The sequence below is a fragment of the Fundulus heteroclitus genome, chromosome 18, assembly GCF_011125445.2.
Source record: "Fundulus heteroclitus isolate FHET01 chromosome 18, MU-UCD_Fhet_4.1, whole genome shotgun sequence".
In the NCBI taxonomy this organism is placed as follows: domain Eukaryota; kingdom Metazoa; phylum Chordata; class Actinopteri; order Cyprinodontiformes; family Fundulidae; genus Fundulus; species Fundulus heteroclitus.
Window position 1 is genome coordinate 26,000,876 of NC_046378.1, and position 264,314 is coordinate 26,265,189.

The window sequence follows — 264,314 nt, forward strand, 5'->3', positions numbered from 1 at the left end:
TTAATGGATCATTGTTGTGTACGCAGAGCCTAAAAAAAAAAAACATCTGCATATCTTACACTTCATTCCTGTCAACCCATGCAAACAACAATAAAAAAAAAAACACACCCAATGGCAGTGAACAATATGAAGAGGCGTCAAGTGCTATGTGTCACTACAAAATAGAAACGCAAAAAAAGTTTGGCAGAATCTCAGAACTGTGATTGCTTTTGTAAACGGCTGTTCTTTGATCAACTATTTCTCATTTCTCACTGAGGGCTAAAGTTTAAAGTGAGTGAACAGTCTTCTGTGATCCTGGTTGCTCTAGAAAACAATGAAGAGTGGGCAATTTTCCTTCTAAAGATAGAAGAGAGTAGCCAGTGATCATGTTAACTGCTCTCTGCATTGCTTTCTTCTGTGCCAGAGCATCCGGGGTAATATACACACACACACACAGTACACCTGGGCGCTCTCTGGGGTTGAATGACTGTATAGCACCAGCAGCTTCTCACCCAAGTTGTTTTTCCTAAGAAGTCTGAGGAAGTGTAGGTTGTGCCATCTTCACCGCATCCATGGCATCTTTTATCCATGGGAGTCTGTCCGAGATGAAGCATACTCAAGATTGTTTGGAAGAGCTATGGCAATGGGGATTGTCCATCAATCTATTTGCTCTATAAGAAAAGTGGTGCGGGTCCAGGATGGATAGTTTTATTGTGCTTCAATACCAGCCTCTCAAGGCACTTCATAATAATACGGGGGAATGCAACAGGTCTTTAGTCATTCAGAGTGCTCGCCGGGGGCCTTTTTTTTTAAATTGGGATGACTGTAGATGTCTTCAGAAAGGATGGAATGATGGCTTGAGCTGTGGCAAATTTAAGATGTTGACAAAATTCCTCAAATAGACAGCATTTATACTCATTAAATATTCATCCTCTTAAAACAAAGACATGTAGACTTGGTTCTGATGGAAAGAAACCTTATTAGCTCTTAGTAATACAAGTGGTAGGGAGGGGGTTTATTAAAAAGCCTAACCTTATCAATGTTTTTAGAAAATCTACTCTGTGTAAGTTTTTTTTTTTTTTTTGGTATGCATCATGTTTATTTTTTCCATTTGTAAGCAATTTTAAAGGCCATTATATGGTGTAATGTAAGTTTATAATATCTTGTCTAAAGTAAAGATTCAACATTTTTACAATTAAATGGGGTATAAACAATTCCCATGGTGACCTGCAGATGGTTTGACCTGTCTTTCATCTGTTTATGGCTGACTCTTCTACAACTTTGAATAACACCGAGCAAGTACCAAAAAAATTAATGAATGCACGTTCAAATGTCATAGAAAATGTGTTGTGAGGGTCAATACCAGTTAATTGCAGAAAATGTCTGTAATTTCAAGTCACCGTATCAGTACAAGAGTACAGCAGTTCAACTCGTGTGCAAAATTTAAACAGTGAACAAAGTTGATCTGGTGTGAATGAAAGTGATACAGGGAGAGCAGTGTATGAGTGGTGCTTCATTATCTGGTAGATCCACGTGCGCTGAATTAGCAAACCACCCGCCAAGTCAACCACTTGTGTTTCTTCAGAAGAGAACTGCTGCCAATAGAGAGGAAAGGAAATCTCAAATCCCTCCTTAAAGACCAAGGTTTCACAGTCGCCTTTTAGTCATAGCCGCAGTTTGCAGCAACTCATGCCCTGGCAGCTTTTAAGAGCCAATTTGCGAGAAAATGGAACAAGAGGTATTTTCCGACATGGATGCAAAAATACTTTTTATACTTTTGCTGGGTGGCATTCAGAAATGTATCAATTTAAAAGTGATAAGAAGACCACATGAGTGCCCAACTGCCATTGAATCATGAGACTACGCCAAAACAAGGTGTAACTCAAAAGCTGGAATTGTATCACGGAATTTTCCCAAGTTTTCATGAAATCCATAACTGTGTTAATTGGTTGTGCAGTGCTTATATGAGACTGGGTCACAGCCTCTAATGAATTCAGTTCATTTATATAGCGCCAGTTCTTAAGTCATCTTAAGGCACTTTACAAGAAGTCAAATCAATCCAATCATACAGACAGAGTAAATTACATTCATTCCATGTTGATCCTAATTATAAATCAATGCAGTCAATTTTTTTTCAACAACAACAAAAAAAAAAAATGTAAACAGAGCAGAGCATATGAGTTCTTTTGTCTTGCGAGCGCCCAGGCTGGACTTTCATGAGGTTCTAATTACGGTTGAGTTGTTACTGAATAAATAATAATTTTGAGCTCTTTTAATGTTTTGAATAGAAAGCTCGGATCAGGAGCCCCGACAATTTTGCCTCCTGATGTAATTCCACCGCTCAACAACACAGAAAATATGTCACATTTACGTTGGGCTCACATGCGCACTCGGGTCAGTTTGCCACATACACACTTGTCGCCTGACAAGCGTTTATGTGCGTGTTAATCAGATTGTCAATCGGCATAAACCACTCCTCTCATTTGAAATACAATGTCTTTCCGATTTTGTTTAATTCAATCACAATATTCCGATAGGCTTGTTACACGACACATTTTTATTCCTATCAGCCCTTTCTTTTGTCCATATAAGCGTAGCTTAGGGTCAGGTCTGGGATACTTTGTCTCCTCTGGGTGGTGCAGTCTAGTATTCCTCCACTAGATGGAGTCAGCGAGCATGGTGGCTGGGTGAAGTGGCAGGTGTTACCCGTCAAGCCTCATCAGTAGAGGAGTATTTTAGGAGCCTGCTGCCAGCAGTTCTTTGCCTGAGAGCTAATCAATGTGATATAACTCCAGCCTTCCTGGCGTTCCTACTCTTAGACTTAGCAGAATCAGTCTTACCTTGTGTGTTCCTGCTTCTTAGGTTACTCCTGCATACTGTATTCTGCTCCAGTTCGGTTCCCGGTTCCAGAGTTATCTCACACCAGTTCAAACCTTTCCTTGTGCTGAACCTCCTGGCAGGCAGCGCGTGGCCTCCTGTTTCCTTGGACTCACCTGTGATCGAATCCTGCTCACCCTCCAGCACATTTATACAAGCCTCACTCGGATCGGCTTCACCTCTCTCCGGCTGAGCCAGACTCTCAGACCATGCTCATTCCTCCCTGGCGGTTACCATCACCTCTCAAGTAAGCAAACCACCAAACAATATTCCAAGATTCATCAACACATTCATTAACCCCACCTGTCTTCTCCTGAGTGCAGTTGAAGACCCGTTCTCTGTTACCAGTTCCGGATTAAGTTAATTTACTCAACCAATCAAATAAACTTCTTAAACTTTTTTTCCCCCCTGTCTCCTGAGTGCGTTCTGCATGTGGGTCAAATCACTAAAAACCATGACACTTACGAGAGCAGTCAGCTCCCAGGACCCACTGGCAGTTTATAAGACGGAGCCTACAAACAAAAAAAACCAGAAGTACGTATCAAAGAGTACTTTCTATGGTAAAGAACGGTAAAATAATTAATGGCTTCATCTAAAAGGGTAACACAGCTAAGTTTTGAGCCACTCTTAAAGTCTATAGAATTGGGGGGGGGGGACATTCAGTTAGTGACACTGAAAGCTCTGCTGATGATGTGTAGGAGAGAGACGGGGTTAAACACGGAAATACAGGGCCAACCGAAGCCCCCCTCCAGGATGATGTCCCAACCTGGTGTTCTCTGGTTAAACACAGAGAACACCAGACGAATATACAAGGACTTGAGAGTCCTTAAACTCCACCCATGGTACCACAGTGTTCCCCACAAAATCCCACCCAGGATGCTAGTCTTATCCCGGCCACCCAGTAACTGTCTGCTGCATCAGGAGTACCCAAGGACATCCTAAAGACTTCTTTCTTCTGCTTGACAGACTCTGCATCCCTGGTGTTCACCAGCAGGTTTAGATGATGGCTCCTGCAACAATTACCAATATTGGTAACATGGTCCTCTCAACATGGTCCTTTCTTATTTCATGTGTTTTCTATGAACATCAGAGAACTCAGGAATGCGGTCCCAGAGAATAATTTCCCAGCTGACTCACTGCTGGTGTCACTCGCCGGGGCCCATCGGATAACCTGCTCCACAATCAAACTCAACTCCCTACCATGTGGTGAGCAGTTGACAGCTCTGAGCTCTCATCACTCATGTGTCCAGGACAGAAGGCCACTGGTCAGATGATATGTTTAGAAAATTGATAATCAACTTTTTGCCTAACGGGGCCTGGTACCACCTCCTCTGGCTGCTCCCTGTGGTCCTGCTGCCATTTGCAGAAATCCTCCGCTCCCAGTTAGAATCGATCAGAGGCAGGAGGAATGTCTGGCTCTGACTGGGTGTCAGGAACGTCAATCACTGTTGTGTACGTGCTGCTCACACTCCGCACAGCACTACTGTCATTCAAGCTCAAGATTGAGGGTGGACCGTGGCTGTGTAGAGAAATGGTAGATTAGCAACTTGCTTATAGATGATGGATGGATTTTATAGTACAACAACATAACATATGTTTACAGAATTGTTCAAGACAGTCAAATTCTGACTGTTGCAGTTCAAATGAAAAGCCATACTGAAAATGATGATTAATGTGTTTTAACATGCTGGACTTTGCAAGAGACGGATGTTGTGAAATGCCACAGGAAATCACTGGGGTGCTTACTCAACCATGAAAAATGAGCTATGAACAATAACTTCCACCAGTGAGTATTTTGTTAGAGAAAGATTTCACAACTATGGGCCATGAAGTCAAACCAATGGCAGTTGTATAGAATGAGAGTATGCCTGACAATGCGTGGCTGGTTCTAAATGTGGCTGACATTAAACTATTATTCAGAATATCAGATCAGATCTGGTTCACACAGTAAAGAGAAAAATTAGCACAGAATGAGGTTTAAACACTGCCAGCAAACTTCCAAAAAAATCCTGGAAACAGATGGTGCAGAAGAGTCAACACTGAGGTAAAAACTCCGAAGGTGCATACTGTCTCTTTTGCTGTCCTGATGCCAAAGCAGGAAGTGATACAATATATAACTTTGGTGCTACTTTGTAGGACGTTGTCTTGGCAGGCATGGAAACAGTGATCTTTTTCAATAAGCGATGGCAGTGCAAGGTGGGCTTTCTTGACAAGAGCTGTGGTGTTTTGGCTTGATGTCAGCTTCCCAGTCAGACGGATCCCAAGCAACCTAATGCTGTAAACCCGCTCAACCTCACTGTTATTCATTACTGAGAGACGTTACTAATGGCAATTCCAATAAAATGTATGATTATCTCCTTAGTGGTCTTGAGGTCAGATTGTGTGTTGTGCACCAGGATGCCGTTCACTGTACCTTTATTCTATAATCTGAATCATCCCACTTCACAATGAGCCCGATAGTGTATAAAGATGGCGGTTCGAAATTCAGTCTTTCTGGGTCCCTGAGCAAGACCCATGACCAGCAAACAGCTCCCTAAGGGATAGGTTAAATGCAGAGGCAAATTTCCCCTCTGTGTGGCTTTAAAGGGAACTTAATAACAGGAGAATCTTGCAGAGTAGCCATGATGTGTCAACAGTCTGAACAGTGAGAGGATCAAGACTCATCCTTGTGGTAAACCTGTGTTTACAATAGTTGTTTCTGTTTGTTGCACAGCAGACCCTGCTGTTGTTTTCCTTTCAGAAACTCACCTATATATACTGTACCTGGATCCGAACAAAATAGGAACAGCTTCTCCACAAGCTGTTTTGGCAAGATTGTAATAAATGCAGAGCGGCAACCACGAGACAAAATCTTTGTGTCGGTATTCTGGCATTTCAAGTGTGTATGGTAAAACATGGCAGAGATTGCAAAATCTGTGGCGCGATTTTCTCTGTAGGCATATTGCAGTGGATCCAGTTGAGTGGAGAGGCATGATTTGTTTTGTTTGTCACGCGTTATGTAAAACACTCAAGACAAATTAATGTTTCACCGGCTACTGAAATTCCAGAGATTTTGTAGTAGTAATAAAGTTAAAAAAAAGCAACCTTACTTCAAGGAAGGACTATTGTAATTCTTTACTATCAGGAAGTCCTCAAAAAGCAGTTCAAAGTCTTCAGCTGATCCAAAATGCTGCAGCAATCAACCAGAGGGATCATATTTCTCCAATTTTAGCTTCCCTTCATTGGCTTACAGTTAAATCAAGATTAGAATTAAAAATTCTCCTTCTCACATATAAAGCCCTTAATAATCAAGCTCCATCATATATCAGAGCTCTGATTACTCCGTATGTTCCTAACAGAGCACTTTGCTCTCAGACTGCAGGTCTGCTGGTGGTTCCTAGAGTCTCTAAAAGTAGAATGGGAGGCAGATCCTTTAATTATCAGGCTCCCAATTTTAGTCCGTGAAGCAGACACCCTGTCTACTTTCAAGATAAGGCTTAAAACTTTCCTTTTTGACAAAGCTTATAGTTAGAGTGGCTTGGGTTACCCTGAGCTATCTCTGTAGTTATGCTGCTATAGGCTTAGGCTGCTGGAGGACATCAATATACATTTCTCTCATTCTGCTGAGTCTTCCTATTGTTCTCCAATTTGCATTATTTGTTGTTATAGCCATTTTTAACTTTATGTTCTCCGTCATTTTTCTCTTTCAGCTGTGACACCACCCAGGGGGACAGATCATCTGCCATTACCCTCTAACATTAAAATATTCCTGGATCAATGTGTACTTCTGTGCTTTTTTTGTGTCTCTGCTCTGTCTTCTCTGACCCCCAGGAGGTTGTGGCAGGTGGCCGCTTTACACTGAGCCTAATTCTGACGGAGGTTTGGTCTTCCTATTAATGCAACTCAATTCAATTTAATTTTATTTATATAGCGCCGATTCCCAACACGTCATCTCAAGGCACTTTACAGAGTCTAATTCAATCAACTCATCCAGACAGATTGGTCAAAAAGTTTCCTATCTAAGGAAACCCAGCAAATTGCATCAAGTCTTGACAAGTAGCATTCACTCCTCATGAAAGAGTGTAGAGCCACAGAGGGTAGTCGTCTGCATTGTCAATGGATTTGCAGCAAAAGCATGCATGAAGCGATGTGGGGAGGAAAAAGAAGCCTTTACAGTTTTTATAGGTTGCTTTGACCTGTTTGAAGAAACTGGCAACCTCTCAGTTTTCAGCATCACCATCTCTGCAGAGCAAAAGACACATTGCTGGTTCATTTTAGCCAAAGACTGTACGCAGCTTACATGTCAGTGTCATTTCTAGTCAAATTTGTCTTTTTGCAAAAAATGGATCCAGAAGCAAATATGTTGTGATGCAAATTTTATTGATTCTTCATTCTTTTTTTCCAGATAGACAAATGAAATATTCCAAAAAATGAAAGATTCCAACAGAAAATACTAGGGCTGTTTGTTCCTTCTAGTCCATCCTGTCCTGACGAATAGACCACATGGCCTCATCTACGTCACATTCAATATTTTCCCTTGCAATGCACCTAGGGAAAAATCTTCTTGCATGCCTGATCCATCCTTGACATGCCTCTGCATCTATATCATGGGCAGCAGCAGTCATTGCATTGAGCAAGGGCATCTGCTCATAGGGGCAGTGATCATGTACCTTTCATCTCCATGCACTGAAGAATTCCTCTATAGGAATAGATAGAGATGTATATACTGCATAGCAGCAATACCTGCTGTCCCGTCGATAAACTCTTACCATGGATGCAACCTTGTTTCTATTGAGAAAAGTTTGGACTCTGTGTCTTGCCCCTCTAAGTGAAAGGCCATGATTTACCATGACCAATCATTGTTGCCCAGATTTCATCTATAACTTTAGCCCTTCCAGCTATACCGCCACCTCGTACATGGATTCCTCTTCCTCATAATCTTCTTCCCCTGACCCATCTACCTCTTACTCTGACTCTCATCTGCCTTAGACCATCCATGCTTGCAAAGAACAACACACAACATGACACCTTTTAAGGCCTGCAAACTGACTGCAAATTTAAAAATTGTGTAAAGAAGTGTCAATCAGGTGCTTCAATGATTTCATTCTGATCAAGAAGTATCTAAGAGCTTGGAACATATGGTTTCTGTTTTGCTACCACAGCTAAAGCAATGGAGGTTGGACTGCATGAATGGCATCTGCGTTAACTGTTTTGCAAAAGGGCGGGGAAAATGAGTCAAACCAATGAGAATGGGTTAACTCATTTGCAAGAAGTGTCTTTTGCTCTGCTGAGATGGTGATGATGAAAACTTAGAGGTTGCAAGTTTCTTCAAACAGGTCAAAGCAACCAATAAAAACTGTATTGTGTTTTCAAAGTTTTGAACCACTATTAACATAATCTTACCTTGTTCACTTTTGCTTTTTCAGCTGATTTCTTTTGTTCTTTGCTTAAAGAGATCAACAAAAAATACCTTTAAAAACAACAACTAATAGATCATGAGATAAGAAAAAAGTCCGAGCTGTATGTAAAATAAGAGCAATAGAAAATTAAGAAATACTATGATTTTAGCATAAGATTTTTTTTATCAAAAAGTGATACAACTATATATTAGCAAGTCTTTAACTCATTAAATCTTTGTCAAATATTACAATTCATTTTAATTTCAAAAGGTGGCTTCAACTTTTTTGAGTTTGGAAGCATATGGGAAGGGTCATTGTCACATAATAAAAAAGGAAACTGATCAAAAAAATCGGTATTTTAGATATTTCGTTTGAATATGTCAACAGTGTTTGGTACAAGGACAAAAGAACTACAAAACTTGTATCTTAAAGCATCCAAAGATCCAACTTTTAGGGGATATGTTGGTGTTGTATTAAGGCTTTCAACACAGATGACCTTTGGCAAAAGCCAAATTATGTTACAAAGAGATTCTAAAAAAGGATATTGAGTACCTTGCAAACTGCTCATGACCATCTTTCATATTTTATCACATTGCAAACACAACCTCCAATGCATTTATTGGGATTTTATGTCAAACACAAAGTAGTGCATAATTATGAATTGAAAAAAATATTGAGCGTGGTTTTAAAACTTTATTTCGAAATAAATGTACGAAAACCACTGAGTGCGTCTGCTGTCAGACCTTGGTGATCTAATACCCTGAAGGAAAATCCAACAGAACGACTGTCCTGCTGAGGTAAGATAATTAGTAAATAGACAATTAAGCGGGCGGAGGCAGGCTTGTGGTCTTTTCACGCCCTTGTTCACCGATTGCCATCCAGATTTTGTAACCTGGAGGAGGAGCGGGCCATCTAGTTGGGTAGGGTTGGACGTTGGGTCCTGTGGATCAGCTGGGGCTGGCACTTCTGCTCTCCCCATGATTAAGGTATGGGGTTCTGACATGGAAGGTTAGGTGGGATGCGGCCTCGGTTGGGGGTCGGGGGAGCTTCCTGCCATGTGGGGTCGGCATGATCGGCTGGTTTAGGCACCTCAACCTCATGGGGTGTACTCTGGTTGGCTGGCTTCTTTGGATTGTGTTGGCTCCATCTCCAGATGGATGGGTATGGGGGTCGTCGAGGCTGAGATCGAGGCGGGGGGTTGGGGCTGGGGTATGGACCGGGTATGCCCAGGTTGGTGCAGTCCCCGGCTCTGGTCTCAGCTTATGGCCCGGGAAGACACTATGGGGGGGGCAGGTGTTTGGCTCCTTAACCCACTATTGTGCATTTTTCTGATGGATAAACCTCACATATACTACAAGCACACTCTCAAACCCTCACAGGTGCTTGAATCCATGTGTTTACAGATACGATTCTATACAGAAAAACCCTAAAATTAGCCTTGGCTGTCACTAAATACATAATGTATTAAACAATACTGCAGATTTTTCAGTGATGTTTTCAAAGCAGTTGGTCGTTTGTACCTGTGATACTTTTTTGGTTGGTTTTGCTTTTCTTTCTATATCTCTTTCTGCAGGTGTAGAAGCAGACTACACCCTCTTTTTCCTCCGCTTTATTATTTGTCACCTTTTCTCCCTTTTAACGTTTTGCCTCATCTTTTTCTCTTCCTTTCTTTGTCTTTTACCTTTCCATTTCTGGGTATATTGAATTTTAAATATCTCAAAATAATATCCGACAAAGATTTTGCAAAGTTTCAAGGGAAGCACAATAGCGAAAGCAGTAATGCTCCACTTGTGAAGGTAAACCTGTCGGACTCTCTTAGGCATTAAGAAAGCAATTCTTTGTGCTACACAGCCAGACAGGACATATTAATAAAAGTTTTGGAAAATACTGAAAGTAACCACAATGAAAACCTGGTTTTGATCAGTAAAGTATATGTTTTTGTTGTCAGGTCATTGTCTCTGGTGCACCAACATGAACTCAAGTACCAATTTAGTAATAGAGTTCAAATGTGCACAAACAGCACATCGTTCTGTGCAAAATCTCCACCGTCACGCAAAAGCAACAAGCTGAAAAAGTCACAGTTGAAGGCGGGGGGGGGGGGGATTTCTTAAAGCGCCCTTTATTTTCTGTGGTGTGAGTCATGGTGAGCCTGGGATGGGTTGTCAATGAAGGAGAGCCGTTTGTTCGCTGAATCAAAGGTCTCTGGCTTCTGACCATCAACGAAACCAGCCCTCTGAATAAGTGTATTGATCCAGCTTGCACCCCCGCCAGTGCTTGAACCACACTGTGAGATGCCACCTGCAACCTCAGGGAACTGGGGTTTCCAGTGTTGTTCATTTTAGTTTGCCTCATTGCTTGAAGAGGAACGGTACCCATAAATGCTCAAATAACTTATTAAAGTAATAACTATGTACAGTGCAGATGTATTTTATTACCCTTGGACTTTTTATTTTTGCATTCGTTTCACATTACGAACACATTCTTCATTGTATTTTATCAGCATTTTATGTAATAGATGACACATTGTAGTACGTGTGAAGGAGAAGAAATGTCAAATGTCGTTTTTTTTTTTAAAAGATTTTGCAAATAAAATCATAGAAATGGGCATTCCAATTCAGCACCAAGGTTAACACGTTTGCTGTGATTACAGCTGAAAGTGTTTGGGTGTATCTCTCTACCAGATTTGCACATATGGAAATGGATTATTTTATTTTATTTGCTGGATGAAGAGCATCTGCGAACAACATTTTTTTTCTTTTCTGGCTTTCTCATAGATTCTTAACTGGATTTGGGTCTGGACTTTAACTGAATGAGAATCCACAGTAGACACAACAGTGTTTAGGATGGTAAGGGGAGGCGGTGTTGGGGATTTTCTCCAGAAGTCCACTATAATCTGTGGTTCTGACCACACAAGGCAGTGGACCAGAGAGAAGAGGAATCGGGCGAGAACTCACCCCTGGGGGACACCGGTGCTGATGCTTCTTGTGCTGGAGCAGACTCACCGGCTGCCTTTCAGTCAGCAACCTGTTAACCACTGACAGGTGAGCTGGTGGAGTATTTCCGAGTTGATGCTTTTGAAGGCTGAGCTATAGTCCATAAATAGGATCCTGACATACCTTCCTGGGTTGCAGAGGTGGTGCCGGATGAAGTCTAGTCCTAAAAAGACTGCATTACATGGTGACTTGTTTGCTGGACAAGTAAACTGCTGAGGGGTCCATCAGGGAGCCTGTGATATCCTTCACATGCTTCAATGCCAGTCGCTTTAGGATGTGACCACAGACAGCAGGGTGACAAACATATAGTGATTTAATCCTATGATGGTGTGTTTCTTGGGAAATAGGAATGATGGTGGAGCACTTGGAGCAGGAGAGAACCCTTACACAGTTTAGTGTATTTTGATCTAACCCTGATTTTAACTTCGAATACAACTTTAACCCTGATGTGGCTGCTGTGTTGTTTTGGTCTTGATGACGCAGAGGCCTTTGTGCAGAACAGCTTTATTTATTATTTATCCTGAGATTAAACCACATGCTGATGGGCTATATATATATATATATATATATATATATATATATATATATACATTTTTTTTTTTTTTTTTTTTCCATCATGCTTATCCCCTATTGGGGTTGTGAGGGGTGCCAGTGCCTATCCCCAGCTGTCAATGGGCGAGAGGCGGGGTACATCAGGTCGCCAGTTTGTCGCATGCATATATATATATCTATATATAGATATATAGATATCTATATATATATATATATATAGATATATATATCCACCTATCCATTCTCCAAACCGCTTAATCCCTCATGGGGTCGCGGGGTTGCTGGTGCCTATCTCCAGCGTTCACTGGGCGAGAGGCGGGGTACACCCTGGACAGGTCATATATATATATATATATATATATATATATATATATATATATATACATTTTTAATATTTTTGTTGGCAAACATTTTTGACAACCATATTTTGTGTCGGTGCTTAACGTAACATCCAAATAAAATACACTCAGGTTTGTGCATAATGTTTAGTCATAAAACTAAAAGAAGTAGATTTGCATTGTTCTGGTTCCTTTTCTTTTTTTCCCCCCACTCTGGCCTGTTGTATTGGCTCTCACTGAGCTGGTGTCCACAGGCTTCATCCATCCAGACCTGAAGGATTGAGCGTTCGGGTTATTTCCCCCCCCCGCCTCCCCTGCTGCTGCTGCTGATCTGCGGACAGCGACACACACGACCCCGGAGCGTTCTGCGGAATCAAGCCTGGCAGAATCTGATCATATATCCTGCTGAGCAAAGCGAGCAGCACAGACCCGCCATTTCCAGTCCTTGTGTGTCTTTTCCGCCCCTTTGTCATAGCGCTTTAACGCCGAGCAGCAGCAGTGGCAGTAGGAGGAGGAAGAACTGGGAGAGGAGGAGCAGCAGCAGCAGCGGCGGCGACAACGACGACTTGCGGAGCGGCGGAGGCAGGGATCCGGTGTACTACATCGGGATGAGAGCGAGACAGGGACCCGGTTCGAATGAGTCAGCGAAAGAAACCTCACTATCTCGGCATTGCTAGATTCTGGATGAACCTGTAACTGATCCCACCAAAAAAAAAAAAAAAAAAAAAAAAAAAATCGAATATATATTTATATTTTTTTTATTGTCAGATTCCGCTTCCCTTTATATTCCGCCCTCCCCTGGTCCGCGTCTGCCATAGCCTAGTTTTGATTTTTCTTTCCTCCGAGCGAGGTGGGAAAAAAAGGGGGGTCTTGAGAGGCTAAAGGAGGAGGTGGAGATCCAATTTCATTTTTTTTTTTAAATAAAACAGCTGTGGGGAAAGGAAACCTAACAACCGGGAAGACAAAGCCGTTCGGGCTTCCACTGGGCTTTTTTTTTGTTTTGTTTTTGAGAGTCTTTTGTTTCGTTGAGTAAACGCGAAGATGTCGGGACAGAGCATTACGGACAGGATAACGGCAGCCCAGCACAGTGTAACGGGATCCGCGGTGTCGAAAACAGTATGCAAGGCCACCACGCACGAAATCATGGGCCCGAAGAAGAAACATTTGGACTGTGAGTATATGCGAACGGTTCCGCTTATGCCTAAAAAAAAAAGTTTAAAGCCGCGGCTTCGCTGACACGGAGCCGAGTTATGGCGATGGTGGAAGCTAAGGGGAAGGCCTCAGAGCCTAACCGGAGGCTACATGCTAGCCGATGCTAGCCGATGCTCTCCCATGACAGGGAGATTAGATTGTTTTCACAGCGACCAGTGGTCTTGTTGGCATGCTTATGACGGGGATCTCATGTGTGTTTACAATGCAGCAGGCTGTTTTTAACGCTTTAAGAAATGTTTCTTCTCATTTCATTACCTTTTTTTTTTAGTTGTCGTATTAGCTTGTCATGCTATCTGGGTTTGTCTCGTAGCTTTTTTTAACGTTGTACCTTACAAAGCATTGCGGTGTTTCTACGCTCTCTTTTTAAATGTAAAGCGTATTTTTATTTGGGTACCTTTTTTTTATTAACAGTTTTTTTTTTAAGAAAAAGAAAATTAAAGGATGCTAAAGCTCCAAAGCTGGAGTGGGAATACGATAAATTTACTGCATTTTAAGCAGCTATGTATGCAAGGTGTTGCATACATAGCTGGATAATAACAGGATGTAGGTCAAAATAAATGTATTTTTGTTTCAAAGCGCATTAAAATAATTTCATGTAATGACAGCGTTCTGATATCAAGCATTCTTCTGTGGTAATTTCTGCCCTTTAATTCACAGTACACCATGTTAAAAGCTGCGACCTTAAACCAGGGCCGAAGCCAGGCTAGAAGTTAAAGTGGGCACTGCTTGGGGCCCAAAGAGAAATGTGTAAATAACGGAATAAGTTGACAGATGTCCAATTCGTACACATACTCGAAAAATAATTGATAGTTGGAAAGTTATGCTTACAGAGTCACCTTTTTAGTGCTTATTTCAGAACCTTTGCTTGTGTCTGAGCTCGGCGAAATGTGATGTACCACCTGTTTGTGAAAACATTGGCAGGTGCTAATTTATTTATTTATTTATTCATGGTTGCTTGAACTTTGCCCTTTTTATTTCTGGACAGAGGCTTTGTTGTTATGCTTGAATTCAGTTTTTAAGAGTTCAAGCATTCACATTTTGGAAAGGGATTTAAGTGAAGAGTTAGGTGTTCTGCTTTATCGTTAATTACGCTTCCTCCTCACAGTGTTTACGATTTACAAGTTGTTTTAATCCATTTTAAGTACTGTTTTTTTTTTTTGTATTCCTTTTAAGACTTGCATTATAAACACCTCGGGATCCTATGCTTAATATTTGTAAGGGTCTACGACAAGAGATGCATCAGCTGTGCTTTAAGAAAACCCAAATCCTCATCTCTAGAAACCTTAATGGGGAATACCTATACATTTAAGCACTTTATTACTAATAAACTGTATATAATTTTTCAACTAATAACGCTAATTTTAACCAACGTTTCTGTGAATGGGGGATGTTTTGCTGGTAAAATGTAAAAATCTTAACTTTTTTTAAAGCATTGCATATAATATTGATTAAACGGCATATTTAGAAATGTTGCACATTTCCCCCTTCGTCATTTCGTTTCACTAAAGTTTTAGTTGTTGTGTGCCTGACTTTTTTCTTCAGGTACACAATAAAGCACCCCATGGTGAGATATTTCGTATCGTACACGTCAGCTGGTAGCCACTAGGAGGAGGATGAAGCCTGGTGGGAACAAAGGGGTTTTGACTAAAGTGTTTTTAGACTTAGAGTTTTTGGTTGTCATATGTAAATGGGGTACCTACATTTACATTACTATGTATTTTATTTTTGTCTGTTTTTATAGACAAATTCATTTGATTACCTTTTTTTGAAGTGAAAATTAAATGTTCCTCACTAGTTTATCAACAACACAAAATTAGTTTATCTTGACAAAAAAAAAAAAATATCAATGCACTAATTAAAATGGTCTTTATTTAATGTATAGTTGACTGAGTTGATTAAGCTTGGATAACGACATCAATACAAAAGGTAGTTTAAAGCTTTCTAAAGGTGCCAGTTCAAAGACCTTGTCAGGGCATGAACATTATGTTTCTTGCTGACTTTCTACTGGCAAACCTGTCGTCTACCTGCTCTAATTGGCTGAAATCCTAAATATCGATTTAACTATTTCCTGAACAAATCAGTCAACCAGCATTTTGATGCAACTTGAGCACAAGAGGATGTTCTGTTAGAGACGATGCTCAAGGTATGAAATCTGCTCGCGCTGATTTTAAAATGAGAAACAAAATGTAATCATTAAATTCCTTAAACAATTCCTTAAGTGGGTACCTCCCTTCGACATTTGTTTCCCATTTGTGTAAAGTCTGGTATTTTTAGTGGCGTTTGAAGCCAGTTAACTGTAAATATCTATGCTTGGTCTTCAAACGGTCTAAAAAAATGTAATGTGAAACCCAAAAGTGTCCTTCGGAGAAACTTTCCGTATAATGCAGACCAAGGAAGGGGGAAAAAAAAAAAAAAGCGACTGGCTAAACAAAACCACATGCTAAGTTGTCGGTAAAAGCTAACACTACAACGCTTGACTGCAATATAAAAAGCTTAGTACAGCTCTGGTATCTGCAACAGTGAAGTAGTAAACCTCCCAGATGATATACGCTTAAGCTAACTGGTTAAATGTCAGCTTCACGGACACAGACAGCCTGATGATGGGGGTTCTGTCGGTATGAGCTCCCCCGTCGATATGCGCTTCCCAGGTGTTCAGTTCCGAAACCACGCGTTGTTCCGTTCTGCTGCGGGATGGATAGGGCGCAGGAGAACATTTATCAGCTGACTGCTCAGTCGGCTAAATAATGTGCAACGAAACAAACCAATGCACCCCACCCCCTCCATTACGGCACGTTTAGTTGGAAAGCTATTAGAGGCTAATGTGGCCAATAATAACACAAGTTGTGGTTTAGCCAGACTGAAGCTGACAATTGGAGCAGGAAGAAAAAAAAGCAGGAACCCTGCTGGTGTAGTTGATCACGAAAGAAAAGAAATTATGCAAAATCACCAGAAAGACAGACAGAAATTGCACAGGGCTGCTGCTGAATACATTTACATGGACCAAATACTTGTTTGCACTGTGAAACAATGTTTTGAAACGCATTTCCTTTGTATATAAGGATTCTTTTTGTGGGTAATGTGACGCCAGCTGTGGTGTTATGCTTCACAAACGGCGCAGCGACTCCACAAGAACATGGATTGTGGCAGAGGTCCGCCGAAGGCTCTTCCTTTCTCAGACAGATCAGACTGTAAAAGACAAAAACTAGACCTGGTACAGTAGCCTAAAATCCAGCCTGGCAGTACTTGTAATGCAATGGAACGTTTTGTTTTTTGCATATCGATTGTTGCTTGCAAATGCAACGGCGGCAATAAAGGTGGTTTTGTTGGAGGCCCAGTGTGATGGTTAAAGTTCAGTCACAATAAACCCAGTGTGTTATGTCAGACTGCAAACTCATCAGAGTGCTTTGTGGACTGAAACAGCTGAAAGTGGCTCTCTGAGTGGGTCATAATGGTTATTGTTTTGCTTATTTTTTTGGTTTAGTGATTAATGTCGCATGTTTTGCACGTGTGGCGCTGCTGAGGTGACTCCCCTGTGGTGAGATGAGGTGAAAGTTGGCAGAATGACACTATTGGTTTCATCCTAAGGCAGCCAGCAGTCCAGCGTGACTGGGACACGCAGCACAGATAGCAAGTGTGATTATAGATATTAGCTTGGTGCCCTTTTCTCTTTATTGTATGTTAACACGTGGATGCTGGTCGGTTTGGGTGGCGGCCAGGATGAACTAAGTTTTAAACAGTTCTTTTTGTCTGTCTTGTATATAATCATAGTTCTGACAAAGAAAAAAAACACAGACGTCCTCTGTTTCCACAAGTGTATTCACAATGAAATTCTTTATCATAATGTTAATTATTCTGCAAATGGAACTAGATAGAAGCGTTATCATTTGAGGAGTTTTGGCAGAATAAGAAACTGACATAATTGTGTTTATCATCGATTTGATATATTAAAATATTTCCCTCAGACAATAGTTGGACTCCAAAATTGCCTGAGAAATACCAGAACAATAAGGGAAAGGAAGCTTCAGACAACCTTTTAGATATTTTGTTTGAGGTAATTATGTTTCTGATGCGAGGGATGTTGTCTTTCGAGGCTCATAGGCATCAGTGGAAAGGCCAGAAAAGAAATGCTGTAACCTGCAGTGGTTGTTGGCTGCGTTTTTATATATTTTGCACCCTGGAAAGGCTCACATTCTGAGGCTGATCAGTTTATGGTTGATATCCTTTTTCCGTAAAAGATAAGAAACCTTACAACCACACCTTTTTTAAATGGGTCTAGAAGTTATGATATCAATATAAAGTGATAATATTTTATCGCCTGTTTTAAATATTAACTTGTCATATGCCAACTGGACCAAAGTTCTCAAATGCGTAAAGATTTTGGTTAAGAATATCCAACTGGAGATAAGGGCACTGTGTCAGAGACTAGGTATAAAATGCACAGTTTCAGGTTTTGGTTCAGACAGTTCCAATCTATCCTGTATTAAACTGTATTAAGAGTTTGTCACAGGGGCAAGCTGATAGTTTTTTTTTATTATTATTTATTGTTATATGGTTTGAATTCATAATTTGTTGGGAGTACATCTTAGTATAACTGAAAGCCTGGGCCAGTTCCTTGTATCAGGATATATGGAGCTCTTTGCAGGTTTTGCAGAGCATAGAGTAATGTATAATGCACACTAGGGTTGTCAGGGTAGTGCGATTTCAAACTAAATACCGATACAAAAAAAATTAGGGCAAACTGGTTGAGAGAAATATCATTCAAGTGCCACTTCCCTGTTTGACAAAACAAAGGACCAGGTGACACTAATAGTATAAGTGTTGATATGCTTTATGGAAATGTAAAGCTTTGTTACAGCCATAGTTATTTTATTATAATTATCGTTAGTGTGTCACTGTGTGCGCTTCCATTTGCTTGTAAATTTGGTGTTGATATAAATAAATGTAGTACTAGTACTTTTAGTATATAATGATCATAAAATTAATTGTTTAAAAACAAAACAGGGATCTTGTGCATACAAAACATTTTTAGTGTTAAAAAGGTTCTGGTTCTGTACAATTTCTGCCTTTCTGGTAATTTTGCATTATATTTATTAATCAACAGCAACTGTGCTTGCTTAGTTTTCTCCTCTAATTGTCAGCTTCAGTCTGGTTCTTCCATAACCTGTTAGCTGATCAAGCATATATCGACAGGGGAGCTCAGAATGACAGAACACCTTTGCTGGATTGTTTGTGTCCATTAAACTAATATTCAAACAGATGTCATTAGCTTTTTTCATCTGGGAGGTTTACTACTTCACTGTTGCAGATACAGGAGCTTTACTGACCTTTTGTAGTTTCTCTCAAACATCTGAAGTTTTAGCTTGTAGCATTAGCATAGCTAATTTTGTTTTTCCTGTCAGTCCACCTCATAAGGAACCTTGTGTTTACCTTGTCGTTTAAAGAGGGTTGCATATGTTTTCTTCTGGCTGTGTTTGACGTGTTAGCAGAGTTCAAGCTTCCAGTAGCAGATTATTATTGTCAAATGAAGCTGCAGGGAGGAACTTATTGTTGATATGAGGGACAGCAGGGAGCGGAGGAGCTGAGCCTTTATTTTTCCATTGATGCTGCCGGAAGACTTGCAATAATTTGAGGAAATGTGAAAGGATCGGCTTATGTACATTTTGACATGAAAAATAATCATTTCTTTTAGTATTGGTTAGGTGAAGGTATTGGTTGTTTTGATAAGGTATATGTGCAAGAAGGCTCTTTCCAGAAAGATAAACCCAGTTAGGAAATATTTCCAGTTGCAAAAATTTCCCAGTCCTGGTGAAAGTCTGACACATACCCTCATGGTATTATTTCATAATTGTAAGCAACATTTCACCATGTACATAATTTCATGATTTTCAAAGCTTTGTTGTCCAATTTTAAATGTGTATTATTAGTTGCAATTTGTATTATATACCATTTTATTTATGCCGTTTCTGGTGCTGTTTTCCATGTAATTGATGAATATTAATTGAGCTTTGAGTTAAAGAGAGAGATGCAGCTGAAATTGGGTTCCATTGTTTTATAATGACAGTTTATACATTTTTCACTTTAAATAACTTTGATTGTGAAAGATAAAAATGCATTGTCCCACTCTCAAAGCAGAGAGATTGTTGGATCTTCTACAGGGCATATTCTATGCGCTACAGTTCCATGCACTGATGCATTAGGTTTGACCTTTTTCCTGCAGCTTTATAAACTTTTAAGCTAGAAGCAATGAAACAGGTGCTTGTTTAAATTATAGAAATGCAGCGTTGTTTTAACGTTTATTTCAAAAATGTTTCCTTTACAATGTTATCAAAAAAATGTTTTTTTTTGTGTTTTTTTTATTGTCCTTCAAATGTTACCTGAGAGGTGTCAACATAGACGGAACAGAAAATGATTGACGGTAATGTCGGCATACACTGTACGATACTTTCAATTGTTGTATCAAATTTCATCATTAGTTGTTGCTAAGAGAGGGAATCGCCTTGCTTAAGTTTTTGTCAAAATTAAAATCAATCGTTATTGATATTATTGTCTGTCGTAAGTCAAAAAACTTATTTAATTTTAAGTGTCTGTACAGTTGCGTTGTACTAAGATTATCATACTGTGCCAGGATTCAGCTGCATGTAAAAGCTGCACGCAAACCTCTTTTTTTTGTGTCTCTCTCCCTCGCTCTCTCACGTGATAATTTTTTATTTTTATTTTTTGTGCCTTTTATTGAAATATATATAAAAAAAAAGACCTTTATTATTTTTATCCCATTCGTTCCGGAATAAACGACCCAAGAATGATGTCAATAGGTCGAACTTTTGCGGACATATTTGGACTTGTCCGGGATGAAGTCTCACCCTGCAGTGAGGATCCCGCACTAATTCATCTCTACTGGTAATATTTTTATTCAGTGACCTGCAGCAGCCAGAGACGATCCCTATTCTGTTCAGTTTATTTATAAAGTTTCAAATCAATTATCTGGAGGCACTTCACGAGACAAACTGGTCCAGTCCATGTCCAGTTTGGTCAAAATTCACTTGAGATCAGTCCAGTTCATTGCAATCCAGTAAAGGTCTGAATCAGAGCCTGTTACTCTAAATATGGTTGAATTTAAACCAATCCGTTTTAGACACGTGTATCACGCTAAAGCTTCATATCAAAGACTTAAAGAACGAAAGGCTCACTAAGCAGCTCAATTCCTTATTGGTTTATAGCAGAAAAATAACTGAAAAGGTGAGGTTTCTGTTTAGTTTATAATAGCAATATGTTTGGGTTATAATTACTGTATCATTTAATACAGTAATAATTAATTACTAAATAATTACTAAATAATTACAGGCATGAATGATTTGAGTTTCAAAGGGTTGTCTAGCATGTTATACCATAATCCAGGGTTGTTTTAATCAGTCTGGGTGTGTTCATATTCATAAATGAGTGTATCACGAGGCTGACGTATGCACGCAAGTAATATCTTAACAGACGAGATACAGAGTTTTAACACGGAGGACAACATTTATAGATTAAATGCCTGTGGCACCAAATGTAGCGACGCCAGTAGATGTCTGACCACCACTGCTTATCTCTGGTACATTTTTTCCCCAAAGTAATAGTTGTTTTTTTTTAAACTGCTTCCAGCTAAAACGTGCAAACTCTCAAAAATCGTATCGGAGCCGACAGAGGCTGCTGAGGAGCTGCCAAGGAACAATTATTCAAGCAGGCCATGAATCAGAGGCAGAGACACACGATGTCAACTTCTGGCTGCTGACAAGCGACGGTATCCTGACCTGCGTGTGTGATTAGTGCTGCCCGGCGAGAGGTTAATGCTACCAAGATGCTCTCGTATAAGTCACTCCAGCCGAGTGTTATTATGACACCCTGACCACGCTGTCCTGTGTGTTTGCGTGTCGTCTATGGAGTCGCCGTTGTTTATACCAGCAGCAGCTTCTGCAGGTTTATTAGCATGCCGACTCCTTGAATTGATTTTGCACGTGTAAAATATTCATCCCTGGAACGGAGACGCTCAGCTCGACAATATCCCACTTTGTCACGGCTGTTACATAAATTCATTTGAGTCTTGCAAGTGATTTTTCATTTTGAAATCATTAATGTTAATGACTGCAGATACTTTGTGGGCGGATTACAGTAAGACCTGTCCTTCAGTACTCCTTATCTTCCTCCACCTGGCTCCCCTCGTCTTCGTCGTCCGCTCCTTTTGGCCAGTTTAGCCAGCCATGCTAACCGCTGCTACTGTGGTTTCTCTGGAAGGTTATTCTGTCCTACTTATAGCTGCCCCCCCCCCCCCCCTTCCTGCCTTTTGAAACAGTCAAATATAGGGCAGAAAGGGAGGCCCACATACTCAGACTGATCAGCGCCGTGAACGGCAGGGTCATCTGCGCATCTGGAGGCCGGCTGTTCAAACTATGAGCATTAAAGCGAAGTGTGAGCAAAGGAAGTGGGACAGAACATGAGTGGTTAGCATCCAGACGCCGTGCACGCTCTTCTGCTGCCCTGCTAAGAGGCGCAACTTTGCCATTAACAATTATAATGAGCATTAACAGAAAATCCTGCTTTGTCAAAGCAATCATGTAATCGCTTCGACTGCGGCTGTTTACTGTGTAATTCAGATTTTCCTGCAGAAAATGGCTCCATTTAGCAGCCCCCCCCCCCCCCCCCCCCCCAGTTTTGCTCAGTTTTTAGTGTGCGGTCACATTATATCTTTATCATTTATTTATGATTCTGTATTAGCAGCTTTATTGTTTTGTGTAGATGAAAACAGTAACACCATTGAGGGGGGGGGGTCCTATTTGTAGGCCAGGATCAATTACATTAAGGTCATGGTCATTTGGAAACATGCAATATAGTGGAAGGTCATCATAAAACCACTAAGACTTTCCTGCTATGCAGAGCCCAGTCGTAGTTGGCTTCTAGGGCTCCCTAAGGGTTTGCATACCTGGAAACAGACGATTACAGAAGTAAAATCTATAGAATGATATATGGAAACTTTACCAGATGAGGGTTTGGAACAATATGTTGAAATTTACTGTCTAAACGAACGGGTATTTGGCGTAGGATGGCGTACAATACTAAAAACGTTTTCAGATTATTGAATTTGAAATCCCTATGAAACAACAGGCGCTGTGCTAATGCCTTGGGCATATTTGGTGGTTGTTTGTTTTTAAATGGGAACTGCAATCATCAAACTTCACTTAAAGCCTTGTTGCCTCTATTTTGTCATCCTCCTTTGTTTGATTATAATCGGGCAAGGATTCAGCGTCGCTTTGTGCTTAAACGTGAATAAAAAAAAGCATTTTATATATATATATATATATATATATATATATATATATATATATATATATATATATATATATATATATATATATATATATATATATATATATCTATATATATATATATATATATCTATATATATATATATATTATTTTTCATAACAGAGGCTCACATTGCATGTGAATTTGTTATAGATTACATTCATATTTATCATAATCAAGTCGACAGGTCATTGTAACACCAAGAGTTCTGAAAGGAAGTTTAGTTTGTTAAAACGGGATTATTATCTTCTCAGCAAAAAGGAGCTGAATGACATCAAACTTTAGAGATACGAGAGATGGCTGAAGGGCATAGGTTTTTTTTTTGTTTTTTTTTTTTTTTTTTAAACTGGAGATTACTTAACATTTTAACACAAACGTCTCCATCTGAGTCAAAATATTTGAACACAGCATTCAGTGAAGAAAGAACCTGAAATGGGTGTACAAGAGTCCTTGCTGACTTGATTAGATAAAATGCCAAGCCTCAACCCCTGGACCCACCCTTTTCTGGTTAAAAATAAATAAATAAGGGTGGAGCCACTATCTACAATCTTAACATTTTCAAGCCAGAGGTGAATGCTACACGCTTAAAGAGCCGCACGTTACTCAGCATGGGCAAAATGTCAAATAACCCACAATGTCAATATAAACATTCAACCAGTAAATAGAGGTTTGCAGACAGATATTTGGCTTGCAGCACCATTAAATGTTTTATCTTTTAATTTTTTTTCCTACATTTTATTCCAATTTGCTTTTATTCTGTTTGTATTTTCCTATATTTTAATCATGTAAAGCACTTTACATTGTCTTTTGTACTCTAAATGTGGTCTACAAATAAACTTGCCTGATTACAGTAAATAATATTCTGTAAACCATCAGTATGTATTAGTTGTAGTATATAACTTAGATGCTTATATTTGTACTGCAAAGACACTCAAACAGCTAAAATGCACTTTTCACTGATTTGAATAGATTTTTTTTTGTAGAGTGATTAACTCTTGTTAGTTGTATGAAAATGTAACGGTTAAAAACCAGTTGGATCGCTTCACAGTTTTCCCACATTATTACATGAGTAAAACCTTTTGGCTGCTTTAACATGATCTATGGGAATTTAATTCAGTTTAATGAAACTGGAGCATTTAAAGTAAGTACTGAGAAATCTAATAAATATGATCATGGTAATAAAAAAGAAACTGTTTAGCTAATGAGTCGTAATTTAGCTCTATGACAATCAGTTGGATTATCTGAGTAGATTTGTTTGTCTGCAGGTCAAATGTATTTTCAGAATAATAAAGGCTGTGCGCCATCAGGAAGTTAAGGGAGAACGGTGACTGTTGCAATGAGGAAATTACTTGTGATAAAATTTTGACAAGGAAACAACTTAGTTGGATGTTTTTGGTGACTTTACAGGTGCGTTAAAGCCTCCTAAAACAATTTCTGCAGCATTAAACAACATCACCAAAAATATTTACTGGCAAAAACAGCCTAAATGCATCGTACTGAGATTGTTAGCTAATATTTGTAGTTCAAGCAGTTCTGTTAAATACATATTTCATACTATAGTAGTTGATATGTTAAATGTGGTGAAAGCTGCATAAGGACCTACAATACAATGGACTGAAACGCCTGGGGGAAAAAAAAGCTTTTTGACAAAGCAGGGAATGGATGGCAAGTTTTGATGAGCTAGTTGAGAGCCTAGCGGCGTTTAGTCTGCGCCGGGTATTTTATTTGGAAAACAGCAAGCGTGAGATAATAATTATATTGTGATGTTTTTTTTTCTTGATCCACTTTACATAACTCAGATGGCTACAATTAAAAATGTAAAAAAAAAAAAAAAAAACCCAGACACAAATAAAGTAGAATTTAAATTAGTACAATCAGAGGTGATTAAAATAAAGTTATGTTTAAAAAAATCTTAAACAGCAGGGAGGTTTTCTCTTTGTGGATATCTCTTAGGTTTCATAAATGCAGCCAATTTCAAACCCGCACTATTGCACATGTGTTTTCAGAATAGGATTCATCCTGTGAACACCTTTTTTTTTTTTTTTTACTTACTGCTTTTCTGACTTCTTTTACCTTACACTTATCCCAGGTTTTGGGACATAAATGCTTACATCCGTACGTGTCATACTGGCCGGTAGAAAGGAGTTTACTACAGCCTCTTAGAAAATCGAGATGATGATGATGATTACATCAAAGCAAACCCAGCTCTGGTGTCGGGTTGGCAGATATACAAATTCCGGGATCGGATCGGAAGTGAAAAAAATTCCCACCCTAATTTTGTCCCAGAGAATAGAGTACAAAAATAAAAGTATTATTATTTAAACAAACCTACTTATTATCTTATTAATGGCTGCTTCTGTCATACTGTAACTTGACTCTGTAAGCAGATTTGAATAAGATTGAGGATGGATCCTACAGGCTTCCTCAACATTTATACGTTTTTAATACTAAATATGATTTTGAATCGTTGCGTAAAATAAACCGAAGGAGATGTGCAACTTGTCGTCTATTGCTAGGCCTGAGCCTTTGTAGCGTTTGCTCCTGTGACTCATGAACCATTTCTTCTCTTCCAGATTTGATCCACTGCACCAACGAGATGAACGTGAACATTCCCCAACTGGCCGACTCTTTATTCGAGAGGACCACCAACACCAGCTGGGTGGTTGTGTTCAAGTCGCTCATCACCACGCACCACCTCATGGTGTACGGCAACGAGGTGAGATAGCTCCCGCAGCCCCCCCCCCCCCCCCCCCCGCCCCCTACCCCCCGCTCTCCTCACCATCCTCGCTTTAATGCCCCCGACTTTTGTCTTCAACCGCTCCTTCTCCTCTTGCAGCGTTTTATCCAGTACTTGGCTTCAAGGAACACACTTTTCAACCTCAGCAATTTTTTGGACAAAAGCGGGCTACAAGGTGACGATTCTATTAAAAGTACCTTTTTTAATAAAAAAAAAAAAAGAACAAATGAAGCAGAATAAAAGCTAATGAATGTTTTTGCTTTGTGACGTGGCAGGCTATGACATGTCTACGTTCATCAGGAGGTATAGTCGGTACCTGAATGAGAAAGCGGTTTCCTACAGACAGGTTGCCTTTGACTTCACAAAAGTTAAACGGGGGTAAGAACTAACTACTTTTCTCTCTGAAACAAATCGACTTCCAGGTACTTTGACGGTGGTTTTCCATTTTGGACGGCTGAAAGATCAGAACACAAGTCTTATGTTGTAGTAAACGACAAGCGCCGTTGCATATAAGTAATATTCTGTGTTTATTTTAAGCTCCTATTGTAATGGCTTTCAACCAAAGAGGAAGTGGTTCAGCTTGATATCAGTGCTGACTTGCAAAAAGTGAACCAGGAATGAGCTGCACCCACACATGCAAATTTCTGTCCTTTGACAACCTTTACTTACCGGCTCAGAGAGACTGTGATGGGAAACGGAAGTAGACAACTTCTCTGTCCTGACGTCTAAGGAGTGGAGGGAAATCTGTAACCCATGCTGGTTGCTCTCTGATGCTGCATCATTGCCTGTTTAAAGCAGAGCAAGTCCTACGTTTGTCAATTATTGTCAAATATGCTAGTTTTAGCTTTAGGAGATTACTCTGCACTAAGCTTTTAACCTTCAGTGATGAGTGGAGGCTTTTATTTCGCTCATATGTTAAAGTAATTGCTGTTACACTTTTTTTTAATATATCTGATTTAATAAGTGTTTCTCTGCATATTTCATGATGTAAAAACACATGACCTCAAAGTAGGGAGGAGAGTTGTAGAGTTTTATGATAAATGTGCCTTTTTTTTCTTTTTTTTCTTTTTTTTTACTGAAAAAAAATACTTACATTTTTATCTAGCCTTTTTTGTCCAGAAAATTCAGTCCTTCTGAATCATTCTAAGTGTGACAACAGCACCCCCTGCTGTTAATAAACAAAGTACAAGTAAAAAAAAAGTACAAAACCTAATGAAACTGAAGTTTGTCTTTAATATTTATGGCTTGATATTATTTTTGCCACATGAGGTTCATAGCTAGTTAAAGGTTGACTGCAGGTACGAGTCGGACTGAAAGCCATTTATATCGTTAATATTATATAGTTTAAAAAAAGCGTAGCAATGTTGAAACATTCTAGTTGTTAGAAACTATTGTTAAACCCATATAGCCCATATATATGTTATACATTTTAAAAGGGATTCTGGGTAATCCTCAGAACAACAGCTTTAATGCATTAAAACAGAACAGGAGGACTTGTGATTTATTTTAGAGGTGTAGAGATTTTATTCAGTAAGAAATTTGTAACAGGTTAACATCTGATTGGTGTGTACAGAGATTGCCTGATTGGCTGGTTATGTCTGTGCCACTATTCAAAACAAACATGGCAGAGAGGGCAACTTATTACTCCCTTTTAATAAGTGAGGGTAAAGCTTTTCTTTTAGCAAAGGATAACATGGTGGTAGAGTGGTACAGTCCTGAGACCTTCCTGTCTGATTACTGAGGCTCTGACCGTTTAGTTGGAGTAACAGGACGTTCACATATGTTACTTTGAGTTGACAGAACATTTAGCAGCATTTTATTTATTTTTTATTTTAAACTCGTCTTACATTTTCAATAATAGATTAAGTAACAATGGCACCATTTCTCCACACAGCGTTGACGGCGTAATGCGGACCATGAACACAGAGAAGCTGCTCAAGACTATACCCATCATTCAGAACCAGATGGACGCCCTTCTCGATTTCAACGTGAGTTTGAGCTGAGGTCTCCGTTGGCGCTGCAGTTCATTCGGTTACAAGCTGCTGGAGTTTACAGGTTATGTTGCATTTTCAGCAAACCTCAGTGCAGTGTTTTAATATAAATAGTCCTGGCTGGCTGCCTTTCCTTAGGTCAATGCCAACGAGCTGACTAATGGAGTCATCAATGCAGCCTTCATGCTCCTCTTCAAAGACTCCATCAGGCTCTTTGCTGCTTATAACGAAGGCATCATCAACCTGCTCGGTGAGACCCCCAGGCGCCCCCTTTTTTTCTTTCTGTCCGTGAGGGTTTTCCCCCCGGCGTCACATTGTTCCTTCTCTCCTTGCCAAACAGAGAAGTACTTTGACATGAAGAAGACTCAGTGTAAAGAAGGCTTGGACATTTACAAGAAGTTCCTGACTCGCATGACCCGGATATCAGAATTCCTCAAAGTAGCCGAGGTAGATGACGCTTCATGTTCACTCATGAAACTCGTAAAGGAGTTCTGCTGTTTTTTTTTAAATTAGCTTTTTTTTTTTTTTTTTTTAACAGCAGGTGGGAATTGACCGAGGCGACATCCCAGACCTTTCTCAGGTAAGCAATAGTTTTCATTTCAAATCAAAGCAATATTGATTAAAAAGATGTGAAAGAAAAGCCATGCCTTGCTTTGCTTTCTTTAATTTCAGCTTAGACCTTTCCTCTCATGTTTTTGGTTTTGGTCTGACTAGAGCAGAAATGTAGATTATTCCGAAGTGTTATTCAAACAAGACCCGTCACTTTAGAGATGCACCGACCGAAGTTTTTTTCTGTCCTCCTTTATAAAATTTGATGCGCCTATACAAAGTTTGGAACATCAGGATATCAATGCAACATTTGAAATACAAAAAAATAAAAATAACATGACTGAAAGAAACCTTTTCTGGCTTTGCTGCTGTGAGTGATACATTTCTCATATTTGAACAGAGGTGACCTCATAATGCCTGTGAGGGTAGTCTCTGTAAAACAGGGTCTCACCAGGTTTGTTTTTTTCAGGTCTGGAGCGTTGCATGGCGCAGTTTGAAGGGGGAGCCCAGACAGAACCCCCACTGGGTTGTTTGTCAAGCTAATAACAGCTAGCGTTAGCGTAGGTTGTCAACTTCTATGTTGCTCCCAAGCATCCGTGTCCTACTGTTAGCTTAGCACGTAGAACCGTAACGGTCTCATTTCAGCGTAATTTTCACAACTTTCACCGTAGCGAGCTGTTGCGCGCTGGCGAGAACCTTGTGATGTAGCTAAGATAAAAGACCAAATGATTGTACGGTTGACTTCAGCGTGCTTTAAATGATTACTTTGGCGACTAGCATGGCTGCCAGTACAAAAACGAAGATGACCATATGTTTCTCTAGAGCAGGGGTAAGTACATACATTTGCAGTAAATAAGATTGCTTTTGAGAGCTGAATTTTTTATTTTTTTTTAACTGAACTAAAAATCTCAAGATGTTTCATAACATGAACAATAATATGCTATGTGCCATACTGACTGGCTTTTTTCCACTTTACTGTTTGACTTCAGTAACTAATTACTAGTACTTTAAACACTCGGTGGCCACAACGCATCTTGGGCCGTCAAAATAGTCTGAATATCTTATTAGCGTGCAATATGTATCTTCATGACAGTAGGAAATGACAATAGTCTCTCCTTTTAGCACTGGAGCACACAATGGTGCTGGTGCTAGCTAACCAAACAGAGAAATGACAGCAGTCACCGTCAAAATAAAAGTGATAAAAGCGGCACGTTTCTAATGTGCGGTAATAATTGACAGATTTATGACTTTCTGTCGATCCCTGTGGGCCAGTCTGGAACGTGTCCAGGGCTGGATGTGGCACAAGGACTGTAGAATAAATGAATAAATCAGGTCTCTACGGTACTATGTAAATCGTTAAATTAGCACTGAGCTCTCCAAAAAGTTGCTTACATTTCCAAACTTAGCCTGTTCCACAACATACAGAGCGTTCAAAGCTTAAGAATAGAGGCAAGCAACGTCGCTTTGTTTCTTTCTCTGCTGAAAGTCTTGTTCTCTCTCTCCATATGTGGACATTACAGAGGAGCCCCAGTTTCCTTTTTAAAATGTCTCGTTACCGTTGATTTTTATAACTGAAATTTGCTCACTTTGACTCTTCATCACTTGGTAACAGCATCCACTCCAAACAGCGTTGCTAATGTGACCTGGTTGGGCTTTGTGTGCTCTCTGATCAAAAGAAGACAATGTTTTTATTTTATTTTATTTTTTTTTTTAGTTTGCAACCAGCCGGTCATTGGTCAAGGCCGATTTTAAAATTTGGAAATCGTCCCGGTCCGGTCACTGGTTGGTCTCTCGGTGCATCTCTAAGGATTTTGCATGGTTTTCTTTTTGGCCGCATGTTTGCCTACAGGGCCATTTTTCCTCTTTTTTTATTTTATCTTCTGCTTCCGATTCTCCTTCTGCTCCTGTAACCCGTTTCAGTAAATAAAGGTGTTTTTAAGTCCACGCTGTAGGAAAAAAATTAAAAAAAAAAAAAATCAACTCATAAAATGCTGCCCATTGACAGTTTATCTCCAAATTAAAGTAAAATGAAATGATGCTGTTGCATAAATATTTTACCCCCAAAGAACTTGAGTTGAAGTGCTTTCCCCTCTGACTGTCACCACCTTTATATTCTGTATCCCCCCCCCCTTATCTTTCCACTTTAGTTCACAGTTTGTGTAAGTACTGTTCTTTCACTCTTCTTCTTCTGTTCGTGACTTGCCTCAGTGTTGTCTTTTTGCATGCCTCTGCGCTGTCTCCCACATCGTGGTGAAAAGCAGTTGAAGGAAAAAACCCTCGCTGCGGTAATTTCCGCTTCACTCGGGTCGTGTCGTTGAGGTGAAACCCAGCGTAGCTCTTCTCCTGTAAAGTAAAGAAAATAAATAAATGGCTGCCATGTTGTGCTTTAGGCAGATTCAACAACGGCCGCGTTGTTGAAAGAGCTGTGGTGCGGTACATCATCCCCACACAGATGTTCCTCTCTCATCCAAAGTAGCTTTTTGGCTGGAATGCCGTCATCGATCAGTGGTTGGTGACTGATACCCTGGAGCCGGCGTAACTCTTCCAAATTGGCTGACGATGCATTGTTTTTGGCGCTCTCCGCTCCATCTTGGTTGCCCACCACTGTCCGTTATGGTGTTAATGTCCATCCGCGCAACGTCGTCTACGTCTCATGTTGTTGCTGACTGTGCGCGTTCTGTCACGGCAGGCTCCCAGCAGCCTCCTCGAAGCTCTGGAGCAGCATTTGGCCTCTTTGGAAGGGAAGAAAGTGAAAGACTCCACTGCAGCCAGCAGGTATTAGGAGCTCGCCGACATCGCCGCTGCTTTTCTATCTGTGTTGGATCGATAATGCTTGCTAATTTGCTTTTTATCCACTTCTTTTTTTTTTTTTTTTTTTTTTTTTTTTTTCTTTGGTCCTGCAGGGCCAGTACTCTATCAAACGCAGTGTCATCACTCGCCAGCACGGGGATGTCTTTCACCAAGGTGGATGAGCGGGAGAAGCAGGCGGCTCTGGAGGAGGAACAGGCCCGACTCAAAGCCCTCAAGGTCCGACCGAAGTTTGCTCCTATTTAGGGCTGAACAATTAATTGCATTTTCAATATAATCGTGATTTAAAAAAACGCAATTTCCAAATCGCAGAGGTCTGCAATTTTTGGCTATGTAACAATTGGGGAATTAGACACGTCCATTAGGTGTTGGTAATATGGGTTTGCTCCACATGGAAGGGAAAACAGTTGCAGTAGTGAGATAATCTAATTTTATTACTTGTTTTAGAGTGTGTATAATCATACATAGCATTAAGTTCTGGTCAATCAGTTTAATACATAGACTTGCTTGTTGGTTGCACTTTATGTTCAACAAGGATTGATGTCCAAATCAACTAAAAGCTGTTCTCTTGAATAATATTCTGATCAATAGAAACATTAAAAGTTCATATTTAAAAAAAGTCCTTGTTTACAAACATCTTTATTTAGAGGCCATTTTTGTTGCTTGTGGTTAATGCAGAGAAAAGTCAAAATTGCAATTTTGGTTGAAATATATCGTATTTTTTTTCTATCTTCTCAGGAGCAAAGACTCAAAGAGCTCTCGAAGAAGCCGTCCTTCTCCACCACCGATACGTCGCCGATCTCCACCACCGGGGGCACCATCAGCACAGCACCAACCATCGACCTCTTCTCCACACCCAGCTGCTCAAATGGGTACCGCTTGCACATACAGTGGCTCTACGTGTTATTTTTTTAAAAAAGACAGAGCTAGTGTGGGACTTATTTTGAATCGTAGTTTGTCCTTTTTGCTTGCAACCCTGTTAAAGTCATAAAATAATTTCGTCTTTTTAATATTTCATTTCTGAAAATCAACCTTTTAACTCCAGTGTGTTTTTATTCAGTGAGGGGAAAGAAATCCCATCTTTAAAAAAAAAATAGTTTTCAGCAAATCACGAGTGCTGTTATTGGTACCAGAGATGAGTCATTTTAAAATCATTTTAACTGAAGCACTTTTTGATTTATATTTGGCTTTTTTTTAATTTTTAAATTTTTTTTCAGTTTCCAATAATGCATGATGTACTGTTTCCTCGAGGGGTTAATATGGCAGCGCACAGCTGCTGGTAGCCTCTGGGCTGGTGGCTAAAAGCTCCTCATTTTACTCCCAGGCACAGTGAGGAAGTGTGGAAAAAATGTTTTAATGCATTTTTATTAATTTTTTTCTCCCAGACCTTTTCTCTCATCTTGAATTTTCTAAAGGAGGGAAAACTTCTAATGCTTAATTGACGAGTTTTATATTCAAATGTCAAACATTATCTTTGCTTTGCCACATCACTCTTTGATTTTTTTTTTTTTTTTTTACCCACCGGAATCTTTAATTGCTAACTAAATGCGTAAACATTCAAAGATCAGAAAGGACTTCAGACATTTTTAAATTCAGGTTGGCCTTTGGGTCCTTAGTAGATTGGATCTGGGTAAAATTACAATTAGTGGACTAAAATGGCATGTTTGTAGTGTTTTTACTATGAAATTAAAGTGCCAAGGTTTTAAAGATGCCGCTGTTCACAAACTGGATTTACTTTATGGTGCTCCAATGGTTTGCGACGGCAACAAAAGCTGCAGCTTTTGAAATCAAGATGGTTTAAGTTAGTCCAAATAGGAAACTGAAATTATCCCACACTCTAAAAATCAGAAGCAAATTTCTGCATGTTGGTTGTTTTGGGATTTTTAGGAATCAAGCAGTTCAAAGTAAAATTATTATTATTATTATTATTTATTTATTATTTTAATAAATTTTATTTATTTTATACCTCCGTGTCCAAAAGAAAACGCACCTGAGTGAGCAAAGCGTGTGTGTCTGTGTCTCTGCTGGCCTTTTAGTGTCATAAGCAATAGTTAATCCCATCGTATGAGTTGGGTTTCACAGAGGAGGATTTCCACTCTGTGAACAGTATCTTTAATTTAGCTTGATGGCCATTTACACATTTCCTGACATTTTTCAGATTTGCACTCTGAACATTGAACAAAGTATTTGCTAAAGGAGCCATTTTTTCCTCCAGTTGTCCTCAAACAACGTTGTTTTCTGATATGATGGTGTTTTTTGGTTGTTTTTTTTTTTCTCCTATCCGCAGTGCGGTCAAGATGGAGAGCGACCTTTTTGACCTGCAGCCGACCTTCCAGCCCTCCATGCAGTCGGCCTCCACAGGGCTGCCAGTGGCCACAGCGTGGGCAGGTAAACCTATTTTTTTCTCTCTCTCCTCTCGTCATCCTCCAACCAACGTCGCGGCTCTAGACTTTGGCTCTGCATGCTATCCTTCTCTTGTTGCTGTTGTCTGACTCTGATATCCACCTCTCCTCTCTACTCTTTTCTGTTTTTTGTTTTTTTTATTGTTTTTTTCTGTCTCTCTCTTCTCTTTCCTCTGCCTGCATAGATCCTTTCACCTCTACTGAAGCTGGAGATGATTCCATGCCAAACCTTAACCCTTTCCTGTCAAAACTCGTTGTCGATGCCACTCACTTACCTGTCGTGTCTTCAGACGGTGTTAGCTTTTCCTCTAGGACATCTGGTCATGAAATGTTTGGTGGTAACAACTCATTTTGTTTTCTCTGTCTCTCTTGTTCATGTATCTGTAGTGAAGCGCATGATTACCCTGCATGCTTAATGTTCTGCTGTAGTCCTGAATACTTTTGTATGTGCAGACGTTTTCCTCTGCCTATACTTATTGTTCATACCAAGCTCAGATTTTTGGGGATGTCCCAATCCTGATTAATGGAAAATCCCACCCGTTGCTTCTTTTATGGTGCATTCGAGTACAACCCGTACACAGAATTACCTTTTTTATATAAAAACGGCTCTAAAGGGATTTAAAAATGTTACATCAAAACTCTGCTCAGTCTCATTCTTTAAGCAACGTTTACCTTTTTTTTTTTTTTAGGTAGCTTTATTGTTAGGTAGCTTTATTGTTGTAGAATAATCTTTATTTACCAACCAAATCAAACCAAATCTCTAGTGAGCCTTAAAGACAAGTTTTTAAAAAGCAAGAACTTATTAAGATCAAATAATCTGAAACCGTTAACCATCTCTGTTTACCGATGATTCTAGTAAGACTTTTTTTTTTCTTGGCCAACGCATTCTTTAAAGCCTGCACACGTTCATGAAACTTTAAGTTATAAGTCACTGAATATTTTAAAAACTTATCCACGCAGCTGAAATATCGACACATTCTTGTCACAACTTTTAGAGCGGTTATATTGCAATATCGCCGACTATTAGGGCTGGGCGATATGGCTCTAAAATTATTTTATTATACCAAATCCGATTAATCGTTTTATTTTTTTTCTTGTTTTGTTTGACAAAAATAGATTAAAGAAATTATTTGCAAAACGTGCTTTTTTCTCAAGCATTTTGTCTGGGAGTTCACCTGACGAAATACAGACAAAATCAAGCCGTGAAACATGCTTGTAAATCAAGATGGCTGCCATTGTAAACAATGAAGATATTTCCAAATGTTTGCTGCTAGTGGTACTATGCAATGAGACATAACTTCACTTTGTGTGTATAAATTCAAAACTATCTTAAAGTTTAAGGGGCCTTGTCTTATGGTTAAAAAAAAAAACTTCCTCTTTACAATATTTTGACAGTAAATAGGGTGTTTTCAGCTGACGTCACGCTCACGTGACTACTCAGCGCGTCCGCCATATTGGGTGGCAGTCGTTTCGCACCGTTGACCTGCATTGTATGACGCCTTAGGCAGTATTGAAAGTGAACAATGGGGAAAACGTGTTTAATGGTTGGTTGCACGGCCCGTGGAGGTGGAGATCAACGCTTTCTATCGCCTACCAGCCGTAATAGTGAATCAGTGTGAAAAAAAAAAAACAGCTGTCTGAACAACGCCGTCACCTATGGCTGACACGGATATCCAGGTCCGATTTGGACGGTGTTAAGCTGGAATACGCCAGAGTCTGCGGTGCTCACTTTGTCACAGGTAATTAACTGTTAAGTATTTAAAACATATAAGAAGAATATATTAATAATAGGGCTTGGGCGTTATGACTTATTACTTTCCACGGCTGTCGTGTTGACTGCCTCCGCCGCCTCTACTGCCTATTACTACCGCATACTGTACTCCCTCTCTCAGCCGTGTTTTAATTTGATTAATTTCACCTTAACTTGATTTCAACCATGGTAAACCGTTGCTGTATTGTGGGCTGTAACAGCGCAACACATGATCGCCATGGGAAAAACATAGAAACAGATTAATTTTCCACCGCTTTCCTGCCTGGAGGCGCAACCACGGAGAACAACTGTTAGCGATAACAAAGAGTCGTCGGCTCGCTTGGATCGTGGCTGTAAGTCGACCGAACATAACTTTCCACAGTATCCCGATGTCAATGAGAGTGTGTTCTAAACGTTTGAAACACATAGCAGCTAGTTAAAAGTACATTACATGCGTGAGTGGTTGTTAGCGCTAACGGTTAGCATGTGCTAACCCGTCTGAGCGCAGCTTACCTTTGAACGAGTTACAGAGATAACAAAGAGATCGTCGGCTCGCTTGGATCGCGGCTGTAAGACCGAACATAACTTTCCACAGTATCCCGATGTCAATGAGAGTGTGTTCTAAACGTTTGAAACACATAGCAGCAAGTTAAAAGTACATTACATGCGCGAGTGGTTGTTAGCGCTAACGGTTAGCATGTGCTAACCCGTCTGTACGCAGCTTACCTTTGAACGAGTTGCTGTGTTCCCACTGTTTGCTGGCTTTATGATCTGCAGCTCCTACCGGCGCCAATACGGTAAATACAACTTAATTTTGCACTGGTCATTGTTCTGCTTAAATAATTAAAGCCGCGAGCGGCGTCGATCGGCCTTGCAGCCAAGCGCCTTCGCGCACCGCCCGCCGGCGGCGGGCGGTGCAACACATTTGCGTCGGATTGTTTACATTTTTACCATCTTATTAAAACTCACCCGTCCACGTATGATGGCGATTTCCTTGATGTACATAACCAGATGTGAACTGGTTGTGAGCCTCTAGATCCTTGTAAGCTCTCATTTCCTCAAGAGTGTGCAGAGGGTTTTCACCGAACACCAGGTAATGCACTATGTCGCCGTGCTCTACATTTGGCCAATCATCTGGATTACGGCTAAACAAGGCACCGTGGAGGGCATACGGGTCCATATGGTCGATCACGGAACATTTCCTCAGATATACGTCCTTATCTGGTCGCTCTAGCGTGCTGGCGTACTTATCCATTCGCGATACGATAATACGTGTAAGACAACTAGAGATAAGGAAGTGTGCCACCCAATATGGCGGACCGGAAGTTGGCCAGTGACGTCAGTGAAAACACCCTATTGTCAAAACATATATTCAGCATTGCATTCTATTCTCTTCATGGAGAACCAGTGAAATCCCAATTTCTTCGCCAAAAATGAAATCTTAATAAATTGTAAATTTGAATGAATCGACTAAATCGATTTATCGCCCAGCCCTACCGACTATATATCTGACATCTTGTGTGTATAATCCAGATTAGATCCATGTCCTGCTTTTTATGCCCATTTAGCTTTCAGCTCCTCCTCCTCCGTTCTTGACCAGTTTGGTGTTGCATTGTAGTGCTCAGATGCTGTAGAGCTTTAAGTTGAAACCTGTTCTTACACTATTTTTGATTCTCCAGATCGTTACAATCCCTTTACTGACACAAACTCATCAGTTTCAACCAATTACAAACGCACAGTGCGGATAGAACACTCCGTCTCAGGTACTATGATGGCTCACTGCCTTAACCTATGTTTGCTGGCAAACATAGACTCCCATCCAAAACTCCCCAGAGCCATTATTGTAATACTTATAACACACTTATTACAATTAAAGGATGAGTTTTACATTTTGGGACTTTAAAAAAAAAAAAAAACTTATTAATGTCCAAAGTACATTGATGCATTGAAGCAACTCCTATATAAACACAAAGCCACTAAATGTGTAAAAGGGGTCCCTTCTCCAAACCAGATCATCATTTCCTCCTTGTTGATGCAATAAACTCTTCTGAAAAATACATTCTGGACAAACTGTGGTGCTCCGCAGTTTGAGAACCACTGCTTTTAATGAACGTTTCACATGTTTGCTGACAAGGTCAGCTTTGTTTTGTGTATGAAAATATATTTATGGAAGAAATTTTCTAATTATATTCCAAATTGAAAAAGAAAATCACTAAAGAGTGATTTAAAAAGACATTCTTATATCTGATTAAGTTCAAACATTTATCCAGCTGGTGTCAAATTAAATCAAAAGAATGGTCTTTTCAATGGAAATGTGTTTTTAGTTAAAGGTTAACAATGTCCAATGCCGGCATGAAACATATCCATAAATTTCACAATCTGCGCCAACACTGGTAGCCATTAACTTAATTACGTTTTTTGATCTTTTTGATCATCTTAAGACCTGTGTGTAAATGATTGCCATCTGTTGGATTAATGTCAAATCTTGATTAATTTACATACAAGCGCAGTTAAAAATTAAACCAATGATCAGGTTTTAAGAAGACCACAAATGAAGAAAATTATTAGCCTAAAGCCTTAGAACAGAGTGTTTTTGTATGAGCTTTTAAATAAAAGGCTACTAAGGTGAGATGAGCTGGTGTGGAGGGGGGGGGGGATCTGTAATATCGCTGCCGTTTCAGATGCTGCTGCCGATCTTCTGATTAATCATCTGCCACCCTTTATGTTAAAGTCTCATGCAGCATTTCAAAATCTTTGTCACAACAAATTCCCAAAATGTTCAACTTTTTCCTTTAATACTGTGTGGGTTTGCAAAATTGTTGTGTTGCAATACTTGATTTCTTTTGGATTTTTAACAACGCTTTAAAAAAAAGGACAGAAAACGACTTTGATTTAGGAAAATGAAGGCCATTTTCTTTCTTTCTGCATTGCTGCTGTCATTCCTTGGCTGTTTCTGACCTGTCCTTGAAATCCTTTTATTCCTCTTTTCTCCCCTCCTTATCTCGCTGCTTCATGCGGCCTGTCAGACTCCTTCTGTGGTCCAGTGTCCGTTGCTCAGCATCTCCCACATCAGGCTCCTTTTCCCACTGAGCCCTCTACTGTAGCAGGTCTATTCAGAGGTAGAGTATTCTAGGCTCTCTCTCCGCCACATCAAATCTAATTTTCTGCTCTGCTTAAGGAATCCTGCTTGTTTGCAGTTCAGGAATCTTGTCTGGAAATGCACTCCCCTCCTGTTACTCTGTTAGTCAGCTTTCGTGTCTCTTTCCAAAGAATACTCGACGCCTCAGGCCCCTCCGCAGCCGCCAGCAGGGGGACTACAGGTGGACTTTGAGTCCGTTTTTGGAAACAAAGCCGCCGGAAGTGGGAGCCTCAACTCTGATGGTGAGGATTTTATTTGTAAAGAAACCAAGAATCTTTTATTTTATTTTTATTTATCTTTTATTTATTTTATACACAGACACCAGTCCAGGAAGTACACGGATAATGTAACACGCAGACAAAACAGAATTTTTTTTTTTATGAGACTGAATCTGTTAAGTGCAACAACGATCTGTCTTTTAGGTAGAATATGCTTAATGTTCTGCAGACAACAAATTATTCTCTGTGTCGATCCAGCGCCTTTCAAAAACATTAATCTAGTCAGCACTGACTGGCTTTTCAAGCTGCAGAGATCCACTGCTCAGGTGGGGCAATCTCTCAACAGGACAACCATTACCATATTTTTCAGACTATAAATCACACTTTTTTATTTTTTATAGTTTGGCCAATCCTGCGACTTGTATTCAGTTGCGACTTGTGTATCAAATTTAAACTGGTAATTCATACTGACCAGCATGAACCAAGGAGTAAACATTACCGTCTATAGCCACAAGAGGGCGCTCTAGGCTTGTGAAAACTATCCTGCTCTTGTATCACTTGAAAATTAATGTAAACATTAACTTATAGATGACACAGACTGAACACATGTGTATGTTGTGTCACTGCTTCAGTCTGCATTCACGCAGGGGAGCGTTCTGTGGAGCAGACCGCAACAGAACCCCGTTATTTGGCTGTCTGTGAAGCTAATACCAGCTCACGCGGTTTACAGCTACGCTGATGCATGTGGGCGTTATGTTGCTCTGAAGCATTCGTGTCGTACTGTTAGCTTAGCACGTAGCAACGTTACGCTGACTTATTGCGCTTGGATTCAACTTTGCCGGTTGGAGTTGCTTATTTACTCCATTTATTCTCCGAGGTTCCATGTTATTCAGCCGGTGGTGGATGCAGCTGTGTAATTTAATAAATTGGCTCACCAGATTAAATGCCAGTTTTTAGTCTTGGATTGTGTGAAATAAATGCATATAGTCCAGTGCGACATATACATTTATATTTTGGCACATTTTTTGACTGATACGACTTCCGGAGCGACTCATAGTATAAAAAATACGGTAGTCATATATTCCATAAATCTGACTATTAAGGAAGGGAAGTTAAAGGAAAAACCTAGACTGTGCTCTGTAGGGGACACAGACCAAACTGGACTAACACCTTTTTAGGAGAGTCTCCCCATTAGAGCATTTTAAGTGATTTAGAAAAGAGACTTGTGTCACAAATGTTCACTTTGTTACTGTGAACTTTCCCAATATGTTCTGTGGCTTCAGTGTATGACATCGGTCTCCTTGGTATATGTTTTAGGCTCTTTGTCTCCTGAGCGTTAGGGTAAAACAAACGTCATATAATTTTAGAGATGAGAAAACAAAGCGCAGTGGTGTTGTGTTTTTCTTGGATAAAAGATAAACGTTTGCTTTAATTAGCCATGTTCCTCCCCCCCCCCCCCCCCCCCCCCCCCCCATCAGATCTTGCTGGAGGCATCCTGAAGCCGACTCTCGCCGGCTCCAACCAGCTGTCCAATCAGCAGCCTGAGAAGCTCGTGTCAGACGACCTTGACTCTTCCCTGGCCAACCTCGTCGGCAGTGAGTATGGCGCTTTATATTCATCTGCGCTAATGAACACGCGCCTTCATTAGCAGTGAAAACGGCCAAAATACTTGAGACTAACCGCTGCTTGATGAATGTTGCTTTCCAGACCTGGGCATTGGAAACGGCACAATGAAGAAGTAAGTGATGGTCCACGGTGCGCCGTGCGTGTTTCAGCTCTGTGCGCGCCGCCAGCGGCTGCTAACCCGAGCTCTGTCCGTCCACAGCGACATCCACTGGAGCCAGCCGGGGGAGAAGAGGATGACCGGCGGCACCAACTGGCAACCGAAGGCGGCGCCCAACACGACCTGGAACCCCGTCTCCATGGTGACACAGACATGCACATCTTATTGTTTTCCATCAGCCTCCGCCGTGCTCCTCTTCAGTTTTTGCCCTCGAACCAAAACTTTACAGGAGGCTAAGATTCGTTTTGCTGAAACAATTTTAGAGAAAGCCATGAATGCACAGTGCCTTTGAAAGTATTCACACCCCCTCTTTTACATTTTACAGGCTCCAACCTCAATATGTTTCATTATTATGTGACAGAAAAATACCTTTTCAGTGCCTTTGTAAGGGAAAGGGAATGTTACTTTTTATTTTCTTCCATCAAATTCACTTAGGAAAAAGCATCTATAAAGTGTGGCATGTATTTGCATTCAACCCTCATGGGTCAAAACTGCAGAGCCACTTTTTACTGCAAGTGCATCATTTGGGGCCTGTCTCTACCAGCTTTGAACATCATGGGCTGGAAACGGTCCCATTTTCTGCTTTGCAAACAGCTCAAGCTCAGCCAGATCGAACGGAGAGATCCTGTGAACATCAGTTTTCAGGTCTTCATTAGATTATCATCTGATTTAGCTCTGAACTCTGACTGGGCCATTCTCACAGTTTGGTTTAAACAATTTCACTGCATCCTCCAGCATTAGCTTTTGATTTTGCTGTTGGTTTTCTCTGATCCAAAAGGTCACTGAGTCTAAATTTTACACATGCAAGAACCAAAAAATATAAAAGGCTGGTATCTCTTGCAGGCTTTTAGTTTTCTACCAGGATTGGCCTTTTTTTTAACACCATATTTTTTCTGATCATCTTTAACCCTCATCCATGTTCTGCTGAAAGGAAAACACCCCACAGCATGATTATGCCACCCTCGTGTATCACCAAAGGGGGGGTGCATTCAGAATTATGTGCATTTAGTTTTCCGTCAGTGTTTTGCATATGAACTAAGATATCAAATTTAAGGGGTTTTGAATACTTTTACAAGGCTCTGTAAATTAGTGGCTTGAATTAGCAGTGTTTGAGCAGAAAGGCATCAGAACCATGGACAGCGGCTCTTGTCTCTGGTCTACGAGTACACCAACGCTTTATTGGGATTTCCTTCTCAAAATGGCGTTCTTTGGCGAAGGTGCAAGGTCTCTGCTCAGCATGGAGGGGAGACATTAAGCAAAGTAGAGAAAATATAAAAGGTCAAACGTTTTGTTTGACATTTCAAATCTCAAATTATAAAATAAATACTGCTGTGTTTTCGCTTCACACTTTAAGTTTTACATCTCTACCATTTCAGAGACTTTGATCAAAGGTTTTCATCCTAGTCTTTACTTATTGTTTTTTGTGTGTGTTTCTTGACTGAGACGCTTTTCCTTGTGTATACACCTATCTGCACTTGGTGCTAATGAGTCTGAGATGCATCCACCAAACTAAGATTTTTCCTATAAACGTTTGTTCATGCCGTTTGCCCTCAAAGGAAACCCCAGGAACAGAATAGTGATTATACCCTGTTGGAAGAACGGTTCTCTGGGAAGAGTTTACAGCAGAACCCTCAAACTGTTCTTTTTCTCCCATTAGCCGCCGTCAGTCATGGCCTTCCCTGCCACCACACCCACAAGCATGATGGGATACGGCATGGTGAGTTCTCAGTTCAGCTACGGCTTCTAGTCTGAAAATTACTCTCTAGGTGTTTTAGGTTTCTTGTTCATGCCCCAAATTTCAAAAGCAACGGTTGACCAACTTTTTCAACCCACAGAATTAAAACTACAGAGATTAACGACCATTTGCTGAGGAGTCAATTTACCAAGAACACAATGACAAAGTATTATAAAGTGGATTAAATATGCTAATTCTATGTATAACGGTTTTTGAATTTGGTATGTAAAAAAAAAAAAAAAAAAACATGCTCTTAAAAGTTTAAAAAATTTAATATTTCCCGTCCTTGATCATCTAAAGAGCCCCCACCTGTTCCTTTTTTGGCCCGCACAAGGGTCTCATTCTCCAGCTTTGAGAACCGCTGATCCAGAGAAATGATTAAATAAATTTGCTCAATGGAGTCCAGCCTTAAAAAAAATTATGGCTGGAATGTTCTCTGTTGTTCTTTAAACGCGTTTAAGATATAGGTAAAATCCGATTGTAAAAGTTTATTATAAAAAATTAGTGGAGCTGACATTTTAAACATTCTTCACTTACACACAGTGATATGGTTCAAGTGTTTTCTTTCAGTTGCATAAAATGTCCCTGAAAAAGTGTGAACATTACATAAGGCTAAATTAAAAGTATTATTAGTTCAGAAATCGCATCTTAGTGAAAAGTATTTCCCGGGCTGGCCCTGAAAAAAGCTGCTCCTGAAACACTCGAAGTGACCATTATGAGCCAGGGGAACTGGGCCCTCCATTTTTGACCATCTGCCGGGCCCTTCAGAAGTCATAAGTGTCGGCCCTAACATTAAGACTTTTGTAGACGTCCTTTTTAATTGGCCTTACAAGGTAATTCCCTGAAAAACTTGGATCATATGATTGAAATAAATTGCCTTTTTGAGTTTTGGCAAAATCGCACAACCCTAATAAACATCATAGTTTTCAGATAATAGAAACCTAATTGCGGTTTTTAATTTTGACTTTGCTCTGCATTAACCACAAGCAACAAAGATGGCCTGTAGATAAAGATGTTAGTAAACAAGGACAATTCAAAACAAGAAATGTAACTGTTTTTATTAATCAGAATATTATTATTATTATTATTATTATTTATTATTTGTTGTTGTTATTATTATTATTATTATTATTATTATTATTATTATTATTATTATTATTATTATTATTATTATTATTATTATTATTATTATTATTCAAGAAAATAGCTTGTTGACTCGGACATCAATCCTTGTTGAACATAAAGGGCAACCAACAAACTGGTCTATGTATTAAATAGTTTGACCGCTACTTGATGCTATGGTCAGATTCCATAAAGTTTATGGTACAAGGTATGATTACATAAACACTAAAACAAGTCATAAAATTAGATTATCTCACTGCTGCAACTCTCTTGCCTTCCATGTGGAGACAAACCTATTTTAAAAGTAATGGCGACATCTTAAGGACACGTCTTATCCATCGTTACATAGCCAAAAATTGCAGACCTCTGTGATTTGTATTTTTTTTTTTATGTTTTTTTTATTGAGATTACTGATCAGCCCTAATATTTATGATGCATTAATACAATAATGCTGCCTGTTAGTATTGTATTCCTATTGAATTGGGAACATCTGAAAGAAGCTGCAAAAAACAAATGTTTTTAAAAGGATTTTTTTTGGTAAAATAAATGAAACGACTGACCTGATTTGTGTGCAACACTCTGCAGCCTCCACAAATGGGCTCGATGGGGATGATGAATCCACCCACCATGATGTACACCCAGCCCGTCATGAGGGCACCCAACCCTTTTGGCTCCGTGTCGAGCGCTCAGGTGGGTGCGCAGTGTTACCAGGCCGAGTACACGGGTGTATCCATTGTGCGGTGTTGTGTACCGACAGGTAGTCTCTGTGAAAGCTTTGTTCTCATTGTGAATACTGCTGAAGATGATGACAGTTTTTAACAAAAAAAATCCATTCGCTCTGTGGAGCTGAAAGCAACAAAAAAAACTGTAAATCATCTCTTGTTTCGACTTCCTGTTACCAAACAGCTCCTTTTTTTTATTTTATTAACCCATCTATCATACATCACAGCCTCTCCTAACTAATCTCATCCCTACTTCAGTCTCTGTACTGACTCTGACTTCTCCTCTGGTCCTCCTACTTCCTGTGTTAGCCCTCTGCAGCCTCTAGTCCTTCCAGCCAGAGTCCTCTCCGAGCCCCTGGACAGGACCCGTTTGCACACCTCTCTCTCAAGGATTTCTTGTAGAGCATCTCTTTAGGTACATCATGCTGTTCGCATGCAGAGGCACCTGCATGCGTTGTCTGTCCGGCGCTGATACATGCTTGCTTTTATTTTTTATTTATTTATTTTTTTGTTCATTTTGAGCCCCTAATGTCCTTGCCAGTGGATCACGCGCTACACGTGTTACACTTGTTTGTTCTGTTTTTGCTCTAATTGGCTTTTTCACGATTGTGCTTGGATGTGATTCTTGTGTTGTCAGACTGAGACCAACTCATTTTGGTCCTTTGTGCTTTCACTTACATGATTTGTTGCTTAAACCAGTTTTTTATTTTATTTTAGTTTATCTGTGCCTTGCAGCAACTGCTAAATTGAACTTATTGTCTGTTTGCTAAGCTTCGTCCCTTTTTTTTTTTTTTTTATGTAACTACCGTTCAGATTCATGAGATAGGGCAGCGAGCCGTCAGTCTTTTTTATCTTTCTCCGTGCTGTTGGTGTTAAATCAGGGAGACAAAAATAACTTTAATGAGTCAAAAAGGCACACAGTTATTATCCTCGTATATCTGTCAGACGTAAATAATGTAATAAACGGAACAGGAAAGCTACTTAGACTGGTTTCATTGAGGTAAATCTGCTGTTCATTTTACTGTGAATTTAAAACTCAGATTCAAAACGCGACCCAAAATCTGATCTTTTTGTCCATAAGCGACACGTGTCCGTCTTTTACACGGCAGCGTGAACGGCCCCAATTCCGATCTTTTTACCCCGCCAAAAAAATCCGATTTGTGCCACTTCCATATCTGGTACTAATTCAGATATTTTTCAAAGCGTCGGCAGTCTGAACGGTCATGTTGCATTTTATCCGTCTTTCACGTCCCTCTCTTTGCTCTCACTACACAGGAACACAGAGTAGTTCCTGTGTAGTTAGCGTGCCATAAAAACTGTTAATAGCTGTTCTTCTTACCATAATCTTGCTATGCTGCAGTCTTAATATTGTCGGCTCCAATTGCTCAACAGCTTTCTAATAATGAGAAGAAATGCTGGCCGGTATGCGCATTTTTTTCTTTTCTTTTTAAATGAAACTTTATTGAACACATCTATAAACAGCGTGCTGCTCTGTGACGGCTCCTTCTGTTATCTGCACTTGCGGGTCGCTTTGCGGTTCTGAACCGTTCAGACAGAAGTCTGATGGCGGCCGCGTTTAGTAGTGGTATGAACGGCCACCTCAAAAAAATCCAAATTGAGCATCAAGACCTGCAGTGTGAACGTAGCCCAAGTTACTGTGTTACAATAGCGGACAAATGGGACATATGTAAAGAAAAAAACAAAGATTTAGGCATTTATGCAGAACTACGCGTGATCCGGTATGAAAAGCTCGAGTAAAAATCACAATTTGTTGCGGTGTAAACACAAACATTTAAAACATGGTTTAGTTGCTTTAATGTCATACAAAAAATCTTTTTTTATTGGCTGTAAGAGTAACGTGGTTGATAGTTATTGATTCTTTTTTTTTTTTTTTTTTTTTGGCCTAATAATAACTGTAACATTTTAGTTATGTCGATACACAGATATAATTAGAAATATAAGTTTTCTCGTAATCTAGTGGAACTTCTTAATGTTTAGAGGAAACAAAGAATGAGCTTTAAGGAACTGTGACTGAATATTAAATAAATGGTAAATATTCAAATGGTAAATTTACCATTTGAATATTAAATAAGAAAAATGATTGTTGGTAAATCTTACTCGTTTGAAGACATCTCTCCCAGAAAATTTACCTTGTGTCCGTTTTCTCCCCAACATGGACACTGCAAAACTAAAAACCTATTTTTAGAGAATTATCATTGTTGTTATTAATGCTATTTTTAACAGATCGTATAGAAATTGTGTGATAGCAGTTTTAGAAAGAAAATCAGAGTAATGCTGTTGCAAGAAAAGCTGCAGCTTTGATTTTTGCACGCAAACGCGATCTAGTGATTGTAATAAATAAAACATTTAAAGAAGGGGGAAAAATGCAAAGTAAATGTTTAGGGAAGTATCTGCCGTAAAATAATTAAAATGAATGCCTTAGAAAGCAGGTTTGCAATAGTATTGTAACACTGTGCGCTTGTGCGTTTCTTTTGCTTCATAACTGAACAGGCATTTAAACCACTTAACAACCGTATTAGTTGACCATTTTATGAGTTTTTTTTATTAAGCTGTGTTTATCGGGGTAAAAACCGGGTGACGGGCTTGGCAAACTTTAGCCGAACTCACCATTCCTGTCCTTGTCTGACCCCGTCCTCTGCTTTCCTTGCAGATGCAGTTCATGTAATTTGAAGGAAGTGTCTCTCAGAAGATGAAGCACTTAGCAGCTAAACCTTGTCCTCGTTGCAGTCTAACTCTTCAGAGAAGTACCGCCCCCATCCCCCCCCTCCCCTCCCTCCACCCCCCCTCCCCTCCAAATACAGACACGTCAAGAATACAGCGGCGCACCGACTGTCGGAAACCATCGTAACCATGTCCACGCGACGTTCGGCAGTAACTCAAACCCATTTTATTCTGTAATAACTTGCCCGACACGCCGAGAGACGCTGCTTTCTAACACCCCCCGGCCCCACCCCCTTTTCAGATGACTACTTAGCTGCTTTACGGTGTACTCTGTAAAGATGGTTCGGGTGCTCAGAAGCTTAAATGTCGTGTATTTGGAGGTTCTGAGGTTAGATGTGAAGGCTTTGATGTACAGAGGGGAAAGGAGGGGGGGGGGTGAAAGAACAAGGAGCGCTGTTCTTCCCTTTCTCGATCCAATCATCAGTCATCCAGACCCTGCAGTTATTTAACCGTCACAGAGTAGTGATGCTAACAACGTTTACACCTGTTTTAGTTCTTGTCTTTTTTACCGTGTTTACAGTAGACATTCCTCGTGTGTTGTTTGTATTTATTTATGATTATTGGTTTAAGATCGGGGGCGGGGGAGGGGAATTTAATGTAAAATCTACAGTAAAAAATGAACACATGTGGGAGTGCTTCAGCATTAAACAAGGATTCCAGACTATCATTAAGAGGTAGAGATGAAAAAAAAAAATAGATATTATATGAATTACACCTATTAAGCGGAATGATAGAGCACTAAATATTCTGAGTTTTGTGTTTAAGGAATTTTTTTTTTTTTTTTTTTTTTTTTTTTTTACTAGCTGAAAGATTTCACAATCTCCATTGTACTTTACAGTGCTGGGGTTAGAGTACGAGTCAGTTATCAGTATATAGTGTGCCTAGGGTTTTATTTTGCAACGGATCCGTGTCGCCGACTAGTTTTTTGGGGGGGGGGAGAGAAACACTTCATCCACAAACGGAAAGGTGGGTGGCACTGGGTGGTGGGCTCCATTTGCTTTAAGCTTGGCATGCCGTTGACTCACTGACTGTAATCAAGGCTGCCTTTTTACTCTGAATGTGAACGAGTTGTCTTCATGTTGCACACATCTTTCCACGCTGCAGTTTCTCAGAGAGATGGAGTGGGGTTGGTTGGTGGGTGGGTACGGTAGGCGGGTTGACTGATTTGGTTGTCGTCACACCGATCGTGGGGGGGTAAAAAAATAAATAATAATAAAAAAAAACATAAAAAGTAAAGGGGGAAGAGGCTTGGTGTAAATTAGCTGTACAAAAGAATCGAGAAGGAGCAGGGTAGAGCGGAGCAGCACTGTTGATCGGTGCCATGTGTACATAAACACTCGACTGTTCTTTGAGCGCACAAAGCGAAAGATGTATGAAATATGAAAGCAATTCAATCAAATTTGACTCTACCTAAGTTTGATTCAGGATATTCTCTGCGTTTGTCTCCGCAGATATGTTCTTTATGTAATTAGATCGTGTAGCAGACAACGACTGAAGTCTTTTTTTTTTTTTTTTTTTTCTTTCTTTTTCAAATAAAGAGCAGCTTCCACAAACAGCTGTGTGGCTCTTTCTTAAGATCTTTAAGGTTCGGACTAAGAGAAGGAGGAGGAATTTATTAATGGCTCCAAAAATGCCTGTGGATAAAAGGATATACAAAAATACAGAATTATGGGTATTTTTATGTTGATACACGTACATGTCAGAAAATTTAAATATGAAAAAGTTCAATAACTTGAATCCATATTATCAGTTTCACTTTCATGAAATGACACATTATACAAAAAAATGATAGATTTCATGACTTGTTTTTTTTTTTGTGATATTGATTATGGCTACAGAAAACAATTCTCTGAAAGTTTTGAGTATTATGTAAAATAAACTGAAATATTTAATGTCAGGCATGTGCACTTAATACTAGGCTGGGCCTTCTGCACGAATTACTGCCTCAAGAGCTTTCGGTACCTTTGGCAGTGTTGGCAGGTGCCAAGTCCTGCTGGAAAATGAAATCCACAACTTCATACAGCTTGTCAGCAGAAGGAAGCGTGAACTGCTGGGAAGTTTCCTGATAGATGGATTGCATTGACTGGAGTTCGGTAAAACCCAGTGGACCAACGCCAGCAGATGACAAGGCACCCCTAATAATCACTGACTGTGAAAACGTCTGCAGATCACATAAAAACCGTGAAGCATTTTGCATCGATTCCCAACATTTACACATTTTGCACACACATTATAGTATATCTTATTGCTCATTTAAATGTATGTTTTGAATATTTTTGATAATTATCAATACGATTTCTATTTCATTATGTTTTTTTTTTTTTTTTCATATCAGCCATCCCTACTCTATAGCTTGTTAAACAGACTAATATTTGACTGGGTGATCTGCACATAAAACAAACTTCATGCCACCACAGAACAGTGGTGGCTCTTGCAGCGGACTCTTAAAAATAAGTAAGGCTTACTGATAAAATGCATTCGTGGTCCATTTGCAGCTCATACTTTATTTAATTTATCAAGGTCAGATTTAAGTAGGGAGTTGTGGACGCCTATTGGCGAATTCCCACTCCTTCGAAACACAAGCCAGGCCTAAAAGGCGGATGGATGGATCCATGGATCCCTCCAGGTGTCCTGAAGGTCACAGAATCACCTCGGAGCCACAGCGGGGGTGTTTATTCCTCCACGCTGTGTAGCACAGATGGCGAAGCAGCTTCGTGTCTCGCTGCTTTAATTGCTGTTTGACCTCCGCCTGTCCTGTTCAGACGCTCACACACCCTCTTGTCAAACAGTCCCCCGCATCTCCGCCGACCGGCGACACCTGCCGGACGCCGCCTGTCATTACAGCCCCGGATCCATCAACACGCCCCTCTGCGGCTTCGCTCTGTTGTGCGCTTTGAAAGGAAACCCAGCAGTCGGCATGAATCCCCCCCCCCCCCCCCCAGACCTGCAATGGGTCATGAGATGAGGCTGTGGAAGGATACGGAGGTGATGGAGGACAATGGCGGCTCCTCGTTCGTCGCCGCGCGTCTTTGCCGGATCCTCCCCATCCCTACGCGGAGAGCCCGCCCCCCATCTCCTCCGTTCCTGTCCGAGCGCATCCAGCAGCGGCAGCAGACCTGGTGGAGAAGTTAAAACTTGGTGTGTTTTTTTTCTTTTTTCTTTTCTTTGATCCATATAAGTGGTTCTGAAAGCTGCAAAGGTAAGGGAAAAACTATAAAGTTGATGTCCAATAGTGATGACAGGAGTCTTAACGTTGCGGTAGATTCGTGCGTTTTTGGCTTAAAATCAACATGCTTTCTAAAAAAAAAAAAATATCTCAAGAATCGACATTTAGACAAAAATAAATAAATAAAAATGACAAATCAGCAGGATTATCTGGAAAGGGGAGCAAAAAGTTGTTTTACCTGTTGCTTCAACTACCTGCTCTTTAAATGAACTGCTTACATGGCTGCACAGGTTTGTTTTACCTCTGAATTGTCCTAAATGGGACGAAGACTCAGATCAGTTATTGAAGACGAAGCGGCCTACGCATCCAGAAAACCAGGGTTAAAAAAAAAAAAAAAGATGAATTAGGAACATTGGTTTCCAAGTTTTGGGTGGGGGACCCCGTCAATAATCAATTATTAACTGTGCGGTGTTGCTCCTATTCAGAAATATAAATAAATACTAATAAACACTGTAACAGTAAGCCTATATAAACTATTATTTGAAGAGACAAAAAGGACTGGATTAAAGCAATACACTGGCTTTTGATGTTGTTCAGGTTGCACCTGTTTAATCTCGTCAGTTCGTACCTGTAAACAAATTATTTTGTTGTATTTTGCCATTTTTCTCAATGTTGGAGATAAATTGTCGCAAAAATTATTTTGCATCATCTACAAACTTTGTACTTATGTATTTATTTTGTTTCTCATCCCACATGGGACAGTAGACCCTTTTAGAATTTGACTTATTATGATCCCTGCACCAAGGGATCTCCTCCCTTTAGACATTATTTACTGGCTAGCCACATTTCCTTACAGCAGATAATTAGTGGATTAGAGGAAATTGTTTTAACTCATCGGTTATTCAAGCAGGTGTGAAACGTTGCAGTGGCGGGTGTTATCATTGATACATGGTTGGTGCAAAAATCACTGGTGCCCATAAAGTGGAGAACAAAACAACTAAGACATAATGTAGAGAGGTTTTTACAGTTGTACAGACATGAAAGCGAGCCCTCTACTAATGGTTTAAATTGATTTTCTAACATTTTGAAAGGAGATTAGGTTTCATCACTTGAAATTGTCTACCTCAAAGATTTCGATTAGGCTTGATGTTTCCAATTTTATCAAGACGTAATACTTTGTCTTGTAAAGTTAGAGTGCAGATGCCAATAAACCAATGGGATTTGCTGATCGCTGTGCTGCTAAATACTGTTAGCCTCACAAAACAGTAACAATGTGCGTCTCTCCATTTAACATAGTCAAACACTTTTTTTTTTAATCATCTTCACAAACAGATTTTGTACAGAACTCTGCGTGCCACTGAGGTTAAAACCTCCAGAGGTTATCATAAATAGTTTATCTCTATAATATTCAGCAGACAAATTTGATTCCATCCTCAGTCCTGCCCGATGAGCTCTAACTCCTAACATCCCAGGAACATTCTGGTTGTATTTGAGGACAAAAAGTACAAATGCTTGTAACTCTCTCCTACTACAAGCAAAACACACCAGGGAAGAGATAACTAGCACAAATGGGAATCAGAACCAAAATAAATATCAGATTTAAATCAGACTCTAACCTCAAAATATTAATTAAAATAAATCAAATTTAAAGAATTGACAAATGTTATTTTACTGAGGAAAGTTTTTATAACTTCTAGTCCTAGTTTAAAAGCTACTATCCAGAGTTTTCTGTAAAACTGTTTGAAATGAATGGTCTGCCACCCATGAATCAGGTTCTTTTTACCATTTAACTTGCTTTTTTTGTTGTAAACTTTATATATCAAAGATAAAATCCAAAACTAGCAAAATTCAAAAGCCATGAGTCTTTGGTTACATCACGTCACCAAAGGTAAAAGACAAATGATCAGAGTTTTAAATCTTTTTTTAAAGAACTTCCTACTGTGGTTCTTTTCCTCTTTTAAAGCTGCTCACCTGGAGTTTGTCCCTAGCGTTTAACTAAAACTAGTTGGTCCGCTCACAAACACACAAAGAACCAGTGGGTTCTTCCTTCTGCAAATGAATCAGTAAATAAATGACATGTTGCCCCTCTAACTGCAACTGGGGCCCCAAATCAAATTCCTCTTAGATGCTTCTAGATTAAATGCAGCCACTGGATACCAACATCTATTAGTCGTAATTAGAAGCTCGTTGTTTGCAACAAGTCCCCCAAATAACCTCATTTTAACCGGTCCTTCACATGAACCCAGTAGGCGGTGAGAGAGAAGCGTTCTACGGGAACACTTTTCCTCTCTCTCTGTCCTTTTCGTGCTATTGCTGCTGCAGAAACTTGCTGTGCGCAAACACATCCTTCTCAGGAGGTAAACAGTCGTATTTGTTCAGGAGAGCCAGCAGACGTTGGGCGTTTCCACACCTGTCCGCTGAGGGGAAAGCAGCAGGAGGAGGAGGAGGAGGAGGCGGAGGAGGAAGGCAGCATGATCGACCTGAGTCACCTGACGGAGGAGGAGCAGGAGATGATAATGATGGTTCTGAAGAGGGACGCCGAGCTGAAGCGGGCCGAGGAGGAGAGAATCAGGTGGATAAATCTGCGTTTTAAAAAAAATCTTTCAGCAAAACTTTTTTTTTTTACACAGGCTGCAATGTTCCAGACCCATATTACGGTTAATCTCCTGAATTTGAGTTAATGTCTTTTTATAAGTACTTCCCTAATCCCTCCAACACCAGACCTTATGAAGGAGTCTTTGCCTGATAACATAACACAATTGTAGCCCGTCCGGGGGTTTGGACGCTATGTCCGCTGCTGAGAAACCTAAATGTGATCAGAGCAATTAGATTAGGTCGCAGCGTAATAAACAGAAACTCCCTGTAAGATAGCCTCAGGCAAGTTTAGCACTCAAGTCCCCTTTATTTTGGCTTGAAATGCAAACTATTCAAGCTTTCGTCCAATAACTTGAAAAGCTATTGGACGTCTCTGAAAAAGCAAATCGCAAATCGGCCACAGATACACACCGGCAAGCAAATAAATACACCTGATTTAGAAATGTGTTTAATTTAATTTAAAAAGTGAGGTTTGGGGTGAAACAAAGAGCTTTTCATGGGGAGTTTTAATGGAATTGACCCCGTTACCTGAATGCTCGCTGTGTCCTGTTCAGTCTACTGTAAAAGGATTAGACCAACGGCCTGTAATAATTTGCTGCCCCTTCTTCACATGACAGCCGTGATTCCCCACCCAGTGTAAGGAGGGGCTGGAATGGTGTTTTTTTTTCTTTTCTTTTTTTGGGGCGGTAAGAATTTGTTTTGATCCCTCTTTGATTTCATTTTAACTCGACTGAGATGTTTTCCAATTTACTTTCCTGAGATTGATCATGTGAAGCTGTTATATAACTTTGTTGATGGTGATGGAAACTATGTTTTATGTAGTAGCACTAAGGACCGAATATCATAAAGTACAAAAACAAGACAAAAATAATCAACCTTTGTCTTTGTAATCCAAAGTGCAGTGTCTGCCCCTTCCATAGTTTTTTAATTTTTGCTTTTTTTTTTTGCAACTCTTAAATGTTTTAGATCCGCAGTTCCCAAAGCGGGGGTTGTGACACATTTCTTGTGGGCCCTGACATGAATAGATGCTGATGTGCTAAAAAGATTTAGTGTTTCCTTATTTGTGAAACTGATACCAAAGTATTACTTTACAATATGCTCAACATTCCCCACTTTAAAGCAGGGGGAAAGGCTGAACTTTTTTTTGTAAAGAATACAACTTTATTGTCCTAAATTTGACCCGTTTTAGATCATCAAACACATTTCAATGTCAGATAAAAATAAGCCGAGTAAATCTAAAATTAAGTTGATGATTGCATTTGTTGAGGGGGGAAAAAAAGCTATCTAAAACAACCTGGCACTGTGTGTAATTGTAAACGCCCCCTTTTGTCAAATTCAGAATTTCCTGTGATTAACCAAATTTTTTTTGTTTCAAAGTCCCCAGTCACTCCTAGGCCTAATTACTGTCATGCCTGTAGATTTAAGTAACAGAGCCTCTCTGAAAACACAAAGTAAGCCAAAAGATTAAAGCACACGTCACCCACCGATCAGATAAAACTCCGACGACGGATGAGAAACAAAGTGAAAGACATCTATATCAGTCTGGACCAGGGGTCAACATCATGGGGCCCGCAGGCACCAGGCAGCCCCTAAGAACCACATGTGGCGCCCTCAAGCCTGTTCAAAAACCCTGCAGTGAGCTGCATCTAAAATGTTATTTTATTTAGTTGCTCCTACTTTTTAACCATACTTGTATTTACATTGATTTAAAATGATAAATGCATTAAAAACACGTTTATATTACATAAAGTTAAGGTGAACTCTGGCTCCTCTAGTTCAAAAGGTAAGTAAGTGAAATTTTCTTGAAGTCATTGTAATTTTCCTTGATTTGAGCAGGTAAATAAGACTATTTGCCAATGGAGTAAGATTTTTGCACTTAAAATAGGAACAATTCATCTCCATCGTCTTATTTCAAGTGCAGTATATCTAATTATCTTATTTTACAGATGAATTGTTCCTATTTTAAGTGCAAAAATCTTATTCCATTGGCAAATAGTCTTATTTACCTGCTCAAATCAAGGAAAAATACACTAATTTCAAGACATTTTTACTTATTTTTAGTTCCCTTTTTGCAGTGCATCTTCTAAAAGGTCGGTGACCCCTGGTCTGGACTATTCCTCCAGAAGAAAAGTCATAAATGTCCATAAACACAAAAAGCCATCTTTGAAGAGTTTTAACTGATTTAGCTGCAAAAAGTGGGCCAACATCATATTAAATCTTATGAATTAAGAATGGGAACACAGAAGTGAACACAGAATAAACCTGAAATCATACTAGCTTTAAATTAGGATGCTCATATTTTTGATTACGTAACATAAAAAGAGGAAACTTGACCCAGTTGTGAAAGGCTTTGATGATGTCCTGTTTACTTAAATAAGACTTGTAACTTTTTAAAAAAAATATTATTATTAAAGTATGTTTTCTCTGTGGTTAGAAAGACTTGTTAAAGTGTAACTCACCCCCGTAGCACAGCCTTACTCTGCCCAAAATGTACAGAGAGGAGGCGGGGGGTTAGGGATGGGCATGCTCTGGGCTTCTAGGAAAAGCTAAATAAGCTAACTGAATGCTAAGCTAATAAATGGCTAACCTTACTAATTCATCATTCAAACTCCAACGCGCTACCGAGGCACAAGATGGAGCTGCTTTTATACCCCACAGCGGCAGAGCTACAGACACGTCAGTTTCTCCAAATGACGTCACAAAAACTTTTGAACCAATGGCAATATTGATCTGAAGTTCTATGCAAGACCACCGTTTAACCCTAGGAGGGCGCCACACCGACAGTTTTAGACACAAAAGCAGGATTTTAACAAATATGCAGTAAATTGTCCAAATAATCACCAGGAAATGTAGACATCACTATAAAACAACCATGTTAACAGTTTACTGGCAAAAATAAGTTGATTTGGAGGTGAGTTACCCTTTAAATTGCAAACTTGTGATAGCCTTTCACAACTCTACATAAAAGTGTCTTTTAAAGCTCTGGAACTGAACAATGTGCCGCCGAGTGGAGCAGTTTGTTGCCTTGCAGCAAGAAGGTCCTAGGTGCAAATCCCCGCATGGGTTTGCATGTGTATGTCCCTGTGCATGCGTGGGTTCTCTCCGGGTACTAAAGCTTCCTCCCACAGTCTAAAAACATAACCGGTCTCCCCAAATTGCCCTGAGGTGTGTGTACATGGCTGTGTGTCCTGTGATGGACTGGCGACCTGTCCGGGGTGTACTCTTCTGCTTTGACATCTTGTAAACAGCAGCCAGCAGCAGCTGCTCCGCCTGTGAGAGAAGAAGAACCACCGTCATAGCAGCAGCTCTGGGAGGACGTCGCACGAAAGAAAAGCCGTCTTATTCCATGCATCACACCAGTCATTTTAAGTGCATGCATATTGGTCTCACGAAAAACAACAAAAAAAAATATTTTTTTTCATTATTGTGTTAATTCCCCTGGACAGAACGTGAACGGTGGACACGTCTGGGCAAAATGGGTGAATTTGGTCAGTAGTGCTTCAGCAGCTGTTCTCCAACATAGACAGAACAGCAAACAGAGCGGGTCACATGACGCAGGCGGACAGGAAGAGGCAGCAGCCAATGCAGTCTCTCTTACAGTCAACACAATCTAAGTTAAAACTTGATATTTTTTTCAATCATTTTAATTTTGCTCTTTTAACTGTTGAATTTAGATTACCTTAAAACCATATATACCTTTTATTTAAATGCTAAGCAACATTTTTTCATTATATCTTTATTATACATTTTTATCAACATAAATTATCTTGTCTTCGTACTTTTTGTTTGCTACTTGCTATGGCGTCACCTTATATTTGTAACTTTTAAAGTAACTTTTAAAGTGTCAGAGCATTAACCCTCCAGACCACTCAGGTCTTCTGGCTCCAGCCTACTCTGCATACCTAGAACCAGAACCAAACACGGAGAAGCAGCATTTAGTTCATATGCTCCACTTAGCTGTAACAAACTTCCAGAAAACTGTAAAAGTGCTGAAAGCCTGAGTTCTTTTAAATCAAGATTAAAAACACATTTGTTTAGGATTGCCTTTGATTGTTCTAGTTAAACTGTTTTACTGAAACATCATTAGTTTAAGTTTGTAGCCCAACTGTTTTTAATATTTGCTTTTAGTTTTCTACATTTTATTCCAACTTGCTTTTATTGTTTTGATTTTCCTATATTTGAATCATATAAAGCACTTTGCATTAGGGCTGAACGATTTTGGAAAATAATCTAATTGCAATTTTTTTTTATCTTAATATTGCGAATTAATGCAAATTTAATTAATCATGTCTTTTTAAACATATTAGGACGGTACAATTTTGCCCAAAATCTAAATTTCAATATATTTCAACCAAAATTGCGATTTAATTTGGACTTTTCTCTGCATTAACCACACGCAACAAAAATGGCCTGTAGACAAAGATGTATGTCAACAAGGACTATTTAAAACAAGACATTTAACAGTTTCTATTAATCTGAATATTATTATTCAAGAGAATAGCTTGTTGAGTTTGACATCAATCCTTGTGCAACAAACCAACAAGTCCATGTATTAATCAGTTTGATCGTACCTAATGTTGTGGTGAGATTCCTGAAAGTTTCTGTTAAAAATAGTGTTATTACATAAACTCTAAAACAAATATTAAATTTAGATTATCTCACTGTTGCAACTCTCTCTCTTTACCAACACCTTGCGATTGTATTGCAAATGTGATTAATTGTTCAGCCCTACTTTGCATTGTCTTTGTACTGTAATGTGCTATACAAATAACTTGGCCTTTGCCTCTTAAACTGTTAGTGGAGACCAAAGTCGACATTGTTGCACGACAAGAATGCAGACAAGAATCCCCAGCCTGATGTTGCCGTTTTATTTCCATTTTTTATTGACAGAAAACTGGAGAAAGATCTGCACACTGGGTCTCAGGATGACGTGAAGCTGAAGTACCTGTCGGGGGAATGGTTCTACGACGCCAAGTCTCAACGACACAGCGACAAAATCCACGGGTCAGAGATCATCCTGGCGTCCATGAAGCAAGGGAAGACGGCTAGCTTAGGTCGGCTTTCTTTGTGCTGTTAGAGGGTTGATTTTCAACTCAGATAATTGTTTCTGCTGTAACTACGATGTTTTAAACGTTGGGGTGCTGGTAACAGAACATGAGAGTTAAAATAACTCTAGATCTCCTTCCCCCTGCAGATGGGTCTCTTCGACTTGAGAGAACCAAGACGCCCAGCAGCCGAGGCTCAGACGTGGTGCCTCCACCGAAACCTGCGAGGTGTTTTGAGTCATCGCAGCCACAGCAGAAGAAGTACACCATCGGTTTGATCCCTCCTTTTAGAGATGTTCCCCTTAATTTTGTAGTCAGCATCTCTGATAATGTCTACAAATCTTAAACGTTGGTTGGAGAGTCCGACACGCTGCCTTCCATCTGAAAAACATTCCTCCGGTCGGCCTTTCAGAAGCTGGCCTCCTGTCAGCGTGCAGACAGTCTTGTGACTCAGCTTATGTAAACATAGGTGGTGCTGCCTGGAAACAGGCTGTTTCATAATCTACTTACGGGGCACTCCATAGTGAACAGATCAATAGTGAGCAAGGATTTTAATTTTTCATATGAACTAGAACGCTTCAGAATTGGCTCGCCGCCCTGCCCAGACCGTTCACAAATAATTTAGAAATAGCCGTTTTTGTAACTTTGGGCGCCGCTGAGACTCCGTCAGCACATCTCTGTCAGAGCAAAGTCAATATTTGGTTTGGCCAGGCTTCTAAACTTTTATTTTAAGACTGTACATTCCCTAAATCCTTGTCAGGTATTTGCATTCTGACAAAGGCTACAGTCACTGTGTACTTTTTAAATGTATTACTGCATCACATGAGTTTCCAGTGCAGCCATATTAATTAGATTACACTCGTTCTCTTCCATCCTAATATACCAGATTGACTTTATCGTCCCGTGTTTGGAGTTCCTGTACTTCATGTTATTATATCTAATTTGATAAAAGTAATGTGTTTTTTCTTATATATGGTGCCTTGCAGAGCTTCCATACCCCTAGAGCGTTGAGAGTTTTGTTATGTTACAACCACAAACTCCAATGTACTTTATTAAGATTTTGTATGATGGACCAAAATGGTGCCTGATGGTCAAATATCTTTTTGAGACCTAACTGTTTATCCGATAAGCAAGGTAACTCTGGAGGAGCGGAAGAGTCACAGCTTAGGTGGGAGATTCTGTTGACGATTATTAGCCATGGACTTCACAAATGAAAAACGCTCTGATCCTTAACCCCCGCTGTGAAACACAGTGGTGCAGCATCATGTTGTGGGGATACCTTACTTGTGCAAGGACAGGCGAACTGATGGGAAGAAGGACGGAGCTAAATATGGGGCCGTCCTTGTTGAAAGCACGTTAAAGGCTGTGAAAGGTTCCCCTTCCAGCAGCACAGCAACCGTAAACATACCACCACAGCTGCTGTGCAGTAGCTTAGATCAAAGCGTATCCGTGTGTTCAAATGGTCCAGTCAAAGTAGAGACCTAAATCCAACTGAGAATCTGTGGCGAAACCTGATTGTTGATGTTCACAGATGTTCTCCATCCTGTTTTGCAAAGCAAAACGGACAAAGACTTTAAACTCTATATATGTAAAGCTGGTGGAGACATAATTAAAAAGACCTGCAGCTGTAACTGCAGCGAAAAGAGATTCTACAATGTTTTGATTCAGATGTGCTAAATGCTAATGCATGCCACATTTGTCAGATTTTTAATTGGGATTATTTTAAAAATGAATAAAAACAGCATGCATGACTTTTCCATTGATCTCTCAGATGAAATGCCAATAAATAACATTAAAGGTTGTCCTTATCAGGGCAGTTTTAGAGTCGGGACATTCTTGGATAATCTTAAAAACTGATAAATGTGGATCTTGATGCTAAGCATTTTTTAAGGCTCCCCTATCTTCATCTTAGTTCTTTATGCCGTAAAGAAGTAGAGGGACTAGTTTCCAGACTTTATTCCATATTTAGTTATTTAGATGCAAAAATTTGAATTTCTAAAAAAAATTTAAGTGCTGCACGTGTTCCTTTATATCTGGGTGGCTTTCCTCCAATTTAATTTTCATCATTAAAACTTAGATTATCGTTTTGGTTGTTATAGTTAGAGAAGCCAGAGGTGTATGCAGACACTGTTAGAAAACCAAAAAGACAATCTCACCTCAGTTTCATTGGCTTTTCGATTTTTTTTAGACCAGTAGTTCTGATTTAGATGCCTAAGCATCAACCCAAGTAATAGTGGTAATATGAGGACATTTCACAGATAGTGTAAGCCATCACAGACCACAAACTGTGTTTAGGACAGTCCAGTCCATATTCTCTAAGTACAAATTGAAAGCCAGGTTTAGTGTTGTGTTGTCTCAAGACCTCTGAAAGAGACAAACAAGAAAGCACCACTAGTTATAAAAGCATCATAAAAATATTCTGGAAGATAAGAAAAAGTATTGAGCCTTGGAATGATATTTGTGTTGGAACCTTAACATTATCAACATACTTTTTTTCTTTTTTATACTGTGTTGATGTGTATTTAATGCTGATGATGTTTTAAATTGTATCTTATGAAATCAGCCTTTTCATCTAAGAACATCAACTCTTTATTTCCCCCCCCTGCAGTGATGCAGAGAAAGAAAATCGATATTCAACAGTCCGTTCCCCCAAAATGGTAGGCGTTTGGGTTCCAAATAAGAAATTAGCTTTGACGTGGACAGCTTTCTATTTATTTATTATTCTGCGGCACATCCGCTGTAATATAAATCCTTTTCGTTACCCTTCCAGCCGAGACACAACCCCTTTAATCGTGCTTCCCTCATTGTTTTCGAACCGCCTGAAAATAACCTCGACACGACCTCCCGTCTGGACCGGGACACACGGGAGTCAGGTTGGAGCTGAGATTTGGAACTAGCGTTTTTCCAACAGAACCCACAGCAAAACCTTTAACTATCTTTTTTTTTTTTTTCCACCCAGAGCCGGTCTCTCCTCTGAAGAATCACCCGGCGGTGGAGTCCAGTCAGACGTCGGGGGGCTCCATCACCTCAGAAAGCTCCTCTACAGGTTTCAGGCCCGTACCGAAGAAGAGGACGTTCCTGCCTCGACGCAGCAGCGCTCAGTTACAAAGCGGCGACCAGCAGGGGTTAAACGCCCAGGTGAGGCCTGCGGGGATCGTTCCTGCCCCGAGACGGAGCCGCCAGCAGGGATCCAGCGGGAGCTCCAACCAGTCTGGCCTGAAGATTACAGGGGAATCGCCTCAGGGAAATGTTTATATTCAGGGGATGGATTCTGCTCCGACATCCAAAGCAGCAGATTCTAATTTCCTGCAGCCGCTGGGGGCTGCATCCCAGGTGTCCTCTAATTCAAGTCTGGAGAGAGACAAGAGTACTGCTTCTGTACCGAGAGAGCGGTGGGTAAAAACCCGTACTTGGCTTATTTAACCGAAGCCTTCTGTGCTTCCGGCTAAAACTCTGTCATTTTTCCCAGACCCGCTGCTTACGCCAGGACGGATGTGTCCGCTGACAGGGAAGCAACGAAACTGTGGGTCAAAGCTCAAGATGATCAAAGGGAGCTTTCAGCCTTAGACATTTTCAGCCTACCAAGCGGTAACGTTCAGGACAAAGACAACAACAGCAGCAGCGTGGGAACATCAGGGCGACAGGAGGAGATGAGCTTACCTCCAGACGCAGCGGGTGAGCCAACTTTCAATTATGAGATCATCTCGTTTGTAATTCTCTCTCCTTCAATGATCCCTTGCCCGGGTCCGAGATATCCATTATGGCTTTGTATGACGGCTAATACTTTGTGCAACATTTGTCGTACGGTTTGATACTTTGCAGTCTAAAACTTTAGTAGACCCGAATTAAAAATCTAAAGAGACACATTCCTTTTGAGGATACATTTATACCAGAGGTGTCCAAACTTTTTGGCATGTGGGCCGAAATTCTGAAGCCAAAAGTACTCGAGGGCCAAAAAACGGATAATAGTAACGATAACAATAACCCAGAAATGATGTTGTGATTCTTTTACCTGCTTCACAAAATGTGATGATTTCAATTAAACAAACTATTCTGAGTTTCTGAAGGAAAAGGATGTTAAATCACTGTAGATCCAAAGCTAAAAACGGGTTTTGCACATTTGCTTTATTAAAAGATGGTCAAGCAGTTTGCTAATTATGTTAGACTCAACTGAAAATAAAAGAAACCTGAATTATTTTTGGACTCACAATATGAGAACTGGATTTGGGTCGGTATTTATTTAAAAACACTGTATTTAGCTAATTTTAATAAAAATTTCATGAAAAAAACCTTTAAATGCACAAAAATTTGCCTCTGAGTTAAAGTCCTCAGACAGATGTGGTCATATTTACTATGAAATTAAATAGAATGTAAAAACTGTGGTTATTTAAACATGAATATATTGTGTTGTACCAGATGTTTTCAGTTGTAAGATGAAAACCTGTCTGCATTAATTGTAGCCTAATAGAAATAAAATGTTTCCATCTCCATCAGCCAAATTTTTCCAGTTGACCAAATGCAGTTGGGGGGGCCACACAGAATCAGTCCAGGGGCCACAAATGGCCCCCAGGCCGTACTTTGGACAAGCCTGATTTATACTATATGAAAAAGCAACACAAGTTATCAAAACAGGATTTCCTCTATTAGGGAATAAGAACGATTCAAACCAGTAGAAATATAGAGTAGAAAGGTAATTTGTTGTCCCACAGTGGGGAAATCAATGTGTACGAGCACCAAAGTCAAAGGTAAATGGTGCATGCAGATATGCATAAAGCTAAAAAGTACAAAGATGTAAGTAGGGTGATTTAATAATGCCAGAAACACGTATGTGTACGTGTGGATAGGAATCACAATCGGACTATTGAATAAGAAAAACTGTTCATAGACAGCAGGAATGTAAATACTTTGGTCTGTTGGCAGACGTGATGGTTATAAAGTCTAACAACTGCAGGTAGGAAGGATCTGTGATAACGCTCCCAACAAACTACACCACCGAAGATGGCGGATGCCACCACAGAGTCAAAAAAGGGTCTTCACGAACGCACCCTGCTCTCCAAAAGCAAGGTGCCCCTTGATGGTTCTGCTGGTGACCACACACTCCTGTGTCCCCTGTCTGTGCTTTGAGTCATCCTCACCTGTGATGAGGCCAACTATGGCAGAGTCACCTGAGAACGTCTGAAGGTGGCAATCTGAGGATTAGATGGAGCAGTCTGCAGTTAATGGAACGGTGTAACTGTGATGAATATTTGGAAAGCTGATTTCAGTGTTGGTAGCCACACCCGGGCCTGACTACTGCCTAACCTGTCGTTTAAGTACAACCTGCCTGACTACACAGAGTGGGTCAAAAGATCTGAAAAAGTTTGACATAATTTCCTGAGCTACAGAAGTTGAAGATTAGATGAGGAATAGGGTCGTTAACAAATGTTGCTTGAAAACAATACAAAGTCATTTCTATGACTTTGGGTTTCCAGCACACCATTGAGAGATATGAAATAGAGCAGAACCCTTCCAGGAATGGCTAGCCAGCCAAAATTACTCCAAGAGAACACCAACAGCTTTTTCAGGAGATCATATAATAACCAAGAACAGAAACCAAAGCCCTGTAGACATCACTTCCCTCACTGCAAAAACGGATCTAAAAGTAAGTAAAATGTTCTTAGTGTATTTGTCCTTGATTTGAGCAGGTAAATAAGATTTTCTGCCAATGGAATGAGTATTTTGACCCCTAAAATAAGATAATTAGACATCCTGCACTTGAAATAAGATGACGGAGATGGATTGTTCATATTTCAAGTGCAAAAATCTTATTCCATTGGCAAATCATCTTATGTATCTGTTCAAATCAAGGACAAATACACTAATTTTAAGAAAATTTTACTTGTTTTTAGTTCTGTTTTTGCAGTGCTCAGTTATAGTCCATGTACTTCATTTAACCATATAGAGAAAGAGGCCGGGTGAAAATGGCCTCTTTGGAAAAGTTTCAAGGCAAAGGTTTGCTTAAAAATAACACAATGATCTGTCTCACATTTCTCTAAAAAGCACCTTGAACAAAAGCCAAGGGTCATATCTTGGGATCACCAATTTTCCCTAAGTACTGTTAGGCATTTCTTTTCATACCAAGTGGTTGTTTGGGTGAAATCCCACGGAGAAGCCTTTTCTGTCCTTCCATCACAAATAAAACACGTGGAGTTTGCTATATGTTGCCGGGCCTTAACTGAAGCTGTGTCTTTTGATCTCTGCTAAAATCGGGCATTTTAGCCACAAATATTCCTGAACTGGTATGAAATAAGGATCATTTCTGTGGGAAAGCTCCTTATGCCTGTGGTTTAGTATGGCGAAGGATCTACGATCTTGTTAGAGTGTAAGGCGTCATGAACCCTTTAAAATTCTTAATGGACTGTGCCAGTAATCCGAAAATGGGTCACCATTGGGTCTTTTAGCAGGTTAATGATACAAAACATGTGATACCCATAGAAATGGTACATTAGACACAGAATCAACCCTTCTATATCACAAGTCCCCAGATATACAGAAAAACATTATCTGAACATGCAAAGTTCTCCCCACTTAACGAATGTTATCAAACTAAAGTTGGATTTTAAAACAAACAGAAGTATCATTAACAGACATATGATGCTGTCAAAATGCTACTTTGTTCATTAAGCATAGATGACACCTTTTTGACAGACCCAGAGTATCACATGTCCTGTCACATTACATTGTTTCAGCTCAGAAGAATCCATCTTTGCAATCTACTGGGTTTCCTTAGATAGGAAACTTTTTGACCAATCTGTTTGATTTGATTGAGTTTGACTCTGTAAAGTGCCTTGAGATGACATGTGTCATGAATTGGCGCTATATAAATAAAATTGAATTGAATTGAATCTATTCTCGCCTTTCCTACTGCACATTTCAAAATAAATGCTGCTGAAAACTTCCAAACAGTTCTAATTCTAACCAAACGGTTCTAATTTTTCCAACAGGAAGTGTCAATAAGTTTAATTCATGATGATTTGCTATAAAAGATAAATCAGACTCCAGTTGTCCTCAGATGACATTCACTTTTCTATTATCTAAGGAATTTATGAGTAGACTATTACACAATGAATGGATTTATCATGGGCAGACAAGTCTGTATCACAGAATTGCTCCCCTCGTTAGTTCATTTGGATGAAAATTGATACCATGTGCTCTGGATCAAAGATGAAAAGGACAATCCAGGTCATTTAGACTTTGGTGATAGCAGCATTAGAGTCTAAAAGATGCAGAAACACATTTTTAGAGCAACATATGGTGCCTTCCGGGCACATTTTTACATGCATTTTTTAACAAGACGACGCAAACCCCCATTCAGCACAAATGGCAGACATGCATGCAGAGGAAGAGGATAGCATCCAGTCCTGAAATGTCCCTCTAACTGTGAACACATACGCTTGCCTTTTAGATGTACACATTTGCTTACGCAGAAATCACACCAAGCTGCATTAGTGAACAAAGAGCAGTTACAAACAAGATCACTGCAGATCAAGGCCAGGGAAAAAGGGTGGTTGACACTTTGAGATGTCGCTCTTTATGCAGTGGCTGATGAGCTGAACCACGTCTCATCTGTGTCAGTAAGGCAGACCTAAGACAAAGAAGGAGAACGAGCTCTCTAACGAGGACAAAAACAACCCTAAAACACACCAAGAAGAACAATGGAAAGGTTTTGATCAAAGCGTTTTCATGTGTTGGAACGCCTCAGTCAAAGCCCAGACCTACAGTAAATACATCGAGAATCTTGGGCAAGACATGAAAGTTGACGTTAACATACGTTCTGCAATCCAATCGGACTGAGCTGTTTTTATTTATTTTTTGTTGAAAGATGGATGGACAGACATTTAAGTCTCTAGATGTGTAAAGCTGGTAGCGACATACTCCAAATTACCTACAAAGCTGCTTCTACTCAGTATAAAGTGCTTTGTGTTACCCTATGACTCTAAAACCTAATAAAATACGTTGAATTTGTGGTTGTAACTTGACATTTGAAAAAGCTTTTAGGGTGCGATTACTCTAGGGTCTCGCAATGTTTCCATGTGAGCTGGTGACTGTTTATGACCATGCCAAATGTAATAAATTAAAACAAGCCACGTGTCAGGGAAACGATAGCAGCTTTTTTGAGTATTTATCTTCTTTGCTGCTTCCTTTTCCAGATCCAATCACTCCAACGTCATATGGTCTCCACTTCATTGACAAATCCAATCAGCAAACCCAGAAGTCTAATCAGATGAATGTCTTCAAACTGTCCACTCAGACGTCGAGCCCAACCGGTGAAGAGGACGACTCCATTGCAAAAGTGCTCGACTGGTTCAGTCGCAGCACCGACAGCAGCGATTGGCTGAACTCGGAAGACACTCCCAAGACCTGTAAGAGCTTCGATAAACATGTAGCTGTCGGCAAACCAAGGGAGGAAGAGTCGTTTGACAGAGACACTAGTGAAAGAAAGAGGGACAGATTTGAAACCAATAGGAGTCCCTTAAACAGAATCCCTAATGAAGATAACAGAACGGGAATTAAGGAGATGCTCGATACTCACGATCTGCATTCGCAAGACATTAGAGATGTTTGTGAAGAGGGCCAGCCAATTAAGATTTCTCATCTGAAATCATTCTGGGAGAAGAGCAACGCGGGCCCGAAGATACTTGTCGGCAAATCTGTGACGCCTGGTCACAAAGTTGCAAACCCTGCTCAGGTTTACACAGCTAAAGAATCTGATTTACACTTTGCTCCTGAGAAGTACCGTGGAAAGGAGATCTATGATGCGTACACCCCAGATTCCAGCGATGAAAGAGAGCAGCAGTCACCAAACAGCCTTAAAATAAAAACGGTAAACTGTATTTACTCGGAAGCACCCGAAGAATACAACGACTCAGCCCATTTTAAGCTGCCGTCCAATCCCCAAACTGCAAACAGAAGAGCTTTGGATGGAGAGGCTTCACGTTCAAACAGACCGAACCCATTAGAAGGCAGAGTTATGGATCAAGAGTTTGAGAATGATTCTGCAGTCCAACCAAAGCTTCAGCCAAACAGCCTTTCAGGATCTAAACACTCGTCACTGCAAGACCTTCTGTCCAAAAGTGCTCCCGCATCTCAGCCGAATGCTGACCTCCCAGACAGGATCGGCTTGGTCTCCGAAATGCTCAGTTTGTCCAGAACCAGCTCACATGTGGATGAGAACGAAGAGCAACTCACCATGAAAGCAAAGATTTACAGAGAATCGGTCGAAGACTCGAAGAGGCGAGACACAGAGGACAACAACTTGCACTCAGGCTCGTCTCCAAAAAGAAAAGATGATTCCGCCAACAAGGACAGGACCGGGAGCTCCCACGCAAACAGGCAGCCGTCACAACACCAAGACAGCACAGCGGAGAAGATAAAGCAGCTGAAGTCCTTCTGGGAGCAGGAGCTTAACAAGCCGGTGTTTTACACCGGCAAACCTAAAGCTCCTGGGGAGGGGAGGGTCAGTCGTGGAGTCAACCAGGCAAAACTCAATAAAAGATTCACAAAGTCCGAGTTCGACTTGAGATCAATTGGAAACTATTCAGGAAGCGACGAGGAAGGTGATAACAAGAATCACCAGAATTTTACGGTCCTACCGTTGAGTAACAGGTTAGATAAGGTGAATCCAAGTCTTGGAACCAGTCGTGCCCAGTTTAACTTCCTGCGGGACTTCTGGGACGAGGCTACCTCTGACTCCAGGATCTCGTTAACCTTGGACAAACCCAAAAGCCCCAAAAGGAAAGAGTCCCTCCTTCCCCACCTTTCATCCCAGGAGATAAAGTCCATAGACCCTGAGCTTTGTCAAGTAAATCCTGCTCTTGAGAAAACCAGAGGAGCTATCATAAAGTCGTTTCCTTCTCCTCAGACCCGCTCAAAGTCTCCACATGATAAACAGGTGGGATCTGGGCCAAAGTTACAGAGTGACACCAAAAGTAACTTGCCTAGTTACATACCAGCTGAGCAGGGGCAGCAGAAACATGCCAAACGGAGCACAAAGGACTTCAGTCGAGAAGACAGGTCCACAAAGCCACAAAGCGGTGTATCCAAAGAGATCCGATCTCCAAAAGGCAGAAAAGACAGCTTTAGCATCTCCAGCAGCCGTGGAAGTTCCCTGCGCCGTGCAACCAGCATGTTTGCCCTGAGTGCAGACGAAGAAAAAGCTCCGAACCGACTGAGAATGGACATAAGCCCAGTCCGGTCTCAGAGCAGAAAGCACAGACAGCTCGACCCAGAGTTTGTGATCCCTCGAGCGCGGGCTTTTGTTCCCACGGACTACCGCCACTACCTGGGAATGACGGACAATACCAGCGTTCACACCACGCTCGCACCGGCGCCAAACGACGAGGCCCCAGACGTCAAGTCCGGTTACAATCTTGATCTGAGCGGGCCGGTGAGGGCCAGCACGCCGGTGGGCTCAGAGGAGCGCCACGGCAGGAGGACAAACAAGACGAGCCAGCGGCCGGTGTGGGCGAACTACAGCAGCTCGGACACAGGCCCGGAGTCGTCTGTCAGCAGTACGTCAGAGACATGGTCCAACACGAGGAACAGCTCAAATCGTAAGCACTGACTTCCTTTTTCTCACTAAAATTTACTCTAAATAGCATCTGCCTTTACACAAATCCGAGCTTTGCTCTCCTTGGTCGTTAGGGTGGTAATACAATATAATGGATAGGTTTAGCTATGCAGTAAATGTCTCCTTTTTCTAGAAAAGCTTTCTGTCAAGACCGAAACCCCTTCCAGTGGATCCAGTGGTAATTAAGTGCTGCATGAAGGAGCTAAATAAAACTTGCTACTGCTTCAAAAACAGTAGAGGAGGGGCAAATAGGACACAACGATGATTAGATCAGCTGCCAAACTGCTCTGGGAAGACATTTAGCGCATACTGGCCAACTAAACTACGTTTCAACTGTGAGAAAACATTCCCCTTTTTAAAAGTGAATAACTTCTTTTTCTTAAAACTAGACAATAGTTAAACAGAGATTTACTTTCCTGTGTGGGAGCTGCATATCAGGAAACGATTTTAGCTATTTTTTTAACTGCATACAAAGGACGCTATCATGTTAATTTAAAGGTCTATAGTGCTAAAACATGATTGCTTTAACAAATGTAAAATGAGCCAAAACAGTAAAACAAAAATAAAAATTGTAAAACACATACCACGTAAAAAGGAAAATATATATGTTTTTAAAACTGCCACACCCTAACACAAAAAAGTAGCAAAAAAGTCAGGATTGAAGGTGAAAAGCGGAACCTAAATCAGAATCAGAATCAAGTTTAATCGGCAAGTATGTTTGCACTTACAAGGAATTTGACTTGGTATTGATGGTGCAGACAAAAAATAAGAATACAGTAAGATAAGAAGCAAAGGATATATACACGGAAGCTGTATACACTCTGTAACACTGTTAGATCGATCTAAATGACATTATTTTTGTATAAATGTTTAGCAGAAAACATCTTTAAACTACCTTCAGAGCTAAAGTAATACAAATAGCACTTCAGATAATGTGAGTGAGTCCATTCGGCTGCTCCCTTCTTCAGGTGTCGCCACACCCAGTCGATGCTACCTGCACACAGACAGCTGAGTTTTTCCCGATGCAACCAGGATTCAAACCCCAGTTCACTGTATTAAAGAGGAAAACTTAGCTTTAGCTTTAAATAATATTGCCAAAAAAACAAACATTTTATAAGTAAATTAAAATATCCCAACAAATATTGCTCTTAAACTTCAATAAACTAAAGTTCACTTCTGGTCTGTTTCTGCTTTCTTCAGTTGTAAAAATTTTATAGTTAAAAGTACTCAAATTTTTACAAGTTAAATTGAACAAATTCATTTTATGCTAAGATCTCACCTGAACTTTGAACACCAATGAGCCTCTTAATACGTTTTATCATGACTGCTGCCATCAGCTCAACTTGTGTTGTTTCGCCTCGTTTATTTCTATAACTGCTTCTCCCCAGCTGACATTTTAATACTGTCAAGGAGCAAGGCTTTATGTTAATTTTTGATTGTTTCTATATTTTCAGCTGATAAATGCAGTCATTCAATTACTCCTAACCAATTTCCGATTTGTTTGTCCGGCCACCAAACTCTGACATGTGAAGTTCTCATGGACAAAGCACACAAGTGACACTGATCACTGCAGACCTGGAACACAGCAAACAAGTTGCAGTGTTAGAGATTCTCTGATCCAATCTGACCATCCCCATCTTGTCTTTTACACAAAGCACAAAAATGATTAAAAATTTAACATTTTATTTCATGGACTTTTAAATAAACTACTGTTATACAGACGTGTTCAATTCTGAAGATGGATGGATGGACGGAAGAAAAAATAATCTATAGCAGTCAGAAATGACATTTACCAGACTTAAAACATCACTTATGTTTAATCAAAGACTTTTTGTGCGTGATATGCAGTTTTTCACACACCACCAGATCCAGCTGTATCCTTGATAACATGTCCGGGTTGGCTAACCTGTGTTCGCAAAGACAAATCTTTGTAAACACAGCACGTTCTTGTGGTCACCTCGTGTTTAGCTTGTAGGTTGGGCAGTGCCCCAGTCCTGACTAAATTTCACCTTTGTGTAATTCAAGAAGTTTAAATTGTTCTCAGGTTTTTAGAAAGCAGACTAAAATGGCTGTTTTTTTTTGTTCATAAATCAGATTATATACAGCTTTTCCTGGCAACACACTGAGTAAAACCAAAGTTTTATAAATCTAGACTAGACTTTTGATAATGCATCATTGTGCTGGGAAGTCATTGAAGTAATTTCCCCTTTTCTCTTTAGTTCAGAGTTTATGGACCTGGCTATCTAATAATCTGTTATTTCAATGCATCTGCTTAAATTCTGGCCCATTGGCCTAACATGAAAGGTGCCAAAATCTTCTTCTATAATGCAGGAGCGAATGATGAAGACGGGGAAAACCCAGTGAGGAAGGCGCTGCGGCGAGCAGAGGCACGGCCTAAAAATCTGGCTAAAAGCATGGAGGACATCACTGCGTCTGCAGCACCACGTGAGCATGCCTTCGGCCCAAAAGCGCTTTTATGTTTTGCATCTGTAGAGATACTTGGCACTACTGTCTGTTTTTCCCTCTGTGCTTGCAGGACAAGAAAGGAGAGCCGACCCAGCCGCTGATCTCAAGCGCAGCAGTGAAGGTAGACACAGACTCATTTCTCCTCAAGATCGATACTTGAGATTCGTATTGCTAAATTTACTAAAGACTCCCTTGAACTCCCAATTACTCCTCCACAGTTTCAGCCACCTCTTCGCCTTCCTCCTCCTCTTTTTCGGATCCGGACCACTTAAAGAAGATGAGCAAATCGGTTCCCTCGTTTTTACAGAAGGAGGTAAATCTTTCCCTGTCTCATTTAGTCCAGAGGGACAGACCCTGCACTGCATCCAGGTGCCCAGAGCTTCCCCCCCACCTCCCTGCTGTGTGTGTTTCAGGACCATGGCACTGACACTGACTCCTCTGAGCGCAGTAACCCTCTAGGAAGACTAACAGCAGGCAGCTCAGTGACTGTTCTGAGCAGCTCCTCTGGCATGACGTCTGTTTCCTCTGTACGTTCACACACTCCTGCATGAGAAGCTTGTGCATGAGCATCCTTAATGTGTAAATGCTGCTTTCACAAACGGTTTCTTGGCTTTCACTTTAAAACATGTTTTCCACTTCCTCAAAGTTTAAGAGTGATGTTGCCCCCTCCCCTTCCCCATTTACAGGTCATCCAGTCGATCTCATCCTGTATTTTATACCCTATTAATATCTCTGCTGTTCAAACCACTATATTAAAGCCTAACAGGAGGGTTTCGAGGGAGTATCAATATTGAAAATACATAAACAAGCTTCCCCAAAGCAGCTGTGCAATTGAACTTTTGTACAGTTTTAAAGCCAAAGCTGCACTTTTATTGTTCTCCTACGTCAGGGCTCTAATACCTGCAGCTCGGGAGCTAAATGTGTAAAGGTACTATGCTGAAGTTATTCTGTTGGGGGAACTTAAGTGTGTTCCTGGAAAACTACGGTGTGCCCTGAACACCCCGTTTCTCCATAAAGCATGGCGGTGTGCAGCACCATGGCACCTCAGTGCAGATCTCGCAATGAGGTTTGGCAACAGAATAGGATTAATACAATACTTTATCAAAAATAGTCACACTGCTAGAGCTGTTTCCCATTTTGTCATTTCACCTTTAACTTCATTAAATGTTATTTCTCTTAAGGTGTGAGGGACCAACACAGCATAATGCATAATTCATGATCAGAATCAAGCCGATACGAGGTTTTCAGCATCCCCAAGTCAATCCTTTTGAACAATTACTTTTTGCTGCAGGTAGAGCTACAAGTCTCAGATATGGTGCATTCCTCTGTGCAAAATAGCTCCAGGCCAGTCAGAATGAATTGAGCAGATCATTCTTCAACTCTTTCCAAAATTTCTCAATCATTTTAACACACGAATATACACTGAACAATTCTTTTCGAGCTGTGGCTGTATGATTTAGTCTCAAATCTTTTTGCAGCCTCTAACTGGTTTTCTTCCAGTATTGCAATGTATTTTTGCTCTACCCATGTTTCCATAAACCTCCACCGGTTTCCTAGCCTCGTGAGACCATCCTGATCTCGCGAGCTTTCAAGGTTTCACTCGCAGATCAGTCTGGCTACTCTCCGTTAAAGAAAATTTGGAGCCGTTCACCAAACGAACGTCCAATCAGCGTTGGCTTTGAGGCGGGTTGAGGTGTGACGCAACGGGAAGCGCGACAGTTCAGTCTAAAGAACATGGCGGCTTCAGCCGATGAAACTAGCGTTGGCGTGGCTATCGAGCAAGTTTTATCGTAATTACAGAATATTTCTTTGCTGAGCTAACGAGCCTTTACCTGCAGCAGCAAGAGTAGCTTGGCTTGTGGTTGTGTTTTCGTCGTCGCTCGTAACAGAGTGACGACGAATCTGATTGGTTTATTTGGCCCGTCTATCACCAACATAGGCCAATCAGCTAACCAGTATTTTCGCCCCTTCCCAAAATGACTTCAACGGAAGGTTTCCAGATGGATATGCTAAGCAAATCTATCTGGCGGAGTCAGGTAACCGGTTTCCTGCCTCTGCTAAAGGGAAGCGTCCCTACATCATGATGCTGCCGCCAACATGTTTTATGGTGGAAACAGGGTGTTTTCCATCGACACGCAGTTTTTTGCCTATAAGCCAAAAAGTTCAGTTTTTTCAACCATAGCATTCTTCCATAAAGGCCAGATTTTTGGTGTGAATAAACAATAGTTGTCCTATTGAGGGATATTTTTCCTTCCTTAGCTGGTGATCTCTGCAGCTCCTCCAGAGTCACCACGGTTCTTTTTGGCGCTTCTCTGAATAATGCTGTCAGTTTAGATAGCCCGCAACGTTTTTGTTGCTTTGCAGTCGTGTTGTTCTTCCATTTTCTGATGATGGATTGATCCGATCTCAATGAGGTGTTCAGGGGTTGAGAAGTTGTTTTATAACCCAGCTCTCCTTTAAAGTGGACTGCTTTATTACTGATCTGTCAGCTGTGTCATCTTAATTTCAGCGTCTTGATAAGGCTGTTCACTAATATTCACATATTGAAGTTTGTGGTTTTTCAAGGCATTGGGGTACAACACGTCCTTCTTTTTTTGGTCATTATGCCACAGGGTTGTTTCTTCTTCTTTTTAAAAAACAGGGAATATATAAAGTACATATATTCTTTCTCTCATTGGATGCTTGAAAGTTTCCTTTATTCTAAAACCTAAAATAAGAAATAAAATCATATTTTCTAACAACAAAACAAACACTTGATGGATAACGTCTTTCCAAAGAGTCATTTATGGTTATGGAGATATTTTTTTTTTAAAGAAAGAAAAATCCCAAACTGGCTGCTGAAATTTCTTAATACAGAAATGTTTTTAGTTAGAAAATTTCACAATGCCTAAATCTCAAGCTTCTCTTTATGCTGCAATGAGACATTACCAGCTTGTACTGCTTAGGTAAAGTGGCTTCAAGCTGTAAATTCATGAGCTACAACTGCATATGATCCTTGAAATAAAAAAAAACAAAACAAAAAACGATATAGCCACTGGACAAATTGACATTCTTTCTTCTTGACAGAACCTTTGTTCGCACAACTCAACCTAAAGTATTCACAACTTGGTAGTTACTTTTTCATTTTTGCATTCTCTTGTTTCTGTGCTCTCAGCTGAGTGGAAGCGTGATGACGATGTACAGCGGGGATTTTGTCGAGGTTCAGGGAACCATCCAGTTCTCCATCAACTACGTCCAAAAGCTCCGGGAGTTTCACATCTTTGTGGCCGAGTGCCGCGACCTGGCTGCTGTCGATCCGAAGAGGAATCGCTCTGATCCGTCAGTTCTAAGCTTGTTAATTCAATGGTTTTATTGGCTAGGCCTTAATATGCGGCCTACTAACAACTTCTAAACAATCTCAATATGTCAGGACAACAAAAACCTAAATTATTATGAAAATAGTTAAGAGTTAACAGAAACTTCACTGAATTATTTACTATGTTAAAATAATAGTTATATTTATCGACTGTCATTTCCTAAAGTGCAAAATGGTTAAAACTGTAAATTGAATCACGAGAAGTAAAAAGTTTAAAACTGTTTCTGATGTGCCTCAGTATGAAAGCTGTAATGATGTCCAGCAAATTAGAAATTAAAGTGTTGTGGAGAGTTATCATTATTTCACAAATGTAATTCAGGTCAGTGGCAATTATAAATCTCAATTGGAACCACATGTAGGGTTCCTCAAAGCTCCTTGGTTGGTCCTCTTTTATTCAATATCCACACGCTCTAGCTCACATTATGTCGTATTACAGCATCTCTTAATATAGCTATGCTGATGATACACAACTTTATATGTCTGGGTCAACACATGACCAGAATCCCTTATGGTCTCTAAGACAGTGGGTTCATATTATCAATAACTGGATAAATCCGGACATCTTTCTGCTCAGTAGAGAAAAAAAGAGAAGTCTTAGTTTTTGGTCTCAAAATTTCAACGTCAGATTTTAGAATATTATTTGTCTCTTTCTTGGTGTTTATGTAAAACACCAGCTTTTCTCATTTGGAATTAAAAAACAATTTTTTAATTGAAAAAAATAAAAAAATGAAACAAATGGGAGTTTAGATGTGACTTTCATATGATATTTGTAGGCAAACCTTTGAAATGAAGTCAATAAAAAATAACTTGCCAACATTTTGTTGATGAAATTTTATAGAAATACCATTCTGCTTCTAGTAAGTATTATTATTTTGTTGCTTGTCAAGGTATGTCAAAAGTTACCTGGTTCCTGACAAAGCAAATCTTGGGAAAAGGAAAACATCTGTAAAGAAAAAGACACTGAATCCGACTTTCAACGAGATCCTCAGAGTAAGGCCGTGGACTTGGACTCATAAGATCTTTCCCACAGTGTAATACTCCACAGAAAGCAAACAAAAGCAATCATTCTGTCTTTACAGTATCGTGTTCGCATGGAGTACCTCAGGACCCAGATGCTCATTCTTTCTGTTTGGCATCATGACACCTTTGGCAAAAACAGCTTCCTGGGGGAGGTAGATGTGGACCTCTCCAAGTGGGACTTTGACCACACCCAGATGAATTACTTAGCGCTAAAAGCTAGGGTAAAAATCAATACACACACACACACACACACAGAGTTACGCAAACATGTGCTACTTCTTTTCTCATCAAATAACAGAGGTTTGCCTTTTTGTTCGACCGGTACATTCAGTCCCATCTGCCTAACTAGGCTGCTGATATCACATGTTTCCTCTTTTTCAGGCGCTACCTCCGGTGGCACCGTTAAATGGGCGAGGAGAGATGAGACTGGCAGTACGCTACCTGCCCCAGATCACCCACAGTGAAGGTTTGCTCACGATCATCTGCTTTTTAAAACATTTTGTTATGAATATCATTTCTAAATTTGAAAAACCTTGAGGAAAATGTGCTGTTAAATAGGGCTGCAAGAAAAAGTGGGAAGGAAGTAGGATTTAAAATGACTTATTCTTTAATCTTCTTTCTACTAAATCAGCGGTGTCAAACATACGGCCCGCGGGCCGGTTCCGGCCCGCCAAACAATTTAGTCTGGCCCGTTGGCTAAATGCATTATCATTATTCAACTTTTTTTTTTTTTTTTAATCCAGTGTCCTGTCTGGCAATGTGGCAATAAGAATTGTTGTCTTAATGTCAAAAAGAGCTCATCAGATTTGACTTTCACAAGTGGAGCAGTACGGCTTTTGCCATAGTGCTCCGCTTGATTTATGAATCAAAATAGTTTTATTATGTTTTATTATGATTCATGCGGGGAATATCTCAAATGATATGGACACTACAATGGGAAAGTAGGAGAGGAAAGAAAGAACAAGAAGAAAACAAGAAAAGGTGAAAGAAAGAGGAGATAAAAGGAAGAGAATGATAAAACAATTATTGAAAAAAACATGTACTTAATTGAAAATCTGCAGTTCCTATATTGTCCACGAGGCGCTGTGTTTTAATCAGCAGATGGTAGCACTGAGCTTCAGATGTGGAAAATTGATTTTAAATAATTTCTTAATTTTTATCTGTTTGATGCATTTTGTTCCAAAAAATGTGAATAAATGTTTTTCAACATTGTACAATCACTGTGATCAGTTCTTATGCATAATGCACAAGTAAATGTTTAACTGAGTAAAAGTATTGTTGAAATTGCACATACTTTTCTTAAAAACTCTGAGGTAATTCATAATATATTGTGTAAAAGTGAAATTCATTTAATATAAAAATCAACAACAAGTTCACTTTTATTAGTTCTATTTAATCTTGCAATGAGTTTACTCGTGTGGCCCTCTTGAGATCAGATTAAGCTGCATGCGGCCCCTAAACCAAAATGAGTTTGACACCCCCGTACTACATGAACTAAATAAATTTGGCACAAAAACTAATGTAGTGTTTTTGGTCACTCACAGACTCTTGTTCAGTGTCATTTATTAGATTGGATTATCAAAATTTGAAGAAATAAGGCATACTGGCAATGTAACAATATATTAATGTAACAAACAGGGACCTCAATAGTGCGTGCAAGAACTGAACACAACAATCAGTGATTTATAGAATCTAGGTACAGCCTTGCAAAGGTGTACACTGCCTCGCATGTCGTCTGTTGAAAATGGATCACTACTCGGGTGTTATCTGATTTTATACAATATTATATTATATAATAGCATGGTGTCTAAGTGTGCATGCTGCCCCCCGAGCTGACCATACTGCTTATCCATCCCTTTCTCTCTATCTATGTTTGTTACATCTGTGACATGTAACGCTCAGTTTGATCCTAGCTCCATAATCAAATTTTCTTTTCTTTATAGGTTTGACAAAAGATGTTTCCAACACTGGAGAGATTCATATTTGGGTGAAAGAATGCAAGAACCTGCCTTTGGTCAGAGCCACCATCGACCCTTGTGTTAAGTGGTACGCAACGGATAATTAATCGCAAAAAAAGACGAACGTTTTACGCCTTTGTCTCAGTAAACGTGACCCGTCTCTCTTCCTCGTTGCAAGCTTTGTGCTGCCGGACACGAGCAGGAAGAGCCGGCAGAAGACCCGTGTTCTGCGTCGGACTGCAGACCCGGTGTTTAACCACACCATGGTGTATGATGGCATCAGTGAAGCCGATCTAATGGAGGCCTGTGTGGAGCTCACTGTATGGGACCGAGACAGGCTCGCAAGCAGCCTGCTGGGAGGGCTGAGGCTTGGAGCAGGAACAGGTAATGATGGATGAACCTTGTGTAGCTTCTTAACAGCCTTCACAATGCTTAGCAGCAGGTTTTAAATATATAGGAAACTCTTACAAAGGTGCTTAAAGTCATTAACAAACTATGATTAATACTTTCAATTAGACAGACAGTCTTTTATTTTGTCTCAGTGAGTGTTATTAAGCCTTCCAGTGATCTTTAAAAGATCACTGGCTGCTTGTTCTCCCATTTCCTGTTCAGTTTATGTACTAAATCAGGACAGCATATTGTACAATTTGAACTCAAAAATTAGATAACTTGGCAAGAGAAGGATACAAGAAGTTTCGTTAAGAAATAAAAAAGGATAAATCCAACAAACAGGACCTGAGAGACACATCATCCTTTTGTTGTTCATCCACCATATGCCACCTTTTACAGATAAAAGTTCTTTATGAATCACCTTGTTGGTGTTAAAATGCATTATTTTATTTTTATGGATTCAGCTAAAGAAACACAAACAAGATGGGTTCTTAGGACAAAGTGCCCAAGGAACTGATATAACTTATGTCAGGTTGTATGTTACATGAAGACACCGCCCTGATTCATACCTTCTAAAGAAAATATTCATCAAACTCACTATCATATTACAGTTAAGTCTGGCTAACTAGAAGAAATGCAGAAATATCAAGGATGGTTATTTACCTTTAACCTGACTCCGCCAGATAGATTTGCTCCGCATATCCATCTGGAAACCTTCCGTTGAAGTAATTTTGGGAAGGGGCGTAAATACTGGTTAGCTGATTGGCCTATGTTGGTGATAGACGGGCCAAATAAACCAATCAGATCAACGAAGCATATGAGGTACTAACAGCGACGACGAAAACGCAACCACAAGCTCTTGCCGAAACCAGTCGGGAGAAGAGCAAAAACATCTTTTCCTCTGAGAAAAGCCTCCAGAGCAGTGTTTTGCTCCTCTTTCAGCAGAGAAATACTCTGTAATTCCGATAAAACTTGCTCGATAGCCACGCTAACGCTAGTTTCATCGGCTGAAGCCGCCATGTTCTTTAGACTGAACTGTCGCGCTTCTCGTTGCGTCACACCTCAACCCGCCTCAAAGCCAACGCTGATTGGACGTTCGTTTGGTGAACTGGTCCAAATTTTCTTTAACGGAAAGTAGCCAGACTGATCTGCGAGTGAAACCTTGAAAGCTCGCGAGATCAGGATGGTCTCACGAGGCTAATTTAGCTCAGCAGGGAGTTGATTTCCCCCCCAAAGAAATCGCTGTCACCTAATAACATATGGAGTTATGTTTGACTACGTAGCCTTAATGAGCAAAAATGAGTGAAAATTTGTGATCGTTCTTTGTATTAAGGTTGAACGCGAATGGCGGCACAATGTCACCACTTTGTGCCGCCTGTCACTCGCCTGACATATCGCTGGCTGTTCTCACGGCACGTGACAGCAATTGCACAGCGAGCGACAAGCCATAAATACAGTAACACAAGGCAACAACTAGTGACGCTTTCACTCACCTGCCACTCCAGCCTCCTCACTCACTCTTCTTCAGGCTTACTCCGTTCTGGACTTGTCTCGGTAGCAATAATGTGTTGAGTCATACAACTCAGACTGACAGTCACTATCAGCTTGTCTTTCATGTTTAATAAAAACTGCTTCATCGCTGCAGTCCCCATCACAGCCACATCCAGGTCCTGATTGGTTGTCGCGGTGCAACACGACACAAAAGTTTGGATTCTTCGTATCGTTCTGGCTTTGCTTTAATTGCCAAAATCGTGCATTTTGCGTCGCTAGAATTGCCTCTTTGGCTTTACATCACGTTGCTCCGGTGTTGCACCTGTGCATAGGGATATCATGTAAATCTGTCACTCGACACATTCAGAAAAAATGTCAATGCACCTTTATAGTGAGGTTGCGCTTTGTTCTTGTGGTGGTTTTTTTTTGTTTTGTGTAGGTTTTTTGTTTGTTTGTTTTTTGTGTATTTTGACATACATATTTTGCTATATAAGTGCCATCTTGGTCTTCTTGTGATCTCTTTGTTTGTGTCTTTTTTAAATAATTTGTTCATTTCGATTATTTTAAGTCTCTTTCTAGTCATTGCATGTTTTCGTGGTCAATGTGTTTCATATTTGGTCTATCCCGTACGTTATCTTTGTCAAGTTATGTGTCTTCCCCGGTATTATATGACAATTTTGTTTGTAGTTGAAGATTTTTTTCTGATCACGTGTGAAATATTTTGCAAAAAAAAAAAGAAAAAAAAAGAGAAATGCGAGGCAGGATGAAGCTCGGACCAATTTAAGGTTTGAATCCTGTTTCAAGACCAAAGTGCTTAGAGAAGGGGAAACTCTAACCTTCATAAGAACAAATGCATTTATTGCAACTTAGGACACCAGTGAAGATGAAAAGTAATCCTGAGAATCCTGTAAAAAACATATTTAAAAGCCTTAGAGTACTTGTAGCTGTGCCTGAATCCAGATGCTACCAGAGAGTAATCCTGTATCTATTGCATGTTTCTTTTTTTCTCTGTGTAGGAAGGAGCTATGGAGCACTGGTGGACTGGATGGATTCTGGCCCATATGAGGTGGCGCTCTGGGACCGCATGATCGCCTCTCCCAGTGAATGGGTGGAGGACGTGCTGCCGCTGAGAATGTTAAATTCTGCTAGAACAGCTCTAAAATAAAGACGGCCAACTGCTATAGGAAGTATTTATTTGTATTGAGAAAATTACGGTTAAATTATTGTTTTAAGCTCAGTCAGTGAAACAGTATCAGGAACGTTATTACTAGGTTTGAAAGGTTTGAGTGTATGATGCAGAAAAATCAAACATTTAATAAAAAGAGTGTTAATGCAATTTAGAAGCAAATAGTTTTGGACACTGCTGTAAGTTTTCAGTGACTTTATATTAAAGAGCTTTCTATTGCATTTTTATCGCAGCACTTTTAAGCTTTGGTTGTGAGATTTAGATCTCGCAGCTGCACGTTGTGCCAAAAAAACAAACAAACAACAAACTCAAATATGATTTAAATAAAATACACTGGGTAATGCATTTTGAAAACTTGTAATGGGACAGCTTAATTTTGTGAATTTTGTTACACATGTCCTGCTTTGAGTCATGAAATTCAGGGAAGTCATATATACAAATTCAACATCTGCATCATTTTACTTGTATAAAATGCTACCATACTACCACATCCTGCTGTCTGGCACCTTTAAAATGCTTTTTTTCCCCCAGCTTACATTTATATTTGTCATCTTGTGCAAAATGAAACAGCCAATAGATCTTACTCTGTGTCCTTGTTGTGTTGCATTAAAACTTTCATTACATCGGCTGTGACTCATAAACAATCTCAGATCAGTGTTTCTTTTGACTGAAGATGTCCCAATCCAAACAACAATGAAGCATTTTAGATACCGCAGCCCCTGGAGAAACCTTTTAAAGGACCCCGGAGATGCCTTAACCTTTAGATGATTTCAGCTAACAGCTTTTTGCAACTAAAATTCAATTAAATGTATTTCAGAAATGCATCGACAGTGTGTTTTGTGATATTCTGCTTGTAGACCTCTACAAATGTATGTTATTTGTGGACTAAATATGTTTTCCTTGGAGCTTATGTCTGAATAATTCACAGATCAGCGTTATCTTAAAGATTTCAGAGTTACATTTATTTATGTTTCTTATTTTTAAAGCAGTTTCATTGTGTTTTGGTTTTTTTTAAAAAAAAAAAAGAACAAAAAACCCAGCAGAAACATTTTTTTCAAACTTGCTTATTGATTCTTGTGATTTACATGACTTGACAAAGAGGAAGACCTGAACGAAAACTTTACACCAACATCTTGTCGGAACAAGCGTGTCCAAAGTTATTTTACAGAAGAGCAAAGCAAATCTCTTGCTATTCCCAGTAAAAAAAAAACAAAAGAAGAACAAAATTTCTGATAATAAAATCTAGCCCAGAGAAGGTAAAAAACGAAATAAACGGACCTCAGCTGCTGTAGTTTAAAACGTTTCACACTCCACTTGAAGGACTTTTCTAAATTTAAAGCTAGTGGGGGAGAAGTTCAGAGCATTCTAGCTGTTTGAGATCTGCCGTTCTGTGTCTAAATTCCCATGCAGAATCACCCTAACAGGCAATCATCAGTGACTCACAAAGATGTTGGTCACACACAAGAAGGTGTGAATCGGTTCAAAACTGACAGATGTACGTTTTTCAAAGCTGAAATCTGAGACCTCTTCTAAACAGAGTAGTTTAGTACAAAATGGCAATTCCCTACAGCTTAAAAGCTCTGAACTTCTCCCTCGCTAGCTTTGAATAAATAAAGCTCTTCGGGAAAAGAGCGAAACATTTTCTGGTACAAGGACTGAAGTCGAGTTGTTTCGTCTTTTGACCTTCTTTGGATTTGCCATATCCTGGATGATTGAGAATCTTCACCAGTGATTATAAAAGCTGTCACCTCTCATTAAATAAAAAAATAACATGAGACAAATACAATGATTTTGACCAACATATGATTACGTTACTCTGTTACTGTGTACCAGCTGAGCTTTGAATCTCTTGTTAACAAATAATGCAATTTATATTACCTGTGATTTGCATGTTACCTTCATGACTACCTGATCTAGTGTAAAATCCCCACGCTTTGCAGATAATGCTGTTTTTGTTTTAAGATGTGCTTGATTCTTAGTCAGAAAATGTTAGGCCACGATGCGCCGTCATGGTCTTATGTGGAACACAAAGCAAGCAGCAGTGAGAACAGCAGCGATGACAGTGCAGCTCCGGTGCTCTCAGCTGATGAAACTATTGGAGAAGGAATAAAGAGAAAACGACAGTAAGCTATTTCGCTTATTGCAAAATGGGCGAATACTAAATACATCAGTTGTAACACATTTTTACCTTGAGAAGCTGAGATGGCTTCTCCTTCAAAAAAAGAAAAAAAGAATATAGTCAGAGTTCAACACGTCTGTCACTTTACATTCAATTCAAATATGTTGACATGTTTAAATTTAACCAGGGAAGATTTCATGTTTTTCTCTCTTTAGAGATGTAATTAATTGAAATGGTCAAAAAGGGTCCAATCTTTAACAGCTTTTTTTTTTTTTTTAAATTTGGGGGAAATATTTTTATTATAAGATGCTCAAAGGTCCTGTAAGCAGATTGTGAAACCCACTGAGAATTATGTGAACGGAGGAAAAAACCCAAAACAACTGGAAAATGAATTTTGAGCCCATACAATGGTCGAAAAAGACTTTTAAACCAACGGACAAGCTAGACTGTGTTTCAGTGTTATTTGCATCTCTAAAAGTGCTAAAATAAGTTGTTGTCATGGAAACTTGGTGACCCCCTAGATGCAACACTGCTTCAGTTCCCAACACTGAGCTTTGGATAAACTTCCCCTTCCTGTTTGTCACAGCTTCACTTAAACTGTTTAGTTATTTATATAACAGTACATATTTGACATGTTTAGGTGAGTAACTATTTTGTTACACCCAGTTTCTGAACATCGCTGACCATTACACATTAAACTTACTTAAACTGCGTATTTTCTTGTCCATCCCATTTTGAAAAATTGCCATAAGAAATAAGGATATGTATAATGACATGCCTTTATCCCTCAGAAACTGTAGTCATTGACCATAAATTAATGCATGATGGGATGCACTCAAAAAGTCGTGTTCATTCTAAAAAAAAGAAAGTCAGTTACATTCTCATTGAGGCCAAAAGGTTTGGCAGCAGGGATTTTTTTGGAAATAATTTTGTTATTAAGCATTTCTAATTTCTCCACTGATGTTAGAGTTGTTATTTTATTCCGATGTAAAAATTCTCCTGCAATAAAAGAGGTTTTTATCTCAAAGCTTTTTACACATCTTCACCAAGGGTCTCAATACTTTCGAAAGGCGCTCCACGCTGTTGTTGGCAAGTGACTGCGCCTGTATTAAGGTTTAAATTTTTATCAAAATGTATATATTTGTATGCCTATTGGGAATGATTTTAATCTTTGATTAACTTTCATTTATTTTTATTGGAAAATATTTAAATTACCAGCACAATGATCTAAAAAAAAATACTGTTTTGTTGTCATTTATGGGAATGATCCTGTGATATTAGGATTAATACGGTATCTCTAAAAAAAAAAGTGTGCTTCTAATGAAACTCATTGACATAAAAACCATGAAATGATCACAAAACTTGTTTGGATCTGTAAAACAGTGATATAAATCACATAAAACGTGGGTAAATTAAACAGAACAGTGGTATAGATCAGAGTACTTCCCAGGTACTTTCTGGAACTCACCAAGTACTTTCCCACTACTTGCTGAGTATGTTCCTGAAACTTTTCTGGCACTAACTACTTTTCCAGAACTTACAGGTACATTCCTGGAACTGGTCACTTGACCAGAACGTTAAAGTTAAAGAAAATTCCAATAAAGTAACTAAGTACCTTGAAAGTTCTAGAAAAGTAGCTTGTACATTCCTAGAAAGTCCTAGATAAGTTCTGGTAAGTTCAGTTAAATTTGCCTTTAAGCTCTAGGAATGTATTCTGTAATGCTACCTAATAGTCTTATTCATACATTACCCAGCTGTATATTATCTCAGTTTATGACTTTATTAATAATAGTGTACGGGGAATGGATAATTGAAGTGTTTTAGTATAAAATCACACCTGTGGGTGTTTGGCCGACAGATATGGGACGAGAGGTGATGGTAGCTTCTTCCGGCACATCCTCAGTTTCTCTCTTTCTGCGTTTTTTAGCGCCACAGACCTGTTGTAATAAAAAAAAAAAAAACAAACAAACAGGAAAAACCATGATTTCAGTAAACGTTTCCTGCAAGAGTGAACATGAACTCTAAAATGCCGTTGAATCTTAGTTGGCTCACAGGCAGTAAGGACTGGCACTTGTCTGTCTCGCAGAGTCTGGTGACGCAGTGCAGGAAGAAAGTGGAAATGGTCAGATTTTTGTGCTCCACGAATCTGAAGGCCTCAAAGGAGAATTGAGCGCTCTGCGCAACGCCGTTCTTCTCTATCTTAGTCTGTGCATCACGAGTACACCTAGGATGCAACAACAAGACACAGGTGGATTGTTAAAGCAGTGGAGATACAAAGGGGTGAGAGTCAAATGGATAAAATAAATTGTCTGCTGATGTGGCTACATGGATCCAACTCACCCAACGAAGAGATCATAGTAATTTTGTTGCGCAGGATAAGGATTTGTGGTGGTGTAGCATCTGTCCAGCAGCACGTTGAACCTTTAAGGAGAAAAGTTACAGTTTCACTGTTTGTTTGTTTTTCTCCACTTTTGCACAGATTGGACTGGCACGGATTAAGTTGTCAAAGACGACATACTTCTCGGTTAGATTGCTTGCTTTGACCGAAACATAAATCTTCGTTTTAAGGTTGAGTCCTGTTGATGGGATTGTTAAAGCCTTCTTGTATGTTGGATCCTGTGTTGAGGTGGGAAAAATGACCGATTCAAGTTAATTGATGGATTGAAATAATGAGTATTTCTCAAAGGATTCAATATAAGAGCAGTTCTTACTTCGAACAGCTGCATACTCAGCGTACTGATGAAGCTACCGTTATTGTCTCGTATGGCCACATTGACACCCGATCTGCACAGAAAATAAAACACATGATTAGGAATAGTGGTATGAAAATATGCTGAGATAAAAAAAAAAAAAATGGTTTCAAAGATGCTAAAATCTTCCCATATTTCTTTGGTTTAAAGTCAATTTAATGAAATTCCTAAAAAGTGTCACAGAGACAGGAGTTGTCTCACTGCGTGAGGCATAGAGCAACGCAGCACTCCTCCTGCCCTACTACTGCACACTGTAGTTCAGCTGGCTGAAAAAAGAACCTTGTGTGTTATTCTATAACAAACACAATGACTTAAAAGTTTATTTTGTGCCATTAGCATGTTTACTTGCATGTTGAACACATTTTGCAGGTGTTTCCTATTAGCCTCGTGAGACCATCCTGATCTCGCGAGCTTTCAAGGTTTCACTCGCAGATCAGTCTGGATACTCTCCGTTAAAGAAAATTTGGAGCCGTTCACCAAACGAACGTCCAATCAGCGTTGGCTTTGAGGCGGGTTGAGGTGTGACGCAACGGGAAGCGCGTCAGTTCAGTCTAAACAACATGGCGGTTTCAGCCGATGAAACTAGCGTTAGCGTGGCTATCGAGCAAGTTTTATCGGAATTACAGAGTATTTCTTTGCTGAGCTAACGAGCCTTTACCTGCAGCAGCAAGAGTAGCTTGGCTTGTGGTTGTGTTTTCGTCGTCGCTCGTAACAGAGCGACGACGAATCTGATTGGTTTATTTGGCCCGTCTATCACCAACATAGGCCAATCAGCTAACCAGTATTTTCGCCCCTTCCCAAAATTACTTCAACGGAAGGTTTCCAGATGGATATGCGGAGCAAATCTATCTGGCGGAGTCAGGTAAGTTTCCTATACCAATTGTGCTACAATGTAAGAATAAAATAATTCCTTATCTGTCCCTTTTTAAAATAAAACCGGAATCAAAACGTAGCAGTATTTATTCAAATGTTTTTGTTATTTCTGAAATAAATAAATTATAATAAACAAATTATGAGGATTTTGGATAAACGCTTTATACATGTTTTTTTCTTATATTGTTTCTCTTTTCATAGTGTGTTTTTGCATTTTTTAGTCTTTTCAGTGAATTTTTGTGTTTCAATGGAGGTCCTTGATCTGAGTTTGTGTGCTATATGTGGATTCTGAGCCGGTGTCTCTTCAAAACTTCATTATGGTCACATAATGACAATGAAGACTCTTGATTGTTATAGCCGAAATAATAATTTAAAATATTATCACAGCTGTAATAATCCTGTTGTTATGACATATCTGCAGCAATATTACTATTTGTTTCTGTTCTCTTTTGAACGAAGCTGCACATTTGCCACTGAAAATAAAATAAAAAAAACTGTTTTACTATTACTAAAAGTCATAATATTGTTGAGAAGGCCTGGCCCCTGGGGCTGAATGTGGATTATACCTATGCCTCTCTCCTTGCATACTCACACGCTGAGCTGAGTGTTGTTGAGCAGGTACTGCATCGGGTACTTGCAGGAGAACATGTACTGGATCTGCGGGCGATAGGTGATCATGCCCGCAGCTGGGTCCACAGACATAACCATGCCGGAGATGTTCACAAACTGGACATTTGAGAAGTCTGAAAATTGTCCGGTTCCAACCTGGTTGGTCACCTGTTAAATAATAATAGCACATAAATAAAACATGATAAAAACAATTATATTTATTATATATATATTATATATTTTATATATATATATATATATATATATATATATATATATATATATATATATATATATATATATATATATATATATATATATATATAATGGGATTAAAGACTTTCACTCGGCTCATATTCAATAAAAAAGTACAGAATTCTAACATAGTGGAAGGTCAGGTAAATCAAATACCTGAAAATTATTATTGCAGTCTTTGAGGGAACTCCCATTTTGCCCTATAGGGAATCTAAATTTTAAAACTGGTGGAGTAACATTCCAGTCGGCTTTTCCATAGCATGCAGGGTTGTTCATCATGTTGTTTAGGACCATCATTGACTCATTGTACAGAGCATTATAAATAGGACAAATGTAGATGCTGAGGTCCATGAACTGGGTGCCACATGTTACGTTGATGTCAGTGTTCTCTGAAATTGGTAAAAGAAACAGAATTTGGATTTAGGTAATGAAGTAAAAACAGCAACATCAGACAAACAACACAGTAATATATCCAAGAAAAGAAGTCAAACCTGGAGGTCTGAGAGTGTTACTGGTGAAGCAGGCATCTGGGACCTGCGCATCGGCCTGCAGAAACAGGGCGAGCTGCCACACTAGGATGCCCAGGCTCATTGACTTCATCATGGATCTGTGAGAAAACAGAAAAAAACAAAAAAACAAAACATAAATAATGGGAAGTCATTCACAAGGCAGGGCTTGTTTAATTTTGAAGTATTGTCACAGATTTCTGGAAGAGACTAAAAAAAAAAGACACTTTTGTTACATGACAGTTTTTGCAACATTTGTTAAATATATATTTTTTTCTAAATATGCTCTGTTGAGATTTTTTTCATTGTTTATTTTTGAAAATTTGTTTCTTGATATAAAGTCATCAAGAAAGTGAATATGACTCAAATTCAATAACATCCCAGACTATGATGTATCAGGAAAAGTGAGTAAAGGGAAATTGAATTACATCAAAACAGATTTTTACTACAATTTTCTAAACATCCAAATCATTTTGTTTTTGTAAAACAAAAAGGATCGGATAATTGTCCTGCAACACAGTGATGGTAAGTAGAAAACTGCATCAGAATACAATAAACATTTTTTTCCCCCCCCAGACTTACCTGTGTGTCTCCATCTTGTGTCTTGCTCTCCTCCCGGGGCACGTCCTGCAATTTATAGCCCTGGCTCCACATGGGTGTGAGCACCGACACAATACAGTAACCTGAACTGGGCTTTCTATTTCAGTTTTCATAATAGCTGACGTATAGTTTCATTTTGAGGACAAAATGGACGTCTGTGTTTTTGCTTCTATGAATATTTTTTTTTCTTCTTTGAGGGAAAGGTTTAATCTGGACAAATGCTTTTTGTAATCCGATTTTTTTCCTTCACTTTAATTTATGTACTAGTCAATTTTGGCATATATTTGTGTAAATGTGGCATGTTTCGCTTTTTTAGAACGTGCATATCACAGAAACACTAGTGAACCATCGCCACAGACGAGATCAGTTCATTGCCAGTCATCGGCCTTTTGCTGTTTTAAAATCCTAGCTGCTGACAGCAGGGCAGCTCCTCTGACCAAATCATCAAATCGTCTCAGGCCCTAACCACAGAGACCCCAGGATTAATTAACAACTCAAATAGCAGACTCTCCCTCACATCCTCTAATTCTAATTTTAAATTCTAGATAGAGGATCCCAAAAAAAAAAAAAAATAATGAAACAAGACTCATCATACTTTATTTGTCTGTATGATAACGTATTTTCAGACACACAATCCTCATACAATACTTTATAAGGCATCTCGCCTGGCCTTCAGCTTCTTCCCTCTGCTGCTCGGCTGGCTTCCATATTTGGAAAGAATGTATTCTTCCTGCACAAACATTAACACGCACATCTTCACAGCACTGCTGATCACCATTTTTGGGTCATCCTGGCTTACTGTCCGCACAAATATTTCCAAACTTTCCTGCATCTAAGAAACAACAACTCCACAATAATCTATCAAATATCTGGATCAGTGATCGGATGTCAAGTGTTTACCTTTCGGATCTTTTTTAGAGAACAAAAGTATCCACGTCGTTTTTTTTTTTGTGACAGCAAAGTAGTTTTAATGTATCATTCTTTATTATGGCCTAAGGCTGTGAACCTTAAATAGAAAATTGTCATTGTCCCCGCTGTTTTGTGCACTCTGCAAACAAAAGACACACCTTTCCGAGGAAGGCGCCAAACACTTTTGTGGAGCATCCTGACACGAAAAGGAACCATGAGTCCCCGAAGGACGCAACCACAATGCAAACGCGAGGACACAGCCTGAATGAGGGTTCCCGATAGATTACTCCGTGCGTATCTGATGTCAAATGCCAAGTTTAGTCTCTCTGTTGCTATTGATAAACACCATTTGTCTCCTGGCAATGCCATCTGTGTTAATGCTGACACAAAAACACGGTGCCGTGAGCTCTCAATGCCATCACCCCAGGGTGGGAGCAATAAAGGAGAACAGGCTTCATGGCATTTGGGTCAGGACTTGTGTTCAAAGGTCACTGTACGTGCAGCACTTTTTTTTTTTTCAAGAAGCTTGTGCTCTTAAGCTGACACCCATCTACTTGTAATCTTAGCCTTTGTGACGAAAAAGTTGGGCTTTGATAAAGATATGCCAAAATAAAAACACGGCTTGGTATTTTTTAAAGCCCTGTTATATTCAGATTTGCGTTGTTATATCGATAACCAAATCACGTCAACTAGCATTATAAATGCTACCGAACTCTTAGTCCTTAAAAGCATCCTTGCACAAATGCCCTTGCACAACCCAATTCTGCACATTCAATGGTTTGTATACTGTGACCTTCTCCTGCATTGTTTACATTTCAATTGTTTTTTATAGTGTATTGTTAACAGCTAATTCATCATAATGAGAAAAACTAAAAAGTTTAAAGCAAAATAAATAAGTAAAGAAATAAAATCACGTATTAATTACAACAGAAACATAACCTATCCCCTTTGAAAAACTGCACACGTTTTACAACTGCCTATTTGCCGTTACCAGTATTTAGGGTCCTGAGACATGAGATTAAAACTAGAAACACTTTAATGACTTTTAAACAGTGCATACGGTTGGATTCCTTAAGGCTTCAAATGAGAGGTTGTCATAAACGTGCTTTCAGTGTTTCTTTCAGCGATAGTGTTATACCTAAATACTGTACTTATGGACGTGTGAATATATGGCTCCAATTAATGCAATCCACAAGCCCAAAGTTGATCAGAATGATTTTAGTTTGATCAGACGAGTTGACTGGTGAATAAAAAGGATCTTATAGCTTAGAAGAAGCTTATAGTCATATAGTGGCTTAGGTTATCCTGAGCTACCTCTGTAGTTATGCTGCTACAGGCTTAGGCTGCTGGAGGACATCAAGACAATTTTTTTTCTCATTCTGCTGAGTTCTCCTACTGTTCTCCAATGTTGCATTATTTGTTGGTATATCCACTTTTCAATTTTTGTTCTCTCTGTCTTTTTCTCTTCATATTCACCTGAAAAACATCCTGGAAATGTTCTTCAGGTGATAGAAGGCTGACCCTGTAACTGTCTTTATATGAAGGTTCAGGTCTGAGTCCTTCACTACACCCAGATTTCGGGCCTGATCACTAGTTTGTAATTGTAATAACTGAAGCTGCGTGCTGACTCTAACCCCGTTCCTCTTTAGGTCCAAAGATAACTTAATTTTTGCTTCTGTTCATCTAGAGGAAGTTTTGGCACATCCATGCATTAATTTGTTCTAAGCATCCGTTCAGTGCATGGATGGATTCAGAGTCACCTGGTGACATCGTCATGTAGAGCTGTGTATCATCTGCATAGTTATGGTACAATAACTAATTTTGTTTCTTGTTATAACCTTCTGCTTCTGTGAACTGTTCCTGTGGCATGCAAAATGTACAAAAGAAATGCATCATGTTAAAAATGTATAAGTAAATACATACCGTAAAAAAATATGCAAAAAGAGATATGTCACGTTAACGCCACAAACTTTCAAATATATAAATACTTATGCATTATTCCAATGCAAAATGTTGCAAAATTATAGTCTTTGATGGCATTGCTCTACCAGGTTTACACATCCGGAGACAGGAACGTTATCTCTTTTGTCTTTGCAAATTAGCTTTAGCTTAATCAGATTGGGAGGAGGGTGTCTGCGAACTTCAATTTTCAAGACTCCCCACTCATTCACAATTAGATTAGGGTATAGACTTTGACTGGGTCATTCTAGCACAGCAATGTAAACCGTCCTGTTGTAGCCCTGCTGTATGTTTAGGATTATGGTCCTGCTGGAATGTGATCCATGGCCCCGGTCTCACGTCCTTGCAGCCTCTAACAGTTTTTAGCCCAGGGCTGCTCTGTATTTGTGTCTAACTCTCTTCTCATTTATTACCAACACCCCTGTTCCTGAAAAGTAGTGGTAAGACAGAAGGAGCTCTTGTGTTTAAAATGTCACATCAGGACTCATGTTCTGCATTGTAAAGGTGCACCAATGCCAAGCATAGACTTAAAATTTGATCACCTGTGACCCGATGTTTTCTTTTTATATAACCTCAGCATTTGTTCCTTTTGTGAATTGGGAGGAAGGATCTTTCCAGGACCTCTGCGAGTTCTAGCCTCTCCCATATCGTTGCTCCTTGTTGCAAACAGGGCTTCTTACAGCGTTTGTTCAGGAATGGCTGAAAGAAAGCTGGAAAGCATGGCATACATGACTAGTAGGTGTCATACTGGCAGATTCTCCACCTGAACTTTAGGTCTCTGCAGCTCTTTCCGTTACCATGGTACTCCTGAGGCTTTTCTAATAAATGCTATTCTGTTTTATTTTCCTATATTTTAATCATGTAAAGCACTTTGCATTGTCTCTGTACTGAAATGTGCTATACAAATAAATTTGCCTTGCCTTGCCTTGCCTTGCCTTGCCTTGCCTTGAGTGGCCTCGACTTTTTTAGTTGTAATGCCATATCTGCAAGTTTCCATTTTTGCATGACCGATTAACCAGGGAACAGTGAGTTTATTTTCAGGTCTTCAATCATTAATTAATGACAAATATCAGGGTAAATATACCTGATATATTTTATTTAGAGGAACATTTTGTTTATCTCATTTCTATTTATGTTCAAATGATTTCATTGAATTGAAACAGAAAATTTAATGTAATGTTTACCAATTTCTTTTTTATGTGGTACTTGGTTAAAGAATTTCTTAAATTGATTTATTTTAATTATTATTATTTATTAATTCTGAAATTGATTTATTTAATATTTGTTAAATGTGTTAAATTTGTTAATTGTCTGAAATAAATTTCTTCATCATCATCATCATCATCATCATCATCATCATCATCATCATCATCAGGTTAGGTTATTGTCACCTATAGGTCTAAATACTGAACATTATATTCTTAAAGTGAAAAAAACTTTTTTTCAGTTGCAAAGGCGTCTTTTGAAGCGATTGTGTTCTTTATTTTTCTTTTTACAAAAAAAGCAAGGGATATTTTTAGATGTCAGTACTATAAACAACATTATGGCCTTTACTTTGGCACCACCTTCTCATTTTATAAAAAAAAAAAAATGAACATACCATGTATCTCATAGGTCCATAATTTGACCCTTTGACATGAAAGGAAATAACAGAAACTTTAGACTTTCACTGGCAACAAGAACAATTATACATGATAACAATGAAGGCATAATGGGATTCAGGGTGGTGTTTTGTCTTCTCCTGTGACAGAACAGTCAGTTCATGCACATTCATAAGAGATCCCCCAGAGAGTATAACTAGGGAAATGTTACAATTCTGCAACACAACAGAGTTTACGTGTTCTCATAATGAAACAACAATGCCTTTTTTGCCTGTCAGACATTGTGAGCACATTATGTTGTTGTTTGGACAGCCTATCTGTCAAAAAGAACAACTTCTATGGGAAAATAAGTAATGACATAAATGTTAACATATAGAATTTTAAGATGTAAAATACAATACGGTTTCAAAGCCCCTTTGACTGTAAGTAGACCTTGCAGTACCGTGAGTCATAGCTGCAGAAAAAAAAAACTATCCAACACTTCAGGAGCTCCTGTAACATAGAAGCTAAAATTTAAAACATTATATCAGGACTCATGTTCTGCATTGTAAAGGTAAACCAATCTCAAGAATAGGCTTAAAATTTGATAATCTGTGACCCCAATGTTTTCTTTTTATGTTGCCTCAGCATTTGTTCTTATGTGAATTGAGAAGGAGTGTGTTCCCAGCACCCGTGGGCCAAGTTTGACTTTTAAAACATACATTTAGTATATACATTGAGTTAAATACAAATTCCAAATACTTTAATACAGTCAGTAATTGGATTCATTTGGGGTTTTTGTTAATCACAACTATCTTAAATTATTAATCTGACTTTGAAGTTGAACAGATTAACTCCCTTTTATTTTAAGAAGTCCAGACCTATTAATTTTTTTAGTCCACTTCACAGTTATGCACTAAACTGTCTTGGTCTATCACATAAAATCCTAATAAAATACAATGAAATTAGAGGTTATAATGTGCCAAACGTGGAAAAGTTGAAAAGGTATGTTTTTGCAAAACACTAGAGCTAAAAATATTTCAAACATGAAATGAGCTAAAAATAGTTTTGTTTTTGAGAATTTTTATTTTGTTTTTAGATTTCTACTGTTTGTTTCTGAACACTAAAAAAGGTTTGCATTGCAACCATTATTAATTATAAAGTTAACCGTGATTACAATCAATTCTGTAAAGAAGAGTGAAGGAAATATTTTTCCTTTAAAAAATGAAAAAATATAATTTTACTCAGGTTATCTTTATTTGTTGATCTTGAGCATTTCAGTGATTAAAAAGCTGAATTATATGAGGTGTTTGTTGGAGTTTGACTACATTATAATAGTTTATTGTCTTTATTTCCTATGTATTGCTCGCTAGATGTTCAATCATTTCTAAGTTTTTTTTCCTACCTGTGATTCCTAGCAACAGGTTTGTTAATAATATTTTTCCCCAATTTAACTACCTAATACATAGCAGAATGATTATTCAATTCAATTCAGTTAAATTGTATTTATATAGCGCCAATTCACAATGTTACGGCTGCAGTGGTTCCCTGCCTTTTTCCTGGAGACAGGCCTTCTGTAGGTGTTGTGTTTTCCCTTGATTAGTTCTCTGCAGCTTGAAAAGTGGCCGTGCTGCAGCAGAGGAGAGAGCTTCCTTCCCTCTCCCTCCTCAGAACCCGTTTGGTTTGTATCTTGTGATTGGGTTTTGCTAGGTTTGTTTTGACATTTGCTTATTTCTAGTTGGTTAAAGGTTTTGTATTAATCTATTTTGGTTTCTCATTTCAGTTATTCATTCTTCCAAGTTTTATTTCTTTAATATAATTCAATAAATTCCAATTTCATTGAATCATAAAATCCTTGTGTGGTCTCCATTAATGTTACCCCACCAAACGGGCCTGGTGGACGTAACAACAACATCTCAAGGCAAGACTCTTACTTCTGGAGAATCATCAGTAAATGTGTTAACATCCAACAATAGAGACAGGTATACTTTGTATAACAAGGTCCTGCTGAAGTTATATTAGCAAATTTTATGGGGTATGTCTATACCAGTTTTGCACATCTGAAACCTTTGCCGGTGCTTCTTTCCAAAACAGCTGAAAGTCAGTCAGTTTGGATTAAAGGTGTCTATAAATGGCAGTTTTTTTTAAGACTTGCTCCTTAATTCAATTCAATTTTATTTATATAGCACAAATTCACAACACATGTCCTCTCAAGGCACTTTACAAAGTCAAATTGAGTCAAATCAGACAGATAGATTGGTCAAAGGTTTCCTATCAAAGGAAACCCAGCAGATTGCATCAATCTTGACAAGCAGCATTCACTCCTCCTGAAGGAGCTTAGCGCCACAGTGGACAGTCGTCTGCATTGTTAATAGCTTTGCAGCAATCCCTCATACTGAGCATGCATGAAGTGACAGCGGAGAGGAAAACTCCCCTTTAACAGGGAGGAAATCCAACAGGGAGGAAAACCTCCAGCAGAACTGGGCTCAGTGTGAACGGTCATCTGCCTTGACTGACTGGGGTAAGAGAAGACAGAGCAGAGACACAAAAGCACAGAAGCACACATTGATCCAGGAATCCTTTCTATGTTATATGGTAATAGCGGATGATCTGCCCCCCTGGATGGTGTCACAGCTTACAGAACACCAGACCAGGTGTAACTACTATGAAGATAAAAAAGACAGAGAGAACATAAAGTTAAAAGTTGAAATAACAACAAATGCAAAATCGGAGAACAGTATGATAACTCAGCAGAATGAGAGAAATAGATCTGGATGTCCTCCAGCAAGATTATCTATCTGTGTATTTAATGGAGATTTTTGTGACCTTCATAATCATTGGGTTCTGTCCCTTTGCGTGTGGTCAGACTGCTGTAGGCTATGTGTACTGGAAACACAATTTGTTTGTTGATCCAACAACTTCTCTTGTTCCAGTTCACCCTCTGTATCCTGAAGATACTTAACCTCCCAGTTTAGTGAAGAATCTTTGTGTAATAAATCTGTTAAACATACCATTTGGCTCTAAGATTGCTGTTTTGTTTTTAAATGTTAAATGTTTCAATCAAGGTGTTTATTATGGTTCTAAAGTCTTTACACTGGCTCCCTGTAGCACACAGGAAATAGGCTTTAAAATACTTCTGTTGGTTTATAACTCACTGAACAGCTTCACCCCACAATACATTAAAGACCTGTTGTTGTTGTATCCACCTTCCAGACCAATCAGATCTTCTGGTTCTGGTCTACTCTGCATACCCAGAACCAGAACCAAACATGGAGAAGCAGCATTCACCTTCGATGTTCCACAAATCTGGAACAAACTTCCAGAAAACTGCAAATCAGCCAAAACACTGAGTTCCTTTAAACCAAGACTGAAAACCCACCTGTTTAGAGTTGCTTTCGGTCCATAATATCAGGAACACTGGACAACATAATTTATGTGTATTGATGTTTTCACTAAAAATGTTCTGTTTGTTACTGGTCTCATTTCGATGTGTTTATGATCTTTTTATGTTTTCATGATACTAGTCAGTTTGTGCTATACAAATAAATTTGACTTGAGTATTTAATTATTTTTAGACAGGAATAGAATATTTTCTTTGTAGGCACAATGAAAGTGATAGCCCTCTTTCAAATTAGCAGACTAAAAATGTTTCCTTAAGTGAGTAAAAAAAAGTAAAAGAAAACAAGTTAGGAGAATTTGTATGAGGTAAAAGTATGAGGTAAAACAGAATCAATAAATTTGCAATATTGAACAGAACAATTCACATTGTTGAGCATTAGACCTTTTAATATGTTTGCTTATTTTAGTGCTCCTTGGATATCATGTACTGCTTTTCAAAGTGTTTATGTGAGTTCTTTTAGTCCTGCAGTTTAAACAAGTCACATCCTCAACATGAGGTGTCCTTCAAGATACAACAATTTTTTGGGGGGTAGCAACAAATAAAGGTTAAACATTGCCTTGCAGACATATTCAAACCCACATTTGTTACTTTATGATACGATACAAAAAAAAAAAAAAAAAAAAAAAAGAGGGCTGGGGGAAATAGTTGGGGAAGAAAATGCCACAGGGATATATTGGAGGAGGAAATATAAGTGTTTGAGAATGAAAAGGATGATAAAGTAATTAAAAAAAGAAAATCATATTTTTTTAAGTAAAAACACGTTTTAAATATATTTGGGTGTAAATTAATGTGAAACAATAAAAGGGGTAGAGTAAAAAGTTTGAGAAAAAGTTATAATTGGAAATGAGTGGTTTTAACAGACAACCTGCAATAAAACAAAGAGATAAAACATGGCCATTAAATATTTACATAGAAATACATATTTGTAGCTGATTAGTAGATCAGTTATTCAATAAATATCTTCCTTTTAATATTTTTTGTTGCATTTAATTGCGCATAATTTTATGTTTTTGGCTATTTTTTGGCCCTGTGTTTATTTTATTGAGCCATTTATTTATTTATGTGTCTATTGTGAACTATGGCAGGATTGGTCCTTCATAGTAAATAAAATTAAATAAAATCCCATAATGGGAAACGAACTACAAATCCCTGCCTGGCTGCTACTGGATATTTCCTTTCCCCAGATTGCTAGTCTTTGCTAGAAACCTCGATTGTCCAAAACACATTTCTCCAGTTTTCCTTGTAGCGACTGGTGTGAGCGCCCTTTTTTAATTGGTCGGTTTGTTTGGAGGAGCGAATGAGACGGCAGATGATTGGCCAGCCCGACCCCTCCTCTGTTCCAGAGAATTCTGCGTGCGGCTGTTTATGAGGAGGCGCGGCCCCTGCAGCCGGAGCAGCACGCGCGTGAAGAAGTCGATCACCAAGACAACCGGGACCATAACGGCTCTCATCCAGATTTAGGGAACGGAGAGGCGCTCATCAAGAGTATCGGTTCACAACCGCTGTAACCCGAGAAGACGCCAGGCAGTGGATTCAACAAAGGTAAAGTGTTTTTTTTTTTGGTAGTTTTTTTTTGTAGTTTGTTTATATTTGTTTTGTGTTAGTAAGAAAACAACGTTAATCTGTACACTTTTGGGCATTCCTGCAACCTTTCTAACAAATGGGGCCTACGTTGTTTTAAACTTAAATTACTTCGCATTTCAATTTTTGTAGCTAGTTTTATTTGCCATGTGTTGCGTTGTGTTCCAGTCGTCCAAACTAATATTTCGCCACCATGAACACGTCAGAAATGAGTCAGTTGTATTTTACGTGGACTTTTGTGTTATTCTTGTTCGGTATATATGTACAGCGGCTGGGTTTCTGGGCTCTTGAACTCTTACTTCTTGCCCCGTTTTCTTTCATTTTTATCTTCACGTAGAAGTCGTAAAGTTCCAGAACTTTCCCGAGCAATCTTTGATGAGGCACGCCCCCCAGCTGCTTTAGACAGTTTATGATGCAGCATGCAGGCTCTTAAGCTAGCATTAGGCTCCTCTGCTGCTATCAAACAGCTACCTACCACATTTTTTTTAGATTTTATACAGAAGTGAAGCTTGATCAGCATCAGATTTTAAATCATAAAATCTTATCATATAACCATTTGGTCTATACATAATTAGTTTGTTCAGTCAAGCAAATGAGGGACAAAGATGGTTTCTATCAAACTTGTAGAAACCATTTCGAAGTCTAATTTCTTAAAAAGATGAAAGCTCTGAAACAAGAAGCCTCTTGATTAAATGTGTTACCAACGCACAGGAAAAAATACTGGGACTTTTTATTTTGTTACCGTAAACAGCTCGAGTTTTTCACAGTGAAGCTTAATGATAAATCTAAGAAACTTGAGCTGTATGTGCGTTTGGCTTTTATTTTTAATACCTTTTTTTTCTCAAACAATGAGCACACTTGTTTTTATCTGCACCTGTCAGTGTTCCCATTTGCCCCACCCAAAAACCTGCCTCAAACATGTAGTGAAGGAATGTGAGAAATCTGCAATCTTTACATCGGCCAGCAGGTGGCGACTTCTCTCTTTTCCTGTACTATGGGAATTTTTCTAGAACTTCGTGCATTACCACTTTATCTTTGCTACCAGGTGGTTGTTGGAATATATATATATATATATATATATATATATATATATATATATATATATATATATATATATATATATATATATATATATATATATATATATATATCTTGTGTATGTATATATATGTGTGTGTGTATGTATATATATTGTGTGTGTGTGTATGTATATATATGTGTGTGTGTGTATGTATATATATATGTGTGTGTGTGTATGTATATATATATGTGTGTGTGTCTGTATGTATGTATATATATCTATGTGTGTGTGTCTGTCTCTCTGTATATCTGTGGTGTGTATGTCTCTCTGTCTCTCTCTGTGTGTGTATGTCTATGTATATCTATGTGTGTCTGTCTATGTCTATATATGTCTATGTATGTCTCTATATCTTCTATCTCTCTATATCTATCTATATGTCTCTGTCTGTCTATCTATCTCTATCTATCTATATGTGGTCTCTCCTCTGTGTATGTCTATCTCTCTCTCTCTCTCTCTATCTCTCTATGTGTGTGTCCTCTCTAGTCTATATATTATATCTTTCTTCTTCTCTCTATATTTTTCTCTACTCTCTTCCTATATATATATCTATTATCTATATTGTGTGTGTGTGTGTATGTTCTGACAATACCTTCACTAAGTTCAGAGTCAGTGGTGTTAAATCAGCCCCGTAAACTTTAATGAGTGGTGTCCGAATGAGCTGCATCTCCAGTGTTGATGATCAGCTGTTCAAATTAAATCACCAGCATTTTATATGTACAGTCTGTGGGCCAACCACTTCAAAGTTTCATATTAATTGCAATGAATCCCCCCATGTGGCTTATCAGTTGTGACATGACTGTGCTGATGACGATCTGCTGTGGCCAGAGTAAACGTGGGGACTGTTCCAAAAACGTTAAGAGCGCACTTATTTTTGAGAACTTGGCATGGCCTTTTCGTACTATTAATAAACTTGTCCTCAACCTAGCACGTCTGTTTAATAAATAAACGAATTTGGCTGACACGATACAGTGAACATTGTTCCTGGAAGAGATTTTGCCTCCATGTTGTTGGTTGTCATAATAAAGGCCAGTTGCTCGGTCGTGAGAGACTGAAAGCTATCCAACAGGTGCTCTGAATATTTTCCCCCCCTTTACTCATCTATGATCTGCTCAGCGTCTGTTAATAGCCTTGTTAATACATACACTTAATCACAGCTTTCATTGTGACTAGAGGAGATATTAGATCAAGTCAACTGTGACATTCTTATCAGCACTTTACTTTTTTTTTTTTTTTTTTTTTTAATGATAAATAATCATCCTTCTTCTTTTAGGAACCATGTCCAAGGGACCAGCAGTAGGCATTGACCTGGGCACTACCTACTCCTGTGTGGGAGTGTTTCAGCATGGCAAAGTGGAAATCATTGCCAACGACCAGGGTAACAGGACCACGCCCAGTTACGTAGCCTTTACTGACACCGAGAGGCTGATTGGAGACGCAGCCAAGAACCAGGTGGCCCTCAACCCCAGCAACACAGTATTTGGTACAATTTCTGCTCTTTTACAAAAGAAAAATGATTTGTGACCAGATTTAATTTTTTTATTTTTTTTTAAATGCCAACTAATTTTATCTTTCCTATCCCCTCAGATGCAAAGCGGCTTATTGGGCGTCGATTCGATGACGGTGTCGTCCAGGCCGACATGAAACACTGGCCCTTCACAGTCATCAATGATAACTCGAGGCCCAAAGTGAAGGTGGAGTACAAGGGGGAGGCAAAGACCTTCTACCCAGAGGAGATCTCCTCCATGGTGCTGCTAAAGATGAAGGAGATAGCTGAGGCGTACCTTGGCAAGGTGCGTAAGGGTTCTAAAGCTTCTTCCAGATTACTTATTTAGTAGATAGATAGATATCTTTATTGTCATTTTGTATGCACAAAGTGCGTACAGAACGAAATTTCGTTTGCATACAGCTTGAAAAAAAAAATCACTCTAGAAATCACTCTAAAAAACACAGTAGATTGCACTATTTTTCAGGATAAAGATGCAGCAGCGATTTATGTAAACAATTGAAATGAAAAACAATGTAAACAATCTATGAGAAATAGACAGTGTGCTATTCATTATAATCCTATTTATTATATTGGCAAAAACATTTTGCAAATGTAAGTTTGATTCTTGTGTCTGCTGCTAGCTAACAGTTAATTTGTTTATTTGGGTACACTGAAAATGTGGATTTGCGCTGCTGGATTTCACAAAATGCAAAAGCTTTTTAAAAATGCAATGATTTTAAAAACTGCTAATTCTGCTTATGACTCTGCGTTGACATCGCAAGAGGCGCGAAAGTCAAGTTGGTCAGCTGGCATTGGTAACCTAATTGGCAGATAGCATAGGTTCTTAAACATTTAAGTTGCATTTATGTCGGAAGGGGTTAAACTGGAAGGGGTTATTTTGTCCTATTTGCTAACTCTGTAGTTTTTTGTTGAAATTCTGTAAATTCTAACGTGTAAGTTTCTCCTTTTTGGTTCAGACCGTCACAAACGCTGTGGTGACTGTTCCTGCCTACTTCAATGACTCTCAGCGCCAGGCGACCAAGGACGCGGGAACCATTTCTGGACTTAATGTTCTGCGTATCATTAACGAGCCCACGGCTGCTGCCATTGCTTATGGCCTGGACAAAAAGGTAAATCGGTTATTAGCGGTTCCTCACGACTATTACACAAATTCTACCTTTTTTTTTATCTGATCATTAAATGCATCAAAACTAAAAACTCCCACCATTTCTGGTCCATAAATCTATCAGCCCTACAAAACTTACTTTTATGCACCTTTCTGAGTTAAATAAACATAAAGTAATGGTGAGAAATGGATGCTTTGATGCATATGCGGGGCTGATTCTTATTTTCTTGGATTCATAACTGCATGCACAACATTTTTGTTTCTCTTTAAGTGAAACAGACTAGAAAACAAAATTAGACTCTGCCAAAAGCAGAACCAGCAGGCCAGACCTAAACGGTGACGGTCTATATGAAAACAAACGGGGAACTGATTGGTCTGCGTCTCTCTGTGGTCATAACAATCCGCTCAGAACGGTTGCCCTACCGTATTTGTTGCCGTGTAATGTTGAACTGATCTGCCAAATTTATAACGTCACCTTCCATCCCAGGTTGGCGCCGAGAGAAATGTTCTCATCTTTGATCTGGGCGGCGGCACGTTCGACGTCTCCATCTTGACCATCGAGGACGGCATCTTCGAGGTGAAGTCCACGGCGGGCGACACGCACTTGGGCGGCGAGGATTTCGACAACCGCATGGTGAACCACTTCATCTCCGAGTTCAAGCGCAAGTACAAGAAGGACATCAGCGACAACAAGAGGGCGGTGCGTCGCCTGCGCACCGCCTGCGAGCGAGCCAAGCGCACCCTGTCCTCCAGCACGCAGGCCAGCATCGAAATCGACTCCCTGTACGAGGGCGTCGACTTCTACACGTCCATCACCAGGGCGCGCTTCGAGGAGCTGAACGCGGACCTGTTCAGAGGGACGCTGGAGCCGGTGGAAAAGGCTCTCCGAGACGCCAAGATGGACAAGGCTCAGGTCCACGACATCGTCCTGGTGGGCGGGTCAACCCGTATCCCAAAGATCCAGAAGCTCCTGCAGGACTTCTTCAATGGGAAAGACCTCAACAAGAGCATTAACCCCGACGAGGCCGTGGCCTATGGCGCAGGTATGTTTAACGCCGGCCGTTCAAACAGTCATTTTAAAACGATTAAAACTGTTTCAGTTCAATATGCATGTTATGTAAGCCATTACAATTCAATTTTATTTATATAGCGCCAAATCATGAAACATGTCATCTCAAGGCACTTTACAAAATCAAGTTCAATCATATTATACAGATTGGGTCAGATTATACAGATTGGTCAAAAATGTCTTATATAAGGAAACCAGTTGATTCCATCAAAGTCCCGACAAGCAGCATTCACTCCTGGGGAACCGTAGAGCCACAGTGGACAGTCGTCTGCATTGTACATGGCTTTGCTGCAATCCCTCATACTGAGCAAGCATAAAGCGACAGTGGGAAGAAAAACTCCCCATTAACGGGAAGGAAAACCTCCGGCAGAACCGGGCTCAGTGTGAACGGTCATCTGCCTCGACCGACTGGGGGTTACAGAAGACAGAGCAGAGACACAACAAGAGAAACAAAAAAGTACAGAAGCACACATTGATCTAGTAATCTGTTCTACATTAGATGGTAGAACAGATTACTGGATCGATTACAAGGCCTTTGTTGGACAGTACCATCAAGCTTGGAACTCCACACTACTCCAAATATTTTGAATTGAGAAAGCTTTCTGGATAGGAAGCGAAACGTCTTCAAAATTTAGAAAAAAGTCAATATTTTTTTTTTTATTAATTAATTTTTTTTAAATTTTTTTTTTTTTACTTTTTTAGAATTTTAAAACGATACAGCTCTGAGCTTCACTTTTTTTTTTCTTTCCGTTTGACCTGCAGCTGTCCAGGCGGCCATCCTGTGCGGCGATAAATCCGAGAACGTGCAGGACCTGCTGCTGTTGGACGTCACCCCGTTATCGCTGGGCATCGAGACGGCGGGCGGAGTCATGACCGTGCTGATCAAGAGGAACACCACCATCCCCACGAAGCAGACCCAGACCTTCACCACGTACTCAGACAACCAGCCCGGCGTGCTCATTCAGGTGAGGCGGCCAGCTAACGCCGTCGGCTACGAAGACTGCAGCCGATTACCGCTGGGTTGACTTCACTTCTCACGTTCTCAGGTGTTTGAGGGTGAACGGGCCATGACCAAAGACAACAACCTGCTGGGGAAATTCGAGCTGACTGGAATACCCCCAGCTCCCCGAGGGGTTCCTCAGATTGAGGTGACGTTCGACATCGACGCCAACGGCATCATGAATGTCTCTGCAGTCGACAAGAGCACCGGGAAGGAGAACAAGATCACCATCACAAATGACAAAGGTACAGGGTTCCCGCCGATCCTTAAAAAGTCTTAAAAGGCATTGAATTCTGTAATATAAAACTAAGGCCTTAATTAGCATTAAAATGTCTTAAATCAATCTTTCTTAGGTCTTAAAATTGTTGCCAGGTCATAAATAGGATTTTATTTTTGTAATCCTTACCAAACAGTAAAATGATTGACACAATTATATATATTTTTTTATTTACTGAACGGGTCAATGTAACCATTATTGGTTCCGTCCCGATAGCGGAACCAATAAAAACTGTTGCAGCTGGACCAGAGCTGCGAAAAAGAGTTGGCACTGGTTATGTTGTGTTTTTTTTTTTTTTTAAACTGATTTATAGTTTATTTTAGTAGAGAACAAAACAAAGTTTGTGAATTCAGTTCAGTAGTTGTTAAAAATATAATCTGTAATTTGTTTTTTTTTAGCTTTCTTCCTACACGGAATGTTTTTTTTTTTTTTTTTATTTTAAACATGTCTACTGGGCCAGAAAGTAATGGTTTATGTTAAAATAAACATTTGGGTGAAGTTGTCACAACTAGGTTTATGTTGTTTATCGTGAAGTTGGTCTTAACTTTTTATTTCAAGTGGCATTAAAAAGACTTAAAAAGTCTTGAATTTAACTTACCTTATGCTGTAGGAACCCTGAAGGTAACAACGCCCTTCAGTTTCCATCCGATGTCTAAGCCCAGCAGTCTTTTTTTTTTTTTTTTATTAGTTTTTACTGATGTTTTTTTTTTTTTGTACTTTAAAAGGCCGTTTGAGTAAGGAGGATATCGAGCGCATGGTCCAGGAAGCAGAGCAGTACAAGGCTGAAGATGACGTGCAGCGAGAAAAGGTGGCGGCCAAGAACGGTCTGGAGTCGTACGCGTTCAACATGAAGTCGACTGTTGAGGACGACAAGCTGAAGGACAAGATCAGCGAGGAGGACAAGAAGAAGATCCTGGAAAAATGTAACGAGGTGATCAGCTGGCTGGATAGAAACCAGGTATGAGGTTGGGGAAAACGTGGAAGTTAAAAAGGACTTCTTTTACTTTTAAATTGTTTTATGACGTTAAGTAACAGTTGACTGAGGCAAAATGTGTGTTTGGAAATATTCAGGGACCTCCTGTTCAGTAAATGTTCAGGGACCTCTTGGCCATCTCAGCTTTATTTTCTACCTATAATTAAAATACAATCTTAATCTTACACATTTTTTGTTTGTTTGTTTTCAGACTGCAGAGAAAGAGGAGTTTGAGCACCAGCAGAAGGAGCTTGAGAAGCTGTGCAACCCAATTATGACCAAACTCTACCAGAGTGCAGGAGGGATGCCAGGAGGGATGCCAGGAGGAATGCCAGGAGCTGGGTGCGCTCCCGGAGGAGGAGGCGCTCCCTCTGGGCCCACCATCGAGGAGGTCGACTAAATTACAGCGGCAGCTAAAAAGATTTTCTTTATGTTTGATGTCCAAGGCGGCCTTGTTTATATTTTCAAAGCATGTTCTGAAGAGTAAACTACTCTATGTTGGACACTTTTTTTTTTATATATACTGTGACCTTGGTTTCTGAGTTAAACTTGTTGAGTTTATTACCACAAAGTGTTTTTTCTGTTGGTCACTTTAAGGAGGAGTTGTATCTATTGTACAGTGGGTTGCAGGAAAAAGAATAAATATTTATCTTTGGACTCATTTTGTTGCCTTGGAGTCTCAAACTTTACAAACCCTGTTTTCTAGTATTAATTAACACCCATGGTATTTCTGACACTATGAGTTTAAGCCCCAGGATTAAACCTTGAACACCTTAACTGTTAACTTGTGTTTCATGTCCTTACCAACTGCACACAGTTGAAACTTTGGTACAAAGACAAATTCAGATGTAGCAGCTCGGCTTATGATCTAGATATCTATTGTGCCATAGAATCAAATTAAATCTTTAAAACAGCTGAAAATAGCCTTTAACAAAAATGATTTCAGAAATATATTTGGTACAAAAGCCTTCAAAGCTGCAAAAAACTAATTTATTTTAATAATTTACTACTGAACAGGGAGCCGGTGGAGGGACTAACAGATGCCTGAATGCTACTTTCAACAGAAATAGTTGAGAACTTACTTTGAGGTCTTTAATGTAGTTATTAAATAATTCAGACTGTTTTGAAATGTGTATGCAACAACATTGGAGCTGATCTATTTATCAGAACATAAAAGAAAAACCTGACTTGGACCCAAAGATAAAATAGATATGCTAAAGAGGGACGCAAATATCAAAGAAATGCTAGGAGGATATGGGTCAACGTCTGACATCATTTGACAGGTATTGGTTCAGCATTTCACCTTTTTACTGCCATTCAGAATAGATCTTACTGCCATAAGGTCATCAATATTCTAAAGCGTATAAATCTGTGTCCATTTGCATGACAAAAACATGAAATATTTTTCAAGCATTAAACTCTAAGGATGCATATACAGTGTAAATAAGTGGCTCTAAGATGGATCGTTGACAAACACCATCTGGAGGTGATTAAATAGAATGATGTGACCAAACAAAAGTTGCTCAAATTGAGCATAAAGAAAAAAATGACCAGCGTCTAAAGACAGCAGTGGCTCTTCACTGACTTTACAGAGTTGATTCTGTTGCATGAATGGTCTATTAGTTGAGAATACACAGATTCAGGAAGAATGAAAAGAAATGGCAGCTTGAAAAACGGGCTATAATTGCTGAAAACTCATTTATCTTGACATTTATAGAGGCATTGGATTGAGGTATTTCAGTGCAAGTAGGTTCTCCGCAGGACGTAGGATCCGTCGGCTACTCTACATAACTTCTGAAATGTAAATTCTTATCAGGACAGACATTAAAAATGAGACTTTTTTTTCTCGTTTATTTTGCTTCTTCGATTTCATGATTTACACAGGAAGTTGGAAAAATTCACATCGACGTTGGTTCATCTCAGCCGTGTGTCGGTGCTGCTTAGATCTAAAGCATTTCAGCGCGAGTTAGAGTTTCTTGGGCATTCGTGCATCCGGTAGGCACACATGTAGAAGATACCTTAAAAAAAAAAAAAGCTTGGTTAATAAGAGGGATATATTTAACAATAATAATAAAAAAAAAAAGTTATGATCTGCACCTGAGAAGAAGGTGAGCACCACTGCCACCCAGCCCATTATATAGGACCAGGAGAATCGCCAGCTGCCATAGCGCTTCCCGTAGTAGTTCACCGTCACCCCCGTGTAGACGGCCATGGCCAGCAGCACAAAGAAGCCTGCGTGGTAGATTTTTTATTTATTTTTTTAGCAGATATTAGGCTGCGTGCAGCAGAGAGGGCGAGGCCAGCGTGTGGTTTACAGAGAGAGTTAACTCACAGGAGATGAAGAACAGGATCCCGGCGGCAAACGTCTTGTCAAACCCGTCGAAGGAGGAATAGTGGATGAAGGCCATGATGCCGATCACGATGCCGATGAAACAAGCCAGCAGGGAGAGGATCATGAAGGCCCGGGTGGCATCCCAGTACGCTGTGGGACAGGAGAGGATGTCTCTGTGAGTGTGCTTTTACTGTTTGGTGGATAGAGTTTTATCTTCTCAGCCTCATAACAGGAAACATTCAGGTGTTTCTCGAGGTCAAAAGGTCCCGGTGTGAACAGAGCAAGCGGCCACAAAAATGATCATAGACACACTTTGGTGTAAGTAAAAAAAAAAAAAAAATATGTCCAATATTTTTATGGCAAATTGAATAATATTAAAACTGATCAACAAAATAGTAACAAAGCTTTGGTTTTTATCATTATCTGCCATGCTATGTTAGCTTACGGTGACCGGATAGAAAAATGAAATAGAAATACACCAATAAGTACACACACTTTTCCACGAATATGGATGGATTGTTCAATCGATTCACGTTATGTGAAAAAAGCAACTTGGTGATCCAAGCACACAGAAAGTTAGGGACTACTGGAGAAAGACATGAAGGAGGATGAGTCGTCCTAAGAGGCTCCATCGGTGGGAGACATGCCGAATGTTCATATAGGCAAATCAAATAAAAACAAAAACACATTTTTTTATTTCATTTTTACAATCAATGTAGCATTTAAGCTTTTGAGCTGCTGATTGGATGTAATCTCTCTGCTTGTTTTTTATATTTGTTTTTCATCTCTTTTTTTAACTCTTTCAAAAATATCTCCTTTATTCTTTTTTCTATTGTTTTCAGACCTTTTTACCTCACGTTGTTTCACAAGGTGATGGTTGTAGGTTCACCAATTGGTGGAGGACTGTTTCTTCAGTCATTTGATAATATCAATATGTTATTATTACGATTATTAAATGTAGCTTTACTTTTTATTTTACATTCTCTGGCATTTCTTCTTACTTTAATTCACAATGTGAATGATGAGTTTTTTGATTGGTGGAGGATTGCTGTTCACCAATATTGTACTTCTTTCTTCTTGTTTTTCTCTGTTTTCACCATTTAGCTCAAAGCGTATGATATGACAGTAAGCCACTGATTGGTGGAGGCCTGTTGGTCCATTCAGTTTAAAAATGTAACATAACACATAACAGCAGCTAATACTGCAGCAGACATTCACCCAGATGAATTTTGGTCTCAACATGTCAGTCAGATTTCATTAATACATAAAATTAAGACACTTTAAATGCATTTCCATCTAATCTAAACTCTAACTTTAGCCATTTATGGCATATTTTCCCTCTGGGACTGTTTTAAGAGACGGAATAAAAGAAGTCTAATGCAAAAACTGGGAGTTGTCAATGTATGATAATCCTCAGCCTGCATGTCTCACCGATGCTGTCTGTGTGCGTCATGCATTTCCCAGGCACACAGTACCGCCACAGGCCCTGGTGCATGTAGTTACTGGAGTGGCGGTACTGCATCCAGTAGTCCGTTGCTGTAGAAACAATGAGGAGTATGTTCCCAACTCCGGCACAGAACAACCCGCCTCCCATGAAGCTGTACATCCTGCCAAAATATGCTGAAAGAGAGAGGAAAAAGACAGGTCGGGGCTTAGCCGCATGCGACTGGTGCTGCTTCGCCAATTACAGCGAGCACTCGGTGTTAGAGAGGGTAGGACTGCTCAAAATATGGCAGAAACCAGGAGCGGATGCATATAGAAACCTCGCCGAAACATCAGTCCTTAGTCCACATAGAAAGCAGCCGATGTGATCTAATTACCCGATTAACCCTTGACACCGTCAGACTGGACGGTTCTGTGATGTTGAACATGCTTGGCTGAAGAAGCTTTTCAGGAATACCAAAGGAATACTAAACAGGAGGTAAAATGAGCCAAAGAATATTCTTCCTGTTAGATTCAGTGATGCATTCATAAAAAACATGACATCCACTTGGAATATTTTATGCAAAGCAGACCTTTCCTCCCTTGTCGTAAGAGAAAAATCACAATTCATACAGCTAATTAAAAAAAAAAGAAAAGAAAAGAAAAAAAGAAACGGCAGGAAATAACTTTAAAATCCACAAAAAGAATGCACATTACAAAGATTTGATCACTCACCTTTATGTTTATCTTTTTTGTCAGAAATAGTGAGGGAATCCAATATTCCAGGTTGCCAAGGCGCAGCAGAGGCCGATATTGCTCAGGATGGCAGGAAAGTTTTGTTTGTGTGCAGGAAACCGAGCGAACAAACGCCCCGACGGAACAATGGAGCGTGCTGAGCCGCAACCAATCACAGAGAATGAGTTTTGTGTTTAAGAGAGAATCTGCTGAAAATACAAAACTGTTAAAGCGCCTAAAGTAATACTGATGACGGGGGGCTTTTCATTGAGAACTGCCACACAACCTCTCACAGTAAACTCATGACCTGCAACAGGCTTATCCACAACACTGCTCGCAAAAGACACAAAACTAGAATAAAGCAGAATTCGGTCATTTGGAAATGGCCACAAATCCCTCTTTGTAATTGTTTTTCTGTTGCAGCCAGTTTCCAGATTATTATTAATGAAACTGTGGAATTTACATAAAATTAATCCATAATTTCTTCTGTCAGACATTTAGTTTAAATGATGAAGACATTAGAGGAAGTAAACTCACTGCACTGCCCTTTTAATTTCTTCCCAACTCTAATGAAAACTGAGAGACAGATTGCTGGTACTTCGATTCGTTATGCATTAAATCCTGTATTTTCAAACTGCTGTCTTTAATTGGCACTCAGTCATCCCAGTGGGATGCATATAATTACAGATGAAAAATTGTTCAGACATTTATAACAGAGGCATAATTACGAAAATTAGAAATAGCCAAACAGAACAAATTCACAGACCAACATGATTACGACTATAGCAGAACAGTGCGATGAGTAAACAAAGGTTTGTAGCCTTTCGTTTTAATTTATTCTTGTTGCAGCACCTAAAAACACAAAAAATATATTATTTTGTATTCCTTCGATAGTCAAAACATTTGCAATACCACACTGATGCACAGTTTTGAGTAACAAGAAAATTTACAGTATTATGCACATTTATGCATTTCTGTGAAGTTGTCTTACCATTTTTTCATGTTAAAATGTTAAGTAATTTAAGTTTGTGGTTTTAGGTCTGTTAGAACTATCAAAATGATTCATATTTGACAACAACTACATCACAGTGAACTGCTAAACAAGTTTATGGACATCTAGCCAATTTTGCAAACCTGCCATTTTAATTTCTTGGAGCAATTTTGTAGTCCAACCACTGTCAGTGTGTGAATGTGTGAGTGAATGACTGAAGGGGGGGGGGGGGGGGGGTGTTGGTTTCTTTGGGGTTTACGCTCACACCCTCACCAGATTCTACAAAGTGAGAGAGTGTGCAGACCAGCTACATCTCGGTGTGGTCGTCCACCTGCGACGTTGTAGCCTGAAAGGCTCTCCAAAGAATGTTGAAGTTAACAGAAAACAATTATCGGGACATCTTCTCCCTCTGCCCAGGACATTGCATTAAAACACTGCGTGACCCGGACCAAACAAATTACCATGTATTTAACTCCCCCTAACTATGAACTGTTCATTCTGCTGGCCTCTGGCAAGAGGTTTCCAAACCGTCCACCAGTTTTGCAACATTTTTTTCCCCAGGCTATCAGACTGGTCCACTCTTTACTTTGGTGTGTACCTCAGGGTTCTGTTTGGAGCCCCTTATTATTTCTGGTTTGTTTTTAAACTGCAAGATAAAACTGAAATTTCCTGCTAGAATGCATACAACACTAATAATGGAAATTATTTTTGGGGTAAATTTGTTTTGTTTCACATTAGATGGTGATGTCTGGTGTGGTTTTATCACAAAATATCACTGTGGTAAGTAGCATCATCTCATTAACAGAACAAGCTATTGTTATTCAGACAGTTTCTTCAAGATTGGATCATTGTTACGCATTTTTAACCTGCCTAAACCTTCAAATAAGACAAAAATGTTTGTCATTGCTAATATACATTCCAACAAAATTTGGCTTGCATTCAGCCCATCACCCTTGGGGAGCAGTGGGCAGCTTGCAGCACCCGCGGAGCAATCTGGGCGTGAATAAAGCTAGCTTTAGGGTCCTGCTCAATGATTCATAGTGGCAGTCTGCAGTGGTCAAACCTGGTAACTGCAGCCTTTTTTTAGAATGCACGCGTGCTCCTCTAACCACTAGGACACCACTCCCCCTAGTATCATCATCGTAGTGTCTGCAGGATGGCTGGCTGTGCCATGTACGAGGCTGAAAACTAAAGGTGACAGGGCCTTCTCAGCCGTACTCAGCAGGACTCTCCCACTTAGTTTGAGGTCAGTGGACTCTGTTGAATTTTTTAAAAAGCAATTCAAATCTAATCTTTTTACAACTGTTTGCTTCATTTTTACAGGTTTATTTTCTGTGAAGCAATTTGTGATCTATGTCTGGAAAAGTCTTATACAAATAAAGTTTCATTGCTTATTTCTTTCATCCGTTCATTCCTGACACTCTCTTTCACTCTTTGGTAAAAGGGCTTTTACCATCAGCCTCTGATTACAGCAACGCCTCTGTTGGCTAGAATGGCAGGATTTGCCTTTAAATATTGTTTCAAATGTCTCTACAACTTTATCCCCGACCTGTCTGGCATGTGGCTTCCTCTTCAGGATGCTGATTCCCCCCTTTTTACTGAGTTTAAATTACACAAAGGTGGACCCTGTTTAATAATTGGGTTTAGTTTTAAACACTAATCAATTTCACTGTTAGCTGCCCTTTAGTTTTAAGTTTTAAAACGTACCTTTTCCTTACTTCACAATTGTACTCAACTTATAGTGTCTTAATTTTATGCACAACAATTATGTTGGTTCCCAGAAGTTTGTGCTTTTGACGTGACAAGATATGAAATAATTGAAGAGAAATCATTACTTTCACAATGGACTATATGTAGAACCATATATGCTTTATAAGAGAGTCATAACACATTTCTTTAAAATGACACACACCACTTGTGCATTAATATCTTTTTTCTGAGTTAAAATAGAAAAACAATGTAGCTCTACTGAATAATGACAAACTGTGTGAGAAAGACAAAGTGATGATTTTAGATGTAAAAGCAAACAGACATTGTGTAGTTTTGCAAGCAGCTTCGGACTAAATTTACTTAACTTTAGTTGTCAGGGAACAACTGTAAAGCAGTTTACATTCGATATTATTCAGTTCTAAATCTTCCTAGCTTTGTCATCCACATTATTTACCTACAAAGTAGAGTTTACCTACCAAAAAGTATGTTGTAGCCTATGTTTATTAAAGAAAATGTGACATACCTTTGTAGTTCAATGGCATTCCCTTACTTTTATTACTTCCTAAATTGTGTATAAACAGTAAATACATAAAAACTATGAAGCAAGAAGTATTCACAAACAAAAGTTTGAAGTGAAATAAAATGATCTTTTATATTTTTGTCTTCAAAATAGCCCACCTTTATTCTATGTATTACTTTGCATTCTCTCACTGAGCTTGATAGATAGCTAGATAGATAGCTAGATAGAGAGGTAGAGAGATAGATAGATAGATAGATAGATAGATAGATAGATAGATAGATAGATAGATAGATAGATAGATAGATAGATAGATAGCTAGATAGAGAGGTAGAGAGATAGATAGATAGATAGATAGATAGATAGATAGATAGATAGATAGATAGATAGATAGATAGATAGATAGATAGATAGATAGATAGATAGATAGATAGATAGATAGAATGCCATCACAGTCATGCCAACACATTACCACTAGGTGGTGCTTTTCATTTACTTTTCAAAACCCAACTCCGTCATCATTTCAACGTTCTGCTATTCAGAGTTTAATTGTTACAAATATAATGAATATGCATTTTTTTTTAATTTTGCTTTTTAACTCTCTGTCTGCTTGTTCATTTCACCAGAACTTTGTTTTCTCATTATATGCTGAACCATGGTGCTGATCCTTACCTCTTAAACGTGTGTATTCTGCTGCTGCTTTGTGTCTGTTTTGGATTTAGTTATTTATTCTATTATTTAGCCTTAACCTTGTACAGATGTTTATCCTCCCGAGTATATTTTTTCCCCTCCTTGATTTCATTCGGTGTTTGTTTGAGTATTTGATTAATCAATTTTTGCACAAATTTGGTCTCTTTGGACTATAGAAAGTGAGAGCTGATATTGTCAATAAACTTACCTGAATAAATAGCAAAACATGGAGCAAGTTTACTTCAACAACCTCTCAGCACACATGAAACCCTGGGGCTAATATTCCACATCGTTTCTTCCATTTCACTCATCAGAAGAACGCTTTTAAAGAACCACTGGATTCAGAATGTGTCTCACTTGTTATTAAAGGACTTTAATATTTGAGCATGCAGGCTTTTACCAGTAAACAGTATTCACTTTGTTTTAATGACAGTCATATTATCTTTTTCTGCGGGTTTATAATGTGGCGTACTACAACTAGAAATATCAGTTCTGACAGTTATCCAGGTGATTGCAACCAGAAAAAGGCTTGAATTTAAGGCAGCTGGACTTTTTCTGAGAACGTTTCAACGCCTCTTCAGGAGTCTTTCCGTTGTAGCGGCCCAGACTTTAGCAACCTATACTTAAAGCGCTGCTGTTTTCAGACATTTGCGGCCCATCCTCGCGGGTGCATTTCAAGTCAGACGCAAATCAATGATTCACTCGTCACTTTCCAGAACGTTCAACATCATTATTTTTAATAGGATCAGATTGTGAACATCCTCAGCCTCATTCTTATCTATCACTCAACCTGATCTATATAATTTTGTTTTATGTACCTCGTATGTATAATGACAAATAAAACACTTTCCTTCCTTAAGCACCAGTTTACTGTGGAATCATGAAGCCTCAGTAGATTTCTCATTTCAAGACGGACAGCATTGTAAATTGCTCCCTTTTGATGGGAAGAACCAAACATGTCCGATTAGCCACTGATGTATGTTTGCAGATTTGTCAGATGGCTCAGAGACAGACCCCTAGTCACGCTCATCTGGGAGACAAGAACAACAGAACCACATAAACTCCAATCTTTATTAGCTGTCTAAAAGCACATGATTGCGAACCCCGTCCAAATCGAATAACCTGTTCAAATGGCAATGGATTACCCTTATCCTCATGGCCGGGTAGGACCCAGACGGTGTTAGCTGAAGTCCAGTATTTTTTTTGCTCTCCACATGATCTGAATGCCTCCCTACTGCAATATTGTGGCTGGCGCCTCGGCTAATAAGATCTGCACATAGAAGGTTCATCCGGCGGATGACAGAGCTGACATAGGAGAAAAGCCTTTCATATCCCACTGCTGTCACGTTTCAGGAGCTGTACGCCGACATGAAGGCTTCCCGCTCTCATTAAGCCACGTTCATTCTCACAGTGCTGCAATCTGAGGACGGCAGCAGCTCGTGCACAGTATCTGGTATCAGGCAAGGCGCTTTTTTTTTTCATGGCAACATGATACAACATACTAAGGGTTCATTCAGACCTCAGGGTCATATCATAGGCTCTGGTAGAAATAACTAAGCTAATTCCTTTTACTTAGTCTGTGCAACAAGGCCTCTGAATCACAGTTTCACGTGTCCAAAGGGGGTTTGCTTTGGTTATGTAAGACAGAAATTCATTTAAAACAAAAATTTCATTCAAACTATGAAGTTCTGCTGAAGCATTCGTATTTATTTAACTTGTATTAATGTCTCTAACTTTTTTCATATTCTCTCACTGTACAACCACATACCTCTGTGCATTTTTTTTATAGGATTCCTTTTCATAGAGCAAACTGCGAGGAGGAAAGAAAAACCAACATGGTTTCAACACAGCAAATACAACACAAAACTGCAATGTACGTTTGTATTTAGCCCCCTTTACTCTAATACCCCTAAACAAAGCCAGTCGCAATCAACATTCGCTGATTAGTTGATTGCGTAATTTAACATCAGTATAAATACAGCTATTCTGTGAACGCTGTATCTATTAGTGAACAGTCATGAAGCTCAAGGAACACAGCAGGCAGGTCAGGGATGAAGATGGGGAGATGCTTAAAGCAAGGTTGGGTTACAAATAACATTCCAAGCTTTGAATGCGTCATGGAGCTCTTTCTAACCTGAAAATGGAAAGCATAATGCACAAACGTGGATCTATCTAGACATGGCCATCCACCTAAAATGATGTGCAACTAGCGCGTCAATCAGCGAAGCAAACAAGAGGCCCCAGAGGAGCTGCACAGATACACAGCTCAGGTGGGAAACAACTTAAGTTGTCCCGTAAGTTTCAAAAGACATTTAGAGTTCACCATGAGCCAGATAGGGAGGCACATCAATCATGTAAAAGATGTTCTAGCCTTCATCCAAAATGTTATATGAGTGGAGAATATAATCCTGGACATCACCGTGAACAGACCCTCTTTACAGTGAAGCATGGTGGTGGCGGCATCATGCTGTGGGATGCTGTTCTTCAGCGGACTGAAAAGCTGGCCAGAGTTGAAGGGAAGATGGATGGGGCTAAATAAAGGGTTCTGGAAATAAATCTGTAAAAAAGGCTGGAAAAGACTGGAGACTGGAGCGGAGGTTCACCTTCCAGCAGAGCAACGACCCTTAACCACAGCTAGAGCAGGGTGGTTTTTCTAAAACCTTCTTCATTTATTACATTGGCCCAGTCAAAGTCCAGGCAACAATTCAATAGCAAATCTGTGTTGAGACTTGAAAGTTAAAATTTCATGATGCTCTACATAAAATCTGGCTGAAGTTGAGCTATTTTGCAAAGACGGAATGGGCAAAAAGTTCCAATGTGCTAAAGTGGTGAAGTCATGCTCCAAAGGGTACTTGCAGCTGTAACTAAAGCCAAAGTTTTTTTTTTTTTTCAAATTGTTGACTCAGAGGGTTTGAACATAAAGCCACACTTGTCAGATTTTTGTTAATTTTGGTTAATTCTTTTATATTCCACTTCACAGTTATAAATTACTTTATGTTGACGTGCCACATAAAATCACAATGAAATACATAAGGCAGTGATGCAATACAATACATTTTTGCATCATTGCATCTCCATCTAGCATTACAAATGCTGCCGAACTCTTAGTTTCTAAATGCATTCTTGCACAAATGCGCTTTGCACAATCAAATTCTGTACATACAAATGGTTTTAAAAAATACTCACCTGTACACTGTGACTTTCTCCTGCATTGTTTACATTTCAATTGTTTTACTTTTAAATCACTGCAGCACCTTATACTGTATTTTAAATCTACTGTAATTTACAAGCTGTATTCTTGCACAAATGCCCTTTGCACAATCAATTCTGCACATACAAATGGTTTTAAAAATACTCACCTGTACACTGTGACTTCTCCTGCATTGTCTACATTTCAATTGTTTACTTTTAAATCACTGCTGCACCTTATACTGTAATTTAATTTTTACTGCAATTTCCAAGCTGTATGCAACGAAATTTTGTTCTGTACGCACTCTGTGCATACAAAATGACAAATAAAGTTGTCTAAGTCTAAGTCTAATTAAGGTATGTGGTTGTGGAGGCAGTGAGAAGACGCTGCACGGTAGATAAATATTAAAAAGCATACTAGAACTAACGTGGATTGAAAAAGACGCTTGAATGTGGGTGCAGCAAAAGGTGGAAAGGGTTTAATGCGAGCATCAGGTAAGGATGCAGTTGGCTTGTTCTCCAAGGAAGTAGCTTCAGACTTGTCCACCCTGGGAAAGTCCTGACCTGCGGGAGAGATCACGCCCTTCCTATCTCGTTCGTAGTTAGGAACTATTCTGTGCCTAAATGGAAAAGATTCCTGTGATTTCTGGAGATCTGTGGCCACGATTCGTGGTTGCGGATAAGAGGTAGAAACGTGACAAGAGCCGTGGTGTTTTCATAGACACAAAATCTTTCAGTGACGCTTCTACCTGCGAAGATGAAAGCATTTTCATATATCACTGCCTCTGGTTTCTGCATAATTCATCTGTCAAATGTGCAATCACGTTTTTAATGAGGTTTATGCACTATAAAGTAACCCTGCTATTAAATATGAGCATCCTGTTATTACTGGCACTCTGATCACGTCCTGCGTTGATATTCTCAGTCACCTGGAAAAGAGCTGTGCTGATCTTATTTGTTTTTCCTTCATGCCGCTCGCACGGATGCATAAGCTCACAATCAACGGCAGAGTCGGTGCAGACGCTTCCTGGCTTACCAGTCACTAGCTCTGTTTATATGGATGCTAATTCATATTCAAAAATCAGGACATGTTCCATTTTCAGACGAGACGGAACAGACCTGATTATTTATTCAGTAGTATTTTAAAGGAGGAAAGGTTGACATTTAAATACACAGATACTTTGCATGTTTGCCCATACGTTAGTGATTTTATTTATGTCTGTTTTTTCCCCCACAAAACCTAATATAGCCTTCAAATTCTGAAATACCACAATTTTTAAAGGCTCAATTTTGTATAGATTCAGTAAACCTTTTGCACCAAAATCTGGATACTTACTGTTCCTTGAAAAAAAATTAGTCATACTTCTAACATTTGCTTCTCTTTCGCTTTCATTACAACAACCGCCTATAATGTCTTCTGTTAACATGGAATAGGACAGAACAACACAGAGCGGTGCACGACTGTGAACTGGAAGGAAAACAGACATTGTTTCCAACATTTTTACCAATAAAAGCTGAAAGTGTCATTTCTGTTTCATCCATTTTACCAATAGCTGTGATCATCTTTCCTGTCCCTGCTGAAGAACAACGTCTTCACAGCAAGAAACGGCTGACACCTCGTTTTGTTGTGATTATGATTTGTTCTGGGTTAGTTTTCTGCCACACGTACCTTTTTGTACGTAGCCCAAAAGGTCAAATGACAATCTGATCAGAGAAGGTTTTTCCTCTCGTTTGCTGCATCCCCTTCATTGCTTTTCACAAAATGCAAATTAGGCTTTCTGTCTCTCCTCTCTTCATTAAAGGCAGATCTATCCCGTCAACACATTCACCCACCTGAGCTATGGATCTTTAGAACTACTAGAAAGTTACTATGGGCCTCTTGGCTGCTTTTTGATAAATGGTCTCTTTGTCCTGCCCGTCAGTTTAGGAGAAAGACCATATCTTGCTAGGGTAACAGTTGTATTGTCCTTTTTTGAACGACAGATTGAAGGGTGCTCTGTGAGATGCACAAAGCTTGGTATTTTTAGATTTATAAGCTAACCTTGCTTTGTACGTCTCAACAACTTCATCGCTAAGACAATGCTTTTGACAATGATGCTGGTTCTTGAGTGGGTTAACACAAAAAAAAAGTCACAGCTGTAGCCCTTGTCCTGGATACATGTGTGTGGTGACTATTGAAGCACTGACCAAGCACTGACCCCCCCACCCCCAACCGACCGACCAGATTCTTGAGCAGACTTTGCTTTCCAGTCCTCTCAAGGCTCATCCCTGTTGCTTCTGTACTATTTTCTAGCACATTTTTCCTTCCACTAAACTTTCTGCTAACATGCTTTGGGATACACCAGTCTGTGAACTTCAATAATTGCCTTTTTGTGGCTTTCCCTGCTCGGGAAGGGCGTCGATGACTGTCTGCTAGACATCTGATCAGTCAGCAATTTTCCCACGATATGACATTTCCGTAATGAAATCTTCCGTCATTTACTTTCCAAAAATGAAAAGGTCACACAATTTAGAAAGCTATCAACACAGTTACACCAAGAGAGAAACTCTGCTCTCCCGGGTACTCAAAACACGACAAAACAAGGTATTTTCTGATGGCTCCCTGTCCAATAAAGGTTGCGGCTTAAAGATTTGCTGAGGACAGCGGAGTTTCACCGGCGCGTTTCTGCCGGATCAACAAACGCTAAATCAATTTCAGCCGACAGCGTCTGTCTTGTCATTTTCTCCAACCGTAGCGTGGAATTCATGGCCATCAAAACACCTTAAGGACCTTTCCTAAATGAATAAAGTAAATGAAACAGATCTGTTCTGAAAGACAAAACTTTAGGGCACTTTTGAATCATTTATTGTTCCAAATTTAGTTTGAAGCATTTCACTTTGCGCTGAAGCGTCGAAACCAGCTGACCGGAAAATACAGGCTGGCGTTGTCGTCGGCAGAGTCCCGCTGCTAGAAACACGACTGCTATTCTTCTGTCACAGTTAGTGGATTTCACACTCGCAAGGAAACCTTTATGTAACAAAGCCTTTTATTTCTCAGATTTAGAAATGAACACACTGGTGATCTAACACGGTTTATACAGCCACACAGGAAAGTGAAATTAAAAACACTGACACACAGCCACACCAACATCTTTAGATTTAGCTCCATGTCCGTTTCCCCCCCGTCGTTCATCAAAGACACAGAATCATAGTTTCATCAGGAGTAAACAAAAGATACATTCATTAATCTGCTGTACAACAATGCAATACTTACATTTATTTTCCCTTTAGCCTAAAAATACCACACTTTCCCCCACCCAGATCCCTTTTTAGCAATATATCTGATCACATCCTTTTAAAAAAAAATTACACTGAGGATGTCTTTATACACAGAGGAGGGAGTGAGAGAAATCACACACCAGAAAAAACAAACAAAAAAGAATCTCATTAAAGTAAAATAAAAAGAGAATACGAATAGCTCGTGAAAAGGCAGATGGCAAGCCTTGACGCTTTTCCTTTTGTCTTCAGCTTTTCACGGGATGCCATGGCAACAGATTGATGGTTCGCGAAGACAGGAAGTAGGGGAGGAAAAGAGGAGGATGTCACATCACGTAATCGGCTGCTGTCTATGTGAGATTCTACGGAGGAAAACACGAGACGGGGAGAAATGAAAACAGAGGCATTTGCATGGAGATGACTCAGAGAAAAACTGTAGAGCTCAAATATACTGTTTCATATTTTCTTGTTTTGTTTCTGATCATGAATTCTTCTTTGCTGAGAAATTAGATATTTTTTTGTAGTGATGACTTAAACCACTGCGCTAACATTTCTATGCTGTGTTAGGTTTGTTTGCATGCTCTTCAGGTGGGCTACACAATTTATCATTTGTCAATAAATTAGCAATTAAACACACTTATTTAGTCTCATAATTGTGGTAGAAGTAAATAAGCATAGAAATGGTAAGGGTAACACTAAAAGCAGGGCAGGGCGTTTTGGTTAGGGTTGGTCATGTCCCACATGTGAGAGAAATCTCCTGTTCTGTCCATTAAATCTGGACCAAGGATTTCCAGCTGGGGCTGTAAAATAGAAACCTTTTTGGCAAAGAAAACTTCGAGGCCAAGCTAAAATCGTCTAAATCCTTCAGAGAAAATGTGCCGCTATCTGATTAAAGCAAAGGTAAACTTTGGGCCACAATCCCTAAACGTAATGCTGAAACGAAAACCACACTGAGGATCACTAAAAGAACAACATTCCTGCACAGAAACACGATGATGGCAGGGTTGTGATCATCAGTAAAGGTTACTTTATTCAGAGAGAACCGGGTTTTGTCAGGGAGATTGAAAATTTGAACCCAAAAGGATTGTATTTTTCCTCCATCCCTGCATAAAAACTATTAGAAAAACATAAGTTCTTGAAATGAAAGCTAAAGTTTAGGAATGACCTGCCCAAAGTCCAGAGCTAAATTTGACAGTAGATCCGTGTTGGAGAACCTTTGCCAAGTGAAGTGAGCAGAAATGCTCGAGTCAACCTACTGGACGCTGGTAGAGTCTCACCAGAAAAAGAGCGAACGCTGGTTCTTCAAAGTTTTAGTTTAAGGGTTAGTACAATTATGTGACCAGGTCATTCAAGCGTGGTAATTTCTAATTTCAGCACATTAAAGGTAGAATAATTTTCAAATGATTTACCATAGTCGTTTTTTCCTTCACAGGAACCTGACATCTTAACAATAGTGTGCACAGTTTTGAGATCCGCTATATTTAAGTGTGAGGTCGTCATTCATTATTTCCATGTCTGGTCATTACTCTCTCCGTTCTCAGGCTGTTGTCTTGTTTTCTGTCCCACGTGTCAGTACTAAGCTGGGTAAAAAGGCCTTTGCTTACTCTGCTCCCTTTACATGGAATTTGCTGCAAAATAACTTGAAACTTAGTAAATTGGTTCCTTTGAGTATTTTTAAGCTGAGAATGAGATGCTTTGAGTGGGACTCCCTCACATGTCAATGTTGTAATTGAGATTTCATTGTAAGTGCATATTTGGCTTTCACGTGTGTGTCTTTGTACGTATGTAATGATGTGATGTAATTTTGATGCCTATCTTGGCCAGGTCTCCCTTGCAAAAGAGATTTTTAATCTCAATGGGTATTACCTGGTTAAATAAAGGATAAATAAGTAAATAAATGTCTACCAAATGGTCAATTTGTTAGATAAATGCTCATTGGTCATGGGACCAAAACCCACAATAAATTTTCTCCCATGGGCGTTGATAGATATAAAGCTTTACCGGAGGACAATATTCTATTACAAATAAACACTACATCCAAATTCCCATTTCCATGTATTTAGATATATTTATTTAAAAATCTTTTAAACGCAAACCTTTACCATAGCAGTCTGGCTTTGTGCTTAATGGATTTTTTTATTTTATTTTTTTTATACTGGGGCACTGAAGATGTATTCTGGGGCACATACTCTAGGAAAATGGCTCTGGGAATGCCTGTTTCCTCTCCATAGTCTGTTGCTGCGCTGACAGCGAACAGCGCTTTTATCCTCACGCGACTCAGCAGCTCCCACTCGTCTGTTCCCGACATACCTCATCTCTCCTCTGAGCAGCGGCGGAGGGCTGAGGAAACACCCGTCCCCCGAGGGACCCGTAGCCCGACGTCTGGACCTTGGACAGTGGGTTCGGCTGTCTGTGTGGGATTACATTCTCATCTGCTGACGGAAAACAGAGGACTCAGATTTAAAAGGGTTGAAGCCCAAATGACCAAAAAAAAAAAAAAAAAAAAAAAACAGAGCCGTGCCACAAGCAGAAGAGAGAATTTCTCTGACGCTTTGCAGCATAATCGAATCAAACATACACGGCGCGTTCCTGGAGCTGGTGTTTTACGGTTTGCTTGGTCTTTTTTTACCTTGTGGTAACCACTTTGCAAGTCCCCCCCTCTGCGGCGAGATATCGTCTGCTCGCTTCGGAAGAGTGGGCATGTCGCTCCCCTCTCTCGTTTCGCCGTCCGTTCGCCTGCGACTCGGAACGTCCACAAAGAGCTGCAGGGAGCCGTCTGTGGCCGGAGGGGTCGGCGGAGGAGGGAGGTCTGCGTGCGATTCATCAGTGATGGTTAAAAACAACGCACAAAGAGAATTCAAACTTAAAAGGAGTAGTTTGTCATTTTGGGAAATGGGCTTATTCCCTTTCTTCTTTCTTAGACGAGCTGCTTAAAAACTGGAGGCAGAAGGTGACGACTAAAGTGGTTTTTGCCCTGGAAGTGTGTGCGAGTGACTCAAAACAGCCTGGTTACCCATGCTGGATCATATCATATTAATGACTAACAGCTATTTTCTGGACCACCGTGATTTAAGCTGTTTGGACATGGTAATTCAGATTGTGAATGTGCCAAGCAAAGAATAGTCCTGTCCAAGAAAGCATCAAACACACTGACACGAGAAAAAGTATTTTAAAATGCCTGTGGTCTGTTGCAATGCTGACTCCAAACACAGTGGCAAGCTCTTCATCCAGGGCAACTATGTCTGAGAGTTTCTTATGTGTGCTTTTCAATTAAATCTTTTTTTTTTTTAAAGATAATAAAAGAAAACTGTAAGGTACAGTATCTCTATGCAGGTAAATCAATTATATTTCTTTATTTCAAAAAGGAACGGGACACAGGCTAGAGTATCCGTACTTCTTGGACATTTCCACATGTTGTCAAACGGCAGCTAAAGAGTTCAATGTTTTTTGGGGGGAATTCATTGATAAAGTTGATCACAATTGTGAGGTGGAGGCAAAATGATATATTGGTTTTCAGAAATGAATGCAGACACAATCTGAAAACTCTCTGTGTTTGCATTTAGTCCCTCTGAGTCAATTTCTTAAAGAGCGACGCTTTTGTTGCATTTAGCAGTAATAAGTCCAGAGACAAACATTTTGGCTTTTCGTCTTTGCACAATAACTCAAGCTCAGCCAGATTGGATGGCGAGCGAACCTCCACGACAGTCTCAATTATTTTGCAGCCTCTAGCGGGGTTTCTTCCAGAATTGCTCTGCATGTATAACTCCAAATATCTTCCCAACAACTCTGCCAAGCCCCACCTCAACATGATGCTACCACCGCCATCTCTCACACTGCAAAAAGAGAACTAAAAATAAGTAAAATTTTCTTGAAATGAATGTATTTTCCCTTGATTTGAGCAGGTAAATAAGACTATTTGCCAATGTAATGAACCTTCTTACACTCTTCACCCAACATGACTTCATGTGGATCAGTTTTAACAATATCCATCTGTATGCAACTATGCTGTTTTGACCAAACATGGAGGGCATGACTTTCAGTTTTTCTGCTAACATGTTCTCCCACCTGAGCTGGGAATCGTTGCAGTTCCTCCCGAGTTAACTCGGGACAATGTACAGTCAAGTCTTGGTGGTTTTGTAGCTGTGCCATACTCTTTCCTTGTTTAGAAGATGGATTAGAACAACCCTCTCTGAGGCACTTAAACCTTTTCATATTGTTTTATAAGCAAACCCCTCTTTAAACTTCTCCATGGCCTCTTTAATACATTCCTTTTTGTCTTCATGATGCCGTCTGTTCCCTGATGTCCTCTAATAAACCTCTGAGGCCATTACAGAACAGACCTGCTTATCTTGAGATTAAATCACACACAGTGGGGGAGTCCTGGTTGTGCAGGATTTAATTTAGGGACATCAGAAGAAAAAGGACCAGATATAAATACATACTTACCCTTTTAGATATTTCTGGGTGAAACTATATCTATCTATCTATCTATCTATCTATCTATCTATCTATCTATCTATCTATCTATCTATCTATCTATCTATCTATCTATCTATCTATCTATCTATCTATCTATCTATCTATCTATCTATCTATCTATCTATCTATCTATCTATCTATCTATCTATCTATCTATCTATCTATCTATCTATCTATCTATCTATCTATCTAACCTTTGCTTCTACCTCACAGGTACTTTGTGTTGGTCTTTTACCTAAAGTCCTAACAAAGTACACTGAAAAAAGAGCTCACAGTTGAAGGGGTGTAAGTGTTTTTTGCAGATATTAATGAAAGAAACCTGTCAAGCTATTTCAATTAAAGCTACACTTGTACTGAGAGAAGAGACAATAACAGGAGTCCTGCCTGCAGATTTGCTAGAGATTGTTTGACGGTGAGTAATATACCTGTTCACCGCACTAAAGCAGAAATGACAAGCGTAACCCAGGGCGTACCTGCTGCGTCTCTGTGCTTCTCTCTCCGGTTCTGTCCGTCCTTTGGCGCTCTCTTCTTACTCTTGGACCTGTGTGCCGGAGCTGCGGGGCTGGACTCTGCAGCCGCAGCTGGAGATTGTCCTGACAAGAGAGCAAGCTGACGTCACGCTTAGGGAACTTACACAGCAGCAAAAACCTATGATTAAATGCAACGTGATTCCTGTGTATAAATATTTTCTGCTGCGCAGCATCAGGAAGTAGATTCTTTACGACGCCGCACGGTCACGCAAGTCTAATCTTAAGACGTGAGGCGTTCAGATTAATTCAAACTGACCTCTGTTGAGGCTTTCTCCCCTGAAATGATCCACCCACTGGCTGGAGTTGTATAAATCACTGGCGTCCAGGGCCTTGGCGTTTGCAAACAGATCAGGGTTGGACTGGGACACCTGGGAGTTCTCCTGGTGGCGGATCAGGAGGTCAAAATGTTGAAGGCGCGGACTGTCGCTGGGCTTTGGTGCATCGCGCTGAGGGGAAGACATCAGTTCCCCTGGTTTGGACGGCAAGCCGGACACCTCCTCCCTGGAAGCGTCCATCAGGTAGGTCCTGGCCGGCAGCGGAGGACACCAATCATCATCTTCCTCCCCGCAGCTAAAGGTTGGGTGGTGAGTAAGAGCAGTGTGAGGGCGTTCCTTTCTGGAAACACTCATGATGCATTTAATTTTACAAGCATGACGCGGTTCCAGATAAGATATTAACAAACAAGACTTTTAAAAAAATAATATATGTATATATATATATTGATCAACAACAAAGCTCAAATATAGCCTTTCAGAAGCCTAATGCTTGCCTCTGGTGTACATCTTCATGTGGGTTTGGGACTATTGTCCTGTTGAGGCACCTTTCTGTGTCCGCGTTTCAGAAATAGGTTGTCCTCCCTCTTCATTATTCTGTTATGTGTGGTGCACCAGTATCCACTGGCAGCAAAACAGACCCTAGCATGATGTAGCCTCTACCATGCTTAGCAACCGGTAAGGTATTCCCAGGTTAAAGACTCTCACCGCGACTGTTTTCTACAGTCTTCTTGTCAAATCCCATAAACAAATAAATCGGGTGGTGACTGGAAAACTTGGCTGTTCTGGCGCTGACCGAAGACGGCGTCCACATCAGAGTAACTCAGTAATTCATATTGTGAATGTGCCAAGCAAAGATATCTAAAGGACGGGAATAGTCCTGTCCAAGAGAGCATCAAACACACCGACACGAGAAAAAGTATTTTAAAATGCCTGTGGTCTGTTGCAATGCTGACTCCAAACACAATGGCAAGCTCTTAATCCAGGGCAACTATGTCTGAGAGTTTTTAAGGTGTGCTTTTTAATTAAATCTTTTTTTTTTTTAAGATAAAAAAAGAAAACTGTAAGGTACAGTATCTCTATGCAGATAAATCAATTATATTATTTCAAAAAGGAACGGGACATAGGCTAGAGTATCCGTACTTCTTGGACATTTCCACATGTTGTCAAACGGCAGCTAAAGAGTTCAATGTTTTTTGGGGGAATTCATTGATAAAGTTTATCACAATTGTGAGGTGGAGGCAAAATGATATATTGGTTTTTAGAAATGAATGCAGACACAATCTGAAAACTCTCTGTGTTTGCATTTAGTCCCTCTGAGTCAATTTCTTAAAGAGTGATACTGTTCTACATGCTCCTTGTCAAATCCCATATACAGATAAATCCGGTGATGACTGGAAAACTTGGCTGTTCTGGCACTGACTGAAGACGGAGTCCACATCAGAGTAACAACCCTAATCAGATCTGCAGCAAAAATCATCTGCTGCCAGAATTTTTCATTTTTGTAATTATTGAATTGTGCGTTGTTATTCAGAACTGAGGTGAATTACAAGCAGACGGACCTCACCACAGAGCAATTTTAAATCCCTGGATAGGATTCCTGCCCGTTGGATCCTAGACAACATTTCTACTAACAAATTAGTAAATAACTCTTAATTTTGTGAACTGACATTGGAGCTGCAAACTTTGCTACTACTATTTTGTGTTGCGTGGCTATTGTGTTATGCACTTATTCCCAGTTCCAGCATCCATAATCACTCTACATCACTCTCCTGTAAGTATTCAAATGAATATAACCCTCATGAAATAACAAAATTGAAACTGAGAAGTTGTAAGTCTGATGAAGTATGCCTTTTAAAGGCACAAATTAAAATGACATCAATGCAAGTTATGACCATATAAGTTGAAAATATAAATTCAAATTCTTTTCGTCAAGAAAACTCCTTGAAATGTTGATTCATGCTTTTATATCAGCCTGGATTACTGTAATGAACTCTATGTTGGAGTGAATCAGTCTTTGCTTTCTCGTCTACAGCTGGTTCAAAATGCTGCTGCGCGTCTTTAACAGGTACTCCAGAAACAGAACATATTACGCCTATTCTGGCCTCACTCCATTGGCTCCCAGTACATTTTAGAGTTAAACTTAAAACTCTTATTTTAATTTTTAAGTTTTTGAATGAGCTTTTCACGCCGTACCTCCCTGAGCTTCTTCATTCCTACTCGTCTTCTCGGCCCCTCAGATCAGCTGTACCTTCTGGAGGTACCAAGGTCTAAGAGGAAGCTCAGAGGGGGCGGGGCCTTTTCTATTGTCGCTCCTCAATCGTGGAATAACCTGCTCCTGCATATAAGAGAGGCTCCTTCACTGCCCACTTTTAAAACTCGCCTTAAAACCCAATATTATTCTTTGGCTTTTTCCACTAGAAAGACTTAATTTTCTAATTAAAATTTTTATTGTTTCATTTAGGCGTTTTCAAGCATTATCTTTTTATCTTTGTTTTTTTTTTAATAGATGTGTTTAAGGTTTTAGCAATGTACTAACCTGACAAAAGCCAGACGTATGTTGCTCCTCCTAGCTCCTGCGTCTGGCTTGTGTCAGGTTAGCAATGTACAGCACTTTGTTTCAAATGTTGGTTGTTTTTAAGCGCCTTATACATAAAGATTTTATGGTGAGTTATTCTGACCAGATGTCTAGGAATACAGGAAGAAAGACATCCCCCAAAATATTCGACCAAAAATTGGCAGAATATTCAGAAAATAATCTGAAATCCTGAAATATTGCCAGTGTAAAACACTTTTTTTAACAACTGCTTAACTCAGGACAGAATCCTGCTGTTTTCACAGTATATGTAGGCTACAGTGTCCCTTAAAAGCCTAAGCAGGACAGACGCAATTTAAATAGTGTCCTCAGGCTGAGCCGTGGGAGAGAGGCTGTGTTTGACCTCACATGGAAAGAATAATAATACACGCAAGCAAAGTTTTCAAGCAGCTCGACCTTCAAAATCCCCAGCGTTGCATTCTTTAGGGTTATATTCTGTAGATGCATAGGAGATCTAATGAATCCTGATTCTTCCTCCGATACAATCTGATTTGGTTTTTGGGTATTTTCCAATGTAAGTAACTGACCTAAAGAAAATGCATGTTTTCCCCCCAAACATGACCAAAAAAAAAAAACCCAACAACAAAAAAAGAAAAAGAAGATAGTTTTTTGCTTTGTACATGTTCACCACTGAAAAAGAACATGCTTTTAATCAACCAATCAATCAGCGTTATTTCTAAAGCAGATTTTAAAAACCACATGGGTGACCAAAGTGCTGTACATTAAAACAAGAAAATGGTTAAAAACATCCACATTTTTTTCACATCAGCTAAGGAGTTAAAAAAAAAAAACACTTTAAGAGACATATTATAATAATAAAACCAGTAAGAATAACATGAAGACAAGATCCACCTCCATGATTTCTGTTGACGTCTCAGCGCCATCAGGGCTTTTTTAATGACGGACGTGTCATTGAAAATGGAAAGTACTAATTCAGCCTGTCAGACGGAGGCTAATGTCATTACAAAAGACACGGCGCAGTCAGAACAGCCTTTCCGATCCCCACCCCGTTATGTCCGCAATCTAATGTGTCAGAACTAGTTAGACTAGACGCTCCCCTTTGCCGCCTCAAAGCGCAATCGGCTCACTGCCTATAGACACACAAGTGTTAATTTGCAAACTCTCCAGTCCACTAAACTTCACTTAAGTTTTGCTTGACAGCCTTGGCAGCGTTTTAGGGGCAGCTTTGATGCCCAGCTGCCTTAACTCCATCTGTCAGAGAAATGGAGCCAGAGGCCTTCTCACTAATAATAAAGAGACTGAATGAGGAGGAGCACCAAGAGCTGAATGTTCCTGAAGGACGAAGAGCCTTGAAAATCCTGCAGTGATGGATCTCACCTGTGCTGTGCGTCCTCCTTGTCTGATTTTAGGTGTCCTCTGTCTCTGTTGGGAGACAGAGGCAGCGATAAAACATCCACCCAGGTGAGGGGAGCTGACCTGGACAGCGTTCCAGCCGACGCTTGTGGAGCCAATTTGTCTGAGAAAGAAAAAAGAAGGAAAATGCCACGTAGCCATAAACACACTTTCCTCAAAGCTCTGACGGATTTCACGTATATTTATTATTTGCAATTTCCCCTTTTCAGGTTAATCAATCGTTTATTTCACCGCCCTTTGCCTCTAGTATCAAGTGTTGGAGTAGAATCACTGTTTTAGCTGGTATCTTTGTGTACGGCTTGATAAAAGAATATGCGAGAAAACATTCATTCTAAAACAATCCTTCGCTGAAGGCTTCCCTTGTAAGTTGCTCCTTTTTCCCTTTTCAAAACGACCCTGAAGTCTTCATACAGTTGCAGCTAACATTATTCAACCTCTACTATAAATTAGGTTAATTGGCAAAATACTCAAACTAGCAGCTGTTTGCGATACACGAGCCAAACAGGCTCAAATTCAAAGAATTTCTTAAAGAGTTTCTGCACAACTTTAAAAGTCTTTCCAGAAATGTCCTGAAGGTAAAATCTTTTTAGTGTCATGTGCTTTGGTACTCAGTCTTTGTACCTTGATATTTTTCATAGAAAAATATTTGTGTGTTTGTGTCACAGCACATAAAACAGAGCTAAGACCCATTTAGGCTTAAAAAGGCATCTTAACTTTAAGTTGGACAAATACTTTGGAGATAAAAATAACTGCGATTTTCATACTGCGTATTCTGCCAGATACAAGTTCAGTCCTGAAGAACCGTTAGCCGATGTGGATGGATCAGAAGGATCTGTGGGAGTTCTTTAGTGAATTTGCCCTTTTCAAACTGTAGTTAATGTTTTGGCTCACCCTGACATTGCAAGGTTTCGGAGGCTACACAGAAGATGTGAAGTAAAAGCAGCAGATGCCCAGGGATAATATTCATACAGCAGAAAAATCTATGAACCATTGATTAAAAAAAAGATTTGAAGGGTTGCAACAAAGTTTGGTAGTTTGTACAAATCCTGCTTTCAAAAGCACAAAAAATTGCATTGAACCAAATTTCTGCCAGATTAACTTTTCAAATGGATGCCAGAGACAGCAGAGAGTTGTCTCTGGTCATGTGCAGCATATAAAGTAGTACTCCACCCACATGCTGCTGCGGGCTGTCAGACAGCTGTGTACAAATCCAAGAGAGGAACAATCTGATGTTTTCCTTTATTGGGAAATAATAATAAAAAAGTGGACTATTTAAAAAAAAGAAAAAAAAAAGAAGAAGACAGTTCTGCCTTGAAGGGCAACGCCTGTTACCATTTTTTAGACCCTGCAAAGACTAATATGAACATTTTGCAAAACCTAAATTTTATTCCCCATATATTTTTAAAGGGGCCATGACAACAAGTTTCATTTTTCTGAGGTTCTGGGGGTATAATATGATCTGTTGTGCACTGATGAGACCGTGTGAATGTCAAAAGTTAATACCATAAGTTAATAGTTCAAAAATGGTCAGATCAGAAAATGGGTTATCATTCTACGTAGGTTGTCTTTCTATGTAATTCATATTCTCCAGTCAGAGCACACCATCAAGTAAACAGCGTTTCCTCTCCCCACAGCTGGTGCACCGGCCATGAGTAGCGCTAGCATGTCTGACATTGCGCATATATCCCGTATTCAACCTCAAACTAACTTCACCGCGGTTACTAAAAAGGGGAGCTGATATGTCCGAGGGTGGTCAGAAATTGGATGCCGAAAGACGAGATAATCACAGAGGAGTGGCTGAAGTTCATTTATGGGGACTTTACTGAAGACTTTCCTGTGGGGGAATTCAAGTTGTGGTTTTTAAACAAACAAATATAAAAAAAAAAATTAAAAATTGTACCAACATGGAAGGCGGCGACCACAACAGTCTCTACTGTTATTCTGGGGGTGGCCGGCTGAAAAGTTTGGGAACTTCCTTAGATAGAGGCCTACTTTCTACAAGCCCACAGTCACAGAACGGGACACTGTCTTTGCCTGGACTTTTTCCCTATGAATTTCAATTTAGAAGAAAGGGTAATGTCAGAACAACACAACTGTTTTTAGAACAACCTTTTTCAAGCACTGCTCTTTTGATAACTCATGCCAAGAATATCAAATGTATTGGCACCTGCAATTTTAAACAATATCCAGAGTACCAGCTGGGTGGGACTTAGTTTAAGCATATCTTAAAGTGGCCTAGTTTTTTGATCATAAAAGAAGAAAAAAGACCAACAACAGATATTTATCTTCAAATAAAACAAAATACGCCAAGCGTCCATCATGATAATGCTCATTAGTCCTTCTTGAGCCTGAAAAGAACTTTGCACCGGGCACAATGAGCAGATCTAAATCATTGTTGTTGTGGCATCTGCTGGCTGTACTGCAGAACTATCAGAAAGCAAGATGGCGATATTTGATGCAGCGACAGTAAATGCCAGTAGACCATCCTGCAATGCCTCGCAGTAAAGTGACAGCTTGGAGTGATCGAAGGCCAACCCGATCTACAGGGTTAGGGTTACTTAACCTCCTTCTTTTTTGGCTCCTCCATCACAGACATATATACGTAGACGCCTTGTTGAGCACTGAATCGGCCGGAGAAACATATGTAATACACCCGCAAGTTCCCCCTTTGAACGTCCAGAATAAAACAAAAGCAAACACAGAGTGAAGGTTTCGGACTGGCCAAGGCAAAGTCCGGACTTTCACCCTGATTGATGTGTTGTGTCTGATGACAAAATTTGTTGGCAAATTCAAGCTTTTAGGTACGACAAACAACAAAAAGAGAGTGACAAAACTCACCGCTGCTTTTCTTGGCATACTGGAGCTTGGCATATTCTGACCCAGACTGACCAGACTGGATGGTCCAGCGATCTAGGTCCTGCTCCAGACCCATAACCCCAGTGTTTGACAGCACTGGGTTGCTGCTGTAGGGGTCTGGACCTTGGTTGTAGGACACGCTGGAGTAGGTGTCATAGTAAGCCAGCAGGTCGTCCTCCACCGCTGTGTTGATGGTGCTGTAAATGGGACTGTCGTTGGACGCCGTGCTGCGCTTCTCTGTCTGACTGGGGTAGTTGATGATCCCGACGGCTGGACAGAGAAAAAGGGACGCAACGTCGTCAGCTGCATCCATTCGCAAGCCTTTTATTGTTTTAATATCGCTGATCATGGCTTACAGCTTAAGAAACCCAAATATCCTATCTCGAAATATTAGAATATCGTGAAAAAGTATACTAGTAGGCTATTCAACTAATCACTTGAATCGTCTAATTAACTCGAAACACTGCAGGGTTTCCTGAGCCTTGAAAAACACTCAGCTTGGTTCAGTAAACTAAATCACAAGTATGGTAGTGGTTAAGAGACAACATAAGATTCTCACAGTAACTGGTGTACTGACCATGGCATTACTGTCCTTGATTGGCCTGCCAATTCCCCTGACCTGAACCCCATAGAGAATTTGTGGGGTATTGTGAAGAAGAAGCTGAAAGACACCAGAGCCAACAATGCAAATGAGCTAAAGGCCGCTATTGAAGCATCCTGGGCATCCATAACACCTCAGCGATGCCACAGGCTGATTGCCTCCATGCCACGCCGCATTGATGCAGTAATCTGTGCAAAAGGATTCCCAACCAAGTACTGGCTGCATTAATGGACATTTTCAAATGTTTGATTTTGTTTTGCTGTTATAATTTTTTTTTTACTTGGTCTGAGGAAATATTCTAATATTTTGAGATAGGATTTTTGAGTTTTCTTCAGCTGTACGCCATAATCAGCGATATTAAAACAATAAAAGGCTTGCGATATTTCAGTTGATTTGTAATGAATCCAGAATGTATGACATTTCATGTTTTTTAATTGCATTACAGAAAATAAATAACTTTATCACAATATTCTAATTTTCTGAGACAGTCCTGTAAACTCCCAAGTGCTCTTACCGTTATAATATCTGTCAGAGTCCAGTTTTCCAGAGCAGCAGTTGACAAAGTCTTTGCTGTGGGTGAGGTTCGGAGTGGGCCAGGAGTCTGCCAGCCAGGGATAATTGCCCATATTTGACCCCAACAAGCCAGGCCTTGAGGGAGGGAGAGGTGAGAATGTATCGGCGCTGTTCCTATTAAACCCGGAGTGGCTCTTATCATGTGAATCAAACCTTAAAGAAGAGTTTACCCTCCATTGATGATTCCAGATCCTTCACCGTGAGCAAAGCCAACTGCAAAAAAGGAGGGGAAAAAAAAGTGCCAAGACATAAATCATGTTTGACAGCAGAGAAGAGAAAGCTTAATACATCTATCTTTTTTGTTCTTTTGAAGAGTCCAAAGAGAAGAAGTAGATTTAACGATTCACGTTATTCTCCACAATACGATCAAATAAAAGAAGGTTTGGATTTGTCTCTATGAATATACGCTTAGACACACAGACAATATATTTATATACATGAAATTATGCTTGCAATGAAATGCAAGCTGCAACGGTCAAAGCCATGTAAACTGACTCAATCATAAAAGAATCTAAATCACAGCAATATTACACTTGCGTGAAATGATACCGCATATGCTTCTCTGAACGCCTTAGAAACTGAACAAATTATATGTTTTCACTCATACAGCCCGAGGCTTTATTCTAAATCTGTGCTGCTGTGTTTTATTCTCCGCTGCCGTCAGTTGTGCAAACTAGCAAGCTTGGATAAATACATTGAAATGAACCGTGCATGAGATTAAAGTGCAGCATTTGTTTTGCAAAACAACAACTGAAATTGAAAGCGTTTATCACTGATGAAGACATGCCCCAGAGGTCCGCTGGGAAGTTTGTCACTGGTTGAAAAAAACAAAACGGGAAGGTTTGTTCTGCAACGGCTGAATCGCTTTTTCTCCACGTCGCTTCACGGATATTAGATGTGACAATTTTGAGTGAATCAAAAGCCCCCCGAGGCGTGTCAGCGTAACCTTGTGCGTTTGTCTGAAGTTAAACTCGAACAAAACGGGTCTTCTTCGCGCAGCTCGGCTCCTCACCTGCCGGCGTGTACGCGAAGGATGTGGTGTAGTGTCCAAGCTGCTTCCTCCGGCGGTGCCGGCAGTACAGCCACCCGCTGACGCCCATCAGCACCAGCCAGGCGGCCACGCCCAGGCCTGCGATGAAGGCCGGCTGCCGGATAAAGCTGGCGATCTGCTCTGCTATGCTGAGCTTGCTGCCTTTCTTTACCTCCACTGCTTGCGCTGAAAGACACAAACACAACCGTTGTGTGATAAAGGTTTACGGTGGCTAGCACTTTTTTGGTTTTGCTTCGCTTAGACAGGGTTCTTAACAGGTCTGGAATTTGATGTTAGTATAATAGATAGATATCAATAGATAAGTGTGGAAAAATATTTGCTTTTCCAGCTGAGTTGACATAGTAAATGGACTAAACTTATATAGCGCTTTTCCAGTCATGCTGACCACTTAAAGAGCTGTACACGATAGCCACATTCACCCTCACACACACATTTATACACCAAGATGCAGCTTGGTAGGCAACTTGGGGTTAAGTGCCTTGCCCAGGAGCACATTGACATGTGGCAAGGGGAAGCTGGAATCACACCCACAAGCTACAGTCATCCATCCATCCATCCACCTCCCTACATCCTGGATTTTGCCGATTTAAACCTATAACTATAATCAAATAGTGGATTTTTGTATTTATTCCTTTCCAATGGCTGGGAAGTTGTAAATCTCAAATCTGGGAAATAATTTAGAAAAGAAAGCTGTATGGGAACCCTAATTTAATACTGTGTTTTTTTTTAAGTTACATAGGCTTACCCACAACAGGCTTTGGATAAAGATTTTCTTTCTGTATGTTGACAGACATTTGCTTTTGCGTGGCAGACAAGACCGGAACACATTACGTGAAAAACAATCTTTATAACAAAGAGAGCATGAAAATACAAATAGTGGCTAGAAACGATCAAACTTCCCTGACACAAATGTAAAAAAGTCAAATATATGCAGCAACAGGAAGCTGCAAAAGCTTCATTACTGTCATTGATCTAATTTAATCAAGAAAGTAAAACATTATAAAAGAGTTTCTTAAGCTTATTATATAAAAAAAAATTATTCTAGCTGTCAATTTCCTTCTGTATACAGAATTGGAATAAATTAGAATCTCATGAAAAACTTAATTCAGTCCAGTAATTTCATTAAAACAATTCAAACTCATTGATTGCTAAGACTAACTACACACCGTGTAACTCTTCTTAACTTGATGTAATATAAACATGTTTTTAATGCATTTATAATTTTAAATCTATGTAAATACAAGCATGATTAAAAAGGAAGAGCAACTGAATAAAATAAAATTTTAGATGCAGCTCACTGGAGGGTTGTGCTATTTCTTTGAACAGGCTTGAGGGCACCAGATGTGGTCCTTGGGGGATACCTGGTGCCCGCGGGCCCCATGTTGGTATTTACAGTATTTACAGTAGTAGTGAGCTAACAGGTAGGAGTGCAGGCAGGTAGTTGTAAGTGGTGGTTCAGTCCATGTGTTATTGTTGCGTGTATGAAGATACAGTCCAGTCCGTCGTCGTTTGTTCAGATGTCAGGAGGCCGAGGTCAGCAGTGCACTGCAAAAACGGAACTAAAATTAAGTAAATTATTCTTAAAATTAGTGCATTTTTTCTTGATTTGAGCAGGTAAATAAGATTATTTGCCAATGGAATAAGAGTTTTGCACTTAAAGTAGGAACAATTCATCTCCATCATCTTATTTCAAGTGCAGAATATCTAAATACCTTATTTTAGGGGTAGAACTACTAATCCCATTGGCAAATGGTCTTATTTACCTGCTCAAATCAATGAAAAATAGACTAATTTCTAGAAAATGTTACTTACTTTTAGTAACCTTTTTGCAGTGGTGAAAGCCGTAGAGAATCTACCAAAAACTCCATACTCCTATCAAGGGTGCTTGTAGCCCTGCTTGTTGTGCTCCTTTCAGTTGTCTTGTTACAGAAATGTGCTGCACAAATAAACTTGCCTCGCCTTGTTATTATACTTTGTCTTCTACGCAACTTTCCTTTGACATGCTTGGATACAGTACCGTGTTAACAGTCAACTTTTTTTATGTTCATATTTTTACCAATTACCCTTTATGGCTTACCCACTTTGCAAAGAGTCTCACTGAAAAGCTTCTAAGTATTAAGTTAAATTTATAATCTGGAGGATTTTTTTAGTTCATTTTATTTAAATTTTTCTGAGGAACTGACTTTGGGGTTTACACTTTCTGTGTGTAATGTATTTCTAAAATATGTGAGTTCCAATTTTAGAATAGAATTACTGAGAAAACAAGTCTTTTCAGATTTACTCAGACGCACCCAAGTGTGAACTCTGAACTATTTTTGAGACATGAGGACATTTAGAAAACAACATATTTTCGTTGCATCAGTGTCCTTGTCACTTTGGACAGTCACGGCTACAGAATACAGCCTGTCCACCTTAAACTGGAAATATTTTCTGTGATGGTTTCTGTGATTACCCACATCCATGTACAAGGTCACCCCATCTGCTGAAATCCCATTCATTTACACAAAACAGAGTTAGCGATGGATGTAACACCCCTTCACAATATGGCTGTATAAAACTAATAAAGATGGAAGAGAGGCTCCAAATCAAAGGCCAGTCCTGAAAATGTCTTACAATGCTAAGGCTGAACCCAGTTATAACACATTAAAGCAATTTCTGTCCTGTGCACCTTTTCACCTTTCTATTTAGTAAACTGAAATAAAATAGTAGCTGGCTGAACAAAGCATTGTACACATGAGAATAAAATATAAAACAGTTTTAGACAAAGGCAGGGAAATATGATGAATGGTGTTGACTTGTGGAGATCGTGTGCTGTAATATTCTCTTCATTATCGCAGCAATGTGGCTGACCCTGTTTTACTGCTTTGGTCAACGCTCGGAGAAACGGAGCTGTAAAATGTATCTGTGTGAAATTGAAGATATAGTCTAGACGTAGTTCTATTTATGTATTGAGACAAATAAAAGACGCTCTTTCCAGATCAACATGGCACAACCTTTACACACAGTTTGTTATCATAGATGCTCACAGCATCCTCCACAACTATTGACACCGCTGATGAAGATGTATTAAAGGCCTTGAAACAAATTCACCATTTACTGTAAGAGCTGGGTTAACTAGGTCCCAAAATGACCAATTAAATCCACCCTTTAATTTGGTTATAATTATTGATTACTGAAAAATATAAGAAAGTCACATAGGCCACCCTTACTGGCTTCCCTGAAGTAAATACTTGACGAGAGAGGGATCTTTGACCGTTCCTCTTGGCTCTATAGCTCTACAGCGCATCCAGACTCCATGGTTTACTCTGATGTTGTCTTCTCTTCAGTTCACCGCTCAGGTTTCAGATAGTGTTTGTCAAACTAGTCAGGACAACAGTGAAAGGCACTCATGATCCCATCACGAGTGAGATCCAATAATGGCCCATTTCCAGAGCTCACAATTTTATGCACTCTAACATGATTCCCAGAGTCTCCGGAAGAGAAACACATCCGCAGCATCACAGATGCTCTACTCAACTTAACGGTGGGCATGAGGAGCCTTTCTATATACTTGCGTGTAGCTTAAAAAGATCAATCTTAGTCCCATTTGACACAAAGTTCCAGTTAAAGTTCAGGTCAAGTTTAGAAAACTCCTTGCTTACATTTGTGATGGTAGGAGAGAATATGCTTTTTTCTTTGTCAAGCTTCCCAATCAACTGGTTGGCACAGAAAGCATCTAATGATTGCTTTGGTGACCTCAAGGTGCTCCTCTTAGCTCCGGTTGTCCAACGCTGAACATTTATTTTTATCTACCTTACCATCCTTGTCTCATTGTTTGATGGGAGGATAAACAGGAGTCCTCTTATTCTATCTATTGGCCTGGTCTACAGAGATAGCAGGTCATTTACTGCATATGTACGTAGGCCCCAGGAAACAGGAAGTTGTGTATAACAAACAAAACTTCCTAGTCACGCTGAACAGCCTCAGAAGTGAAATATAAAATCTAATTATACATGCTAAAATGATGCATAAAATTATCAATTGTTAGAGGACCAATAATTGTTGCATTGGTGTGTTTTTTTAAATAACTATTTTTTTCTTACTTACTAAATGGATACAACCTAGATTATAAAAGTAAAACTTTACTCGGTTTGCCAATAGAGCCTTGTATTTTTGCGGGCCTTTAAAAAAAACAATATTTTAATATTTTTATCACGCTTACGGACATACAAAGCCAACATTCAGACTTCTGCACGCTTCCTGACAATCCCTACTCTCGCCTAGCCCACTGACAGAAGATACTGTACATGACAGACAGACAGACAGACAGACAGACAGCTAGACAGCGAAGTGACAGCTGGATGGAAAGGTAGGGAGCAAAAATACGGTTTTATAGCCAAATGCAAATTGCTCACATCCATCTTAAACAATGGTTAGACTTCCCAAAATGACAGTGTAGATATCAAGACAGGTTTTACAAACTACCTGATACATCAAGCTTCCTGGGAAATCAGAGCAGAAATATTAAAACAATTAAACTTAAATATGTCACGATTGTCATTGACAGTTTGAAGAATGAATTAAACCATGACTGTAATGAATGCCAATCTGACTGATTCCTGTCTTATGTCTCATAGATGTAGATTACAGTAAATATTGTTTGACATTTTTATGCAGAAATTAATATACAATAATAAGGAAACAGGCAGGGTTCGTGCTGATCTGCAATTATGTGAGACCGTACATATTAGAACTAATCTTTTTATTATTACTAATTTATTTAATTATTCTCTGCCCCCTTAAAATAAGATTTAGACACATAAACTTATGTGACCTAAAAAAAGTTAGAAAAAAAAAATCGTCCCTTAATGTGACAAATGAACAATTGAACCTGAAACCAAAACAAAACATAAAACAAAAAAAAACCCACTACCATGGTTGCATAAGTTTGCACACATTTAAACTACTACAGTCGTATTCAACAAATTAGGATAGTATTACAAAGTTAATTTATTTCAATAATTCAATTAGCAAGGGAATACACTTTATAAAGATTAACAAAATCTGATGATGTTTTAAAGACTTTATTCCTGTTAATTATGATTTTTCACCTCTGTCTAATAAAAAACACCATCTAAGTTTAGAATATTGCATCAGACCAATAAAAAAAATAGTTTTAATGCAGAAATGGGCGCTTAATGAAAAATACATATTACTACCTGCTCAAAGAGTGGATTTTTCCAAAGATACTTGCAATCTGACAAACAAGCCTCTTAGAAATGCTTATTCTAATTCCTTGAATATGACTATCTGCTATGTTGAATCACTTTTTGATTCAACTACATAATTCATTCTCCTTTAGTTTAAACCTGCCATCTGTTACAGTGGATCTGATCAATTTGAAATAAGGTTTAGTTGTCCTAGTAGGAGGATTTCCCTGGCATTTGCTTATGCACATCCTTTAGCTAAAACCACTTTTCAAAGGATCAAAATGATCTCTTCCTATGAAGGCATCAGTCAGGAGTAATTATTAAGAAAACTCACAATATTAAAACGATACACCATGGCACACGGAAGACAGTTATCAGTGATTTAAGAAAGTAACATCATTAAGCTGGATGAAGATCCAAAACTGTTGAAAAGACAAGATATAAACTGGAAAGGTGAATGTGTTGCGGGTTTGAAGAAACCAAACTGGAGCTTCTTCAATCCCAAAACCTTTTTTTATTGACACAAAATGGAGACGATCTCCAAATGAACTCAGGCCCTTCAGTAAAATATGGTTATGTCTGCATCAACCAGTGATATAACTTTTCTTTAGATTTGAACTTTTTGTTTGTTTGGATAAAATCTATGAATGGTTTCAAATGCAAGTCGGTCAGTTTGGCACCAAAGTCTTCCAGTGTGTGCTAGAAAGCCGAAGATGAGGAGTCCAAATAAAAAAACAAAAACAAAACAAGGACTTAATGAGAGGAAAGTTAAAGTTGTGAAATTATCTAGCCTGAGTCCAGAACTAAAGGCAAGGCAAGGCAAGGCAAATTTATTTATATAGCACAATTCAGTACAAAGACAATGCAAAGTGCTTTACATGATTAAAATATAGCAAAGTAAATCAGAATAAAAGCAAGTAGGAATAAAATATAGATAGAAAATAGAACAAAAAAGTGGTGATTCAGTTAACTAGGACAGTTGAAGGCAATTTTAAACAAATGTGTTTTTAATCTTGATTTAAAAGAACTCAGGCTTTCCGCACTTTTACAGTTTTCTGGAAGTTTGTTCCAGATAATTGGAGCATAGGAACTAAATGCTGCTTCTCCTTGTTTAGTTCTGGTTCTAGGTATGCAGAGCAGAGCAGTTCTAGGTATGTGATAAAGCCTGAAGAGAGCTGCCCTCCTAATCTGAAGGACTTGGAGAACCCAAGTAGGTACATTTTGTCAAATCAAGAGTTGACAGAGTTTCTTTCTATGTTTAGTTCTTGTATTAAATAATACGGACGTTTTTATATGATTTATTGTGTTTTACATCATAAACAGAGGTGTGAACCTTTTCCAGAGCCACTATAAATCTCACAGAATACTCATAATTGAAATATCTTGATATATTACTCCAGAATGATAACAGTCAAATGATAATTGGCATGTTCAAGAGAGGGACGTGTCCCTATATTTATTTTACAGTCCATCAGAAGACATCAGTCAGATTTTATTAGTTAGATTTTCCATGGCTGGAAACAAACACCCAGAGCTGCCCCTCAAATACGACGATATCTCTATATCAGCAGGCTATGTTTGCAAAATAAGAATAAAAAAAATAAACACGCAGCGTCTGTTTTGGAGGGGTAAAAATATATATTTTTTCTCAGTTTGAATGCCTGACTAACATCTTTCACATATTCAGAGCCCAAAGAAGAGTGATTATCACACATCACCTTGTTTTTCACCCATTCATAACACCTCGAGGACAGATTTCAGCCTCAGTAAACTCAGCCCGCTGGGGGTGCATCCTGCCATATTTTGCAAAGTGTGGCGGCTGTAACAGTTTGAGTGACTCACTGAGAAGCAGGCTGACAGGCGGACTCAGAGCGCCCACACCCAGACTGGTGACAGCAGCCACCGCCACCGTGTACTGGATGTCAGGCAGCAGAGCCGTCAGCAGGATGGACAGAACGGACCCGTCCACGGTTCGGTTTATCTGGCTCTCCGCGTCGCCGGACAAACACCAGACCTGATCAGAAACACAGACGAGCCAAAGTTAGTGTTTGATCCTTCGAATGAGACACGGCGCTCCGATTAATTACTGGTTTGAACAAAACAGGGCTACTTTTGATTATGAACTTTACATGCTTTACATGATGAAAGCAGAGATTAAATATATCAGTGCATCTCGAGATCAATCTTGAAAACATATTTTAAAGAGATTTTACATTTTGATGTTGTAAAAGTGTATGTTTTATGTAAAATAAATTCCAAATTTATACTGAAAACCCCCTAAACCTGCCAATATTGTATTATATTATTTTTGTTATTTTCTCCACTGTTGGTTTATTGAGCGCATCAATAAATATCAATACATTCAAAATTATAATTAATTGCAGATACTCTGTGCAGTTTGGTAATCAAAAAAACACTTCTTTATCCAACCAGAGTTCTGATAAAACATATTTTGATTTAATATATGCTACATCTTTATATCTTTTTTGTTATGGACAGTATTTGGGCTTTTTGGGCTATAATTGACATTCAGTCACTGCCACACAGTTACCTGAAAAAGACTGCAAGAAGCTGTAAATAGTTTTTTATTATCACTTTTATCGTTATCACAACATTACCAAAAATTTATTGTGATGACATTTAAAGTCCAACACCTATTCCCTTGTCTTTCATGTTGGTATACACTTCAAATTGTCAATGAAATAATTTAACCAGAAAATAAAATAGGTTTCAATATATTTTATACCTTTCAAAGTTTTAGACTTTATGTTCGAACCTCAAACTTTAAAACATTAGTGAAAAAACAGTATCATGAAGGCGTAAGAACACAGCAGACAGGTCAGGGAAGATATTTTGGAGAAGTTTAAAGCAGGGTTAGATTATAAAACAATATCCCAAGCTTTAAACGTTTCATTGAGCACTGTTTAGTCTACCTTCTGAAAATGGTAAGGCACAACTACCAGGAAATGGCTGCAACCCTACAGATACTATGGCAATGATAGCATTATTCAAGGAAACAGTCAGGAGGCTCATTATGACTCCAGAGGAGCTGTTGTTCAAAGCAGTGCCATTTGACATTCACCACAAGCCTTGATGGGAAACAGCAAACTAATGGACAAAGTTGTTCTGATCATCTAAGACCAAAATGTAACTTTTTGGCCCACATTTAATATGTTATATGTACAGGAAAACTAACACTGCACCGCTCCCTGAGCACATCCTGTGAAACATGTTGTGGAGATGCTTTTCTTGAGAAAGGACATGAGAAATGGTCAGAGCTGATGGGAATATGGATGGAGATAAATAAAACATAATCCTGCAAGAAAAACCTGATAGAAAGCCTCTAAAGACTTGACTGGAGTGGAGATTCACCTTCCATCTGGGTAAATAAAATTACAGATAGAGTCTCAATAGATGGTTCTAGTCAAATTCTTTATCTAATCTAATTAAATATAATCACAGACACTCTCAGCTTTAAGATAGTTTAACTTGAGTCATGTGGCAAAAGAGAATGGGCAAAATGTTTGTTCCCACATGTGCAAGGCTGGTGGAGACATATCCCAAAAGGCGGTCGTAACTGCAGTGAAAGTTGGTTCTATAAAGCATTGACCCAGGGGAGCTAAATACAAACACAAACTTTTTTTTCTTGAAAAATCTTTGAAAAGTGTAAATAGTTTTTCTTTCACTTCAGTTATGCTCTACTTTGTGTTGATCCTTCACATATAGCTGATTAGTGATTTTATCGAGACTAAAGGAATAAGACTAAAGGGGTGTGTATACATTTGCAAGGGACTGTGTCTGTTCCTTTTCTTATATATATATATATATATATATATATATATATATATATATATATATATATATATATATATATATATATATATATATACTAACCAAGCTCTTTAAACTGATAGCAAAATATAGCCTAAATAATCTAGAATGAAAACAGAAGATCTATTACTAAATGAGAGCATTTTAAACTGTAGCCGGGCCTTTTGGGTCCAATTTAAACTGTATAATGTCTTATCTGATTGAGAATCCAGAAATATAAAAGCTTTTTATCCTGTTTTAGTAAAATAATCATTCCTAATTTGGTCATGGACGTTTTTCATCAGCAAGGTAGCACCCATGACTCTAGCACTGAATCATAATTCTTTCCAGCACTGCTATAATCTGCATATCTATCTATATTAATATTCAGGGAACGACTCTTTCATTAATTAACCTTTTGTGAGGTTCTGTGATGAAGTCGCTGAAGGTTATAATGAACATCTGTGCTGCAATACCAATCTAGCTATTTGGGATTTGGCGCTTTTTATATTCCAGTCTTTAAAACAAAATACAACACATGGCTCTTTGGAAAGGAATAACTTAACGGGATTTGGTCTGATCCCTGCCTTCTGCTGGTAAACATCAAAACGAACGGACTTCCGTTTGTTTCTACGTGCATTTGCAGATGGAAAGCAGTGATTAGTAATCAGCGTTGCGCTGATGCTAATAGACAGATAATCAGGAGTTTGTTTTTTCTCTCTATTCCACCCGTCAAACACATGACAGGAACAGTCAGTTGTTAGCGGACAATCTGATGACAAAACAAGAACTGGCAGCGCATGAGCAGCAAAAGAGTAATTACTAATTGTTAATTATGAATCAGTGTTTTCCAAAGCCATCTAAACAACAGCTCTGTAACGAAAGCGCAAAAAAACAAAACACCAAAGAGCAAAAGGATAATTTTGTCCCATTTTGTTTGGTTTTGTCACAGTCTGATAACTTGAGTTTCCATGGCAGGTATTAGCACATAAATAATGGGCTTATATCGGCTCTGATACTGTAGTATAGGTGACATGACCTCCAGCCATGCCAGGCTAGCACACATTTTGTGGACATTCTGAAAATCTTGGTAATTTAAGCGGTGCAAAAAAAATATACTGCACACAACCTGTTCAGGGTGTACCCCGCCTCTCGCCCATTGACAGCTAGCGACAGACACCAGCACCCCACGCGGTCCCGCAAGGAATAAGTGTGTCGGAAAATGGTTGGATGGATGGATATACTGCACACATGCACCACTGCGATAACCTTTATGTACTGTAAAAGCTAAACAAATAATAATACCAGGTAGCAACGTCACCTAATTTCATCATACGTTAGTCAGGCGCTCTGTCTGCACAGATGAAGGGTCTCTCTGACAAGCATGCTGAAAGCTTGGAGTGGCTGTTATTTTGTTCCTATTTCTTGATTAGAGCTAATTATTGTCTGACCTGTGAGCGGCACTCACGAACCGAGGATGGACAGTTGAACTTGGGAACTTGAGACCCTGATATGGTCAGATGATAAATTAAAAATGGTCATAGTAAACATTTAGTGACTGCATTTCTGCATTGGCACTCTGAAACTGTTACCCCCTTCATCCCAAAGCAAGCAATGTGATGAGGTGCATCATAAACTCTACACATACTGCATAGATGTGACCAAACCTGGGGGCTAGTAAAGTGTGCTCCGTTTCTACACATTTGGATCCAGATAAAAGTGTTTTTTAGACATGCCAACATATAGTGGCTTGATTAACCCTTTGCAGAACCACCTTTTGAGTCTTGAGTCGTTTGAAGTCTCCCAGCGTTGCACATTTAGAGACTGAAACTTTTTCTCGTTCATCTTTGTGAAATAGTTCAAACTCGCTCCTATTTCCTGGAGAGGTTCTATGAACATCAGTCTTTTAAGCATTGCCACAGGTTGCCACTTAGTTCTGGACTTTGAATGGGTTATTCTAACAAGAATATGTTTTGATCCAAACCCTCCATGTCAAACTCGAGCTCTCAAGGGTCAATGCTATGAAACATTTAGATGTGTGTCTGTGGCCTCAGACCAGGGACAACTCTGAAAGGTACAAAACAAAAGCCCTCGAGGACTGGAGTCTCCTGATCTAACCCTTGAACCAAAGCATTCATTTGTTTGTTTAGGGCAGTTCTTCCTCTGGAACCTCCACACCAGCCTCGAGTCTTTTGCAACCTCTAAAAGGTTTATTTCAAATTTACTCTTTATTTAGCTCCATCCATCTGCCCTTCAACTTTGAAAAACCTGTCGCCATTATGTTTCACTGTAGAGACGGTGTGTTCAGAGTGATGTGCTTTGTTATTAATTTATTGTTTACCATAAAAAATAACCTTTTTTCAGATCTGACCAGGGCAACTTCTTACCTACACTGCAAAAACGGATCCAAAAGTGAGTAAAATGTTCTTGAAATCAGTGTATTTTTCTTTGATTTGAGCAGGTAATCAAGATTATTTGCCAATGAAATAAGATTTTTGCACTTAAAATAGGAACAATTCATCTCCATCATCTTATTTAAAGAGCAGGATATCTAATTGTCTTATTTTAGGGGTAGAAAAAACTAATTCCACAGGCAAATAATCTTATTTTGCTGCTCAAATAAAGGAAATATACACTCATGTCAAGAAGGTTTTACTTACTTTTAGTTCCGTTTTTGCAGTGTAGGTAAGAAGTTGCCCTGGTCAGATCTGAAAAAAGGTTATTTTTTATGTATGCATTCTGTGGACCTTCAACGGCATGTTGCAAAATTTAAACAGGGCCTCTTTAGGCTCTTAGTAATGGCTTTCTTGTTGTTACTTTTCTGGACAGGTCCAATTTGTAAAACACAGAGTTGTCAAGTCAACAGTTTTCCCAGAATTACCTTAATCTTACTTGTAAGGTTTTTGTAAATTATGTATCCTTTTAATTCCACTTCACATTTTAGCACTACAGCAGAGGCTATTTTTTCATGTAGACTCAGGGTCTTTCGGGGTTGACTAGAAGCTCGAGTTTTATGCTATCAACCTGTTCTGGAAAGCACCATCAGGTATGGCGTACCAGCATGGCTTGGTAACCTCTCCAAAATCTAAACTAAAATCTAAACTTAATCATCTGCTCCAGACTGTAATGAGGGTTACAGGGAGGACTGATAACTCCTCCATGCAATCCATTTATGAGGAGTCTGTCCTTGGAGTTGCATACAGAGTATAGTCTGATCCCGCTCATATCCTCAATTCAACATATCAATTTCCACTCTCTGGCAAACGGTATAGAGTCACCATTTGCAAACGTAAAGGGCAAATTTCATGCTTTTAAATTATTCTTTTTCACATTCAAATCTTTTAGCAGTGGTGTATATAAAGTGGAAGTCTGAATTATTCGTCAGTGAAGCTCTAGAGACCGCTCTTGTGACCCATTATCAGCAGCTTCTGAGTGTCCTTTTCATGCCGTTTTGATGCAGGCCTCTGCACCCCCCCCCCCACCCCCCCAACATCTCCCACGGCGTTACACTCCAACCCCTGTGACATTTTATGTAGTTTAATGGCCGAGATACTATTAGCTAGTGCAAGAGAAACTTTTTATCCCCAAATATATAAAAAAGTGTCGGCAGGAGGCGTTTCCATTCAGCCATACACGTTCCATCCAGAATCTTGACCCAGAGCAAGAGAAAACAATGTTGCTTATATCATAATGCTACTGAAATAGGCCCTACGGTTGTGCTCTCATGAAACTGTGAGCGAGCACACAGCAAGCACTATGTCTATCTATGTCTGTTGAAATTTTCGCAGCTTACTGCATTGCTGTGTCCTTCGTTTCTAACTCAGAAGGACCTGATACCTCAATCAGATGAAGCCTCTGGGCAAATCCCTTTTCATTATGGCAAAAACTACTGAAGTATTGAATTTTCAAGTGTTTCACGCAAACAGTTTACCCCACTGGTCTGGGCAAAATTCCCAGGAAAAATACTCTTTAACCAGGAACTTCTACAAGGATCTGATAATGGGGGCCAGTGGAGTGACTTGTGAACACTTAGACTTGTCCACTGACAGCTTCGGCATCCTTGAGTTTGGACTACAAAATCAAGCGACATCTATACTTGGCTTAAAAATGGTGGGACGCCTATTACCTTATTTAGACGTTCTGCAAAAACAGCTGTGACGAAAAAGCGAAGAAAACGTAACAGAAAACAGAAAAACCTAAACGGCTTAAAAAATATGACCCAAAAACAATTTAAGTATATCTATGCAGAACTTTGGAAAACTAAATTCACCTTTTAGTACTTCCAAAGGCCCCAAGCACACAACAAAAGGTATTCAATGGCTGAAAAAGTGGAATTTGCATCCTTTAATAGATTTAAATATTCATTTGTCCATATCTCCATCAGATTAATAAACATGGTTGTGAATGTGTTGTGAATATGAATAAAATTTAATTTAATTTAATTGAAATGAAAAATTAAAAGGTAGGTATGAGTATGCCATGTCGATGCTCCGGTCTGATCTGTTGGTTGGTTTGTTGTTTGGAGTATATGTGGTTAGGTGTTTTATTGAGCAGTATGTGTATTTTTTGGACTTGCTGTGGTGTAACTGTGCAATATGTGTATTTAATGTGTACTTATTGCATTTTATAGTGGCAGCTTTATCTAGGACACAAAGCTTAACACAAACTTCCCCAAGGGGAACAATAAAGTGTCTGTTTTTCTGGCTGTCTAAGTGTTTACTACTGGGTGTTGGTCTATTATAAAACATCAAAATAATATACATTGAAGTATTATGCTGAAATATTGCAGAATATAGAAAATTGAAGTGGCATGAACACTCTTGAAACTACTGAAAGAGAAAAGGTAAGAAACAGCTTAAACGTCTTCAAAGCAAAGGCCAGGCGTTACCTCACCTTGTACTCCAGGATGGTGCTGGTCTGAACGTTATGAGGTGGCGGCTCCCAGGAGACGCTGATGCTAGAGCTGTTGGTGAGCTGGACCACTGAAACAGCCTGTGGAGGACCACTTAACACTAGAAAGCAGAGGAGATATTTACCTGAAGTTATTGCACAAGATAGTGTTAAATTTACAACATATTTCCAGAAATAACTGATGTAATTCAATGCTTTGTTAATACAAAAAAAAAACAACAACAACTCATTATTACATAATTACACTTATTTTCTGATGACAATCTCATACCCTCCTCAGGGGTCCGCACCAGGACCATGAGACTGTCATGGCCCTGCAGCTCGTTGAAGTAGGGGCGTATCTTGACTTCATACTCCTTCTTGCTTTGGAGATCCGCTAAGACTGCACCGTAGTCGGACGTTGCTTCTACATCGCGGACCAGCCAGGAGCCGCCGATCATCCGGTAAAATAGGCGGTAACCCTGGATGTACCGCGACTGACGGGCAACCTGAAAAGAGTTGGCAAGAAACAAACACGCGTGTCAAGCGCCTGCGGTGTTTGGGTTTCCAGAGATGTTCTTTATTTCATGCAAGCGTTTGAAGCTAATGATGGAGGATTAGCATGTCTTCATCACTTTGATAAAAACATTTTCCAGCCATGAAGTGAACTCACAGTCCAGGAAATCCTGGCGCTGGTGGGAGACAGAACAACGGGCTTCTGCAAGTAAACAGAAACTTCCCCCAGCTCTCTCTGAACCTGCCTGTGGTCCACGCCCTGCTCTGTTGGACTCCCATCTGACACCACAAAGAAATATAATCAAGCCAGAAAAACAAAACAAAGCGAAGCACAGCTGAACAGCAGCCATTCAGCAAAAAAAAAAAAAAAAAGATGAACTTGAAATTCAACATTGCTCAGGGCAGTAAAGCATCATGCTGGGAAAGCAATTAGTTATGACACTGCACATGAAAAACAACTTCTTAAAAGAGCGCAGCACATTATCTCTGCTCTACATCCACTGTGCTTATTTTTTTTCTCTTTAAATATTCTAAATGAAGTGCAGACTGAGAAGATGGACGAGTGAAAAGCACAGGATTCACTTCGAATAGGCGCCCGCAACAGTCCAGACTCTCCTGCTACAGGAAACGTCGCTTCGTTGAGATGTGAAATTAAAAGATCCATAAATAATTTCACAGCTGTCCAACATATAAATGTGACAATCATCCTGCCCAATTCAACTGAAAAATAAATAAATCTGTTAAAAAACAATTAAAAATGACACAATATCCTACATAGACGTGCACGCCCCTAAACTAACGCCTGATTGGAGCGCCTTCTGATTCGGTCTTAGGTAGGAATCTATTGGCGTCCCACGACTTTGCAGCCCTGTTTGGATAGATCATTCCAAAATAAAAAAATTTCCCCCATGAAGTTTTTCTTTTGTTGTTTTTTCATGTTTGAGGGTGATGTGGGAAAATAAAATCCCCTTTCCTGCACAGATTTCTATCATACATCGGGAAGTTTTTAAATCAAAACTGTTTAAAAGCTGTTTAGGACTATTTTAGGACTGTTTCTGATTTGATCTGAACAAAAATATAACCCCCAGATCATTATGTCTCCACCTTCATGTTTCACTCTGGGGGTCGTGTTCTTTAGCTGGTGTGCTAGGTTATTCTGTTGTCAGTCATATTATTTGTGTCCTACAGTTTAAATTTGGTTCCATCAGACCATAACACGTTAACATGCAAGGTTTTGGAGGTTGTTGCCAGACCTGGACGTTTCATGTGGAATGAAACGCTTCTGTTTAGCAACACTACCCATCAGTCCAGACATATGGGGGGAAAACAGGTTTTTGTTGTAAAGCGCTGAAATGCTTTCATTGTTTCTGTTGGCCTCTTGATAGCCTCCCTCTTCAATTTCCTTCTAGTATTTTTATCAGTTTAAAGGAGCTATAAGTAATACTGGCACCTAGTGTCTCAAATCGGTACTACAGCTTGCCAATCACCACAATCTAATATGCCGTTTATAAATGGTGTGAAACCCTTCTGAATTTTTACTAACACAGGATAGGTATATGATCTTGTATTTTGATAAGTTTCTGGTAATAATCATAATAATAATAATAATAATAATAATAATAATAATAATAATAATAATAATAATAATAATAATAATTTCCCTGTATATTTCCACATAAAAAATACATATAAAAATGTGCCTTCCCAACAATCAAGGGATAGCTTTTATTTGCATTATTGTATTCAAAGCCATCTTATAATTGTTGACTTGTTCTTTTCATTTTTCCACTAATATTTTGAATATTTATTTTTTATAATGAGATCAGTGCTTGCTGTTGGAAGGCCTCCTCCTTGTCATCACCCCAATTCTAATTATTTCCAATGATAATGCCCTTAAAAATTGTAAGACTAAATTCAGTCACAATGAATTGGTGAAATGAACTTACAACTTTAAACCTAAATCGACCAGGGGTATGAATAATTTAGCACTTAACTGTACATATAGTGCATTTCTATGCGCCCTTCTTCTGACTGATGCCGTTGTACAATCAGTTCTTCTTTGATCATTTATAGACTTGCTGCAGACTAAGCATTTAACTGAATGATGCAATTGAGAAAATAATAATAAGATTCTACTAGGACAGGTGGACCTTAATTGTCTTTCATCAGATCTACTATGATTAATGAAAAGTGCATGTCGAATAAAACTAAAAGCTGAAATTACTTCAATAGGTGCTCCACCAAAGTGTTAGATACTTACGTTACTATACTAATGCAGTTTTTTTATTACTGGAGTTGTGCAGGACATGTCTCCACAAAAGTGGAAAAAGAGTTTAAAATAATTTACCACACCATCATTATTTTACACAAATTTCCTGGCATTGTATCAGCGGCACATGAGAACAACTGTATATAACTCACCCTGGGTCCGGACCGGCTCAGAGATTGGACTGGGATCGCTGAGGCCGTAAGAGTTGACTGCCCGGACTATAAAGAGATAAACCGTGTTCGGGAAAAGTCCAACAACTGTGTGCCGTTCATGTTTCACATGGTCTGCTACAGTTTGCCAGGTGCTGCCCACTGACTGGCTGCAAGACAGAAAAAAAAGAAAAAAGAAAAGCAAACAAAATGATTTATTTTTTTCATCTGAAAGAACATCGGCTCATTGTGATCACAGGTAAAAACGTCCCCAAGCTGCAGCTGAGACAAAGAAAACGAGTAAACTGGAATGTGACCGGACTGCTAATATGAATCTCCCCGATTTTAATCAGGAGGATGTTTTCCACCCTGAAAAAAAAACCTCCACTGATAATCAAACAGACTTTTCCCCCAAGCTAATATCCTGGTTATTCAGCTTCCATAACTTGTAATTTTATCTTGATTGACATGGGTTTGAGCACAATGCTTAGTTCAGTGATTATATCAGTGATATGGCGTAGACCGATTAAATTGAAAAAGCCAGCGTCAGAAGGAGAGATCTGAAGTTCACATCCTGCAAAATTCAGTCATGGTAGTCACACCGACAGAGATAAAAAAAAAACACTCAAATCTCACAAAAAAGAGACAGCTCAAAGCGATAAGTCAAGGCAACGGTGTATATCAGTTTGAGTGAAGATTTTCTTTATAAATGTGTCTAACGGAATTATTTTCTCTAGTGGAGCAAATGAATGTTGCATTAGAAATTTTCCGAATACATTTGAAAGAGACATTTGAAATTCTGAGACTAAATAAAGGCTTAGAATCTATAAAAAAATAAATTAAAATCAAAGCTTATTATACAGTGTTTTTCGTCCAACTTGGTGCCGGAAAACTTACTTCACAAGAAAGGAAAAAAACTGATTAAACTCTCTGCTATCGTGCAAGAAAACAAACAAAAAAAAACTAAACACGGATGAACATTTTTTAAAAGGTAAAAGGAAACATTTTCCTAAATTAATGTTTCAGAATAGACCAGATAAGAGAATGTTTGTTGTGGAATGAAAAAAGTTACATTTGAATCCTTTATCAGCAAGTAAAGATTGAAAAATGAAAGCTAAAATTGTGTTTAAAAAACAAAGAGAAACAATAGGAAGATAACACATCCTACAAAAATATTGAAAGCCTGATTTAAAAGATAAAAAAAGGTCAATTTATTTATTTTTTTGTTTGAGAAAACTAAAAGAGAAAACTTTGCAGCATATAGTCAACATTTTTCCATAATAAATATGTTTCCAATGGAGTTACTGACATGAAATTCCAAACAGATGTCAATAACAAGCAAAATAATCCACACATACAAAAATATATAAACAAATAAAATCGATAAGGAAACTGCAAAATGACAGAGAAGGTCAAGATAATTACTGAAATCTTTAGTCTATAATCTGAAAGTCTATAGAGAGCTTGCTGGAAAGAATTCGGACAGGTCAGTTGACTACCGGGACTTTATAGTGTGGTTAAAAATGAGACCAGAATGTCACTCTCTGAATGTAACTGGACACTCCACTAGCAGGGAGGAATCAATGCACATCTCCCCAAAAACACCAGCAAGTAGAGGTGATAATGTCATGGTTTGGGGCTGTACTTTAACGTATGGTTCTGACAGATTTCACATCACTAAAGTAGTGATGAATGAAGAAATATACCTGCACATTGATGAAAATAATCTACTTACGCTACCAGTCAAAAGTTTTGATCAGAAACAGCTAAAATAGACCAGATTTATCCAGTTAATCCATCATTTTGTGTCTGATACATAATTCAATGTGTTTTTTAGTATAGGTTTGATGTCTTCAACATGTTTATGCAATGTAGAAAGTCATAAAAACAAGGAGAAGCCATTGAATGACAAAGGTGAGTCCAAATTGTTGACTGGTAGTGTACGAAACAACAATGAACTTTCCAGCAATACAATTATCCCAGACAACAACAACTCAGATTAAAAGTTAAATTTAATTAAGCTGTCAAAATGTCCAATCCAATCAACTGACCAAATAAAATCCAAGAAAATAATAGCAGGTTGGGGTAAAAAGAAGATGCCCCCAGAAGATAGCTTGTGTGGAAGAAGTCAAAGTTACCTGAGAAATGCATGCAACTAGTTTCTCCATAAAGTTGTTAACCACAAAGTTCATTCTATTAGGTAATATATCAAATTGAGTTAGCTTGTTCAATACCTGCCTATGTCATACCACTTTATTGCATATACTATTTAAGTATTTTTTTCTATGTGATTACTTCATTTGCTATATGAAGTAATCACATAGAAATTGGATATGCAATCCAAGTCAATAGCTTCATTAGAAATGTCAAATTTTCTTCAATTATTTTTTTCCATTGTTCATTCTTAATAATAATATGTGATATCTTTAATGCAGATTTCTCAACTGTAATTAAATGATTTTAGTTCTAAGGATTTAGTTTTCAGATATGATATAATTCAGTGTTTGGTTATGTCATTTAGGGGAAAAAGTCAAATTTCTGTGCAAGCTTGTTGGAGTATTAATAAATGTACAATTTTCTAATTATCTTCACACTTATTTAGTTAATTTGATATGACCAGGACAATATTTATTGGGTTTTATAAGGTCAGCCAGTCCTTATATTTATTCAGCACAAACAAATTAAAATTTTCCAAATTCAGCGTTTTTAGCACAAAGGTCTCTTTATAATATAGCGTAAAGAAAGACATTCAAAGTTGGTATCGATGAGCTAAATTCATCAACTGTAAAAGTCTTTGAGCCACATTCAAATAACAATTAATTATATCTAAAAATATTTTTAATTTATATAGGTGTCTATTTTATCTTTAAAGAACCACTTATTGCAAAGACAGAAGGCAAGGAAGGCAAAGTTGTCTTCCCTTTGTCCATTCAATTAAAATGTGCCTGAGGGGAAGCTGAAATAATGGTTAATTTGCCCTGACCGACAGACAGAATACATCAGCACCTTAAAATCTCAAACAGCATGCCATAACGTGTTTTTTTTCTTTTCAGTGCACAGACTTCCTAATCATTTCTCAGCAAGAAAATGAGCAAACATATCTAATTCCCACACATTCTTTTTGCGGCTTCTGCTGAACGAGCGAACAAATGAATAAAGGAGTTCATCACTGGCTTCTTGAATCTTTGAGATTCTTCTCATCTAAAAAGCCCACAGCAGGTCTCAGCTTGCAGACAAAGTTTTATTGCTTTCTTTATTGCAGCAGGTTGGCTCATGAAGGAGTATGGCAAAGAAACAGCAGTTTGGTGCTGTGGAAAAAAAAGAAGACAGGTACTATCAAACAGCGTGGCACTGTTTCACATTTTTCTCAACTCTGTGGAGAGGGAAATAGTGAGGTAATTACAACAAGCAGGTCACAGCTCTGCTCTCTCCATATCAACAGGGACATTTTTTTCTCACCAAATGGTCTCCAAAGGAGCAGTTTCCCCATTTAAAGTGTCCAGCTGCACGTCTAAAATTGGCTTTTAAATGGCAACAGTGTCTGCTGTCCTATGAAAACCCAACAATTTCTTGTCTTTTGAATAAAAGGCTTACAGGCTCTAGGACTTGGAGGTTATTATTGTACACCAAAAGCACTAAGGTCTTAAGTTGCGATGACCTTAGTAATTATTTACTAAATTAAGACGATGGCAAGTTATTTAATGCTTAAAAAATTTTGAAATTAATTTAATATCTAACTTTTTGTCTTGGTAGTGAGTCTTTCTGCTTCATTTTAAGCTAGATTAAGAAAACATGCAAAACTCACACAGAAACTTGCTTAACATCCATCACAGTGGTCAAAAACAGCAATTGTTTGCTTTATGTCAAGGAATGAAAGAAATACCGATACTTTTGATATCTTTGGTCCCACCCAGACGGCAACAAACTTATTTCCATTTACAATAATAAAACACAAAATGTTAGTTCTTTTTCATCCACGTGGAAATCCAACAATTTATTGGTGTTTTATTTATAGAGCGTATTTTATACAGTTAACTGTAAAAGAAAGTGATTTCCAGAGAATAAAAACAATGGTATTTTATGACCCAAAACTCCATTTTTCTGAAAGATAGAGATACAAAACCTTAAAATGATACCTTTACTTTTTACACAGATAACCGAAATTCGAGTTTTGGGGGGGAAATGATGTCATAGCCCACTGTGAATGTTTCTTTTACACTCTACAATATTTCCACTGCGATACTTTAGCGTCACATGCAGGCCCGCCATAGTTACTAAAGCGTTTAGGGCCAGTTTCAGTGTGGTGGGGTGGATCGCTAATATAGAAAATATACCGGATAAGATTAATAGAAAAACAGTTTTGGAAGACATGCTTTGTGCAAACAAGGCTGGAAAAACAACAGCTGCTTTTAAAATTGATGTATGACTTAAATATTAATCCTACATTTCTAGCATTGGGGTGATATTATTTGACCAACGAATAAGACTTGAAGAATAAAGAAATGGCAGTCAAAAACATGGGCTCTGATTTATCATTGGATTTGGAGAAAGCAAAAAAAGTTTATCTTAGAATCACACAATGTGAGATAAGGAATGTTACCTGTACGGGCTTTACAGGCATACATACAGTCATTTACGTCAGACTGGAAGTGATTCTGAATGAAACCACCAAGATGAAGGATCTATAAGATCTATAAGGGAAACCAGTAGTGATCCCTGTGGTACACCACAACTTAAAGGCATGGTTTGCATTTTTTGAAGTCAAGCTGAGTGAAGCATGTGCGGTTCTAGACCGGGGACAACAAAGGCCTGTAGAACTGGCCCTGGCCCCTGTACTGAAAACATAATACTAAGTCAATTTCTTGTGATAATTTGCGCTGCTACAGAAACTGTCACTGGTTGGTCCCTTATGCTTTTTTAATACCTTTATAGTTGTACTTTAGCAATGATTTAAAAATAAGTGTGTCATACTTTAGGCTAGAATCGAGCTAAGGTGGGATCACAGTTTTCATCTGCTACATCTGCAACCTGCAGTTCAAGAGCTGTAAGTGGCTTTTTGGCTCATTCAATATATTAAACAATGAAATATAGCCCTGTTTTTTTTTTGTGTGTCTTTATTTTGCTCTGTGCCCCCATGAAAAAAAAAAAAAACACTGGCCCCACCTTGGCACCCCTGGTAAATTTGGTCAAGAATCGCCACTGGTGTGAAGTTATCAGTAACAGATCTCTTGGTACGACCCGACGGATGTCACATAGCCGGGGGTTTCTATGAAAGCAAATTATTCCTCAGAGCTGTGGAAGGCAAACAGTTAGCCATAGTAGATGGCGGCTTCAACCTCTATAACCTCTGGCATATCTAGCTCTGCTAATTATGTTGTTTTTTTTTTTGGTTGTGTATGTTTTTTATTTTATTTTTTTTTAGGTTTCTGTTTGTTTTTCTCTCTTATGTCAAACAACTTTGCTTCCTGAGATTCCCACCTTTAATCAGCCTCTGCAAAACCCAAAGTTCATCTACCTGTGTCTCACTCTCTTTGTTTGTGCATTTATAACCCACTCTGTGCGGTTTCCCCTTGCCAGTTCGTCTTTATACCTTGTCTCAAGCAGTCCAGCATTAATCCTGTTCTGTCCTTCTGTGATACTGACCCAGCTTCTGTTTTTGGACTTGGCTTTGCCTCTGTATTGGATATCTTGCTTGCATAGGATTTTTTTGTGTACTGACTCTTAGACTGTATTAATTCATTACTTATTTCAAGTCACTGTGTTGGGTTCCGCTTTTGAGTCCTCTATTCAGGTGCCAAAGTTGTCAGGTGCCGACAACTTTGGTCAAGTAACATTGATGCTGTAACAAAGGTCTCTTGTGACATAGAATAACTTGAATATCTGCAAAAAAGCATGTATTCTTTGACAAAAGTTTCTTCACACCAAGAACCTGACAGAGCTTGCCGACAAGGATGCATTTTGGCTCGGAGGGACCACAAAAGTTCTGTTTAAAGGCATACTATGCAACATTTTTCAGTAAATTAATGTGTTCCATACCGTTTTGGATGATTAAATGAGTAATTTCAGGTCGAACAAAGGTTTTCTCGGCGATTGTAAGTAACAAACAAAATGGTTTCTCTCTCTCCGTGTGCATGTTCATACTTTCACCGTGTTAGTCATTGTTTGTACTGCCGTTTTTTCGACTTTTCGTTGCGTTCGCCTGTCTGCTAAGCTCAAAACAACCGCGCCTGGCTTGATGGAGAAACCAGAACAGCTGAGCATCTTTAAGACAGTTCACTTTTACTTTCGCCCTCTGGGGGGAGCCTCGCTGGAAAATCAACCCCGGTTGCATGGTATACCTTTAAGAGGTACAAGCGAAAAAGTGTTTTGAGAAGAGTCCTTAAAAGCAACCCGTGGCTCAGAATGACGCTCCAGAAATTACAGTTGAGGTGCTAGAAAAACAAGGTTTTACAGAGGAGGCTCTCTGTGCATGGAGCAATCGACAGATTCATCATTAACTGAACTTTTTTTGTGTTATACACCAGGAGAAATGTATGTGTACCTGCTTGCTAGTGTGTGTGTGTGTGTGCCTGTGCTCTGTATTCCCTGTCTTGCCACTGTAATGAGTGAACTCTCTGACTTGGCATGCATACCCTCCCTACATTGCCCCAGGACAGGACAGAGCTGCCAGTCTGACCACCGCGGTAATTGTCTGCTCCTTCATTTGGTATCTGCCTTTCTGCGGCCCCTGGTTGGTTGTTAGAGCTGCTTTGGCTTTCCTTGGGACACCGTGGCTAAACGGTGGGGCAGCGAGTGTCACGCTTTCTTTCCCCGACATCACTTAACAGGACTGTTTTCCCTCAGGCTGAGATGAGTCATTTTCCAAACTCTAATGGCTCAAAATGAAGGAGACTTCATTATGGAGGAGCAGTAAGTCGGAGTGAGATATCTGGGCCGGAAGAAAAACTGTAGGCTTTACCTTGCAGAAATACACAAAATCATCTTAAAATGTAAAAAAAAAGAAGAACCCCCCCCCCCCCAAAAAAAAGCAGCTAGAAAAAACACTGTTTAACTTGTTTCTGATTGGTTTTTTTTATGTTCAGTGATAGTGACACCACTATGCACTGTTCTGACAATACATGCAGACCCGACAGAAAAATTCACGTTTGATTGTTTTACAAACCTTTTGTTAGAAACATAAAGGTCTGGGTGCACAACAAAACGTACCCCTAAATATCTGCTTAAAAGTACCAGAAATCTTGAACCATCCCTGCGCCTAATAGCAGATATAGAAATAATGCTACAAGGGCATTCATAATTCTTAAATTGGTAAATCTATGATTTTTTTCCCCAAAACCTAGATATTAATGCCTTAATCTATCCAAACAGCAAGTAGAAGTAGTTTATTTTAAGGTTTTAAAGGTTTATTAAAAAATATACAATTCAGAGAAACATGTAAAGATAAATCAAATAATAGTGGGTTGCAGTTAGAGATGAGTAAAAATTGCATCAGGTAACCATAGAGGTTGGTAAATTAACTATAAGAGGGTCTTAAAATGGGCCGCAGAAGTTGAAGTGATTGAACAGACATATATTTGGCTTTAATTGTTAAAGATAAAAACAGTAGTAACTAGATTAAACCTTGTCTGCTAGTTATTTGTGTCTTTGTTCTATCTTCATTTTTAGTGGGTTTGGATAAATAACTTTTGAAATGCCACAACAATTTTTATCCCCAGCACAGCCTGGCTCACGAGGCGCTGTACTGCCGACATAAGCATGATGTGGTCTGGTGCAATAAGAGTTACGTATTATAAACAGCCCCGGATGAGAAAGGAGTTTATGTTGGATATCCTGTGTCCATTTTAGAGACTTTTATTTTTGAATAAAAAAAAAAGTGACATGTTTGTCGCTCTTGTTATGTTGACTCAGTTTACTAATAACAAAATGTTCAAAGAGCTGGCCAATAACACTGGGTTGCATAAGGACTGAAAAAGCCTCCACCACTTTTTTTTTTTTTATAAATTTGCATATGTGGCAGCGTTTTAGCTATCTGGAAGAATATAAGTCAAGCTGGCAGAAACCTTGAATGATTTCCACCTTCAAAGTAGATGAAAAAAAATCTGGCTGGCAACAGTACAGTTGCTTTCTGCTCCTGCAGCCTCTGACTGATGCTAAAGAGCCATTTTAGTTTATATCCAATAATCCAGACAGCTTCTCATCATGTTTACTTTAAAGGGAACTAGTCACGCATTTTAACCATACAAAAAAAAAAACAACAACAACATATATTCGCCCTCAAATAAAACAACATACGCGAAGCGTTTGCCCTAATTGAGATTACATAGTCCTTTTTGAGCCTGAAAAGAACTTTGCACCGGGCGCAATCAGCAGACATAAAGATTGTGCCATCTTCCAGCAGTACTGCAGGACTATAAGGAAGCAAGATGCCTTCAATTGTTGCAGCTACTGTAGAGCCAGCAGACCGTCCCACAATGCCTCGCAGTAAAATTATGGCTCAGCATGGTTGAAGACCAACCGGCTTAAATAGCTGATTTTAAAGAGGCCTGGTCAAGTACCAGCACTTTACAAATTTCTAAGCCGGTAGCTCACTCTGGTTGCATGCACAGGTTTTCTGATTAAATTATTGCACCCTACTGGGTTATTGTATTTTATTTCCTTTATTTAGCAGAATCACGTGAAAGGTTTTTCTTTTAATAAAACACTTACAACTGTAAAGAACAAAGGCAGCAAAGAATACAAAACCACAAGTGGAGACCATTAGCACCGGAGGAAGCAGGAGCAACAGGAAACAACTGAAGAAGTGGGTGAGCCGCTTAAAGAGCTGCTCGGTCAATAGCCATGTTTCCACCAACGTTTTTTATGTGCATTTTGAAGTAACCCATTAGAAAACGTTGATTTAAATGCCAAAATTCAAAATAACTTTCTCAGTTTCTCAAAAAGCGCTTTTATGCTCGCTTGAGGTAATTTTTTGGCTTTTGTGAAAAATAGTTAATGCGTGTAAAATGGGGAAATGGGAACACAACAGGTTCTGACGTAGCACACAGTTACCTCTAATAACTGATCCGCTGTTTCTGCTGTCGGCGTCTTCCTAGAAATTCCCATAACCCGTAAAGAATTGCATTTCTTTCTCAACGTCTTCGGACTGCAGCTAACATCACCAATACTAATTGACATGACAGAACAATTACAACCTATCCGGCAGCAATCAATTCCTGAAAACCTCTCTCAGATGTGAGGTCCATGCAAGTTTGCAACCTCTACCTCCGTTTTACAACAGCCATGCGTAACATCAACCTCTGATGAAATTACGGTACGCCTTCCGTAGCCTGGTTAATTTGCTCCAAACCAATAGAGAGAAACATGCCTAATTCACATTTTCTTTTTGTGACATTTTAAAAGTTTGCTCAAAATTTGCATGACAATTGGATGTAGACATGGCTCGTGACCACTGGTTTGCAGAATAGGTGAGTGTAATTAACTGAATGTACAATGGGGAAGCATGAAATGAAGTACAAGGGAAAGTGGCTAGGAAAGACAGCATATGTAAACATTACAAAGCAAAACTGGGAAATACAGCAACTAATCAGAAGAACATAGAAAATGTTCCATTAATCTCAAAACATAACATGAGTAAAAACTGCAATCTACTGAAAGACACTGAAACTAAATCAAAGTCACAAAAGCAAATCAAACTCCCTGGGCAGGTTGCCAGTCTATTACAGGGCAACGCAGAGACCGCCTCCGTCAGTCCGTGATAAGCGTCTGTCTTGCTCCGCTCTGAGTTCCTTGGAGCTGGAGGCGAGCATGTGCGAGAGGTACGAGTTCACGCCATAAGAAAGGGGAAAAAAAGGAGGCGGAAACCAAACAAACGTCTCAATAATCCTTTGAACAGCATCCGAAAAGTTCTCTGTTGCTGATTTTACACCGACTCAGCATATTTGGGTGAGTGCACTGGCCAGCAAAAACGTATATGTTTTTGTATTTACAATAATTTATCATCTAAAAAGCCCACAGCAGGTCTCAGTGTTTTATCTTAAGCTAATAGACATTTCAATCGACACTTCACCATTATTTTATAGGAATTTCAGTAGAAAATAGTGGACTAATTCTCTCTGGCTGGAGTCCGACGGACAGGAACGGAGCAGAAAATAGAGCTGTTCCGTATTTTGACGACGGAGAGCTTGTCCGCTGATGGTGCCGTTCGGAGAAGTCACAGAGAATGTGGTTCTAGTTAATTAAAATAACAACGTAGTTGCTCTGTCGGACGAGCATGCACGTACGAACGAAACAGTCACGCAGGATGTGGAATTTGGGGGTTAGCACGCACACACTTAGAGAGACCAATTGACCCAACAGGAAATGTTTTTGAGTGTTGGAATAAGCAAGATTACCCAGGGAGAACCCACACATGCAGAGAACATCCACATTTTATGCAGAAAGACCTCAAGCCGGGAGGCAAACCTCAGACCTTCTTGCTACTAACTGCAGCACCAAACAAGCCCACAATTTGCAAATTTAAAGCTAAAATACTCAGTTTAACTAGAACTAAAATCCAAAGTATAAAGGTGGGTTTTAGAATTAGCCTTAGATGTACAGTACTTTCAATTGTCTTGTTACTTAAATGTGCTATACAAATAAACTTGCCTTGCCTTGCCTTAAGACAAAAAACACTCCATGGGTTAGGCGTTACCGCTGAAAAAGCTAAATGAGCTCCACTTTTGAGTCACTACCCTGAAGTTTTTACCAACAGCTGGTTTGTGGACCTTAAAGCTCAGCATGGAGGATACTGTTGCAACAGCTCAGACATAGCTGTATGGCGGTGCCATTCTATTAAGACTCTTAAAAACAAGCAATAAAATCTCAAAGTGGATCCTGACATGAACGGGAAGCCAGTGCAGAAAGGTTAGCACTGGTGTGATGTGATCACGGCGGTCGGTTCTTGTCGGAAGGTGTGCAGCAGCATTTTGTACAGCTTGCAGCTGCTGAATAAGCAACTTATCAGGTCCAGCATAGAGATCATCACAGCAATTTAAGCATGAACAAAACCACAAATTACTTTTTCAAAGTCTGTTTATGGAATGTAGGATTTTACATTACTTAAGAATCTTAATTGGAAAAACCTCCTCTTTTCCGCTGAGTCGATCTACCTGTCAAAATTAAAACTCCTCTCAAAGATCACATCAGGGTTTTCTCGCAGATGAATGATGCAAGAATCTAATGAATCGGTGGTGCCGTCAATGCCATGTTAGCAACGTTTGTGTGCTTCAACCTCTTCAGTCTCTGCTGTTGTTGTTTCGGAGCTTAAGGCTGAAAGGTGTGGAAACCTTTAATCTAAGGATGTCTGAGCATATCAAAGGAGTAAATTGCCCAAACACATCAATCTTGGTGGCCAAGAAAGCGAGTCCTTCAGCTGTAAAGACTCAAGAAGTGAAAGCAAAAAGTCAGAAACAGGTTATTTTGTAACTTAGGCATTCACCGTTTGAATCTGGCATTTCTTTGCCGTGTAAAATGATGTTGTACCTGAGGATAAAAATAAGAGTCCAGACATAGCGTTCAACTCTCACTGTTAATACATTTTGACAGCTCCTATTGAACTATATTAGAAATTGTCAAGTTTTTACTGACTGCCATTTGGCAGCAAGGTGTTTTTTAAATTATTTTTAGGCACAGCAAGGTGGTGAGGTATTTTTACTATGTACCATTAAATGAAAACAACAGTAATTCAGAACACAAACAGATAAACATATAAAGAATGTGGGACCGTTCTGCAAAAAGGGAACTAAAATAAGTACAATTTTCTTGAAATTAGTATATTTCCCTTGATTTGAGCAGCTAAATAAGACTATCGAGCAGCTAAATAAGACTATTTGCCAATGGTATGAGTATTTTACCCTTTAAATAAGATATTTAGATATCCTGCACTTGAAATGAGATGATGGAGATGAATTGTTCTTATTTTAAGTGCAAAAATGTTATTCCATTGGCAAAAAGTCTTATTTACCTGCTCAAATCAAGGAAAAATACACTAATTTCAAGACTTTCCAAAAAAAAGTAAAAAACAAAGCAACTGGGCTTGTTTTCCGTTGTTGAAGACGTTCCGCTTCCTCTCCAGGACGCTTTCTCAATTCAAAAGGTGAATTTAATAAAAATAATAATTTCAAGAGAATTTTGCTTACTTTTAGTTCCCTTTTTGCAGTGCGACTGCTATTCAGTCTTGACCTCCGGTGTTAAACGCCCTGTTTCTGCTACAGGACTCTTACCTAAAGGCCTCGATAACGTAGGAGGTGACAGCATCTCCACCTTCGTGTGGATTGGACTGCCATGTAAGCGTCACCGTGTTCTTGGTCACCTCGGTCACTACAGGCTTCTGCGGCGGTCCCGGGAGCTGGATGAACTCCGAGGCTCTGGATCCAGAAGACGTTGCATCCTCTGCGACACAAAGAGATCGACCGCGATCAGGCTCGGATCGACTGCTTTTTTAGAAGCTGGCGCAGATCCTGTCGCGTTTAGGCAGCAGATGGTGCTCTCACGAAGGCCGCAGATGGAGTGTAAGAGAGAGAAGGTGTGAAGTGTAACAGAGAGTGACGAGAGTTTGGATATAAGTACCTCTGACAGTCAACATGCCGCTCCAGCTCGATTCCCCCGTGGGAGCGGACGCAACGCACGTGTACATCCCCGAGTCGGTGTCCTGTCAGACAGCAGATGAATTTCATTACAGTCCCCAACAAGTTTCAGAAAGGTGATTTCATTTAGGGGTTTTTATTTATATGAAAGTCCCAGCTAAGGGTCAAAGGCAGTCGTTATGGGCATGAGTGTCATCTTATTCCAAGACTTTTAATCAGGAATTTGAAAAAATCTCTTTCCAGGCTGGAATGATTATACACTCGTACAACTTTCATTCTACATAAGGCTAGTGTACTGAATAAGAAGACATGACCTATTTTTCCTGTTGTCAGGCATCAAATCCGGCTAAACTTTTCCTGATTTAGACCAGTAAAAACGACCGAAATAGTTTTTATATGTTAAATAACCTTCAAGGATTTTTCTTCTCCCTACAGCCGTTGCAGTGCAGCGTTCCCTCTTGCAGCAAAACGCGATAACACGCTGCCATCCCCGTATTTCACAGTAGAGATGATCTTCTCAGGCTTGTAAGCTCTCCATTTGTTCATCCAAATGTAAATATGATTATAGTCAAACACTTAAATTTTAGTCTCATCGGGACCACGGGACATGTCTTCAAAAATTAGATCTATGTCCCTGCGTGTATTTGTAAACTGAACTCTAGGCTTTTACGTTGATTTGATTTTAGAGTAATGGCTTTGTTCTTTCCGGGTGTTTTTTTTTTTTTTTCATGCCAAAGTTGCTACAGGACCCATTTTGACAGTGGATGGTGATACTCTCTTAACAGCTTCAGCTAGCATTTTCACAACATACTTTGCTTGTTGTGGGATTGATTCTTACAGTTTACACCAAAATACGGTCCTCTCTGGGATACAGAATCCATCTCCTTTGTGAAAAGTATGACAGCTGGATATCCCCATGCTGTTTACGCTAGCGTATAACTGCTTTGTGTAATTGTAGTTGTCAATAAGTGTCCAGCACTGTTCTGTCTGAGTATTAAAATACTCCTCTTGGCCAAATGGAGTCAGTTAAATTGGTCGTTTTCCTTGCATTGGGCAATTTCAATAAGTTTGAAGATGAAATTTTTGGAAAACTATTCAGGAAGCATTCGACGTCACATGAAATCAGCAGCTAGCTGGTTGAAAGTTAAGACTCAACAGGGTGGTCCAACAGAACAAACACAGATACATCAGATTGAGTAAATAAATAAACCTTCATTAAGCTTCTGGAATGGACCTAACGTTAACTGTATTAAAACATTGTCCTCTGTGCTTAAAAACCTGGTCCTTTGCAGGAAGACCACTTATTTAAACAAACCTTAGTATTTCTGACAACACAACTCATTGATGCCAAAAAAGAGTGTGGTTTCTTTGCAATTTATAAAGGGATGTTCTTCAAGATATCTGTGGAAGTGCAAATTTGAGCCTGTATTTTTTTTTTTTTTTAGAAATCTCTGCAGGTATATGCTGTATTATCAGGCAATCCTGTAAATGAATGGTTCAGTGATAAGTCATTAAAAGCACAAAATGTATAAAAGATTCATGCAGACCTTTTGTGTTACTAGGCGTCTGGCAGGAGCTGTATTTATCTGATTGATTGAAAAAATAAAATCTGAATTTCTATACAAATTTGGGACAAAAGGCTTTTAGTAAAAGTTTTAAAAAACCTTTCATTCCAGAAAAATCATTATTTAGAAAAAAAACTGCTCCAGTTTAATGTTCGGGATTATTTATTTTCCTTGTCTATAATTGGAAGATGTCTAGTTTGTCATAGAAATCATTTTTTTCTTTGTGAAACTTTGCAAATTCCTATAATCAAGACTGAAATTCATTCATCACTTTTTCAAATCACAAACCAAACTTTGCCTTACATAAAAAAAGGTTTACCATATTTAAACAGTCACCACTTCTATTGTATACACCATTGTTGGCTTGTTTTTACAATTCATGCATTCAAATAAAGTCTGAACTTTATTTAGGCTATTCTAAGATGATAATCTTTTTTTATCTCATATCTGCGGCCAACGCTAACAGATTTTTTTTTTAGGATGGCCGTGTATTTAGCACCAGCCAAAGAAAAAAAGAAAAAAACAGGAAGAAATGCCTTCCTGGAGCGAGATGCTGCCAGCACCACGTGTCACAATGAGGACGGCGTGTTCGCAGTGACATGCAGGGACGTCTTCTAGCTATTTAACGACCATGGCTGCACTTTTCCATGAAGAACAGATTTGTGGACCACACGGCTAACTGATATTCCCACCTAAGCCGTGGGTCTCTGCAACTCCCCCAGAGACACCAGGGTTCTCTCCTTTCACTTCTCAGCTATGAACTAAGTTGCATTGGTTTATGACATGAATCGCCAATAAAATACTAGATTGAGCTTTGTGGTTTTTATCTGACAAAATGTGTAAAAAGGATATACATTTAAAAGGGGTATGGCTACGTTTGCAAGCCGCTGTAACTTGGCATGAAAAACGTTATCATTGCACATGTGAGTATTCCTCACAGACAGCAAAACAACCAATCATATGCGACCATTAGGCTGTTTTTGGCTTGTTGACCTTCACTCTATAGATGTTTTTCACTTGAGACCACATGAATTCCTGTCTTTTGTGACGTATGATACGAGTGTGATCGGCTCAAAAAAAAAACTTCTCAGTCTGGGTCCAAACTTTGGAATATATGCTGTTTTTAAAATATTGATGCCAAAAGTGTTCTCCTGTTTGATTCTCCTAGGTCCACATAATTTGGGGGCGGTATGTATTCCTAGTCTGCACCCAGTAAGGCTGAGAGAGATTTATAATTGATCATCTGTTGTGTGCACAGGAGAAGAAGGAGGAATTACATGTCGTTTGGAGCGCTGGAGCTCTACTGGGCGCGTTCTACAATACATACAGTCGTTTTTATATTTTACTCCCCTTTTCAGAAAGAGCCATAATAATGAAAAAATACCCTTTTTAAAAACGCAACAACATAACATTTAATCAGAGTGCTTTGTAACCAGCCTTTTTTTTATTGTTTTTTGACGCTCATCTTGAAAAAATCACAAACGAAATCCCAACTCTTTCACTCTCTCCATCCCTGCTAAGTCTTTAGAGCCCAACACCTAACCAGCCTGCCTGTTTGCATTATGACTCGCATGTATCTGCACACTTGACTGGAGCCCGTGGCGTCCTGCGTGTACTGGCTGGGAGCCAGTCTGCTGGAACCACCGTCGGACCATATGAGCTCACCCTCTGCAGCGCTGACCTCTGGCTGACAGACAGCTCAGCGTGCGGCAGCAGGTGAACTTTTTTAGACGGCTCCCACTACTGCTAAAATATTGATGGCTTGCAGGGGCCATGAGCAAGGTGAATATTTTTAGGTCCTCTCTCGTCATCTCTATTTCCCCCCTCCTTTTTTTTTTTTTTCTTCTCCCACCCTTGACGCCGCACTAATGCATCTCTTCTGTTCCATTGAGCACATTGGCATGGCAGATTTCCCCTGCCTCAGTGGCGCATTGGACCAACGCTTAATGCTCCTAGTTTTGCTCCTCGCCACCGCTGAGAAACAAGGGTGCAGGGAGCAAGCGGGTAAGCAAGGTCCAGCCATGAGATCTAATTAAAAGCCAGTTTAGATGATTAATCAGCTATCGCCAGTCAATTAATGAAACCAATGCGGCTTTTGCACCGTCCAGCGTACGCTCGCTGACCTCCAGGTGGGGTTTGCAAGACAAAAGGGGCTTCTGACTCCTCTTCCATCAAAGGAGAACACATTAGCATTTATAAACAAGCGCCTTCATTAACATTACAATTACACACCACATGGGCACATAATTGCGCTGGAGAGATAATGCGCCGCCTTGGAAAGGGCTGGTCTTTGAAACCCTGCCTCACCTTAATTTTTGCAAAGGAAAAATGGAGTTTCTGATGGAAATGAGATAAAATTCTGTCACTAGGTGGGCTGCGGGAGAAGGTGACAGGGGGGGTCAGAGATGAGACACTCTATTATCCTTCAGAGTTTTTGTAGTTTCCATCACCAGTTTGCTCCGTTTTCCTTTCTGTCGAGGAGCGACTGACTTTTAAAAACCATCCTTTTCAACCCCTTTTGAATAAAAGCCGCCACCACACACAGACAGACACACACACACACACGAATATATATACACACCTTTAGATCTGTAATTTGCAACGTGCCGTTCTCCATCAAGGTCACTCGAGGTTTATTTCCCTGCAGCTTCTCTCCATCTTTCTCCCAAGAGATCTTGACTGAGGTGCCTCCGACTAAACGGCAGTGCAGCTGTGCCGTCGCCCCCCGAGACACGGTCTGGTTGGCCGGGCCCTGCCGGATGATCGGTGGGACACGACCCGAAGGACCTGGCAGTTTTAGTGGAGAGGGTGTTGAGAGGCGTTTTGGGAAAAAAAAAAAAAAAAAGTATTTGCCAACCTGACAGATTCCTGCTGCTTTTGCTTCTCTTCAGTTTGGTTTTCAAACACTTGTTTGTTTTGTCAAGCAAACAATATTTCCAAATTAACCTGCTTCCCATGCGAAAAAGTAATTGCCCCCTAAGACTACAATTTAATTGTGCCAATTTTGGAGATAGCAAGTGCCTTCAAACCTTTTTGCCTAACTGGTAATGACTATTTCACATCACTGTGAATGAATTCTGCTCCACTCATTTTCTTTGGAAAACTGCTTTAATCCACACTGGAGAGTTTTGAAGCATGAACAGCTTGATTAAGTTCAATAAACCTCCTTTTAATTTGGCTTTAAGGCCAGACTTTAAATAGGCCCCTAAAAATAAGAGGCAGACTTGCTTGTGTGGTTTGGATTGCTTTTTCCTGCTACAAAACCCGGGTTATCTGGAGCTCAAGGTCAAAAAGGAATTCCTGCTTGAGAGAAGAATTCATGCTTCCATAAATCATGGCAGAGCCTCCAGATCATGAAACTGCAAAGCAGTCCCAGAGCCTTACACCACCACTATGTTGTTTGGTTATTTTTTCTGAAATGCTGAAGCCTTCCACGATGAGAAATATCCGTGATTTCATGTCTCACCTGTTCTTGGATGTCTTTTAAACAGTGCATGTTGTGTTGCTTTTTAAATACCTTTTAGTCTACTTCATGCTGTCAGAAAAGATTGATTTAAACTTCTTAATTCTACAGGTTTGGGACCCAAAGTTGGTTTGGATAGCTTTTTTCTCCCAATTAATGCAATAATCATCTGACCTTTGTGGCGACTCAAGTTATCTCAGTCCAACAGTAAGATTAGTTTGATGACCAGAAACACTTAAGTGTAAAAAATAGCAAAAACAGAACAAATCGAGGAAGGGGCGAATCATTCATCCCACCGCTATAGCTTAGTGATGCTATCTCTGTTCTTTAAAGACATTAAAGCAGAAAAATGAAGCAAAATATTACATTTGGAGGATAAAGAACATGTAATTAGAAAGTTGCCGGCTGTAAAATGCACAGGGAGAACATGCTTCATGTGCTAAGCAGGTGGAGTTTAATGGGCTGCATAAAGCGGACCGTAGCAGGCATAAATCCACTGTTTACAAGCTGCTTAAAAAACATTAAGTCTAGGATTCATTGCTTATCCAGAGCGGGGTATCCAACTGTGTTCTCCCTCAATGAGCCCCCATTGTTGTGCACCTACTAAGTAATTAATATGTTTACCTTATTAGCTGAGGGTGAAGAATAAACCTCTGCCAGGCTCAAAACATGACCCTGTAGATCAAAGACGTACCTCCTTCCACCTCCAGCAGGGCCTTTGTCAGCACACTTCCTGCCACGCTGATGGCCTGGCAGACATAAAAGCCTGAGTCCTCGGGGTGGACGTCCGTGATGATCAGCTCGCCGCTCATGGAGACAGAGTACCGTCCAGACTGCGACGGCGGCTGACCAGGGAACAGCAGCATCTGAACAGATCGATGTACAGGCCAAGTAAGAGAAATCACGTGTAAACGCAGATTTTCTCCATTTAAATACAGACATCTTGAAATACAAAACAACTGTTTGTTGTTGTTTGTGTTTTTTTTTTTTTTGGTAATGACAAAACTGAATGAACAATAAGAAATATTTTTTATGCTGTGTCTTAAGATTGAATAAAATAAATAAAATAAATAATGCAAAAGTATTCACACCCATTGTGCCCATTTTCTTCAATGCATTTCACTGGGATTTGTTTTGATAGACCAGTAGAGAACATCCAGACACTGATATTTTTTCCCCCATTGTTCTTTGCAAAATATCTCAGGCTCAACGAGGCATGATGGAGCGCGTTTATTATCAAGTACTATCTTCTGCAGCCTCTAATGTTTTTTTCTTCATGTGTTGCCCTGACCCGGCCAGCCAGATAATGTGTAGCACTCTCCGTTCTGCACATTATCAATTTGGCATTGCTCCTATCGAACCCGTTAGGGGAAAGGAGGCAAATCAGCAGAACTTTCCGAGCTGATTGGACGAAGCGACACCTAGTGTCCGCCTACCAAAGATTGGTTTTAGCCAATTACGGTATCAAACAATAGGCAGCGGGCGTCATGAGAAACCACAACAAGGTAAGCTAGTCAAAGCAGTTCTTGCTGTTCTTTTTTCAAAGATGAAATCATTGATTCTGACATAACAGACGTGATAGCGGCGTCCTCCTGCACCACCATGTTTATGTTGGTTCTTGCTTTCGTCACAGGGGTATGTCCCGCCTTAAACCATAATACTTCAATGTGATTGGCCCGAACCGTTTTTGGTTCGGTCACAAAAGGTTGAAGCGGGGTGTGTTTGTGAACGCACAAATACCTTGAGAATTAATCTTGCAGGCAAGGCTAACGTTGTTTACCTAGACTCTGATTAGATTCCCTTATCCTTTTTACCCAGATCACCCTCACAGCCTGATGTTGCCACCACACTGTTTAATAGTTAGGGTTGATGGAGATGAGCAGACTTAGATTTCTGCCATGCATTACGTTCTGAATGTGAGACTAAAACAAAGTTCAGTTTAGCACTAATCTGACCAAAGCACCTTCTTCTATATCTTTCTGCCTCTAAAGAAAACTTGTCATGCCTCTCCTCCTGCTCTCTCTTCCACAAGGGCAAGATTTGTGGAATGAAAAACTAATAGTTGTTCTGTTGACAGAATCTCCCACCTGAGCTGTGGACCTCTGCAGCTCCTGCTGTGTTATAACAGCGCTCCTGGCTCATTTAAAGAACAATGCTCTCACCTCCCGGCCCGTGAGGTTAGGCAGACAGCCATCTCTTGGCAGGTTTTTGCAGTGTGTCGTATTATTTCCTCATCAGATCACTGATTGAACAGTGCTCTGTGAGATTGTTCAAAGCTTGGGATGTTGTTTTATAACCTAACCCAGTTTTAAACCTCTCCACCTGTCTGCCATGTTTCCTGGTCTTCGTGCTGCTTTTTGTTCACTAATGTTGTCTGACAAATCTAGAACAGCTGGATTTATATTAAAAATTTAATTACACAGAAATTAACTCTACTGACAAGGTGCTTTAATTGGGTGATTTCTGAAGGTAATTAGCTGGGCTTGATTTTATTAAGGGATATTACAGTAAAGAGGGCAGAATACAAATCGACGGGACATTTTCTAGATTTATGAGATCCTGCTTCGAAAAACAAACAAAAAAAAGCCTTTTCCTTTTTTAGCATTAGGAGCATATTAGATTGAGCCCAGCATGACAACAGCAGTTTATGCAGCAGTCAAACCTGAACAGCACTTTTCTTCACAGATTAGAGCATTTTTCTAACACTGTTTATGATTAACAAAATTTCTTCTGTGCGAAAAAGGAAGTTTTTCAACAAAAACAGTTTTACTTGTTTTTGTTGGTGGTAAGTTGTGAGAGAAGGGTGACTGTGTTGTTTTTTTTTAGGTGGTGTGTTGGAGAAATCCATGCAAGAATCAATGTCGCTTCTTTTTCCATCGGCCTTCACTAAGCCTGACTAGTTTAAAGATTAAGTCGAAGATAGGACTTGAAGCTCCCAATTAACTTCTCCTCTCTGTTGTGCACATTGCTTAAGCAGTCTACATGCATTTCCATGTAAAATCCCATTATTAAATCAAATTAAATCAAAATGAATACAAAACCAGCATGCACGGCGCAGTTTGTTGACGGTGCAGAGTACCAGATGCTTTATAGCTCTGCTATTCTGTTTTTTTTTCTCTGTAACCGGCATGGATGTGAATGAGAGGGAAGGGATGCATCCGTCCATTCAGTCAGGCATTTCATTCCTCTAAGAGGCTTAGATCTCAATAGATGGACCGACGTTTATAAGGTTACAGATAATCCTCCAAATAGAGTGAAAACAGCATAAGCGTAAGCAGGCGCGTGTATTCATCAACATGTTTGGGGACAAAAAATAAATAAATTCTGTAAATGTCTCTTGTTTTGAGTCAGAGCAGGTCGCTGTTAATCGAGCGGTGCTGTATTTATAGTTGGGATAACGTGAAAGGAGAGCAGAGTTTGCCTTGAAGGAGCAATCTCAGCACCTGCTAAGCCCTCCTTCATTCACCTACTTTATTGCTCCGACTGCATCCGGATCATCTTCCTGCCCACAGGGGGTTGTTGTGATGCTGGAAAAACCCAAGTTCCTCCTAATCTTCAGCTTTCCTGCAGAAGCCTGGGGTTTTGTACCAACACTGACAGTATTTCCTTCTTTTTTTTTTTTTTTTTTTTTGAATTGTTAAAAATGTCCTCCCCCTTATTAAGACTTCTATTCTAGCAGAAGAAAAAAGGGGCCCACAACATGATGGCGCCACCACCAGGCTCAGTTTAAGAAGGTTGTCCCTATGGTCATGTGCTGGGCCGTCATTGCACCACACCTGCGATGACATTTTCTAGCGTACGTTTGAGAGACGCTTGATATTTTAGAAAATGCTTCCATCTGGCCACCCGGCCCCATAGGCCACTCGGGAGCGTACACCATGTACTACACGTAGACTCCATGACCTGTTTTCTTACTGTGTTTTAATCATTTCTGGACAGCCAAGCTGCTCTTGGTAAAGTCACGGTCGTAACATATGTTCTCTATTTGATGATACCTGTCTTCGTTTTATTTGATAGTACATCTGATGCTTTGGAAAATACTTTGTACTCTTCTTCTGACTTCTACCTTTTGAGGATGAGATCCCTCTGAAGCCGTTGAAGTTTTCCACAGACTGGCTTTTTTCTGACCGGGGACATCTGCTCTTTACTAGAACAGATTAACTATTTTTGGGGTTAATCAGAGCTTTTTTCACACTGCAAAAAACGGATCTAAAAATAAGTAAAATGTTCTTAAAGTTAGTGTATTTATCCTTGATTTGAGCAGGTAAATATGATGATCTGCCAATGGATTGAGTATTTTGACCCCTAAAATAAGATAATTAGACATCCTGCACTTGAAATAAGATAATGGAGATGAATTGTTCCTATTTTAGGTGCAAAAATCTTATTCCATTGGCAAATCATCTCATTTACCTGCTCAACTCGAGGACAAATGCACTCATTTTAAGAACATTTTACTTATTTTTAGTTCTGTTTTTGCAGTGCAATTACAGCAGATATTTACTGACTCCTATTTAATTCTTATAACACAGCCACATCCTCACGTATGAGAAGGTGTGCAAACTGATGCAACTACATATTTTTTTCTGTATTCCCCCCCCCCCCCCCCCGAAAACAGTTCTGTTTGTTTGTTTCAGTTGAAATAAAGATGTTATGTCACAGTTTAGACGAAGCCCGTCTGAAATGGTTAATATCCGTCTTGCTTTTTTGCACTACAAACCCTTTTCTTCACAGTTGACGGGGAGCTGTAGACTTTTTTACATCCACTGCACCGGAAGCTGTATTTTTTAGCATGTTGTCTCTGCCAGTAAACGGAATGTGAAAAAAATGTGTGCAGCATTTTGTGTCATGAAAATGTGTTTAGAAGAGTGTGGGCAACTCAGAAAATAAGGCGTCAAGATGAAATAATAATAATAATAATAATAATAAAAAACCTGCTCGTTTTGGGATGAGTCATTCTCGCCTTTGAAAAAGGAGGTGTGAAACTCTGTTTACTGGTATGACAAACAACAAAGAGCTTGTAAAGCTGTACAAATAAGAGCCACCGCCAAGCAAAGAAAAAAAAAAATCAACTTCAAACTTTACACTCCCAAATATCTTCTTTTCAAGTCTCTTACCTGGCTGCCCTCTTTCTGCCAGAATATGGCAGGTGGAGGGTTTCCCGTGGTGCCACATTGGAAGGTTATGCTCCTCCCTTGGGCAGCAATCTGGTCTCTGGGCTTTGCAGTAATCTGAGGAGGCACTGGAAGGAAAGCAAAGAGGAAATACTTATTAAGAGCCTTACTTCAGGGTGGAAATGTCATTTTTTTTTCTAATTCCATCCTGGTGAATTGGCATCAACCGGTGTACTTTTTTAAAAATAATTTCTAATGATACAGTAATATTGTAAATGTTAAATAGTTGCTTATTGGCATAAAAAGGCGGACTTGTCTCTCCAGGTCAGAGGTGAATCTGTGCCCCAAGCTGAGAAGTCCAATTATCTTGATGTCTTGTTCATGAGTGATTGGGAGGAAAGATTGCAAGATGGATAGATGGATCGGGGGCCTCGTCTGCTCCAGTCTATCGTGGTAAACAGAAAACCGAGCCAAAAGGCAGAGCACTCGATTTAGCACTCCATCTCCTCTTACCCATGGCCAGGAGATAGAGATCATAAGTGAAAAAAGACCAGATCCTAGATACAGCTGGCTGAAATTAGCTCTCTCCATAGGCTCAGCCTAGGTGATTGAAAAGGATCCCTATCATCCGTGGAAAAGCTTGGAGTAGCGCTGCAGCTCCCTTGCCTCGAAATGTGGTTCAAATATCTGCTATAGAAATCTCCTGGATGCTCATCTTTAAAACTCATCCTCTGCCTTGACTACTGCTGCATCATCCTAACTGGGCCCCCAGCCTGTGCTTTGAAACGTCTGCAGATGGTCCGGAGCACATCGGTACGTCTGGGCTTTAATTAGCCTAAAAGACTCCATGTCAACCCTCACGTTTGTTTGCACATGTTTGTTGAGCTCCACTGGCTACCTTTAGCCGCCTGCATCCCCGATGTTAGCCTGCAAAGTGCCTCTGAGTGCCATAATGTCATGAATGTTTAGATTTGATATGATATTAGGTTTCACTCAGAGCGTTAAAGCTATAAACCGATTTGGATAAATCCAACAATCAAGGAAAGTACTGCAAAGGTAAAGAATTAAACGTGGCAGCAAATGTATCAAGTCCCTCCCACACCGCCGCTGTTTACTCTGATGCTAATCGATAAAACCCTCATTAGCTCCTAACAAGCTGGATGGAAGAATCTCTTTACTCTTCTGAGCCTTTTTGATCTAGCGCTACTCTCTCATCGCTCTCTGATCGTTAAATCGCCTCGAGCCCAGCTGAAGAGGAATCAAAACAAAACAAGAACCTGCAACAGAAAAGAGACGGTGCAGCACGCGAAACCACAACCATCCTGATGACATTTATTTCTGAGGAGTTATTTTTAGGGAACGCTCTCAAATAGCTGCCAGTTTCCAGCTCGGGTCAGATCACTGCGTTATCCACGTCATCACATCCTCCGAGGATTTACACTGACCACTGCCTTCTACATCCAGCTGGAGTGGTTGGCTCACAATTCCCACAAACGTGGAGCCTCTCCAGTCTGGATCCATCTGCTCCGCAGTATCTCCGCGTGATGCATGTGTGCACAAACACTCACAGAGCTGCACATCTGCAATGGCAGAGGAAAATGCATCAACTAACATTAGCTTTTAATGGACTTACATAAACAACCCCCCCACTCCCCCACCCCCAAAAAAACTAACTAAAATAAGAAAATGTGTATTTACTTAAGATGAAGCACCAAAACGTGACAGCTGATTTGGAACCCAAAACATGAGGAATGTACACAAAAGATCAGAAACATTGGCATCAGAATCAAGAAAACTGAGTCATTTGCATCATATAAGACATCTTACTTATTTTCTTAATCAAGCTCAAAATATTTGGTTTATTTACTTCAGAGGCTATAATGTCGGTCAACAAATGTGACGTTAGTCACAAACTGCATTAGATTTCTCATATTTTACTCAGATGCAGTGCCGAGAACAAGCTCTGAGGTCACGAAGGCTGGCCAGGCTTTGCAAACCAGAGACTGGAGAACAACCCAAAGATATGGTGTATGGCATCACACTATGTTTCATCTAAAAAGATACATTTAGTTCTTTACATCACTATTTTTTAGTTATTTCTATTTAAAATAATGACATTTTGCTTATTGTTCCTTTAGAATTACATACCACACAAGCTTGCTTTCTCTGATTTGCCAGTCCTATTAAAAAGAGGGACAACGCATAAAGAGAGAAACTTGCTGTTGACTGGAATCTGCCAATTTTGACGGAACCACATTCATTAATCCATACCAGGTCATGTAAGCTGAAGGAAGACGATTTAAAGGCCTGTTCTTGAAAAGTTTGCACATATTAAATCATGTGCAAACTTATTAGCGTGTAGAAAGCTGATCTTCCGATTTGTATGCAGGAGAGGCGGGCTAAACCCTGGACAGATCTATTGCTATGTTATTTTCTTTTTTTTAAAATTGTTATTATCATTATTACCTACAACGACCGGAGGAGGTTTTCAGTCATTGGGGGCTGGAGAAGCTCTATCGCATTTGACATGGTCACCATCACTTATACACGAACCAGTAGTATAATGATAAACAGGGATATAATGTGATTTGTCAGCTGTAATATTTTCTTATTAAACTCAGAAATAAAATCAAAATTTTTTCATCTGTTTTGCAGAACTTCTTCTGACAAAACAACATTTTTTTTTCTTTATTTTTTGATAATAATTAAAATAGTCTCCAATAAAAAGTTAAATAGCAGAAGTTCTCTATTCATTAAAAACGGTTTTGTGTGTTCTGGGTGTCTGGAGAGATTAAGTGAAGGATTTGACCTTCCTCTTTCTTTTACAGCAGCTCCCAAACAGCCAGTAACACACACAGTTTAGTCAATTAAATGGGCTGGACCAAATCTGTATTACACTTCTTATCCACTGGAGATGCGATCTTTGAAGATTAGGAGCAACACGCCCACTTATTCCTCGCAGAGTTTTGTTTTTTTCTGTCCATGCAATTTAGCTGTCCTCATTTAGAATCTTTGAAGATCGGACCCAAAGTTAGTTATTTTCAGATATTTAATATGAGGTGAAAGAAAGCACAGAGATGCAAGTGTGACCTTATAAAACGGTAACTATTTTTTATTTTTTTTACAACTGTAATAATTAATGTGCAATAACTAATGTGCAATAATCTATTTAATACACTGTCCTACAACCCGTGCAATAATCCTGATGTAGTGACTTCTTCTGCTATCAACACCTGAACATAAGTCAGCACACATGTATGTATGTATGTATGTACAAATGTATACAATGTATATGCACATATATACGCGTAGGTACATATGTATGTAGGCGCATAGATATATGTATATATTTAAGTATATAGATATGTTTATATATATATATATATATATATATATAGACCACTAAGAATGTAAATAAGAAATCATATGCCCACTCCTATTTCCTTTTTTGTATTTTTTGGTATTCTTTTTGATCCATTGTATATATGAAGATTCACTGTATATAACTGAATGCACCTTCCCTACTCTGCACCTTCTTGTATGAACCGATGTGACGAGTGAATTTCTCCATTGTGAGATCAATAAAGACTATCTTATCTTATCTTATCTTATCTTATCTTATCTTATCTTATCTTATCTTAACTTTAGAGTCTTGTCTGCTAATAACATAGGCTAGAGGTGGACAGAGCAAGACTTTCAACACATAACAAGGAAGGCAGAATGTATTGCAGCAAAGTTGTTCATTTTTATCCCTTTAAGATTATAACCTTATTCTCTCATGGGACATGCTGCATTTTGGGAATCTTAAAGCACACAATAGCAGTGCTAATAACTAACAAAGCAAGCTAAAGATCGTAAAATCTAGAAAACATTTTGTCTCTGCATGTATCGTGAGAGTCAGCTAGCAATCAATAGGACATTCCTCCAATGACATTTGCCCAGAGGCAGCATGGGTTTCCCGGATGGTCGGACAAAAAAAGTGCAAATCGGAATGGCAACAACCGGCAACACCAATCATGTTTGAGGATGACAACGGTAGCTTGGTTTCAACGTGTTTCAATCGAGAAACCCAGCATAGAACAGCTTAAACGCTGGTAAAAATGTAGAGGCCTCAAAATGAGAAAGAAAGCTAAACAAAACAGAGATCAGCAATCTCCATTCAGGACATCAAGTGGCAATTAGAACCAGAATCAGTTTAAATCACCAAGTTGGTTCATACAACAAGGAATTTTACTTCAGTACCACTTTGCTCTCAATGAATGGCTGTATTAATGCTGTTTGCAGCTTGGCAATATTCACCTTTTTTATATGCTTTCGCTTTGTTTTGCTCTTGATCTTTTTCCTCACCAGTTTTAGTTGCACCAAATTCTTAATGGATTTCAAAGAAGAGAACCAAGGTTCTTCCCATGTTCTGGGAGCAGTTTTGGTTTGCGCTCAAAGAGAGGACAGATAGTTGTTGCATGGGAGAGCTGTGCAAGTTTGTCACATAAAAGGCAACATAATTAAGCTCAAAGTTCTCTATAAAAGTTAACTCTACTCCAAAATGCCTTCAAATGAGCTTGTTGGTGCACAACACTGCTCTTGGCTTGTCATAAATAAGTGAATAAACAAGGTTTCTTGGAAGCTATTCTTTTGTTCAGATCTTAGAGGTATAGTCAACAAGCTATTCCTTGTTGTTTGAAGCAACTTGGCAATTAAAACGGAATCTAATGCAAAACAGCAAGTACTGTAAATTATAAATCATTCCTGTACAAGTTTTCAGTTCTGTGGTACATCTACAAACTGAGCAGTAACATGAACACTTTCAGGAAAATGTTACATTTTGGTTTAGTAAGACAAAAGAATTGCATGTTTTTATTTTCTGATCAGACATTACATTAGGTCAGGTAGAGAATCACATCCCACCATCTAACAAAAAAACACTAAATACACACTTTAGTGTTCAAACTACAGTTCAATGTTTTCTTGACAAACATCTCTGGACAAAGTTGGCTCCAGAGAGCAAATGTATTAAAAAAGCTTCTGTGCATCTATGCACCTCGTCCTTCTGGCAATGTTCATGCAGCCTTTGCACTCCGAGGCAATGCAGGGTGACAACGGCAAGGATAAAAACGTAAAAAAATGCATCCTGTTTTGGCCAATAAAAGAAATTAACTTATATGTGTAAAAAAACAAAACAAAAAAAAGGTGAGAACGCAAAAAGCTACAAAAGTTAAGATATGTTGCATAGATGATGCGCCACGGGAAAACCAGGAACAAGTCGGCAGAGTACAAACAGCAAACATAGAGAAAAACTTTTAATTTCTGAGAAAATTGTAATTTATATATCTGACACATGCACACACACACACACACACACACACACACACACACACACACACACACACACACATACATATACTATACATATATACTATACATACATATATATATATATATATATATATATATATATATACATATATATACATATATAAAGATAATGGGGAAAAATCCTGTCTGTTATGTCTGCGTGTAACAACTTATCTGTGTTGACCTTCCACGAAACAAAAGTTATTTTAAAAAGCAAAATAAGCTATTTAAGAGCAGGAATATAATTTGACCACCATGTTTATTTCAGACCAAGTTGCATTCTTGATGCAAATTGCAGACATAAACAAAACAGGCAGCGATAAAAAACTTAAAACAGCTGACATTTACCAATTTTGTAAATGTGTTTAAGTTTTTTACTTCGTTTTTTTTGTGTGTGCGTGTGTATAATACAGTTTAAGCTTGTGTGAAAGATGTTTGTCTGTTCAATGCACAGATGTAACACAAATATTCTAATGCAGTGCTGTAAACTATATTTACATAGAAAAATAGCGCCGTGAGTTTACATGGGCACTAATGCCAGGCGTTGGCAGGGTGGGAGGTGTTGCTGCAAGGTATGCAAAGTAATTCAAATTAACAGCTTTTGTTAACGCCCAGCCCGCTTCCCAGGTCATTCCAAAGAAAGTTTGAGTCCTGTTTGCTCACTACTCTTCTTTGCAGAGTGCCAACGTTCAAATGGCTACATCTTCTTCAATTCTTTTAAGATTTCCACAAGTTTGAAATCATTGGAAAGATTAGATTCCACACTTTCAGGATGTGTAAAAAAACACAAAATTACCCCGGGGGTGACTTGTCCCTGGTTTTGCCCAGTCACACCTTGCTAAGTTAAAGAGTTCTCACTGTGATTTTGTTCTTACAACGAATCAAGATTAAAGTGGATTGGCAAACAAGTAGTTTCTCTCAAATAAATAAGATTCTCTCTGCATCAACATGTTTTGTTCTTGTCAGTGTTTTATGTAGCATTAAATCCCCCGTTTAGCTTTGACACAGACTATGGGGATTAGATCTCTTCCTTCTCCAGCTGTAGCTATGAAGGGTTCATGAAGGTGTCACTGGATTTTCCCTGACTGCAGTCGAGGCAAAAGATTCAAAAACACAAACTCTGCTGCAACTTGAAAAGTAAAACAATGAATTCATCACAACAATGATGGAGGGAGTAGGAAAACCTACAGTACTCTGCAAAAGTTTTCATAACTAAATTTGTTTTTCTACAATTTCCCATTTTACAATCAAAAACATCCACAAACTAGACAACACAAATAATTGCAAATTTGTGACCCGCCACATCAAAACTATGAACAAGTCGGCAGAGCACAAAGTGAGAAAAAAGGGAAAAACCTTCAATTTGTGAGAAAACAGTGATTTCCGTTTTTTTTTCAAAACATGCTAGTTTAAGTTATGAAGTAACCCGTCAGTGCTTTAAATGATCGTTTCAAGGGTTTTAAAATGGTAAACTTTGTGTTTTAAAAACGGAATGTTAAAAATCCCCCCGAGTTGTATTTACATGCTGCCGCTCATTCGTAGGTCGCCTTTGCGTGGGTGCGCACGCTTTTGTTAATCGTTTCGACTATTAGGCTCCATGCTTAAAGAGAGCAGATGGCTACTTATGCAGCTACTTAACTCTGTTTGAACGAGAAACTGAGTTTATATCACTTGTGAAGAAGATGGACCGACCTGTACGGATCTCAAAGAGCAAAACTGTGGCTTGCTCAGCGCTCCACATGTGAGCAGGACGCAGATGTGGGACTCATTGCATATTTTGTATCAGGAGAGCTGAAATGGAACAAACTGACAAAGCAGCAGCATAACTTTGCAGAATATTCATAGTTTCCAGCTGCCGTTAAACGAAGACGATGAAGAAAGCCGAAGAGCGAGAATAAACTTTACCGAATTGCGCAATAACCTGTACAGCTGTACAGCGCTGAGCTGTGGGCACATTTTCACCAGGACATTAGAGTGTCTTTGATTCTGTATAAGGAGTAATCAGCGTAAATAATAGCGTCTGCCGATAGAGAACATTCCTAGTTCTAGCTGACATTAACCGAAGATGAGGAAGATGAAGAACAATTTGGACTACGGTGAATTTGTGCACTTAGGACAGACTCTTGAAACACAAATTTTCTCATGAGGGTGGATCGATTATTTATTAGCGGCAGAACATGGGACTCATTGGACATGCGGTGAGCTTTGAAAAGTTTATAAAAAACTATTATGATGCATCATACTGAAATAAATGCGGTGTATCATTCAACGTTCCATTTTTAAATATCCAAACATGATGTAAGTGGCAGATTATCTTGTTAAGTGTTTTTAATGTAACACAAGACTTCAAATATATCTATTTCTCCTGTTTAAACCGTGGGCCTAGCTCAGTACGAAAACATACTGTATAGGTGTGAACATCTCTATTCATTCCTGCATAATCAGCACGCCACCTACCCTTAAACTCTGGTCTTTGAGCTAGAAATGCAAAATCTCTTCTTTTGTATGATTGATTGCTGCTAAACCTGGAAGATTGGAATGGAAGAGGTAGGAGGCGTTGCTGCAAGGTATGCAAAATAATTCAAATCAACAGGTTTTGTTGACACCCCCTGGCTGGGGGTGATTCTAAAGAAACCTTTTTTTCCTAATCTTCTTGGCAGCATGCCAACATTTAAACGGTCATATCTCTTTCAAATTTTATTTTATTTCCACAAGTTTGACTTTGTTGGAAAGCTTAAAGTCCACTTTTTCTGAATTGGTAAATAACTCAAAATGGCCTGGAGACTTGTTGCTCACACATTTGTGATGCAGAATGAAAAAGATTCATCCGTCTATCCCTCCATTTTCTGTATCTGGTTAAACCATACAAACTGTTTTCAGACGTAAACCTATTAGCTATTAGATGCTACCTGGGTGAAATGCATTCTCTTTATAAATAGAGCTGTTCTGTAAACATCCCAGAGCTTTGATGGAGAACAATACTGCGAGAGAGCAAACAAGCATCGCGAAAGGCAACACAGCAAACATTTCAGGGATAAATATGTGCGGAGGTTTCAAGTAAGATTAGGTCACGAAGAAATGACCCAAGCATCAAACATCTCACAGATCAATATTCAGTCTATCATCTGAAAATTGTAGGATCAAAAGCGCAAACCTACTGAGACATTCACTATAAACTGAAGGGTGAGAGAGCAAGGAGAGCATAATTCAGAGAAGCAGCCAAGAAGCAGGGAGAGCGTTAAACACAATGCGCTGGTGGAGGAAAACCTGGTCAGACGCTGCAAAAGACAGGAGACATGGCTGTTTGTGGCTGTAACGCCACAACATTTGAAAAAAGTTTTGCCTTGCAAAAGTACAATTAACTTTTGGGAGGCACAGTAGAAGTGCTTTCAGTGAGTAGGTTTAATTTTATTCTGTCACCCAAAAGCTTTGATTCCCTTTTAAAAGGGAGCTTATATTTCATATACCTTACAGCCCACATGCTTATCTAACACAGTTTAAAGCAAACCTACACCAAAGTAAAGCTCATCACAATTTAAGCCCGAGACATGGGTTGAGTTCTGATTAAGACACTTTCAGCTATATTTTTGTGCTGCTTGTAGCTGCAACTGAAGGCAGGATTTGCATGGTGTCACATTATCTTGACACACTGCCTTGGACATGGCAGATGTGTGTAGAAGGAGTCCTTAATCTGGTGTTAGACCGTCTGAGGCTTCCTTATGCTTTACTGCAGCAACAGCAATGCTGTCAACGTGTCAGCACCTAATGGAGGGACTTATTTACACCATTAGGCACTGATTGTTGCTTTTAAAAACCATTAGGAAATAGAAAATAGAAAAAAAAGTTTCCCCTTAAATTACCAAGAGACATAAACGTCTTTTTTAAAAGAGAATTAGATCTTGTGGAAGGAGCCGAGTGGAATGATGATAGGGTTTGAAAAATGATGGAAAGAAATGCAGAAAAAAAACAAATTAAACAGATGAAACACGGAGCCCCGAAATAAAAAGCATGCTGCAGGATGGAAAATTGTAGAAAAAAGAGCAAGAAAGAAAACTGAATAGAAAACTGCTGGGTTTGGATTTCATTTGCCGTGATAAAGGCATTAGCGGATGAAGTCATCTCAGGCTATTCAAACCACGACACACGAGGAGTGGGGGAGAAAAAGGGCACAGAGAGTTAGGTGGAGAGAGGAGTGAGATAAAGAGACAGGAAGAGAGAGGGGGAGTCATGTCTTATTAATACTGTGACTGCTCTCTGGCAGTGAGTGAAAGCACACATCCATCAAACATCTGTCAAACAGTGTAATCCATATGGTTTAACATAAGCTGCTGGCACCACCGCTGGACAGGGAGGGAGTGACACAGATGCTCACGTATAAAACCACAGCAATCATCGGACAAAAAAGTGGGAGGAGGATTTGTATTAATACAGCCGTCATGTGACCTCAAAAGCAATAAATGCTCTGGATTGAGAGCTCCTTTTATGCATTTCCAAGTGTCCGCCTATGTGCACTCTTATTCAATATGCATGATGCATTTCTCACCATGGACCTGCAGCATGGCGGAAGCCTCAGTCTTGCCCACACTGTTCTCAGATGTGCAGGTATACGTCCCTTCATCCTGCTCTTTCACGCGGAACAAGCGCAGGTTGTTGCCGTTGCGGATTTCAAACCTGGGAACGAAGAAGGTGGGAGATATAGAAAAGGCCAACAGGGCTGGCACAAAACCTACTGCACAAAGTGAAAAAAAAGCAATCTGCTGGTTGAACCCGATAAGATTCTACTGCCCCCCCCTCCCCCCTACACGCTCAATCTGTAGCCTTGATTTGTTTTGTTTGGTGAATTCTTCTGGTAAGAGTTCCTGAAGGGGTTATCAATCAAGACAATCTACTGGACTGAGTTAAGGTATCTAAAATAATCAGAATTTGTGTTCTAATATATATTTTAATGGCTAATAAAATGAAAAATTAAGATACTCTTTGTATAAAATGTATTTTTGAATGCCAACTCTAACCTCCAACCCTAACAGTTTACTTGGAAACCTTTGGACAACCCTTGATTCATCCTAACCTGGCCAGCCAGACTGATTGATAATGTGTAGCACTTTACGTTCTGCACATTACCAATCTGGTCCTGCTCCCATGGAATCCGTCTGGGGAAAGGAGGTAACTTGAATCTCGTCAGATGGATTTTGTTCCACAGAGCTCCACGCATCCATCTGGGATTGCACCACTGGAGATGTATTTCAGAAGGAGGGTCCTTATCAAAAATCATTGCATGTGATTGGATGAACCACTTGTCCGTCATCTTTAATGACGGACGAGTGGAGCCAGAGGAGCCATTTGGAAGATCAAGCTCAAACCCGATCGGGAGAAATGTGAAAACATCGCTTCCACTAACAAGAGGCTTCAAAGCCGTTCTCTGCTGTTCTTTTAAAGAATTAATATTCGGCAGGTTGGTCAACACTGATGAAATAGCAGCATCAATGTTAACGCTTGCTTCCTAGCTGCAAGCTGCCATTGTTGTCTGAATCTAAACAGTCGCTTCTCTGATACGTCACATCTACAAAAATCCCGCATGGCTCGTCCATTTTATGTGGTGTTGAAATCTCTCCCAATGGCAGCGATTCTAAATGGATGTGTGAAGCCGTGTGGAGCTGTGCGGGATGAAATCTATCTGGCGAGAGTCAGATTAAAAAGGAGGGACAGTCAGCAGAACTCTTCAAGCTGATTGGGCGAAGCAACACCTATTGCCCGCATACCAGAGGTTGGTATTAGCCAATCACGGTATAACATTAAAACATAAGAAGAAGGTCCTATGAGAAACCACTACAAGGTAAGCTAGTCAAGGCACTTGTTGTTGTTTTACTATCAAAGAAGAAATCATGGATTCTGATAAAACAGACGTGATAGCAGCAGCTACGTGCTCTACTTGCACTGCCATGTTTATGTTGGTTTGGCTCAACCACTCTTGCTTTTGTCCCAGTGGTATGTCCCGCCTTAAACCACAATACTTCATTGTGATTGGCTCGAACCGTTTTTGGGTCGGTGACAAACGGTTGAAGCTGGAGCAGCACAATATGGCTGTACAGCTTGGAGGCAAGGTTAGATTCATCCTACATACTGTACCTTGAACCAGAGCTGTTAGATTTCCATCTTGAGGACAATCTATACATTGGATGTCCCGCCATACTGCGAGTAAATATCCATCTTCTACAAGGACATTCCTTGTAGACTTTAAACTTTGGAAGAACTCTACCTACACCCTATTGCTCCTGCACAACCCTGCTTGAAATTATGCTGTAAATTAAACTTACTCATAATCTTCAAGCTCCTGAAGCTAAATCAATCTGTACCCTGTGGTCACCAACAAGTCCAACTGAAAATAATGTATGATCAACAAACTCTTAACTCAAACCAATTAGCTATGAGACACACACCTAGGCTTGATTACTTTGGTTGGGCATCACTTGGCTATGGGTAACTGAAACACACTAAGACCATAAGGTTCACTACTGATGATGTGTCCCCATAATCATATCCCAATGCAAACTGTTTTTTTTTTTTTTTATCATGCTTTATGTACCTAACCTGACTCCAGCCAGATTGATATCGCTCCGCCTAGCTTCACTCACATCCATCTGGGACATCTCCCATAGAGAGTGATTTCTCCAACCAATTTTATTGTCTAGCCAATCAGGACGCAGGGCTGGAGTTTCATGGATGTGACGTAGTGGAGAAGCGACCGTGACGTGAGACTGTTTTGATTTAGACAGCAATGGCAGCTCGCATCGCGGAAGCAAGCGTTAGCATTGATGCTGCTATTTCTTCCGTGTTGTCCAATCTACCTAATATTGTTTCATTAAAAGAACATCAGAGAACGGCTCTGAAGGCTTTTGTTGGTGGAAACCATGTTTTCGCCCTTCTCCCGACCGGATTTGGCAAGTTTTGTTTTCCGGGGCGCGCCTGTGGCGGAGCGGTTAGCGTGAACCATATTAGGAGGCCTTTAGTCCTCGACGCGGTCGGCCTGGGATCGACTCCGACCCGCGGCGCTTTGCCGCCTGTCTTCCCCCCTCTCTTCCCCCCTCTTCCTGTCAGCTCACTGTCAATAAAACGCGTGCCACTAGAGCCGCAAACGCATTTAAAAAAAAAAAGTTTTGTTTTTTCCTGCATCGCTCTCATCAGCGTCACGGGTTGGCTTCGGTGTGAGTGGTTGAAATAGCACGTTGATAAAGATGACAGACAAGTGGCTTATCCAATCATATGCAAGGATTTTTGATAAGGCCCAGCCTTCAAAAAAGGCAATTCCTATGGAGATGTCCCTAGGCGGATCGACATACATCTGGTGAGAGTCAGGTTATTATGTAACTCCTACTTGGGCTAAACAAATAGAGATGGGCTCTTGAGTGACATGTGTTGGCCTGTACCTTGCCTTTGACTCCCTAGACCAAATTGTTTTAGTCATTGGACTGATTCATGGGGTACGTCACTGTGACACCAAATCACCCCTCACACAGCAAGCAAATACTGAGCAAAATAGGAGCGCAAATAGAATAAACACAACCAGGGTGAAAATAATACTCAATAATATATGCTCATACGGAACTAAAGAAGCATTAAAGGTAGAGTCTGCCAATTCTGGAAGTTTCCCCAAGTCCCTTTTTGGAAAATTGCGCAAGACTGTCTTACCTTGCTCTTCCACTCCTCTGAAAAAATCTCCCAAATCCATTATAGTCTTATTTTTTCTACTGAGCCTTCTTCTTCTCATAAACGTATACATGGTTTGCTTCTTGCAACTCTCAGCCATGTTCAAAGTATACGGTGAGAGCAGTGGAGCTATAATGAAAGGCTAACAACAAAGCTAACCGGATACATAAACACTAGGAGTACGCAGCCAGCAAGTGGAAACTAACAAGGTACGAGCACGCACACTGGCGTTACCCAGGCACGTCTGAATGACTGGTATGTGGGACAACCAATAGATAAGGAGATACATCCGGAACATGAGGGACAGAGGAGAGTAAGAGCAGGAACAAAACTCTGACCAATCACTGCCCTTCAGTGTGAATGGCAGGGATTTGCCAAAGATCTCTCGCAGACATCACATTTTTTAACATTCTTTTTCTGAATATATAATACATTGACTGCTGTCAGGATGGAAGGGCAATTTCATCCAGTATAACAAAAAGTGTTTCTGAACAGGATTACCAACAATAGCTTTTCATTTCATTTTACATTTTCAACAAGTGCTGCACCTAGATTGTGTCAATATTTATGAAAGCTTTTATCATAAGAAATCTTCAAATGCAAGAAAACTCAGATGCAAATGCCAGAAATGTATTGAGACAATGCTGACACAGAGAATAGGTATCAAAAAGAACTTAAAGTTTGCGAGGACATTCAACTTGTAACTTTTTTCTCTTGTTTTAAAGCATTTTGTGCAAACAAACATCATTTAAGAAAAATTCTAGATCTATACATACACTATATTGATATTACAGAAAGAAATACCAAAAACTGTTTACAGCCTGTTACTGGTCTGTGCTTATCTCCATCAGTCTCACCTTCCGCGAGGAAGTTCTCCTTCCTCTCGCCGCCATCGCAAGGTGGGAGCAGGATCCCCGTGGACCTCACATAGGAAGTCCACTGTTTCTTCCTCCATGACCACCTGATTCACCGGCCTCCGTACCAACACCGGACGTTCTGCAGGTGCAGAGGAGGCATAATATCATATCCACACGATATCCCTCAATGGACTGAATAACTTACAACGCAGTAAGAACATAAAAAATGTGCTCCCTCAGCACTTTCCAGTTTTAGCTTTTTTTTTGTCACACTTGCTTTAGAAGATTAATGTCATGATAACACGAGCAAAAATAATATATTATATAAAATATGTTATATTACATATATATATATATATATATATATATATACATATACATATACATATATATACACATAATAGATGTATAGATATATATATATAACTATATATGTAATATTATATAAATATATATATATATATTATATTGCTATCTATCTGTAGAGATATATATATATATATATATATATATATATATATATATATATATATATATATATATATATATATATATATATATATATACAGTGTTGGGCAAGCTACTTGTCCAGTGTAGTGAGCTAAGCTATCAGTTACTCAACAATAAATTAAGCTTCACTACACAAAAGCTACCACCTATAGAAATATAGCAAGCTAAGTTACACAAATGTGTTAAAAGTAGCTTAACTACATCAGAAGCTACTTAACGTTGTACTGACCTAATGTCAGATCAATTCAAAATGAGTCTGATACACTGGTTAAAACATTTATTAAAGATCAGCCAATGACCTAACATAGTGTAGACATTGCTTTATGAGCAGCATAATAAAATACAAACTGAAGTAATTACTGCTAGAAATAAAACAAAAATGTTATTGGCCTAGTACGTGCAGTGGCGTTAATAACGTTTGGTGGCGTTTTTTGCATATTATATTATCAGGAGGTTGTCTTTTAAGTGCTCAGCCACTAGATTTAAAGGTGTTTTACCCAATAAGAACACTGCAGCACCAGACACAACCAGGAGGTCCCTGATCGTTGGGGAAAGGCAGAAAGAAGATGCACCATAAGCTTTTTCATATTTCTTTTGTCATTTTAAACATGAAACTACCAAAGCACAAGCCAAGTAGTAGAACTAAATGTTGAAATGAAATTAAAAGCTAAATAAAATAAACCAGGTCACTAAATAAAGCTGCATTTTCTGTATGCTTTGTATTTATATTCACATGATAATATTTTCAGAATTAATAATAACATTTCTGTTAAAGATTTCATTTATCTTCTGCACCAAGGGCATAAGTAGGGAGAACAAGCAGAGTGAATTTTGTGTAATATCAGACTTTATTATTGAACTAAGCAGGATTTAGACAGGATCAGAAAGGAAGGTGCATCTTCTTTCTGTCTTTCCCCAACGATCAGGGACCTCCAGGTTGTGTCTGGTGCTGCAGAACATATACTAGATATACATTAAGGTATTTTAAATGCAAACTTGCGAAATTAGGCATAATTCACCACAGCTTTAACCCATTGGTTGTGGGAAACTCCTTCCAATCATTTCCTTGGTAATTGTAGATATGCCTGAACAGGCTTTAGTGGCATACACGAGCCACCTTGGTTGTCTGGTATTTTAAGGGTAATTCATGACAGTAGTCTGCTAGGAGTTTTAAACTTTAGTGTACTTGGGTTATGCACCGGGTCAGTAATCCAAACCATACTCCACACGGTTAAAATATTACAAGATTTCGGCGTTGCCTAGTCAAGACCTGGACTTTTAAATTAAATGCTCTGGTGTGACCATAGACAGATGGTTCACAATCAAAAACGTTTTCAAGCAGGCTCAATTAAAAACAACTCAGCAAAGAACAGTAGGTCAAATTTGCTCCATAATAAACCTAAAAGAAACATTGGGAATTACTGACAACCCTTGATAGCTGTTGCCAGTAAACAGTTGTTTAGTTTTAGAGGGAATTTACTTTTCACACAGGCGATAGAGAGCTTTGAAAAGCTGATTTCCCCGTAGAAATTAAATCATTATATATTTGTTCTGGTTAGATTTGTCCAATATTGAAATTTGTTTGATGACCTGAAACGTTTATGCGTGTCAAAAACACAGACGAAGCCTATAAGGGAGGAATTTTTTTTTTTTTCCCCAGCCTCCGTGAGCGTGTTGAGCTTTACCGTAAACGACCAGCTCGGCAGGATCGCTGTCCCTCTCTCCGACCATGTTGGTCCCCACACAGACGTACATGCCAGCATCACTCTTCCTGGTGGGGGAGATCATCAGCTTGCCCCCTCGCATCTAAAGGAAAACAGCAGCAAGGAACAGTAGCTCACTTCAGCGTCCCCTGACATTTCACATATCACTGACATATCATTCCGACCTTTGATGGCATAGGATAGGCTTCCGGGAATAAATTATGAATATTTTATATTAAAGCAAAACACGAATCCTTGCACTGATATTGTAAGCGATGCAGCAAACTCTGTGTATGTTATGATACTTTTATGTATAGCTAATTTTAAAGCAGATTTAGGGTACAAATGGGATTGTTTTGAAGTAAACAGTTTCTCCAGTCCAAGACAGCCATCACCTATATTTCTAAAGTCGACTTTCAACAATCTTGCACCCATCTCCCGGTTTCACACATGAAGAGACAGGACGACAGGGACACCGAGGATCCAGACATTTTCCAGTCCAGAGCATCCAACATGTCTGCTCTGAATTATAGTCTTTTGAAAGTATTGTCAGTCTAAATGAGTGTCTCTCCCTCTTGTATAACACATTCCTCCTTGACTTTGAATGTCAGAGCATATACGAGTCTCAAAGGAAGAGAAATAATACAAAGGGCTTTCATTGTAAACGGCAGTTGTTTTGGTTTGAAGTGAGTTCAGCTGCTTTTTGGGCGGAGGACTCAAGAGTATTAAAAATGTCTCCTTTCTGTTCTGTTGGAGCAAACGCAGTTGAAATCAGACACCGTCACTGATTAAAACATTTTTAATCATTAGTCATGCAGTTGCATGCAAAAGCCAAAGATGCAAGGGTCATAGGTCTAGTTCACTGCTTTTTTTCATGCATCACCACTGCAATTAGTGCAAATCCAACACCAAGCTTGTCTAAATGTAAATATCAAATCAACATTTGCAATGAAACATTCTAATTATGAATAAGAGAAATAGAAAACTTAGCAAAAAAAAAAAAAAGCTCCTGGCTGTGCCCATTACTGCTTTTTATTTGTTAATAATTATGTAAGTGCCTTACAAAAATTTCCATATCCCTTGAACTTTTCTACATGTATCTACGTTAAAACAACTAAATTAAATGTATTTCAAAGGAAATTTTATTTGACACATCATCAAGGTAGTGCATAACTGTTAAGTCAAGGGAAAAGAAGACGTGGCGTTCAAAATGCTTTATGAATAAAATTGCGAAAAGTGTGGTTTGTGTTCGCTTTGAGCCGTGGAGCCCTGCAGCTCATTCACAGCTGCCACGGGCCACTTGGCAGCTTCTCCATCTAACGCTCTCCTAGGTTTACTTCTTTGCCTTCATGATTCAGTTTGCTCACTAAGTGCTGCAACAACCCTTTAAGACTTTCAGAGCGCAGCTGTAAATGTAATGTGATAAAATGTGCGGGAGTTCAATGGGTGTATAATCGTTTGCAAGGCACTACGTCAATTGATGCTGGCAAATATCCATCCATCCATTCAAAACAGCCTGACTTGGTAGTTAAAATATTAGAACAGTGTATTCACTATTCTAAAGGTCTTTATTCTAAAGATTACAGGAACAATATTTGCTTTAGCTGTCCTTTAGATGAATTTTAAATTTTTTGAAAACTAAGCATATTTTTTGTGTGCACTTTATAGCAGAATCATCACCCGAAACAGCTTAAAGCATACGCAAGTGGCATTGATTCTTTTTAACATAAAAAACACGTGAATGGCCATATTATTAATGGAAGAGAGTATTTATGCAGGTATACTCACTGAAATGCGGTCATCTTTGGTGCTGACCCGGACGTTGTTGCGTTTCCAGAAGACGGAGGGCTCGGGATGACCCCGTGGAGGCACGCACTCCAACACCGCGGGCTCTCCAGCAGCCACCACCACGTCACTAGGGGCCTGCCGGAAATCATCCCTCAGGACTGAAACGACAACAACACAAAAACTTCATTAGCTTGAATGGCTCTGTGCGCCTGATGCATTTAAAACCCCAGACTGGGAACCTGCCTGGCGACCACCAGCGCTAACACATGACCGGCTTCATTGAATCACGGCTGTGTTTCTCCTGGAAGTAGTTACCTTTTGTTTTGTTTTTCTTTTTCAGCGTTGATCAATAGTCTAATTTAGGACTGAGAAAATTAATTATTGTACGTGCATGACTGCTCAAATCCCCTTCAACATGCATGCTTTCTTAATGCCATGCCGTCGTTAAGTCTTCCACCAGGGATAAAAAAAAAAAAACGCCCTGGACTATTGTTACACCGCTTGAGATGATGCATATCGCGCTGTCACCAAGTCCACTTTGGGACTTTCAGATCACTGTCTCTTTCATCTCATTCCAACCTATAAACAAGAATTAAAGATTGCTCAGTCTTTGATTTGGACTGTTAGTAATTGGAGCGTTTTTTAGATATTCAGCCCCCGACCTGAATGAGCTGGCTAAAACTGTCACTTCATACATCGGTTTTGGCGAGGACTTGGGTGCGGACTAAGATCTTTCGCACATGCAACAGCGGACTGATCACTGCACATGTGAGGAAGTTGCATAAGTGCACGGAAGAGGCTTACAGCAGTGTGGACCGGGGCCTGTAGAATATGTGGGCTAGTGTTAGATATATATATCTATAAGCGATGGGTTGAATATACAGAGGACGAATTTCATAGGAACATACAAAAGCTGCAGTGACAAATAAAGATGACTCGCTGTGGCAATCCCTGAAGGGGAAAAGCCAAACGAAGAAGAAAAAGAGGAAAATTATGATAAGCGGCCCAGCAACAAATAGCTTCTTAGCTAACAACCAAGCACCCCCCCCCCCAACACACACACACACATTCCTCAATTCAACATGAAGTAGTAATAGAGCATTTATAACTTTGCTGATGTGTGAGGGAGCAGAGATTGGCCCTGCACCAGAGGAAGGATTGAGTCTGATTTTAGCTGCTCTCCTATAAATCTGCAGAGCAGCTCCGGCTCGAGTCAGCAGTGAACGAGAAAACCGATCTTCCTGAAGTTTGAACCACCCTGTGGATGAGGACAGGATGAGAGGTTTGACACGGCGACCCCTGATATCCTCTAATCTTTTCCTGTGACTGACAGATGAAAGCCTCCGCGTGAACTGTGAACCGAGCCTTCTCGAGAGACCTCGGATGCAAATGGAAACTCGCGCTTTAGTCGCTGACAGGCGTACATTTTCAAACACAGACACAGTCGCAGACAGTGGGTCGGGCCGTTCTGGTGGACCACAGCGGGGTTCTTTTTTTCCTTTTTTTTTCAAACAAAGTGTATTATTTCAGGCTAAATCAATCAATGCCGTTTCCTTTTACACATTCATTAATAATTTAGCAATCTTGCACTGATACAAAGATAAAAGAGCTGCTGCTTTTCAACCAGTGTGTAATCTGTGTCAAAACACTAAAAGCTGATCCCTTTCCAGCCCTTTCCATCAGTTGATCAAAGTATTTGATGCATCAGTCTGGATCCCCAGCAGCTCCAAACCTGCCTTGTGCAGAGTCAGACTTCCCAATTATTCAACTCTAAAACAGTCCTCCCAACTGGTTCTGGATGGCAGACGTTAAGTGTTTGTAAAATAGATTTTTTTTTACACCACAGGTGGAAACACATTCAAGTTAAAAAAGGTAACTTCCTGCTATTTAGCTCCTGCTCAAATGAGGCAATGAGCTCTAAGCTTTAACCTTTGGAAAGAAAAGACTCCATTTGATATCCTGTCATATGCAAATTATTCCGTGCCTTTTTAAGCAAACTCTTTAATTTTGCTTTCTGTAAAACCCAGTGACACATGAATGGGTACGGAAAATTAATGAATGAATAAAATGATAACATTGCTCCCCAACCCTCTAATGTGACATTGGCAAAGAAAACTTGCCCTTTCATCTTTTCAACATTAATTATTGCAGGGAGGATGGATTTTTTTGGGTTGTTATTTTACCACAGCTTTGCACATCTCTAGTTCATTTAATTTTCCAACTTTAGAAATGAAAGTGATACCTAAACACATGAGCTCTTTGTTTTAGCTTCATTTTAACTTCACAATGAGTCTGAGATATGGGTATAATTTTATTCCATTTAACCTTAAAAAGTCCATCTTTTCAACATTAGCATTGCAATGCTTACTTTGACTCAAACAACTGCTCAATAGCCAGGCTTTAATATGGAGCTGCAACACACTGTGCTTCTGCTGCTGCTGCTGCAGCTTCAACTCTTCTGAAAAGGCTGTCCAGAGGGCTTCAGATGGGGGCCATGGGAATATTTTACCATTCTTTTACGACAGCATTTTTTGAGGATGAATGATGTTGTCGAAATCACAGTCATCCCAAAGGTCTTTTATGGACTTGAGGTCAGAACTGCGCGCAGACCAGTCAAGCTCCTCCACGGCAAACTTACTCATCCATGTCTGGGTTGTGCACTGGTGTGCAGTGATGTTGGAACAGGAAGCGGCCATCCTTACACTGTTCCCACATAAACAGGGGTAGGAAATTGTCCGAGATGTTTTTATTCTGCAGCAGAGCTCTTTTCCTCTGGAACTGAAGGAACTCGTGAAAAACAAAGCAACACAATATTCCTCTCTGCACCAAGCTGTACATTGAAGCAAAAAAAAAAACAAAAAAATGCAGAAAGGCAAGTGCAGCTCTCTTGGTAATTGCAAACTCATCAACTGGACTGCGAGACAGAGATGCATAGCTATTCACACTGGAGAACAAGTCGACACTGCTCTGGAATCCAACAGCAGCATGCTTTACACCACTGCATCCGGGGCTGTGCATTGCACTGGAGGAAATTGAACTTGGATGTAGCTCCTTGGCCACGGAGACCTATCCCATTAAGCTTTCTACAAACTGTTCTTCAGCTAATCTGAAGGCCAAATGAAGTTTGAAGCTCTGCAGCTATTGACTGCAGAAAGTCGGCAAACACTGCAAACTTCATGGCCCAATGTACCCTGACAGTACTCTGGGATTTTACTGAGCCTACCGCTTTGTGAATGACTCACTTCATTTTGTTGTGATACGACCAAAAGCTGATTGAGGAATACTTCACACTCACTGTGCAGCATGAACAGTTTCCCTTTAAGAGCTGTAACCAAAGTCAAATTCCTTAATTGTGCGCAATGGTGGCAGAATGAAGGTGACCCTGATTCTGATTCTGTACCAGGGTGGAATCCATTACCTGAGAGCAAACCTGTTCTTACCAACCTATTTAAATGAACTGCAACAATAAAGGACAAAAGTCCATTATCCAGACAATATGATGCCAAAAGTCTGTTGCTGGCAAAAAAAAGTCTGTGACACTCTCTGTGGTTTCGAGAAAATTCATTATTTATTCTCTTATCTCAGCCAGAGAAACTCATCAAACGTGTCTTTATTCATCTCTATGATGTGTGAATGTTAATTTCCATTTGCAGATAAAATGACTCTAATTCTAATTTTCAGTTCCTAATGTGAGAACTAATATTGTGGCAAGTTGCGTTTTTCAATTTTTTTTTTTTTTTTTTTTTTGGTGGTTTGTTTTGTTTTGGGTGTAATATTTAGGCTACCAGGCTACAGAAAAAAGTTTGTGAGTTTATTATCATAAATAAAAGACTTCTAACATCGACATACTTATAAGCTTGTGTATCCAAAGTAACGTTTGAATTTATTTGAATATCTCATGGACTCTGCTTATTGATTTTGACCTTGTAGCAAATATGTACACAAATAATTATTGTAGTTACTGTGTTCTGTCGCTGTTAACGTTGGTTTTGTAAAAAAAAACAGAAAACTTAGGGTAAAAAAAATCCACTATATGCAATATAAACACATGAATCTTAACTCCATCTATAGTCACCTCATATTACGGAGTGAAGGGACCTGTAAGGTTGCATCATAATGTCTTTTTTTATCTGGGAAAGAGGGTAGAAATGGGAAAAATCTAAATATTAGAATAAAGCCTGTGGCTGCAAGGTGTATTTTCAAAAAACATTCACAGAGTCACATACCCAAAGACAATGTTTTGTAATGTAAAATATTTAAAAAAATATTTAAAAAGAGGTTTTTATTTCATAAGGTTTGATCCTGAAACACATTGATAGCCAAAACATTCTGCAAAAGGCAATATTTTAAGACAAAAAAAAAGCTGACTAAAATAAAATTTGACAAAATTGTCAATGTCACATTCTCTGATTAAATAAACTCAACTGTAAAACTGTTCTTAAATACTGTATCTGGGATTAGAGTTTTATTCTAATCATTGGTTTTAGTTTAAATGTTAAATTATATTAACATCAGTAAAGAAATGTATCTGGACATTACAACATCCCTCCATAACTGGAAAGGAGCTGCAGTTTTTTTTGCACACAGTCAGAAAGGGTCAGCCTCTGAGGATGTTTTCGGTAATCGGCAATAAATATTCCAAAACCGGGTAACGCAGCAGTTTTTAGAGGGTTCTAAAATGACGATCAGTTAATGTATTTACCTCACCTTCTCGCCTCTTTCTGCCACACCATAATTTAACTGAACTTTACTGAAAGCAACAGAAGTCTAGCTTCTTTATTCAGACGGAAAACTAGATTCCTCCCGCCTTTTTATTTTAAAAGCTGTGGCATTTGATAAACAAAACTGAAATCTCTCAACAAAATGAAATGAATTTGTAACCTGTCTGACATGATTAAGTTTCTCATTAACCTACAGTGATGTTAACTGAACGCTCATAGTCTAATGACATGTCTAAGGGCAGGTGATTATGTGCCCGTGGTTCAATTTGAGGGGTTGTCATGTAAAAACATCTGCCACAGAGAAGTAGACCCAAAACTGATCCTCACCTCACAGGACTGAATATATTTAACTAGTGAAGGCACAATTTCTATGTCACCCCCGTTACAAATGTTCGGCAGAGCAAAGAGGCTAATTTTAACTTAGAAAGTTATTTCTAGACATCAATTTGTATCCTGCACATTTCATCCTGTTACAACTACAAACCTCTACATATTTAAGTGGGATTTTATATGGCAGGCTAATACAAATTACTTTATAATATGCAGAGGAAGGTAAAGAATGCATATTTTTTTAAATATTACATAAAAATAATCTGAAAATGTGACATTCACCCCCTTATTCGGTGCTTTGCAGAAACACATTTTGCCAGCTTTGCATTTCTCGAGACTGAGGTTTCTACTTTGACTGGGCCATTCTAACAAATACATTTATTTAGAACTAAACCATCCAATTTTAAATCTGGCTGAATGGTTAGTAGTCGGCTTGCTGGAAGACAAATCTTTGCACCGGTAACAGGCTTTCCTCCAGGGGTGCCCTCTCTTAGCTCCATCGGTATCACTAACTCTGACCAGCTTCCCTGACCCTGCAGCAGAAAATCATCTCTACGGCGTGATGCTGCCAGCACTATGTTTCACAGTGAGGATGGTGTTTTTAAATGGGATGGACTGTGTTAGTTTTTCACCACAAATATAATTCCGTGTTCAGGCCATAAAGTTTGCTGTGTCCCTAACATGGCTCATGGTAAACTGCAAGCAGGACTTCTAATGTTTCTTGCATGGCTTTTTTCAGCAATAACCTTCATTTTGCCACTCTTTCACAGAGAGGTCAGAATTGTTGATAGACTCTCCTACCTGAGCCGTTAATCTCTGCAGCTCCTCCAGAGTTACCATAAGGGTTTTTCTCCCTGACACGTCTGCTTTGTAAATTGGGATTGGTGAACTGAGCTCCTTTAATAGGAGCAAAGCGGAGCGCATGTGTAGAAGTTGTTAAAAACCATGTCTGATTTCCCTTTCCGCGTTACATTTATGCAGTTCTTGGTGTTCATATACAAAATTAAACCATAATGACCCACAATGATGTTTGTAGACGTAACATGACAAAATCTGGAAAACCTCTAAGGTAATAAATACTTTTCGAAGGCAGTGAACCCATAAAAACCAGGTGAAGTAACGATGCATTCCCATATGCAGCACTCACACCCCCTCAGCATTTGATTCCCAAGTCTCTGGGCTCTAGCCCTCTGAAACTGGGACATGGGAGTTGTGAAACACATGCCAGGCAACAGAGTTTATTTCTGACAAAATGTGCCTTAAAATATCTTTGAAGCCACATTGAAGTTAATGTGATCCTCTCCTGCTGCTGCTGCTTTAAACCCTGCCACCCCGAAACAGAGCTTCTCTGGCGTGTTTGTGTGTGATCAGGACTCCACCACCGAATCGATCCTTCTCCGCAGAAACAGAGAGAAAATAAGCCCCCCCCCCCCCATCCCGGGGGGCTACTGTCCGCAGTATCTTCACAGACATAATGCGACTGGGTTTGCGGAGTAATCTCCTCTTGCTCCTCTCCATTTACGCTGGGCTCAGACACACAGCACAGTTACCTCAGGGCAACTGAGGTTTAACCCCGGCTCTGTGCAGACAAATCCTCGCACTCCCCAAAGGCACTTCCTGTGAGCTTAAACAATGGCAAAGCAGATCTAAATGACTTTCGTCCTTATTTCTGTGGGTGCTATTCTGGGAGCCCCCATTCATTGTCATGACTTTAATATTTCAGGGATATACAGATTAGAAGATTTAATCTCCCTCAGAACATTCATCGGCGCATTTCTAAGTGATATCCACTGCCGCTGTATTTCGTTTAGCACAGCAGAAAGGCCGTCTGCTGGCGTTTCAAAACAATGAACGATACAGAGCAAAGCTGATTAGCGATTAAGGTAATGTCAGCGCACATTAGTTTGCCTGATTTATAACAAATTATCAGCTCTCAGAACAAGCGCATGAGTTTTTGCTTTTAGTTTCGTAAGAGGTGATTAAAGCAGTTAGCAAGGTGAAGAAAATCAAAGACCTTTAATGCAATGCACAGTTTGATAGCGAGTGTGCAATGCAAACGTTTTGGGTGAATGAAAAATAAACTCTGATTTTGTGCACATTTAAACATGTTTTTTGAGAACCAACAACCCAACAAGGCTCTTTATGACCTACCATAAATCTGTTTCACCAACTGAGGCTTCCTGTCAGGAATTTAAACCAAGTCAGGAATGAATCTGCTGTGGACAGGATCTGGTTGTCCACTGCGTATGCTGCAAGCAAGCCACGTTGTTACCCACCAACACCTGTGTACCTCAGTCTCTATTCTCACTCTTCTTCCTCTTATTATCCATTGTACATAGACTGCAGGTAAAATGGGCGTTCTCTTCATTTAAATGCTAAGGTTTTACGTGTCAGGACATGGTAAACGCATTCTGGTCTTTGCTAGGTTTGAATCTCCAGTGGACTAAAACTCAACAGATTCTACTGTCTACTGCAGTTGGTCTGCAATGGTTTAGGTTTGACACTATCAAAAAGGAAACACATCACCTTTTGTGGCTTTTATTCAGTCTGGGAATAGCAAAAATGGTGTTTCCAAACTATTTGAAATCCATCATTCTACATTGAGAAAGATTGAAGTAAAAAAATAAATAAACTTCTGGCAGTCTTCCCAGAAGTGGATGTCAAACAATCAATGGATAACATGTAAAATTCCCATAAGCTTAAACTCAAACTCTACAAGCCTCTATTTGCATATTAAATGTTCATTTCGTTGTAGAATTAGAAAAATAGCATGGGAGGATTGCCAGGGGAAAGCAGCTTCTATCTAAAAAGAACAAGGTAGCACAACATAGGCTTGCAATGTTGCATCAGAATAAACCAATAGGCTGGCACAATGTCTTCAGGAAAGATAATACCAAAGAAGAAATGTGCAGCCGTAACACAAAGTTGTAAAACCAACACGCGGCATTCAAGCACTTATAGTGAATAGCAGTGGTCAAGCACAGGGTGGAGGTGTTTTGCAGGACCTGGGAACCTTATAGCCATTAAACAAACCATGAATTCCTCAACATAAGGGTTCTGTCCCACCTGGATGCTCAATAGAACATGAAACATGAGCACAGCAGCAACTCCACAGCAGAATGGCTTCAAAAGAAAAGAATCAAGGTGTTGCAATGGCATAGTCAAAGCTCAGATGTCCATCCGATTAAGTTAAATTATCACAAACTTTATTGAACAAAAGCTGTTGTTTTTTTCAAGGGGTTAGCCTAAAGAATCCCCAATATTGTTGCAAGAGACATAAGAAGTCATAAAAAATAACAACTTAGAGTTATTGATGCTAATTTATTAAAGAACAAACATGTTGATCTTGTTCAGAGCAGCCAGCCAGTAGCTGTAGTGGCCGCTGTCATACTTGCAGGTTCCTGGGTTATGCTTATTTATTATCATCATTATTATTTTTTTTTTCTCTTCTTTCAAATTTTTATTGTGAATATAATGTAACATGCTCCTTTATGTATCTATTTATTGTCTTATAATGGAATTTTTATAGTAGTGTTATGTGTGAATGCAGTGTGACACATAGTTTGGACTATGTAGCAGCCAGAGTCTGTAACCCAAATCAAATTTCCTTTGGGACAATAAAGTTAATCTATCTATCTATCTATCTATCTATCTATCTATCTATCTATCTATCTATCTATCTATCTATCTATCTATCTATCTATCTATCTATCTATCTATCTATCTATCTATCTATCTATCTATCTATCTATCTATCTATCTATCTATCTATCTATCTATCTATCTATCTATCTATCTAAAAGTAGTTCTATATGCTATTGGGTCATTAAGGGTATTCTTAGTATTTCACAGGATTTCTCTAGTCTGGCTACTTTTTTCTGAACAAATAATGACACTTTGAATTCTTTTTTTTTTTTTTTTAACTGAGAACACACTTAAATAATTTTGGAACATGATTAAACAATTTTGTTCAGTGACCTGAAGAAAAAACTATATTTGAAATAGGGTAAGCTTTCTTTCCACCCCCCCCCCCAAAAAAATAATAATTATTAGATCAATACATATGAAGACAAACAGCATATTCTAGTATGTAGCAAGGTGGATGATGGGTTGGGTTTGTTTAGGTCCAGGAAGTAATTCACTTGGGATTTTATTTATTTGTTAATCTCTTTGGTGTTGCGATAACCAAGCCACCTGAAGAACAAATATTTTTGCAGAAGACTTGACCTCTGATAATGAAAAAAAAAAACATGAAACAGTTAAAGGAGTATAGCGTAAATTCTGGGATTTTTGCAGCGGTCTGCCCTCTCTGGCGACAAGTTGAAATGACACCAGTGTTGTGCACATGCATGGGAAAAGAGGAAAAACCAAAACGTCAATTGTGTCTTTTATTTCTATTTAAAAGCTAAAAACACTGAAATCTGCCCGTTTTCTCTCGCTAATGCATCGATTAGACTCAACAAAGTAGCCAGGTGAACGAGAGCATGCAGCTCTCACAGAGGATTCAGCCTGTATCACTCTGTCGTGAGGTGAAAAATGGAGCCTGTAGACACTGTTGAGGCAACCATGGTCAATAGAGGATAACACATTTACACGTTGGGCAATTTTAAGGGCATGTATGGGAAAGAAAATAAACAATATTTAGCTTTGAAACTTGCACTATCCACCTTTAACAAAAGAGCTGCATTTAGCTCAGAATAGTTAGATTACGAAATAGGGACATGAATTAATTAAGTTTTGTTGAATTAGTTGTGTACAATTTATACATGTTAACATAAGAGGCCGGTGCAGGAACGAAACGTCAGCAGTACGGCACGTTTTGATTCTAAAATGACACGGCCGGTTTTGCTGCGCTTGTTCTTTTTATTTTATGAGTAAACCAGTTAGAAGGTTGGTCTAATCCCATTGTTATGATGCTGCACTGTAATAGGTAATGGAGGCGCTGTCCGCAGAGGACAGGGATTGTTTTAATCCACCCATTGTCTGATTGCACTGATGGTGGAATGTGAAACCACTCTGGGGGAAGAGGCAGCCTTCATGAGACAGTCCCTGTCAAAAGTACCTCGGTTTTAAAGCCGGGATCGTGTTTTCATTATAAACCGACAGAACAGTCCAGTAAGGATAAACATTGATTGGTGTCATATAAACCACAGGAGTATTGTTTTTTTTTTTCCTGAGTTTTATACCTGGTGACTCACATCCAACAAGGAGGATATGAAATTGCAGATCCTCCTCAGCGAGGAGAAACACAAAGCAGAAAAAGACAGAAAATCCTCTACACACAACTTCGCCTCCTTCATAATCCCTCATCAGGAGTAAGAGGAACATCTGGCTCTAAAGCCTTTTAAGCAACTTTTATTTTTCATTTGCCCTACTTTACTTTTATCCTTCCACACCATGTGACCGTCTGCCTTCTGACATGGACGGGGATATTCACATTCTTGATTCTGAAACAGGCACCACTACTGTTTTCCTCTCCCCCCCCCCACCCCACCCCTCTCCTCCCAGTCAGAGAAACCCAGGAAAACGATAGAAATGGATTTTTAGTCCGCTCCCACTGCCTCATTATTCTGCTTCCACGACAGTCAGGCGACTCAGCCGGTGACTGGCAGCTTCCAGTGAAATGCAAGGACAAAAAAACAACAGATAGAATAATGACTGCTGCTGGCAATGGAAGACCACCTTACTAGAGGATAGACTCTGCTATGGAAAAAGAAAGGCAGCAAAAAGCAGAGCTTATGGGTATGGAAAATGCCTTGAAGCATTCTTAGCATTACTTAAGTTTGATGTAAATTTGTACTGAACAAAAAAAGTCTATACAAGTACTTGAAGTAAAGGAAAAAAACGTGTCCAACTAAATTCTTTCAATATCAATAGCTGAAATTACTGGCAAATAGTCTACTTTTGTTCTTTTCATTCTTATAAGAACAAGTCCTAAAGGAGAGTCTAGACACAGCAGACACCCAAATGAAAAATGTCAAAACAAGCTCAATTTTTACCCTATTCTAAACTGCAACACAAACAATATAGAAAATAAAAATCACGCCAGCTGTGCTTTCAGGGAGCTAAAAGACCTGTCCTCGGTATATCGGCTTTTCAAATACACTTCATGTCCAACTCCGAGAATAAAAGGAAACAAATTAAGCAATGGACATGTAAGCTTTCCAGATTGTTCGTTCTAATCTGAAAGTATTAAATCATTGTGATCTCTGTGATAAGATTTATCCAATAAAGGTATGAAAAGCTTGTGTTCAAACATCATTTGTTTCCCAGAAGCTCAGAACAACCTTCAGAAAAGAAGATTACAGGTGGCTGAAATACTGCATTTCCAAGGAACGCATGAAAAAAAAAAAAAACTCACAGATAACATGTAACATTCAGGCAAACCGTGTTCGTCCTAGACTTTTCACATCAGCGCGGACATATTAAAAATGTTTTACTTCACCTTTTGGAAAGCTTCTTTTGGGGATAATTTATTCAGACAAACAAGGGCGAGCTGATGGATTGACAGAGAAAAGCAGAGATTATTTCTTTCAGACAGCTGGTGGATTTGTGTAAAAAAAAAAAAAAAAAAAATTTTTTTTGGGGCATTCTTAAATATTGTTATTCATACAAAATAAAAATATTTCTGTAGTATTTACTTTTATAAAACATGAGCAGAAGATGCTGCTTTGTTGTTAATGGCGAACAATGCCACTGATATGCTATTTTATCTTGATTCTGCTCCACTTTTCATGCCTTAAGCATTTTAATACTTAATATTCTTTTTGCAAGGACAGAAGTTAATATATTCTAAGATCACCTTGCCCTACAAAATATAGAAAAGCCCAGACAATAATCCTATGCCTCTTTAAAGCATTTACTGGGTTCATTCACAGCATTTGGGACAAATGGGGGGGCTCGCCTGTGGATGTATTTTTAGCCAACACGTCAAACATGCTGCTGCGTTCTGTGACAAAAAGTTAAATAATTCAGCAAAGATATAAGGAAGAAAATCGTGGACCTCCACGAGTCTGGTTCATCGTGGGATAGAAGTTCCAGATGACTGAAGGTGACGGGAATCTTTTAAATAATTGCACGCAAGCCTAAACGCCACAGGAAAACCCAACCATCCGACTGTTCGAGAAAGATATGGGTGCTGTGTCCCAGAGATTAACGGGTTTTGGTGCAAAAACGTTTGAGCTCACATCAAACCAAAATTTCTGCAAACTGTTGTCAGACGCATGTGGAAGGATGTATAAAACGTTTGATTAAAGTCTTACAGTTAAAATTTACCACAAACAAAGGAAATATGGGGTTACTTTCTCCTTATAACGGCATTTAGCAAAGAGAAATAATGTAGATAATCCTAACTGACCTATAAAAACGTAACTTCATTCATGAAAAACTAGGCTAACCTGGGGAGTAACAAAGCGAAGTAGTTAAAAATGTCTTCATCCGTCAATTTGGGCCATTTTCACATCGCGGGGGGAAACGATAGCCATTCAGACTGCCAAATGTGGCTTGTTTTTAAATGCATATTTTAAATATTTATGACACAGTGATGTTAAAATAGAATTGACTTAAAAAGGAGGGAAACTGCCATACATTCCATAAAGTAAGGTTAATCTACAAAATAAGTCATGTCTCCATACAATGTGTGAGGAGGGTGACATATCCAAAAAATAATGAGGAGCAGAGTTTTTCTCCAACTTGAACCACAAAGCTCTCCCATTTGAATGTTTTCTGTGAAGCCCAAAGCACATAAGTGCTTCCCGTCACCACCCACAAGTTACCCCTCATCCTGCAAACTCTACATTGTGATGATGTAATGAAAATGAAACTCTCTTTTTGAAAACTCTAGGGGTTGTTTTAAATTTATGAAACCTCCGCAATTTAAAAATTTAATGCACAAAGAGCAAACACCCGCCATTTCCTCAGTTTCAGGCACTTAAAACGATGCTGGGTGGGGAAAGTAGCTAACTCACTGCAGGGGATTTTTTTTTTACATGGAGAGCAGCCATTTGAAGTGAGGTGATAATATCCTATTCCTCCTTTTGCGATATGTTATTTCAAAGAATCAACGTGACTGTTTAGAATTTCTAAAGTTTTGTGAAGTCACCTACCACAAATAAAGAAGGCTGCTACAAATGCCACATTAGCTGTTGTTTAGTAATTTCCAATATGTTAAACTATATTTAGCTTGTCCCTCTCTACTGATGAATATGTTCACATATTTGATACAGGGCACCTGGATTTGAATCTCGGTTGTGTAAGGAAGAGCATGAACGTGAAAAGGGGCCTTTCTGTTTGAAACAATTTTTGTTTTCATTTACCAATATCTGAAAATGAAAATGACCTTCTGTGTCATCAGTTCGCCTCAATAGTGTTTAAAATTATTTGGGTTCTTGTGAGAATTTTGCCCTGACCTGATCTGCAGTGAGCACAAGCCCCCGCCTCTGCCTCCTCTTCTTATCCCTCATGCAGTGCTGAGCGCCAGGCCAAACTCCTCTCACCCACAGCATCCGATCGACGGGTAATGACAGTGTTTGTGTCATTATCCCTAATAATCTCCCGGTCTGTCGAGGTAGATGACCGTTCACACTGAGCCCGGTTCTGCTGGAGGTTTTCCTCCCTGTTAAAGGGGAGTTTTCCTCTCCACTGTCGCTTCATGCATGCTCAGAATGAGGGATTGCTGCAAAGCCATGGACAATGCAGAAGACTGTCCACTGTGGCTCTATGCTCTTTCAGGAGGAGAGATTGCTGCTTGTCAAGACTCGATGCAATCTGCTGGGTTTCCTTAGACAGGAAACCTTTTGACCAATCTGTCTGATTTGATTGAATTTGACTTTGTAAAGTGCCTTGAGATGACATGTGTTGTGAATTGGCGCTATATCAATAAAATGTATTTGAACTCAATAATACTGAACACTGTTTACTTTTAGCCACTAGAGGCGCTTGACCTGTAACTACCATGTGTGCCCATGAAAGTCACTGGCAATGCTGCACTGTCTCAAAAATCAAATCGTCTCTCTCTGTGTTTTTGGAATCTGATGGCAGACCACTTTGGGCCAGCAGTCTGAGGAGTCATGGTGTAAAGATGAGGCCACACTCACCCCTACAGAATAAGCCCTATCATCTTGTTATCATCTCATCATCTAAGGATTGATATTTTCATTGAGAAAATAGGTTAAATTTAGTCAGACTGGACAAAGATTTTCTGTGAACACCATGTGTGGCTACAGTTTTCAATTGAATTTAGGTCTGGTCTTTGACTAGGCCATTCTAATAAACCATTGTAACTCGTGTTTAGGGAAGTTGTCCTGGTGGAGGGTGAACCTCCTCCCCTGCCTCCAGTCTTTTGCAGCCTCTAACAAATATTTACTGCCCTGTATTTAGCTACATTGATCTTCCCATCAACCCTGACCGAATGCATTGTCCCTGCTGAGGCACCCTCACAGCATGATGCTCCTACAACAATTTTTCACAGTACAAACATTGTGATCAAGGTGGCAGCTTTCCCCCCACTAGAAACAGCTTCCATGTAAGGCAAAAAAAAAAAAAAAAAAAAAAAAAGTTATCATCTGACCAAAGCTTTTTTTTCCACATTGTCGTCGCATCCCCGACATGGCTTGTGGAAAACTGTAAACACAGCAGGATATTATTTTGGCTTTCTTTCAGCATTTAAATGATGTTGCCACTATTCCACAGAGACCAGATTTATGGAGTGATGACAAATAGTTGTCAACAAAGTCTCCCATCTGAGTTGTGGATCTCCTGTGCAGCTCCTCCAGAGCGCCCATGGGCATTTTTTGTTGTTGTTGCTCTACTGTCGTTTTAGGGCGACATCCATGTGTAAGCCTGCAGATGTCCAATACTCTTTCCATTTTTGGATAATGGATCATGGACAGTGGGCTACATGAGAGGTTCAAAGTTTGGAGTTTCATTTTACTATCTAATGGCACTTCAGACTCCTCATCTGATCTCTAACAAATCTGTGAGGCCTTCACAAAACAGCTGAATTTAAATTGACACCAAATTACAAAATGATACTCTATTTGTTTAATTAGGTGATTTCTAAGGGTAACTAATTTCCCCTGGATTTTATTTAGAGTAAAGGGTTCGTGGATACATATCCATAGCACAGTTTCCAGATATCTATTTGTCAAAATATTTAAAAAGTCATGCATCATTTTCCTTCCGCTACCCAGCTGTGTACGTCTTTGTGTTGATCTCTCACATAAAATCTCAACAAAATCCACAGAAATTCATGAGAACCTTTGCAAAGAACCGCATCCAGGAAAACCAGCCTCATTTCACTTCGGGTGAAGCTAAACACTTCTTCACATCTGTTCTCCAGCTGTGAGAGACCTCCGATTTATTACCTTCAACAGACAAAGCAATGACAAGATAAACAACAATGTTTTTGTTACCCTGTGGTGCGCCGGAATATCATTTCTGTCTGCCGCTGCATTTGAAAAGTATGCTCAGAAACTTAAAGGAAAACACAGAGGAATCTTCCCGACGTGAAGCCTCTGCTATCTGCAATTACAAACAACACCCCGCAGTTCAGCGGAATAAGTCCCGTTTCTGCGGTAATTAGAAGAAAAGAAATCACAGAGCCTGCGAGTGCGAGGCAGTGTAAAAGTCTTAGTCATGCAGCCTCATACATTATGCACCATTCACAGACAAGAATGAATTACTCATGTTGTTAAAAGCAGGTTAGCGTCTCCTGATCCCTCCTCTGAGCTGGAACAGCCGAACAGATGCGTCGGTATTAATTACCGCTCAGCGGGAGTTTAAAGCTCTTCCTTCGCCCACCTGTTGGTTCTCAGACCCTCGCCTCGCGCATTTCTGCAAGAGCCCCGGCTTAAAAACCGGCCCGTCATTAACACCGCATACCCTCGTTCCCCCCAAACCAGCCTCCTTGCCTCGGCTAATTGGGTCAGCGTTCACCCCACAGTCAGCACCACCTCACACTGAGGGGAAGAGGACGGCGGGACCACCACCGTGCTCTCTTAGCATATGCCCCCAGATGGCTGCAGGCACAGAGATTAGAACAAAACAGGCACTTATTAATGTTGTTAGTCACTGCGAGGCTGCAGGTGAATCATCCCTACTTCCATATCAGTGTGCTGTAACATGCAGCAGGAAAAAAAAAAAAAAAGAGCAAAATTTCATCACCAACAATTCAAAAGAGGCAATATGACAGTATCCGCCATCATATCTGGTCCCAGAGCTGCACAGCCTTGTGGCTCTTGATATGCATTATATCTGCAGAGCGTCTTTATTTTAAGGACACAGCTGCTGATGAGGTCAGCCAGTGACACACACACACACACACACACACATTCGCTCTTCGGTAAGTAAAACCTCAGCATGGTGGAAGATAGGAACAGGCTCAAATTGCTGTTTTGTGTTTTTAACGAGGACAATTCGACCCTGCTAATCTGTTTTGCTCCTTCCCCTAATCAACTCACTGACTAATCCTCCTGATGCCAAGGAGCGCTGCGGTTCAGCCCAGGGTTGAGAAACACTGGCACAATTAGCGGGAAGGATAGACAACGGCACGTGCCCCTGCTCCTTCGCCAACATAAGAGAAATCTCACCCTCCCACAAACACCACGCTGCTCAGCAGCAGACACAATGGTAAAAACAGAGGCTAGGATACATGAGCTTCCATGATAACATTTGGACTCTGGAGATGTGATGCTGTGTTGGTTGTCAGACCGGCGTCAACGTTCAGGACAACCGACCTAAAATAACTGATTAGTGATGGCTTATTTACTGTTTTAATCCTCAAAATCTCTGTAGTTCCTGAATTAAAGTAGATAATGTGTTGAAGATCTGAACTGGTTTGCTCGGCTCAGATAATCACTACTTTCAGTTTACCGTGCCGTCAAGCCTCTTTTCCTCCCTTGAAATTTAAGTATGGGCCGGTTCCTGGTCTCATGGAACAAAGGGTTTTGAAAAAGTTATGGTTTCAAAACTGCTGTGTTTTTCTGTCATACACGTCAGACAGTTTAAAGTTCTTTACTGGGATACTAGAGAAAGTACTGGGTTGACCATAAATTATCCAGCTGTGTGAAGCATTTAATATAAGATAAGATAATTTAAGATAAGATAGGCTTTATTGATCTCACATTGGAGAAATTCACTTGCCACATCGGCTCATTAGAGAAGGTGCAAAAGTAGGGAAGGTGCATCAGTTATATACAGTGAATCTTCATATATACAGTGGATCAAAGAAAAAGAGAAAAATAAGAATAAAAATACAAAAAGAAATAGGATTGGGCATATGATGTCTTATTTACATTCACGGTGATTGATATATATATATATATATATATATATATATATATATATATAGATGTGTATCGACATGTATTCAGGTGGTGATAGCAGCAGAAGCCACTTCTTCAGGATTATTGCATGGGTTATAGCACAGTGTATTAAATAGATTATTGCACATTAGTTATTACAGTTGTGGTTACAGTTACCGTGCAGCATTGTATACTCTGGTAGCAGCAGGAATGAAAGACCTGCGGTAGAGCTCCTTTTTACAGACAGGATGTCTAAGTCTGACACTAAAGGAGCTGCTCAGCTCCTCTACAGTCTGGTGCAGGGGGTGGAAGGTGTTGTCCATGATGGATGTGAGCTTGGACAACACGCTCCTCTCAGCCACTTCCTCCACCGAGGATCCCACTGCCCTCTTTCACCAGGTGTTGCACATTGCCAGTCAGCTGCATGAAAGTAGACCAATGGTAGTAAGGCTAGGGTAATCCTGTTTCTACACTACGGCTGGTTAGCTAGGAGCACCATATGTTACATTTTACATGAAGCTACACGTTATTAGAGCTGTTGACAGCAGTGATTGGGAAAATAGCAGAAGATTCATAGACATTGTGCACGTTACAGGTGTGACATACATAGATATGGACAAAGGGACTAATATAGGTACGGGTCAACACTTGGACAGTCTTGGATACCATGCTTTCACACACTCTATCAGATAATACCCAAGTGGTGACCAGTTTCTACTGACAATAGTGGGAGGAGTGCACACCCTTGCAGGTAGTGCTTGGCTTCAATAAAGACTCATGCAACAGCGTTCTCGGCTCGCTCTTCCTTATTGCTTTTTCTCATGTCAGACTCATGTCAGTCAAGTGAGCAGCCTCAGCGCTGATCTGTAACTGTTTCTCTGGCTTGTTTAGATTCAAAGTGTTGAAGTATACAGTGTTTCCCATACATAGACTTTACTTGGGCGGCCCGCCCAGGTAAATCGAGACACGCCCAGGGAGATAAAATCCCCCCTGAAGGCTTTTAAACGCCGCACATAGACCATCCACCCTCACTCAGGTGTGCATCAGTCTACCTTATCCTCCTACAACTCAGTACAGCTGGTGCATCAGAGCTAAGCAACTTTTCTCCCATGTGGTAGGACTGGCTGTAAACTGTAAGGTATCGATAAAGTAGCTAGGTACTGGGGCCCCTAATTTCTGAGATGCAGAAAACATGGACAGAATCACATAATTTGCCGTAAACAATTAAACCTCGAAATCTACCAAATGAATAGAACAATACGTGGGTCTCAGCTCGCACATGCCGTCAGTTTGAAATGAGCGCTAGCAAAGAGCTGATCACGTTTTTTAACTAACGAGTGCAGCCAAGTAAAGGATCACTTCTGCATACTTGTGGACATCAGTCCAAAGATCTTGTTTTTACGACCAAGGTCACCCAGTAATCTGCTCGGCGAGAAGAAGTCTTCCCATCAAATTGTTTTAAATGTACCGATCCAGTGAGCTGCTCCGAGCAGGCAAGGAAGCGCGGCGAGCCCTTCTGTGCAGCGCATTGACAGGTGCGCTGTGGGTGCCTGTTTGAGAAGTGTGAGAAATTCATTTGTCAAAAGAAATCGACACCCAACAATGGAGGATAAAACATCCACGCACAGTCCCCGCATCTCATGGAATGCACACAGTACGCCCGAGCAGACCCGGCTATTTTTATAGGCTTGCACACTTTTTCTTGCTTCACGCTGAACAGTGTCTCTGTGATCACTCCAACAGAGCTGCAAAAAATAAATAAATCTCAATAAAATCCCCAAATCTAAAAAAAAAAAAAAAAAAAAAAGGATTTCCAGTTGAGCTTCTTTTGAAAACGTTGGGCTGGAAAAATAGCTTTGAGTGGGTTGTTAAGATTTGGGCTGCTTTTTACAACATTTGGTGAGTTTCTAGAAAGAATTAAAAAGACAATCATATCAAAATAGCTGTTAAAATAAAAAAAAACTTCCACATTTAAATAAAATTATGTCTCCTTGCACTCATTTTGTTTAAAATGTGTGGAATCTGTCGAACCTGATATAATAAATGATTAATAGTCTCTGGTTAATCAAGCGTCACTATGAAGTGGTAATGGTGGGCAATGGACACTGTAAATGCCCCAAATGAGCTAAGATCTACTGATCAACTTCAAAATGTTTCATAGAGAGAGAAATTTTATATTAAGGCAGATTTTCAACTGATGTTGGAAGGCTATTGGTAAAAAAAAAAGTTGTACTATAACAACCTGACAACATGAGACTGATCTTGTGTGTGTGAAAGCTATTTGGTTGCCTGATTTACACACATTTAGTGGGGAGCCTGTATGTGTGACCTTTTTTCTCTACTTCAGTGCAGTTGTGCGCTAATGGTGTGCTCTTTATTATGTATATAATACTTCTACGCTTTTAACATGAATTCAAGAGAGGTTGAGATTTGGGCTGCATTTTTTTTTTTAGTTAAACAGGTTTTATGTTGTGTTTGGGCTGTCAGACTTGGCAACACAGCGAAGTCCTGTTTCCATTCAATTAACTCAAAAAGTCAAGCATAAGCATACGCGCTGTGATAAACATAAGCATAGATGTTAGGCTAAACACTGACTGAAGTAAACATTCATTCTAGGAGAGATAACTACAGCAGCGAAGGAGCACACGGATCAGAAAAAAGCAGTGTTCCCTTCATTCGGCAAGTAACCCAAGTTTTTTTTCCATTTGGCTGAGTTTCACAGCTTGGTTCTGCTCCTTGTGCAATGAACTACAATGAACAGTTAACACAGAAGCTAACCGGATACATAAAACACTAAAGGTGCGCATGCACAGCCAGCAAGTGGAAACTAGCAGGAAATGAGCACGCACATTGGCGTCACGTGAGCGCCTCTGAATGATTGGCATGTGGGACAACCAACAGATAAAGCGATACCACTGGAACGTTGAGGGACAGAGTGGGGCGAGGACAGGACCGAAAATCTGACCAATCCCTGCCATTTGGAGGGAGGGATTGGTCAGAGTTTGTACAGGTCTGCAGCTCTCACAGAAATCATTTTTTTCGTTCCTTTTTCTGAATATATTATGTATTGTCAATGTATTCTCAGAATGGAACGACTATTTCACCCAGTATAACAAACACGGTTTCTGAATAGGATTACCAACTATAGCTTTAAAGCAAGAATATCTATTTCAGCTATAAATCTTTGTGTAAGTACAGTACAGTACCTCTATACCATGGTATTGTTATTCAAGGTTACACTAAACAGAGAATCTAATGCAGAACCAATGCAAGCAAAATACATTTACATTTCTTTTTTACAACTTGCAGTCAGTGTGTAAGCTCAGCCACAGTGAGCTTACTGTTAAGATCAGTTATCTCTTTGCTAGTATATATATTATAAATATATATATATATATATATATATATATATATATATATATATATATATATATATATATACTATTCAGGGTTGTGGATTGCTAGTTTTAAACACTGTAGCGGATAACGTATATGCTGAATACATCACAGTAAAGTTGCTCTCCTGTCTCATTTTGAGACTTAACTTTCTTGATGAAATATGCTGAATTCGGAAATGAAGTCTCAGGGTTAAGAAAACATCAAAATGCTCTTGGGAGTATACGAAAGGTGTTCTGTTTGCAGGTAGTAATGCTAACCGTGCTAATGGCTAATATAAGATTTTAAAAACATCTTAAATGCTACCTTCAAAATTATTCTCTTTGTTTTTAAAAAAGTAAAAGCCTGCTTCATGGCAACATGCAAGGTGTGATTTGCTTCTGCTTCTGTTACAAATGACTGCTTATGTTTAATGACTGCTAAGAGCATGAAGGCCAGATAAAATATTTTGAATGCTGCCGATCAGAGATTTTAAAGGGAAATTTGAAGAGGCTTTTAAAATCAGCAGCAGTAGGTTACGGCTTTGCAAAAGCCGGAGATGGAAAATCAGCCACAAAATTATTACTTCAACTCTAATATTTTCACAGGCATGTGCGAAGTCCTCATGCAATTCATTTACCACCTTCAGATTCAAATAATCTAAAAAATATTAAATAGCCATAATCGAACAGCATCATGGGAAGTCCTGTTTGTGTGTTTTTTTATGTTATGCTGAATCCATTTAAAATCTTTGTACATTTTTCATTAAAGGGGCAGTTGAAGTGTTTAAAAACATAATTTAACAGAATTTGTCCATTTGGAAATTACATTTGTCCAAATAGCCATGCTTTCTAAAAATATTTAGATGATTATAGGTCAGCAAACAGATTTGATAAAAGAAGACACAGCTACATCGCTGGTTTGGGTTTAGTTAAATCATATTTGGATGAGGCATGGGAATCCTCCCCCCCACCCGCTTCTAATTCCCTGGCTCTTCACAGCATCAAAACATTCATGTTTTGTACAAGCTTTTAATGCACTTTATATACAACTATGTAGTTAAGAATAAAAAACAAAACAATTATCCTTTTTTAATTTAATTGAGGAAATTACAAGAACAGTGAATTATGTTTCAGTCAGTTATTGTGTTCATACAAGTTAATGATGAACGCTAATAACAGTCTGAAGTTTAATATACGACACAACATAATTAAAGGCTCTGTTTGTTTGTCATTACTAGCATTTCTTTAAATGCTGGAAATGACAAACAAACTGATTTAATAAAGCATTTAATATCCCTGTTGTGACTGGCAGAAAAGGCAGATGCAAAAGACCAACTTGTTAAATGATTTCACTTAAGCTGAACGTCAGTTATATGCGAACCCTTTGATACAGTCACAAGGAAGCTGAAATAAAATGAATGAATGCAAAAGCAGGTAAAATACAAGAGGTGCATCTGCAAACCAATATATATTATGATTTAAAAAATCTTTACCATGTTGCTTTATCAGCAAAGAGCCAATGCATCCTTTACCATAGTAAAGGTTTAAGATAAGGCTCAAATTCGTAGACCGGTATTTCTTATTGAATCCAGGCAACAATCCAGCCATTCATGATCTATACCCACTCATCCATGAAAGGTCGCGGGGGGTGCTTGTGCCTATCTCATGGTAACTGGGCAAGAGGCGGGGTACGCCCTGGACAGGCCTTAGTGAATGCACTATACAGTAAACATATCTCCATATGCAGAATAATTAGCTGCCTAAATCCTATGACCATTAGACTTCCAGTGAAACATAGCTTTAACTTTAAAGTAACCAATAACCCAGCCTTACCAGCGACTTCCAGCGACGCGTTCCGGCTGATGGCCTCTCCCAGCAGGTTGCGGGCCACGCAGGTGTAGATGCCCTCGTCCGGTTTGCTCCTGCGTCCGTGAACGATGCGCAGGAAGAAGAGCGACCCGCTGGGCAGGAGCATGCGGTGGGACCGGGGGTCGTCCCTGTCCGTCTCCACGCGCTCCCCATCTTTGTACCACTCTATGCTGGGAGAGGGTCGGCCCTCCGCCTTGCAGTTGAGGGTGGCAGGCTCCCCCTTGGAGACGATCAAATCGGAGGGGTGCTCCACTATTCGAGGAGCGCCGTCTTCAAATCGTGCTCGGGACCCTGAAAGACGAGGTGAGGGCAGATGTGAGCTATCCAGCTGTGACAACGCATCGCATTGAACAAATGATTTCAAAAGATATGGACTTCCTACTTTAGGCATGCTGTGATGTGCTGGAAGGACACATTACCAGCAATGTGCCTTTTCACTTAGTGTATGTGATTTATAAAAACAGAACAATGTATAACATTTTCTAAAGGTTAAAATCAGAAAAGTGATATCTATATTTTTATTCAGCTTCCTATACTCTGATATGCCCACATAAAATATATTGCAACAAATTGCCTTGAAACATCACACGATTAGTAAATAGATTATGTGATGGGAAAACTAAACTGTACATCCTCCTTAACGCAACATTCCTTATGGTGAAACATGGTGGTGGCTGAATAATGCTATGGGGAGGCTTTCTGAAGCAGGTTCAGGGAAGCTGAGCAGATGGGAAGATGCATGGAGGTAAAAGCGTGGCAATCCTGGAAATAAGCGCGTTAGAGCAGGAATGTCAAACTCGAGGTTGGACAACCGCAGGAAACATACAAGCAGAACTCCTATTGAGACGGTTTAAATCAAAGCAGATAAGGGCAGTCCAGAACCTGTGACACTGACATGACTTTCTGTTCAGATATGCACATTTCCGCCACACAATTATCCACTTTATGTAGATCCTGTGGCGTACAACGAGTCGACGACCTTCAAGCTGCTGATGTGAACGATGACACAGTAGTAGTTGAACATAAGAGGGTTTTGTTTCCGACCAAGCCGTGTCACAAGGTACAGATCTGTGCACAAAATCAGAAATCTAAGCCAGAACATGAGAGGATTCCTAAAGATACAATGAAAACCCGGCCGTTTTGCCAACAGTTCAGATCATACACTCATACGTCATGCCTCCTGCAACCGGCTCTTGTCAGCACTCAGGGGACAGCTCTGATGATTGGCATTGACACAGAGATGACTGGCATGGGGCTCACGATGTTTTACCACAGGACCACACTCTGCAGAGAGGGTCAGACTTCACTCCTTACTTACGACACATATTATCTAGTCAACGGGCCTCTGGATTTACTGTCATGGCAAAGGAGTTTGTCTATTAACTGCCGTCCAACATCTGGACTCATCTGGACTGCTCTCCATGTTTTGTCTGGACCCAAAATCTGTTTCTCCTAATTTGTGTTGAACTTGTAATGAACTGTATAATGGATAAAAACATGCCCATCCATTGGTTAATGTAACCCGCAGACACCATCATCTATCACAGAAAATCTCAAGTAAACAGGTTAATGTTTGTGGCTGTAACTTGAAAACAAGGGTATGAAAACATTTGCAAGGCCCTATTTAAACTTCTACTCACTACTCCTATATGAGCACACATTAAGGCATATTATGCACACTATCCACAGCCATTCACTATTTTATTAAAGACAACCTGCACTGATCACGCAATCGCTAATGTGATTTGGTTACGGCCAAATTGTGTGTCTCAACTCCAGCCGATGTGGAGAAGATGGCTGGTGTGAAGCTTTAAAGCTGGGAATTCTTTGTATTTAATGGGAAAAGGGCCCAAAAAGAAGCAAAAGAGGCAGAGGGAAATAGTTTAAGTCCTGTATTCGACTCCCCGGAGATCCATTACTATTTTTGCTTGGCTCTGAGCGAAAGGCGCACTGCTACGAGACCTGAGGTAAGCTCTCAGAGCACGACCAAATGTCTCCGACATTGTGTTACAGTCAGAAAAAATGAATAATTCAGAACGCCGTTGCTTTTAGGTCGCTTCTGAGGAGCAGATGGCCGCTCACTCTTTCTCGCTTTTTCTTTTCGGACAAAGGAAAAAAAGGAAACAAAATGGTCACTGTATCAGTGATTTATTAAGCCGGCTCTGTCTGTGGCATTAAAGTCAGCGCGTGATCCAGACTGCATGAAAATCCCCATTATCATCGCAGAGGAGCAGTGGGGAGTAACCTAATGACACACATGCTGCCATTAAATTATACTTAAACTGGAGGCATCGGGATGAACGTGCACTTTTGCTTTAAGCAGATTTAAGCCTTTTTGAAGGGCCGATTTGATCCAGGCGGACCGGCAGTCGCCACCAAGGCAGAAACCTGAGGTAAACATCTAAAGAGCGATCTAAGTGCTCGCAGCTGACACTCCTGGGTCACAAAGCAGGACAGCTTGAAACAGCAGCGAGGGCCGTGGGTGAATACTAATCGAGCCATTAAAATGTGCCGTAGCGCCTTCAGGGCATCCTGGTGTAAAAACAACACCGTGTTAAACAGAAGCAGACAAGCCTAAATCTGAAGCCGGAGAGATTATCCCCTGAGATATCATCGTGTGATTTCTGCATAGAGCATGTGACGCCGCCGTGTTGGGTACACAAAACACATCATATAGTATTTCACCAGAACAGGGTCTCTGCAACTCAACGGTGTTTTCAACGCACGTTAAGGATTTCAAATCCCACCGTTATCCTCTTTAGTGTCTGCGGATTTGATCACAGACACTGTTTAAGAAGAGCACGTCTAAATCATTTAGATGCCATCCATTCATAATTGCCTTCAGCATTCAGTTTTCATGTCTTTATACAAATTTTAAAAGGATGACGCTTTATGCAATCAAGAAAACATTTTCGTGGAGCAGTCATATATACAACTTCTCCTGTCCATCCCTCCCTTCTATGGATCTAATTAACATTTTTCCAGCAACACATTCAGTGCCTGACTGACTAAATTATACAATGTCACCTCAGTCTTTTGAAGGGTAAGGTTCAAAGTTGTCCAAACTCACACACACACACACACACACACAAAACAACTCTTTATTCCATGCAGTACATTCATGTCGCTACAATTTTATGATGTTTAATCCATGAAGCTCTGCGTGCTAGACTGCTGCAGACAGAGCACACTGGAACGGGACGGGATGAAATATTCATACAGCTTTTCTAGACCTTCCAAATGTAACCAGAGCAAACGGGTCACATTAGACTAATACGAAGACCAGTGTCCTTAAATAAAATCCACCGCAACCAATGAGCCTCAGAAGTCACATATTTATTAAAAGGCGTTCGCGTTGGAGGACACTGAACATTTCTCTGAACACACTTTCCCGGTGGTGAAATATAGTAGTGGCAGCATCGTGGTGTGGGGACACTGTTTTTGATCAGCAGAGACAGAGAAGACATGATTTGCTGGCAAAACATTTCTAAAAATACGTCAATTATTTGTATCTATTTAAAAAGATGACAACGTCAGCATTTATACCGTACATGCAATGACGTGTTGCATTACTGAACTTTCACATACAGCAGCTTGCACCTCTTATCACAAGTATTTGCACCTCTTGAACTATTTCACATTTTAATTAGATGTTTTTAGGGGTGTTTGATGCGATAGACCGACACGAAGCAGAAACAAAACACACAACCCAAATATAAATCTGAAAAGTGAGGCAAACTTTCATTCATATTTGGCCTCCTTTACTCTGATAACCATAAATACAATCCGTTGCAGGGAGCTGATTTCAGAAGTCACCCCGTTAGTGAAAAGCTACGGGAACACTTTGCTTCAGCGGGAACAAAGCAGCTGTTTATGATTGATATGAAGATGGGTGGTCTAATTACAGGGAAATCTGTGATTAAAAACAATTAGATTACAGACTACAAAAGACAGTTTATATAGTAGACAGTTTAGGTCTAGTATAAACCTAAAGCTAGGTTTATACTAAACGCGTTGAACGGGGCGTTAGCCAAAAGTGTCACAATTGCGCCATCCTCACCCTTGTGTCACATGCACTGTCGTAGCACGAGGTCCTCCGAGTTCTTGAAACGGGGCGCAGACCCCAGCTCAACTTTGTTAAATGCTATGTTGCTACTGCTTATTCTGTGACTGAATAAGCAGTAGGGGACACAATTCTTCAGCACAAAACAGAAGAGGTGATGAGTGCTTTAATTTATTTACATAACATGTAGAAGCAAAATATTTCAGCTATTGATAAAAGGGCATAAAAAGGCAAAACTACATTCTGTATGTTCAGCAATCTGCAATTTTTAGACAGGAAAAAGGTCGGGGTGGATTATAACCGGGTTGTAAGCTGATATTCAAAATGCTAAAAGGAAGAAACAGGAGAAATAGTCTGCCTCATCTGCAAGTCTCCCAGTCCATTTAAACATCGTTCCAACTACTCGTTTAGCATCTGACACGCAAAATTGTGTGTCGCCGAGTCAGTTTAAAATATAAGATGCAAAAGTGCGCACAAACACTCACAAGTCTCTTCCTCCATGCATTACATGAATGTCACTCCAATTTTCAGAATGTTTAATCAACGGAGCTCTGTGTGCTAGGCCGCTGCAGACAGAGCACACAGGAAGAGGACGGGATGAAATATTCATACAGCTTTTCTAGACCTCCCAAATGTAACTGGAGCAAATGGGTCACATTCAGCTAATACAAAGAGTCATTTCACAGCGATTGTGACACACTCGGAAAAATGTACTTGCTGCACATTTGGGGAAAAAAAAAACGTTTTTTGGGTCACAATGAATCATGAGACGAGCACAGTTTGGCTGCCGTGTCAGAGTCAATGACAGGGGCGCTCAGGGACACTCCCGAGGGCTCAGTTTTAAATTTTATATCTTTATGCCAAGTCTGAGAGGTCATTTTCTTCCATAAACATTCTACAAAGTCATGCAATACTTTGTGTGCTGCAGCTCTTTTCATATTCCTTGCAGATACAAACGATATTTGATGTGGAGAAGTAAACAGACGCGTCTCTTGAAGTAAAATAAGTCAAACTGCAAATATTGAAATGTTAATTTTCCTATTTCTTATATGTTATTGTGCACATCTGTGTTCTAGCCCATCAGACATTTTACCAGCAAAGACAGAAAAATGCCTGGTGTTCATGCACTTCAGGAAAATAGTCACAGTAGTTAACGGTGTAATTCTAACAACAAAAGAAACAATTTTTCCAGAAAACATGCAGACGTACACAATATATCAGTAAGGAGACAGCATGACCTTGAGTGTAAACGTAAACAGAAATGTATCTAATTTTAAACACTTTAACAACGCAATACTACACACTACACAAAATTCAATTTGCAATTTTGTCAGCTACAACCACTACTGATTTGGACTACCAGATTGTGGTGAGGAGTTTAAGCGTAAGAAATCACTACCAATTTTTTAGTTGCAAGGCTTACAAAGACCTTTCACAGGCTGTACACATTATTTTCCTTATCTAACAAAATGGGTTTTTCACCTCTTGCCTTTCACAGCCAATGAGAGAGTGATAGAACTCCCTTTCAGTCTGTTTCTTATGACCTACATTGGTCTGTGCTCACACGTCCCACAATGTCCAATAAAGCTACACAAACACTAGTTAACTCTGCCGAAGTTAAAAGCAAAGAACTACGTTAAGAATTCAGCGAAGCTCTCTACACTGCAAAAACGGAACTAAAAATGAGTAAGTATTCTTAAAATTGTGTATTTTCCTTGATTTGAGCAGGTAAATAATATGATCTACCAATAGAATAAGATTTTTCCACATAAAATGGAAAAATCCAAATCTAGGACAAAAACACAAATTTTAAGAACATTTTACTTATTTTTAAGATCCATTTTTGCAGTGTAGGTTTTATACACACGCAGATTACTGGAACCTTACAAACACAGCAACATTAGCCTTGCACTTCAGAAAACTGCTTTGCAGTGAAACTTTATTAGCAGGAGCAGGACGTGAGTTTGTTACAGACTGTAGTCACGTGTCTTGAGACATATATATATTTAGAAACAACCGATAAAGTTAAGTACATTTCATATATAGCACATTCTTCATACATAGTGGTAAAGCAGCATACGTATGTTTGCTGTCTTGCAGAAACTCCAGTTGGACAAACTTACAATCACTAAAATACCTCCCCCTTAATAGTTAATTAAATACATGGCTAATATCAGAGTTATTAACACGCTCAGATTGGTCACATATTGAAACTTGACTGTAGACAATGCTGAGTCTTTTCTGTATGGGTAATCCTGACATCTTGGCAAATAGGCTAAAAAAAAACACCCTGAAACCCTTTTCCTCTCTGTTGTTCTATTTGCTGTAGATGTTTAGGAATCAAATTAAATTAAATTTTACGTGAGGGTTTAGCTCTTTATAACCACTGACTCTACTGAACTAGAAAAAAGGAAAAAAAAAACTGGTATGTGCATTGCCGTAAAATGGTTTGTACAAATGCGGCACTAATTGACAAGAGCTCTGTTTGACGTAGAGCCGGTTTGGGGTCGAGAACTAAACAATGAAGGGAGGTGTTTTTTTGGTCTGATAGATCATTCTCATTGGAATTATCATTAAATCCAATGAGTCCACTCTGTGACTCTACGAGGATAAGTGATTATAGACATTGGATGGCTGGATTAAGTAAGAAACTAGGGAGCAGAGAATAATTACACATGTCACTTCATCACTCCAAACACCTAAAGTCATTATTAACGATGCCATCCATCATCAACCACGGGTTATTTTAATGTTTTAGATATCCACATATCTAGTTGTTGTGGTTGTAGTTTTGTTTTGCGACGTTAAGTTGTGTTTGTGTGTGTGTGGACGGATACTGTGAAGTCCTTGTTGATTTCAGTCAGCTTGAAGAGCAGATAAATTACCATGACTAATTTTTTGTGCATTAATTATCTCCCACGATTCGGAAGAGACAATAGCTGCCTGTGAAAGAATCAGAAGCTTCTTAGACGCCTCGGAAAAAGGCAAAAACATTCGGAATGAGGAAAAAACTTTTTTCTCACTCTTTGATCATTAATGAGTCAATAAGCATTTGCTAGGAATACGGCTGTTATTAGTAGAGGCGGCACAACGGGGCACACTGTAAAGACGACATAGCAAAAAAAATAAGGAATTACAAACAGCTCCTGTTGACCAAAAGTGACAAGCAACAACCTGCTCCTGTGACGAGTGTGCAATCAGTGAGAAGTCCACGCCACTTTGGGCTCGGCAGAAGCACATTTTCTTTGTGCGAGGGAATATTTTCACAGTAATATTTGGTTCATGACAGGATGATTGTGGTGCTGCACTTGAAAGCACCTTTCAGCTTAAAAAGAAACTCCGTCAACCCTGCAAGTGTCACGGGTAAAAATAAATGTCACAGGCGCCGATGGAGATCTCTGTGAAGGTGTGTGTTTAGTTGGATCATGAGCACGGCCCATTAGAGCCGTTATTGGGGGGGGGGGGGGGGGGCCCCGGGGATATCCGAGGGCAAACGGGAATTTGGAGTTTGACTTTGTGTTAAAACAACGAATCTGTGCAGTCTGCTGTGAAATGATTCTTTTAAATCTACAAGGGATGAACAGGCAGGGAAGGGCATCGACGAAACATGAGTCCAAAAGTGCCACTTAAAGTGCGTGTAATATCATTTTTACAACCTTCGCTTTTCAATTGGGCTTTTAGCGTTCTTTCTTTCATATTTGTTTGCATGAATGAAATTGAGAAATGTGAAACAATGTGAGGGGAGAACAGGGTAGCACAAGGCAGCCAAGAAGGCAGCCGCAGGTTGCCAAAGGGTTAGGAACTCCAGTTGGGATAGTTTGGAGACCTAACAAACTAGTAGCTTTTGTTAGGATTTAAAAGTGCAATGTAGTGAGCTCGACGTGTTGAGAATTCGCCACAGTGGGAAAAGAAAAAACTGTACCTCAAAACATTGGGATTCTGTAAGCGTCCTTTACAACAGGTTTTCTCGAAGCACCTATCTTTATTGGCCGGCTGTCACCTCACCCTCCATGTAGACTGGCCACCAAGTTTCTGCTGCAGAAAAACATCCTGACAGCATGATGATGCTGCCTAACCTGACACAAGCCAGACGTATGTTGCTCCGCCTAGCTCCACTCACATACATCTGGGACATCGCCCATAGAAAGGGATTTCTCCTACCAATTTTATGGTCTGGCCAACCAGGACGCAGGGCTGGCATTTCATAGATGTGACATAGTGGAGACGCGACCATGACGTGAGACTGTTTTGTTTCAGACAGCAATGGCGGCTCGTCGAGGAAGCAAGCGTTAACATTGATGCTGCTATTTCTTCCGTGTTGTCCAATCTACCTAATATTGTTTCATTAAAAGAACATCAGAGAACGCCTCTGAAGGCTTTTGTTGGTGGAAACGATGTTTTCGCTCTTCTCCCGACCGGATTTGGCAAGTTTTGTTTTCAGGGGTGCGTCCGCATCTGCAGCGGACGCGCCCTTGAGCGGTTAGCGGTTAGCGCGAACCATATTAGGAGGTCTTTAGTTCTCGACGCGGTCGGCCCGGGATCGACTCCGACCCGCGGTGCTTTGCCGCCTGTTTTCCCCCCTCTTCCTGTCAGCTCACTGTCAATAAAACGCGTGCCTCTAGAGCCGCAAACACATAAATTTTTTTTTTTTTTTTTTCCTGCGTCGCTCTCACAGCGTCACGGGTTAGGCTTCGGTGTGAGTGATTGAAATAGCACGTCGATAAAGATGACAGACAAGTGGCTTATCCAATCATATGCAAGAATTTTTGATAAGGCCCTGCCTTCAAAAAAGGCAATTCCTATGGCGGTGTCCCAGATGTATGTGAGTGGAGCTAGGCGGAGCGACATGCGTCTGGCTTGTGTCAGGTTAGATGCTGCCACCACCACGCTTCAAAGAAGGAATAGTGTTGACCACGTAACCAGCACTTCCTGTTTTTTTGTTTTTTTTGTTGTTTTTTTTAAACGACATTACGGCTTGGAAATCAAGCTAAAAAGCCATATTTTAACTATACCAGGCAAAAATAATTTAGTTCTGCCTGGTTTGACAATGTCTAAGGTGCTTTGAGGGAAAATTTTATTTTTAGGGCGTTTTTGGCTTCTGGCTGGCCATTCCACCATGAAAACCAGATTTAATGACAATAAAGTTGAATCCAATCTAATCTAATCTAAGGAGGGTGTTAATAATGTTTGACCTTCTGGAAGGTTTTATCTCCGCAAGGGAACACTAGAGGTCTGAGTTCTTGGTCATCTCTCTGATCAAGGCCCTTCGTCCTTGTTTACTCAGTTTAATCGTCTGACCAGACCTAGAGATTCAAAACTTGTTCCATTTCTTAATAATGGAGACTGCAGTGCTTGTTGTTTGTATCCTTCTCCCTTTACACAACACGGTCTCAAAGGTCGGCCAAATATTCCTTTCACTTTGATTGCTTGGCTTGTGTTCTGATAGGGACTATCAGCTATGAAACCTAATGCAGATAACGATGTGCTCTGTTCAACTAAATTTAGCGGAGGTGGCCTCCAGTCAAGTTGCAGAAGCATCTCAAGGATGATCAGTGGAAATTAGATGCACTTGAGCTCAGTGTGATTTAGGGTGTAGTGGCAAAAGTTGTTAATACTTCTATAAACTTTTATAAACTTACAACAATGTCTGTTAAAATATTTAAAGGAAATCTGAACTGAAATTGGTTTTAGAATAAGCCTGAAACATCACAAACAAAATTTAAATGCCAAGGGGTGTGAATACTTTGTTTTGTAACTGTATAATAAAGTTTCTCTGCTTTAGAAAGCAACGACGAGGCTGACTACAATTTATTCTGGTTCATGACTCTAACATATATGATGATATCTTCCCTTTGCGCTCATTCACGATGTTACTGATCTCAAAATGCTACATTTATATTTGTTTGGATTGTCTCTTACTATAGCTTCTTGAGGAAAAAAATAAAACTACGTTTAAAGAATTTAGCGTGAGATTGACTGCAAGTAAACTCACAACTTCACTGTTAAAAGACATCCATTAAACCGAAGCCTTGCATCACACTCTCTCAAGTGCAAAAGTCCTTGTTAAACTCCTGCAGACAAAAAAAAAAAAAAAAAATCACTTCATTCTGTTGTGTTCTGTCAGCGAGGACGAGTCCATGAAGAGCTTTTAAACACTATAACATCCAGGGGCGAAACAGAGTCCTGATGAGCCATAAGAGTGAATGGCAGCCAACCTTGAGCTGCCGAATAAACCAAGAGAGTTTGATGAATGAGAATGTGCCCACACTCTCAAGGTTATCCAGAAAGAAAGCAAACATGTTGGAGTGAAGGGTGCTTCTCAAATACAATTACATTAAACCTAACAGCCTTTCTCATTCCAGACAAGAATAAGAATACGTTTTTTTTTTTTGTTTGATCTGTTTTCAATTATTTTAGTCGTACCTATATGTACATGTTTATACATGAAGCAAACATTAACTGCACAGCAACAGTTTTTCTGACTAACAAAAGCAAGTTTAAAAAAATATATGTAAAATCATTCACCCGACAAATACAAAAAATATGACGAATAATGCGTAATGTGAACACTTTTAAAAAATCTTGCCTGCATGAGCACCAGCTTTACTCTGCTAGCTAGAAGGTTTGACCAATCTAAGCGTATTAAGATTTTTAATAAGGCATGATCAAAGATGGGCCAAATATTCCTATGATTAAGGAATAAATAGGAAAAGGCAATTCAGGTGTCAAATTCAGAATCGAGTTTTGCGACCAATTTACAGCACTCATACGTTAATATCATAATAAAATAAAATAAAATAAAAATAATAAAAAAAGTTTAAAACCTGATTTAAGTGGTTTACAAACCTATACAAGTATTGAAAAAGGAAATATAGCAAAGAAAAGGGAGACCATACACCCATCCATTACATTTATCCATTAATGTATTAGGAGAAATCCACATTTTTAGCCCTTAAATACATCTTGTTTTGTACTTGGAGTCTCTAGCAGTGCAGAAAATAAAAATTTAGTCTGTACAGGTGCTGCATAGATATTTTTATACTCTGTTTGGGTCCAATTTTTCAAGCCGTGTGCTCTCAGACAAACCACAGAACAGGGGCCAAAAGAGGGAATGTGGGGGTAAATTAAAGAGGCATTCAGACCAAAGCATTGCAGTTGCATTTCAGTGTGAAAAGGAAGGCATTAAAAAGCCTTCCTTTTCATCAATAGTGCCCCCTTTAAAATTCGTTAGATAAAAATTAGTTTATCCGTACATCTGTCCTTTTATTCTTCTTCCCAGACGGTGGCTGATGTTGGTTACTCATTTAAAGCTCGGGCATTTAATTCACAAAGAACACAACAAAACCCAATACTTCAATTAACTGTCAGCTCATCACTCCAAATTATCCCTCCATCTTTTACTTTTTGCTGGCGCGATGGTCAAATGATTGGCATGAATCTGATGAACATTGACCCCCGGAGGGTTTGTGATTTATTCCAAAATCTTTCATGGTGCCTCTCCTGCACTTTAAGTCCTTTTATTGAACTTCCAGAGAAAGCGTCAGGGTGACTGAGGTCTACGCCGGCTTTTTGGAAGGTAGGCGGCATCACCTCCTCCGCCTGTTTCCTCGTGCTGCTGGTCAACCGGCAGAAAGCGCTTTTCACTGCTTCAATCTTCGCATAAACACTACGACGCCGTGTTTTTTTTCCTCAAGCCTGTCGTACCATGTGAACGTCATACTACAGATATGCTTGCTCATGATGATTAAATGCCCGGTCAGTTTCAATTGAATCCGATCTGTAAGATTTCCCGTATTTATTCAGGAAATGAAAAGAATTTCAGGGAAAAAGCGGCAGCTCAGCTGAATAAAAGCCCATTAGCGCAACTCTGCGCACTGATAGACAAGTTATCGCATCGGTCTTAATTGCAAACGCTGACGCGCGCCCACGTGTTTGCTGGCGGCGTCTCTTCATGTCTGCCTCGTTGAACACTGCATAAGTAGGCTAAGAGCTGTGAGGGAGATCGAGATCACGTCTTCAAGACCCTGTTGATCAAGGCCTTTTTTCTGGCTCATGGCTGGAGCATTACATAACGAGGGACTGTGGGCGCCTTTCATCAATTAGTATTTACAAATATTAGCCCCGTCTCCTCCCTAAGGGGTTGGAGCGTATTCCGTCACGCTAACGCGCAAAAACATTAAGGGCCTCGAGAAGAGACGCTTTTTGTTTCAGATCTCTGTGCCTTTCAGCCACTGCCAGAATCAGGGTAAAACAGAAACAAGAACCTAGACCTGTCTGAGCTCACAGCCTCTTATCTGAGAGAAGAAACAGCAACAACAACAACAGCAACTCACAGGAAACTCAAAGTCCAACTTTACACACAAGTGAAGCGAGGAGCAGAAGGCTGGCAGCCGGCCTGTGGGGCTGGTGGCTGTCTGCTGAGATTTCTCCGCGTCCTTTTTTTTTTTTTAATTTCAGCTCATTTAAATATTTGGAAAGGCCAAAAAAAATAAATATCAAAACACTTCTTGTGAGATTGCCATGTAATTTCTGCGGGGAGGGAGAGAGAAAGGGCAGGAAACTTAATATTAAAAGGGGGGGAGAAAGCGATGTCTGATTTATTCTGGCATCGACCCACCGTTGTTAAACGCGACCGTCCTCCTCGTCCATCATCTGATCTCTAAATGAAATCACCGGTCCACTGTACCAGAAGTGGGGCGACGTCACCGTCCGGCGACATGACATAAGGATGAGGCACGTCGGACAACTGCGGGCAATTGTCTGCAGTGGTTTCACGAAACAGGAGGTTTCGTTGAGGAATCCCCACAGGGGGGAGTAAGGACACGAAACACCAGCTTTGATTAGTTCCACAGCAGCTGCATCTGAACACAGCTCGAGATAGATTTAATTTCAATCAGACCTTTTTTTTTTTTTTCTCCCCCAGTCTGTTAACTGAGAATTGCTTTTGTGTGTGTTTCTGAAAAAAAAAAAAAAAAAAAACGCTGAGCTGCTGTGTTGATTTGCAACCAATAAATCCTTGTTGTTTTCCTCACAATCACTAAGCGGTTGGGGAAAACAGAGACAAAAACTGCTGGGGAACATCTCGGGTCTCTCGCAGAGGAGCTGATTGACAGAACACCAACATAAACAAAGCCCGTCTTGTTAGACCGGGCAATATCTGCCACCGTCTCATCGGCTTTCCAACGGAGGACTTGAAGCTGGTTTGAATCCTCTTCTTTTCAAGTGCTCTGTGCAAATTACACACATTACGGATGGGAACGAGCACAATAACAGAGGTGAAGAGGAGAGGAGATTGCCACTCCAGATTAATGGATGTAGGCAGAAGGCAAGGATGTTAAAATTGCCTTTAACGTTAAGAGAGGACACATGTTTATCTCTGAAAGAGAAGGACAACGGTGATACACTTATATAAACCTGCTTGGCTGTACACTCACCGGACACTTTGTTAGGTACACCTTGCTTTGATCGTGTTCGGACCCCATTTCAAGATTAACCTAATCCTTTGTGACATGGATTTAACAATGTCTAGATTGTCTAGATTGGAGATCATTCTCCATATTGACAAGATAGCATCTGACATTTGCGCAACCGCATTCCAGATCTGTTCTTTTGGGGACCTTGGCGGCCACAGGATTTCGAGAGGACGCACTACCAGTCAAAAGTTTGGACTCCCCTTCTCATTCAGTGGTTTGTCTTTATTTTTATCATCACCCCTTGGGAACTCCTTCAATACAGTTGAAAAACCATTTCAGGTGACTAACCTCGTGAAGCTCATTAAGAGAAGGCCAGAGGTCAGACATAAAAACAGAGGGAGGGAAAAAAGTTATTTCACAATTGCCCGACAAGGCGTCCTTCATCAGAAACGAATGGATGGTGTGGAGGCGTGAACCATCTGACGCAAAGCAGAGGGCGTTTTTTGATAATGTACATTAATTTCTAATAATGGACGCCTCGAAGCGCATCATCCCGCTTATACGATGGTCATGTACAAAATAAATAAATACAAAATCAATTATTAATACTTCTGTGTTTTTTTCACTGTTGAAATCCTACATTTTCCACAAGAAGCTTCTGAGAGAATTATTTAATATCTCTCGATGTGACGTGTTTGCCAAGGTAACTTGTCTTGCGGTCACCAGCTAGCGTTCGAACCAGCACAACAATTTAGGACAACCGAAGCTTTTAAATGGACACCCTGCAGCCGATCACAATCGAGCATTCACACAGACCGTGGTCTAAATATTTCTATATGATTTTGAGTCATAAGTTTGATGTCTTCACTGTGTACCTGCAATATAGAAAGTCATGAAAATAAGGAAAAGCCATTGAGTGACAAAAGTGAGTCCAAACTTTTGACCGGTGGTGTAGTTTGAGATAATCTTAACTTTGTGAAACGCTGCACTATCCAGCTGGAAGCAGCAACCAGAAGATGGGTAGTCACCATAAATAAAAGTACAAGGTCAGCAACAACACGCAGGTTGGCACGGGCATTTAAATGATGCTCAGTTCCTCCAGGTGTTTTGTTTACAGGGACGGTGTTCTGCATACCTCAGTTGTAAAGAGTTGCCATTTGGGCTACTGTTCCCTTTCTATCTTCTCCAACCAGTCTGCTCACACAATTGCCTTTAGTGGATATTTACTCTTTTGGGACCATTGTTTGTTAATACAAATAACCGGTTTTTTACATTAGAATCTCAGTGGATCTACTCTGAAAAGCTCCAACCTGCCACTCTGAGACCACTAACCCAGCATTATTCTGCAGAAAGTAGTCTTTACTACACCTAGATGACTAAATGAGTTACAGTCATGTCATGCGATTGGTTGAGTCACAGTCTGAGATAACAGGAAATTGAACTTATGTGCCTAATAAAATGGCTGATGACTGTATATTTCCAGATTTCTGCTCACCGGAGCTGCAAGGAGATCTTGCAATATTAAAATCCCATGACATTTCTCCTTAAAATAAAGTTTGTCTGTTAAAGCATTATCATTTTTTGCTTTAGGGGCTTGACATAACTCTCTGGATCCATGTAGAGGAACTGCTTGGACAACGCATACAACCTATTGGTACTATTTTTAGCTCAACCGGATTCCACTCAGAGAGGGAGAGTTTTCACTACAGCCCCTCAGGCAATAAACCACTGGTTCAAACATAGAGAATGGGAAGAAGAAAATGACTAAAAAAAAAACAGCATAGTTATTTCTCATAAAAATATCATTGCAGTTTTTAGTTTCTGTTTGGCCCTGAAAGATAGACTAGAAAAAATAGCAGATCACTCCTTTCTGTGTTTCTATACTGGCACCCAAACCTATGTTTGAAACCCCTCTTTGAAGAAAGATAATAAACAGTTCTTGGGTCACTGTCCGGTTGTGTTGACAAAAGTGTTGGAGCACTTTTAAAGTGTTTGTCTGGCAGCAATTTTGGAACTCAATTCAAAAATTAAGAGAAGGTCAAGATACAAATCATCCGTAAGCCCTTTGAAAAGTCTATTATTGGCTAGCTGTTAGTGAATAAACAATTTAGAGCCGGCATCCGCTTTGTATCTTTCAATCAGCATTAAACTTACAGGCTGTTTCAAGTTTGTTTATGAATCTGGACTGGAACTGATCAATGGGAAGAAAAAGTAAAGAGCTGTAGAGATACAATAAAGCATTTTTTTTTTACCAGTCTTCTGACTCCTGAGAGACAGATTGTCCAAATGATTAAAAAAGCTAAATTGTTACTGTTCTGTCCATTATATTGTCTTCAGAGAATTAGGAATGAGCCATTTAAACACAGTAGGGAGAGTCATAAAAAAATCACTTTGTCATTGAAACCACAGTAGTGAAATTTTAAGAAAATCTGGACTAGAAGAGATGTACATTGATTATTATAACCTGTCTGTGTGCTTTAGTGGTGGCAATCTTGATTTTTTTTAAACCTTTTTTCTTTTCTTTTGTTTCTTTATATGTAGAAGAACCACTTTGATTATTACAGTTAAAAATCTATACCTTGCTTATTGTCATTTTGATTGACATACACAGACTTATCTAAAAATAAAGAAAAAACAACTGCTAAATTTAGTAGTCAGTTGCATGCTGCGCATGCTGTTTTATATCTTTTTACCATTCTGCTCTGTATTGAGTTGCATAAGTGCAACAAGCTGATATTTGCTGTTGAATTAGCTATATGCTCTGGTAGAGCCTGCTTTCAGCCTCTTTAAAACACTGTTACCCTGAAAGAGGTAAGGGGCCAGTTTGCTTGGTTTCTGGTTTTATGTTTCCAGACCTGAGATATATTTAAAAAACTGAATTTGTCTTTCTTTTAGGCAAGCAAAAAGTTTGCTAGCATTCTTTCAGCAACTGATGGAAGAGGGGGCGGTGCTGCCTTAATCTGTACTTTGTATGGACAGAGAAAACACAGTTCCTGCATTCTCGCTACCATCCCACTGAAAGGGCTTTAAGACATTAAAGGGAACAGGAGCAGTATGTTCGAAAATGTGTCAATCATGAAACTGTAACTTTGTAAAACCTGGATAAAATAGACAAGCCTGTGTGCCTGCACACATTTGATGTGGTGTGGATGCCAGATGCCGACCATCTCTTTAGCGAAGGGTGATGAATCAACAGATAATTGAAGTGATGGTTTGATAATATGAGCAAAAGAAGAAAAGAGTGAGTGCAAAAAAGTCCCCATAAAACAAAGTTATACATCAGTTGTCCACTGAAAGACTTTCCTATTGCTGGTTACCATCTAAAGTCAGGGAGAAATTGGCTTGTTTCTGCTGCTTATTTCACAGATTATTATAGCTTTGCTATGACAAACATGACAAGCTAATATCAGTTGCTGCTCAACGGCGTGGCAGTAATTTTTAAAACACTGCTACCTTTATACGTCTGATAGGTGGCGCTTGTTAAGTGGCCCCTTCACAACCGCAAATACATCCAAGCAACCTGAACCTGTTCCTCTGTTAAGCAGAGGGAAAGTCTAATAGCCCTCTTTCAGCCAACTGTTCAGCAGTGTGCAGCAACAGCTTGGAAGGGGCAGGACAACATTCAGCCATTAAAAACCCCAGTCACTCTGTCGCCTTCTCCAGCATCTCTTTGTAAAGGCTTAAAAAACGTAGGAATGTGTTGACTTAATAAAAATAACCAGCAACTGAACTGACTATCTTGGATTCTCACTAAATTGGTTTAAATACTTGCTCTGTTCAAAGGGAAACACAATATCTTGCATAATTTGAGATTATGTATACATATAAAAAAAAAACATTCCAGTGCTTATTTTATTTTACATTTGGATTAAGGCTTGGATTTTAAAGCTCTTATTAAAGCAATGGTTAAAACGTTTAATCTCCTTGCGAGAGGCAACCAAAAATAAGCTTAAAAATGCATTTTAATAGTGTGTTTCCGTGCACTGTCAGGGGAATTGAGGGGGGGGGGGGGGGGTTGTTTGGTCAGTGCCACAGACAATTTGCGCACATCTTCACTGAGGGAGAGTTAAAATGTATTACTTTTTTTTTTTCTTATGGCATTTCGGCAAGGGCAACTTCGGCGCTGAAAATGTGAATTGACTTGGCATTCACCCGTTGCATTTCAGCATTATACAAATGAATGCGAGTGTGACATTTTCTCTTTTTCCCTGATCCGTTTGAGTGGGGAGGATGCCCTCAGCTCCCCGCGGCTGTCAGGGGAGCGCGTCGCGAAAACGCGGCTAAACACAACATTTACATCCATCTGGAGACAGAAAACACGATAAGACGTGTCACCCAGCCTGTACTATGAGGTGCGTCACGCCATATGGGCTGTGACTCTTTACTGTGTGAGTGTGCCTGCGTGGGAGACAGACAGACAGAGAGAGAGAGAGAGAGAAGAGCGTGTTTCTTTATAAATATTTACCTGAAGCAATGGTCACGGCGGAAATAATCACGAGCAGGGAATTTCCAAAGTTCATCTCCACACTCTTCTTATCCAGATCCTTGGGATCTTCAGACTCTTCTGCTCGTTTAAACCAAATGTCCGGACATTTAAGCGGGCGCGGGTTTTTTTTGTTTTGTTTTACAAAAGAAACGGAAACATAATTTTTTTTTTTTAGGGACAAAGACTTAGTGAATATCTCAAGCGCGTAAAAATAAGCCCGAAAAACTTTGATGTCACTCACAGATGGCTAAATCAGCTGGGGGGTCAGCAGCAGCGGCAGCGGCAGCGGCGGCGGCAGCAGCATCGCCCCGGAGGAGGTACCTAATGACTAAACTCAGCAGCATCACTTCTCCGCTCCCGCATGGCCACACACGAGCACCGACTTTCTTCTAAAGGATGCTCCTCCGCCGCTGCTCCACAGAACAAAAATAACAATGCGACTTATCTATGGCCGCCAGCTCGGTCGTAAGAGAGACAGGTCCACTCCCCCCTCTCCTCTTCTGTGTGCGCTCCGCTCTGGCCAGCTGCAGGTTGGGCGAACACGCTCCGAGGGGAGCAGCGCACTCCCAGCTACCCGCAACAAATCCTCCCCAACCTCCAGGACTGAGCGCTTTAAAGAGACAGACGCAGCAACAGCGCTCCGACAGCGTCCGCGAAACACAGAGAAATCGTGTGGACGAGCCAAAACGGCACACGAAACGTAACAAATAAGGAAGAAGTGTTGTTACTCCTAAAGACTTTAAATCACATTATTTAAAGATACTGTTCAGATGAGAAACCTTCACTGTCAAATAAGACCCAGCTGGGTAATAATAATAATAATAATAATAATAATAATAATAATAATAATAATAATAATAATAATAATAATAATAATAATAATAATAATAATAATAATAATAATAATAATAGCTGGGAAGTGGGCATATAAATTTACGCTGCAGGATTTCAAAAAAATTTAAACTTCTTAAAATGAGCAAATTTTGATGCTGGGATGATGACATCACAAGAGGCACAAGTCTTGTGTAGCTATCTATTTGGATCAGAAGTCAGAGACCTGATTTGGGATTGACATATTCAGTGCGTTATATTTGCAAGCCGGAACACCTGTACGGTTTGCTTATTCCTTTGGTGCCACTTAAGGCACAATGTTTCTATATTTTCTGCGTACTAATTCAAATATCCCCACTGTATTGCTGCATATTTGGTTTTTGTTTCAATGTTATAAGAGACAGGTTTCCAGGGTTTCCTTTTTTCACCTCCAGAATATTGCCAAAATTAGAAATATTTTGTCCAGGAGTGACACTGAAAAACTAGTCCATGCATTTGTTATTTCAAGGGTGGACTATTGTAATTATTTGCTATCAGGAAGTCGACAAAATGCAGTTTGAAGTCTTCAGCTGATCCGAAATGCTGCAGCAAGAGTTCTGATGAAAATCAACAAGAGGGATCATATTTCTCCGATTTTAGCTTCCCTTCATTGGCTTTCAGTGAAATTAAGAATAATATTTAAAATTCTCCTTCTTACATCTAAAGCCTTTAATGATCAAGCTCCATCATATATCAGAGCTCTGATTACCCCGTATGTTCCTAACAGAGCACTTCGCTCTCAGACTGCAGGTCTGCTGGTGGTTCCTAGCATCTCTAAAAGTAGAATGGGAGGCAGATCCTTTAGCTATCAGGCTCCTCTCCTGTGGAACCAACTCCCAGTTTGGGTCTGTGAGGCAGACACCCTGTCTACTTTTAAGACTAATCTTAAAACTTTCCTTTTTGATAAAGTTTATAGTTAGGGAGGCTTTGGTTATTCTGAGCTTTCTCTGTAGTTTCGTTTCCCTGGACGGGAAGCAAAACATCTTCAGTTTCAGAGAGTTTTATTTTTTTACCTTTTTTGGATTGATAATGACCTGGATGACTGATAATCTTCACCAACATTATACTGCTATAGGCTTAGGCTGCTGCAGGACATCAGGGTCTATTTTTCTCACTCTGCTGAGTTCCCCTGCTGTTCTCCAATTTGCAATGTTTGCTGTTATTTTGACTTTTAACTTTTTGTTTTCTGTCATTTTTTCTTCATAGTAGGTACACCTGGTCTGGCGTTCTGTCAGCTGTGACACCTTCCAGGGGGGCAGATCATCTGCTGTTACTATATAATAAACACGTAGATCAATGTGTGCTTCTGTGGTTTTGTGTCTCTGTTTTGTCTTCTCTAACCCCCAGTCGGTCGAGGCAGATGACCGTTCACACTGAGCCTGGTTTTGCTGGAGGTTTTCCTCCTTGTTAAAGGGGAGTTTTCCTCTCCACTGTCGCTTCATGCATGCTCACTATGAGAGATTGCTGCAAAACCATCAACAATGCAGACGACTGTCCCTGTTGCTCCACTCTCTTTCAGGAGGAATGAATGCTGGTTGTCGAGACTTGATGCAATCTACTGGGTTTCCTTAGATAGGAAACTTTTTGACCGATCTGTCTGGATGATTTGATTGACTTTGACTTTGTAAAGTGCCTTGAAATGACATGCGTTGTCATATGCCGCTATATAAATAACAATGAATTGAAAAAAAAAAAATTGAGAAGGCAACAGCAAATAATGCTTTGCAAATTTGACACTATAGCATCCACAGTTTTATCACTAGCTAAGCCGGTCTGCCGTAACTCTCACACTGCATGTATAGGCCTTCCACGCATTCACGCCACTGCTAAACTACTGATGAGACTGAATCTAATGCCTCACCTCCACATGCTGAAAACTTGAACTGAAAGTGAAACAAGAGCCACTTTCTGACTAATTGGGCTGAAAATTAATTGACCACTTGGAGGTATTCAACGAATATTGATTTTTTGTTCCCGTCCGTCCGTCCGTCCGTTGTCTTCCGCTTATCCGGGGTCGGGTCGCGGGGGTAGCAGCTTCAGTAGGGAGGCCCAGACGTCCCTCTCCCCAGCCACTTGGGCCAGCTCCTCAGGAGGAATCCCAAGGCGTTCCCAGGCCAGCCGGGAAACATAGTCCCTCCAGCGTGTCCTGGGTCTTCCCCTGGGTCTCCTCCCGGTGGGACGTGCCCGGAACACCTCTCCAGGGAGGCGTCCAGGAGGCATCCTGACCAGATGCCCGAGCCACCTCAACTGGCTCCTCTCGACGTGGAGGAGCAGCGGCTCTACTCTGAGTCCTCCCCGGATGACTGAGCTCCTCACCCTATCTCTAAGGGAGAGCCCAGACACACTACGGAGAAAACTCATTTCAGCCGCTTGTATCCGGGATCTCGTTCTTTCGGTCACGACCCAAAGCTCGTGACCAGAGATGAGGGTAGGAACGTAGATCGACCGGTAAATCGAGAGCTTCGCCTTTTGGCTCAGCTCTCTCTTCACCACAACGGATCGGTACAAACTGATTTCGTCTGTTTATTTCTATTTCGCAGTTTTCCCTTTTTGCCAGAAAATCCACTTATGATAGAAGTAGTGTTACGTAATTCAACGTGGTACTTGAAGAGCTCATATTATTACTTATTCTTAATTAGCAGCAACACCTAGCGCAGCTACAGTAGAATCGTTTTCTCTGTTTTATCACTGCTGCGGTTGATGCTAATGGAGAGAGTCAATGTGCTAACACGTTGTCCGCTCTCAGCACTCGGCTTTGTCACGGTCCCACTGTTTTGCATTAAACCTCTAATTCCGTGTTGATTTATTTAACCAGCCACTGCTGTTTCACACCCACTTCTCCACAATCTGCCCCTGCGGCATGTTTGTCTGCCTGGGGAGGGCTTCGTCTCTGCGAGCGGTGCACATGAACAGCTCCCCTGGGGGAGTAAGAGCTGTTTCACTCTCTGGCCCCTCCTAAAACTCTGACCGGACTCGTTCCTCTCAGCGGTTGCTTCCTCCCTCCTCGTCATTGTGCTCGTGTCAGGCTGCAGGAGTTCAGCGTGATGGAGAGTGACTTTGGAATGGTCAGATGCCTGCCCTCCTTTGTCTCGCTGAATAAGACTGGAAATTGGGCAACAGAAGTGGAGTCCAGATGTTGTTGGGTGGCGTGACACAAAGACGGAGACTGACAATGCCGTCAATTTCACTTTCAGTAGAGGTGTTGACCTTATTAAGGGCCACAATGGCTAAACAGCCATGAAATGGACTCCTTTCTTCTGAGTGGATAGAGTTGTGAAGGTCTCAAATGGAAATGTGTCCTTATTTTGAACCATAAAGCTCATACAAAGGCATTCTTAAGAAATAGAACCTTCAATAAAGTTTAGCTTTGATTGTTTAAATCCTTTAGATTTTTGGCACCACGTTTCTCAACATACACACCTGGCTTGTTTTCTGCCACGTCTCTTTTATTCTGCTCTATCCAACTCAATGCTTGGTCGTGGTTCAGGTTATTCTGTGTACAAGAAACCAAGGTTTAGAATCATCAGTGCATATTCTGCATCATTTGAACTTGAATTGATCTAAAATGGTGGACTAATAATGTATGTTATAAGACAAGTCGGAAAATAATGACTGATGTGATCATAGAGAGACATAATAAATAGAAAAAAAAACACCTTACCTTACAAAACTATTCAGTGCTCCTAGATTTTTCTCATTTTGAGTTTCTTGTTTGGGACTTTCTATAAAAGACCAACACAGAATCCCATATGGTTCTGAAGTGGAAGGAAAATAAATCTTTAAAAAGGCTTTTTGAATGTGCCCCCTCCTGAGTCAACACTCTGTGGAACCACCATTTGCTGCAAATACAACTGTCAGTGTTTAGGGGGAATGTTTTTACCAGTTTTGTATGTCTAAAGGCAGTAATGTGTTCCTTTTTTTAATTAAAAATATTAATCACATTTGATGGAGATTTTTTTTGCAGATCAGTGTTTACCTATTGCCATAGATTCTGAATTAAACGTATGACAGGGCTTTAACTGGGCCATTCTAATGCAGCAATATGTTTTGATCTAAACCTTTAGCCCTGGCTCCAGGTTTAGGGTTGCTGTCCTGCTGGAGGGTAAATCTCCACCCCAGCCTTTAACATTTTGTCACCTCTAACAGGTTGTCCTGTCGGATTCCCCTGTATTTAGCTCTACCCGTCCTCCTGCTAAAGTTAAAGATCCCCACTGGATGATGCTGCCAACACCATGTTTAATGGGGATGGTCTGTTCAGAGTTAAGTGTAAGATTTCCTCCACCCACCTTTTTCCACATTTTTGCTATTCCCTCTACATGTCTTGAGGTGAACTTTAAAACAAAGGTTTTCCTTCTGCTTTCCACTGTTTTATTCCATCTGCAGTTAATTGAGACTTAAATGCTCCCCTTGCGTCGATTTTAGGGGGACAACCATGACACTGAAGGCTTGCAGTTGTGCAGAAATGGATTAATTAATCTTTGCTTGTCATTATTTCAAAAAGTGCAATAAAACTCTGTTCTGCATCTCTTAGAAAGATAAAAACAAACATCCTTAGACGTTATGGCAGTATTGGTGCAAAAGTGACAGTCCAGTGCAATGTACAGTTCTTTATCCCATTTTTAGGGTGAGTCGGGTGTTGGAGGCTACAGCTTTCAGATAGAAACTTCTCAATCTGTTAATCTTTGTCCTGATTGTCCGGAACCTTCCACCAGAACATAACAGTTCAAAGATGATGTGGCCAGGGTGTTTGGTGTCTTTGAGGATCCTGTGGGCTTACTTTTGAATTTGCTAGTGTACAGAGTGAGAGCTCTAACCTGATGAGGTACTGTGTCGTCGCTACCCGATGGAGCTTATGATATGCAATTAGCATATCAGAATAAGGCACTGTTGCTTGGGTCGGACTCTATGGTGCCCCGTAGAAGTTCGGGAGTGGATTTTTGGTGGTAAGTTCAGTCGCAGAGAGCGTAGCCAGTGTTTCTACTGCAAGTGCCACCGTCTTGGACAAGAGGACAAAGTCATTCCACTGTTCAATTATGGATTGAACAGTGCCCCATGAGATGTTCGAAGCCTGAGATATTGTTTTACAACCAAACTCTACAGTCAACTCCACAACAACTTTATCTCTGAGCCATCTGCTGGGTTCCCTGCTCTTCATGATGCTGTTTGTTCTCTAAAAAAAAAGGCCTCAAAAGCTTTCTCAGAACAGCTCTGCCCCCCCCCCCCCCACCCCCCAGATGGACTTTGTTTCTTAACAAAGTGTCCTCTGAAGGCAGATGGTTCTTTTAGATTTTATTCAAAGGTACCAGATTTACAGGCAGCGAACAAAAAAATAAATAAATGCACACTACATTTTTCAGACCTTAATTTCTAAAAATTTCTCAAACTATTTATCTATTTCTTGTCTGTTGTTAACCGAATAAAATCCCAGCCAAAGCACATTGAAGTTTGTAGTGTTCAAACGAGAGTAAACCAAGTTTTAAAAAGGGGTGTGAATACTTTTGCATTTTACTGTATAAGAGTGTGAAAAAGGCTGAGGAATATTTATCACAGAATTGAGAGTTAGATCATTCTATTGGTTTCACTTTATTTCACCCGGTATTTGCATCTGCTTTTTTCCAGAATCTATACGAATCCCACCCTGGTGGGTCCTGCTATTTTAAGGCGCACTCTTCCCTTCTTTCCCTCTTTGCTGTAGGTGCGTTGTAAAGTGAGGGTGTGTTGACAGTATAACAGGGAGGTGCAGATGGTGGGATGTGGCAGCAGTCTGACTTTGGTGAAGAATGGGAGATTCAGCTGTCCGCCCTTCGCCCCCCTGGCTCTGACCTTATGTGCCTCCGATTACCGTCTGGCTCTGTCTCATTATGACAAACTCAATGCTGCTTTACTCCCACAATGCAGCCACAACAACGAACACTCCAAAATATCAAATTTAACCAATGACATCGAACACCCCTCGCTCTGCATCATTGCAACTACCTTTGCTGTTTTATTTCCCCCCCTCCTGTTTCATAATTGAGGGTGTTTCCAGTTGACCTCCCGAGAAATCTTGTCAGCAGATTTTATTCGTCACAGGAGCAGGGATGTTGATTCGCCATGGCCTCTGTATGAGAGGAAGTGCTCGGAAAGAACTCCGGAGTTTATTTATAGGCTTAGTGTTAAAGCAGCACGGGGGCCAAAGTCATTTACATTCAATGTGCCAGAGTGCGAAGGTAAGCAGCTGCTATTGCAGCGAAATTCAGTTTTTGAAGCTCAGCAGAGGGGGCAAAACAGGGAAGCACAGCCATCCTTTTATCATCTACCTGCACTTTACTTTTACACAGGGTTGGAGTAGTTTTAAAGAGCTGAAAAAGCACTAAAGGAGCCCTGACTTATATTATCTACAGTAAACTGATATAACGAGGCTGTGAGGTTTTGTTTTCCTCCCAAATGAACAATAAAACTGCAGAAAAAAAAGCACTTACATGCATATTTATCTTTAAGTATTTTCTTCTTAGTGTTCCTTCACCGAAAAAAACAACAAAAAGCTTGTTTTGCTTTTTATGAGTTTTAGAAATCTGAGCAATGATCTATTGACTGTCCTGGCATATTCTTCAAACTTATTTTCCTGTCCACTACAATGCCGAATAGAGCATCCGATTCAACACATAATACACCTTTGACAAGTTTCGTTAGAGCAAAAGTACATACACATTCTGTCACACATTATAGAGTCCACACATGTCAACTCTATTTATTAATTAGCTAGAATCAGAAGGTTATTGGCCACACTCGATCTTATCTAAGAGTATCAGTGCACAGAATGCTTAATTAAATGCATGCAACATTTTGCTTATCTTATCTTTTTCTCTTTTTTTGTAAGAATAGGGTCATGCCTTTGAATTCTAGCATAGACTTTTGGATGAAGTTTGCATGCCCTCTTCTTATACGCAAGCTTCCTTCCACAGTCCAGAGACCTGCATGTTAGGTTAATTGAGCTCCCTATAATTGTGTGTGCGCAGTTGTTTGCTTCTGTGACAGACTGGTGACCTGTGTATCTGGCCTCTATTGATTACTGGATGGATGAATAATTTTCCTTCTCATTCGCAATTCTGTGCAACATCTGCGTATTGGTCTATCACATAAAATCCCAATTAAACACACTGAAGAGGGGATGTCACACTCAGATCCCGAGTATTGGATCAGTGCCCTGATTGGCATCAGGGGATGCAGACAAAATTCAACTCTTTATAAATTATGTTGATCTACAGTCTGTGAGTATATAAGCAGCATCCTAGTTAAAAAAAATAAAACATTTTTAAAAATCACAGCCGATCGCTTTTAGCCCGAATCGTAAAGCTGTGATATGGTTACTATGCAGCGTTTTGTCAATCAAACTGGGGTTTTCCATCCTGACCATAAGCCTGTTTTGTCTGTTACAGCTCGGTGACAGAGGGAGCTTATAACCAGCATTTCAGTCTTGGGACTACAAATTTGTCTTGCGTACTTTAACATGACATTCATTGACTTAATTTTTTTTAATTGGCACATTAAAGACACATTTAATTTTAAACTTAACACTGTGTTTCTCATGAAGCAGAAAACTCCATTCTGCACATTTTGCCTGCACACAACTAACTGGATCCACGTTGAAATTCGCAATGAATGGTATCAACAAGTCATATCAAAACAGAGACAGAACTTGCTAACATTAGCCTAAAATTCAAGAATACTGCTCTGCATCAAAATATTTTCAGCACAAGCAGGACATGACCTAATTGAAGATTGTGGATCTATGTGTTGAGTATTATATATCTTTAGAAACTTATAAAAAGCTATCTCTGTTTCTGTCATGATCCTTAGGTGTTTGTGGTGGAAATTTGTTATTTTTGGATCATGCTTTTTTTAGTTCCTTTTTGCATTGCTTATGGATTTAGTTACATTTCAGGCTCTTGTTCCTATTTTGATTCTTCTCGCCTGTGTCTTCGATTCTTTCCCTGTTTCTGATTCTTTTCAGTTCTTCATGTCTTTCACCTGTCTCGTCTAGCTGATCACTTTCACCTGCCCTCCTGCTTTCATCTCTGTTTTTTCCTCCTCTATTTAAACCACCTGTTTCTCCCCCATATTGTTGGCTCCTCCGTTGTGTCACCGTCCACAGGGCCTTGTGGTTTTTTGCCACCCTCCGTCAATTACCTTCTGTTTGCTCCCAGCTCGATGTCAGTAATCTCTAAGTGCTATGTTGTCCATTAAAACTTCATTTTGTTTCACCATGCAGTTCCCAAGCTTTTGTTTCCACTTAGGTCCGGCAGTGTCGAGAAACGTGAGAGTTTAATTTGCAGTCTCATCAGGAAATTGTAGCACTTTTTAAATTAGTTAATCTGTGTTATAGCAGCGTGTTGAAGATGCCCTGCAGATAGGTCGGGATAAAATATCTGTCAGGAAAAACTGACTGGTGAGACTGCAGCATCGTGAACATAACATGATTCTGATTAAATGTGATGTACTATTTAATATATAAAGTTACTGAGTTTTCTATCATATGCATGATATTCGTTAAAATGCTACACATTTTAAACCTAACAAAATATTGGACGGGGACTGTTGGTGTGGGAGTGAATACATTTTTATTAAGATGGGAATATCTGGCTCTGTAATGCGACAAAATGTGAAAAAGCTAAAAGGGTATAAATATGTTTGCAAGGCACTGTATATTTTAGTTGGCATTGGCCTTGAGCTAAATTACTGTAATTACAGTAAACATATTTTGAAGGTACATGACTCCTGCTTGTGTCAGCACAGTACAATTTATACAAATGTACATAAAAGAGCATAATAATAAAAAAGCACTCAAACTGTGTTTCATTGAAAAAGAAGACCAAAACACATTAGGTTTGTTTAATTAAAAACATCTATTTGTAAAGTGATGCAAGCAGCATTGTTTTATCATGATCTTGTATCTTACTCTGTTGTGAAAATGGGCAAATCCGCTGTTTTTACTTTGAATGTGAATTGGTTGCTTTTTTTTTACTCCGTAGGGTTACAGGCTCTGGACTGCAGACAGACCCATTTAGCTCCTGGGCTCCTTCAACAGAGTGATGCAACTGTAATAAATGCTTTGCATCAACTTGCTGAAATAAGCAACCCTCACCCCCTGCCCCTAAAATATTTGACTTTGTGGCACAATATATTGCTGTTCCTTTTCATGTCTACAAGTTTCATATGTCAACTTTTGAGCTGTATGTTCATAAGTCTGATGTTTTTTTCCCTTTAGCCCAGAGGGATATAGATGCATACTTTTTAAAAAAAAGTTTCATATTTTGGAATCCAAAGTACAGCATAATGCAGTTCATCTTGAATGAGCCTAGACAATAATGCCGTTCTAACCTGAATGGTTTCTTTAGTGTCACTGTTAAAGAGCACAAAAAAACAAAAACAAACAAAACAAAAGGAAAATTCAAAGCGAAATCCAAATTTCCACTTTTTACAGAGAAGTTAAGCCTGTTTGAATTCTGGTCATTTAACCTCATAGCCATTTCATACATTGGTAGTTTTGGTTTTTAAACTGAGTTTTCAAGTAAGAATATAGTCCATCTACATGTAGCGTACTAGATCAGTGTGCCTCTCAATCACTGCTCCCAACAAACTTGATAATCGTTTTCATTGTTGTGGTCTGGGTTTTTTTATATGCACAATAATACATCCACATATTGTAAATTGTGTGTGTATATATATATATATATATATATATATATATATATATATATATATATATATATATATATATATATATATATATTCTACAGTTTCAATGTCATCCCATTTTGTACAGTGTCTTCTTCTTATAATTATTATTATTGCCCCTTTTTATTTACCCTTTGCTTGCTTCTATGTTGCATATCACTTTGCTGCTGGTACACCCATATTTTCACACTGACAAATAATAACGGATATTGCTATTCTATACTTCTGTTATGTAATTTTAATCATTATTATCTAAAGGTTGGAGGTAGCTTATATTTATTTTGCTTTGAGTCATAAGCGCTGATCATTTATAATGTTGACTCGCCCAAAAAGGATCCCAAAACAATCCTACAAAATCTTTAGAAAATCAACTCAGTATGAGATTTGCTAATTTTAAGCACTATTTTCCCCCATAATCTTTTTTAAAAAACGGAACTACTTAGAACTAAAATAGAATAATTGGCTTTACAAGTGCCAAATGAAAGTAGGTTTAGACAAAATGACAACCAGTGGGTAATGACTGTGGAGGAAACTAACCCAGATCTGTCTTATTGACATAATAGTTAACGTTAGTGCTGCAGCACAGCTAGTTTCTCCTGGAAGCTTGAAAAGTAGCATTTTAAAACTCTCATTAGCAAATAATTCAAAAGTTGTGCCAATTATAGATTTTTTATCATGTTGCATCATTGTATTGAGTTCTAATAGTAATTGCACAACTTGTTTTACTGGTATGGAAGCCTATTTCTACCACTCCGATGAAAAAATATGTTTGATGTCATAATTATGACTTCGCTATCTCATAATTATGAGATAGAGTTTTCTTTTTTTCATCAGAGTGGCAGAAATGGGCTTCTATACACTGGGGATGTTATTTTCATTGTGTTGAAAAATTACTTTTCACAGTAAGACATATACTCTAATTGTTCAGTTGAAAAGCAGGTTACAACAGTACCATTCTGGTCATACATGGCCACAGTGCACAGTTTGTGTTCATCTTTAAATCTTTTGACCATTGAACTAACGGCCATTTAAATTTATGCATGGATTTCTGTGATTCACAATTTATATTAAAGAATAACAGCTAAAGAGACACAAGAGGCCATGAAGAAAATAAATCAGTCGGGATGAGTGATGATTAAACAACTAATTACACACAAGAAAGAACAAATAAGGAAGACAGATCAAAATCAAATAGAACCTACCAGTAAATACTCATAAATTCAAACTGTGAATAACAAAAAAAGTAGATATCACATGTAGACTAAGAAAGAAACACAACTTCAATCCAGAAAACAGACGAAACCCCAGAATAAACCCACAGATCATGACACAGCTGGATGTGTTTGAAATGCAGCATTGCCTGAAGGCGTGCAGATCAGGACTATTCGCTATGGGTATTAGAAAAGTCTCTGAACACAAACTTCTCTAGACTATATGAATTTTTAAATAATAGCTTGTGCTGTATAGTCAGTAAAATCTTTAAAGCAGCTATTGTTCACTGCAATTAGAGCTTACCCCCAATAGACCATTGGGTTTTTAAAAGTACAAAACAGTTATTACACTCTTCTTTTTCTTTTTTCTTTGCTTGCGGTATTTAGAGGAAATTGTCATGATTTAGGCTTTTGTCTGTTTTGTTTTGGACTTTTCCTACCAGCCTGTCATCTCTCAGCCACCAGCCATCATCCAATCAGCTTAGTCTCCCTCCAGCCACCACTTTACTCTAGATGTGTCTGCATGCTGCAGTTCTGCCTGTTTGCCTGCCTCACCTGCCATTATTCACCCTCTCAATAAACCTTTTTAAAATACGTAACTCTGTGTCCGGCTGAAGATCGGGTTCGCCAGCAGTAATCATTACAGAAAATGTATGTTCAAATGTAACTGTTTAACTTTAAAACTGCTGTTTTTGTGCTCAGTTTTTAATGTAAACATAGGTACAATTTGCTAATCAAATTTAGATGCAATTTTTTTTTTTACTGCCCGCACTGAATCAATTCCTAATGGTTGGAAGTTCTGCTGGTCTCGTTGGTAACAACTTTAATCGGTAATCTCATTTTCTACATGCGACTATGTTAAATATCATCTGCCCATTTAGGAAATTTCAGACAGAACTCGCTTCTAAACTCATGAATTTGAATTTTACCCCAGTGTGATGTATTCTTCAATAATTGTATACTATTTTGCTCTATCCATCTTCTCATTAAAAATCTTCCCGTATCAGGATGCGGCCAACACCATGTTTCACCTCCCGGGGGGTTTTAAAATGATGTATAGTGTCGGTTTTCAGTGACACATTAGCACGTTGTTAGCAAGCCAAAAATGTCCTGCTTCTTCCACGTGTTTGCTGTGACCCCCTACATGGCTTGCAACAAACTACAACTGGGACTTCTATGGCCTTTTTTTAAAAAACAAACAATTTGTCTGTTTACGGTGTAGTTCTGGTCACTCTATCAAAGGTAAGACTTGTAGAGTCAACAACATAGCATGTCAACAGATTTGCTAACATGAGTTGTGGATCTCTGCAGCTCCTTTATATTTACAATGTGCATCTTGGATGCTTTTATCATTAGTGCTCTGCTTGCCTTGCCTGTCAGTGTAGGTGGAAAGCCATGTTCTAGCTTTGCAGTCATATAATACTCTTTTTTCATTTTTGAATGGTGGAATAAATCCTGCTCTCAGAGGTTTTGGGGTATTGTTTTACAACCTAACTCTGCTCCACAGCTTATCCCGGACCTGTCTGCTGTCCTTGGTCTTCCTGGTTCTGTTTGTTAATGAAAGAAAATAACTCTGAGGCATCGCCACAACAGCTCAAGTTATGTGTGCAGTTCTTAATTTACACACACATGGATTCCATCAATTGATTATGTCTTCTGATGCCAATTAATTATTCTATATTTTATTTAGGGATATCAGAGTAAAGGGCATGCAGAGGCACACCACACTAAATACATTTTTATTTGCAAAATATTTTGAATTACATTATGTATTCTTTCCTCCTACCGCGCAATTAAGTATCATGTGGCAGTCTATCACATAAAATATCGATACACTTCATTGAAGATTGTGGTTGTAACATGACAAAAGTCCAAAGAACATTAAAAACATAACAATTGGGCTAGAATATTAATGTTTTGGTCCTAAAAAGACTATCCCTCATCCAGGAGGTGTAGCTGCACAGCCGAGCCTTGTCCTGAATGGCCGACCCTCTTGTGTTCAGCCATGTGGTTGTGGGGAGATTGTTGAGTTTCTAAAATACAGAGGTCTGGACATTCCTCCCTGCACTGAACTGTACACACCATGCTGCTCTGTTTGTGTTTGGGAATTATATCCTCTAACCAACCTCTGACAGAGTTCAGTTTGGTCCAAAATGACCAGGATATTTGTTGTGTTTGGAGAAAATCCCCAGATATTCCAGCAACGTATTTCCCATACATCAATGTTTGTGTCAGCACTTCTACTTCTGCTCAATGGTGTGTTTTCAGGATTTCCTTGTTGTCTTAACAAAACCCGGTTGGGATATCCACAGGTATGGGGAGCTCTTTTGATGTGGTTCTCTTCTTTTTCCACCCCTTCGGTCTTTGTGGGGACATGTTTGGACCAACGTGGTAAGGTTCTGACGATAGAAAGCTTGTGTTCCAGTGAGTGGCGAGAGTCATACAGGAAGTACTGATATGTGTGGGTTTGTTTTCTGTTGACCTCAATGTTTAGGCTTCCATCTCTTTCCATGTGCACCAAACAGTCCATAAAAGGCAGCTTGTTATCTTTAGTGTCCTCTCTGGTGAAAGTCGTGGTTATTGTCTACATAGTTAACATGTCTGGTGAAGGCTTTCACTTCCTTCACTTGGATTTTGTCCCAGGTATCATTCATGTACCTGAGCCAGTGTCTCAGTGGTGTTCCTTGAATGAGTTTAGACCTTTCTTTTTATTTTGATTTGTAGTGGGAGTGTTGGCTTAGTGGTTAGGGCGCTGGAAGCTTGTGTCTCGGAATGGCTGCATAAGTCGCTGGTTTATTGAAACTCAGTCTTGTCACTCTGGGTCCCTGAGCAAGACCCTCGACCACAGATTGCTCCCATGTGCCATTCAGTGTGGCAACACTGCTCCCAAAGAGATGGGTTAAATGCAGAGAGGTTTCCCCTCTGTAGGGCTATAAAGGGATTTTTTATTTCCATGTAAAGATTGGAAATGATCAGTGACACTGGAGATCCCACGGCACAGCCACGGTTCTGTTTGTAAAATCTGTCACTATACTTGAAACGATTGGTGGACTGGCAGAGGTCCCTTTTTTAACCTTTTTTTTTTTTGGATTTACCATAATCTGGATGACTGAGAACCTTCAACAGCAACATGACAAAAGGCAATAAAGCTCATGTGGTTTGACTACTTTTGCAAGACAGTATACTCAGTAACTGAGTGAATTTCATCCCAGTTTCTGCTATAACTTTAAGAGGGGAAGTGAGATAACAACGTTTAATCAGCTTTCTTTCGTGCAGAGACCTAACTGAATGCTTTGTGCCACTCAAGTAGCAATGGCCGTCAACTAGACGCGCTGAACATACGTGCTTCTAAAAAGTACATATTTTATAATGAATAATGTGATGCCTGCTAATAAGCTGGTTTTCTTTCTTGAGAAAAAAAATATTGACCTGAGTGATCGAATTCCAAGCCTGTTGGTCATTTAATTTCAAGATAAAGTTCTGCTCGGCACAAACATGTAGCTTTACAGTAAAGCTGTATTTCTGGGCTTGTAAAGTGTTGATTATATCAGCCACAATAAATCCGGTTTTTATCCATCTCTGCATACATTTATATCTTAAAAACAGTTCATCACTTCATACTTTTGTCATGAGCATCCAGCTATGATTCACAGCTGTGTAATCTGCAGTGTCACAACTCAGTTTGTTGATTTTTTTTTTTATGTTTTTTTTCCCCCCTTTGGGAGGGCACTTTTATGGAAACATAATAAAGCTAATTTTCGTTGTATTAAGAAACCTAGACTGGAATGAGATGAGCTCCACTTTCCAAAATCCCCCACTGATTCCGATACATGAACAAATTCCCTGTTTCTGGGTGTTCAGCCACTGATTGCTCGGCACAACTAGATCTCTCATGTAATTGCCACTTATGCTCGAGAGCCCATTTATCTGTTCTGCCACATTGCATCACGAGCCTTGAGCCTTGCTTCTCTCTGGTGGAAATATTTCAGACATGCTTAAACAACTCATCTCTTATTCATGGATATGTGCTGTCCTGTCCTTGTTTTCTTTTGTGTGTCTTTGCCTCTTGGTCTTGTCAGATAATTGCAGCTTTAACTATACCTTGTGCACGTTGATCAACGGTATGTGACGCGTGCTCCAACCTTGCAAAACCCAGTTTATGAAAGGAGAAGCGGACAAAAAAGTAGGTTTGAATGGAATGCGGTGCTGAGAGCAGCAGCTCACTGATGCCCTCTGCTGGTGTCAACCCATACCGCAATTAGATCAGAATCACCAGTTCTGGTCCAGTTGTCATCGCCATACTACTGTCAATAATCTCATCGTCTGTTTAGGCTAATATTGTATTCATAAAAGTCAGGAATATTTTTGGAAAAGTTCACATTTATTCCAGATTCACATGGACATAACACACATTTCAAGAATAATATTATTTTAAATTAATTTAAAGACATTTCTTACAATACAGCCTTTATCATACTTTAATAAGAAGACAGTAGGTTTTGCAAAGATTATTATCATATTTCAGCTAAAGTTACCGAAATTTTGATATGCAAAAAAGTTTGAAATGTTATACTTATCAAGGGGAAATATTTTTTTTTTCTGAGTATGACCTGACCCTATTTGAAAATGCAAATCCTATTAGCCTATTTGACGTTGTCAGGCTGACGTCAGTCTTTCAACCTGAGCGTGACTAGTGACCTTCAGCTAAGCTCTACAAAACAAATTGTAAATCAAAGTCAATTGAACAAAGGTGGCAATTATAAATAACTTAATGTTAATACCAGTTTTTATTTGTGTTACCAAAAAAAAAAAAAAAACAACACATAAAAGAAAAATTTAACCCAGGTCTGGGATAATGTAATTGACTGACCCACAGCAGGTCCAGAGACTTTGACCACACTTTTGATCACATCAAGAAACTTTTGCCCAATTTTTGTCAGACAGATTAGTTTTTGGAGATCTACTTGTGTTCAATGTCTGTCCTTTACTGTGCTACTTGAACCAGTGCTAAGCATCGCCTTTCCCTTCATATTCAACCCATTCCTGTTGGTCATCTGAGGGGGAACCACCAGAGATCCAAAAGCGTGTGAACTGCAGAACCAGTTCACACGCTTTTGCTTGATAGATGGGCAGTGTCCCATCTATCAAGCCGGTGGTGAGAACCAAATAAGAAGAGCAAGCTGGTCGTGACTTGTTTTAATTTCTGTTGTGGTTGGTTCAGAATCTAAATCGCTTCCCTTTTTTATTTTCCCCTCTTGAATTTAAATGGGTTCTGTTGTGATGCTTGCAATGGCATGTACAAAAAAATCCATGTAAATGTAAAATATTTTGTCCTGAGTTAGGAAAAAATACAACAAAAGTAGTCCTTTCATTAATTGTTGAACTGGTGTGGAATAGAAAAGGTGCAGAGTAAATATAAGAAAACAGGGATGTTAAGGAAATCACAGTAAAAATGTTTCTAATACAGGAACATTGAATTAGCATGAATCCTAAAATGGAATGATTTAATAAATAAATATATTGGCAGTGAGATTAACACCTAGCACCCACCCACCCACTTCACCGGTTGAAGAGTCTGAGCAGAATGGATCAGAGACCGACCACCCACTTAATTTCAATGATCCCGCATTATGGCCGACTAAAATGACCAATTCTGATCGAGTGAACGTTGTACGTGTAATGACAAAATGGATGCCATTCTCAGGGAGGGCAAATAAAATGCTGGCAGATGCAGTGGGCAGGGAATCCATAAAGTATTTGACTTATTATACCTCCTACAATGGAGGGGGGGGGGGGGGGGGGGAATGATAGGGTCTAGACGATGAACAGCAGCTCAAAAAATGCCTTATTTTATCAAACATGCTGGCTGGTAAAGATGAGTAAAGGTGTAGTTTGCTAAATTATAAGACATATCCAACATAAAATACAGAAAGCTTTGTGAGAGATTTCCAGAGCATGAAAGAAACGGGGCACAGAAACATTGTAGCTGTGTGTGTGCCGGTGGGGGTGCCCAAAAAGATGGTGTTGTCAGCTGGCATGAATTAGGCCATACAATCCTTGTCATTAGACTTGAGGGACTGAAAATCGTTCAGTAAAATAATCGGTTGCGTTTATATTTTTAAAGGTGCTGTGACATCACCGTACAAACCATTTCAAAATTGACATTGCTGCATATGTAAAGTCTGCTAAAATTTCATAAAAAAATAACATCAGCTTGTTGTTTTGTCGGGTCAAATGTCCCTCCTCAGTAAAAGGGTTTGCTGAGGTAATGATGTGCAGCTACTACCCTGGTCAAATGCTCACTGTCGCAGCACTTATGGGTGGTTTATGTTTGCTGACTCTCTTCCACTCTCCATCACCCGCTTCCCTGCTTGATTCTATCAATATTTTTTGGAGCCACTTTATACATATCTTCCAAACTATAAATTATGGATCTGGTTAGCTGGACTCTCAACGCAGCTGATAACATTTTCTCAACAAGAACATTGGGCTAAGGGCCCATGCAGCTGGACACACGGTGGGAGGAGGATCGTGTGTCTATCCATTTTGTCAGTCGAGGATGTGAAAAATCTGCTCAAAATTGGATTTATGATAACAGGATTTCTGCTTTTTGGAGCTGGCGGTTACCTGGAGTATCGAGAAATTGTGAAAACGTCAACAGCCGTTTTGGCCCATGTCAAGGCTGCCTGAAATATGTGACGGATATGTCCGCTACCAGCACTCAGATTGAAATGCTGTGTAAGCAGAACTGCAGGCTCGCTGCTGTTACTGAACTTGCTGGTAGGATGGGTGCGATCTTGGAGAAAGTTGGAAGCTGGACTTTGGCAAAATTACCACAATTTCGGTTGTTTTGGAATTGCCATTGAGAAGAACCAGTGAGACTTTAAGGCAGACAGAAAAACAAGAGTCTGCCTGCCCAAAACGAATGTTATTATCCAAACTGGCTCCCCTGCAATCTTAATTTCTCCTGAATGTTAGATAAACAAGACGCCCTGTGACATCTGACATCCGTGGCCTAGAATGGAGCGCACTGCACTGAACTGCCTAACGTTCCATCACTATCAAAGATTAATCGCTGTAAGTGCTATCTAGGACATTTCACAGACTAACACACACGCGCGCACACACACGCACACACCGCCTCTATTGTGCTTTTTCCCTTACTCCGCTGCTTTCTGTTTTAGCTGTAGTTTCAGAAAGGTCAGTAGCTTTCTTAGAATTTTTAGTGATGAATCTTGTTCTTTCTGTATGTTTGTTTATGTATCAAATAATTCTAGTCAAGGATTTATTTAGCTTATTCCTTTGTTTTTACCATGTATGTCTGTAATGTTTTTTTTCTGTTCATGTTCAGCACTTTGAATGTCTTGTAACTGAAAAGTGCTCTATAATTAAACGTACCTTACCTTACCTTAATGTACCTACCTTTTGACCCATCCGTGAGGTCCGCGCAGCCATATTATGCCATTTGGGCTACCACACTCCTCCATGCGATCAACCACATACCTGGGAAATGTTCTAACTACACGGACAGTCCCTCACAGATCATAAATATGGACATCTTTATGATTTGGCCCAAAAAGATCCCCATGATCAACAAATTGTTAACAATTCCCAGACAGAAATCACTGTCACTTTTGGAAGAAGGTAAGATGCTTGAATTATAGAAACAACAGTTTTCTACTTCTACTTCTAGTGGGGTGTAGTATGCTTGGTGTAGGAGCACAATGCTGCCCTCTAGAGTCTAGTAGAATAGTGCTACCTTGGAGGAAAGGCAGTACAGAGCATAAATGCTACAGACGTGTCCACGAGTCTCATTTCAGCACGTAATGTATGTGCATCAAGCATAACTCAATCTTCGTGCTGCTGTGAGCCAGTTCCACTGTGGTACCGCAGCACTATACACTACACTACAACGACACAGGATTATGCAGCTGGGAGCCATCTCTTCTCCACAAGGACTGTGGCGGAGAGCTCTCTATCCTGAGAAGCGACAGGAAAATCTTGCAGCTGGCAGCGATTTAACTCGTCACTCATTCAACTGGATTTATTAGTTACAAACAAACCTTCCTCACATTTGACAGCATTTAAAAATGAAATCAACTTATGGGTAATAACAGAGTTTTTTTGAAAACCCCGTCTTGCATTCACCCACGTTCAAGGAAAATGTCTTCAGTAAAGTCCCCATAAATGAATTTCAGCCACTCTTCTGTGATTCTCTCGTCCTTCGGCAGGGAGTGGAACCTTCATGCAATTTAGACCGCCCTTGGACAAACACATCAGCTCCCCTTTTTAGTGAAGCTAGTTTTAAGTTGAATATTGAATACTCACGCTCCACAGCTTCGACAGTGACTGCCTCCTGTTCCAGCCAATACAGGGAGGCCAATCTGGGGCTGGCATCTGCTCGCTCCTCCACCTTCCTCCTCTCAATTCAGACATGCTAGTCGGACTCACTGCCTGTGCATTAGCTGGGCAGAGGGGAGTGGTGGGGGAAGGCTATTTGCTTCATGGTGTGCTCTTATTGGAGAAGATGAATTACGTAGAAAGACATCCTACGTAGAAAGATAAACCATTTTCTGATCTGACCGTTTTTGAGCAAAGCCTGCAAGCAATTGACCACCCCTGAGCAGGTCCTTTGGTAATTGTTTTTGAGATTCACATCAGTGCACAACAGATCAAAGTGTTCCCTAAAACCTCAGAAAAATTTAATTTGTTTGCATGGCCCCTTTAACTACCATTTATTTCCATTAACTTCTATTGTTGACAGAAATATCATGTTTTTTTCTTCAAGATGTGCTATGGGGATTGCTCGGTGGAAAGGGAAGATTCCTCCTTCAGACTGAACTTGACAGACTGTGAGATTGATGGATGAATGAGCACAGCTGTAGATTCCCATAGCTTCATATTGTTACACTTTTTTATCGCTGTGCAGCAGATTTAGTCAACATGTCAATGTTATACCCATGCTACATTTTTGATTCAACTTTTGTGACTTGCAGCTGTTTAAAGTTTGAAACAAGGTCACAGTTTGCAGCTTCCTTCCTCACAGCTTGGGGTAGACAGACAGTTTGAATATTTCAACGGAGACTTAACCTGTATCAATTTTTTATGAAATGCCAAACTGTCTTTTTTTGTCTAGAAGGCTGGTGAGTTTTTTGGGGATTTCTTGTATTTTTTCTTCGGCCGGGGGGTGGGAGGTTGGGGGGGATAGGTAGGTAGAATGTGTACACTGATGAATAAGACAGTATACCCATTTTGCTTGTGTGTGCTCACATAGCACTGACAGGTTTTCTTGTTACAGTACAGTATTCTTCAGTTAGAATTTGCAAAAGACTTGACATCAACCTCAACGTTTTTTAGGTATTTACACCCAGACAATAGCAACACTCTTCCCCGCCAACCTTTTATCTCGAAACAAAATGACTGCTTTTTAATAGTAATTGAACTTTTCCAAGGTATATTAGGTTACAATTACGAACTTTAATGTATTTCATCGACAATTTGTACCATTGGCCATTGCTTCTCTGCCGATTGCAGTCCTTGCCTGGCCTGTCTTATAGCAGACCTTCACAGGGCTGCTATAATTATACTGAAAATAAATTATATCCAAGCAAACTCTATATATTAATACTGTCTTAGCTTTATTTTGGTTTTGCTTCTATTGTTTTATTTAGCCGAAGGGTTACATTGTGTTTTATTGCTTATTGCTTTTACAATTTTATTATCTTATTTTACTTTTGAAGCACTTTGGTTACTCTATTGTGTGTAATGGTGCTATATAAATAATGATTGATTGATTACAGTTGACTGCACTGGATGTATTTAGGAATTAAAAGTCCAGAGGTGATTAGATTACACCGCACTCTGTGTAGGTTGCAGTTTGCAAGAATTGTTTTAGAAATTCTGATTAAATTACATGTTTTTGTTATGATAATTTTGATGTATAAATAGATTAAACCCCTTTTGAGAGAACCAAAAAGCATGTAAATGTCCTTTATTCTTTAAAAATTGCATTCATGTCACAAATACGTTTCAATCATGGCATGTCAGAGTCCGAGAGCCAATCAGTTTCTTCAGCACTTTGTTGGACCTTCAAAGACCCATTAGAACTTCTAAGGAATTGTGGTAATTATTATTAGCAGGATGCTGATGGCATTTCCACATCTGGAAAAAGGCTCTTGGTCTTCAAAGCTCACTGTAACACCCAGGATCTGAAAATTAAGCTAATTTACACCAACAAAGCAGAGCGGGATGAAACAACCCTCAAAGTCTTCTAAACTTGCAGTGGGCTCTGTATCTGAAGTTTTGTTGTGTAAAGGAAGGGGGGAACTGAAAGGTAAATGGAAAACTTCTGTTTTTGGTGAAAAAGCAGGCCTTTTTTACTGCAGCATCATGCAGGAAAATAATGTATAGAAAATAAGCAGGAGTAAAAATCTCTCTGCAACCCTATCACAAACTGCTTTTATACTAAACAAGACCTGAACGATTTTTTTAAGTAAGTCTCTCTACAACAAAGGGTTGAAAATTTTTAGCTCTTGCAATGACTCTGCTGAGAACGAGAAGATTACACCATTTAATGTGTTCAAACTCGGTTTATGCAGATGCTAAGAAATAACAGAGTGAAGCTATTTAAATTCAAAGAGAAAAATCAAGTGAGGGAAAATTAACCAAACTTTTTAAAACACTGCAGACTAACATAAAACCTACAGTTGCGGGTGAAACTGTAGCAGATCCTCACTTCATAAAAAAAAGAAAAAAAGATGTGAACAATCGAAGAAGATAGAAAAAAGACCCCACCTGGAGTGTAAGCACTGCTGGTGGTGAATGAGCAGAGTTAGCAGGTGGCTGAGACTTCGGGTGAGAATTTTAATGCATTGGGAAAAAGAGAAGACTTGGAAGACGAGGGCTGCATGAAGAATCCGGATGAGAAAGGAAAGGAATAATTTTCAGGCGTTCGTGGCTTGCAGCAAACTGCAAGCAAGATTTCTAATGCTATTCCTCTTAGCAATATCTTTGTTCCTCCCACTCAGGATAGATCTGTCCAAATTCTGACCAATAGTTGCCCTGCTTTGGTGGTAGGAGTTTATAAGAATTGTTTTTCTTCTTGCTCCTATTCTTTTTTGCATCAAACGTATTATTGTGTTTATTGTATTTATGGATTGTGAAAGCCATACTTAGTATGATCAAAGTACTATGGAAAAAAGAATAAAATAAAACATGAAACTCTATTTACTAATCAAGTGAATTTTTCAGGCAAATACACTTGAGGTAATTTAGGAGTATTGGAGCAAAGAGGCTGAATTAAAATGAAATTTAGACATTTCTGATTTTTATGTTGTAAAAAAAAGAATAAAAATCATGTAATATTTTCCTTAAACTTCATAATTATGCACTACTATGTGTCAACATGTGCAATCACCCCCCTCCCCGATAATACATTGAAGTCTGTGGTCTTAATGTTACAAAATGTGAAAAGGTTCGACACATAAGGCTTATTTTGTTTGACAAATTAACAGCTCGAATCATCACCTTTGTAATTAGGAAAGGTGAGTCCAAGGTACCACTTTATGGTGTTTTACAAAACAAAGGATTAATTATGTTAAACCTAAATGGGAAAATAATGACACATAATGAGGGTAATTATTGAAGTTAGATAAGTCGCAGTTACTGATGTTCTTTTAACCTCTACAGTACAATTTCACCAAGAAAAAAAGGAGATAATTAAGTGACTTTTATTGACTTTTTGCTGGGGCTACAGGAAAGTCTAAGTTCCTTGCTTATATCAGCTTTCTCAAGATATGAAGCCATGTTGAAAGGTTCATTTTTGTGCTTATAGATCATATTTTTTTCACTTCCTTGTGAATTAGAAATTAAGTCATACCTCGACACTTCTGGCTGCTCTTCTTAACAAAGTCATGTCTAAGATGTATATACTACAGCAACTCTTCAGTTCAGTTAGTTTATATAGCTCACAATACGTCTGCCACAGTCCTTGAGTTTTTGTGTCTTGATTCAGCGATGTATTAGGTTCTTGTTTTCTTTCCTCCTGTGTTTCCTCCCTGTCTGCCACCTTGTGATTCCACTCATTCAGATTACCTGTGTCAGTTAATTATGTATGTATGAAAGAAGTCTAGTCAAGGATTTACTTTTTCCTATGTTAATGTAATGTTTATTCTTTTCCTATGTAATATTTCCCTCTGTAATGTTTTTCTGTTCATGTACAGCACTTTGAATCGTCTTGTTACTGAAAAGTGCTATATAAATAAATGTGCCTTACCATTGAGAGTGATGATGGAGATAAGTGAAATTCCTTGTTGTGTGAAGCCACTTGGCTATTAAACTGATTCTTAGTGTGAAATAGGACCAGTCTGACAACAGGCTAAAATATCACATAAAACAACAAACCAATACTTGATATAAAGAAATTTAAGAAAAGATGGGGAACTAAGCCATTTACATCTATCAGTCTGCAAAGGATTAAAAATCAAATTCTAAATATTTGAAATTATTATTCTAAATATTTGAAATATTTGATCCACAGCAAGAACCATTATGGATAAACAGAGGAAATATGGGAATGTTCCAGGGAGTGACACAATCTTTATTTGAAATCAAAATAAATGTTATGATCTGAAACATTTAATTTAATAAGACGCATAAAACTATTCGTTGAGGTGGCACATACCTCTTCACATCATTTGATAGCTTTACCATCCTTTTTGTATTAGCAGGAGAAATAGTTTCATTTCTTCACAAACAAGGGTTTACACCAACAGTCTCTTTAGGTTTTTTTGTGAGAACGTGTTTATGCTGGAATAGCACTCCTGCATGGTATGGTGTGCAAACAATGCAATGCTAGTGACATTCAAAAAGGCAAATAAGTTAAAAATCTGAATCATGATTAGATAAAAAAAGATTATGCACGTTGGAAGAATTGTTACCGGGTCTTATCACTCAAGAGGAATAATGTTTAAAATCGGGTTTCCAAAGAAATTAGGACATTAGGAGATAAAAATGAAAGTGGAACATTGTGAATTATAGTCAAGTCAGTTTAGCATAATAAGAACAACAACTTTATCAAAATGAAACATCAATAAAGGTCTAAAATCCTTTCTGAGTCACAAAATTCTACACTTCTGACATACATTATTGTGAAAACAGCAAATTAGAACATACATTAAGAGGCTGGAAACGGATAAATGGCATTATCTGCTCCTGCAAAATCAAACAATCTTGGTCTACAGCACAGACGAGGTCACCCGCACATTTTTTATTCTCACCCAAATCTAATATCCTCCGTAATGACGGCTGAGAGTGATAAATGACCATAGGCCCATTACCCGGCGCTGATATCACTCAGTGTGGATGACATCCAGCCTCACACACAGATAATTCAGGCTGTCACTGTGCCGTGTGTCCAGGCTGCATGATATGAGCGCCTCGGCTTTACTTTTATACTTTTAATTGAAATTCAGGAGGGAAGCAGTCAACGTCCAATGCAAACTAATAGCTCCAATTTCACAGGAAAATTTCCTTCAACTCCCGTCTCATTTAAAAGTCAGATGTTTTCCATCACAATATGTGGAAGAAAGTCAGATTAAATTAACAGAACTCAGTCACTCCAGAGGAAGATATGCAGGTAAAATTTAATTTTAATTCACGCTCACTCAAGCGGAGAGAGATTCCTTTTATTTGTTTGCCATTTATGGAAATGACTTTTTCCAATTCAAGTCTTAAGATATGATGCACAGCCTTCCAAAGCAGAGTTTTCCTGTGACATTTCTGATCATTTATTACTGGGGGATTGAATTTTAAGTTGAAAGTCTGCCGTATATTAACAGAGAGGTATGGTTTATTGAAAAGGTCAGTAAAGTCATTTTAGTCAATGTTTACTGAAATTATTTGCACTCAGAATTCCACGTCATGCATCAAAATGTCACATCTCAAAGAGTTATCGTTGGTGACCGAATCGAAAATCCCCTTCTTTATCAGCAGACATGAAGTAGAAAGCAATCTGATTGTCACTGTGGGCAGGACAGCATCAGTGCAGAAGTGAAAAAAGGACAGCACAGACGATGTGTAATCCTCTAGATCATCACCCTCTTTAAACAGCCCTCAGTCTGTGTCCTCGAAGCAATCCTGTAAAGCTGAGCAGGCCTCTTCAGTCCAAACTTGAACGGTTCTGACAGTGGGTCTGGTTCTGTAGATCAGTGGTTTGTACGTCGGGATCAAATCCACAGAGATGTGATGTGATGATCCAGAGTGAGGAGCTACTGCAGCCTTAGGAATGTTGCATTAGACCTCAGTCTAATACTATTGTCTCTAACCCTAACTTAAGGAATTTGTGTAATTTGGGGAGCACAACTTTTAATTCTATGTGATTAAAGTCTCCAGCTTTGTCACGGCTCACAGCTGCCTCTGCATTGCTGTTCATTTGGCTGCTGATGAAACAATAGAGCTCCTCCGGGGCTAATTTATGGTTAGCTTTAGGCTGAATGTATGCCACAATAACAATCACATGGCACATCTGTTTGCCTCCTTCATCTGAACACTCCTTTTAATCTGTTTATCTTTTGCATGTGTCTCTGCTCACACATACTGCATTTTATCATAGCTTAACTGGAAATACAGTTGTTTTCATCTACTTATTATGTCTTTTTTTTATTATTTTGATGTACGTTTAAAATTGTGTTCACTCACGGTCCATTTCAAAACCGAGAGGATGATGCTTTTCTTTTTAATCAGTTCCAGTTTAAAGCACCACATATGTGATCTGCCTTCTTTTTTTCGCATGTTGTTTTCACTTGCTATAAAAAGAATACAGAAAACGTTAGGGGAAGGTTTTATTTCTGGATCCACAAGTTGGCTAGTGCACTAGAACCGATATGTTGTGTGCACAACTCAGCTTTGATGCCAAAATTTAAAGTGAGAAATGCATTTTGTTTGTTGTTTTGAGTTTACCACATCAGACATGAGTAACACAGATGTGTGTAGAGCATCTGTGCAAGTGAGCCTGGCTGCTTCTCCACAGACTTGATAAGGTATAAACACAGCAGACACCCAGTTCCTGTCCTTGCGGGAATACATTTGTGACACTCTTATCTGTGAAGTGGCACAGTTGTCCTGAAAGATTCCCTTTGTGGCAGATATTCGCGCCGACCGGTTGCTGAACACTGCGAAAGTGAAAAGAGCTCAGGATTTTTTTCATTTGCATTAGAAAGTAAGTAGAGTTCATCTAAATAGCACCTTTCACAGGTAGAAATCATGAAGGGAGATGATAAACACTGAAACATTATCAAGTTGAAACAGGAATACAAGTGAAGGAGCAAAATAAAAGATACAAATAAAGAAAAAAACTAAAGCTATAATAATCAAAAAGTTGTCAAAGAAAATAATGTCTGAATAAAAATGTCTTCCGCTGCTTTTTAAAAGAGTCCAGACTCTAAAGACAAGTAAAAACAAAGCAAGTTTGTTTGAAAATTTGAGGTTCAACAAAGTGGAAAGAGCAATCCCCTCGAGTTTTATATGTAGTCCTTAGGACTATAAGCACATTTTGGTTTGATGACCTCAGGGTTGCACTGTGTGGCTTTAAAGAAGCCTAGTCATGTACTATGACTATAAAAGAAACTCCCAAAAAAACTATATTCATCTTAAAATAAAACAATATATGGCAAGCATTCGTTCTGATAGTGTTTAATTAGTCCTTTTTGAGCCTGAAAAGAATTTTTGCACTAGGTGCGATCAGCAGACGTAAACATTGTTGATGCAGCCACTGCAAGAGGCAGCAGATAATCCTGCAATGCCTCACAGTAAAATCACAGCTCGGCGTGGTCGAAGGAGACCAACCTGATCAAATATTCTTTACGCTTTTTCACGCTGGATCTTAAACTTTTCCTCTTTCTTTTTGCACCTCCACTGGGCATTGCTGACTTGCTCTGAGCACAAGTGCAACACCATACCTGTCACACAGTCTTGTTATGGTCAACGCTTTTTGTCTACTAACCATTAGAGCAAAAACAAATGGTAAAACCCAGAAATAAACTATAATAGGGCAACAGGTGCAATAATTTAATCGGAAAACCTTTGTATGCAACCAGAGTCATAGTACGTGATTAGGCCCCTTTAACAATTCAGTAAAATAGAAGGAGCTTGACCATGCAGAGTCCTGAAAATTAAAGCAAAGATTTTAAAACTAATTCTAAAATGAACAAGTCTCCAGTGAGAACACATTAAAACGGGAGTGATGTGAGCTCTTCTGTTTATTCTTGCTGCAAAGTTTTGGACCAACTAAAGTTTTTTTTGTTGTTGTTGTTGACAGATTTGAAAAGTACATTTCAATAGTCTATGTGAGGAGATAAGAAAATATGAATAAGCATCCTGATTTGATACCAACATTCTTAGTTTGGAAATATTTCTCAAGTAATAAAAAAACTTTTCACACAAGTTGTTCTGAGAGACATTGAAGAACGACTGAGTGGTTGAAAACCACACCAGCATTCCTTCTAATTTGGCAATGAGCTCAAAAGTCCAATATGTCGCTTGATCAGAGAAATCATGTTCTATGGGGTGGATAGAAAAAAAAACTGCCTTCTTGGAGTTCAGTTGTATGAGCTGGAGTTATTTTTTAAACCAGTATGTTATTTCTTTAAACGACTCAAGTAATTCAGAGTTTAAATAAATAAGAACTTTTGACGTAGCAGTACAGCTCAATGTAATCTGCATAAAATTATCTAAGCCCCCATCCACACCCGCTCCCCTGCCTGACAGCCGAGCCAGATACCGGGGAAGCCTGAACCCCAGACGCCTGAAAAGGCCCCCAGAGCAAAGGAGCCCAAGGAGGACCAACACAGGGATAGCTGCCTCTCCTTCCCAAGAGCAGAGGGGAGCCCCATGAAACCCCCCAGCAGCCACAGTGTCGAAGCCCCCAGGAGCTGCAGCGATGAGCCCGCGGGCCCCACCTGCCCAGAGACGTGAGGCCCAGGGGCACACCGCCCTCCAGCACGGCCCCGACAGAGCCAAGGAGCCCAGGCCCTGCAAAGCAGTCTGCAGGAGTGAGTCACCACACACCCGAGCATTCAGCCCTCTTTCAGGTTTTTGTTGGTTGTAACGTGGGGTGTGAATACTTTTGCAAGGCACTGTAACCAATGAAGTCAGCGGTTTGAATAAATAAACATTTTACGGGAGTAAAAACTAGCTGTCATAAAACATTCATCTGGATTTGCATTATTAAACTATAAAAATGCATATTAAAGCTTCATTTTACCAGATAAGAGACCCATTGAAAGCAAGACCTGTTTCACAAAGATGACTTGAGCAAGAAAGGCAACAGCAAGTTAGAGCAGACAAGACAGAAAACAATAGCCAAACCGCAATAAAGTATAGAAAGAGGGAGCAATTAAAAAAAATGCAGGGGTTATTGTTACAGTAACAATCTAAGATTAAAACAGTAAAAATTAAAAAAAAGTTTCAGTTCAGATTGTATGGTATTCCAAGCAAAGGGGGCAGAAGTACTATTTAAGTATCTTAAAACCCTAATCTCACAATAAAAATTAAAATGCACAAATTTGATCGGGCATTTATGATTGCATCCCATGCTCTCTCGCATGGATTTGCTGCAGATTTTTTTTCCTCCCGTCCAGCCAGCACCAGGCATGTGAAACGGCTCCCTGCAGATACAATCATGAGCATGGCTCACTTCCAGCCTGTAAAACCCTTTCCTGTAGGGGAACCTGTCAACCTTTCATTTTTTCACCCACGGTTCAAAAACATCAATCATATACAGCCCTTTAGTAAACAGATAGATAAATAAATAAAACATATTTAAAATGCATCTTTATAGATTTACCACTAGGTGGCAGAAAAGAATCAAAAAATCTCAGCGCACACAAAAAACAAGCTGTCCATACTGTTCTGTTTATTGTTAGTTTTTTTTTGGAAAACAATTGCTACTTTTCTGCGTGTGGCATTGGGGTAACAGCATCTGTTCAAGCTGTAACAAAGGATTCTATTCAGGAAAACCTAAGGGAGAGTACATGCTCGCTCAGATATCCTTATACAAGTGATGCACATCTGTTAGATATTGAATAAGTCTGCCAAAGAAATATGTTTTAAATGCCAGCTAAGATTAGATTCTGTCATGCCTGAGTCTTATCTTGCAATATTTTATCAGGCAGCCTACACGCTGCATTAAAGCACATACTGTAACGTTGTGCAGAACTGTTGCTGAATTAACTTTGGAAATGCACCTGACCTCGGGAAAACTCAGCTTTTTTTTAAAAGCAGAACTAAGATGGAAATGCATGGACATGCAAGCTGTGCAGTTTTAATACGTGAGCCTGTTTTACACTTAGGTTTTCAATTATTCACACGAAGCACTGACATCTATTTCCTAATGCACATTTATTCATGATTTTGCCACAAGTTCAAAAAAGAAATAGCTGTAGTTGTATTTTTCCCCGCAAAATATAAACTCGATCTTTAAAAACTTGCAGAGAGGTTTTAGTTTATTGTCTACCATCATAAGGAGTCATAACACTTTTGTGGCTCGTCGCTCTGGGACTCTCATCAGTTCCACTTACCATGACTTACATGGAGCATTGCATGACTTACATAGTGCATAATTCAACTCCCCACCTCCACCCCCACATGTCAGTAATTGTAAAACCATCTCTCCCAGCAATCATAGCTGCGACAATCTCTCTGCCAGCGTAGTCATATCGGACAGAGCATCTGTTAACATCAACTTTAAAACCTTGTTATAGATTTTTAATTGGATGTAGGTAAAGGCTTTAACTGGACCATTACAATACATGAATATGCTTTGCTTTAACCCACTCCATTGCTGTTTGGGTTATACTGTGTGTTTAAGGTTGTAGTCCCAATGTCATGTCTGTTGTTTCCTATAACAGATTTTCTTCCAGGATGACCATGGGTTTAGCACCTTCCATTTTCCCATCAGTTCTGCCCAGAGTCCCTGAGCTTGCTTAAAAAAAAAGAATCCCCAGACAATGATTCTGCCTCCACCATGTTTCAACCTCAGAACAGTGTTTTCAGTTTGACGTCCAACAGATGTACAGAGGCAGATATGCAAAAATAAATAATCTTTTTTTTAGCTTCGTCTTCAATGCAGATCTGTTGAGTACAAATTTTAGTTCTGTATGAGCTAATAACTATATTTATATTAAAATACAGTTATTCTTAATATTGGTGTAATGGTCACCATACTTGACTAAAAGGTTGTGAAGAACTAAACATTAATCTCTGTGTTGTATAAAAACACTTTATTTTCTTACATATGTAGATATTTTGTGGGCCAGTAATCCAACATGCACATTTTTTGTCTATTTAGAATTTTTAATTTAAATAGTCCTGCTGCTAAACAAAGCAAACAACATAGTCTTTTCTTTACAAATTATTTTAAAACATAACTGAGGCAAATATGACAGATGTCCTGAAGTTTAGCATTGGAGTTTGCTTTTACAACGCTGTTTGTGCATGCACAGCCTGTACTCAACATGGAGAGACAATCAGTCACTTGAACTATACTATCGTTCCATCTTAGCGGAGTTTGTGGTGTTATTTCATCATTCTTTATGAGCTCACTTATGTAGCTTAACAGCTGAACTATGAGAGAAATCATGGAAAATGAAGAACAATACATTAAGAGGTTAGAGTCAGCCAACAACTGAAGAATGCATCCCTGGGAGCAACACAGAACACCCCTAACTGCACTTTGGGTTGGACGACAATTCAATAACAATAGATATCGATCGACAGACGTGTGATTTAATGGTAAAGAAGGGGTCAATAAAAAGTTCAATAAAATAAAAGTGCATTCTAGTCTATCACGTAGGTTAATAATACAGTCATTACATCCTCCCAACCAATCACAAACGCAGACCCAGGAATTCTCCTTCCACAAGTTTCAGAGTTCAGAGAGCATGCGTTCTTTTTTCTTTCTTTTTTTTAAGACTTATAGTTTTGGTAAAAAGTTGGTTGAGTAAAGGGTTGTGTTTGAATTCATTTATTTAAAAACGGGTAATCAAGCAACAATATGAAATGGCCAGGGCTGCACTTATAATATATGTTTGAATTTGTTGATAATGATCGATATCGATCAATCTGAATTCTATTTTATCTGTATGCTTTTTTTCGATATCGTCCAGCCCTAATTGCACTGTACAAGCACATTGCTCGTGTAATTTTGGTAACTGATCATGCACCACGTTGCTGAGTTCACAGTTTTAAACAGGTGGCACAAAAAAACATGTTGTTTAAAAACAACAAAATCAAACTAAACTTACTAACTAAACTAAAGTTACAGAGAAAGCTGGGGAGCTTTCCACCAATTTCTAATACTTTTAATGAAATATTAACAATAATCATCATAAATATGGAATACTGTAAGTTCTGCTTGATCCTCCTGCTGTGCAGCCCTTTTCAGTGCATTGTACATTTTTGAATAGTATGTACAAACTTGTAGATATGTACGTATATATAATAAGTATGTATGTTGAAAATATTTTGATATGCAGTTGAATGTGACATTTTTCAAAAATGCTTTTGCTCCAAGTTTTTTGTTTTTTATTTATTAAGAAAATTGTAAACCAAAAAAAAAAGATAAGAAATAAGAATAAAAAAAATTGTCATATGCAAAGGAATCATCAGATCAAGTCTTTTTAGCTACATGTTCAAAAAAGGAGAAAGAAGTTAAAATATTTCCCCCCTTTTTATTCTATTTTTCTATGTACTGTATCTATAATAGTATAAATACTAGACCTCATAAAATAACCCACAATTTATAGATAGCCGGAGCGTCTAATGATATTCCAAGCGTTTAATAATTTACATAATTTGTCATCCTCCATACACCTATTTAGAATTTGTTTTACACCTTCTTTTCCATATATTTACATCTATGCTTTGCTTAATCTCTATTCAAACTGTTCCACAAAGTCACTCCACAGTTAGATATGCACTTGGCCATAGTTTATGTTGTGCTTTGCAATTTATCTGTGCTGTTTTTTATTTAGCTAAATCCACAAATTTCAATATTCATGGTTTTATGAGTATTGGTTTATACGTTTTCTGTGAATGTCGGCTGTTGTAATTACTACTACTACTACTACTAGTAGTAGTACTACTACTAATAATAATAGCTCAGGGACCCAGAGTGGCAGTCAGTGGGATTCAAACATAGAACCTTGCAGGATGTAAGCAAACGATACAAATTTCAATATTTGGGATATTTTACATATGCCATTAATATACATAAATAACTTTGTTGTTGTTGTGTTTTGACTGCATGTGAAAATCTGAAAATATAATTTAGTGCAAGCTGTGCACACTTTCTGATTTGGAAACAGCAGCATTGTGCATTTTACCACTTGGGACATACAAAATAAATAATATGATATCATTAAATTGACACGGTCGGGAGGTAAAGACGTCCTAAACCTAACTTCTGCAGGATTTTTTTTTTCGGGT

General features: G+C 39.5%; 6 protein-coding genes across 17 annotated transcripts; 3 read left to right on the top strand and 3 right to left on the bottom strand.

Annotated features, from left to right (window-relative positions):
* Positions 1-12,425: 12,425 nt before the first annotated feature.
* Positions 12,426-47,918, top strand: picalmb (phosphatidylinositol binding clathrin assembly protein b). 8 transcript variants are annotated; one of them, XM_036150055.1, is made up of 24 exons: positions 12,427-13,288; positions 25,239-25,381; positions 25,502-25,577; positions 25,678-25,780; positions 27,297-27,390; positions 27,532-27,643; positions 27,734-27,840; positions 27,932-27,973; positions 30,090-30,101; positions 30,632-30,717; positions 30,846-30,969; positions 31,489-31,622; positions 33,038-33,138; positions 33,338-33,490; positions 36,582-36,665; positions 37,929-38,021; positions 38,173-38,283; positions 39,738-39,854; positions 39,967-39,997; positions 40,085-40,184; positions 41,700-41,759; positions 43,485-43,589; positions 43,931-44,036; positions 46,293-47,918. In XM_036150055.1, the coding sequence occupies exons 1-23, from the start codon at positions 13,159-13,161 to the stop codon at positions 44,021-44,023; spliced, it is 2,211 nt and encodes a 736-aa protein (XP_036005948.1). In that variant the 5' UTR covers positions 12,427-13,158; the 3' UTR covers positions 44,024-44,036; positions 46,293-47,918. The 8 variants fall into 8 exon arrangements, with proteins under 8 accessions (XP_036005951.1, XP_036005948.1, XP_036005952.1 ...); XM_036150058.1 differs by lacking the exon at positions 43,931-44,036 and having other exon boundaries at positions 12,426-13,288; XM_036150059.1 differs by lacking the exons at positions 36,582-36,665; positions 46,293-47,918.
* Positions 47,919-51,718: 3,800 nt separating this feature from the next.
* On the top strand, positions 51,719-80,500 carry sytl2b (synaptotagmin-like 2b). Of its 3 annotated transcripts, none has more exons than XM_036150064.1 (19): positions 51,719-52,101; positions 57,015-57,178; positions 57,319-57,430; positions 59,778-59,826; positions 59,940-60,042; positions 60,129-60,561; positions 60,639-60,844; positions 65,359-67,761; positions 70,110-70,223; positions 70,315-70,365; positions 70,463-70,557; positions 70,658-70,771; positions 73,399-73,562; positions 74,487-74,589; positions 74,679-74,840; positions 75,001-75,085; positions 76,563-76,665; positions 76,756-76,961; positions 79,475-80,500. In XM_036150064.1, exons 1-19 carry the CDS (start codon positions 52,001-52,003, stop codon positions 79,621-79,623), a joined length of 4,917 nt encoding a protein of 1,638 aa, XP_036005957.1. In that variant the 5' UTR covers positions 51,719-52,000; the 3' UTR covers positions 79,624-80,500. The 3 variants fall into 3 exon arrangements, with proteins under 3 accessions (XP_036005957.1, XP_036005958.1, XP_036005959.1); XM_036150065.1 differs by having other exon boundaries at positions 57,319-57,397; XM_036150066.1 differs by lacking the exon at positions 70,658-70,771.
* Positions 80,501-80,700: 200 nt separating this feature from the next.
* On the bottom strand, positions 80,701-86,856 carry LOC105939724 (zona pellucida-like domain-containing protein 1). Its single transcript, XM_012881995.3, has 10 exons — positions 86,742-86,856; positions 86,407-86,639; positions 85,979-86,163; positions 84,475-84,547; positions 84,282-84,379; positions 84,104-84,184; positions 83,816-83,987; positions 83,601-83,700; positions 81,833-81,856; positions 80,701-81,736 (listed from the first exon to the last, which is right to left on the bottom strand). The coding sequence occupies exons 1-10, from the start codon at positions 86,851-86,853 to the stop codon at positions 81,660-81,662; spliced, it is 1,155 nt and encodes a 384-aa protein (XP_012737449.1). The 5' UTR covers positions 86,854-86,856; the 3' UTR covers positions 80,701-81,659.
* Positions 86,857-96,574: 9,718 nt separating this feature from the next.
* Positions 96,575-104,310, top strand: hspa8b (heat shock protein family A (Hsp70) member 8b). Its single transcript, XM_012881994.3, has 9 exons — positions 96,575-96,746; positions 99,137-99,346; positions 99,451-99,656; positions 100,330-100,482; positions 100,966-101,521; positions 102,310-102,512; positions 102,594-102,792; positions 103,550-103,782; positions 104,009-104,310. The coding sequence occupies exons 2-9, from the start codon at positions 99,142-99,144 to the stop codon at positions 104,195-104,197; spliced, it is 1,944 nt and encodes a 647-aa protein (XP_012737448.2). The 5' UTR covers positions 96,575-96,746; positions 99,137-99,141; the 3' UTR covers positions 104,198-104,310.
* Positions 104,311-105,628: 1,318 nt separating this feature from the next.
* Positions 105,629-108,399, bottom strand: lim2.3 (lens intrinsic membrane protein 2.3). The gene is made up of 5 exons (XM_012881981.3): positions 108,287-108,399; positions 107,561-107,749; positions 106,130-106,279; positions 105,895-106,029; positions 105,629-105,815 (listed from the first exon to the last, which is right to left on the bottom strand). Exons 2-5 carry the CDS (start codon positions 107,733-107,735, stop codon positions 105,754-105,756), a joined length of 522 nt encoding a protein of 173 aa, XP_012737435.2. The 5' UTR covers positions 107,736-107,749; positions 108,287-108,399; the 3' UTR covers positions 105,629-105,753.
* A 9,992-nt stretch (positions 108,400-118,391) lies between these two features.
* Positions 118,392-231,642, bottom strand: LOC105939709 (roundabout homolog 2). Of its 3 annotated transcripts, XM_036149570.1 has the most exons (27): positions 231,275-231,642; positions 231,013-231,111; positions 213,036-213,362; positions 190,473-190,630; positions 188,667-188,787; positions 186,472-186,610; positions 182,454-182,581; positions 172,562-172,686; positions 168,139-168,310; positions 166,563-166,768; positions 162,400-162,481; positions 162,054-162,222; positions 149,797-149,963; positions 147,533-147,654; positions 147,152-147,368; positions 146,863-146,981; positions 140,002-140,173; positions 132,932-133,135; positions 132,090-132,132; positions 131,861-131,994; positions 130,728-131,015; positions 127,854-127,992; positions 123,904-124,217; positions 123,591-123,710; positions 121,268-121,447; positions 120,949-121,073; positions 118,392-119,000 (listed from the first exon to the last, which is right to left on the bottom strand). In XM_036149570.1, the coding sequence occupies exons 2-27, from the start codon at positions 231,065-231,067 to the stop codon at positions 118,989-118,991; spliced, it is 4,038 nt and encodes a 1,345-aa protein (XP_036005463.1). In that variant the 5' UTR covers positions 231,068-231,111; positions 231,275-231,642; the 3' UTR covers positions 118,392-118,988. The 3 variants fall into 3 exon arrangements, with proteins under 3 accessions (XP_036005463.1, XP_036005462.1, XP_036005464.1); XM_036149569.1 differs by having other exon boundaries at positions 231,013-231,642; XM_036149571.1 differs by having other exon boundaries at positions 120,949-121,070; positions 231,013-231,640.
* Between the last annotated feature and the right edge of the window lie 32,672 nt (positions 231,643-264,314).

What these genes read in the sequence shown, in the direction of transcription:
- picalmb (XM_036150055.1), top strand. Translation starts at nt 13,159, where the DNA reads ATGTCGGGACAGAGCATTACGGACAGGATAACGGCAGCCCAGCACAGT. An exon ending in AGTGGCCACAGCGTGGGCAG is followed by an intron (nt 33,139 to 33,337) that starts GTAAACCTATTT and finishes CTGCCTGCATAG; the next exon opens with ATCCTTTCACCTCTACTGAA. An exon ending in CCTGGCCAACCTCGTCGGCA is followed by an intron (nt 39,855 to 39,966) that starts GTGAGTATGGCG and finishes GTTGCTTTCCAG; the next exon opens with ACCTGGGCATTGGAAACGGC.
- sytl2b (XM_036150064.1), top strand. Translation starts at nt 52,001, where the DNA reads ATGATCGACCTGAGTCACCTGACGGAGGAGGAGCAGGAGATGATAATG. An exon ending in TCTCAAGCGCAGCAGTGAAG is followed by an intron (nt 70,366 to 70,462) that starts GTAGACACAGAC and finishes ACTCCTCCACAG; the next exon opens with TTTCAGCCACCTCTTCGCCT. An exon ending in GCATGACGTCTGTTTCCTCT is followed by an intron (nt 70,772 to 73,398) that starts GTACGTTCACAC and finishes CTGTGCTCTCAG; the next exon opens with CTGAGTGGAAGCGTGATGAC.
- LOC105939724 (XM_012881995.3), bottom strand. Translation starts at nt 86,853, where the DNA reads ATGATGAAGTCAATGAGCCTGGGCATCCTAGTGTGGCAGCTCGCCCTG. An exon ending in TAACACTCTCAGACCTCCAG is followed by an intron (nt 86,640 to 86,741) that starts GTTTGACTTCTT and finishes TACCAATTTCAG; the next exon opens with AGAACACTGACATCAACGTA. An exon ending in AGCCATCTCAGCTTCTCAAG is followed by an intron (nt 81,737 to 81,832) that starts GTAAAAATGTGT and finishes CTTCTCCAATAG; the next exon opens with TTTCATCAGCTGAGAGCACC.
- hspa8b (XM_012881994.3), top strand. Translation starts at nt 99,142, where the DNA reads ATGTCCAAGGGACCAGCAGTAGGCATTGACCTGGGCACTACCTACTCC. An exon ending in CCCCAGCAACACAGTATTTG is followed by an intron (nt 99,347 to 99,450) that starts GTACAATTTCTG and finishes CTATCCCCTCAG; the next exon opens with ATGCAAAGCGGCTTATTGGG. An exon ending in AGCCCGGCGTGCTCATTCAG is followed by an intron (nt 102,513 to 102,593) that starts GTGAGGCGGCCA and finishes TCACGTTCTCAG; the next exon opens with GTGTTTGAGGGTGAACGGGC.
- lim2.3 (XM_012881981.3), bottom strand. Translation starts at nt 107,735, where the DNA reads ATGTACAGCTTCATGGGAGGCGGGTTGTTCTGTGCCGGAGTTGGGAAC. An exon ending in GATCCTGTTCTTCATCTCCT is followed by an intron (nt 106,030 to 106,129) that starts GTGAGTTAACTC and finishes TCTACCACGCAG; the next exon opens with GCTTCTTTGTGCTGCTGGCC. An exon ending in GGTGCTCACCTTCTTCTCAG is followed by an intron (nt 105,816 to 105,894) that starts GTGCAGATCATA and finishes TTTTTTTTTAAG; the next exon opens with GTATCTTCTACATGTGTGCC.
- LOC105939709 (XM_036149570.1), bottom strand. Translation starts at nt 231,067, where the DNA reads ATGAACTTTGGAAATTCCCTGCTCGTGATTATTTCCGCCGTGACCATT. An exon ending in GGAGAACTTCCTCGCGGAAG is followed by an intron (nt 182,582 to 186,471) that starts GTGAGACTGATG and finishes CTTCGTTCCCAG; the next exon opens with GTTTGAAATCCGCAACGGCA. An exon ending in CGCCATGCTGCAGGTCCATG is followed by an intron (nt 172,687 to 182,453) that starts GTGAGAAATGCA and finishes CTTTCCTTCCAG; the next exon opens with TGCCTCCTCAGATTACTGCA.